Consider the following 288,358-nt stretch of genomic DNA (forward strand, 5'->3'; position numbering starts at 1 on the left):
GGATCCGTCATGCTCTTATGTATTTTCGGCATGGTATAAATAATTGGACAGATAGGAAAGTCAACTTTAAGAAAACCTCGCACGTTATCATCTATCCATCCAGCCGAACGTGCCAGATCCAACAAGTTATCAACCTCTTTTTTAATTCCCAAGCCAGGATCCCCTGGGAGGGTATGGTAGACTAAGGAGTCACTTAATTGGCGTACAACTTCTCTGTCGTAATCCACCCAATCCTGGATGACCAATGCTCCCCCTTTGTCGGCCTGACGAAAGACCAGGGAGTCATTGGCCATCAGGGACTTCAAGGCTTCACGCTCAGATACTTGGAGATTATGGTAGTGAGATTTTGAGGGGGTCGGATCTCCTGCACAATCAGTGAGGCGCAAGAACGTCTTCACACTAGGGTTAAAACCCTGTGGATCAAACATGCTAGGTTGTCTAAACAATGGCATATCAGTGGTCTTATCCCTGGTGTTGAAAAATTCTCTGATCCTAAGCTTACGACCAAATTTGTAGTGATCTATGGCCGTACGAAAGGACTGATGTTCACAGGTCGGCACAAATGAGAAGCCAAGGGACAGTATTTTAATTTCGCTAGGGGTCAATGAGTGTCTAGATAGATTAATCACCGAGTTTATGGTCTCCGATTTTTGCCTCTCCTTTTTCGTGTGGAACCCACCCCTTCTGGAGGGATATCGGGGTTGTCTCCGACTGGACTTTGATTTCTGGATCTGGTTTCGCGTAAAAAAGCGACCGAGCCAGTAGGTGGTTTCTGGTATCTTGGATTACCCTCAAACCTCTCCGATTCGGAGTTAGATGGTGAGGTGGAGGAGTAGTTAGGTCTTTGTCTATACTGTCTGAAGTTCCTGTTGGGGCCTGAATTGCCCTTAATCCACCTATACACCTGGTGTGTACTGTAATCGTTATTCACTGTTACCAGCTTTCTCCGTTTAAAGGCTATCAACTCCTTCTCAAAAGTGCCGATCTGCTCCTTCAGTTTATCAGTCCACTTGCTTTTCTTATCTGCCAGTAGTACTGCCAGATGGTTAGCATTAAAGGTTTCAATTTCAGCTCTGATCTTATTTAGCTCAATACCTACTTCTTCTATTACGAGGACCATGAGGTCCAGGGCACACTTGTTCAACACTCCACACCATTTAGCGCAAAAAGCTAAGTTGTTGCGCCCTATGGTGGGAGTGTTGACCACCCTGAAACCTCTCGGTATTTTTTTGTTTCTATAGTACTCTGACAAAAATTGTCCGTGGAGAGTAAGCTCCACCTCTCTTTTTTTCAGTTTATGTAACCTAAAGTAAAGGTCAGAAGGTGTATCATCTGGTAATCTAGAAAACTCTGCTGCATCAAACAAAACCTTTTCAGCGTCGTCATCTGTAAGAGACACTACATTGGTTTCAACCTGTTGGTACAGTGCTTCATCAAGTATATGCGTTGCAGGGACCTGAGACATAATACAGCTGAGAAGGAGGAAAATATACAATAGACACCACAGTTTTTAAATGGCACCAAGGAGAACCCAGAGGACATGCAAAAACAATCAAAACACAAACAGATCAAAAAAGATCGAAAGAAAAAAATCGATCAAATCAATCGAAAAAACAAACAATGTTCAAAAAAATGTGAAAAACTCAAAAAATCGTGAAAAATCCAAAAAATTGTATTTGAAAAAATGTGTCCACTAGTTGCTGAGGTCAACAGAGTAGCTAACAGGGGTATCCATCCATTAGAACAGAGTCAGTGGAATGTCTATAATCCAAATTTTCCATCGGGAAAAAACAAAGGCACTTGGTGCAAGACACAAAATGGAGCTCTCCAAGTATGAGGACCATTCAATGCACAATTTTTATGTAAAGTCCGCACTCTAGTTAGTATCTGGTTGACTGGGGGGTGCTCCTACAGATGAATGAACATCAAAGTATATGTTGGAGAAAAAGGGCACTCACCAATTTGATAAAAAATTCCAAACGGTTTTTATTCCATAAGATAATTAAATGCTGACATACCGACGTGATGTTTCGGTCCAAACTGGACCATCATCAGGATATAAAGCAGCCAAGAACAAAATTTCCTTCAGACAACCAACCTGGCATCCATCCTCAGGAGAGGATACACCTGAACTGCCTCACCGGGCAAACCTTTATACCTGTCTACAGGAAGTGATCTCATCACTCCCCGTCAGACAGCCCAAATCATATGCATGTTAACACATGTACTATAGTTATTGTATATATAGATATGACACCAACACTGTCAAGATTCTGATTGACATTAATAATGTTTCTTCATTATTTATATTTTTTTCTTATCTATTTTGGTGTTTTCATATTAGTGTTTTGGGGTCAGCATTAGTGCTGCCGTCCGGGCTGACCTTTGTACTATCCTTGTCCCTATGCATGATACCAGTGTAACACGATTTTGAATTCATACTAACACTACATGGTATACATTGTTTTTTCTATCCATATATAGCATCCCCAATCAAGTATTTACTCATAATATGATTTCTATTCACTTTGAGACTCCTTGGAACGGTGACGCACTTCCGGTACGGACGGAGTGCTCACTGAATTATAACTCCCAACATTACCCTATAAGTGAATGGGTGTCAAAGCATCTGCTTAAAACCCACCGCGCGACCTTACTAGGTTACATCAATAGCTATTCTGCCGCGGTCTGACGACCTAGACGGCTGGAACACACGATGCGGAACGCATGATGCGTTTCCGGTCCAGCTGACTTCCTGTTTGGATGTATGAGTGGTGGAACGCACCACATGGAACGCATGACGCATTTCCGGTCCACCCTACTTCCGGGTTGGACGCCTGTACGCTTATGAGCGGTTTTTACAGGTTTCTTCACTCTAAGAGTGACTTTGATGCTACTATGGGTATTAATTCATTTTCAACATACACTCTAAGATTTGTATTATCTATGTACACTGGTTAGGACACATGCATATGATTTGGGCTGTCTGACGGGGAGTGATGAGATCACTCCCTGCAGACAGGTATAAAGGTTGGCCCGGTGAGGCAGTTCAGGTGTATCCTCTCCTGAGGATGGATGCCAGGTTGGTTGTCTGAAGGAAATTTTGTTCTTGGCTGCTTTATATCCTGATGATGGTCCGGTTTGGACCGAAATGTCACGTCGGTATGTCAGCATTTAATTATCTTATGGAATAAAAACCGTTTGGAATTTTTTATCAAATTGGTGAGTGCCCTTTTTCTCCAACATATACTTTGATGTTCATTCATCTGTAGGAGCACCCCCCAGTCAACCAGATACTAACTAGAGTGCGGATTTACATAAAAATTATATATATATATATATATATATATATATATACATACACACACACACACATACATACATAAAAAAATATAAAATATTTATAATATACAAAGCAATTGACACAAGGCAAGTGGTCTCAGGATGCCTTGGTGTGGGGGTGGGGGTGTATGTATATATGTATGTATGTATGTATATATGTATGTATGTATGAGAGCAGCAGTGCATGTAGTATGTATCTATGTAGTATGTCATATGTATGTAGTATGTCATATGTATATATATATATATATATATATATATATATATATATATATATATATGACAGTGCATGTAGTATCTATGAGAGTGGCAGTGTATGTATGAATGAATGAATGAGAGCAGCAGCGCAAATAGTATGTGTGTACAGGTATATATGTATGTATGAATGATGAGAGCAGCAGTGCATGTAGTATGTATAAATGAGAGCAACAGTGCATGCAATATGTATGAATGAGAGCAGCAGTGTGTGTAACTACTTCAGTAGCGCCGCCTCCTCTAGCATCCTTGAAAAACTGTCTGCTTTATGGGGGCAGCCATTTTGGGAGGGGCGGTTTTCAAGAGAACTGCAGGAGGAGACGGAGCCAGGGGGAGATGGAGAGCCAGGACCGCGGCGCAGTGCACCACACTTACTCAGTGCCTCCCCGCCACAGCGGGGTTTGTGGGGCTATAGTTACGCCACTGTGACCGTTCATGAATTAGGCAGGCGCGTTAGACACCTGCTCAGTGTCATAGATCAGGGGAAGCGTTATCCCCTGCCATAAAGCACGGGGATAGCGCATATTCCCCTGATCGCCGGTACATAAATCTACGCCAGAGTGTTGCTGGTGCCCACCTCCTATTGAGTGTTAGGGGTGGCCCATTAAAAAAACTTCTATAGTGCCCACAGAGTTCTAGTTACACCCCTGCCTTGAGTGTTTGGGTTCTACAGGCATTGTCCTCACCTCCTCCTCTTCTTACAATAGGCGATTGAACATTTTCAGCTCCAGCCCCATAAAGTCCTTAATTCGGCCCTGACTTTACATGTGCAGCAGCTCCACTCCCCTAAACTGCATGACGTGGTGGCAGCTCTAGTAGTTGTATTATATACCATTGCTATTATTGCCATAACTTGAGCCATTTGCCAAGTAGGCATCTGGAAAGAACCCCACCTGCATTTGCATTTGCCTAAGTATACTGTAGATCAGGGGTGGGGAGCCTCAGGCCCGGGGGCCATATGCGGCCCCCGTAGCCAGTCTTAGTGGCCCACCCACCCGCCCAGCGGCTTTGCCGGGAGTTAACTACAGGGGAATTCTCACGGGAGGTCGGTAGTTCTCGTGAGATTCCTCTTAATCAACAGCAGCCAGAGACTGTCACTTCTATTCAGCGGCAGCCGCCGGAGCGAGGGACGGCTGCAGCAGGAGAATATGTAAGAGACATTTTTACATAAGGTCCTCAAAGGATTTTTTCCCCATATAAATGGCCCTTGGCACAAAAAAGGTTCCCTACCCCTGCTGTAGATGCTGGTAAGCACTGGGGGCTGGAAGCCGCATAGAATTTAGATAATAGTTACTACACTGGACTTGACTCCTCTGAAGCAATGCAGCTTAGATAATTACTTCACTGGATTGCATTAGGCATTGAGTATAGTAGTAGGGAAACAGGAATTATCAGAGAATACAGTAAGCATCCTTGCAGCCAGGATGCCGGCATTCAATATACTCTTGCCAGCATCCTTACTGCCGTTCATATGGCTGGCCCCGAATATATAGTGTGGCGAGCACAGCGAGCCACCGAGACTGAAGCGTGGCGAGCGCAATGAGCCCCGTGGCGATGTAGCTACTGGGGGCATGGCGTGGATAGTGGGGATATTAAGCATTGTGTATTTTTAGGGCTCTAGAGCCACTTACATAGTTTACGTAGCCAGCATAGTGCTGTATTGGTATTATCAATACACCACTACGCAAACTACGTAATGGGCGCCCTGACAATACACAAGTACCCAAATTTGTTTGGAAAATGGGCAAAACCATGTGCACTGCAGGTGGGGTAGATGTTACTTGTGCAGAGTGAAGTAAAACCCCACCTTAAAAATCTAACTCTAAGTGAGATCTATATTGCAGTGTAAAAATAAAGCAGTCATTATGTACCCTGCACAGAAACAAAATAACTCACCCAAATCTAACTCTCTCTATACATGTTACATCTGCCCCACCTGCAGTGCACATGGTTTTGCCCATTTTCCAAACAAATTTGTACTGCGAACAGATCTGAATAAAGGCCTTTGAGACAACAAAGACAACAATTAATGCATAAGGTGCCTCAACCTTCCTATTTCTCCACAGCACAGAACTAATTTGAGTTAGTGCTCATTATCTAAACAGCATAGACAGTACAATCAATTGCTCTTAACTCTGTTCGTAATCTGGTAGTAATCTCATACAGATTATCAAAAGAACTGTCCTTTGCACTTTTAATCAGATTTTTATGTACATACTAACGCCCCTATCTATGCAATAAAAGGCAGGTTCTATCGCGGATACTTAACACATCCTGCCCCTACGTCCCATTCAAAGTAAATGCATTATGGTCCTTAAAATATTAGTACATTCTTTGGTACTTGTTTCCTAGCACGGCGCCAGCGATAACAATTGTATCCATCGGGTCCTAAAAAATCGCGTAGATCGCATGCAACCAAATCGCATGCAATGCGATCGAAGCGATTTTTACATTGGAACCAATGTAAAAAGGTCCCTGAGACCCGATTTTACATTGGCTCCAATGTTAATTGCCCCGAGACCCCAATTTTCATTGTATCCCCACTCTGATGGGTCAAATGCCCCCCCATTGTTAACGCCACCCCATGATGAACGCCAACCCAAAGCGTGGCGAGCGCAGCGGTATGCGTCCTTCGACCTTTTCATACTCCCACTATCCACGTCGGCGTGGAGTTGATTTTATATAGTGTGGTGAGCGCAGTGAGCCACCGAGCCCGAAGCGTGGCGAGCGGACACGCATTACTTCACAGGTATTACTCGCCACGCTTCGGGCTCGGTGGCTCGCTGCACTCGCCCCACTATATAAAATCAACTCCACGCCGATGTGGATAGTAGGGGTATGAAAAGGTTGGCGTTCATCGTGGGGTGGCATTAACAATAGGGGGGGGGGCATTTCACATACAAATTACCCATCAGGGTGGGTATACAATCAAAAATCGGGTCCATTGGGACATTTAACCAAGTTCCCTATGTAAAATCAGGTCCATCGCATCGGTCGCATTGTATGCCATATGGACCCGATATGCATTGAATGCATTGAATAAAATGCATTCAATGTTAAATCGCGTCGGTCGCATCGCATACCTTAAGTTAAGGCATGGGATGGACGCGATGGACGCGATTTTTTAATTGTCGGGAAAAAGGCTAAAAATAGCCCAAAAATCATGTCGGTCGCGTCCATTGCATACCTTAACTTAAGGTATGCTATGACCCACGATGGGCGCCGTGCTAGGAAACAAGTACCCATTCTTTGGACCTGACTTTATTATCCACACAATTTGATACAACCACACAGATTCCCCTCATTCTGTAGCCATAGCCATCAACAAGATTGTGTTTAGTTATTGGAAGGAATTAGAGTAGATATATACCGTCATTCTGCGTCACACACAGCTGGGATCACTTTAGTGCCTTTACCGTAGTGGTGATTCCATGCCAGTGCCAGCCCTTCCCCTGATGTACAAGCATGTGTCTGATTAGGGGTTGAGACGCCCACATGGCGCATCTTGAGACTATCAGTCGCACCATTGAAACCTATAGTCCATGTTAAGTGGTGAATCTTCATCAGAGTATGGTCTTCAATGTGAGCGATTAAGTATCTGAGTCCGGAACCAGGTCAGTTACCAGCCTGCAACATTTCCAAAGCAGGCACATAACTGCATGTTACGCTTATGTGAGATGCTCATCTTGCCCACTGTGACCTACTCTATATAGTGCACCCTAGATGGCAATCTCATCTGGTACTTTTAAGACCAGAATGAGTGGGTATCCTGTCAGCTCACCCAGCTCTTAAATGGTGGACAGATTTATGTTTACACAAAACACACTCCCTCTACAAAACACACACACATCTAAATTCCACATTTTATATCTGCCGCACTTCCGGGTAGATGCCGGTTCCTGTTGCTAGGCAACATCACAGCAAGAGTCTCATACCAGGAGGCTCATCACTCCGGCTCCAGTCAGCCAATCACAAGCGGTGTTTGCCGTGATCTGCTGATCACATGTGGAGTTATGGTGGGGTATAAAGGTATGTTTTGTTGTATATGTGTTTGCTATAGGTGTGTAACCTGAAGACGGGGTTGAAACCCTGAAAGCTTGTTATGCTTTGAAATATAACAACCACTATATTCTAGTGTTAATTTAGGCGCTAATGTTAATTAATCAAAAATATATATAGACAATTATATGTTAATTGATAATCTTAAATGTAACTCAGCTGCAGTCCTCTTTATGTACAAGTGTTTGTACACAAGACTACCTTACACCTGAGAATAAAAAGTTTATGCCCGAGTGAAAAGATAGAGCAAAGATATAGAACCAAAAAGATTGAGTTGTGCGCTAACATTATTCACCAGTAATCCAGGCAAACAGGAGAAACCAATACAAACCAACTTGACGTCATACAGCAGGAGTGGAAACAGCAGCGTCTAAGAGAACTCCGGGGAGAGAGCCGGCAAGCGGTGGCGTCGGTGAGAGAGGCGCCAGCCACTTTGCATCTGACATCAGGCTCGGGCAGGGTGGGTGCGAGCAGAGACCAGCCAGATCATCCTAGGTCCACTCCCCACCTGCCTGCAAACCGGAGGGACACACAGCTCTGACCAACAGCAAGTGAGAGGCGCGCAGACCACGCGCATACAAACAGTACCATTCATTGCACTGGAATAAAACAGTGAAATATTGCCATCCATTTGTGGAGATTGCCCTATGGTGACATTGACTGTATAATTAAAACTACCAATCCATTTGTGGCAAAAATTGAACCACATTTAAAGTACAAATAGTTTCTGGATGCTGGACCGGGAGCACTTTAAATTTTAAAGTGGAATACACAAATTATATTGCAATTTTTATGGTTTATTTTTAATGCATATTGCGTTATTGTATCCCTTGTTATATTTAGTTTTTTTAGGTGGCCACCTAGAATATATATATTTTTTATATCATTATATCATTCTATAAAATAAATGTGATATACCATTTGGTATTATTAAAACCATTTGTGTGAGTGCATTTATCCATGGTGCCTTTATTTATAATTTAATATTAGCGCAGCAACTCAATTTTTTTGGTTCAATATGCTTTTAAATATACCTGTTTATCTTCATTATCCCTGCCTTTGGAGTGCCGTTTATTTGTATCAGATATATATAATATTTACTTAGCAAGTAGAGCGGCACTCCATGCTGTAACGTGAAAACTTGTCCTGGTGCCTTCACAGCTTGTTTCAAAGCAGGTGTACAGGAGACAGAGAGCGGCACTCAGGTCACAGGTAACTTCAGAAACGACAGTACAGTGTCATATTTATAAATATCAGAAAAATATGTAGTTTCTGAAGTTACCTGTGACCTGAGTGCCGCTCCCTGTCTCATATATATATATATATATATATATATATATACATATATATATATATATGTAAAGGTTAAAAGAACGTCACTCCCGGCTCTTCAAAGGTGCAAAAAATTTTTTATCTGTGTTGCCAACGGCGTTTTCAGCCTATGGCTCGTCTTCAGGACAATAACGTTATTGTCCTGAAGACGAGCCATAGGCTCGAAACGCCGTTGGCAACACAGATAAAATTTTTTTTGCACCTTTGAAGAGCCAGGAGTGACGTTCTTTTAACCTTTACATGCATGTACCAGAGTGTTGCTCTGGATGAACGGGCACCCGGGCCAAGCACAGATAGTTTGCTAAGAGGTGGCTGATAGTGCCGGACCCCTGCACAGACTATATATATATATATATATATATATATATACCAAATATAGGGGATTGTGGTCTGTTTTGACTATTTGCAACAAGATTAGGACCTGCTCTACTAGCCACCAGATCATAAGTGACTATGCTCCTGGAATGCCCAGGAGGCTCCCCCCTGCCCCCCCCCCCCCACCCCCCAGATTCATCCGCTCGCCACCACCAAGCCACCCAGTTATTGAGTAAAGCACAACGGAATCTGGTGCGCTATATAAGAAACTGTAAATAAAGTGGACTGGCCAGGGGTCTGATGACACCATTTGTGCTGAATTGATTCATAATAGTCACCCCCCCTCCCCATTCAACAATGCCAGTAATCCCAGAATGGCACGAAAGGGACATCCAGAAAGTTGGCAACCACTGATTAGGACACAGCGTGTGAGTGAAAGCTAGTAAAGTGGTAGACTGATTATTTCTATCCTGGATATACTGTACTACCTTAGTGGTCTCAAACTCGGTCCTCAGGACTCGCACAGGTCATGTTTTCCAGGTTATCCAGCAGGTGCACTGTTTATGTCCAACTGTCACATTTTGAAAATAAACAGGTGACTTGAAAAACATGAACTACCCGTATATACTCAAGTATAAGTCGACCCGAATATAAGTTGAGGCAATTTTACAACAAAAAAATGGGAAAACGTATTGACTCAAGTAGAACCCTCACTCGAGTATAAGCCGAGGGGGGCTTTTTCAGCATAAAGAATGTTCTGAAAAAGTAGGCTTATACTCGAGTATATATGGTATGTTAGGACCAAGTTTGAGAACCTATGTACTACCTTATTTATATTACAGCTGAACTGCCGACCATGGGCCTGATTCAGAGCTGGATGCATTTTCTCTCAAATTTGCTAAACTGTAACCTCCGCCAGTAGTCTGTGGAGAGGGCAGCCCAACACAGGGCAAGGCCGCCCCACTCCCCTTGTCCCTCCACGTGATGTGCCTGCAAAAATGTGTGGGTTTAATAGTATGATGCCTCATGGCTCATCCACCACATTTATTACGTTCATGATAACATGAATGTTTATACAGTATGTGCTAAGTGGTGCACTCCTGCATTACATGGTCATTGCTGCAGCCCAGGGGCTGTTTATCATTTATTTTGAAATGACTGCTGCATTTTACTATTGCTGTCATGGAAACAAGTTATCTACAGTATAAATGTGTAATAATGTTTTCCTTACTGTATCAGGGAGCGTCAGTCACACTGATAAAATATTTACTAATTGATCTAAAACAAAAATTTGCATGTAGTCTACTTTTACCCCAGGATTATATGAGCAGTTTATCCATATAAACTAAAGTGACATTCAATAAACATTTAAGCAGAAAACTTTATCTGTTTTGCTCCTAGAACCAAAGATATGCAAATTTTTAGAACATAAAACTGGCCAGCACTTGCAAAGAACTAATAATACTGAGATTTGCATTGCTAGTAGAAACAAAGGACTTGTGATTTTTTATCAGTGGAGGGAGACGTAACCAATACAGTAAAGGCCCATACACACTGGGCGACTTTGAGCTGAAAGTCGCTCAAAACACTCAGTTTGAGCGGCTTTCAGCTCAAAGCAGCCCAGAGTGTATGTCCCAGCGATGAGCGCTGCTGCACGCTCCGGCACCATCGCCGGGAAAGCCGCTCATCTGCTGGTTATACCAGCAGATGAGCGGCTTTCAGGACGGCTTTGCATAGCGCTGCGCTATGCAACGCCGTCCTCCCCCCTCCGTCGGGCAGGGGGGAAAGCCGCTCAGTGTGTATGCACTGAGCGGCTTTCCGACATCATCGCTGTCCATACACGCTGGGCATAGTCGCCCAGTGTGTATGGACCTTTAGTGGCACTCACTGACATGCAAATGTTAGGTGCAGATATCCTGAAGATATTACATTCAGGAAAAGTAACAAAGATTGAGAATCATTACCCATGGCAGAGCATCTAGCGCCACACATCTATCGCGCATTATATCTGTTTATAAAGAACAATGTATAAAAGAGCTGACCATGTAAAATAAGTAGGTTCAATCTATACACAAGGTGCTGTTTAGGTAAAGTCATTAACATGTTTGAATTCATCAAGTTATAAAGAACATGTTTGTAGGGAAACTCCACCTTTGTTTTTACTTGTTCATCTAACCTGAGCCGGATTTCCCATTACAAGCTGGAGCAGGTTTCAGAGTATCAGAATGGCATACATTCAGCTCCTTGTCTACTTAGTTATTGCACAATCTGCTCTGTTTGAAAGATATGTGGCAATTACTATTATCTGTAGTATTTATGAAAAGAGTTTTGTATTTATAGAATGAAAAGTTAAGACATTTGCATACAAATAAATGATAGAAAAGGGTGTTGGGCAAGGGCATAGGGGGTGCAGCTGCTATGGGTCCCAGAGCCGAGAGGGGCCCATTTTGCTTGTCAAAGTATCATGTTCTATATACATTTTTCAGAATTAGTTGATGAATAGGGGCCCTTACAAACTTTTGCTATGGGGCCCACATGTATCTAGTTACGCCACTGGACTGTTGGGCGATGTATACTGATATTTGAACAGAATACATTTAACTGATATAAAAAGTAACAGAGGGATTTTTAGTGTTATTATTATAATTGTATTTATAAGGTGCCACAAGTGTTTTGCAGTGCTGTACAAAGAAACAGTACAGGGAGACAAAACTTGGCATTACAGCAGAGGCGTAGGGAGGGCGGAGCCACCGGAGCTCATGCTCCGGGCGGCGATTGGTTGACTGGCGCCGCCGGCCCGCCCCCCCTCCGCAAATGATCCCGGCGCCTGCTGCCTCCTGCCCTGCCTGCTCGCCCGGTCCCTGCCGCCAAGTGTCAAGGGCGGGGAGGCCGGGCGGCGGGCTGACACGTCGGACACTGGCGGCAGAGGCGTAGGGAGGGAGGAGCCTCCGCGCGGCGATTGGTTGACTGGCGCCGCCGGCCCGCCCCCCCTCCGCAAATGATCCCGGCGCCTGCTGCCTCCTGCCCTGCCTGCTCGCCCGGTCCCTGCCGCCAAGCGTCACGGGCGGTGAGGCCGGGCGGCGGGCTGACACGTCGGACACTGGCGGTACCCCTAGGCTATGTCCTCCGGCTGTCACAGAATTGCTGCTGCTGCTGCTCGGTCCGGCTTCCGGGAAGCGCAGGCAGCGTAGCACTACTAGCAGCACTATCTGTCACTGAGTGACACACTGCACAGACCCCTCCCAGTCACTCCCAGCGGCAGCCAGAGTCACCTGTCTCTGACCCCCTCCCAGGCTACAGCAGCTTCACTCATCAGCCTTCCCAAGCGCTGGCTGTAGCCTGGAGGAGGAGAAGGTGCCTTGCTGGCTGCCGCCCGTGCCTTATTGAAGGTGGAGTGTTTTTAGTTTCTATTAAAGCTAAAAAAGTTCTTACAATAAACATGCTTAATAATATGCTTTTTTTTTTTGGTGGATTCGAGGGGGTGGGGGGTGCGGGGGGGTGGGGGGGGGGGGGGCGGGAGAGAGTGTCTTATTTAGTGCAGCAGATTCCGTTACAGTGTCTTATATAGTGCAGCAGATTCCGTTATTACAGTGTCTTATATAGCGCAGCAGATTCCATTACAGTGCCTTATATAGCGCAGCAGATTCCGTTACAGTGTCTTATATAGTGCAGCAGATTCCGTTACAGTGTCTTATATAGTGCAGCAGATTCCGTAACAGTGTCTTATATAGCGCAGCAGATTCCGTAACAGTGTCTTATATAGCGCAGCAGATTCCGTTACAGTGGCCCTTATTCAGATTCGCGCGGTACGGCCCGCGTGCGGCCGTACCGCCGATGTTTTCCGTCTGCACATGCGCAGAGGTCAATCTGCGCATGTGCAGGCGAATTCGCCGCACAGAAATTTACTACGCCGCAAAGGGGGCGTATAGGGGAGTGAGGGGCTTCATGCCCTCATTTCCCTATGTATACGCCCCGCGTTTCATGGGCGTTCCCATGCAAACGCGGGGCGTACGCATGCTAATGAGGGCATGACGCAACTCATGGGGGCGGAAAGCTGACGTCGCCGGATGTCAGCTTTCAGCCCCCATACAAGCTACCACACGGACGATTGTCCGTGTGGTCTCAGCTTGCGGGAGCTGCCGCGGCGTGCGGACCTGCCTTCGATGGTCGACGACCATCGAATGCAGGGGGCAGCTCCCACCATGGTGGAGGCGTAGCCTCCACCATTTTTATGCGGATCGCCAGCCGTCCGTGTACGGACGGCCGTGGCGATCCGTAGGGTGGGCGGGGATTCGTCTGGTGCGGTCGGAGCCGCATATGCGGCTCGACCGCACCAACCAGAATAAGGGCCAGTGTCTTATATAGTGCAGCAGATTCCGTTAGAGTGTCTTATTTAGTGCAGCAGATTCCGTTACAGTGTCTTATATAGCGCAGCAGATTCCATTACATAGTGTTATATAGCGCAGCAGATTCTGTGACAGTGTCTTATATAGCGCAGCAGATTCCGTTACAGTGTCTTATATAACGCAGCAGATTCCGTTACAGTGTCTTATATAGCGCAGCAGATTCCGTTACAGCGTCTTATATAGTGCAGCAGATTCCGTTACAGCACCTTATATAGCGCAGCAGATTCCGTTAGTGTCTTATATAGTGCAGCAGATTCCTTTACCGCGTCTTATATAGTGCAGCAGATCCCGTTACAGTGTCTTATATAGTGCAGCAGATTCCTTTACCGCGTCTTATATAGTGCAGCAGATTCCATTACAGTGTCTTATATAGCGCAGCAGATTCCGTTACAGTGTCTTATATAGTGCAGCAGATTCCTTTACCGCGTCTTATATAGCGCAGCAGATTCCATTACAGTGTCTTATATAGCGCAGCAGATTCCGTTACAGTGTTTTTTTAAGTTTTTTCTTTTCAAATGTAACATGCCAACACATGTTAGCCACGCCCCTAATTCATTACCGGGGGAGGGGGGGGGGGCGCGAAATATGCCCTTGCTCCAGGCACCATGACACCTAGCTACACCGCTGCATTACAGTGAAAAAAGACCAAATATAGAGTACAGGTAAAAAGAGTGCCACAGTTCAATACACATTACAGCTTAAATGTAGTGAGGACAGGGGCGGATTTAGGGGGAGGGGGGTGCGAACGGGTATACTCCGCAATGTGCCAGGTGCAGGAGGCAGGGACAGGTCTCTGAGTACCGGGCCATGCATCCCGGCCTCTCTCCCATGCCTCGGGAAGCCGCTGTAGGGGGGTGGCAACGGAGGAGGAGGTGGAGAAGCGGTGATGTGAGGACCATTGCATGCCGCCTGGGAGCGGAGGGGGAGGATGCGCAAGTATAGGGTGGTGGTGCTACGGAGCAGCGGGCTCGGCAAGTCTGCTCTCACCGTGCAGTTTGTCACCGGCACCGTCATCGAGAAGTATGACCCGACCATCGAGGACTTCTACCGCAAAGAGATCGAGGTGGACTCGTCCCCCTCCATGCTGGAGATCCCTCACACGGCCAGCACCAACAGTTCGCCTCTATGCAGGATCTGTACATCAAGAACGTCCAGGGCTTCATCCTGGTGTACAGCCTGGTCAACCAGCAGAGCTTCTAGGACATCAAGCCCCGGAGGCTGGGCCTACTGTGAACTGAGTGGTGGCAAAAAGGAGGAGGAGGGAGGGAGGGAGGGGAAGGGGCGATGCTGGCTGTACCAAACGCCGGGGGCGGCTAATGGACAGTCAGATCTCTAATTTATTGTTATAAATTTTTTTTTTTTGGGGGGGGGGGGGGGGGGGCAGTCTTACAATGGGAGGAGTCAGGAATGGGAATGGGGAGGAGTCATGACTGGAGGGGTAGGGTCATAGAAGCTTGTGGCCAAATATGTATGTGGATGGTCGCCGAGTGTTTGAGTATGGGAGAGCAGTGAGTGAAATGTGAAGAGAAGAAGGCTTACACAACAGGAGGAAAGAGGGCCTTGCTCTGAGGAGCTTACAATCTAGTAGGAAGGGGAGACAGTCAGATTACATGATGTGCAAGCGAGTGGGAGGTGGCTTGATAGCAGGATGTAAGCAGGATGGTTAAGGCATGAGGCAGGGGGTCGGAGGACCAGCCTCAGGCCTAGCCTAGGTTATGCAGTGGAAAAGCTATTAGTAAATTTGTACAGTATAGCAACATTAGGTAAGGTGAGTGATTTGGAAAATTATATGAAAGGTCATTAGCAGGAAGGGTACTGCTTTCCTAGCACGGCGCCCACGATCTAGATTGTATGTGTGGGGCTGATATCTCAAGCATCTCATGCATCTTATGTGTTTGTGCGGCATGAGATGATGCAATCGACGAGATTGACGAGATTTTTACATTGCAAGCATCTCATGCATCTTATGTGTTTGTGCGGCATAAGATGCATGAGATGATGCAATCGACGCAATCGATGAGATTTTTGCATTGGAATCAATGTAAAAAGGCCCAAAACCCCAATTTTAATTGCTACCCCCCCTCATGGGTGAAATGGCCCCCCCATTGTTATCGCCACCCCACTATTGACGCCAACCCGAAGCATGGCGAGTGCAGCGAGCCCGCGAGGGGAGGCGGTACGCGTCCTCCAACCTTTTCAAACCCCCACTATCCACGTCGGTATGGAGTTGATCTTATATAGCGTGGCGAGCGCAGCGAGCCACCGAGCCCGAAGCGTGGCGAGCGCAGTGAGCCCCGCGAGGGGACGCAGAATACATGTAAAGTAGTCCGCGTCCCCTTGCGGGGCTCGCTGCGCTCGCCACGCTTCCGGCTCGGGGGCTCGCTGCGCTCGCCACACTATATAAAATCAACTCCACGCCGACATGGATAGTGGGGGTATGAAAAGGTCGCAGGCTCGCTGCGCTTGCCACGCTTCGGGTTGGCGTTGATCGTGCTGGTGGCGTTAAAAAATCGTGAGCCCCCAATAACCATTGTTATCTCGTGGATCTCATGGATCTCATGCATCTTATGGATGCATAAGATCCATGAGATTAAAAAATCGGGTCCATCGCGTTGATTGTATGCCTTAAGTACCTTAAACTTAAGGCATACAATCAATGAGACGGGCGCAGTGCTAGGAAAGCAGTACCGCAGGAAGTTGTACTTCTAAATATTTTGGATAAAATGGTTATATTACAGTAAAGTGGGAGAACCCTTGGAATTGGGTGATTTCTTGGAATGATTTTTGCCATACATTTTAGGAGCTTTTTGATATTCATGTTTTACTTATTACAAGGATGTAGTCCTTTTATTTTTTCAAAGGTGTACATGGGAACTAGCTGCCTTGTATGCTCCTGCTCTCAAGACAGGTGAATCATTTAAAATAAGTCCTGTATGACTGTAGGACAGAGGTGCCATTTGTGACCCTTTGTAAAGCCAAGCTTACTTTAAATGCAGATGTTATTTCTTACACCAGACTTTGACATTGAACAATGTAGAAAGCATCATTGTTTTTTTGAACTAAAGAAATATTAATCTGTTATCTGGAACCCCATCTCAATTTAGCATATCATATCAATTTGTTAAGCTTGATCCTAAAATCAGAAGAAGGGGCTATGGCTTTGAAAGTATACCCCCCGCTGACTTTCTGTTGCTACTGCACAGAAGGCAGAATTGGCATTTCACCAAAATAGTTTGCACAATTGTGTACTTGATTTGTGTCTCGCATGGGGCCAGATGCACTAAGCTTCCAAAGTGCTAAAAGTGCTAAACAGACAGCCAATCAGCTCCTATCTGTCATGTCACAGACTGTGTTTAAAAAATGTCAGGCAGAAGCTGATTGGTTAGTTGTTTATCACTCTCCATTTTATCACTTTTGAAGTTTATTGCATCTGGCCTATGGGATTTATATCAGCAGTTGGGTGCTAAAGTGTGCTAAAGTGTGTCTGGGTACAGGAACTCTTATAGATTGTAATACAAATAAAATATTCTGTATATATAGTACAACTTCTAAATGCAACAGATGTACTACCCTAGAACATTGTATATTCAGTAACTGATTTCTGAACATAACGAGCATTATTATCTTTTTTTAAGTTGGGAAAATGTCAAGCAACTGATACAAACTCTCCAAAACAGCCATGAATCATAAAAGAACATCTAATGGTGAGTCACACTGAACTGTGGTGAGAGTCTTTCTCTGCAAAGAGAAACCCAATTTGTGGTTACAGGTATTTAGAATTCACACAATCTTCTATTGTTACACATACAATAACAGGGCAAGCAAACAATAGCAAGGTTCATTCTGATATGTACATCTGAGAAAACCTTTTTTGAATTGTAATAGTGTTTTTTACTTCTTCTTAATACAGTTGTATTGTTTATTATTGTATTATTCTTCTCATAAAAACACAAGTGTTGGACATGATCTGTCCTCCAATTCAAAAGCCTTATGCCGAACAAGGAATATACCCTTTAGCACAGAATAACTTTAGCAAAACTGTAATATTAACATAGTGCCTACTGATTAACATATTTTATTTAATATATAAAATATAAAAAAATAAGTATCTCAGTGGCATAGTGGTATGGGCCACCCTTGTTAGATTGTGACTTCGGGACTATGAATTCAATTTCAACCAGTATACCATTTGCATGGAGTTTGCATGCTCTTCTTGTGTTTCTGGGTTTCCTATGGATACTCTGGTTACCTACACTATACAAATTAGGCATACTGGCCAATTAGTTGGCTGTCTGGGAAATGTGCCTTAGGAGGAGCATATTACTTGGCTGGCAACTTCCATTGTTCAGTTGGATAAGTACATGCACTGTCTGCATTGACCTGGAACCCTAGAATTATGGGGGAGATGTATCAAGCAAAAAGTGTAATATTGCAGCACTTGTTAAAAATAGGACGTAATTGGTATTCCAATGTTTACGATACCAGTGGTTAGAAGACCAGCGCCAGAATCCTGACACAGCCAAACGCTACACATCTTAACTGCATAAGTCCATTCTGATCCCTAAACTTGGGCCACTATATTTGGAATCAATAGTGGGTCCTTCTTGTCCCAGTCTGATACTGCATAGGTCCATGTGGTGCACTGACACCGGAATCCTGACAGCCAAAGTCCTCAATAGACATGTGTAGAAACTGGGGGCTTTAAAAAATTTGCTATGAGGACCACAAATTTATAGCTACGCCCCTGGTCCCACCCCTGTCTTAGCAGAGCAAAAACAAGGAACATTGGGTCTAAAGGTTGGCTGCAAAGATTGGACAAGGCAGAAGCAGCGTATGTTCCATGCATTTGCACATACGAGCTTGCAGCTGGCAGCAGATGTACACGACCCCCTCTGTATTTTTCCTAACTGCTCCATGTAAACTCCCCCGTCTCCCAAATGGTCACTTCCTGTTTTTCAATTTTCCATGAAATCATCATTACAAGCTGGATCACAGTGGCACCTTGGCACATGCATATTGTGATTGCAGAACATGCACTGTCTGTCGATAATCGAACATCAGCCACTGTGTATAAGCATAAATTGGGCCCACAGTTCATTACTGAATTGAGAAGAGTGTGGCACATATTAGCATACCTCCCAACTTTGATGGTCCCTGAAGAGGGACACAGGCGCGCGTCGCCCTAAAATTAGGGGATGTGGCTATCTGAAAAGGGGCGTGGTCTATACGCTTGTCTTCCCATGAGGCCACGTCCCCATTCTGATGCTGTGGGGGCATGTCCCAGAGCCTCTGTGAGCCTCTAGCCATGACTGCAGCCCCCTGCAGCTGACAGGCAGGACTCCCAATAGCCCCTTCCCATCGCGGGACACTGTCGGACACTGTTGGGAGGTATGTATTAGTAAGATCTAGAGCTATCATATTATAGCTATACAATATAACAGCTCAAATATATGCACCATGCAGGTATCAAGCTTCCTGTATCTCCTTTATCGAGCAAAGCAGGCGGCCACACTGACAACCTGTATTAACAGCTTGTCTGCTGCAATGGTGAAGTACAAATTCCCCCCTCCATCAATCCCTGCTGAAGCGCACAATGCATTAGCTCTGTTCTCCAGATCTCCATAGCGCTACTCCAGCCCTAATACCCAATCTCTAATACCGCAACCCCTAAACTAACCTTAATACCCCGACTCAAACCCCTAAACTAATCCTAATACACTAATTTACCTAAACCTCTACATAAACCCTAATTCCCTATCCTAATACCCGAACTCCTAAGCTAGAACTAACCACTCACGCAAACTCCTACAACAACCATAATACCCTATTTGTATTACCCTCATCCAAATGCCTAAAAAAACCCAATACCCTACCCCTAAATTACATGTAGTAAGATTCCTAAGTAATGAGTCTTTGGAAGGAGTCATACAGGTGTTTACACCAACAGATACCATGACATCAACATGATGAATAATGATTAATTTACCTTTTTTTTCCATTACTATTTATGCACAGGTTCCTTGTACTATATAAAATATATATATAGAGAGAGCGCACTGTATCGATCTATTTTGTTTATTTAATATAAAAATATATATATATAAATCAATTCCATACACATAAAAAATTCAAAAGTACTATTAAAAGTTGCAATTAGTAATCCAATGCTTAATATAGGTCAACAGTATCCACTAATATCTCCAATATACGGTGTAATCTTGGTGCCTCAAACCCATTTATTTAACACATTAGAGTCATTCATTAAATTAAATGCTCCAAACAATTTTGTCAGGAATGTTCCTTAAGATTTGTAACGGAAAGGACGAACAGTCACTGTTCTTGGTAGAACTAGCCTGACCGGCTAACAATAATTGATTGGAAACTGCACAGGATCAGATTTTATATTATATTATATTACCGGCTTGATGATGTAGTAGTCCTGCTGTTTAAAGTGTCCGCTTCTACCTCTCCTATATGTGGACAAACCAACTTTATTCCCCTGTCTTACTCTTTCTTCTGTTTTTTTACAGTTAGATATATATACCTTACTAGAGAATATGATAGACTGTTATACCATCTAGGTCGATAAGAATTTACTTGTGCAGAAATAATAACTTAATATACACATACATAAAACTAAAAAATTCTGGCTTTGAGCCAGATATAGATGGTTATTGTTACTATTATGATTAATATAATTTTTTGTGTGTGGTGCTCCAGCAACAAATCGGTGGTACTTTCTATTCTTTTGTGATAAGATATATAATATGGATAAATTTGACAGAATAAAATATAAAAATCTTTATACTGATGAACTGGAGGAGACTAGTCCACAGCACCTGGCTTTTTTGTTAAATGATATACTTATAACGATATAAATGGATCAGGATGGAATATAGATACACAGTAAATAAAATAAATTTATAAAAAAAACCTCTTCTTTACATAATAAAATGATTATTATAAGATAGTCTTAAGTTTATACAAGCTTCAATTTTCATTATCTTCTTTCATTATTAATTAAAAATAAAAAACTATCAAATATTCCATAGCTGGAGTCGAGCCGGAGTACTCCTCTCTGCTTTGGTTCTTAGTCGGGCGCTCTGCGCTACTGATCTTACCTTGGGTGATTAAAAAAAGTTAATTACTATATATGTAATTAGTGAGAGAAATCTCCTAAAAATACATTCTTTGAAGCCGCAATAAATAAATAAATATTTGTTTTATAATGAATTTTATATTACTACTGAATACATGTAAATAAAAATGTTGTTGTTATGTTTATTTAATGTGATTACACGCAAATCAATTCATTCACAGCTGTTATATTAACGCCAGGATTAATTTATACCTGAATTATACACAGGTGCCACTTAATGGATACCTCAAAATGATTGGCTGAACTGCCTTTTTATACCGGGTCATTAGCACTAATCTTTCATCTTCTGAGGAAACCGTCATTATCTTATGGACGGAGAAACGCGTCAAGAGAGTTAATTGTGGTTCCACTAATTCATCCTCAACTTTAAGAACGAACTGGGACAGCCTCCCCTTTCTGATTCTTGTTTGGATTAATCTGCTTGCATACGGCTTTTCAAAAGGAGACCAGCGGCGGTCCTTTACCGGCACCAGTATGGCTATTCAAATTACAAGCAGCAAGGATCATTCCACGGTGGCTCCCAGTGCCGGCTCCCCTTCCATCAGAGTCACGCTGGTGGTAGCGGGTCCGGGGTCCATTGTGTCATCTCCGGCCACATCGCAGTGTTTGCTCCCGGCACCGGCTCCAATTCCATCGGAGTAACGCTGGTAGAAGCGGACACTTTAAACAGCAGGACTACTACATTTATCAAGCCGGTAATATAATATAATATAACATCTTATCCTGTGCAGTTTCCAATCAATTATTGTTAGCCGGTCAGGCTAGTTCTACCAAGAACATTGACTGTTCTTCCTTTCCATTACAAATCTTAAAGAACATTCCTGACAAATTTGTTTGGAGCATTTAATTTAATGAATGACTGTAATGTGTTAAATAAAAGGGTTTGAGGCACCCAGATTACACTGTATATTGGAAATATTAGTGGATACTGTTGACCTATATTAAGCATTGGATTATTAATTGCAACTTTTAATAGCACTTTTGAATTTTTTATGTGTATGGAATTGATTTATATATATATATGTTTTTTTTATATTGAATAAACAAAATAGATCAATACAGTGCGCTCTCTCTCTATATTTTTTATATTCTTTGGTCCAGATTTATTTCTGTTCTGGGAGCAGCATTACAGCTGTGTCTATTAATTATTACATTTATTTTTATAAATTATCAGTTGCACCTGATTATACTTCTTAAGTATTTTTTCTTCTTTTGTCCTTGTACTATACTAGTCATATAAACTATATAACAAATATATTCAGGGCTGGATTAAAAATGGGCCAGATGGCAATGCAAAATAGACCCATAGGAAGATCTACTGTGTGCTTCTGTAGACAGGAAATTATTTTGTTTGTAACCATAGCCTAACAGCAGCTGTCAGCTGCCATTCCTCCAATTGGGTAAACATTGGGTAAAATGTTTGCCCTTGCTATCAGCTTCATAAATCAGAGGCTACAGTAGTTTCTGTGGGCCCTTCTTCCCTCCCTTTTGCCCAATCTCGTTCTTATGGGCACTACACACAGGCGATTTCAGTCCATTTTCTAAGCGATCTGATTAGATGGCTTAGAAAATAACTCTACATCGCTCCATGTGTAGGGGCCATAGCGATAGCGATGCACAGCCCCTCGCATCGCTATTGTGGGTGATTAAGATTAAATCTAGTCAGATCGCCAGTCAGGGCCAGTGATATCACTGGAGAACACTGGCCCTTGCAGGTTGCTCAACACACAACGCTAACACATCGCTGTGTGCTCAACCCTTCTGCTTTCTATTTTCCTCCCTTCAGCTTCCTTTCTTCTTCCTTAGCTCCTATTTTCTCTCTTCCTTCAGAGCACCTAATATCCTACCCCTCTCGTGGCCTTACCCTGGCTCTTCCATAATTAACCAAATTCTGCTGGCTGGCCAGGTCCTCCTCCTAGCCTAGGTCTGTCCTATCTCACTATGGCCCTTATTCTGATTGACGCGTACTTTACCGCATACTTTCGGATGGCGTCTTTACGGCGTCTGCGCATGCGTGGAGAACGCAACGCGCATGTGCCAGGCCTTGACTCCGTACCAGTTCGGCCAAATCCCGTCCCAAACTGTTCCCCGCAATCAGTCGGGAAATATGGGCGTATTATGGGCGTCATGCGGAATAACACATGGGCGTAGTTTCAAAGTGGGCAAAACGGGGCGGAAACATGGGCGGACACGGGGGAGTACACTTATGTTGGGGGGCGTACATTCGGATACCACTCCGAATGCACGCGATCAAAAAGGGAAGAAATGTGCGGTGTCCACAAGTGTACTATTGCTTTGCGGACACCACTCGTTCATGCGGTAGGCGAACGGACCGCCTAATGACTACAAGCATTAACACCTGAACCCAATAGAATCGACTCCTTTACTCATTACTCACTAATAGGACGCTTGTCAGTGCTTTAATTGAAACCATTGCTGCTTCAAGGAAACCGTACTAATCCCCCACATATGCTGTACTTGTCACACACTTTAAAACTGCTAACAATGGACATGACTGAATATTAATACTAGCAATACACATGTGTATTCGACATGTACTCATGAAACCACACATTTTTGGTAAAGTAAACAAATTTATTTCTATACATGTCACAGTCAATGCCACTGTGATGCAATGACCAAAAAATACAAAATCCCAAACAAAAACAACATGGCAGGAATGTACAAAAATAAATAAGAATACAAAACAAATATAATTGCACACAGATGGACTCCAGCACCTCCTATGTGCCACTGCACATGCAGCCAGTGGGAAATGAGGAGGCTGCTGGCCCTTCGACAGCAGGCCAACCTGCACCTGACCATTCTACAGCAGGGCAACCTACACCTGGCCCTTCTGCAGCAGGCCAACCTGCAGCTGGCTCATATGCACCATCAGCAGAATCATTTGGAACACAACCGGGGACTTCACAAGATAGTACCATGGCCATCACTTCAAGTACAGCTGACAGTAATGGCAGGCAAAAGAGGGCAACAGGGGCACCAAAAAGGACATATGAAGCAAGGGCTCATCTGGTTACCCTCAGCACGTGATTGGACACAAGAAGCTGACACACACAGCACAATGGAAGATTTGGGAACACATAACGGTGGAGATTAATGCAGCCACAAGTTCATTTGCGACCACGTTTGGCCTTGGGAGGCTCCTTGGCCTGTGCAGCAGCTCTTCTGGCACGGGCAGATGCTGGGGCAGGTGGAGCAGATGATGTTGAGGGGTTGGCTGGTCTACCCCTCCTGCCAGCAGGGAGTGTTGCCGGTGGTAATGCACCAGAAACGGATGACATTAGGACCCTGTTGCTGGTAACCAGCTCCACCATAAGCTCATTATGGTGGAGGAGGAGATCATTTTGGCGGGTGGCTTGCTCGGCCAGCACCTGAGCACTTGCAGCCATGGCCTGATGTGACTCAGCCATGGCCTGCATGCTCGCAGCGATGGCCTGCTGGGTGCTGACCAAGCTAGCCAGGATCTCCTCGGTCCTATGCATCCGTTCTGATGCCAACTCTCCCTGCTGGTTGATGTCCCCAAGCATGTTGGCCAAGGCGGCCAAATCGGCTTGGGCCGATGGCTGCTGCTGCACAGGCCTACCCCTGGGGCCAGGTGGCACGGACTCCTCCACCTCCTGAGCAGAGTCGTCACCAAGCGGTGGGTTGTCTGTGGAAAAAGATAAACAAAATTAGGACACATTCTAAGATAATTACTTGCACAAGTTTATGGCATGACCAATATTTACCTTCAATAAAAGACGCAAACACTTCAGCTGGGGCCTCGCTATCCATCGTGCTCACCCCCCTGATCTCCTCAACTGATATACAGCTCTCGGCCATCAACTCCAGGGGGGTGAGCTCTAGCCCTGATGGCATGGGCCCGGCCCCAGATGTCTGGCTGTGTTCCCACCGCTTGGTCATCTTCCTCTTCAGGTTGGTTTTGAAGTCCTGCCACCTGCAATGTAAGTTGACATATTAATACATGTCACTCCAGATGTTAGCTGTTGCAGCCATTGCTCTGTGCTACATATTACGACATGTGATTAATGTCCAATAGATAATATTACATGCAACTATGATATCAACCGTTACAATACACATTCACAATCACCCTACTCTAACTCTCAACGAAATAACATGTCAATAATGTCTGTGTATCGTAACAACCTCACGGGCCATTTGCAAAATCCATCTAAGCATGAATTCAATCATTACTTGCCTATTACTGGGCACATGTATCACAAAACAACTTGCCTCTTCTTCACATGGTCCGTCTCACGAACTTGTGGCGCAACTTCATTAATCTCTGCCGTTATCTGTTCCCAAATCTTCCATCTGCGTGTGTGTGTCAGCTTCTCCGATGGACACTCAATCCAATCACGTGCTCGGGGAACCAGGATGGCAAGCTCCTGTGCTTCATATGCCTTATTTCTTGTAGTTGGTTCCTCTGTTGCCCTCGCTGTCCCCTTGCCACGTCCATGGCCACGTCCCCTGGCACGTGTCGCTGCACTTGAAGTGCTGGCCATGGTACTACCTTGTGAAGTCCCCGGTTGTGTTCCAAACGATTCTGCTGATGGTGCATATGAGCCAGCTGCAGGTTGGCCTGCTGCAGAAGGGCCAGGTGTAGGTTGCCCTGCTGTAGAATGGTCAGGTGCAGGTTGCCCTGCTGTAGAAGGGCCAGCAGCCTCCTCATTACCCACTGGCCGCATGTGCAGTGGCACATAGGTGGTGCTGGAGTCCATCTGGTCAAATAGTTGCTGCAGGTCTGGGTCCACCTCTGGTTGTGATCCAGACATGTTAGCAACAACATTGTCACCTTCTAATACACCTTTATATACTGTTTGTGTATCCTGTTTGGCGGACATCAGCGGCAGCTGCGTTCCGTGCGTGTGCGTACGTCGCTGTTTTTTCGCGCCGCATACGGTGGCGGAAATTCCATTGTGTAAAACCTGGCGAAACTTCGACATGAAATACTGGTCACCAATTCTAACATTGCATAGAATCTTCTGATACACCTGTGACTATTGCACAATACACATGCTATTTGCTAGCATGACATGACATTTGGTTCATGACTACTGTGGTATTGTGGAGTTTGATTGCAAGCTAAAAGTAGCCCAATCCCTTAGAAAATCCAGCCCACAAATCATGCAATACTCATCACTACTGTTATAGACCACACATGTGAGAGGCCTATAAATAGTGAGTTGCTGCTAGAATCATTTGTCAGCAGATCTGGACTTGTCAGGGTCTAAGGTAAGCTCTTCCATGGTACAGCTATGCGTTGCTAAGCTATAGCACGCGTTGCTTGGCGGAGCGAGGCGTCATTGGATTTGCTAAGTGCATACACACTGTGTTTTATATATATATCAGATTTGTTCATTGCCATACATCAGCACTACTGTTTTGAAGCCATGCGAATTTGTCACCATTTGTGTTGGCGCAGAGACGCTGTTCATGTCAAGATGAACAATAAAGTTATTAACACAAATAACTGTGATAAACCAATGCCACCACCTGATTGGTTGATAGATGCCATTGTTAACATGGCGGAGACAAGAAGGGCAGACCCCTTTTCACATGCGGAGCTGAGGGTTCTGGTCTCCGTAATGGAGACAAGGCTGGGCCGTGCGGGGCCCTTTATCAGTAACCGCCATAAGCGGAGGGCCTATGCTGCGGCAGGGCGCCGTATTTACGCCCGCACTCGGGTGCGGAGGTCCATCGGGCAGCTCGAGCGGCGGTGGTCGGACCTCCGCAGGCGCCAGCCCCAGCTGTTACAGCAAATCAGGGGCGAAATTGCTGATTGTGAGTATTTTAGCTATGAAATTTCGCACTTACAACATAGCATATATAAACAATAAAATGTGTCTCATGATAAGTGGGTGTCCATGGGTTTAAAAGTCCATAGACTGTTATGTGTGCTTCTTCCTGGTTAACATGCATTCATGTGGCTTTTATATGTAATGACATAGCATTGAGGATTCTGATGCATACAATGTGCCAGATCTAATATGTGTTACACATTGATAAATGCCAGGGTTGTAATGTTTGAACAAATTACTAACAATCACATAATAATTTAAATGTCACATTTTGGAGTCCATTAACAGTAAGGACCTACTTTCCTGCATCGTTTGCCATCATTATCACCCTTCCATGTATGTCTTGTTATGGATTAATACATGTGCCCCAATGACCCGACATTGACCATGTTTTTTTTTTCTACCACACAGCACGAGCCCGAGCCCAACAGGCCCGTGAAGAGGCCGAGGCAGCCCTGGCCCAGGAGGAGGCCCAAGACCCTGAGGAGGAGGTGGCGGCAAGGGTGGAGGAGGAGGAAGTGGAGGAGGAGGAAATGTTGGAGGAGCAAGTGGAGGAGATGGTGGAGGAGATGGTGGAGGAGGTGGTGGAGGAGGAGGAGGTGCCTGAGGAGGTGGTGGTGGAGGAGGTGGAAGAGGAGTTGGTGGCAGAGGAGGAGGTGTTGGTGGCGGAGGAGGAGGTGGAGGAGGAGGTGGTGGTGGTGGAGGAGGAGGTGGAGGAGGAGGTGGTGGTGGTGGAGGAGGTGGTTGTGGCGGAGGAGGTGGACGAGGTCATGGTGGCGGAGGAGCTTGCGGAGGAGGGGGCTGAGGAGGCCACGGTTGCCCCAGAGGATTCCGATTCCGAGGGGGAGGAGGCGTGCCAGGCCCCGGAGTCCCATCAGATCGGTATGTTTACATAATGCATCATTCATGAAGTAGTTGTACTGGTATTTGTTATGTAGCACTGTTGATTAAAAAATTTGTTCCAATACTATTCATATAGACCCCAAAGTGGGTAGCTACAGATACAGGTACGGGTTAGATGGGGTGTCCAAGGCATCCCTTTCATCCAGGACACCTCTCAATTACACAGGTTTGTGGGATGGGTTGGAGCTCCATTTTGACTGCCACATAACCGTTGTAGTTAAACAGGATCCTGGAGTAAAGGGATGAGTGGATCATTTGTGGATTAAATTCACCTGCTGCAAGCGTAGATTATGACCCATCAAATAGTGGAATCTATATTGTTGGGGAATGTTATTTATAAACTCTAGCATGTATGCTATAAATGGAGTATGGCCCGGCCTACCTTGGAATGGAGTCACAAGTTGCCAGTGTCCCAGGAGCCTCCTCTACCTAAACACCCCCTGTAGTTCAGATTGTTTTTTTGCCGTCACAGATTGTGACAAGTTCTTATTGACGGAGGCCATGACATGCTTGTCATTGGTTAGTCATGGGTGGGTTGTGACTGAGAAGAAACACTATGACTGTTATGTCTTCTGCAGAGTAAAGGGTAGAGGGAAAAAAAGACAGTATGTAGTAAATAAGTTTGCATGTATGTATATATGTATGTGTCATATCTATTTATCTATGTGTGTCTCTATCTCTCTACATAGATATATATATATACACATGTCACCTAGCATTTGTGCAATTTATGTAGCAGTATGTGAAATGTATGCATGAATATCATGACTAATTTTTGCCCCTTTGACATGCCCACAGATGACACCACACCGGCAGATGAGGGAGTTATTGGGGCCCTCCTGCGGGCGGAGCACCATTTGAGGCTCTTATTAGCAGATCTGCAGGACCTCAGAGATCTCCTGATCTAATTTATTATTTTATATATTTTTATTTAAATGTTAATTTTGTATTATAATAAATGTTTTATGCAAGTTCACAGTTGTTGGTTTTATTTGCACATTAAACAGTATATGTGTAGATTGTTTATAATCTTTTACACAGGGTCTAATACAAACCATTGCACTGAAATTGCTGTAAGGGTTAATGTGTGCAATGCATGTGTTAGGCATGCTTGTAAGGATATATTGGCATCTAATTGATTCCAATTCCAAATAAGCAGTTTTTTATGAGGATAGGTAATTGAATAAGTGGGTCATGTGATGTATTGCAGAAGATACATAATAGTGGGTTGTTTGGCGTAAATACTCCGCTTACGGGCGGTAGCACCGCTTGGCTCCCGTTCGGATGCGGTATTTCCGAGCATACTCTGTAATACTCTGTAATACCGTGCAGAATCGGAGTGTTTCTCCCGCACACGCATGGTTTGTATGTCGTCCGTAAACACGCCCTGTTCTTAAAGAGTGAGTCCGTCCGAATGCGGAGGACCCGTGGGCGTTTCTACGGACGATGGCCGCACGCGGCAAAACACTGTGGCGTGCGGACCGCTCCGTAAGAATGCGGGAATATCCGCACCATTCAGAATAAGGGCCTATGTGTATGAATGTTGAAGATGGGACAGACTTTAGCAGATTTACTTCAGCATTAAATTGGATTTCAATTAGTCTGTTTTTTTTTCCAGTTAGCTAAAACAAAAAGGACTATACTATTCAATTACAGACCTTTTTGGATGTTTTTTTACTGATTTTCTGCTTATGCCAATTACTGTAGCTTTTTTAGAAGTCGAAACTGCTTTGGCAAAAAATTACTGAAAATAGTTAAATACAACCAACAGTTTTCTCACTGTGCTGAATATTTCAGCAGTGGAAATATCACTATATATGAATAGGTTGAATGTAAATCGTAGAAAAGTGAAAATATTTTGACTATTGAAAAATCAGCACCTACTGTCATTGAATACAGTCTATTGTCATGCTAACAAGTATTATTTTCCTTTGTTCATAGATTCTCAAAATATATTTTCAATTCACCTCCTTGGCAGACCTTACCCCAATAACACTGGTCACACCTCCTACATAACTAGTCACACACACTGCAGTGGCAAACAGTAGGCCTTTCATAAATTTCAGCTCCAGGCCCATAAGGACCTTTATCTGGACCAGCCTCCATCTTTCAAGATTTCTGACTTTCAAAATAAGAAGATTAAGCGAGGGCTGCATAAGCCAGAGTGTACTTAAGAGGCTTACATTTTTTGGGTTGTCAGGAAAGAGTTAATGACTGCTAGTTGCTTAAAGTTGGTTTCAGTTTTGTAGTTAGCCTTTGGGTGAATTTAGGGGGGGGGGGGGTGGGCGTGAGATTAGGAGAGGGGTATATAGGCAGGTCCTTACAGGAAGTACTTCCTCTTGCAGAAGTTCTTTCAGCCCCACCCACCCTCCCTTGCCTTTGGCATTTCGATTTATAATCAATTACTTAGGCGGTAGGGCGTCATGGTCCAGCGGTCACTTGTGGCATGAGAGGGTGCTGGGAGGCGCTGCCCCTTGGAAAGACGGCAAGGTGTCCTGCCTTTGCGCGGGGGGGGGGGGGGCGCTGTGGGCACTTCGTCAGCGGAGTGTCCACACCGGCCAGAGAATGGGTGTTGAGACTTCCCAGCGTTAGGTTGTGCCTTAGTCATATGGGACATCTCAGTCATCACCATGTTAACATCAGTCAGTTGGGGCGTTTAAGTCGCCGCCATTTTGGATTTGACTAGAGCTGGACATCACATGGTGCCTTATTGCCAGCCCTTTACGAAGAGGGGTCATACCACATAATAAATATACATATGACCTTTAAATCTAATTATTTTGGTGTCAGTGTCTTTATTGTGTCAGCGTGAGTTATTTTTAGTTAAGCTAGCCTAAAGTGTGTGTTAAAATTCAAGCCAAATAAATGTATAGACGCCTTAAGTGTTCACCAAAGCATCAGCCTCTATTTACATTGTTCTTTAATATTTCACAAAGCAAACAGGAGTGCAGGGAGTTGAAATGGCTGTCTGTTTATATATCGTACAAGTGTATGGGTAGCATAAGACAGGGGTTGTCCTACCCAAAGAAGCGCATATTACAGTTATAGAAAGTCAGATAACTGGTTCATGTTTACATTGACATATTCTTCTTCTAAAGCTTAAGATCTAAACAAGACAGTCAGCTGGTAGTCTGACAGCCTAGAGCAAAAGCAACAGACAGATGGTATAAAGCAGAAGGGACAGAACGTAAGCTGTGATACACAGTTTCTACTTGTAATTATGCTACGTTTTTATTATATAATTTAACTTTTCTTTACATATGGTATGTTTTTATCCTTGTGGTGTTTTACTTTAAAATGTATGGTTAGAGTAATTTAATATATGCCTCAGGGTCTCTGTTGACAGATGTTCTTCAGAAACAAGAAAACTCATGCTATTCAAGTTTAGCAAATTAAATATTTAGCCGCGTTGGAAACCTCCTGCCATAACTACTGTTGTTATTTTGGAGAAAATCCAAATGCCACATTACCCCTATTATTATTTTGAGATTGCCATGACACATTAATCAAAATCTAGTTCCCCAAAGTACAGTGTAACATGCCTGACATTAAGTAATGGCTGAACTTTTGGATTGGGGGTTGAAAATGAAAATGGAGTGTGGCTTTGCAAGAATGACCCCGATCGAGAGGCCACACCCCTGTTTTGCTGCTGGGGGTATGGCCAGAACTTTGCGAGCTGCTGGCGACCCCCCCCCCCTGTCCCTCTGTCTCCAGAAATAGACACTGTGCGCATGCTATTCCCCTTTTCTCTGCTAGCGAGTGCAGCAACTGACTGCACACTGCTGGCCCCTGGAAAATCAGCACAGTTGGGAGGTATGTTTTTAGGGTTAGGCACTAGGGCGATGGTTAGGGTAAAGCTGTGAAAGAGGAAGGCTAGAATTAGGCTGCAAGAGGAGCAGTTAGGGTTTGGCTGTGGAAGGGGAAGATAAGGATTAGGTTGTGGAAGTAGACAGCTAGGATTAGGCTGCCGGATAGGACTGTTATGATTAGGCTGTTAAAATGGATGATTAGGGTTATGCTACAGGAGGGGGCTGTTCGGATTAGGCTGCAGGAGTGGATGTTTAGAGTTAGGCTATGGGAGGGGGAAGGTAAGGATTAGGTTGCAGGAGATAATGATTAGGGTTAGGATGTGGGCTGTTAGGGTGAGGCTAATCTGAATCATTCTTGCATAAGAATTGCGGCTGTCGCAACCAGCAAGGGTCTTTTGCAAAAAAATTTACATTTACATCACCCCCTACAGGTGAAGCTTGTAAAGGAAGTACATTTAGCCCTTTGAGTGCCAAGTGAATTTGTCAAAATTGGTGTGAAAAAGTGCCAAGCAAACATGTTTATTCATTATTAGCTGACCCACCCAGCGTTGCCCGGGAAAAACTTGAGTTTTTTTATTTCCAAATTTGCTGTAAAATTTCATCTTATGCTGTGCCAAAGACCTAAGATTTTAATTTGGTAAAGCCACCATAATGTTAGAATGTGTTTGCATTGATACTCAATGACAGCAATGAAATCAGGTGTGGTGTTGTTGTTTAAAACACACCGCTCCTGACTTGATAGCTTGTGTGTGTTGATGAATTCCACATCCACTACTGAGATTTAGCACCTTCGACATACCCTCCAACATCTGAGGTCAGAAATCGGTATAAAATCAGAGGGGCGTGGCTATGGAAAAGGGGCGTGTCCACATCTCCATTTCTATATTTTCAATGGTACAGTTTCTAGGGTATGTAATTACAGACACTGAGTGCATGGAGACCAGGGTGGGCGTTATTTACCGCTCCATAATTAATGAAAAATTCCCTGCTCCCTGCCACTGCTGCTCTCCTCATCGCTCCTGCCACAGAGATGCTGCAGCAGTCTCTAACATCTGGCGTCTCTACCAAACAGTGGGGCAGCCCCTTAGTGCAGGAGCAGGTCTGCGGGTCCGGCTACGTGATGTCATGACGCAACGCATGCTACCCGGACCACTGGGAATGGGAGCAATGGGCCAAATTCTTCCCTACACCCACCGGATCAATCAACCGATCCAGCCATTGCAAGCATCAACCGGTGCATTGATAATGGTTGGTCGATGGTCATGAGCGCTGCCTGTATTTATTTGAATGTTATGAGTGTAAGAAGTTGAAGAATAAGACTGAGAAGATTTGCTAGTTAAAGTGTACAATTTAATTAATACAAAAACTCTAGGTGTACATAGAAATACAATCAAGAAATTAAAGTAGGATTAACAATAAGTTCTGATTCAAACTGATAATTTTTTGGATGAGTGGGTTTGTGAAACAAATCTATAGATGGGGGTGTGGATATTGTTTGTTTAATTGGTGTTTGGTACACAATTGATGTGAAATTTTCAACCCACCGCCATATAATAACTTATTAATATACCTACTTTCATTTCTTGATTGTATTTCTATGTACACCTATATTTTTTTCATGATTAATTGAGTAAGTTGTATACTTTATTGTGACAAATCTTTATCTCTCCTTAGTCTTATTCTTCAAATTCTTACACACATAACATTCAAATAAATACAGGCAATGCTCATGCCCATCGACCAAACATTATCTATGAACCAAAAGGGTCTGGGACACCCTTAAGGCAGAGCAGCGCCTAACATCCAACTAACAGGGTGAGTGCAGTGAACCCACTTTTTATCGATCAATGGGAGCATTGGCCAGGACAAAGATTTCTCAGTGCCACCACCTGGAGGACTGGAGAGACGGATATGGGAAATAAAAAGAAAAAACTGTATATTCGGTACAGTTTTTATTTGCCGGTACAGACTGTTAAAAAATGGCAGATTTCGTTACAGTTTGGAGGGTATGCTATGATGCAATTATTTTATATGTGTTCTGTGTGTCTTGTACTGTTTTTGTGTGCATGTTGTAGTGTATGTGGGTGTGTGTTGTGTGTATCTGTCCATTGCGTAAGTCGGTGAGGTGCACTACGTATATACAGTATATGTATGTGTGTGTTGTGTCACTGTGTATCTGTGCTATGTTTAAGTGTGTGTTTTGTGTGTGTTGTACTGTTTTTGGGTGTGTGTATTGAATGTGGGTGTGTGTTGTACTGTTAGAGGTATGTTTTTTGTGTATGTTGTGTGTCTGTCCAATGTTTAAGTGTGTGTGTTCTGTGTGTTGTACTGTTTTTTGGGCGTGTGTTGTAGTGAACGTGGGTGTATGTTGTACTGTGAGTGGTGTGTTATGCGTGTGTTTTGTGTTGTGTGTATCTGTCCAAAGTGTAAGTGTGTGAGTTGCGCTACATATATATGTGTGTGTAGTGTGCTGTATGTATCCTGGTAATGTTTAAGTGTGTGTGTTCTGTGTGTTGTACTGTTTTTGGGCGTGTGTTGTAGTCAGTGGTGGTTTTTACCTATGGACTGCAGCCCCCCCCCCCCCCAGGTAAAATCTGCCACTGTCTCTGCTTAAGTGAAGCCAGATGCAGTCTGTGAGACTGCTCTGGCTTCAATGTGACTGGCAGTGACTTCCTATTGGAAGTCCGACCTGCCAGTCACCCAAGGCAGTCCTATTGGAAGGTGTTCCCTCCCTCCAGGATTCCTCTCTGTGCGCAAATGTGGGGCAGCCACCAAAATGGGTTCTGCGCATGCGCAGTATGCAGACGATACTGAGCATACACCTGTCCTTATGTTTCCCCCCTATATCCCTATAGATTGTGAGCTTGCAGCAGGGCCCTCCTACCTCCAAGTCTGTCTGTTGTTACCCAGTTTGTCTTATCACTGTCTACTATTGTAAAGCGCAACGGAATCTGCTGCGCTATATAAGAAACTGTAAATAATTAATAAATAAATAATACACCAGACCCTGCAAAGGCAGCCCATGGAGGCATGGGCCAATGGATGCGCAGTATATATGAAGTTACTGCTTGCGCCGATAATTGAGGGAAATATCTGAATATTGATACGTAATTCTGATAGGGGAGTCTCTTTCGTTGACTTTCCGTAGCATACTTCTTTACACCTCCTCCCCCCCTGTCCAAAGGAGGAAGAGGTCGTCAATGAACCTTGTATACAAAATTATGTGTGCCGCAATGGAGGGATCCTTGAAGAACATTTGGTGCTTCTCATGGAACATGTAGATGTTCGCAAAAGACGGCGACACATTGCTACACAGGCCTCAATGGGTATTGATGGGACAGGATCAGATGAATTAGCAGGTGGTCAACAATTTCCTGGTTGGGACTTGTTTTTTCTCTCTCCAGTATAGGGTCCAGAAACACCCAGGAAATTGTTGACCACCTGCTAATTCATCTGATCCTGTCCCATCAATACCCATTGAGGCCTGTGACTGTTTGGAACCCTGGATATGGGATTGCTATCCTCAAAAAAGGTACCCCGGGCTGGCTAAACAACATTTTTGGCAATGGGCCAACACCTAGGCATCCTTCAGGAGATCCACAAACCTGTTATATAAACAGACTTCCTCTGGACAATCCTTGGACACAAGCTTTTGATCAGTGCAGGTTAAATCAACATAACAGTGGTGACTATTACAATATCTTCTCTCCTAATAGGTCCTTTATGTTTTATATATTGTTCATGTGATTACATATGTTAATTAATCTTTTAATGTGTTATTAAATTTCATATTTTATTTAAATTGATGCATACACTTCATTGGTGTTTTTGAGCGCCGCTTCTCCCTTTTCTGTTGTTTCTTGTTTCCATTTGTTTGGGTTACTGACCATCCCCTGAAGCGGCTGCTCCTTAAGGTGACAACACATATATAGGCGCTCTAAAAGATTAACCTTTGGTTGATCAGTATGAGAGTAAGGAAGACCCCTGCGCAATGGGGATGGATGGAAACTTTCATTGCGCAGAAGTGTATTCCTGTCAGTTTTCTTGGTGTATAAAGAAGTTTTAAAGTGTCCATCATTAACCTCTATTAGTACATCCAAAAAATGGACCAATGTCTTATCAAAAATACTGTATGTGAATTTAGCAACGCAGTGTGCATCTCTAAGAGATCACTGAGACACTCCTGTACACCACACCAAACAATCAGTAAATCGTCAATAAAGCATTTATACACAATCACCTCCGACCTTAAATTACCATTGAGGTGTAACATTTGTTGTTCTATTTGGTGCACAAACACATTAGCATATATATATATATATATATATATATATATATATATATATATATATTTATAAAATTATTTTTTTCTGGACCTCGATCAAAATAATTATATATACATACATACATATATATATTTATATATATATATATACGGACTCCATTACAAAATACTTGCCTACCCCTGATATAGATAATAACCTGTAATGTTTACCTTAAACAGGAAAAATAATATTTTTTACACATTTTTTTATTGGAATTTATAAATCAAATATGATTGACGCTGACATGTTTAGTAGATATTTTGCACATTTCTCATAGAGATGTTGGCACTCAAAGAGTTCATGCTGAAATAATACACTTCATCAATTAGTAGTGCCATCATGCTTAAATTATGATCATGTTTACATTTATTCAGGCTTTGCATCCTTGAAAATAGAATGAACAGGGCTGTATCTGAAGTTTGTTAGATTTTCTAGCTGAATGATTTAGAAATATTTTTTTTTGAATAATTAAATTGTTCTTTTAAATTTAACAATTAAAAGAGGGAAAAGCTGAAGGTGACAAAAAGTAAAATGTAGCTTGCACTTTATAAAGTAGGCATGTGCTTGATATGTACTGTACAAAAAATTGCTTCTTTATTATATAGCTAATAATCACCCATTCTTGTATATTTTAGGAAGAGGCACCTGGATTACCAAATCAAGTAAAAGGACACAGAGGAAAGTCATGCTAAGAGCGTAGTAAGGGCACCTCTCCCTTTCACTTTGATATTACAGATTTCTTGCCTGGGGAAACACCAGGTACTTCAAGGGAAAGGCAGCCACTCTCTAACTTTGAGGACATGAATAAATACAAAGGACGCTTTAATATTGTATACTCATATGAAAATTGATGAACACTGATATATTTATAGTAAAACCTGTATATCTAGTGACACTATTTTGTTTTCTATAAAATCGAAGTGGTTACATGTCTCTGTTCTCTGTCCTAAATTAGGTGGGGCAATACCAATTTTGGGAGACAGTCCCACTGGAAACAAAGTCTTTTGTCCTAACTATCACAAATGTTTGTCAGTATACTCCACCAACAGAGATGAGTTAGTACAGCACTGTACAGACCTGGCACTAGTATAAAGGACAATGGGCCTGATTTAGAGTTTATCGCTAATCAGAGAATTTGCGAGTGATTATAGAACAACTGCACATCATAAATGCAATTTCGTCAGACTTTGACAGACAGGAAGCCGGTGTTTGGGAGTGGGAACCTGCCATTTTCTAGGTGTGTCCACAAAAACACAGATGTGCTCATGCGTTTCAAGGGTGGATCTGTGCTGTCAGGGCTGACCTCGTTCAGCCTGTTTGAGTTGCAGATCAGAGGAAGCCTCACAATTACTCACATTTGCACAGACTGAAAAAAATGTCCAATGGTTTGGGAATTGTGAATGGATTTGCGAGTGGATAGCGGGTAGCGATAGTTGCACAATTCATTCGCAGATTTGCACAGGGCGTTTTCTCTTTCTGTTGGATTGAGGATATCAACTCTTCTTACATTAGCGATCAGCTCTGAATCAGGCTTAATGCAAAAATATTTTCAGGGGGGTACCGGATGACTCACAGACAATGTCTAGGTAGACAGTCCAAAGGTTGACATTGACAAAAGACCAATATTAACAAAAGGTCAGCTTTGACAAAAGGTTGTCACTAGCAAAAGGTCAACATTAGTTTTCAATTATTATTTTTTTTTAATTCAGAATTCTTCATGTTTTAGCCTCCACATGGACTCTAAATGGGACCGGTAAAGTGTGCCGAGCGCTGTGGTTGCAGAGCAAGGCACCTGGTCCGAAGCATAGCGAGTCATGCACGTGTATCCACTTCACTAATTGGGGTCCACGTGCTGAGGTGTCGACATTGACACCAAGTAAAACATAAAAAACTATGTCAATCTTTTCATATGTCAACCTTTTGTCACAGTTGACCTATAGTTAATATCAACCTTTTGACTGTTAACCTTTTTGGTGTCAATCTTTGGACTGTCTACCTAGACATTGTCTATGAGCTATACCCTTCCCTTTCAGGGGAGGGCATAAGGGTTGAAGAATCTAGAAGAGCTACAGTATGCCACATCCCCAAAATGCATGGTCACATGGCTTTCTTACAGAAGATTCTAAAACATGGAATGCAACAAGTTGTCACGTCTGCAGGTTTATCTGACCTGATATCTGGTGATGCGGCTGGAGTGAAGAGGAAGCATGGAGGCTTAATATGGTCTTTTGACATAGAAGAACTTCACAGGAAGTATCTAAGCTTGGGCACAAAGGTGTGTGCTGGTTAACTGAGAATTCAGGAATGAAGAGAAGGTAAATACCAGATTGAAAGTCACAGTTAATGAGTCAAACTCCAACGGTCGGCTGGTATTGGAGATAAGAGTCTGCTGGAACAGAGGGAAAGGACTGGTGTCCGCTGGAACCAACAGAGAGGGCTTGTGTCCGCTGCTACAAATGGAGAGTATCAATGTTGGGACTCTGATGGTGATGGATATTGATGTTGAACCACCAACTGTGTCAATGTCGAGATGCTGAGTATCAATGTTAGATCAATGTTACATCACCAATAGTGTTGAGTATAGATGTTGGGACACTACTGGTATTGGAGTATCGATGTTGGATCATTAGTGGTATGCAGAAATTGTACTTTCCACAGGATCATCATTACATAGATACAGCTAGGCTGAGGACAACATAGCACTGGCAAATTAGGAGTGGTTTTCTGATCATCTTTAAAGCAGCCAGTGTCTCATGATTGGTAGTATCGATTAGCTGGAAGCTAGGAATCTTATCTCTTAAAATTCCTTTAAATAATGTCCCCCCAATTGATGTTAAGCTTACCGTTATAAAGTTTTCTGGGTCATCTCTTTTTCCCTTTTTGAATATAGGTATTACTTCTACAACTCTCCAGTCCTGTGAAACCATACTGGACAAAATCAATTTGTTAAAAATTCTATTGCAGTGGCTTTACTATCTCCTCCCTTAATTCCATTAAAACCCTAGGATGAATCCTATCTGGGCCCAGTGATATATTAGTTTTAATACTACAGATGTAGCACCTGTCAGCCAGCCTGAACTATCGCCAAAACCCCTAAGCTTGCGGAAGCTGGCGAAAAGCGCTCCATCTGACAAGGAGGCACAAGCGGTGGAAAGTTGATTCCTTGCCCGTCTCTGATTCAGGGAGCAGGCGGGGTGAGTGGGGGATGTGGGCAGCTACGGGGGTGGACGTAGGATGGTGGCGGCAGGCTCCATTAGAACGGGGCATGCAAGCATCTTATGCATGTGCGCCCCCTTCTGGCGGTGAATGGTGATAGAATCACCAGGAGCAGCTCCAATGTGAGCTGCACCATCTGTACAAAGCCTCTTGTGAATCTTCTCTATAGTAAATTCTATGTTTGGTTCTATTGATCTCACCTGAAATGCTAATTCCGTTGCCATTGGTTAAGGGGCCTATGTTTTCTTTTTAATAGTCTTTTGCTATTTACGTGTTTAAAGAATTTCTTTGGATCTGATTTGCTTTCCATGGCTATGTGCTCTTCATTTTCCATTTTATTACTTTTTTACAAACTTTAATTAACTCCTTGTATTTTGCGATCTCTGCTTTCCTTATATATCTTGAATGCGCGCTTCTTATTGTTAATGGCTTCTCACTTTTTTGTTTAACCATGAAGGCGTTTTCTTTGTGAGGTCACTCTTATTCCCCTTTGGGATAAATGTTTGTCCAGTAACTTTTTGAATGTTTCCCACATTTCCTCTCCAATAAATATTTTAATAGTTCCCCTAAACAGTTCAAAGTTAGCTTACCTAAAGTTTAATATTTTAGATGCTCCCTTATATTGTTGTTTACCTAAGCAAATTTACAGTGAAACCATGTTGTGATCACTGTTTCCCAGGTGTTCAATTACCTTGGTGTGTGAAACTAAGTCCACATTATTTGTTAGTAATAAGTCCAAAATGTCCCCATTTCAAGTCGGAGTTTCTACGGATTGCATGGTATACTGCTCCTTCAGTAAGTTTAGAAAACCCCCACTTTTAGGTAAAGTGCTAGTGTCATTAGTCCAGTCTATATCAGAATAATTTAAGTCCCCCAAAATGAATATCTGCTGATTTGTTCTAGGCCTTACATATGCAGTACATAAGAAATGGATTCCACTGTAGACAATGCATCATGGCTCCAAACACAGATCTCAAAAACCCCAACAGTACAGGTTTTAGGTATATCCCTGCTTCTGAACAGATGGTGTAATCAAATTGACTGAGGTACTAATTGTCATCTGTGTCTTCAATGGATATCCTTAAAACCTGGACTGTTGGGGTGGCTTGAGGACTGACTACCTATGGGAACCATTGCCTTATACCCAAGTACCTTGTATTTATTATGCCTATATTATGTTGATGGTGGGTGAGAATGCATGCAAACTGTGAGCTATATGGGTATACGTACTTAGTCTTATTGAGAGATAAAGGGGGGTATTCAATCCAGGTTCTGTTGGAACATCTGAACCAACACTAATTCATCAGTCAGAATGAAATGTTCTGACTGTTGAGTGTCGGAAAGTCTGTAAATTGACCGCAATGGTCGTGGATTGTTGGAAAATGTCAGAGAATTTGACAATCTGTGGCCGTTTCCGACAAAACAGATCCAACTTTAAAAAAAAGTTGGATCTGACACCCTTCAATGCTGTCCTTAATGGCAGCATTGAATATGTGATTGGCAACAATTCCCCTGTCGGGAAATATCGGCACAGATTGAATACCCCCCACCCCCCAGAGTGGCTAGCTCTTGTCATTTTCAAATACAGATGTAACATGGCAGTTAGGAGCTGATTGGCTGAGATTTATCTCTATCCACTCTATCTTTGTTCAAAGCTTAAGTAGTTCACTCAGAAATCAGGTGTAGTTCAAATCGCACCCAGTGTACAGTTCAAATTGTATAGCACAAATTGTATGGCTCAAATTGCACATAGCACACAACTTACCACGTGTGTGGGTACCAGTAGTCACTCGCAGTGCATTATAACCAAGCAAGCCTTTATTCATTGCTGCAGAACAGATGTAAGGTTATTAGCCCGTCATTTGTTCCCCGAAATAGACCTTTCTTATAGCACTGACATTATTTCAATTTTTTCTAACCTATACTTATTTATTTTACTAGCAGCAATTTATCGCTTACCTATGTACCATTTCAGGTTATTCATGGGGCTATAATTGCCTGCATTTCAATAAAAACTGGCAAAGTGGGGGTGTTTTAAAACCTTTGTTGATTACCCACAATAAAAATACTGATTTTTACTGATGTTATAACTTTTGCCTGGTTTGAACCTAGGTGCTTTATAAAACCACTTGATGCACCCTATCTTAAATAAAACTAAATTATTACATATAATAGCTGCTTACTTCTAAACAGGATTTCCCCACGTTCATGCCTATGGCAAAAAAACTCTTTTGAAATGAAAAAGCTTATGCATATATAATTTCTTTTAGTATTGTGCCAGAGAAGCATATACGTTTAAGGATTAACTTTGAAGCTGGCTGTTGGGATTTTCCCATCCTTACATTAAAATTGGGCTAATTAAAACTGCTACGGAAATCTTGTCGCCTTAAAATTAATTTTATTGCAACAAATGCCCAATACATGTAACTGTAATTGTAGTGTGACTATTTGCATTATTTTATATCTTTGCAAAGATTACTTGTGAGGCGGCTGCTTTAATCACTTAACGGGCTAATATTTTGCCTAAAATTAACACAACATTGGTATTATTTTATTTAAATGATATGAATTCAGCATGATTTTATTTATTACATCTGTTAATACAGTAACTGTATGAAACATAATTTTCTTATCACTTTTTTTTAACCACTTAGTGCATGTGGCACCCTGAGGGCCAGATGCACTAAGCTTCAAAAGTGATAAAATGGAGTGATAAACAACCAGTCAATCAGCTCCTGTCTGGCATTTTTCAAACACAGTCTGCGACATGGCATCTAGAAGCTGATTGGCTGGTGGTTTATCAATCTCCATTTTATCACTTTGAAATTTTGTACAACTGTCCCCAAGTGGTAAATTGGTACTTGTGTAATATCACTGTGCTCGGTTATGCTACGTTTTTAGCGTACGCTAAGCTACGTTGTCAGCGTAGCCCAACGGCTGCCTAGCATAGTCAGCGTAGTGACTCCGCAGCAGCCCTGCGTAGTCAGCGTACACAGTGCCCCTGCCAGCTCTCCAGGGGGGGGGGGGGGAGCTTATGCTGCCTGTATCCCCTGGAGCCCTCCTACCCCCCACATAAACTCCGGCCAGGTGCAGGGAGGCTTCCATCTCCCTGCCTGTCGCTGTCCCCCGGCTCCCTGCGGCATGCAAATTTATACCAAGTCTCGTGCACTAATTATACCTGGTGTATTTAAGTGTGTTTAAGTACTTAGTACTTAGAAAGGATACTGCTTTATGGACACAGTACCTAAGCTGCGAAATTCACTTATTGTGCATCGGTTTGGGGTTAATCTGGCAAATGCCTCCATTTCAAACCCCCGCTATCCATGCCAGGCCGAAGCGTGTGTCCTCTCGACCTGTTCATTCCCCCACTATCCACGTTGGTTTGGAGTTGATTTTTTATAAAGTGTGGCGAGCACAGTGAGCCACCAAGCCCAAAGCGTGGCGAGCGCAGCGAGTCCCGCTAGGGGACACGGAACACATGTTAAGTAATCCGCGGCCCCTTGCCACGCTTCAGGCTCGGTGGCTCGCTGCGCTCGCCACACTTTATAAAGCCAACTCCACGCTGACATGGATAGTGGGGGTATGAAAAGGTCGGGAGGATGCGTAACGCATTTCCTCATGGGGCTCGATGCGCTCGCCACGATTCGGGCTGGCATGGATAGTTTCAGGAACACATTCACACCTGTCAAGTCAGCCAGATTTAAATGGTCAATGGTGTCCACACAATGTAATAAGTGCTGACTGACTACGCTAACTGCGTAACACTGAATGACTATGCCAACTACGTAATCTCCGACTGGCCGCGAACGGGCGGGAACACAATGCTGAAACTAACAGGGACGTCTGACTGACTACGCTAACTACGTAAAGTCCGGCTAGGCGCGAAGGGGCGGGAACACTACACTACGCTGCCTGCGCTGGGCGCGCGAACACTACGCTGATTCTGACAGCGCCGCTACGCTAACTGCGTAACGGGCACCGTGCTAATACACAAGTACCGGTAATTTTTCCAAAACTTCTCAAATTGAAATGAGGTGATGTTGCTCATAGCAACCAATCAAATCTAATTTGATCAGATGCAAGAGAAATTACAGACAGAATCTGATTGATTGGTTGCTATGCACAACATCACCTCTTTTTTAGGTACTTTAGTAATTTTACCCTACAAAGTCCTGCAAGGTCAACCAGCAGCAGAGATCTATCCTAGGAATTGTCCATCAGTCACTTCAGGCTGGAAGGGGGAGAGAACAGTGGAAGTCGGGGCTGCTGCAATGTACATAGCACAGCAGCCCAGGTTGGGGGGTGATCCTATCATAGCCACCCTCTCCAACACCTATAGCTGGAGAGAAAATGGAAGCTACAAATTTGATTATCATGTACTTCGATCCCTTCATGGCTATTCTGTACTCAGTTGTGTGTATGCTTTCTTACATTGTCAATGCATTCTCCTCTATGCATCGTCAATAACATCCTCCATTGTTTGTAGATGCAGTATGGCGAGGGACATCTCAAGGAAGGCCCATTCTGCATTTGTTAGGTGCTGCAGAATCCTTACACACACTGTGATATGAAAAACATAAATTAGGTGACTTAAAATAAAAGGACTACTGGAAAAGTAAAGTAATGGCTACATACTATGAGCCTAATTTAGATTGGATCACAAAGAACATTTTTTCTCTATTGGACAAAATCATGTTGCACTGCACAGTGGCATTTCTCCCAGGTGCACAGGGGCAAGGAAAATGTTGCTCCCCCTCCACCGACAGTGAGATAAGGAGAAAAAGAGAAGCGGAGGGGAAAGCAAGGGACAGAGACAGAAAGGAGGAGAAAGGGAAGAATGAGAGAGCCGGTATCAGAAAGAAAGGGATGTGAAAGACAAAGAGGTGTGTCAGGAATAGAAGAGAGAATGAGAGAAAGGGGAAAGAGTGAGAGAGTGCCAGGGATAGAAGGTGAGAGAGAGGGGGTGTCACGGAAAGAGAGAAAACAGGATGTCAGGAAAAGTGAGATGAGAGAAAGAGAGGGGAGAGTCTCAAGGATAGAGAGGGGGAAAAGGTAGGGGTATGAGACAGGGGCATAAGATGGGGGGGTGATAGAATGGGTATCTGGGATAAAGTAGGAGGGGTCAAGAGAGAAGGGGTGACATTTAATAGGATGAGAGATTCAGAAAGTGAGAGATTTGGTGAGAAATCTCCAGTTTTTTTAAAGCGGCAATCATTTACACTGCAAATCCAGTTTGCTTTTGAATTGTAAATGATTGGCACTTTAAAAAAACTGGAGAATTCTCACAAAATCTCTCACTTTCTAAATCTCTCATCCTATTAAATCTCACCCAGGATGTGAGGTGAGAGAGACAGTGGAGCGAATAAGAGAGAGAGTGGGTGTCAGGGAATGTGAGGGAATGAGAATAATATAGTGGAAAGTGCAAGAGAGTGACAGGGAAAGGAGGCCTGAGATAGAGAGAGGGGGGGTGGTGTGTCAGGAAAATAGAGTGTAACATAGAGAGAGAGAGAGAGAGAGAGAGAGAGAGAGAGAGAACCCCCCCCCCCCGCATCCAGGTCCCCAAAAGACAAAAGAATGGGGAATTGCCTCAATACATGCCAGAATGATGTATGGGCCCTTTACTAGGACCCATATACTGTATCTGTGATGGATTTCCCCAGTTCCCCTTTCTATTGACACCAAGAAATTAGGGAAATTCAACATGTTAGGGATTTAAACAAGCTGAATTTCTCAGCATCTCCAAAGGATTGTTGACGATCGTTTTTTGCCGGCAAGATCTGCATGGGGAAATTGTGGTGCTTATGTATGGCCCACATGGCAGGACAAAGAACTGATTTTTGGTATGCTTTCAGTTTAAAATGTTTAAAGGTGTGATGATACGTCCAATTTTTTCTCTTGTCAAAGTCCAATTTTTTCTCTTGTCAAACATAATGTATTGACATCAATGTGTATGTATTTGTAAAAATGCTCAATCCTCAATAAAAAGTTTATTATAAAAAAAGGTGTGATGATACTGCAAATTATATTGACCATTGCTAACGATATTGCATTTTATCATCATATTGGAACATGTGTCACTATAGCTAATGGAAAACTATGTAAAGCAATTCTGCATGAATTTACACAGTGGCTGTACTAAAATATAGAAAATCAACAGGATATCTGAGCAATCTGAGGTTTACTCAGGATGTTCGGTGAAATCAGAAAAGTATTCACAAGGAATAGTCAGGCGCTTCTAGACAGTAGCTGTGTTTCTGGTATAGCAGCTGCTCAATGGTGTGGGGGTAGTCAGTCCCCACTAAAGAAAAAGACAACAGGATTCACGCACAAGGCATGTGAGCAGCGCTAGGACATAAATTACCAATGACCAGTGTTTGAAACAATATAAAATTTATATTTATATAAAGACTTTACTTTCACTGAAAGTGACCACAAATATACATATACAGTAAATATGAAAAACAATAAAAAATAAAAAATTATAAATTATACTAAAATGAACAGAAATTGTTCCGTGCCGAAGGATAAAGATATATTGGCTTGCCCAAAACAATTTAGGTAAGTGCACATTACCAATACTTGTATACCATTGGTATTGATTGTTTCCCTTTTTCATATGCTGGATATCCTCACAATTGTTACGGAGCTGTAAGCTACCGCTGGAGGTGATGGATAGGCTTCCGCTCGCAAGGATGTTTATCCACTCGTAAAGGTGGCTTGATATATTATATGTCACCTGAAGAGTTTATGGAGCGGTGTCCACCAAAATGAAACCAATACTAGGCTGAGATGTAGGCTTCCGCACACAGGGGTAGTGTTCTCCCACGTAGGTGACTGGTGGGGGAGTATAATCACCGATAGAGTCCTGTGAGCGGTGTCTGCCAATGGGGAAACAAACAGGGGGGGCAATGAATGGATGGAAGTAGAACAAAGTCCACATCAATGGGTAGTCCGCACTGGATAATCCTGGGCAGGAGACAAGCACCTAACGCGTTTCACTGCAGCCCTACAGCTTTATGTTTGGTGAAATCACACTGCCTGGGCCAGTGAACCACTTTGGCATGCCGAGAAAACAGGTCTGGTATGCCCCTGTTATCTGTAACTCTGCATGTTGCCACCCTGTTATCGTCCACTAATGCCAGCAGCATGTCAATCGTGCTGCAGGGTTTGGGTATACCTCCCAACTTTTAGAATGCACCAAAGGCACAATTGTCCCACAAAAGGAGTGGGCTTCGATTGAAGTGAATGGGGCTCCATGTAGAGGAGGCATGGACTCGCGCAGGTATCCCCCATTTCCGGGATTTGGGGCATGCTCAGCACTCTCCGAGGTAGGGATAGCCATTGATGCCTTTGCAAATGGTGGCCATTCATGGCAATAGTGCAACTTGCCATCAATAGTGTGAAACTATCTAATGGATGACCATCAATATTTTTACCTATCGATGGACATCCATATTGTTTGACTGATTGGCCAATAAAAACACGGAGGCGGGGCTTTGTGGATGTTAGGGGGCTGAGCTATGCTCCATGTCCCGGCACAGAATAAAAAACAACAGCAAAATGTCTGTGCCATCAATGTAGGGACACCATCTACTTCTCCCCCTTCGATGGCAAAAGTATTTGACTCATTCAATTTTGAATCATCGATGGTTGATGGCCATCCCTACCCCGAGGTGCTGGAGAGCCCCTGCCTCCCTCCCTGCAGGCTTGAACTGTACAGATGCCGTGCGACTGTGCATTGCATATATTTAACAATCGATGGCAGAAACAGAACAGCGTTGATTTCCGTCTCTCTCCTCCTGCCCTCCCCACACTGTGACCCGAAGAGGGACAGCCTGCAAGTAGCGGAACAGTCCCGCTGTAATTGGGACACTTGAGAAGTATGGTTTGGGGCAGTGTGCGCGACACTGCAGAATTTTCCCAGTAAGCTCCCATTCATGTGCAGATCAATTCACATTGGTCAACTGTTGAAAACTTCTAAAAAGCTTCCACCTCTGAATCAGCTCCGAATGTTGGTGGTTACTGAGCATAACATGAATGTACATCATTCACAGTATATCATTCACATATTAGTGTCAGTTTGATAAACATATAATTAGTGACTGGCGGTTGTAAGTAAGGATGTAAGGGGGAGCTGATCTTGGCAGCTTTAATGGTAATTACGGAATAGGGCTGGGAAAGACTTAAAAAGATATATACTTTTGGAAATCATTGCTATATCTAGTAGGTTGTATTTCATTTTAAATGTACCAGTATTATAGCCAGAATTTCCTAAATTAGTTTTAAAACAACTGTTTGTGTCCCCGAAATCATGTGTCCTTTGACTGCTATGAAGCGTATAGAAGTTCAGTGACACTTATGCCATAATAATAGCTTTACCATAAGCTGGCAGAGTTTTCCATCCGTCTCTTCTCTGTAGTGAGCACACTGACTTTGGCCTCCATAAGGTGACAACAGGCTTGTGTTGTTTGCGTTCCTCTTTTAATCTTTGTGGCAAATGTCTTCCTATTATCGTATGCTCACATATTTCAACACCCACCCAACCATGGTTACATATTTTTTTTATTTGAGAAGAGTCTGAGTGACAAGAACACAGATATAACTTGAATCATCAGTCTGCAGGCCTGTGTTTGCTATCAGATTGGTTTGCAGATAGATCGTATAATTTCCAAAGGCAGCTTTTTCAAAAGATTAGTATTCTGCAGATATGGTGAGAGGCACTTGTTGTCAGCCAGTGATATAGCAGAAAGTGATAAGTTTAAGAAACATAATGACATCTATAGAAAATATACCTCACATACTATAGGTCCTTCATTAGTAACAATAGGGCTGATGCTGGTTCTGAGCATAAAATAAATGCAATTGCAAGCATATGTAATGATGGACAAACTGTAACAGGGATGTAGCTGTATACTAGTATATGCACCACCATGCGTACTTCAGGTATACATCAGATCCAGTACATCTACACACAATTTTTTAAACATTTGTGGTATACACATTCACAATTAGGCTTGAGTAACCTAAAAAAAATCTTGAATACAGTAGGTAAATTTCCCATCCTTAATAATACAGCTACTACAGCTCTTAAACTGGGTACACACACACAGATTTATTTGACCAATTTGTCTGGTGGGACCAAAAATCTAGTAAATTATTGGAGAAAATGACAATCAACCATTTGTTCCCAAAAGCTGGAAAATGAATAAAAATGGTGGTTCAGATAAATTTGTTATATCAAACAGCTTCACCCAATTTTTCTGAATTACCATTGTCCATTTTCCAGCATTTGGGAGCAAATGGTTGACTGTCTTCTGCTCCCAAACATTACCACATTTTGTTTCCACCAGACAGATTGGACAGATAAATCTTTAGGTGTTTACCCAGCTTCAGTGCTCCCATGATCCACTGCAACATCTACGAGGGGGGAAGTTGCAGCTGACCCACCTTTCTCCTCATCCTGCCTCACCAGCTTTACATGCTGCGTTACTTATGTTGGATTCTGTTGTTTGGCTCTGAAGCAGAATAAGAGTCTATCAGGATGTGGAGCTGACTAATATCCTTTATAAGTTCCCCACCTTTCACCTTCTTCACTCATATTGCTGTGCAATCACGACAACAATTAATGATCAGATAATTATTTTCTGGTAATGAAAATAAATCTTAAACTAATCTGGCACCTCTTTCAGAGTTGAAGAAAGTGAACACACTGTGGCTTTCATGAATGGTCAATCACTAGATGTAGGAGAGTACGTGGAGCATCATTTTGCTAAATTATGTTCAGCCTAGGAAAAGACAAGCATACATATTTCCACTACAAAGTGCACTGGTAAGTAAAGTTATAGGTTACTTTTTCCTGTTAGTTCTCGCTAAAGTCATCCCTCTCCAGCTGTTGTTGAACTATGCATCCCAGCATGTCCTGCAACAGTTTTAGCATGGTCAAATAGAAAGCTGTAGCAGGGCATGCTGGGATGCGTAGTTCAACAACAGCTGGAGGGCCAAAGGTTCCCCATCCCTGCCAAAAACCATGGCACACACTTTAAATCCTGTTTAGTGCAAGGTGTCAAACACTGGCAAGCTCTGTTCATGTGCAGCTGGGATCAGCTAGCTGCTGTTTTACCAATACTAGGCCAAATTTCCTGGACATGAATCCAGAGACCCATCAGTAGCCAGGGCAACCTATATATATATATATATATATATATATATATATATATATATATATATATATATCTCCTTAGCCATTACTCACTGCCAGTACAATTTCTGCTGTAGCCTACTTCTAGTTTCAGTCTTCAGTTTCCACAGTCCAGTGTGCTTCATTGACTGCTGTGATTTGTTGACTGCTGGCTATTATTGCTATCCCCAGTTTCCTGTTATCCTGAGATGCTCTCAGCACTCGTCCCTGTGCTCTCACAGTTTTCAGTGTGTTCCTTTTGGGGTGCCAGTATTACTAAACACCATCCACAATCTCCTGTGTAATCCTGAGGTACTCCCAGTGACAGTCCCTCCATCTGAATAATCTCAGTTTTCAGTGTGTTCCTATTTAGCTGCCAGTTACACTAAGCATTATCCAGTCTGCTGTGTGTTGCTGTCATACTTCAGGTGCTAGTCATTATATTACTGAGCACCCTCACAGTTTCCAATGTATTCCTGTTGTGCTCCAAGCAACCAATCAGATTCTGTCTACCATTGCTTGTAACTTGTAACATTGCTTCTTTTCATTATTAGAAGCTTTAGTAAATGTACCCCTTAGTCTCCAGAGTGCTTCAAATATCAGCAATTACCATTGCGCACACAGTTTCAGGACCAGTCACTACTGTAGGTGCTTCTCACAGTTTCCAGGTATCACTAGCATACAGTAGTTCTTTCTGTTGGCATTATGTGCAGGCTCCTGTTTAACCTTTGTCTCCTGTGCTATTGACTGCTATATCCTTTGATATTGACTGCCCTATATTCTCAGATACTCTCTATGTCTAATAGAATCCATAATGGACACCCCCCTAGTCTCCTGTCTTAACAATATTTGCCAGTCCTTATTGCTAATAAGTGATTGTTGCATTGCGCTTTACAAATCTCTAATTGTTTTGCAAGTCTAAATTTACCAGTTCCATTTCTTAAATGAGGAGAAACCATATTTAGGGGGGTATTCAATTAGTGCCAAATTTTTGCGAGTGGAGATTCGCCCTACTCAAATGGAGGCAGGGTCGTCTTTTCGTATGGGCTTAATGGGCACATGCCCAGGGGCCCCAGGTGAATAAGGGCTGAGGATCCCCTTTTTCCAGCGATACCAGAATTTAGAAAATCGGCCATGGGGAACTGGAGATATCCAACTTAAAAGCGCAGTCCACATCCGACCTGTTAATTGCATTTCCCAGTCATATTTCTCAGGTTCTCTCTGACTAGACTTAGTTTTTCTGAGAGTATATTCCAAAAGCTGGGACTCTCCCCATTCTGTCGACACTAGCAGTTTGTCTCTATCATGCCCAGAACCAGAGCTATCAGCCTTCCAGCAGCCGGTCCCTGCTCCAGCTCCAAACGTCTGGTGTACAGTTTTATATTTTTGTCAATGGATTGCTCTGGCTCCTGAGCCTCTGATCCCCAAGTCCCCAGCACCTCCTGAAAGTTAGGACTCTAGGTTTTTATACTATTGAAGGCTAAGAAATCTATTTCCAGATAATGGGGATATCTGCAGTCAAACAAGCTGCCCTTCCACCGGAAAATGACGAATATTAATTCCACTCCATTATCCAACCCTCCCCTGCGTATAAAACACCCCCTACCTCCCTGAAAGTAATTTACAAGGGACCCTTTATTCAGCTCATTGCCCCCTTCCACACGTTAGTGTTCTCCCTCCCACCACCTGTGCAGTAAAGGAGTAATTAGCAGAAGTTACTGCTCCAGGTCCTACATGTTGAGTGGAAGATAGAGCACCCCCTGCCACCCGTGGGACATCAAAGCTGCTGCTGATAGCACCCCTCACCCCTAGGAGGGGAGAATGGGTAAGGGCCCCAGTTTATTGCTTTGCCCAGGGGCCCACACTGATGTTAAGACGGCACTGAATGGAGGGACAATTTTTTGTCTAGGCAGTGGTGAAAAAACGAAGAGAGAAAGTAGCGCTAGACCAATGAGGAGTTTAAAATATAAAAATAACATTTAACGGTGCATATCCCAATAAAACATCTAATAAAAACATGTGCAGGTACCCTCAAATAGCCACTAATGTTGAAAGTAAATCAGTATCTGCTCCTATTGTTACCGCCAAGATTGTGTTGAGGAGAGAATTTGAGGTCACAAGAATTTGCGCATTTTCCATATGAGTTCAAGTCTGTTAAAGATAGGTATATTTACCAATGCAGTTCACCAGGGGATTTTTACAACCTGTTTGGATTGCATATGCAGGGCTATCCTCCTTAGGTGGTGAAGAAAAAGCAAATATCCACTGGGGACCTAAATGATGTAGAAGAAGTCCTCCAAACAAAGGCGGCTGGTTGGATCCCAATACAGTGCAAAAGTACATAAAGTGGCAGTTCGTGGCGAGAGGGCGTGCAGCTCCTAACATGTTTCGTTGTATTCAAGGGACAACTTTTTCATACATTTTCAACTAAATTCCCCCCTTACGCTCCTGGTTTTCATTATATGGCCTCCACCCATGTACAAATTACAGATCCTGGACTAGCTGAGTGGATTTATTATTCATTGTACATTACATGGCATAAAGCCATAAAAGTAAATTTACTAATTGCCCATAGCAACCTGATTCTACTTTTTATTTATTTAGAACCTTCTAGAAGATAATAGATGGGATCTGATTGGTTAATATGGGCAACATCCCATATTCAATAGAACTCCCATTTTAGTAAAGTTACGCCTTGAAAGAATAGTAATGGGAATCATTTAAGGACAACAATGTTTTACAATATGCTGTGAAATTGTGTTATTGACTGGATTTAGTTGGTAAAATGTAATAACTGTACCACCAAAGCATGGTACACCAAGGGGATTATTCTGATTAATGCGCTCCCATAACAAAATTCACATGGGAGCGCAATGTTTTTAATGTGCACATGCGCATACGCTGTGTGCGAGCAGCCACGTTGAACAGAGAGAACAGCGATGGTTATGCAAAACATCCATTCGCAGCTGTGTGGGGATTGTGGTGTGCGAGGATTGTGCGGACATCCCTGCGGGCGGGCTTAAAAAAAATGCTGTGCTGCGAACTTGCAGCACTGCGTGACATCCAAAATCACCCCTCAAATGTTAGTGCTCAGGTTTCCATGTGAGCCATTCTTTAACTGTGAGGAGTTTTTAGAATATATTCAGATGTTTTCTCCCACTTTATGTAGGACTGACTTGGTATGGTATAATAGCATCATACCCAGGGCCAGCGCCACCACTAGGCAGGTTTAGACATTTGCCTAGGGCGCCGGCCACTGGAGGGCGGTAGTGAGCTGCAGCCGGCCAGCAGCAGCAGGAAGCTACCGCAGAGGAGTGACGGAGCGGAGGACCTTTGTACTGGAGTCTGGAAGCTGCAGCGTTCATCATCTGCAGCAACAACACGAGCCAGCAGCTATTAGGTGAGTTATATCCCCCCCCTCCTGCTGAAGCCCGCCCCGGCACCCTTGTAACTTGCTGTCGCTGACAGTCAGTCCCCATCTCTGGCTGCTGCCCAGTCATCAGCGACAGCAGCCAGCGACAATCTTCGGCGGCGGGCGGCAGCCGCTCCCGCCGGCTAGTCAGCCGCAATCCACTGCCCCACCACCCCCGGTGCGCTGGACACCAGGACACAGACAGTCACACAGGCTACACACAGCAATGCAAAAACAAAGGAGAGATTTGGTCCCAGGGCTTTGGAGTCGGTAGATAAATGTTCCGACTCCTCGTACTTCTGACACCGACTCCTCGATTCCGACTCCTCTGTATTAATATGCGAATGTATTTGATACATTCCTTGAAGGAAAGAAAGGCAACACACATATTATTACTACATAAACTAGAGGCTGGGAAGCCAACAGTCTACTGTATTGAATAGTTTAAGCAAAGGACAAACACAATGAAAACAAAGTTTTATTAATTTTTTTATTAATTAATTAAATGGCTGGATAGTAGCAGTAGGCATAAACATCAGGAACAGGAACTTTACCAGTTCACAGATAAAAACCACATTATTTGGTTGTTTTGGGAACAAAAACAATAGGAAAGGTTCAGAAGTGTGGAGCATGAGTTCCGCATGCTTTGTGACGACAACAAAAATCAACGAGCCACAATCTCCGCTGGTTTGCTTGCTCGTCACCGTTCAATTCATGGACACAAGGAACGATTTCTTTACCGAATCGTTACAGGCGACGAAAAATGGTGCCTGTACATCAATATGAACCAGCGTAAGGAATGGCTTAGCCAAGGTAAACAAACGACACCGCTTGGGAGAGCTTGGTTGAATGAATTTTTCGAGTCTACACCAGGTGATTTCTACCAACGAGGTATTGAAAACCTTATTGAACGTTGGAAATAAGTTGTAAACTACAAGGGAGAATACATTTATAAGTATTGGTGCTCTGAATTGTGCATTGCGTGCTATATAGTGAAGCACATGAAAAGCATACTTTTTCACGGTCACTTAACGTGTTCGTTTTGCGGTTACGTGAGGCACTGCATGCATTGGTCTTTATTGTTACAGTAGAGAAGTAATTAATTATAATTGTCGGAGTCGGTGCATTGTTTGCCGACTCTAACTCCAGGTACTCGAAATTTCCTTTGACTCCTCGACTCCGACTCCACAGCCCTGTTTGGTCCTGACGAAGCTCCACTGCGAAGCGTACGCTGACCATAAGTCTCAGTGTGCGCTCATCTCCGTGTTACAAGCCGGCAGCTGCCGTACAATCCTGTACTCCTACAGTAGCGGTGCAGTGGTCTGATCAAGAAGTAGCAGTTCTTGGCAGACACTGTTCCCGCTTACTACCAACACGACTTATGGGTCATATATGCACATATTATAATTTACGGAGTCTAACCATACATATCCTTATAGACCTATTGTGCTCAGACGCCATATATCTGCAGGCAACCTTGTAAGATATCTAACCCCCATATAGTTAAAGAGGGTGATATTAGATTGTAATCACGAATGTGCTAACCAGTACACTTACCGAAAATAAGGGTGTACACAGGGTAGAGCCACACTGAGTGAGCATCTCCTATCCTCCTTTTTTAAAACACTGTCCGTGTCTCATGTTTGTATGTATGTGTGTCCATATTTCGCAACTCTTTTAAGATTTATTCAATAAAGGTTACATTTTATATAAAACTTCTTGGTGCACCACACCGTGACATACTTTCCCCTTTTTTTGCATGTACACACAGCAATGCTTGATTCCTCCTAAATCTTCGGTGGGTGGCGAACCAACTGGAGAACTAAGGTAGCCTGTGTAAAGACAACTATCTGTACATATTTTTATTACTTACCTACTCAAGGTTCTAATGACTAAAAATTACAAGGCTCGTTTTATTCAAAAGTATATTCAGAAACCTATAATTATGTCACATTACCATAACTTCTTGTAGAAATGAACACTGTAAAATAGTAACCTATTATTTTGCTTTTGTCTCAAGTAGAACACTTTCAGTTTTAAATGTAGAACATATGCTATATATAAAGCTAGTCATTATAAATGCATATTATTTATTTACACCTGTCACCTCATTTCCTTCACAGTTTCAAACAGGGATGTTAACCTCTGATCTGTTGCTTACAAAAGTCCTTTCATGGCAGGACTGAGGGGGCACAACAGAGATAGACGTCCTGGGGTCGTAACATACAGAGGGGCCCCAAAGAAAAAAACAGAATAGAACTGCGCCATAAAGGGGGAAATAGTACATGCAATTTATTTATGTACCGACAAAAAACACATATAAAACATACACAGAATATTAGAACACAATTTTTTGGAAAATTAATATAAAATGGTATTACATAAAAAAAGGGGGAGGTTAGATAAAAATTATTGCACAACCGGTCGTGTCAAATTAGTAGGTTAAAACCAAATAGATTTTGCTTCCCTTTAGCTTGTTGCGGTCATATTAGTATGTTAGTTGTAATTAGAATGTTGGTTACGTAACAGTCTTTTTTGGATTAGTGAATATAACTGTCCAGGTTTTAGTGTCTGGCCAGACAATATTGCATTGGGGTACCTTACAGCTGCCACCTGTAATTCCTCCGGGCTCCCAGTGGATGGTGCTGAATCACCTGTCTTGATCCAACTTTAACTGGAGTCACCTTTGGGCTGGTGGTCTGATGGTAAGCCTGTGTGGTATCCCCTGTGGTGCAGAAAGAATTGTATATAATCCAACGCGTTTCCCCGCCTACGATAACGGTCTCAGCGGCTTTATCAAGGATGAGACCGTTATCGGAGGCGGGGAAACGCGTTGGATTATATACAATTCTTTCTGCACCACAGGGGATACCACACAGGCTTACCATCAGACCACCAGCCCAAAGGTGACTCCAGATAAAGTTGGACCAAGACAGGTGATTCAGCACCATCCACTGGGAGCCCGGAGGAATTACAGGTGGCAGCTGTAAGGTACCCCAATGCAATATTGTCTGGCCAGACACTAAAACCTGGACAGTTATATTCACTAATCCAAAAAAGACTGTTACGTAACCAACATTCTAATTACAACTAACATACTAATATGACCGCAACAAGCTAAAGGGAAGCAAAATCTATTTGGTTTTAACCTACTAATTTGACACGACCGGTTGTGCAATAATTTTTATCTAACCTCCCCCTTTTTTTATGTAATACCATTTTATATTAATTTTCCAAAAAATTGTGTTCTAATATTCTGTGTATGTTTTATATGTGTTTTTTGTCGGTACATAAATAAATTGCATGTACTATTTCCCCCTTTATGGCGCAGTTCTATTCTGTTTTTTTCTGGTAATCAAATCTGGGGAACCGAGCTACCCCCCACAGAACAGCAGCATTTAAAGGGGTCTAATAGTTTGTGCTATAATATATCACATTTAAGAGATTAGAAAGGTCAAACCACCCGCAGCGCAGGACCTAGTCAAAACTTTTCCAATTTCCGGGCCCCAAAGAAGACAGCCTCCTGAGCAGGGCTTAAAGTGGTCATGCAGAGGTGGGGGAACTCATTTCTCTATGATACCTAATGACCCCCTCCCCAGTGGTAGAGTTTTTGGCATCCCCCTGCAAACTAGAATGCTATTCTATGAGAATGAATGTGCATGGCCAATGTGGAGGTAAAAATGTTGCACCTCCGTTCCCCCTCACTTTAACCCCTGCTCCTAGGTCCCCTCATCACGTGACACAAAACTTCTAAATTCAAGGACTCTGGAGCCGCTGTGCTCTGTAAGCTGCTTGTGAGATGAGTACTTGGGAGCAAATGGTTGATGGGCTACATATTGGCCACAGTGCCCCTCAGGGGTGGTTATGCAGCTAAAATAGTAGAGATGGATCAAGAGACAGATTCGGTGGGAATTAGGGCCAAGATACCTGAAGCAGCTTCAGTTTCTATATTGCCCTGGTTGATTAATGAAATTGGCAGATTAACGACTTTTAGCAGTGCCTAGAATCCCGTAATTCATCTAGCTTTTAGCCATGTGGTTCATAGAGGAACCGTGTGAAAAATAATCTTTACATTTAGATCAACAGTGTTTTTTTTTTTTAATGGTGAGTGGAATATAAAACAGGACAGGGTGACAGTGTTTGTTACCCACAGTGAGCCAAATCAAGCACCACTTTCATTTTGTTTAAGGGAAGGAATAGAGAGGGATGCAGTCATGGGATACAAAAAATATCTCACAGACAACTTACAAAGACTCATGCCCCTTACACATGGGGAAATTCTAGCAAGAAGAGCCGGGGATATGGTCTCTGAGCGACCATACCCCTGTGCATAAAGGGAGATGGTCGCAGGGAGTGCACTCCCGCAAAAAGCCCTGTAGTGGTCGCAGGAGCATGCTCCTGCAACCAGTGGCTTCCCCCGGCAGAGTGCCTTGTTTTCATCAGAGATCATTGTTGATTGCTGATGAAAACGGGACACTGGGCGATATGCTCGCTGAGCGATAATCGCTCAGCGAGCATATCGCCCTGTGTGTATTGAGCATCAGCCATCTGCTGTATGCAGAATTAGTGTTGACCAGCGGATCCCATCTCATAGTCCACCAACAGGGGCAAGTGCACCATCATTTGATACAGCACAGGTTGAGATGCTGAGCGGTACCAGGCTGGAGCAGTTCCCTTTCTGTTCCTGGACTTCCCTCTTAATTTCCGATTGTCGTCATAGGTTTTAAACAGTTTAATTGATAAGAAAGGTGTTTCACCACAAGTGACTGCAAACATAAGTTAAGAGGGAAGCCCAGGAATAGAGCATTCTGTCCCTCCTGGAGAGGGTCCTATTGGGAAGTATGGGATATGTGTAAAAGAGGCTCTCACATAGGAGATACTGTTTGTGGTCTGTTATTGTACCATGTGAGAAATACAGTTTTTGTTTTGACTGCATAGAATATATCTCAGAAACAAAACCATTCCGTGGGTCAAGAAAGGACGAGCAGCCAGAATGCATACCTCCCAACATTTGAAGCCTTAGAATTGGGACACCGGTCCAAAAAGAGGGCTGAGCTACTGGATGGGCAGGCGTGGCTTACAACCACGACCTTCTGATTTCATAATTTTTGGGGCGTGCCCAGTGCTTCCCTAGCAGCTGGGCAGCCCCCTGCTCCCTCCATCCTGCACTGCAAAGATGCCGTGAGCAGATACAAAGCATCTCTTCAGCGACCCCCCCCCCCACCCGTGGGACATTGGGGTGTGGTATATGGTCCCGACAGTCGGGATCCAGACAGTCATTAGCCCGACGTCGGGATCCCGACTGGCCGGACTCATACAGTGGGGCAAGCGCAACAAAGCCCCTTGCGGGCTCGCTGGGCTCGCCATGCTGCGCTCGCCGTGCTGTGGGCACTACGCAGCGTGGCTACGCTCGCCACCTATTCTCCCTCTATGGGGATCGTGGACCCCCACGAGGGAGAATAGCCAGTGGTCGTCGGGACTCCGAGTGTCGCGTTTTGGCTGTCGGATCCCGACGTCGTTGTAATGACTGTCGGGATCCCGACTGTCGGGAAACTGTTCGGCACCCGGGACATTGCCACCTGCAGGAGGGACAGCAGGACAGTCTCCTAATAGTGGGACAGTTGGGAGTTATGCAAAATGTCACATTTTTGCATCCTTTTTAATGGAAGGCCTCAACAAATCCAACCAATCTCACCTCCCCAAACCAAGTCGCTGCAGTAGAAAGGTTCTAGGCAGGGTGAATTATGCAATTTCATTGCATAAAAGTCTCATTGTGAAAATTGTACTGTGAATTAGCCAGGGGGAATTTTTTTCACTGAGTCACAGCTACTGATAAAAAGCAAAACAGATGCTAGTTCATTACCGGGCCAGAATTGTATATAGCTAGGCTTTTGTGTTTAGTTTTACAATAGCTCTGTTCCTATTTAGAGGCTAGGTTTTTGCCTAGAGCTGCTTCTATAGGTAGCTAACCTGGTGTATTTTCTGCATCAATGCCTTGGGCAAAATTATGGTTTCTTTTAAATAAACCACAAATTATTTTATTTGTTTAAAGCTTGTGAGTCTTTTTTGCCTCTCACACCCCCACATCACTAGTTTATAACATTATACTAACCGTCCATTTGTGTCATCTTGTTAGTTCCCATACATTAGTTCAGATGGTTTTGAAAGGTGCAACATGTAAAGTAATGTGGGGAGGAAACAAGTTTGGGGTATTGGTTATGGTCTAAATGGTAGACAATGTCTAAGAAGACAGTCAATAGGTCTACACCAAATGATCGACATGCACAAGGTCGACATGAGCTTCCGTGGGGTTTTTTTTGTGTCAATTTAAACAATTTATTATAGATACCCTCCTTGCACTTAGCTCACTTTACCATTTCCAAACTAAGTCCAAGTGTATGGCATAGTTAAAAAAGTTTCAAAAAAACCCATGTTGACCGTCTCATGTGTCAACAATTTCCATGCTGACATTTTGCTTGTGTTGACCTTATGCATGTCAACCTATTGACTGTCTACCTATTGTCCCCATACTGGGGTATCATATACCGTATCATGGTGTTTGCTTTAAAAATTAAGGAGGTCATTCAAATTCATACGCTCCCATGCGCATTCACACAGTGGAGCAATGTTTAGCTACTGCGCATGTGCACAAACATTTATGCGCTTGTGCAGCCTCTTTGTGCGAGTGGGTGTTCCCATGAAAATGCTGGGTGCTCCCATGGTAATTTGCCGGTGACACAAATGCCAGGGGCTGGCAGCTATTATCCCCGGATGCCAGCTGCCCACCCTCTTCCCGTACAAGGGCGCTGCAGATCTAAGTCAGCAGAGACTAACTTAGATTTGCGAGCACTTGAGAAATCATTCAATGGTCGGTGACCATCGAATGATTTCTGCCCCGCATGCAAGCTGCGAATTGATGTTTATACAAAACATCCCTATGTGTGCGGGAGAATTCTGGGTACTCTTTACCTAGCACGACGCCCATCGCGGGCATTGAATGCACTAAAAAATCGGGTGCGACGCGACCGACGCGATGCCCGCGATTTCCCATAGGGAACAATGTTAAATGTCTCAATTGACCCGATTTTTCTGTTCAATGCCTCAATTGACCCGATTTTTCCATAGGAAACAATGTTAAATGGCCCACAGAGGCCAAATAGGCACCCTAAAGTGTGAAATGGCCCCAACAAATGTTAACGCCACCCCACGATCAACGTGATCCCGAAGCGTGGCGAGAGCAGCGAGCCCGCGAGGGGCGGCGGTACGCATCCTACGACCTTTTCATACCCCCACTATCCACGTCGGCGTGGAGTTGAGAATAGAATAGTGTGGCGAGCGCAGCGAGCCACCGAGCCCGAAGCGTGGCGAGCACAGCGAGCCCCGCGAAGGGACGCGGATACCTGTGAAGCCCGCGAAGGGACGCGTTTACCTGTGAAGGTATCCGCGTCCGCTCGCCACGCTTCGGGCTCGGTGGCTCGCCACACTATTCTATTCTCAACTCCACGCCGACGTGGATAGTGGGGGTATGAAAAGGTCGTAGGACGCGTACCGCCGCCGCTCGCCACGCTTCGGGTTGACGTTGATCGTGGGGTGGCGTTAACAATTGTGGGGGCCATTTCACACTTCAGGGTGGCTATTTGGCCTCTGTGGGCCATTTAACATTGAACATCGGGTCAATTGAGGCATTGAACAGTAAAATCGGGTCAATTGAGAAATTTAACATTGTTCCCTATGGGAAATCGCGGGCATCGCGTCGGTCGCGTCGCACCCGATTTTTAGTGCATTCAATGCCCGCGATTTTTTTACCTGCGATGCCCACGATCAAAATCGTGGGCGCCGTGCTAGGTAAAGAGTACCGAATTCTGTGTACGCATGGCGGGCAGGCGTTCATGTGGCAGCGTGTAATTGACTCGCAAAGCTGCATTGTTAAATACATTCTAAACCTATCTGTGTAGAGAAGGTGGTGGGGGGGGGCTTAAGACATCTATGATGTAGTTCAGACCCGCTCATGAATTATTACATGACAGTATGGCCCTGCCCCCCCAAGTGATGTGCTGAGTCTCCTCTACAGGCTTCTCCTGGAGTGAAGACATAAAAGAAGTTGAAGAATATGCCCTATATTCTCATGTGTGCATGGAGCCACAGTCCCACACAAAAAGGAGACGAAGCGTAACAGGTTAAGAGGATAGAAAAGAATGTTATGGTGGGAGGAGTTGAACGGAAAGAGGAAAAGTAGATTGCAAAGGGCATAACCGAAAGTGGGTAGTTGGGCAAACAGGAGTAATGGAAGGGGGTAGATATGATAGGAGTAATTGTCAGCAGCGCGGACACAGTTCAGGTGTCCCGGCATCTGGAGCAGGGCCGCCCGGGTACTTCAGCCCAGCGAAGCTGGCTCCCTAGACATCAAGTCCGCCTGGCCGGGTCGCGTCACTTCTGCCTGGCCGGGGGGACGCTGTTAGTAAACAGGCCGCGTCGACCGGCGGTTGCGTAGCAACGGGGGTGCACGCACTCAGCCACCTGAAGGTAATAGTAATTACAGGCGGCCAGTCTCACGGCGGGGGCTGTTTTGTCAGAGTATCCCTTTTAAGGGATCTGGCCCGGCTCAGCCCCGCCAGTGATATTGCTTTCTAGCAGTGTGTCCTGGCCACGCTGCGGACCAGTCCTGGTCCGGTCTCATCTTGGTCTTGTCCTGATCCAGCCAAGTCTTGGTCCTGTCCTGGTCAGTGTTCCTGTCTCGTCCAGTCCTGCCAGACATTCCCTGCCCGCAATCCTCCATTTTGTGCTGCTGGGTGTCACAGTCTGGTCGCTGTGTCCATTCAGGTCACGTAAGTGCTCCAGTGGAGCTTGGTTCTGTTACTTTCTTTATTATGATGGGCAAGCTGCCCTTTGTCCTTCGTTCTTATTATTTGCTTTGGTTTGGCTCTCCCAGGTGCGGAGAGGCCCACGGTTGTGGGTTTAAGCCTTTGGGGTACCATAGGTTATGGTGTACTCAGTATTTACTTTGGCATGTTTTGAGATGGTGGCACCCCAGTCCATTTGTGTCTGGTGTCTGTGACTGGGTCACACTCCCCATCCTTGGCCTGGTGCCGTCAGGCAGGGTGTTCCTCCTAGATAGTGCCTGTTAGCTAGATCTCCTTTTGGCACTACCGCTGATGATCGCCGTAGTTTTGTCACCTCTTAAGACTCGGTTGCATCGGGGTTGGAGCGGGCCTAACTCGCTCCTTCAAACACAGTGATTAAAGGTGAAGTCTAGCTAACCGCAGACTATGGTCATCTGCCCGAGGAGGTCAACAGAGCCATGGCCATTCTAAACAGCCGTCCCGGCTGAGTGCTCTGCCCACCACCACACGCAGGTACCCGCCTAATAAGATAATGGGGCAGATTTATTAAGCTTGGAGAAGAGATAAACTGGAGATAAAGCGGAGAAAAGGTAAAAGGAGATAAAGCACCAGCCAATCAACTCCCAACTGTCTTTTTCAAACACAGCTGATTGGCTGGTGCTTTATCTCCTTTTACCTTTTCTCCGCTTTATCTCCAGTTTATCTCTTCTCCAAGCTTAATAAATCTGCCCCAATATTACTAATAAAAGAAGACATACATAAGGGACAAGAAAGGACTAGCATGGACAAAGAGAAGATAGAGGGGGTAATTCTGACCTGATCGCAGCTGAGTGAATGAGCAGCATCCAGCGATTGGGCAGAAGCCACCCCCCAAAATAGTGAAATCCTGCTTGCGAATTAATGTGCTCGCTGTGTGAATGGATGTAGCCTAGCGTAGAAATCGCAGCTGAGCAAAATTTACAAAATCCTTTGTTATAGGCTCACCATCGATAATTTTTCCACTGGGCACCAGTCATCGCAAGCTAGGAGTAACCAGGTACTTACTTGGAGGCTGCAATGAGTACAGGCATATCCGGCCTGAAGCTGCGTTTTCTGGCAGGCTTGGTTTTCTTGGAACGCCTACTTAATGGCCACTAACCACCCCGAGACGCCTATTTCCTGTCAATCACCTTGTGAATGACTAACAAAGGCAAAATGTAGCAAGATTATTTGCTAGCAGGCATCGATCATGCATACTACGGGCCGTATGCATGCGCAGAGTATTGATAATTGGACACTGTGCGAATTCACACATCAACTATCAGGTCTGAATCAGGCCCGGACTCACACAAAAATTGATAAACACGAAATTAGTGGAAACAGTAGAAGACAGTGAACACCCAGTAGAAGAGGTAAGGTAAGGTCATGCAGTATAGCATGTGCACTGTACAGAAAAAGATCTGCACTCCCTATTTATAATCAAGTGGCTATTCACACTGATGTGGTCTATTTACAATATTGTGGAGAAAATAAACACTTTCCCAGTACGTGACACTAGTGCAAAATTATCTAGCATGCATACACATATCTTAAATGAGGGTATTCAATTAGCTCTCTGCTTTAAGGGGGCAGCCATTTTGTAAGGGATATTTTTCATAAGGAGCCAGCCAGGAGAAGCGCCGGACCAGGCTAGTAAATCTGTGGGTCCACTCCCGACCACAGCAGATGCGGCGACAGGTGTCAGTTTAGGAACAGCCTCCACAGACCCCCGGCGCCCACACTTAGTCAGCGCCTCCCTGCCGTTGCTGGGTCTGCGGCGCTATTGTTACGCCACTGACTAGGACCACAGCAGATAATTCCAATACCTGCTGCGATCCCTTCTGTCCTGCACCTAGCCTCATTCCCTATAGGTTTATATGGGGATGTGATGCTGCGTAATCTATCAATATCCAGAATGCAAAGCATTCAGCGTATTGGGTCACACTGCTACCGCCGCGTATGCGCAGACTCCCCCCAGGGAGTCCCCGGCGAATATGCGGGAATATGCGATATCCCCGTGTCTTATGGCAAGGGATAGCGCTTCCCCTGATCTATGACACCTGCGGTGCGGGTGTTTAACGTGTGGCGATGCGGGGCAGGCGGCATAGCGCACATACATTAGTGGCAAGAGGGCGCCTGCCTCATACCTTATGAGATTTAATAGGATGAGAGATTCAGAAAGTGAGAGAGTTTGTAAGAAATCTCCAGTTTTTTTAAAGCGGCAATCATTTACACTGCAAAATAAAACTGGTTTTGCGGTGTAAATAATTGCAGCTTTAAAAAAACTGGAGATTTCTTACCAAATCTCTCACTTTCTGAATCTCTCATCCTATTAAATTTCACCCGTATAGTTTGGAGCAGAGAAGGAAAGGGGGTTATGATAGAAATCTTCAAATATATCAAGGGTTTTAACATAGTACAGGAGGGAAATTTTCTTCAAAGGAAAAGAAGTAATAGAACATGAGGCCATGCACTGAAACTGGAGGGAGTAGGTTCAGGGGAAATGTTAGAAAAATTGGTACTTATGTAATATCTGGGCTCCCGTTTTTCTTATGAGACCGCGTCCCCTTGCGGGGCTCGCCACGCTTCGGGCACGGTGGTTTGCTGCGCTCGCCACACTATATAAAATCAACTCCATGCGTAGTTGGATAGTAGGGGTATGAAAAAAAGGGGTGCATTTAACATGGGAGCCCAGATAATACATAAGTACCGAAAAATTACTTCACAGAAAGGGTAGTGGATAAGTGGAATAGCCTCCCATCAGAGGTAGTAGAGGCTAATACAGTAGAACAATTTAAACATGCTTGGGATAGGCATATGAATATCCTTACAAAGAAGACGCCGGAGACCAGCAAGCGGCACCGAACATAGAAAACTGTGCATGTGCCCGGTACAAATCGCGAGACAAGGTATTTGGCGCATGTGCAGTACTTGGCAGCAGGGGGGCACCAGTCGGCTGGGGATAACGCACTACATAACGTATAACACATACATAATACATTCAGGAGAAGGGCGGCGCCGCTTCACCACGATAAAGCGTTGAAGCGAAAGGGGGCACACAAGGAACGTTATGGCCAGATTAATAAATATACCCCTAAATAACTTACAGCAAGACTAAATGAGAGAGAGAGAGAGAGAGAGAGAGAGAGAGAGAGAGAGAGAGAGAGAGAGAGAGAGAGAGATTGTATTTAGAAACCAAGGCAATCACAGGGGACTTTCATATGAAATGTATTTATTTACAATTACAGCACCCACTGACTCAGTATCTACTACATGCTGCTAGCAGCTGCCGGAACACACCAGTCACCCACACCATACCGATTATCTATACATACTGATCATTTATTAATCCTTATTAAGAAAAAAAAACTAGTTTACCACCTACACGCTCATCATAACCTGCACACTCTCGCGGACTTCCTTGCGAGTTGCAGATACTAACTGCAGGCGGAGGGCTTCGCCAACATGGCCGCTGCTTTCGATCCTAACACACATATATTAGGATATGTTTTAGGGTATGTGCAATAAACTGAGCGGCCTCTAGTGAGCCGCTGTCTAATCCGCTCCCGCTGCTACGATCACGGCACGGTGACGTGGTTACGACGACAGTGGGATTGTAGCGGCGGCGCTGCGGCGGTTCCCCGGGCCGGAGAGGCGATGTGCGGGCGGTGAGGGTAGGAGTGAGAGGAGACAGCGACGCCATGGCCCGGCATCGCAATGTGCGCGGCTACAATTACGATGACGGTAAGAAACCCTCCGGGTAGGCCCCGGTCTGGGCACAGCCGCGTGCTCACATATGGGTGGAAGTCGAAGAGAAGGCATCTTATCCACACAGAACCCATGTGTGAGGTGCTGTCACTGCTGTGTCTGTCACCTGCCAAGTTACCATGTGGTCTCCCCATACTCCTTATTCTGTGCATGGCTTGCATCTCAGGGCTCAGGCACAGGACCATATTCAGAGCCTGGCACACGCTCAGGTGGCAGCTCCTGTAGCTCCTGCTGATCTAAGCATTAGGATCCCTGATCTCAAGCTGCAACACACTGATCTTCGTTCCACATCCCTGTGTGCACTCATAGTAGTAGTAAACCTGATTCCTTTAAAAAGTAAATTTGGTACTTGTTTCCTAGCACGGCACCCAGGTTTGCTACGTACGCAAACGTAGTCAAATCGCATCGCATAGTACTAGCATGCGATGCGATTTTTACGTTCCCGCTCCCTGTGATGTGATTACATGTGATGGGATTGGCGTTGTTTAGCGTCACCCCCTGTATCCACGCCACCCCAAAGCATGGCGAGCAGCAGCGGAACGCGTCCTCCGACCTTTTCATACCCACCACTATCCACGTCGGTGTGGAGTTGATTTTATATAGTGTGGCGAGCCACCGAGCCCGAAACGTGGCGAGTGGACGCGGAATACATGTAAAGTAATCCGCATCCCCTCGCGGGGCTCGCTGCGCTCGCCACATTATATAGAATCAACTCCACACCGACGTGGATAGTGGGGTATGAAAATGTCGGAGGACGCGTTCCGCCGCCACCGCTCGTCAGGCTTCGGGGTGACGCAAAAAATGCCAGAGGTGCTTACAATTGTAAGCACCCATCACATGTAATCACATCACATGTCATAGTAAGCACCCATCACATCTGATGGCATGGGTGCTTGTACAATTAAATATCGCATCGCATTTGGTGCCATGCGATCCTATGCAATATTTCATTGTATAAGCACTCCTGTGCACTTAATATGGATATCGCACCCCACTATACACGGTACGCGATGCGATTTTCCTACGCAGAATAGCCCACTAAGCTATTTGCTTAGTGGGCGCCGTGCTAGGAAACAAATACCGTGGATTTTTTTGTAGAACAACCCAACATACTATAGATGCATCAATAGAGGTGAGGAATGGGGGTCCGACAGTCAGGATTCCGAGGGTCATTAGAACGACCTCTGAAATCGACTGCAGGTACCCAGAAAGCGGGGAAAGCCCCATTGCAGGTCTGCTGTGCTCGCCATGCTATTGGCTCACTGTGCTTGCCACAGGTTCTATTCTCCCTCTATGGGGGTTGTGGACCCCCATAAGAGAGAATAGCACCTGTAATGCTGGGTACACACCAAAACGATTTTGATTGGATGCAAATCGTATGATCCGATTTGCATACGACCTGATCCCATCTGTATTCAAATGAATGGATCTTATACAGATCCTACAGCACCTGCAGCAGGTAGTATCGGAATCGGATCCAACCAAATGATTTTGACCCAATCTGCATCCAATCGGTCTGAATTGGATCCAGATTGATGGGATTGTGCCCAAATCGTTTCAGTGTGTACCCAGCATAAGTTGGGATTCCGACTTTGAAATCCTGACTGTCGGGAGGTCATGTGCCACCCATCCATAGTACATGCAGGATTTTCTAACCTGCACGGAGTATAGATGCAGCGATTATTTTATTGTAACATTGTAATAAGCTACATTGTACTAACATTAGGGCCTATTCTCAGAGCAGCGAAAAGTACCATACGAGTTCTGATTAGTGTCATTCACAGAATGGGTTTCCATGGAGATGTTTCTGACTACATCAGCAGCACCCTCACTCAGTTGCTGAATCGCATCACAAGTCATTAATGGACAGAAAGATCAGCTTTCTGTTTCACTGATGTGTTCAGATTTGCCATCTGGTGATGAGTTCACAAAGAAAGTCATCGCCAGAAATGTAAGTCAATGTGAATTGTTACTTATCTATGCTATATATCACTTCAAACTGATGTGATATATAGTGAAAATTAACAGTTCTGGTTTTGTTTTTATAACATGCATGGACCCCAGTATTTGCAACCTGGGGTATCAAACAGCGTTGGTGGCCACCACAAATTTATTATCCACTGTTATTGGTGAGGAGTGGTATCCGTGCATGATGTGCACACAATTGATAGCATGACCCATAAAAATCGTGCGTTCAGGCCTGATATTGTTCTGATGGGCAGAACAAATGGTGCAATGGTTAGTATTACTGCTTCACAGCACTGAGGTCATGGGTTTGATTCCCACCATGGACTTAACTGTACGGGGCTTGTATTTTCTCCCCGTACTTGCGTGGGTTTACTTTGGGTACTCCAGTTTCCTCCCACATTCCAAAAATATATTGGTAGGTTATTTGGCTTCTGGCCAGCATGTAAGTTTATGAAGGAAGTGAACATGGTGACTAAATCGGTGTATGGTGCTTCTTACTGTATATACAGTTCTTTTTCTTGACATTTCACAAGAACAGTCAGATTGTCTACTCTTGACTATTCACTGCACATCCATAAACTTAGGGCCTTATTCTGGTTCACTCTCAGAGGCAAATTCCTTCTCAAATGGACAAAACCATGTGCACTGCAGGTGGGGCAGATGTAACTTGTGCAGAGAGAATTAGATTTGGGTGGGGTTTTACTTCAAAGTGAGAGCTATATTGCAGTGTAAAAATAAAGCAGTCAGTATTTTCCCTGCACAGAAACAAAATAAGTCATCCAAATCTAATTCTCTCTGCACAAATTATATTTGCCCCACCTGCAGTGCACACGGTTTTGTCCATTTGAGAAGGAATTTGCATCTGAGAGTGAACCAGAATAAGGCCCTTAGTTCACATATCTCATACAGTTAAATAACTTCACTAATATATTTTTGTGTTGTCAAAGTTTTACACACAAAAGCTGTTGCATCAGTTACAATTCTGACACTTAGGGAGAAATTTACTAAAGGAAATTTGTAAAAAATAGGTGTATTTGTATCCAGAAATACACTTATTTTTGACATTTACTATCCCGAAAATACGGCAATTCGTATTCATATTGATAGCACATCAATACAAATACGAATTACCGTATTTTCGGGATAGTAAATGTAAAAAATAAGTGTATTTCTGGATACAAATACACCTATTTTTTTACAAATTTCCTTTAGTAAATTTCCCCCTTAAAGTTTGGTTACTGTCAACTAATGCCAATTTTTTTTTCTATGTTCTTTGACAATGGTACAACTTTTATCAGCTAATGTTGAAAACGTTCCCGGTTTATAAACTGATGCAATGATTTTAGTCTCTTGAGTCAGATCCCAAAAATTGAATCCTGTCTGGATTTAACATTGCTCGTGGCATTCTATGCCATCGGGCACAATGTAAAGGATAAATAACTATACACGGTTGGAGTAATCGACAAAAAACGTTTATCAAATAACTTTTGTTCTATTGCTGCATATATAATGCTTTGAATATTATTCTCCACAGGTGGCCACTTATTTTTATATTGTTTAATTTTTTTGTATTTCATATGCGGTTTATAACTTTTTATTTTTTTAATGAAATTTTACTATTGTCATTAATTAGCAACAATAAATTTGCCAAGTTGCTCATATGCACAATTCTGCGTATGTGATTTAAATAAGAAGCACAGTGCCTTTATATGTAGTTTTTGTTTTTCTTTGACAATGGTACAACTTTTATCAGCTGATGTTGAAAAAGATCCCTGTTATAAACTGATGCAATGATTTTAGTCTCTTGTGGCAGATCCACAAAATGTAATCCTGTCTTAGGGTGAAGCTGGTACTTTATATTATGATCACTACTTCCACTGGGGGCTGAAGATGGTTGCATGCTCACATAGCTCCCATCCTCACCGATCCAAAAACTACTTCCTGCTGCATCTGGGGACATCCCTGCCTCCTGCCATAAGACATCCACCGACTACTCTGCAGCCCCTGACACCCCCCTGCGCTCACCAGGCCCCCCGTCGCCTCCCCACACCTGATCAGTCAGCTCCTGATTCTACACCCCAGCAATTAGACAGCTACTTTTCCACACACGCTGCTTCCAGGTGACTGCTGGTCTGGCCTCTTCCCTGCCTGACACGGCAACCTGACCTGAGCACCCAGATTCCCCCTGTTCCGCTGATGAGACTTGGCCGGAGAGGAAGGTCTTCCCTGTCAGGACCCGCAAGTCTGGTCAAGTACCCCAGGTTGCCACTGACCTGCTCATGGGGAGAAGGAAAAAAAGAGTGGTGGGGTCGCAGAAGGGAAGGGGATCCTTGGTACTGCAGCCATCTAGTTGCCTCCTTCCTGCTTCCTCTCCACTTCCAGGCTGTTTCCCTTTCCTGACTTGGCTGTACTGCCTTCATGCACCCAGCAGGGATCCGTCATGGACCTGACCGGGGAGACCCCTTGGTACTGGCAATAGCAGAGGAGGACAAGACTGCTTGAGCTGCCGTGAAACATACACATGGGCTGGGATATGAAGGCAGATGATTTTTACAGAAAATCTGACATTTTACAAACCTCATTGTAATGTAACGTGTTCTCGAATGGAACCTCAGCAGTATTATGAACCCATCTGATGTGGTCACCGGGCCATAGTAGGTAGACCCATAGTTAGATACATAGAATTTGACGGCAGATAAGAACCACTTGGCCCATCTAGTCTGCCCCTTTTTTAAACATGTTTGATCCTTATTTTTTTGTAAGAACAGAGGTTTTTTAGAGGTCTTGCGCTAAGTATGAGTACGTAAATGAATCAACAAATGAATACTGGTATCTGACACTATTTTCCCGAATACTGGATGTGATTGCAAGTGCAAGAAAACACACATTTCTCCTACCAGCAGCAGGGGACACTGCAGTATTCACGTGTGGGATAGAGTGGGTGCATTGGTGGAGTCGGCACTTTAAGTGAAAATTTGAATGTGGCTGGCTCCTCCCCCCTCTATTCCCACCCGGACCCCAGTCTTAGAAAAAGTGCCGGAGGAGTCGGTACTCCAGGCACTGTCTCCTGAGGAGACTAGGTTTTTGTTTATTTTATTTTGTTTTCTACATGTTTGTGTAGTAGCACAGGCAGCACCGCGGATAGGGTCTGCCTGTGTCGAGTAGGAGCTCTGGAGAGGCTGGTCGACACTGCTTGCAGTGTTCCTCCAGTTCTCAGCCACCGGAGCGTCGGCTCCGGGGACCCGCCGCAGCTGCTTGCGTTACGGGTCCACGGCAGTTCCCCCCGTTCCAGAGCGGTGTTGGAGGCGCTAGGCGCCGGGAGAGGGGGCGGCCAGGTTGGCGCGCTGGCTGAGCAGCTCGCGCCGGATTTTCGTGTGCGATGACGTCACCGCTCCCCGCCGGCAGCGCGCTGAAGACGCGAGTGGCTTGTGGGAGGAACTTTTCTGCACAGTCGCCATTGCTGTCGGCGTGCTGGTGAGCGGTGCTGCTGCAAGGAGAGAGTCTGCAGACCCGGTTTTCTGGTTCCTGCGAGGCTACTGAGCGCTACCTTCCTACGCTACAGGGGTACTGTAAGTTGTGGAAGGGCTGTTTAACACACACACACATATCGGGAGGGTTGTGGCTGCTCCCTCCCTGTGGACACCCGGGCCCTGGGCTGCAAATTGGTATATTCAGGGCTATCTTGTGTCTGATTTGAACTGTGTGTGTGGGTGTGTTTGAGTGTCCTAATTTGTTGCTATTTGGTACACATTATAGGACTGTGGGCAGTTATGGCTGGAAAAACTTCTTCCAAGGCTGCAGTTAAATTGTATTCTTGTAAAACCTGCAAGGGGCAATACACCCAGCATGTGAAGGGTGTCTCTCTCTGGCCCTTATTCTAATCGGCACGGTACGGCCCGCGTGCGGCCGTACCGCCGATGTTTTGCCACTGCACATGCGCAGAGGTCATTCTGCGCATGTGCAGCCCCCTTCGCCGCAGACGTATTTCGTCCGCCGCAAAGGGGGCGTATAGGGGCGTGAGGGGCTTCATCCCCTCATTTCCCTATGTGTACGCCCCGCGTTTCATGGGCGTTCCCATGCAAACGCGGGGCGTATGCATGGTAATGAGGGCATGACGCCCTCATTACCATGACATGGGGGCGGAAAGCTGACGTCGCCGGATGTCAGCTTTCAGCCCCCATACAAGCTACCACACGGACGATTGTCCGTGTGGTCTCAGCTTGCGGGGCTGCCGCGGCGTGCGGCCCTGCCTTCGATGGTCGACGACCATCGAAGGCAGGGGGCAGCTCCCACCATGGTGGAGGCGTACGCCTCCACCATTTTGATGCGGATCGCCAGCCGTCCGTGTACGGACGGCAGTGGCGATCCGTCGGGTGGGCGGCCCTTGGTTTGTGCGGTCGGAGCCCCGTGTGCGGCTCTGACCGCACCAACCAGAATAAGGGCATCTGTGAGCAGTGTTATGCTGTGACAAAATCTTCTGCTCCTGTTTTGTCCCCTCAGCCTCCGCAGATTGCTGTGGATCCTTTTCAAAATGTATTAGCAGGTTTGACTGCTGAATTGATGGCGTCTAGAAAGGATAGGGAGTTGTTACAAACTCAGCTCACTAAGCTTGCTTCGTCTGAACCAAGTTGGGCAAAGACGCTTATCAATTCGGTAGATTCTCTGTCACAGTCCTTAGCGGACTCTGTACAGAAAAAGATTCCTTCGCCAGCCGTGGTTAAAAGAAAGGCACCGGCTGCTTTGTATTTGCCTCAGCATGAGGATGAGGATGAAGGGTTTGAATTTCTTGAGGAGGGAGAGGTGCTTGCAACTCAGGACCCTCCAGAGACTGATCTTGATGAAGAGGAGGCTCAGGGAGTGGATGGTCTCATTAGGGCTGTTAGAACTACCCTTAATTTAGAAGAGACACAAGTCCCTCCCCAGGTGTCTATCTTTGGACGGACTCAAAAGAAGCCTCTGTATTTTCCAGATTCTGCGGAGCTGGACAACCCGTTGCTTGATATTTGGAAAGTTCCAGACAAGAAATTTCAGATTTCTTCACGGATTAAGTCGTTGTATCCGTTTGATCCAGAGTCCAGGGGAAGGTGGGAGATTCCCCCGTCTCCTGATGTTTCTCTGTCTAGGCTCTCTAAGAAGACCACGCTTCCGGTTCCAGGGGCGGTTTCCCTTAAGGAGGCTCCGGATCGCAGGTTGGATACTACTTTAAAAGCTATTTTCACTACTGCTGGGGTATTACTGAGACCAGCGATGGCCTCCGCCTGGGTGGCTAGGGCCATGGAGGTGTGGGCTACTCAGCTCATCTCAGGCCTGGAGCAGGACTCTCCTAGGGAGGATTTGTTATCCTTGGCGGAGTGCATCAAGGATGCATCGACGTATATCGGAGAGGCATCTTCGGATGTTGCGTCTCTAGGTGCTAGAGTTTCTGCCTCAGCTGTGGTGGCCAGGCGTACAGTTTGGTTGAGGTCTTGGCAAGCAGAAGCGGAGACCAAGAAAGCGGTGGAAGCGTTGCCATTTGCAGGGGAGACGTTGTTTGGGTCTGAGCTGGATAAGCTCATATCTCAGGCCACAGGGGGTAAATCAGCTTTTTTACCATCCTCTGCTCCGGCACCAAAGAGGCAGTTCATGGGGCCTTCCTTTCGGGCCTTTCGTGGCTCCTCCAGTGGTCGAGGTAGAGCCAGAGGAGGTTTTTCCTCTTTCAGAGGGCGCAGGGGTAGAGGGGCAAGAGTTGCTCCAGCCGCCTCTGCCGCTGTTAGAAGACAGGATCCCAAGCCCACGGACAAGCCAGTGGCATGACGGGCTCGCAGCTCACGTGGGGAGTCCCACTGTGGGTGCGCGTCTGCTGCTGTTTGTCGAAATGTGGAAAACCCATTGCAGAGATGCGTGGGTATTGGACATAATATCGCAAGGTTACAAGCTGCAGTTCGCTTCTCTCCCCCCGTCAAGATTCTTTCCAATTGGCCTTCCCAAACTCGAGGAAACAAAACAGGCTCTTTTTGGAGCAGTTCAAGGTCTTCTGGATTCAGGAGTAGTTATTCCAGTTCCGGCTCACGAGCAGGGAAGGGGATTCTACTCAAGCGTATTTGTGGTGCCCAAGCCGGACGGCTCGGTGCGACCAATTTTGAATTTAAAAGATCTAAATCTGTACATTTGCTATCAGAGATTCAAGATGGAGTCCATTCGGTCAGTAGTGGCGTCCCTGGAGGGAGGAGAATTTTTGATATCGCTAGATATAAAGGACGCATATCTGCACGTTCCCATATGGGTCCCGCACCAGAGGTTTTTGAGGTTCGCAATAAACGATTGCCATTACCAATTCAGGGCTCTGCCGTTTGGCCTGTCATCGGCGCCCAGAGTGTTTACCAAGATTATGGCGTGCATGGTTGCAGCTCTCAGACTCAGGGGTATTACAATTATCCCGTACTTAGACGACTTGTTGATCAAGGCTACAAGCTGGGAAAAGTTGGTCGAGGATGCTTTGGTCACATGCAGATTCTTGACAGATCTTGGTTGGGTCCTAAATTTCAGAAAATCACATCTAACTCCGTCCAAAAGATTAAAGTTCCTGGGACTCATCTTGGATACAGAGAACGAGACTGTTTCGCTTCCCATGGAGAAGATCACAGCCATACAAAGGATGGTTCGTCAGATCCTCGCTACTCGCAGAGTGTCGGCTCACGTTTGCACTCGTTTACTGGGCATGATGGTGGCCGCGTTCGAGGCTCTACCCTATGGTCGGTTTTATACCAGAACTTTCCAAGGAAACCTTCTGTCCCAGTGGTCAGGGTCCCATTTGCAGATCCACAAGAGGATTCTTTTGTCCAGGGAAGCACGGCTGTCTCTAAATTGGTGGCTGTCCACTCAACATCTGTTGAGGGGCCGCAGTTTCAAGCCCTGCGACTGGACCATTCTATCGACGGATGCCAGCCTGACAGGTTGGGGGGCGGTGACCCTAAACCATACCTTTCAAGGAAGGTGGTCCATGCAAGAGGCGAAGTTGTCCATAAATGTGTTGGAGCTCAGGGCCATCAGACTGGCGTTGTTCCAGGCCCACGACTTGATCAGGGGCCGTTCGATTATGGTACAATCGGACAATGCGACGGCTGTTGCATATATAAACCGCCAGGGGGGAACCAAGAGCAGGGCAGCAATGAAGGAGGTTCGGCCAATTCTAGAATGGGCGGAGGCCTTTGCCCCCAATTTCTCAGCAGTGTTCATTCCGGGGGTGGAGAACTGGCAGGCGGACTATCTCAGTCGCCAGGATTTTCACCCAGGAGAATGGGCCTTGAATCCGGAGGTTTTCGATATGATAACTCGGAGATGGGGCACTCCCCAGATGGACATGATGGCATCCAGGCTGAATCACAGACTTCCCCTCTACTGTGCCAGGTCGAGGGATCCAGCAGCGGTGGCGGTGGACGCCTTATCAATCCCTTGGGATTTCGAGCTGATCTATGTATTCCCCCCGTTTCCTTTGATACCGAGGGTTCTCAAGCAGATAAAAAAGGGATCAGCGTCTGTAATAATGATAGCTCCAGATTGGCCGAGACGGGCCTGGTACTCGGATCTGAAGGGTCTACAGGCAGACGTTCCGTGGCGTCTACCTCTCAGGGAAGATCTGTTGCAGCAAGGACCATTCGCCTACCCAGGCTTGATGCAGCTGCGTTTGACGGCGTGGCTATTGAGGCCGACCTGTTAAAAAGGAGGGGAATCCCGTCGTCGGTGGTTCCCACCATGCTAAAGGCTAGGAAGGAGGTCACCTCTGCGCATTATCACAGGATCTGGAGGGCTTATGTGGCATGGTGCCAACAGAAGAAGGTGGAAAGAGCGGTCTTTCGGCTTTCTCGGTTTTTGGAGTTCCTCCAGTCGGGTTTGGACAAGGGGCTGCGTTGGAGCTCTCTTAAGGTCCAGATTTCGGCATTATCGATCTTCTTTAACCGTAAATTGGCACTTATTCCAGAAGTGCAGACCTTTTTGAAGGGGGTCCTGCGGCTGCAGTCCCCTTTCATTCCACCGTTTGAGCCTTGGGACCTGAATTTGATCTTGAAGTTCTTGAAGTCTGACTTATTTGAGCCTCTCGAGGGAGCGGCTCTCAAGTATTTATCTTGGAAGACGGTTATGCTTCTGGCCCTTGCTTCGGCCAGGAGGGTTTCAGAACTGGGGGCGTTGCTTTGTCACCCTCCGTTTCTGATTTTTCATAGAGACCGAGCAGAACTTAGGACTAAACCTAATTTCCTTCCGAAGGTGGTCTCAAGGTTCCATGTGAATCAGCCGATTGTGGTCCCGGTTCTGTCGGGCTCCGCGGAGTCTTTGGACGTGGTAAGGGCGTTACGTGTCTATGTGGACAGAACGGCGTCTTTCAGGAAAACTGAGAGTTTGTTTGTTCTCTACGGTGCAGAAAGGAAGGGATGGCCGGCATCTAAACAATCTTTGGCCAGGTGGTTGTGCTTGACTATTAAGGAGGCGTACGCAAGGGCTCGTATGCAGGTTCCGTCACGCATTTCTGCACACTCTACTAGATCGGTCAGCACCTCGTGGGCGGCAGCCCGAGGGGTATCTATTTCGCAGGTTTGCAGAGCTGCCACCTGGGTGGGCTCCAACACCTTTGCGAAGTTTTACAGATTTGACAGGTTTGCCAGAGAGGAGTCATCTTTTGGCAGAGCTGTTTTGTAGGATCCTCAGCGCTCGCCCTCCCGGGTGTAGTGCTCTGGTATTATCCCACACGTGAATACTGCAGTGTCCCCTGCTGCTGGTAGGAGAAATAAGGAATTTGGTACTTACCGGTAATTCCCTTTCTCCGAAGCAGCAGGGGACACTGCACGCCCTCCCAGCGCTGAGTTTTGGGTTTTGTTTTTTTTTTTCCTGCCGTAGCTGTTCAGCAGTCCTGTTTAATTTCAGTTTTAGCGGTCTTGCTAAATTTAAGTCCGTTGACAGATTTATGTGTTGTGAATTGAATGATTGTTGTCATTAATGTTGGTTTTGTTGTAAGTAGGTTCCTTCGGTGGTCTACCTCTAACTCTCTCGGACACGGTTTTTCTAAGACTGGGGTCCGGGTGGGAATAGAGGGGGGAGGAGCCAGCCACATTCAAATTTTCACTTAAAGTGCCGACTCCACCAATGCACCCACTCTATCCCACACGTGAATACTGCAGTGTCCCCTGCTGCTTCGGAGAAAGGGAATTACCGGTAAGTACCAAATTCCTTATTTATTGCTGCGGTACTGAAACAGAGTTTTAACATGCGACTGATTATGCATGTAAATTACAATGTCCAGTGGTGGTGCAGGCAATAAGCAAGTGCTGTGGTGAATAAGGTGAGCCTGTGGCTCAAGTTCCCAATGGTGGTGGACAGCAGGATATGCTGCACAAGTGTGGTGGGGTAGGCAGTCTGGATGGGGGGAAAAAGAAAACTCTGGTTGACACAGTACTGGTGGTGCGGGGGGCTGGCGTCCCGTCCCGACCGCAGTACACCTCTGACCTGTGTATGCCGGACTCTGTTGATCTCAGGTCCCACGCCGCGATCGCCTCTCGATAGGCACCTCAGTCGTGCAGCCCGCCGGGCTCCACAGATTGTGCTTGAGATGAGACTCCCGGGTACCGTTATCGCGAGATCCCGGCACCGGCGTCTCAATCTCTGCACGCTCCGTGCGCTCTACTCCCGGCTGGGAGTAGAGCACACGGAGCGTGCAGAGTATTTCCACGCTGCGCAGGCCAAGTAGCAGCTGCACACAGACGCGTCCAACATGACTCGCCCGCCTGACCGGCTCCTGTATCCTGCCTGCCCGGCTCCTGCTGCTCACCCGCCCACCTCCCGGCTGCTCACCCGCCCGCCTCCCGGCATCAATCAGCCGCCCACCCTCCCAGCTTCACCGACCACCCTCCCGGCCGCACCGCACATGTAAGTAAATATGCGGGGCGGCCGGGGCAGGTTTTTTAATCAGGGAAGCCGATCCTGGGAATCCCGGGATCGGTCATTTTTCAATCCCGAATTCCGGGATTGAAAAAATGCTCCGGGATTGGCAACCCTAGATACTAGTGTATATTTAAAGCATATAATGCAAAGACTTGTCTTGTTCGATCTCTTTACAATTTAAAGTTTTTTTTATATGCAATTTTTTTTTTTTACTTTAAGATTTTGAGGATGATGACTTATATGGACAGTCGATGGAGGATGACTACTGCATCTCACCAGCCACAGGTATATTGTTTATCTCTGACTGAAATCTAAGTTTTTGAAGTTGGGAACACCTTTTCCCTTCTTTTCAGTTCTTCACACTGTATTTACATTTGCAACAAATTTTTATTTAGAAGGGGTTATTTAACTATACTGAGAATTATACCCAGTGCGATGCACATGAAAATAGAACAGACTGTGTGACTGTGACCTTTTTATCTGGGCTTCACCTGATCACTTCCTGGGTGAAAGCATTACACTGATTGGCAAATAAAGACAAAATATATTGGGTCTAATTATTTATGGTGAATCGAAGTCCTATCTTGCTGGATATTATATCTAGTAGAATTCTCTCTGCTCGGATTACAGTTTGAGGTGTTCACTGGTGTGACCGGGCTGTAACAAAAATAATGTAAAGCTAAAGTAGTCTTTAAAGTGCATAGACTGGGATGCAGTTTTGGGATGCAGCAAGGATAAATACAGAAGAAAAGTGGGATGTCTTGAAAATATTGTTGGACACATACACACAAGTTTATACCTATGGGTAACAAAAGTAAAAGAATGAAGTTTAAACTAATGTGGCTAAATAAAAAGATAAGGGAAGAAATGAAACCGATATATTTTCACTGAGACTGGAATAAAGAGTTCTTCTGTGTCTACCAGGAATAAAGCATACAAAAAGGACATCAGATTGGCTAAATTAGAAAATAAAAAGCAAATTGCAAAGATAGTAAGACAAACCCCAAAAAGTATATAAAAGGCAAAAGGACTAAAAAAGACAATATAGGACCCCTAAGAAGTGAGATATGTGGATTAATGTTAAAAAAGCAGAGGTATTAAACACTTTATTTCTTCATAATTTACTAAAGCAGAACAAATGGTAGGGTTTATACATAGTAATGGAAATGCTAACGTATCGTTATTAAGTACTTGGTTGACAGAAGTCCAAAGGCGACTTAAAAAAATTAAGATAAACAATGCTCCATACACCCAAAGATTCTTATGGAGCTCAACTCAGTGTTATTTACCTAGACAAGACAGACTTATTGATCTACTGTTCATTGACACGAAGGGGCAGTATTCATTGCAGCTGGCGAGGGGGTTAAGCCGTTTAACCCCAGCGCCGGCTGCTCACCGTATTCATTGTTCTGGGAAATGACTGCGAGGATTCCCCCAAACAGCAAGGTTCACGGCTAATGCAGGGAGCCCGCTGCATTTAGCTGCAAGCTTTGCTGTTTTGACGGCTGCACACGCCATTCCCACATCACTGGAAAAACCCAGCAAGGTGAAAATGGCGTGTGTAGGTGAAGTCAGTTGACTATTGACCAGGACAGCTGTCACAGCTCACAATATACCCCTATAGACTTTCTCATCATAGTGTTTTAGTTCTAGGTTCTCGGCACTGGTTTTTATGGAGAACTAAGTCTGTATTGTGTATTATTTCATGTTCTATCTTTACTTATACCCATAATGCTAACAGTACAGTGGATACTTTATACTTTTCCAAACTTAGATGTCCTGAAACTATCACATAATTTTTGTGTCTTATACATACAGTATATGACCATACTTATAATATATTGGGTTGCATGCAATTTTATTACATTCTGTATATGTTTTGATTGTTACATCCTTATGTGCAGTGTCTATTCTTCTGTAACTGTATATAAATCCTTGCTACGGCTTAATCTTGAATAGTGTGTGCAGTTCTGGGCACCACTCCAAGAAAAAAAAAAACTTCTCCTGAACTAAAAAGGGTTCAGAGAAGGGCAGCAATATTGATAAAGGGTATAGAGTCATGAAATAATGAGGAAAAGCTTGCCAGCTTAAGGAGCCCACACACGCACCGTTGCCGGCGGTGCGATGCTATACGATGGGATGCGCGCTCCTGCGGCACCTCATCGTACAGTACAAAAAGTATGTGCTGCACATACTTTTTGTACTAGCTTTTTCTAGCATAGCATCGCATGCACATCGTATGCACAAGGCATACGATACGATGCTATGTGTGCTAGTTAAGCCCACAACGCACGCCGGGATCGGTGAGTGTGTGGGCTCCATTAGTCATGTTTATTTTAGAAAAAGGAGTCTAATAGTGTGTACACACGGTAAGATTTGGCTTCCGATGTTCCCGATGTAGGGAACATCGGAAGCCAAATCGCATGCTCCCGTGTGAGCGCATATCGGCAGCCAGATAGAGAGGGCAGGCAAGACTATATAGTGCAGATCTGCTCTATTTAGTGTAAATTGTGCCCCTATAGCATGCCGTGAGATGCGAGATCCGATCGCATCGGGACCCGCATCTCACGGCATATCCTGCCGTGTGTACGCACCTTAAGAGGAGATAGCATTACTATTTACAAATACATTGAACTTTCAGAGAAACTTTTTACCCCAAGGACTGTACATCGGGCATGTGATCACTCCCTTAGTTTAGAGGAGAGGAAGTTTCAGTATCAGGAAATGAAGGGTTTCTTTAAAGTAAGGGCAGATAAGATATAGAATACACTGCCAGAGATGATTGTGATAGATTCAATTGATATGTTTAAGAAAGGGTTAGACGAATATATAACGCAAAAGAGTATCCAGGGTTATGATACTTAATTAAATGTACAGTGTATCCATAAAGTATTCACACCACTTCGCTTTTTACACATTTTGTTATGTTACAGCCTTATTCCAAACAAATTAACTTTTTCCCCTCAAAATTCTACACACAATAACGCATAATGACAACATGTTAAAAAATGTTTTTGAAATATTACTAAAAAATAAAAAGCTAAGAATTCACTTGCAATGCACATAAGTGTTCACACATTTAGCCTTTGCTGAATACTTTGATGCAGCCTCAAGTCTTTCTGAATATGATGCCAGAAGCTTGGCACACTCATGCTGCTTTCCCACTGCAGACCCGTTTTAAGTACTGGTATTTTTAAACGGTATTAGCATTCCCACTGCAGCAGATTACCGTTTAAGTACCATTCCCATTGCAGTGAACCGTTTAAAATGTAAAGAGTGCCTAAACCCCCCCCCCCAAGTGTAAAGAGTGCCTAACCCCCCCCCCCCAAGTGTAAAGAGTGCCTAACCCCCCCCCCCCCCCCCCCAGTGTAAAGAGTGCCTAACCCCCTGTGCCCCCATCTCCCCTCCCCTTGTACTTACCTGCACGGGGATCCAGGCTGGGGATGCAGGGCAGTGGGGAGGCAGTGGGGGTCCATACGGGGTCCAGGCAGTCCCTGTGCCTGATGAGAACTAGTAGTTCCCACTTTGCGCATGTGTCATGAGCGCAGAGCATAAAAATGAGCCACTCATTACATATGTGCATATGTAATGAGCATCTTATTATGCACTGCGCTCATGACACATGCGCAAAGCGGAAACTACTAGTTCTCATCAGGCACAGGGACTGCCTGGAGTTTAAATACCGTTAAAAAGGCATTCCCACTGCCTTAAAAACGGTATTTAACCGTGTAGGACTCTGCTTTTTAAACGGGTTGAAATACTGGTTATCTTTAACCGGTATTTCAACTCTGGCGCTTTCCCACTGCAGCCTTAAACGGTAAATTGCGCTAAAAAATCGGCAATTTACCGTTTTAGACCTGCAGTGGGAAAGGGGCATTTATCTTTGGCCAGTTTTGCCCATTCCTCTTTGCACTTCTCAAGCTGCATCAGGTTGGATAGGAAGCGTCTGTGCACAGCCATTTTCAGATCTCTTCAGAGATGTTCAATCGGATTAAAGTTTGGCTCTGGCCGAGCCAATCAAGGATATTTATAGAGTTGTCCTGAAGCCGCTCCTTTGATATCTTGGCTGTGTGCTTAGGGTCGTTGTTCTGCCGACTTCCGGTGGGGGGTGGGGGATCCGATCTCCCATCCACGGAGCTCCACCATCCCAGGCCTTCCCACCATCCCAGGCAGGACACCCGGCTGCACTGGCAGGAAACTCTGGCCTGCAGCCCTTGGCCAAGGACTGCTGGAGCCCACCTCTCCCCATCGATGCTCCCGCTGGAGGGCCCCCAAGGGAGGAGGTAACGGCTCCGGGGAGCAGCGAAAATGGATCTCAGCCCACAAAGGGCCCAACTATGGCTGCTGGCCCAACAGACTCACCCCCTCGCCTCACTGACTCTCTCCCACCCCCCCATCCCCACGCTGGCAAAGTCAAGATGGTGCTGCTGCTGACTGCCTAGGATCTGTGCCCCCAGCCTAAAATATGTACCCTGTGTCTCTCCTGTAGTGTTCCATATCTGTACTGTTTACCTATCTGGCTGTTGCAACAACTTAGTGGCGCAGCTGAATGGTTGCCTGGGTGCTGTGCAGCTCAGCAAATATGTGTTCTCCATGTCCCCTATCAGGATATGCATATCTGTACGTGTGATATACTGTATATTTGTACTGGCACTGTTTTACTTGTTCCTATCCTGGCTGTCGCACAGCAATCCAATACTAATTCCTAGTGTATGCAAGTATACCTGGCCAACTAAAGCGGATTCTGATTTTGAAAGATGAACTGCTCCCCCAGTCTTAGATCAAGAGTGATCTGGAGCAGGTGCTCATCCAGGATGTCTCTGTACATTGCTGTATTTATCTTTCCCTCTACCCTGACTAAGCTCCCAGTTCCTGCTGCTAAAAAAAAACTTATCCACAGCATGATGCTGCCACAACCATGCTTCACTGTAGGAACGGTAGTGGCCTTGCGTTGAGTGGTGCCTCATTTCCTCCAAACATGATACCTGGTATTCACACCAAAGAGTTCAATGTTTGTCTTATCAGACCAGAGAATTTTCTCATGGTCTGAGTGTCCTTCAGGTGTATTGTAGCAAACTCCAAGTGGGCTTCCATGTGCTTTTTAGAGTGGCTTCTTTCTGGCCACTTTACCATACAGCCTGATTGGTGGATTGCTGCAGAGATGGTTGTCCTTTTGATAAGGTTCTCCTCTCCAGCTCTGGATGAGTCCTGGTGTTTACAAACTTCTTCCATTTACAGATGATTGAGGCCACTGTGTATATTGGGACTTTCAAAGCAGCAAATATTTTTCTCTACCCTTCCCCAGATTTTTGCCTCGAGGCAATACTCGCTCAGAGGTCTACAGACAATTCCTTTGGCTTTGTGGTTTGTGCTCCAACCTGCACTGTCAAGTGTTGAACCTTATATAGGCCTTTTATTCAGATCTGATCGGAGTACAAATTTGTTTGGAAAATGTGCAAAACCATGTGCACTGCAGGTGGGGCAGATGTAATGTGCAGAGAGAGTTAGATTTGTGTGTGTGCAGAGAGAGTTAGATTTGTGTGACTTATTTTGTTTCTGTGCAAGGTAAATACTGGCTGCATTATTTTTACACTACAATTTAGATTTCAGTTTCAACACACTCCATCCAAATGTAACTCTGCACATGTTACATCTGCCCCACCTGTAGTGCACATGGTTTTGCCCATTTTACAACACACATTTGTACTGCAATCAGATCTGAATAATGGAGCCCACACACGCACCGATTCCGGCGTGCGTTGTGGGCTTAAGTAGCACACATAGCATTGCATCGTATGCCTTGTGCATACGATGTGCATGCGATGCTATGCTAGAAAAAGCTAGTACAAAAAGTGTGTGCAGCACATACTTTTTGTACTGTACGATGAGGTGCCGCGGCAGCGCACACCCCATCGTACAGCATCGCACCGCCGGCAACGGTGCGTGTGTGGGCACCTTAGGGGCCATAGAGATGTGTGTGCACTTCCAAATCATGTCCAATCAACTGAATTTACAACAGGTTGACTCCAATTAAGCTGCAGGAATATCTCAAGGATGATCAGTGGAAAAAGGATGCACCTGAGCTAAATTTTGAGCTTCATAGCAAAGGCTGCCAATACTTATGTACATGTGATTTCTTTAGTTTTTTTTTTTTTTAAATACATTTGTAAAAATATCAAACTTTTTTAAAGGTTGCCATTATGGGGTATTGTGTGTAGAATTCTGACTGAAAAATACATTTTCCCATTTTGGAATAAGGCTGTAGCATAACAAAATGTGGAAAAAGTGAAGAGCTGTGAATACTCTCCAGATGACACTGTATAGCAATGCACCCAGAGAGAACTAGGGCTTGGGTCATGAGGGATTTTCTGGGTTGAAACAGATTGGTGGTTGCTTCATCTGGATCATTTACAAATCTAAGATAGGGACCACAGGAGATCCACTATAGGTTGAACTGGATGGACTGTTCTTCTTTTATTTTATTTTTTATAGTTTATTCTCAGCCTCATCTACTTTGTAAACGTGAAAGGGCTGGGTCCGGTGATGTGGTAGTAATATGTTTTATGGAGACCAGACTGGGACCGTTGATGCTGCATTATCTGTAATGGGACCAGTAATGTAGGAGTGACTTGCATGAAACCAATAAAGCATAAATGTGATGCAGCTGGAAGCAGCAGCAAGATCTTGAAGTAAAGTAGAATGGTTTTCCTATGAGTCAAACTGATGTGTGAGGAAGCTTTGTTGCACTGGCAAATGGCAATTGTCCAGGAAGCTTTTAAATGTGGTCTCCCATGTTCACCGTTGTTTTAAAGGGTCAGTTAAGCACAAGGAGTTATCTTGTTGGTGGAGATGCAGTTAGATGAGTTTTCCAAAATTGTGGTGGCCATGCTGCCGATGTGGGAGACCTTCGACCGGGATGCTAGAGAGGACTTTGAATCAGCAGACAGCAGCTAACCTCAAGGAGAGCCAGAAAAGACAGCATTAATTATCAGGATGCTGACACCTGGACTGGGACCCCTTGACCTGTGGAGGTGGGGAACAACCCAGTACCTTTTAATATTATTCTTATAGCGGTGTGGGGAGTGGGTCCCCTGTCTCAGGTCTGCTTGTGTGGAGTAGTCTGTATGAGAGCTCCAACGGTAATAGCCAGACAAATATTTTGGAGCTCACCTCCACCTCTTCATGTAATGGACATGACCCTGTTGTACTGGAATACATGCAACACTGATGTTCTAATCCCTCTTACTAGACTTTTCCACCCTGTAGTTCTTTCAAACCCACCTTTTTTTCCCTTTTTATTTCACCACTTTATTCTTTTTCTGATGTTCCAGTGCCTCGGATGTGTTTTCATTGGGAAGTGATTCTACTATTTGCTCCAGCTGTTAATTAGTGCGTGCCACTATGCTGTGGCTGTCTCCTTAACTGGGATCTTCCCTTATGTCACAGTCTGCGAGGGTCCACATTGGAAGGTAGTCTATATGCATTGCCTTCCTGCCATTATGAGGACCAAAATGACAATAAAATCTTTTATTTTGGCTTTATATGTCAGTACTGGTGGATACATGTTGATTACATGAAGTTATAATTTGATGCTACAAATAAATACGGGTTCATATGAGACAATTCCAGTAACTGCTTTGCGTATTAATAATAAATCTAAAAACAATAAAAGAAATATCGTTGAATATATCATACATAAATATGGTGATTGTAGCCTTAAATCTCCTTGAGTCCTGTTGGAGAAAGTGTGCTATGTAAATAAATATAAATAAGTATGTCCCACAAAACAACTTTCAAAGTAAATGCATAACAGTCCTTAAAATATTAGTACATTCCGACATGATTGCATTTTCCCGTTGAAATGAATCCCACTAAAACACACTTTAGAACAGAAATACACCGTACTGTGCAAAAGGTTTTTGGGCAGGTGTGGGAAAAAAATGCTGCAAAGTATGAATGCCTTCAATAATAGAAGTGTTTATTATGATCAATTTACAAAATGTGAATTGAATAGAAATCTCAATCAAATCAATGTTTGGTGTGACCATCCAGAATACATTTGGACCCAGTCTGACGCTTCCCTGATGGCATTGCATGATGGATAAATACCTGCCTGTTTTTCTCACCATTAATCCTGACCAAATCTCCAACACTGTATGTTGAAATGCAGCCACAAACTTGCAAGGAACCTCGACCATGCTTTACTTGCTTGTAGGCTCGGATAATTGTACTACTCTCTACCTCCTGCTATTTTTTTGCACCCCACTGCCAAAGTGTTTGCGCACAGTTGAGTTGCTTTGCCTTGTTTCCACATTGGAAGTATGGCTTTTTGGCCACAGTTCTTTCATGAAGACCACTTCTGAACAGCATATGAGTGTACCTGGCTCTTAATAGTTGCTGCCAATCCTATGTTTAGGCAGTGCTGGACAACTTTACATTTTTTGAAGGGAAGTTAGCATGATGTGTCTTTCCTCTAATGCACTATGTTTCCCTGCCTGACCGCTGCATCTACTGACCTCAACGTTAAACATTTCTTTGTGCTACTCGAAACACCCCAGTCTGCTTTGTAACCTTGCTGATTCAGTATAACTACCTTGTGTCTTGTTGCTTTACTCCATCTTGTCATTGTGTATGATACACCTGTGACATGAAATTGTGTTTTCCACAACCTCAAAATACATATGATACTCCTCCTAATTATCACCTGATTGGGTAATCATACACCTGCCATGTCTATAGGTCTAGGAAATGCCTGCCTTCATGCACGTTTACCTAGAAGAATTTATTCTGTTTTGAAGCAGAGGGTGGTCACACCAAATATTAATGTATTAGATTTGTTTTCTGTTCATACACTTTGCATTTTAACTATTAACACTACATTCACAAACATTATTACTTTAACAATTCTGTACACAAATGTTTGCAGCATTTTATCCACAGTTGCTATCATTTTTTTCCTCCCAGCTAATTTTATATGTAGCCTTGTATAACAAAAATAAAATGTTTGTCCCCCATCCCTATCATACAACATTTCCTAGGTCATTGCAATCTGCCAAAATCTAACTCTGCCCGTGTTTATAAACTCAAGTGGCCTATTACAGATTGAGGTAGCTGCTGCTTAGTTTACTGGGCCATAACAATTTCACCATCTCTTATTACAAGGTTTTAATAATGACCTGCGGGGGTTAAATTTCATTCCAAAGCCACCCATTCCTACATTATTGTGAAATACAATTTTCAAAAGGAATGGCATCAAGATTAAATGTATATACCTCCATAGTAATAGAACCTGTTAGGTTGCGTTTGTTCCTATGTGACAAGCCCTGGACAATACCAGGCACACAATATCACTTCTTACATCATTTGCATTTAAAACCCATTATAGCAGTGGTTCCCAAACTGTGTGCCGTGGCTCCCAGGGGTGCCGCGGAGCACTTGCAGGGGTGCCCTGGGTTGGTGGTCCAGGACAAATTCAAATTATATATGGTCAATGTAATAAGGAAAATCAGTACTTGTGACTTCCAATTATAACATATGTGGATAAACAGAAGTGAATCCTGTTCCTCACCACATAACTGGACCTAAGGAGGACATATAAGCGCAACTTACTTAATTTAATATTTTTTTCTGAAGTTCTTGGTATCAAACTTTTTCCCTAGGGGTGCCATGGAAAAAAATCTGATACTCTAGGGTGCCGTGATCCACAAAAGTTTGGGAACCACTGCATTATAGTATTCACTCTAGGCAGAGTTAGCAGGTTTCCGCTCCCTACCCATTTAGATGCACCCTACTAAAACATCCAGGCCTATACTTCCCTGCCGCCACTCTCCGGAGCACTGTAAAGGAAGACCCAGAGCCTCCTTAGGTGCCGGGCACGCCCCAAAAGAGATGGCGGGCCCGCCCACACTCTGTGCCCCCATTCCTCCAGCACCCTGCCATGCCGTGATCCTGGAGGGGTTGGTAGTTTCAGCACTTGATTTGGCACTTGTCCTTTTATGTACCACATGCTGAAGTATTTTGGTCACATCATAACCACACATTGTCACTGATTGATTGAATTCAGCTGGTTGTTTACAGATATGACCTGTTTTACATTGTTGCTAGGTTTCGAACATTACTATGGAACTACGTTTTGTCTGCTGATTTACAACCATTGCTTAGGATCTGCTTTCAACTCTGTGATGATCACATGTTTTGTGCGGTGTACTTTCTTGCCCTTGTACATTATAAAGGTAATTTCCCAAGTCCTCCAGGCACTCTGCATGCATTTTTCCCAAATTGACAGCCGACACGTGTGCTTTCCCTGTGTAATGTAACAGGTGGTTAGACACACCTCAGCTGCATACATATTGATTTATGTTCTTGAAGACTCTGATAAGACTTATTAACAAATTTAGCATTTAGGAAACATTTACAGGGTGGTTCCTACTTCTAAGTGTTCTGCCTCTGTCACCTTTCACGTCATGTTGTAATTATATTACCTGAAGTTTTCTTAAAGTTTAGTTCAGCTTATTTGACAGGATAATAAAGTGTTAAATATTGATGATGCTTTTAATTTTTTGTTAAATGCGGCAAGCTGGCTCTTGTCTAAATAACTTCTGTAACCTTAGATAGCATGCAAGGTTAAGATGTACCGTACACCTTTTTTCATATCAGTACGGCTTTAAAGAAGATGTCACTTTATATTTGCACACATTTTATCCGTGTTTGGCCAGTACACTGACCACCCATGCACTTGCTGCAGGGATCACCAACACAGCTGCTTGGGGAAAAGTCAAATGCCATGCAGCTGGGCTCACCTTGATTGGCTACTGTATTGGTGCGACTTGAGGTCTGCCCACTTGTCGCCATAGTGTGCGCCCATGGCAACTACCGTATATAATTATAGCTTGGATCTTTAATTCAGTAGACCTGAGGTATACCAGAAGAATATAATATCTTAAGCTGGCCATACACCTAAAGATTTATTGTCCAATCTAGCTGGTTGGAATGAAAATCTGGTGATATCTTAACTTTTTTCAGTTTTTCTAAATTTCAAAGCAAATGGTCAACTGTCATTTGATCCCATAAGTTATTAGATTTTTGTTCCAATCAGCCAGATTGGACAATAAATCAGTGTATTTACTGCTTTAAAGGTGCCAATACACTATGGTGACTTTTCCGAGGGCAGAGGTATCATGTGATTTCCCTTAAGCTGCCCAGCAGCTTCCCGGGTGGCAGAAATGGCTGTATTAAGCCTTTTAAAAAGAGCAAAATGCAAGGTTGATGAGTGATCAATGCCCAGCCAAGCAGCTCCTATGTGTCATTTATAGACACAGACTTTAACATGACATGAGCTGAGTTGCTGGACGTTTATAACTATCACTCTCACGTTTATCTCATTTTTATTTTTTTTCTGTAAGGTTTCATACATCTGCCTCAATGTATCGTATGCAATCCCAGCCAAGCTTGGAGATCTGACATATCTATAGTGCAGGGTATGGGCACCTTAAGACCTATTAAGACAATAAGAACCATTTATTGCTAGTGCATTCATTTTTTTTATGTGTTAGTAGACAAACCCAGTAATAGTATAACTGGGTAATAGTTTGACTGGGTGCTTACGGTATAGTGATCTCACTCTCTAGCTCTCATATTGAACCAGTGCAACAGCTGTATTGTTAAAGCTGGCCATACATTTATACAATTTGGCCTCTTTTCACCCTATTCCAATGGTTTTGGGCTGAGAAATCAGGTAAGTGCCCAAATCAAATATGTCTAACCTCCGATCCGCTGCGTTTTCCTGGGTGCATCAGATTAGATCCTAAGATCACAAATGCTGGTAAGATTTGCTGGATCCTGCAGCACTTGCTGGTGGGTCGCATACGATACATCATATGCGGTCTTTAACTTCCAATGTATGGCGTACGGACAAGCTATGGGGGAGCCAAGGTACATGCTTGGCTTGGGTTAGTGCCTTTAGTTGTTTGGCGTATGCCCTGGTTGTAGGTGAAATTACAGCTGAATAGCTCTTTAGAAAGCCATGGTAGTTCACAGATAAACTGGCTCCACAGTTCCATGTTATGTTCTAGAAAGAGTCCACAGTAACTGTATTGTTCCACCTCCCTTTGAGCTATCCTATCTATCTATCTATCTATCTATCTATCTATCTATCTATCTATCTATCTATCTAGTGGTGTAGAACTGGCACACACAACCTTCATAGACCAACTGCTGGGGTGCCACACTCAGGCAGCAATCCAGGGGGGTACAGCCAAATATATAATTTGTTCAGAGAGCGCTCACCAGTCTTCACAATTTTTGATGCATTGTGATGTATTACATTTTTACTTGCATCAAAAATTGTGAAGACTGGTGAGTGCTCTCTGAACTATATATATATATTTTTTTTTTTTTTTTTTTCATTTCTGGTCCTGCAGTTACTTTATGATGAGTGGCTGAATAGAGTGTTATGCATCTTTATAATGTCTTAACTGCCATCTATTATCTTCTTGTATTGCATCTCAAGAAAATTTAATTACTGGTGGTGTGTAGCTGAGCTTCCCTACCCACCTCCTTGGTGGGCTATTATCTCATGTATTGATTATTGCAAGAGTCTCCTTATTGGCCTTCCCCAATACAGACTCTCACCACTACAATACATCTTGAATGTAGCTGTGAGGCTAATCTTCCTAGCCAGACGTTCATTGTCTGCAAAGCTACTCTGTCAGTAACTTCATTGGTTACCTGTATTCTACCGTATTCAATACAAAATACTTTTACACACAAGGCCCCAAACCAAACTATACCAATGTTCATCTCTTCCCTTATATCAATATATCTTCCAACCCAACCTCTTTGCTCCGCACAAGATCTGTGTCTCTCATCCACACTCCGTACTCGCTCCCATTCCCGATTGCAGGACTTTCTTCGGGCTGCACCCACTCAGTGGACTGCCCTCCCATGCACAATAAGACTCTCCTCCAGTCTCCAAACCTATAAGCATTCCCTAGAAACATACCTATTCAGGCAAGCTTATCAAATTCCAGAACCAGCCACTTAACCTTCATATACCATTCCTATCCAATCAGATCCCCACTGTACAGGCCACATATATCCACTCTTTCTTTTTCACATTTTCCAAACTGCTGGGTCACTGGGGCAGATGTATGACCGGGTGATATGGGGGAGAAGGGGTATCTGCACGCGTTATGTGCACTGATATCGCTTCTCCCCCATGTATGACGGAGCCAGTGTGCGGTAAAGGACAGGGGCGCTACGCTCTCCTGTCCATATTGGCGCTGCTATCTAAAAGATAGCAGGCTGAATGTATTAACGGTCAGGATCGCTGACCGTTCCACCCGCTAACTGTTTTTGCTTCGCCAGCATCAGGCTGGCGAAGCCCTATCTAAACAGCAGGTACAGCGCTGTGGGCTGCGCTGGGGATCGTGCTGTGGGCTGCGCCGGGGATCTCGCGTGAGCAGCGAGATCCCGCGCATGCCCAGTCCAGCCGGCTGGGGGAAAGGAGACAGCGCATCAGTGTAAACTGATGCGCTATCTCCAGGAGTGGACATCGCCGGAGGGGGAGTTAGCTTTGGCCAACAAGATGTTAATACATCTTGTCGATGTCCCTTCCTGCTTCGCCTCACTAATTAGGCGAAGCGGGAAGTATTATAGCGGCGCGATAAGCGTAATACATCTGCCCCACTGTATCATACAGCACACCAGGAACCTTTGAATTCTGGTGGAACTAATACCTATTTGCCTATAGATTGTTAGCTTGAGAGCAGAGCCCTCCTACCATTGACTGTCTGTAAATAGCCAGTTTGTTTTGATCACTGTCTCCTATTGAAAATCATGATCGAATATGCTGCGCTATATAAGAAACTGTTAATAAATAATAAATCCACTGATTTATACCACCCGGCCCCCCTTCTGCATGCTGCTCTGGCTTTCCACACCACCTTTGCCATTTCCCTTGCCTGCTACAACTAGCCCTCATACTTACCCATTCTTGGAAATTCCCCCTCTTTTGCACATGCCACCTTCATAACGGTCGACACTGACAATGTCAACGTTATTTATCTGAAACTCTATGTACAAAGGTTAGAGGTTTATAATGCAGATCCTAAGTACTTGTTTTTTGAGTATTGATAAAGCCATCTTCTATAATTCATTGTTGGTGTGTGTTTCTACCTGGCTTTAGATCCTTCATTAATTATTTATTAATGTATTTTTTTTCATTAGGTTTTCAAATGTGTAAGCGTTGTAGTTACCGGTGCTCACTTCTGGGCATTCACAGCGATATCCTGGAGGGAAAACTGGAGATGGATCAAAGCTTTGTTACGCAGGGATAATGTGGCACAGTAATTAAGCAATATGAAGGGATCACTTGTCTGTAGCAGATACTTGATTCAGATACAGGCTACTAAAATGTACAGAAGAATAATAAATATTGATATATTTTTTATAAAAATTTTTTGTAACCAGAAACAAGAATTTCCATTTATTTAACAATAATTTAGCAATGAGTAAAATAAATGAATTGCATGATATAGAACAGTGGTTCCCTAGCTGTGTGCTGTAGCACCCTAGGGAGCCTAGGGACACCTGCAGGGGTGCCTTGGTTTGGTGTCCCAGGACCAATAAAAATGTATGGTCAGTGTAACCTGTAAATCCAGTGCTGTTGGCCATCATTTGTACAAACAGAAGCAAATCCTGTCCCTCACCACATAACTGACCCTAAAGTAAGTTTAAAAAATATATATAATATATTGCAAACACAGATTGTATAGAACCATGAATGGTGAGTAATTTACCACACAGTGGACTGCACTCCTTCATATATACACAGCATAGCAGCTGGATCACAAAAATCATCAGTGGGGAAAGAAACCAGTTAGTCGCCCACTCTGTAGAAGCTTCATGGCTAACAGTCGACCATACCGTTTCGGTGCATGTTACACCTTCATCCTTGGACTGCACAACTTTTACAACTGAGCCAATTGTGTACACACACACAAACACTTAATTTAATATGTGTTTCTGAATGGTATTTTTTTTTCAATGACCATAAATGGGGAAGGTACAGTATGAATAAGTTTATTTTAAAATCCCATATGTTCATTTCACTAACGTCCTATGGGATACTGGGAATGGTCTTAATTATTGGGTATTAGAGGGTATCCGCAGGAGACAGGCACATCTATAACTTTGAACTGGGTGTACTGGCTCCTCCCATCTGATTCCCCGCCCACAAACCAGTTTAGAAAAATGTGCCCTCAGGAGAGGATGCACACTGCTGGAGCTCCAGAGAGTTTGTCTTCAGTTTATTTTCTTTTATTATTTTGGGTTTGCTGTGTTGGACTTCACAGCATTCCTGCTTCATGGGAAGTCAGGAGAGGGGTTAAGTTGCAGGCCTCTTAAAGTACCGAGCTGTCCCTGCTGCAGAACCACTGTCCTGAGTGGGTTGTTGTCATTGCGGGCATTGCGCTGCAGCAGTACACACCCCCAGCATGCCGCACACTCCTGACTCAGTCCGAGTACGTCAGTGGTAAGTGAAAACCGGGGTCCCCACAGTGGGGTACCCCGGTTTATTTGTGCGGCAAGATGGCTGTGGCAGATGCGGCGTCCTTGCACAGGGGCTGCGCAGACCCCCTGTCACAGACTGGATGCTAGGTGACAGTCCCTGGGCTACCAAGGTAGTTCCCACAAAAAGTGCTGTTCAGGCGGGTGATACGGACAGCCAGCGCCAGTATAAATATTAGTATAAGCCAGCACCATTGCAAGGGGCGGGGCTTACCCAGAGTGGGACTAGAGACTCTGGGCGCCAACACTGCTTCCTGCTTCTCCCTGCGGCGCCATTGTGGTCTCACAGACACTCCTCTGCGGTGAGGTGGTGAAGAGGGATTCTGCAGCAGAACAGCAAGTGTTTTTAGCGCTAATCGCTCATTGTGTGTCACACTGTCCACTCATTGTACTGACATTTATTGTGTATGTACTGAACCAACTCCTAAAAATGGCAGTTAAGGTTACAGGGTGTGCTGGTCTCCTTAGTGTATTCTGAGCGCTTCTCCACAGGCTTGTTAAAGCCACACACATTCAGTGATAGAGACTCACACATATATAGTTTCTATACACTTCACACTGATTTATTTATATATTTCCCTGTGTTGTGGGGAGGTTATATTCTCCACCATGGTCAGAAAAATAACCTGTGTCATTTGCAGCACTAAGTTTGTGCCTGGGTCCACTTCACAGATTACCTGTGAGCAATGCATGTCCCCACAGCTTTGTATATCACCCATCTTAGTGGGACCGCATTCAGACTCCCAGGAGCCTGAGTGAGCATCTGGCATTAAAAACATGCTGCAGACAGTGTCAGCTCAATTGGCTGCAAATAGTGTGGAGCAGGACCTTTCTGTCATGTCTGCAAGGGTGGATAATATAACACCCACGCCGGGCCAGTCACGCAAGCGTGCTGCGGCCGCCATGTTGCCTGATTCTGATGTTGATTCTCAGGCAGGAGATGATGATAATGAATGATGATGTTCCGTTACAGGACTCTCAATCATCTATGCGTGGCCTGGAGCCTCTCATTATGGAGGGTGACCCATTTTTTCGGCTCACAGAGAAAACAACATATTGTTTTTCCTGAGCAAGCTGACTTAGAAGACACATTTAAGGAGGCTTGGAAACAACCTGAAAAACGTTTCCAATTGTACAAAAGGTTTAAATCAGCCTTTCCGTTTGACCCAGTCAGTAGGAAGGTGTGGGAGGAGCCTCCTGTTGTGGACACTTCGGTGTCCAGGTTGTCTAAAAAGGTGGTACTCCCTGTTCCAGGGTCGGCCACGCTAAAGGATAATGCTGACAAAAAGCTGAGGCCACAGAGGCCAGTCCTCGCCAGCTGCTGGATGGCTAAGTACATCCATACATGGGCCACTCAAATACAAGGTTTGTTGGCAGACATGTCAGTAGCTCAGGTTGCTGAAAAACTGCGCCATATCCAAGACACTGCTAAAGTCATGTGTGATGCCCAGAAGGAGCTGGGCGTGATCAATTCCCACACCTCTGCCATGACGGGCTCAGGTCGTAGGGCCCTTGGTTGCAGACGCTGACTCCAAGTGTAGTGTTGAAAGCCTTCCTTTTACAGGGGAGAAGCTTTTTGGCAGTGAGTTAGATGACCTAATTTTCAAAGCTACGGCAGGAAAGTCCACTTTTCTGCCAACTACGACCACGCTGTCTAGACGGCCTTTTTCTGGACAGGCTTCTCAGTCCTTTTGGCCTTCCAGGCCCAAGCAGCGGTCAAGAGGAGCTTCCTCTGCTGCCAGAGGTGGCTGTGGCAAATTCAAAAAGGCCGCAGGCCCAGATTCACAGGACCGTGCTCCTAGTGCATCCACCACTAAGCCCTCGGCTTGACTCGGTGGCCACTCCACGCGTCTCATGTGAGGTGACGGGTCGTCTGGGGCATTTCAGCCATATATGGGATGCCTCTCACCTGGATTCTTGGGTGAGGGATCTTATTTCCAACGGCTGGAATTTGCAGGACCTCCCCCTCACAGGTTCTTCTGGTCAGGCTTACCAGCAGCTGCGGAAGATCAGGTAATTTTACACCAAGCAATACAACTGTTAGTGAAATCACTGGTAATCATATAAGTCCCAGTGGAGGAACAGGGAACTGTACTACTCCAACCTGTTCGTAGTACCAAAGCCGGATGGCTCGGTACGGCCCATTCTAAATTTGAAAATTCTGAACCCCTTTCTAACGGTGTACAAGTTCATAATGGGATCTATAATTGCTGGCATAGCAAGCCTAGAGGAGGGAGAGTTCCTAGCGTCATTGGATGTGAAGGACGCCTATCTCCACATCCCCATTTGGGGCCCTCATCAAGCATTCCTGAGATTTGCTCTAAAAGACGAGCATTACAAGTTCAGAGCACTGCCATTCGGACTGTCAACTGCTCCTCGTATATTTACGAAGGTCACGGCAGAAATGATGACTGCTGCGGAGGATGGGAATCCACATCATTCCCTACCTAGATGATTTGCTTATCAAAGCAAGGTCAGAGCAGATCCTGCTGCAGGATATTATCAAAACCAGACCGGTTTTGTCAAACCATGGGTGGATTCTCAACATCCCCAAGTCCTCCCTGACGCCTACGCGTTGCCATCTCTTCCTGGGAATGATCCTGGACACCAAGGAGAAAAAGATTTTTTTTGGTCCTCAGGAGAAGATGGGGGTCATTCAATCTCTTGTCTCTGAGATTCTGTCCAAGCCTCAGGTATCAAAACACCAGTGTATCCAATTGATGGGAAAAATGGTGGCTACCTTCGAGGCGATCCAGTTTGGTCGGTTTCACACCAGAGTGTTCCAACTGGATTTGCTGTCCAAGTGGTCCGGGTCGCATCTTCTGATGCACAAGAATATATTTCTGTCAAATCAGACCTGACAATCGCTCCTGTGGTGGACACATGCTCCAAACCTGCTCGCAGGAAGGAGATTTGGGATTCAGGATTGGATCCTCCTAACAACGGACGCAAGTCTGTTAGGATGGGGAGCGGTGACTCAGGGCAGATCCTTTCAGGGCCGATGGACATTATGGGAGTAGAAGCTACACATCAATATCCTGGAGTTGAGAGCGGTGTACTATGCGATCCTGCAGGCTCAATCGCTCCTTCAAGGTCAAGCGGTTCAGGTGCAGTCTGACAATGCGACGACAGTGGCATTTGTCAACCGCCAGGGCGGCACGAAGAGCAGGTCATGCATGATGGAGGCTTCCATGATCCTGTCTTGGGCGGAGATGCATGTCATGGCGCTATCAGCCATGTTTTATCCCAGGAGTGGACAACTGGATGGCGGACTTTCTCAGTCACCACGCCCCCTACACCCCGGGGAGTGGAGCCTAAATTCCCAAGTATCTGCATCCATTTTGGAACGATGGGGTTGTCCGAAAATAGACCTGATGCGTCCAAGTTCAATCACAAGGTCGCCAGATTCTTCTCAAGAACCAGGGATCCCCAGGCAGTGGACATAGATGCCCTGACAACATGGTGGTCGTTTACCCTGGTTTACCTGTTCCTGCATCTTCAACTGCTGACAAGGGTACTCAAAATAATGTGAAGTCAGGGAGTGGAGGCCATTCTAGTGGCACCAGATTGGCCAAGAAGGGCGTGGTTCGCGGATCTTCAGAGCCTGTTGGTGGAAGAGTCTTGGTGTCTACCTCAGAAGCGATCTGCTCACTCAAGGTCCCTGCGTCTACCAGGACCTAGGGCGGCTACATTTAACGGCCTGGAGGTTGAGCGGAAAATCTTAGCTCATAAGGGCCTTCGGATGTCTGTCATATCCACGATGACTCAGGCCAAGAAACCGGTGACCGCGGCCCACTACCACCATATTTGGAGGTTGGTGCAAGCCTTACAGCTCTGTAGAGCTGCTACCTGGTTGGGGCAGCATACCTTTGTAAAATTTTACAAATTTGACGCCCTGGCCAAAGAGGATATCGCACGTACCCACCCCTTCTGGAAGCTTTGGGACATCCCCAATGTCTTAAGACCATTCCCAGTATCCCATAGGACGTTAGTGGAAATCGGAATTTAATACCTACCGGTAATTCCTATTCACGTAGTCCTTATGGGCACCCTCCTGTGCGGGACTTGCTACAGATTTAATCTGTTGTTATAGAAGTCCACCTTGTTTTTGGTGGCCTCATTGTTTAGTTATTATTTTGGTTGAATGTGGGTGTGCTGGTCTAAAACTCACCACTATTTACACACCTATGTATTACATAAGTGACATATCATTCCTCTCATATGTTCATTATCCTTCGGGCACAGTTTTACCTTAACTGGTCCGTGAGATTAGGTCTTCCCATTTGTGGGGGTTTCTCCCCTAATATACGCTCATCATGATTCTGTCTAAAACTAATTTAGAAGTTTATGCTTTTAATTATTGCAAAAGATATAGTCAGTGGCCACATCCTCATAGTCGTTGAGGATCTCCTCATATTGAGCTGCATGTATAGATGACAGCGGATCTTGTTTACGACCCATGGGATCACATATAGGCACTAATTCAGTAGCAGTTGCAGTTTCTCTAGACTAGTAAAACTGGCCAGCATGTAAAGTCCCTCCTTGTGATGCACGCCCACTGCTAGCACTGCACCTGCACAGAAGTGTGAAAAGCGGCTTAGAATGGTATTCACACTTGTGTGGCTTATTAAATTATGACCACCATGCGCACACACACTATAAAATGTAAATGATTCTTCATTTTGATTCATGCCAGAACATAAATTGTCCATAAAATCACGTGTGTACAGCTTCACAATATCACAAGGTGTGTGTATTGTAGCGTACCACGCAGAACAGTGCCCCATGGGTAGCTTTATTTTCAGTAGGTCACATCCGTGGCTGAATGAGTGTTTCCCACTATACGGTTTTAGCATTGTGTATGCCTTCTCATTACTGAATTTAATTGAAAGTAAAATTAGAGAGAATACCACTTGACCCTCTGTGTGCCAACATCTGTGAGCGATATGCAAAATATTAGCTAAAAATACAAGTGTCGCTCATATTTTGTTATATAATGTTGAAAAATGTTGTGTTAAAAAAAATATATATTTCCTACAGTATATAAGGTAAAGACTTTAGGTCATTATGATGAATAAAAGTGTTTGCTTGGCAATTTTCACACCAATTTTGACAAATTCACTTGGCAACACAAAGGGTTAAAGAATGCATCAAGCATCACCTTTTGTGTGCTATGCATCCTGCCACTGATTGCGAACATTGTGGCGTTTTAGAAACTCCTTATGTTTGTAGGAATATCACAAAATACCTTTCTACAAGTGTACTTTGTGATGTTAAGGACTCTTGCACATGCATCGTTCCTAGCTATTTTTATTTAATTTATTTTGTATTCTCCCCCCCCCCCCCCCCCCAAAAAAAAAGAGGTCCTTAAATGATGATGACAGTCTGGGAATACTTTAGCGTGATTAAAGTATTGAATTCCCCTTACCTATATCCTCCCTTGCATGGCAGAAACAAAATTCCAATGCCCCAAGCACTGTACATGATTATCAATATTGTTTTCTTTCAGGTTCCAAGTGGTCAGCCTTTTTCATACCTCTTACTATTCAGAGATGATGTGCTGCTGTTGTCAATATTCAATAAAAAAAATACATTTAGGATAACCTTTTTAAACTTGTCCACATTGACAGTTATACGGTCCAGTTTTTAACATCTGTGACTTTGGTAATGTTTTGGTTTTCAGTTTGTCTTGTCTTTTGTTCGCAGCTGCACAGTTCATCTATTCTAAGCGTGACAGGCATTCAAGTTTCACTGAGCCATTGGAAGAGGAAGAGGATGAAGATGGTGAACAGGACAAACCTAAACCCTCAACCATTGCTCTGAGTTCTGTTGATCAAGGTATTTTATTTATTTTTGAATATTTATCCTAAATATTGTAGATTATATAAAGAAAACAAATTATATTGTTAATTAGTTTGAAGATTGCCCGATATTTGCAAGTGGTTCCTGCATGGGAGATCAGACAGAAAATGTCAGTGGTTTACTGTCAGTCTAAGCCTGTGGATCAAAGTATGATACTAGGAACAGTTATTTTATTCTTCACAATCACAACACTACAATGTTACATTTGTCTTAACCAGTTATGGATAACCAGTGGCGTAATTTTTCCCAGTCCGGAGGCAAGAAAAATTTGGGTACCCCTCTATAGATAAAGAAAAAGGGAAGGAGATGGGGACACAAGGTGATCGAGAGGATGAGAAAAGGAAGTATGAGAGCGAGACAAAAGGCTGTCCAGAAGAGAGTAAGAGAAATTGGGTGTTAGATGGGGGGGGGGGGCTCAGGGACATGAGGAATTGAGAGGTAAGAGAATGTCAGAGATACAGAGGGAGAGTGGGAAGAGTGTGTAAGGGATAGAGAGAGATCTGTGAGAGCAAGTGTGTCAGAGATAGAGGGATGAAAGTGAGGGAATGAGAAAGAGGGGGGAGAGTGTCAGGGGTAGAGAGGGGGATGTGATAGGGGTGTAAGAGACAGAGAAGGGCAAACGAGAGGCTTTGGAATGTGGGGGAATGAGATAAAGATAGAGGGAAAATAGAGGCAAGAATAGGGCTGCTGGGAGAAAGATAAAGGGAGGGAAAAGAGTGAGTGAGAGATATGGTGTCAGGGAGAGAGGGATTCAAATGCAGAGCACCAATCGCAGCAGTGAGACAGACAGCATGGAGGTGACTGTGGGGAACGGACAGTGACAGGCTTCAGCAGTCAGGTCCCCTAATCTGAACAGAATGGCTTATTTCCCCAATATGCCAAAATGATGTATATTACCCTTAATAGGGCTCATATATCTGTGATGGGCTTTCCCAATTCCTCGTTCTGCCTGCACCAGAGAAATCAAAAATGTTCGGGGTTTTAACATGCCAAATATTTCAGGCTCTCCAATAGATTGTTAAAACATGTCTGCTGGCCTGATCCTGCATGAGGAAATTGTGATGCTTATGTATGCATGCATGGCAGGACACAGAATTGTTTTTTATGTTTGGCTGACGGATTAAACGGTTTTAGTTTCTACCTATCAAAGGTAAATAGTGCAACTGTTCAAAATGGCACCGTGCAGGGGACCTGTGTCTGCTCACCCATCGCCCTTCCAATCTCGGAGCTGTACAGGTGGAAGCACATCAGGGGAGTCGCAGTGTCCTGGATGCTTTCTTTCCTCCACTTGACATTGCTCCCCGGCGTCTGTTCAAACAACATGCCTTTTCTGCAGAACTCACTCCTACCTTGCTATCGCTGCCATGCTTGTGGATCCAATCCCCTATCTCTGGGAGACAGTGTCAGATTTTTCCTAATGCATACGCCGGAGCTAGCGGCCGTGCCCCCCCATCATCCGATGCAATATCACATTGCATCTCAACTCATTGCATCGCACAGGTTTTGCAATGCAGTGCGATGAGATCTAGTACAAAAATGCGCAGCACATACTTTTTGTACTAGATCTCCTCTCATTGCATTGCAAAACCTGTGCGATGCGATGAGATGCAATATTGTATACAATAATTGTACTGTGTATGGGCACCTTTAACAGACATCTAACCATCTTTTGAATTTTGCATGCACACATTTTGCGTGCATGAAGTTCATATTGGCCACAAATACTGGCTGATCTCTTTATATTGCTGTTTACATTTTTTTTTATTTATAGGCCATATATATATGTGTGTGTATGTATGTGTATATATGTATATATATATATATATATATATATATATATATATATATAATTTCATCCTCCTCCCTCCTCGGAGACTGCTGATATCACTTTATGATCTGATGCTTTCCTGCAAAGGTTATGAACTGCCCATGAGTACCAAAGGCCGTCTAAGGTTCTGAAATGTAATGCCAACCACTCCCCTAGATTCAACAAAGTTAAACGCTGATTGGTTGCTTCACATTGCATTTAATAATTAAATTTTTCTTTATGCTGAAGTACAGATATAAAACAAGATGAGATGTCAGCGCTCCACTAAGATGCAGCTAGGTACCAGTAGTGTCACCACCTACCCTACGCAGATACAATATAAAAAACAAAAGAAGGACCCATGCTTCTTATTGGGCTGTATGTGGTTATTATACAGATATTTAAAGTCACATATGGAGTAGTTAAATTGATGTAGTGATCAATCATCTGTTATCAATCTCTGAAACGGAATAGACCATTCATGGAGCAGATTTAAATACTCCAGAGGTAAAAAATGTAATAAAATCAATTGTTAGTCTCCCTTACCATTTGGAGGCCTCACTTAGGCCAAAGGAAACAGCATAGGTTGGGGTGACACATGAATAGCAGAAGTGACACCTCCCATAAAGGACTGGTCTTATGTGATCATGAACAAAAACTTTTAGCCGCTCTGCTACAAGCAGCATAACATCCAAATTGACTTTGAGTTTGTCTTCTCCCAGGTGCATATAATGCAGTTTAGAGCTGATCTTCCAATCCGCTCTCTGACCAGCACCATCTACTGGCAGAAGGAAATCATCTCTAAACTGCTGCAAAGTATCAAAGACATTTTCATGGTATCCAATTTTACCTATTTATAGAAAACTGTTGCCAATCAACAGGTATAATCTTTTGTGCTTGGTAAATATTCTGTAAATAGCCAAATTAGTTGTGGGTTTTTTTAAATGTATTTTAGTCAAGATTATTGAAGTTAGTGTTTTTTTTTTTATTATTATTATTATTTTTTTTATTATATGTTCCAGCCCGTTTGTACTCCTGCCTTGATCACATGAGGGAGGTCCTGGGGGAAACTGTTTCAGAGCAAATCATGATTGATGCAGTATTGCAATGTCAGTTTGATGTGGTCAACGCCCTGGACCTAGTGTTCAAACAGGACTGCAAAAAAAGTATCAAGCCTGAAAGACCAGATTTGCCTCCGGCCGGGAGACCAGCTAAAGGTATGCTTTTATTGATGTTTTATTAGTTTACATTTTAGTAACGCAATGTATCGTAGCCTACATAACTCATTAAGTAAAATGAGTATATAGCACGGAGTTCATTAACAACCACAATCCTTTTATAGCGTTCTTTAATTATTACAAATGTTTTATAGTGTTCTTAAATATTACAATGTTCCATTTAAATAGTAAACTTAATAATTATTCCCAGAACCATCAGCCTAAAAGTCTTTCTCTTCTGATGTTCTTATACTCCTATAAGATTTTGTACTCTCTCTTTATGTAGTAGATATGAAGAACATCTGTCCTTTATTCCAAATATGGCTTCTGGTTAAGCCTTGATTATGGTTAAGGACCTTGGTTCAGTTCATTTGTATTCGTTCTTCAGATAGCAAAGCTATGTCAAAAATTCTGTTAGTGCCATTGTCATTAATATCGCTATCCTGCGAATGAAACTATTAAAACTCAAGAATAAGTAAACATTTTGAAAGAACCCCATTGTTTTTCTTTTGACATTCTGCATTTATTTGATACATAACATGACTACCTTCCCATTTAAAAAATTTAGTTGCATCCAAGATGGCTAACTTACAGATACTGTTGATTTATCCTAAAACTTTTCCCCCAGACCCATATCATATGTTTAGACACTGGATTTATTTTTCCTTATTCCTTTCCTTTTTAGAAGGGTGTTTACACACTTATGGCCATGCTGTTGTGAAGTGCGTCGTCTTTATAGTATGTTTATTAAAAGGCATACACAACCATACTATGCACATGACTGGTTTCCATGCTTTTGCAAATCCGTCCATAATCCAACCAACAGAGTTCTCCCCCATACATTTCAATGGGGTTTCCAGCATGTGTGCTTATATATGTACATGAGCTATTGAAATGAGTAGGACAAGCTTCACATACTAGCTAAAATCCACCTTGACAACGCACGTTCCTCTAATAGTCACAGTAGTTTAGTGCTTTTTGCCACTAAATTACAATACAATTAGGTACAATGAGCATAGGGACATGTGGCCCTTTTATAGTAGCAACAGTGACAGCTTGCAAGCATGAGGTTGGAGACTCTGGGTGACAAGAAAATGTTGTTTTCTCAAGTCTTTCCCAGAAGCCTCCAGGCCTTAGCTAAAAAAAGTGCTTAGGCTCTTCTCTCTGAAATTGGAGTAGCAAGTCTGCAATATCAGAGCTTAGTATGATGGTATGGGGTCTCCAAAAGTATCAGTCAAGTATACTTAGTATAAAATGTAAATTTATTTTAATAGTTTAAAACTCCCCAAGCCCTCCATTCAATACATATTATCATTTTGGCTCAACTTACCTTACAGAATGGTAATTTGTATTAATCTGTTTAGGAACACTGACCATATATGATGATGGTATTTGTCGACACGAAGTTCAGTTATACATATTGGGATAATTGTTAACTCAGAAACATGTAGTGTTTACTACCATTTTGAGCTTCTGGTATTTTATATTACCCTTTTCTCTTTACAATTATTCCCTTCAATTTTATGTATGTATGTTTAGTTCGGTTGTGGACTTTTTTTTATTAGATACTACAAAAAGTTTAGATTTTAACACTATATAGATGTTATCGCTGAGCCTGTACATGTATTTCCTACCTCATTCATTTTGGTTCTGCCCCTACTACTGCTGACTGAAATATTTGGAATCCAACTAGTTTCACATTAAATATGACGCTTTACTAAATGTTTTGCTATGACATTTAGCAAATAAATGCCTTTTTCTGTTTTTTTTTTCTTTTTTCCCTTTCTTCCTGGCTGTGTCTGATGCCTTCACCTCTGGATTGTTGCTTTTTATCACTTTCAAATCTGACAATGATTGGCCATGGCAAGGTAAGGAGCCCTATTTACCTCTTTACATAGTTTGTGTAATGATCAATCTGTAACCTGTCCACTTCAAGACAGCTCAAAATGTCCTGAGAGGTCACAATTGTATACCCCACCTAAAAAACAGACGCAGACTAGTACTGTTTCAGGTGACGTGATAGATGACAAAAGGGAGAATATTTTATCGGATGTAAATTCCAGTTTGTCTTTATCTTCCCTGATAAATGAAAGCTCAAATCAGAACTCCTGTACTGAAAAACCTTTTGCCTTGCCTAAAATGAGTCTTTTTGACTTGATTTCAAATCCAACTGGTAACACTGGCACATTACAGGGACTAGATCTACCCAGCATATCTACCTGCCTCTCTGAGGAGATTCCGGGCTTAACACCGTTGCAGACAGACTGTTTAAATAATTTACATGCAGGTTCCTTTATGAAACATATTGGGCCAGAAGAAAATCAGATCTTATGCCAACAGACCAATTTATTTGGAAGTCTAAGTTCATTTTTACAGTCTGAATACAGCGACTCCTGTGATGGAGAAAATGTATCTTTGCCAAATGGGGACAATTTGTCTGTGCCAAAGTATGGCAGTCCATCACTAGCAGATCTAATCCAGGAGCACAAAGAAAGGAATCCCCTGCAGGACTTTTCTTTTAATACACCTCAGAGGAGTTCAAATAATACACAAATGCAGACTGGATCTCTTGTACCTCTGTCGCAGTTGTCCAATCAACCCAGTACAATATCAGATCTTCCCTTTCTGACCACATCTTTATCTTCCCTTGCCGTAGCTCAGGCCTCTGATCCTATGGAACCACAAGATCCACTTTCATGCCTTACTGCTGAAGCTGACAAGCCTATTAATGATGCCATGCATAGTGTATTTCAGCCTAGTACATTGCTTTTTACTGAGGCTGACACAAACATTGATCTGCGCTCTCTCATTAGCAAGCCTGTTGACCGCGATGCTGCAAAACCTTTAACCTGCAAACAGCTAGACTCTAAACACGCGAGCGACAAGTACACTTACTCTGACAATATGATCATTTCTAAGCAAGGTGGCCATTGGGTGAGGTCCTTGAAAGCCAAACCTTCTGCATTTGCATTAAGCATGTGTTTTACCTACATTCCAAAAGCATACAAGAAAACGCTCTCAATGATTCCCCAGGACTGTTGTAATGATCCGTTGTCTGCAGCAAGTGAATTAGGGCAGCCAGAACTTATACCGTTTGATTTTCAAACCCCATCACCTGATGACATTGTAAAAGAGAGCCAAAAAAAGGCTTTCATGAGATAAAGCAAACTATACCTTACCAAGTAGCTTGCTAAATATTCCACTGGATGCTTAGACTTTTTTTTTTCTGTACAGTTTTCATAGACAGAGCTATAGATTTACTACTTTTACAAACTTTTTATTTTTGTACAGCATTTTTTCAGCAGGGATTTTTATCCAGTATTTTTAGATTCTAAAAGGTGTTGGTGCTTGAAAATATTTTTGACACCATGTAAATATTTTCTGTGACTTTAATTTTGGATAAATATAAAATAGAATACGGTCTATTTTTTTTTTTGGAAGCCTCTGTTACTGAGGTAAGAGAAACTGTCCTGCAGTTATATGCATATGCAGTCTATCTTTTGAGGCATAGCTTTTAAGGTGCCCAAATGTTTTTAATGCCAACAATTTTATTGGTTAAACTATTGGTGAATATAGTCTTGTGTATTAACTTCATATTCATTTATTTTAACCAACACCCATTTACAATTCTGTTTTATTTTGAAATAATGTGTGGTTCTTTTTAAATAGAAGCATAACTGAGAGTCCATAATGTTGCATTGTATTTCTGCCTGCTCTAGCCCCCTTCCTGAAAAAGCATGAATTTAGATTTCAGGTAAATTCAATTAGCCATAGTAATTTTCTGAGGGCTAATTGATCCCGGCCCAGGGTTCCTAACTCCCGAGTGTGGCTGCCGGTAGCAGTTATCTGGGATTTTTTTTATGGGACCTCAACAGGTTCTGAAAAATCTTGAGAATTGGCTTGTTTTTGCAGATCGGGCAGTGAAAACACATAGAATTTGTGAAAAGTTCTCAAATCTATATGTTTTCAACTGCAAACAGATTTTTCATGTGCAAGAAAATGTATTTGCCCGCAGCTAAAAAAAAAAAAAAAAGTGAATACCCCCCTACCCAAAGTGTTAATTTAGGAATGGTGTTTAAAATGATCATAGTGTTTACATTCCTCAATCTAGATTTATTTATTTTTATCTTAACATATTTCTATACATATTGTAATTTGTAGGTATCAAACTATACTTTGACTTAGAACATAAATAAGCCGTACGTAGGTCTGTGCCATGTAGTCACTGGCTAAATGACAAGCTCTCAACATATATAAATGTATATTCATGATTTCAGGACAACAACTTAAACAGCAAATGTTTTTTAGTTACCTTTTTTCTGAGGTGATTTATTGCTGCGTATTAACTGCACTTTTTGGATTGTGCTCCGTAAACTACTGTACAGTTTTTATTCCCCATTGTACAATAATCATGATCAGTCTTACACCCCTCTCCCCTTTGTATTTTTTTTTATTTTGCATAAAACATTTTAAGTAAATGTATTAACATGCTTCGGTGTAAAATGTACACTTAATAAAGGTGACCAGTGGGAAATGCAATTTGTGTAGCTCATCCAATTATTTGATCTATTATTAGGATGACTCCTTTTTGTACTATTTCTTCAGTGTGATGTGTGTTTTTCAGAATGCTGTAGAACTTATTGCTTCATTTATTTATTTTTTTTACAATAAAATGAAGCGAACCAAATGACTAATGGGGTATACAGACTGAAACCTCTATGGTCTGTAGATGAAGGCTCAGAGGTCTGCCTCTCTGATGCTGTCCATCTAAGCTCTCTGTGCCACGGAGATTCATATCATTGTGATGTGATCACTATAGGTCTCATTCATGGGAGGAATGTATTATTGGTTACTCACAGGGCTAAGAAGAAGTCCAGTAAGAAATTTATATGGGACTCCTCTACAAAGTGATATTGCTCTTCATGGGGGGAAAACTTAAATTGTATAGATCCGATTTAGAAGGGAATGGGGGTACTTGCTATCTCAACCCTAACACTGTCCAATATTTGGGTTCTACAGACAAAATGATGTCTTTTTTGTTTGGACCACTTACATGCAATATGGTGCAAGATTAGTGTAACGTTCTACCTTCTAGCTCAGAATTTACTTTCATTTTATAACTCGCATTGCAAATCATACATAGTATTTGGAAGTGCAGTTTGTTGTGCTTAGCGTTTCACAGCAAGGGGCAGAGCAAGCAAAGATACCAGTCGTATCTGGATGACTGACAGACAAGGGCCAGATCGACCTGCTCAAAAGGTCACCACAAGCAGTAGGTTGATATGGCTATTTTTTTTTCCAACTTTTTCCTACTTAACCATCTACACGTAAAAATTTCACATCTGCCTTTCTCCCCCCAGTGTCGACATTTTGGGGTCGACACTATACCACACCCAACACCAGTGATAAGTGACCAGAATTGCTAAGCAAGCCTTTTTATTCATCATAATGACATGTAATGTTTACCTTTTTATATACAAAATATAATTTTTTATTTTTTATGCAACATTTTATTTGAAATTCTATAACCAATGCGAGTGTTGCTGGCATTTTTAGTGGATATTTTGAACATCTTAGATGTTGGCACTCAAAGGGTTAATACATGATTTACATATCACGATTTTGGGGTACTACTTGTACAAAGTAGACCCCCATTAATATACATGTGCAAATGTGACATGTAATTGTGACAGTGATATTTTGGAAACCCTCCCCACAATGGTATCTTCGTTTGTGGGTATGCTAAAGGAAGTGGTATGTGTCTTTTTTTATTTTACAGCAGAACACGATAATTGAACTAAACAGTTTCACTTTTTCCACCACACCTACAATGGAAAGTCTGAGATGCTCCAGCTTTTGTCATGAGTTTCTTTCATGTACACAAATATATTGAGTAGCCTATTAGTAGATGTAGGTTAAGGTATCAACAAAAGATCTAGATCCTATCTACTATAGGCCTTGTAGAACCTATAGTATTTTTTCCAAGTTCTCATTGTATTTTATTTTCTTTGCCCTGTCCTAAAGCTAATGTTTCCTATTCTTAGCTACAAGTTTATTTTAATCATGTCTTAAATAGTCTGCAGCAAATCTCAGTAGATATTCTTTTACTACACAACATTTTAAGGCGTGAGATGCTGACGAAAAAGTCAATATATAAAGGCATCCTGTCAAATTGATAAGCTGCCAAGCAGTTAAGTGGGAATTGAATTAGAAGTTATTATGAGGATGTAACGTACCAGAGCAGTACATCTCAGAAGCTGGAATTGCAGGTTTTGCAATATCAGCACTAATGTAAAGGTCCATACACACTGGGTGATTATGCCCAGCGTCTATGGACAGCGATGACCGTTGTCACTGCTGGGGGGAAAGCCGCTCAGTGCATACACACTGAGTGGCTTTCCCCCTGCCCGGCGCAGCCAGTGTACTTCACTTCTCTCCAAGATTCTATTATTCCTAATTACTGTTTCCTCTGTGGCCAGTTTCCAAGGGACATCTGTAAAGGGGGTGGGCCTGACAGGAACTGAGACAAGTATCTGCAGGTCCATGTGATGGCGTAGCAATAATCCCTGCAAAACTCCAGCTCCTCCAAGCCACCATGCCGTCTGCAAAAGCTATTGCTATGCCACTGATTCCAGTCCTAGCATGAAAAGAAAGATAAACATATTGTAATCATACAGTTGGACACCTGGCCATGGATATATTTCATACATACCTATATAACTAATTATGACTTGGTCAGGGTTTGCTCCTAGGTGATTCTATATATCAAAGTGCAGGTACTGTAGAATCTTGATGGCTTTTCAAGCTGTTATGAGAGATATATAATCGCTACATAATTGATATTGCTATTAATTGAAAGGAAAAAAATTGCAAAAAATGCTGACCTAGTTCTTTTGAATCTGTATTACCTTGGAAATGAGAAGGTATGTAGAGACAAATGAAGTGTCACTCGGTTTAAACATGGAATTGATGGTGCTCACAGCAAAACTGCTGCACTGTTGAATTGCTTCAGGTCCATATTTCTTGGTGTACACAACGGACCGGAAGACAAAAGAACTTGGTATGAGCTCAAGGCCTGTGGTCATAAACGCCTACTGCATGTTCAAGTGTAATGGAGAGTGAACAGACTGGTTCACACCCACATATACAGTAGGTGACAGTGCATCATATTCTGAGACCAATTCAGATCCTTCAATTGCATTGTTTGGGCCTGTCAATATATACAACATCGCTATCTGCTGAAACCGTGAAAGACCTACAGTGTGGCAGCTGGTCCTTTGGGCTGGGTTGCAAACCGCTGCAGTACAAAGAAATAGGGGGTGTCACTACCCTAGCAACAAATGGGAAAAAAAGAATACTGCGCTTAAATAATTACTATAATATATGTCTTTAAATTGAAAAGAACTGTGCAAGTAACCTTCATATAATACAATAGAATTTATTCAAACAAAGTGTATATATTTAATTAGGATAAAATGTGTTTGTAGCATAAGATAAAAATGTCATTAAAAAACCCATTATATAAAACAAAAATGTAGTGACTGAAAAAATCCATACGGTACCATATTGGAGTAACCAGCTGTTTTTATGAGGAAGTTATACCCTGGTGAGTCCGTTCCTATTGTACCTCATTGGTGGAGGACCTGGGTAATAGGGAAGCTTTCCAGCTTGGTTGGCTTTATGGAGGATGCTAACCTCCTGCTGTTCTTTGAAGCCAGATAAGGTTGACCTACAGTGTGCCTTGAACACAGTAATTGGGCCGTAGATGATTTGAAATAGGTTGTGGTGTGATGGCTTAATCTAATTACAGAGAACGCAGCATAAACACATGGATCCTTCAAACCTTCAGGATCTGGAAGATGTAGTTCATTGCATTTGGGCTATTATTACCCACAAAACATACTGAAAGTTTGCATGTCCATGTGCCTTAAATAACTCAAGCTGTGTTAAGAGCAGAGGTACCAAACAAGTGATAACATGTAGGTCACTTTCCTCTACACTTTACTAATCAGAATTTGTAAATCTGGGCATCACGGGCGGTGTAATGGTTAGCATTACTGCCTCACAGCACTGAGGTCATAGGTTCGATACCCACCATATATTCTCCCCGTGCTTGCGTGGGTTTACTCTGGGTATTCTGGTTTCCTCCCAAAACCCAGAAATATACTGGTAGTTCAATTGGCTTCCTCAAAAATTAACCCTAGAATGTCTGCGTGTGGCTGTGTTTTTTTTTTTTGTCCACTGGGGCAGGGACTGATGTGAATGATCAAAAATTCTCTGTGAAGCGCTGTATAATATGTATGCGCTATATAAGAAACTGTAAATAAAATAAATGCAATCTTTCACTGTAAATGAATATAGCGCTATTTTTGTTTAGGTTTTCAGCCTTTGCCTGTCCTATATCAGTGATTGCCAGACGCAGTCCATTTCATATCAAGCCATCATTTCTTTTATGTTCGGTATGAGGAATCTGAACAACTATGACTCAACCAGAAACCTTAAAAAAACCTTAAAAAAAATGTGTACATTGTAGAAGCAACAAAGCAAAAACTAATAACCCGAAAAAGTTATTGCATAAATTCATGCTCCCTGTACCTTAAACTCCAATAGATGGCACCCCTTAGATAATCCATGAGTGTCCTAAATGCTATTCAGTTGGGTGTGGGGGTTTGGATTTTGAGTGGTGGGTTTTTTTTTTGTTTTTTTTCTCGTACCCGCAAAACATGACCAAGTCGATAGTTTTAAGCAAAACTGGTCAGGAATTGCTTTAGAGCACCTCACTTTCCCCTTATAACTAATTAAGCCATGGAAACATCCAATGGCTTAATCCTTAAAGCAAAGTCAGGCCTGTCTGTCTGTCTGTCTGTCTGTGTCTGTCTGAACAGGTAATCTCGCAAACCGCTGGACGAATTGTTATGCACTTTTTAGATGGCCAGCATTTTCTCCTGAAGGTTTTTTTTTTTTTTTAAACCTAACTATTGACCTAAACCCTATGGTCAGTGCGCATAATGAGCATTTTCAAAGCATGGGACAATTCCATATTTGTAGTGCCCCACACACTGTAACTTACAACTTACTAATAGCATTACAAATTAAGTTATTCCTGCATTCAGTTTCCCCACAGGCACACTTCCCAAAGCCCTGTAACCTGCTTTATTATACGCCGTTCTTGCAGCGTTATCTACACTGCCGCATAATGCAGGTTCAAGCCTACCTTATCTCCTCCCTATACAAACACTGGGGAACAAAACTGCCAAGAGGCAGGCTGGGCCCCGGCAACATTTTTGGGGCGCAGCCCAATTGTAGGTGTGGCCATGCCCCCTTAGGGATACATTTTGTTAAAAAAGGTTTAGTGAGGCCTCTCAGCCGATGCAATTCGGACAGCCTCTTCAGTGCAGCACAGTCCAGCGTGGAGTGTGCAGCAGACCATGGCCCCCGCTGGGCCCCTCCATCAGGCTTGGGGCCTGGATAATTAGTATGTGCTCCCCCCCCCTCTCTATGTCTCTGCTGGGGAATGCCGAATGGCTTGTTGTGACCACTGCCAAATACTGACAGGAAAATGCCTGGTGGCTGCACCACATGCTCCTGGAGACTGGCAAAAGCTCTGAATGGGGAAGGGGACCAGCGACTGGACGTAGGGTCACAGCGCTGAAGGGGACATCGCTGCACTTCTCTCACAACTCCAGCATGTGGACCCCCTGAGAGACCCACACAGGCACCGCTGATTTGCCTGGCAGGGGACCAGCTACACACTCACCTCTGCACGAGCCTGGGCGGTGCCTGACACTCACACCTCTGCAGGACACTGGACAGATCCTGAGAGCAGGTGCCCCTCCTGAGGCAACTATTTACCAGTGCGAAGCATGAGCGAGATGCTAGTTAGTCATATTGCATACCTACTGATGCGCTGCTTCATCCTCTGGTTTTTCTCTCCTTCATTGCAGAATTTTCATAAAAAATATTTATTACTGGCAACACTCCTGGCATAGAGGTTATCATTGCTGTTCCATAATTTTTATTTTTTTTGTTAAACTTACCAATTTTCAATCTATAGCTTGCTAATGTATTCACTTGATTTTATGATTTTTAAATAGTTTTTAGTACTATTTTCAGTGCATAACTCCAATTTATCCTACTTCTAATTAAGGGGCATACACACGGGGCGATCTCAGCCCCATTTCTAAGTGCTCCGTGTTTATGCTCTGCAGGGATGGCAATGCGTGGTCCTGCCCATCGTCAGGGAATGCCACTGCTTGCACTGGCTTTTCTGCTAGATTGCAGGACCTTGCCTATAATCGCTCAGCACACAGCATTGCGATATGCGCAGAGCGATCGTGCTTCTGCATGGAGCACCGGTCGCCTTGTTTGTATGCCCCTTTAGTCTTATCGTTAAGTTTATATAGCCACTAATCTAAGGTTCCTACCTCCCCACAGTTAACTGCTTCTAGCCTTTATAGGAGTCATATATTTTTTGAAAAACTATTTTAGGTATTATGTCTCAATCCTTTTTAATGTCGTTTTAATGTTTTTTATCTGAAAGGTTACAGAAGAGGGATTTTAACTTATTTTTTTTTGCTAAACTTAACTTAGAGTCTCTGCCTTAATTTAGGGCAGTGGTAGCCAACCCTAGCCCTTGAGAGCTACCAACAGTTCACATTTTCCAGACAACCTAGCTGCTGCACAGCTGCACTCATTAATCACTGACACATTTTGAAAGATCCACAGATGGAGCTAATTAGCTCACTTGTGATTCTGTGAGGAGACCTGCAAAACATGCACTGTTGGTAGCTCTCGAGGACTAGGGTTTGCTACCCCAGATTTAGGGCATCTGTTTGTTATCCTTGTGTTGGCAAAAATATGTTTGTGCTCAGTGTGCCAGTATTACCACCTTCTATGCACCACTTATTTTGTGGTCCAGAATGCTGCTATTCCTGTGTGCGCAAAGTTCCTGGTATCTCTGTTCATTGACTTGGGACGTTCCTCCCCAAATTACACAAGGGAGAGCAAGCCAGCCCCCACATATGTATAACTGATTTTCTCTCAAATCTAAGATAACATTCCAGCACTGACATTATAAGGGTCTCGGAATACATATAGAACCCTATTTTTGTCCTGCTTGTGATCCTATGTGTTTTAGGTATAGGGGATAATTTACTCGAGGTTTTAGTACCATCACTACTCGCTTTAGCACCATAGTCTCTGTTTCCATGTATTTTTTTTTTTTTAAATAGACTTTATTTTCGTCATACAGGGTAACTTCATATTTTTATTTATATGTTGTGCAGTGTACACAAAAGAGCAGGGGTAACAAACCAGTCCAATTTCTCCTTTTTTGGTTATCAACTACCAAAAGATGTGGAAAAACATTTTGATCTAACTTTTTCATATAATTGGAATACAAATGTTGAACAACCTGTAAAACGAGTGAGAATTTGCATTCATGTTTAAATCACACTTATGTGAGTGGTCAATCTTGCTGTACAAAGCTGCAATTCTTCATCTCGCACACAGAATCTCACATTCACTCTCATACACCGCCCTGGTTATTAAAATCCGTTTATTGACTTTTCGAACAATAACTATTTGTGCTGTAGTAGCGAAGCTACATTGTTGTTTCCGGACTGTCCCTAGGAGTAATAAATATCTGTTCTGCAATTCCTTTTGACTGTATACATGAAGATTGTGTTTGTTTCCATGGGGTTACCGTTTTGTGGGCAACACCTTCATTCTTTGCTGGCACTTTATTTATTTCTTTATTTAATTATGAACAGTTTCTTATATAGCACATACGTATTCCACAGCGCTTTACAGAGAATATTTGAACATTCACCTCAGTCCCTGCCCCAGTGGAGCTTACAGTCTATATTCCCTACCACATATACACACACACACAGACATTCTAGGGTTAATTTTTCGTTGGGACCTAATTAGCCTGCCAGTATATTTTTTTGGATTGTGGGAAGAAACCGGAGTACCCGGAGGAAACCCACGCAAGCACAGGGAGAATATACAAACGCTGCACAGTTAGAGCCATGGTGGGAATCGAACCCATGACCTCAGCGCTGTTAAGCCGTAATGATCACCATTACACCATCTGTGCTGCCCTTATACTGAAAAGCTGCTTACATTGTGTGTATGTATGTACTATGTATATGTGTGTGGCGACTGCAGCGAGCCACCGAGCCCGAAGCGTGGCGAGCGCACGCGTATACGCGTCCCCTCGTGGGGCTCGGTGGCTCCCTGTGCTCCCCACACTTTATAAAATTAACTCCACGCCCATGTGGATAGTGGGGATATGATTGTGTTAGTGGGTGAAATGTGTGTTGATAGTGTGTGTGTGTGTGTGTGTGTAGTATTTTATACTTCCCCCTCCTCCAGGCCGACAAACGTCCATCACGATCCCCGCAGCGATGTCCCCGGCGCCAGCGTTCCCCTCCTCCAGCTCTCGCCTCCTGACACCCCGGCGGCAGCGTTCCCCTCCTCTGCCAGTCACTCCCCAGCACCAGCAATGTACGCAATTAGCGTAGTGCCGCTGGAGGACCAGGGAAACCATGAAGTGGCAGTACGCCGTATTACGTACATTGCTGGCGCTGGGGAGTGACTGCCGGAGGAGGGGGAACGCTGCCGCCGGGGTGTCATGGAGGAGGCGAGTGCCAGAGGAGGGGAACATTGGCGCCGGGGACATCCCTGCGGGGATCGTGATGGACGTTTGCCGGCCCGGAGGAGGGGAAGTATAAAGTACTACACACACTATCAACACACATTTCACTGCGGGGATAGTGATGGGTGTTAAGTAAGTAAAAAGCATGGTACTTGTTTCCTAGCACGGCCACAAATCTTGGCCATCGGGGGTAATTTTAGTGGCCTGCGACGCGATGCCCCCGATTTTTCCATTGAAAACAGTGAAAAATCGGGTCAGTCGCGTCGTGTGCGCCTAAAAATGCTTAAATGGTCCACCCGTGATGGCTGCGATTTCCCCATAGGGAACAATGTTAAATGCCTCAATTTAGCCGCGATGCCCCCGATTTCCCATAGGAAACAATGTTAAATGGGTCAGTTTACCCAAATCATCATAGGGAAGCATGGTAAATGGGCCAGAAAGCCCAAAAAAAACCCCTGACCAGTGAAATGTCCCCCCCAAAGTAGTTCACGCCACCCCGCGATGAACGTGAACCCGAAGCGTGGCGAGCGCAGCGAGTCCGCGAGGGGCGGCGGTACGCGTCCTCCGACCTTTTCATACCCCCACTATCCACTAGGGCGTGGAGTGAGAATAGAATAGTGTGGCGAGCGCAGCGAGCCCGAAGCGTGGCGAGCGCACGCGGATACCTTCACAGGTAAACGCGTCCCTTCGCAGACTTCCCAGGTATCCGCGTCCCCTCGCGGGGCTCGCCACGCTTCGGGCTCGGTGGCTCGCTGCGCTTGCCACACTATTCTATTCTCACTCCACACCCTAGTGGATAGTAGGGGTATGAAAAGGTCGGAGGACGCGTACCGCCGCCCCTCGCGGGCTCGCTGCGCTCGCCACGCTTCGGGTTCACGTTGATCACGTGGTGGCGTAAACTACTTTTAGGGGGACATTTCAATGTTCAGGGGTGTTTTTGGCCCATTTACCATTGTTCCTATGATAATTTGGGTGAATTGAGCCATTTCACATTGTTTCCTATTGGAAATCGTGTTCATCGCGGGTAAATTGAGGCATTTAACATTGTTCTCTATGGGGAAATCGCGGGCATCGCGTCTGGCCCATCGCACCCGATTTTTTTGCGCATGCGATGCCTGCGATTTTACCCCCGATGACCGCGATTATGATCGTTGTGGCCGTGCTAGGAAACAAGTACCAAAAGCACTATTATTAGCAGGGCACCCGGCTAGACTACACTGACAACGTGGCCTAAGGTACCTTGTCAGCATAGCCGGGCGCCCAGCTAATACACAAGAACCTTAATAATACAGTTGCTTGCACATTACGAAGTCCGAAGTTTCACTGACTTCAATGCTGAGCAGTGCAAGTTATGTGTAATACACTTCTCTGCTAGTTTTCTAGATGTTCCATTAGCTCCCTCTTCTGGTAAATATGATATTTGTTCTCATTAAAGTTTTTTTTTAATGTATTTATTGTAATAAAGGGCAATTCATTAGTAAGTGAACATAAAGTCCTGTTTATCACACACTTCAATTTTCTTTCCTTTTTAATCTGCTCTGTTAAGAAATTGTTGTTAATATGAAAAGTTAAATGCTTAGCAGCAATGTCTTATGTAACTTAAGACCCACTGAAAGTTTGTATTTTGAAAAAGTATGCTTTTTGAATTTGGTAGTTGTCCGGTGCATGACCAAGAATGAACCTGCATGTATACTTTTTTAGTTGGAATTAAGCATTTAATTGTCACATACAGTATGGAGAATCTGCATCTTTTCAGTCATCATGCATGATGTTGTTTGGTAATCTGGGAAACTGTGACAGCTGTCTTCTTGTTGGTCATCTAGGTTTAACATTTAGGACAGGGTTGGGAAACACCGGCCCGCCAGATGTTGATGAACTACACATCCCAGCATGCCTTGCATCAGTTTCAGCATGGCCACATAGCAAAACTAATGCAAAGCATCCTAGGATGTGTAGTTCATTAACATCTGGAGGGCCGGTGTTGCCCAGCCCTGATTTAGGGCCTACTTGTACTTTGGCAATAATGTGTGCCCCAACTATTGATGATTGCTCCCATCTAGAGTCTGACATGTAGCTCATTGCTTTTCATGCCTAAAAGCACAGTCTATAAACTGTTGGGTGCACTGCCGAAACAGCACTTTGGATGTCCGATAGAAGGGACTTGACAATTTCTGCTTGCCACTTCAGGATGGCCGAAATAATGGTTGTTCACGGCACTTACGCCTGATCAAAGCTACAACTGAAACTGGTTCGCAAAAGTCTACAATGACCTCCGTACTGCCAAACCTAAAGGCCCCTACTGAGCTTATTCTTCTTGACCCCTCTACTGCTTTTGACATGGTGGACCACCCTCTCCTCCTGTATAGCCTTCATTCCATTGGTCTGTGTAATACTGCTCTTTCCTAGCTATCTTCCTATCTCTTTTGACCGCCCCTTCTCTCATAATTGCATCTCTCTAATTTCCTCTTAGGTTTCCCCCAGAACTCAGTTCTTGGGCCTCTCATTTCCTCTCTCTGTTGTATTTGTCCTCTAGTGATCCTTCTAGGATCAGGGAAGGGCGCTGGGGTACGATGGCAGCATAAGGGGGGCTGGCTGGGCCAGCCGATGTCACTGTACATGCCGGGCAGTGTGTGCCCGGCATGTACAGTGGTGCTGGGCTTCCCCCAGGCGCACCGGCAGGGTCAGATGGCAGGCTGTTCTAGCAGGGCACTGTTAGAGGGAAAGGGTGCATTTATGCCCTTTAAATATCGGGCAGGGTGCATTGCCCTGCTAAAACAGCCTAGCGTGATCACTAGTCCTCTTTATGTGAGCTCATACAATTCACTATCCAATATCGCCTCTATGCTGATGCTACTCAAATGTAAGGCCCATACAAATTGAGGGACTTTGAGCTAAAAGCATCTCAGTTTTGTTTGAGCTGCTTTCAGCTCCAAAGCCGCCCAGTGTGTATGGGCAGGTGGTGAGCACTGATACGCGCTTTTGCGTCATCGCCGGAGGAACAGCTTTCCATAGCGTCCTTCTATGGAAAGCGGGTCAAAGCGTCAAATCGCTGGGCAGGGGGAAAATAAGTCAATGTGTTATGCACTGAACGATTTTCAGCCCAGTGATCATTGCTGCCCAAATACGCTGGGCAAAATCGCACAGTGTGTATGGACCTTAGCTTTCCTCCCCTGACCTCACCTCACCTCTCACTTTATCCCACCAATTTCTTAACTTTAACATGTCAAAGACAAAGCTGATCATTTTCCCACCCTTCCTCATAATTTTACCTCCGACAATTTCATTATCTTTTGATGGCACTATCTTCTGTATTATTATTATTATTATTATTGTTTGTTTATATCACACAACAAGGTTCTGCAGCACCTAATAATACATAAATGAGCAAAAAGAATAATAATAAAAAAAAACCAAGAAAATAACATATTGCAGTACCACGCATTTTAATAAATAAAACTTAGGACAAGTACATGGTAAATATATTTGCATCAAGTGAAAGGACAGTGAAGCAACTATTAGGGTAGAAGTGCTATCTATCTATCTCCATCCATCCATCTATCCATATGGCCAATTATTAAGTCTTTTTTTTTTTCAAGACACTACCGCTGTTGACAACCTTTCTGCCAGAGACCAGGCTACACTGGCGCAGAAAGGTTGTCAACAGCTGTAGTGGAACAGCTTTCCATAGCGTCCTGCTATGAAAAAGGCCAACACGTGGCCGAAACGTCAACCCCAGAATTGTTTCTGTAACTGAACAAATGGAAATGGTGATGTAATAAATTCTTACATTTTGCTGAAAATTGGGCGAGTGCCCTTAATTGGACTTAATTGGCCATGTGAATTGTTATTAGTGGAACAGTCTTCTGTTACTTTAGAGCAGTGGTTCTCAACCCTGGTCCTCAAGTACCCCCAACAGTGCACGTTTTCCAGGTCTCCACACAGAATGACATAATTAGCTCCACTTGTGGATCTTTTCAAATGTGCCTGAATAATGAGTGCACCTGCTGAATGACCTGGAAAACGTGCACTGTTGGGGGTATTTGAGGACCAGGGTTGGGAACCACTGCTTTAGAGGAAGCACGCTGTGGCTGACAGCTTGATGGTTATGAGTGCGAAACTAACAAAACATATATGTCTCCAGGAGATCCGGCACTCCCAAGTGGGCCGATGCCTTCCTTGCTGGACTTAGTAGTCCTTCTGTAATGTAGGAAATGATTGGGCAGCACTCACGGCTTCCAGTGCAAAACATGAAATGTTTTGAGAGGTTAGCTGTGGCACATATGAAAAGCCATTTGCCGGCTGGTTTTGATAACAACCAATTTGCTTACAAACCAGAAAGATCAACTGAGGATGCATTACTGTCTGTGGTCCATTCCTAGAGAAGCCCAATGCTTACGTAAGATTGCTTTTTATAGACTATAGTTCTGCGTTTAATACAATCCTCCCTAACCTATTAGTAAATAAATTACATAGTCTAGGGTTTTCTGTGACGTTGTGTAATTGGATTTTAGATTTTTTGATTAATAGGCCTCAACAAATAAAGCTAGGAGATTGTGTCCTCTGTTATTAGGATTAGTACAGGCACTCCACAGGGGTGTGTTCTGAGCCCGCTTTTATTTTCCCTTTTTACTTATGATTGTTATCCGCTGGCGGATATGAATCTAATAATAAAGTTCGCTGACGACACCACAGTAGTAGGACTCATCATGGATGGAGATGAGAGGGCTTATAGAGATGAAGTTAGTACCTGAGTGAATTGGAGTAATAGAAATAACTTATTGTTAAACTAGACAAAGACCAAGGAAATTATCATTGATTTCAGACGAGGGAGGAAGACCGATTTAGTGCCCCTACAGATGATAACTTGGAAGTAGAGAGGGTTACGGAGTTTAAGTTATTGGGGGTAATTATTTCACAGGACCTAACGTGGTCGGTAAATATCACTATATAGGTTAAGAAGGCTCATCAATGTTTATTTTTTCCTGAGGAAGCTGAGAGCAGCTAGATTTTCTCAGGAAAATTTGATCCGGTTCTAAAAAGGTATAATTGAAAGCATCCTATCATATGTATTGTGGTATGGAAATAGCACAAAAAAAGATCTAAAGTAAATGGAGAGGGTGATTCACACTGCAGAGGCCATTATTGGCTGTGATTTGTCCTCTATGGAAGATATCTTTGTTAGAAATTGCAGACAGAAAAGAGATAGCATTATGCATGATTGTCATCATCCTTATAATTACATCTTCTCGTTTTTTCCATCTAAAAAAAACGGTGTGCCAAGTCAAGAACATCGCGTATGAGAGAAAGTTTTTTCCCTATGGCAATTACTGATTTTAATCAAAATTGTTAATTGTTTCTTTTTGTGTCCTAGAATGTAATTTCGTTGTTATTCAATTTTATATTGTTTGACAATGACAATAAACTATTATCTTATCTCATCTCTTAAAATAATGTGTTTATTCAAACATCTTATCCGACATGTTTCGGGCCCTCACGCCCGTTCTCAGGGATCAGTGTACAAAACGAAGTGAACAGTTTAAATGCTCTAACAGGGAGCCCGTCCCCACCACACAATCCCAATCCATTACTCTCACCTGCGGCTTTCCTTGCCGGCTGAAATGTGTATGTATTTGCAGTTATGCTTTGCAGTTATTCTTGATGCCTCTCTCTCCTTCAAACCACATATTCAGCACCTCTCAATCCTACCGTTTACATTTCAAAAATATTTCCAGTTTAAGACACTTTCTTGGTTGGATTACTGTAAGTGCCTCCTATCTTGGCCTCCCTGACAAATGCCTCTCTTCAGTCCAATCTATTCTCAGTGCTGCTGCCTGGCTCATCATCCTCTCCAAACGTATGATGGAGGCTATTCTGGATGACTCACAAGGCTGCAGCCTTGCGTGCCCACCAAACCCCGCCCGGCGAATGCCGGGCTGCCCACCCCCCTCGCAGCACAGGTTCGCCCGCACTGGTTGCGAATGGATGTTTAATATAAACATCCATTCGCAGGCTTTTTGTGGACCCAGCCCTATCATTCGATGGTCAAGGACCATCGAATGATGGTGAAGGCCCTTGGTTATGTGAGGTTGCTCTGAGCAACGTCAGAAGTTGGCTCGCTTCTGCGTCTCTTACCCGTGCGCTGGAGCGTCCTGCAACGCAAGTCCCTGTTCAGCACTGTCCCCAGTCATTCTCCGTGGCAAGATGTGCATGACGATTCCCTGGGACCTAGTTGGCATCCCACACTGATCCCAAGCCGGTCCCACTCTGTTGGCACCGCCATGACACATGCAGTCACATGTCCGATTCCTCCAATGATTCCCCTTTACCTTGTTGCGCTGACCTGTGTGCTTTGTCATGAGATCAAGGTGTGCACAGGTACTTCCTGGGGTTAATTGATGCTGTGACCTGCAGCCAATCAGACAGGCAGGGGGGATATAGGTCAGGCCTCTGGCACTTCCTCCTTGCCTTGAACAACGTGTCTGAGTATTCCCCAGAAGTCAGCTTTCTAGGCTCCAGGTTCCCTGTTCCAGAGTTACCTGTGAAGTGCACCTGTGATCTGCTGCTGATTATACAAGCGCTCCTTGGTTAAGCATTCATCTGCCAGGTTACCCTTCCAGCTAATAACATCCATAGCTTCCAGGAGAAGAGGTCTGAGCTTATCCAGGTTCCACCAGCAGAGATTACCATTGGTTCCCAAGCCATATGCCATCATCGACTCCCTAGTCAACACAGGCGTCAACTCTCAAAGTCTACACAGTTTATCCACGGCTCCCAGGCCGTCAACATCTACCTCTGTTTCCAGGCCGTGGACATCTCTCTGTCTCCTAGGCCGACACAGTCCACAACTCCCAAGCCACCACTATAGACAGTTCTCAAGTCTCCTCTATCCACAGTTTCCCAACCAAGAGTTAACCACAAGTACCAAGTTCCCCCAGCACTTACCCATCACTACCTATCCCTTAGTGATTGGCTATATACTGTAGGTGTGGGTACTCTGTCAGAGGGCTGGGGCCTGTCCACTGAACGCAGTGAAGTGCATACCTCCTTGCGGGGGTCACTGGGGAAAACAGTCAGTGGGGTTAGACTCAGCACCTCTGTACAGAGTCTAGTCAACACTCCCACCTAGCTGTGTCCTCTTTACCCAGTGTTCTATGAACTGGCCATACCTCATGCCTCCTGTGTTCCAGTTCCCTGACCCTTCCACTGGCTCACTGCTGCCCCAGCCGGGGACACCAGATACCCAAGCCCCTGACACCCCAGTGGAGCTTACAATCTATATTCCCTATCACATGTACATGCACTCCCAGACATTCTAGAGGTAATTTTGTTTGTAGCCAATTAACCTACCAGTATTTTTTGGGATTGTGGGAGGAAACCGGAGTACCCAGAGGAAAAGCACGAGGGTATGGGGAGAATATACAAACTCCGCACAGTTAGAGCCATGGTGGGAATCAAACCATGACCTCAGTGCTGTGAGGCAGTAATGCTAACCATTACACCATTTGTGCTGCCCTATTGAACGCTTTCTGGTTACCAATCAGTGGCAATATTTCCATAAGTCAGAAATATGCACTTTTTTTGCGATAAAAGTTCAAATTTACATTCAACCTATTTAATCTGTCAGTCCACGGATCGGCCACGAATTCAACAGTTTAGCTGCCAATGTCACAGCTGCAGATTCTGCTTTAAAAATTGTCCAATTTGCATTGGTGAAAACTGATGTTAAATTGCTGAATTTGCATAAGTTTTCACCGATCCACGGCCGCATTGAATAGGTGATGGATATTTCTGATTGTCGGAAAGTTTGGCACAAAATGAATAGCCCCTTGAGTTTTATTTGGTTTGGAGGAGTGCTTGTGTCCCATTTGTCCAGATTGTGTTGTTTAGTGACCATGTTAATCAGCCAGTTACCCGTATAATAAACATCGACTAATCAGTTAGATTTTCTGTTGTTTAAAATAATTGAAGCTTTGAGCCCAATGTGATAAGAGATGTAATTATATTAGGCACTTGGGAGCCGATTCGGGATCACTCAGTGTGATTTGAATTTGGCCCCAGCCCTGATGGTTGGGGTTTGTGCATGTGCAAACCTGGCACCAAATGGCTTCGGTGAGTTACACACTCGCTGGGCCATTCGGGGGGGAGAGGGGGGGACAATGCTGGACCTTAGGAAGGCCCAGCGTTTTATGGGCGTCACCATAAAAACACTGGGTGTTTCCATGGGAACACAGACAGGCCGATGCCTGCTGGGGGTGTGCAGCTGACATCAGAGGATGTCCGAGCCCGCCTTGTCTTCTGCGATTTGTGGAGGAAATAAAAGTCAGTTTAGACTGACTCTTCTATCCAAATGCCGGAGAAATCATTTGTTGGTCGGCAGGCTTCGATCAATTTCTCTTGTTAGCAGCTGCATGTGAGGGGGTGTGTGTGAGCGAACTCATCCCTTCGCATGGTACGGAGGGGGTTTGGCTGGGGGGGGGGGGGGGGCGGCACTCGGACGGGCAGCTGGGTGGTTAAAGCATTTATACAACCAATAATACTTATCCTCCAGGCATCTACCATTACACCAGATGTTCATATACTATGTTTATAGTTTAGTTCAACTGCAGATAGTGATTAGTTTATTTTTTTTATGTAATTGGAACCCAAGCCTTTATTTTAGATGCTATTTTATAGATAGCAAATGATCGGTCTCCCACACATGATGCTCCAACTCCTTTGAACAGAAAGCAGACATCACATAACTAAACATGTTTGTTTAATGTGCGTCTAGCTCCATAGACCCTTTTTGCATAACTGCATAAAGTTATACATTGGTCTGGGAGGCTAGGTGTATTCCCTGCCCCACTGGCATGTAAGGGCTCTGCTTGATTAGTGCTTTTCATTCAAGTACACAGCTCAGTTTCATCTCCATTGAAACAGTCAATTGAGCTATAATGATATGCAATATGGATTAGCAAAACCGCCAGGCGATTTGCTATATATTTTTTTCTCATTATAAGCAGTTCCGAATATTAAAGTGCTAGAGTTGCTTGGAATTAGGAGTGTGTGGCCATTCATTTCAGTTGGTTCTTACTTAGAGCATAGAGCATACGCACTGGCAACCCTACTCGCATTTCCAGTGCATTCACAAAGATGCTAAACTAGGTACATTGGGGGCTGATTCAGCCCCGATGCTAGGGTTTTGCGCATCTGCACAAACGCTCGCCGGGGGGTGGCTACGGGGGAATGTTGAATGTTCCCCTGGGAACACAGGCGTGGCGGTCCTTGCTCGGAGCAGGTGGCTGACATCACATGATGTGAGCACCCGCCCGATCTTTGGTGGATAGCGGCGGAAATAAGTCAGTTTAGACTGAGTTTTTTTTTCCGAAGGGGAGAGAAATCATTCAATGGTCGGCAAACATCAAATGATTTCTCTCCCCTTTGGCTGCATGCGAGGGGATGTGTGTGCGTACATCCCCTCACATGGTACAGCGGGCATGGATCTCAGTTGTCTAAAAGAGTTCGCACCTCTGTCTGCAGAGATCTGCTCTGAAATGTCTTGTGACCTGTGACTTTCTGGTAACTACTGATGTATATCCAGATGGCTGGCAGACGTCTTGGTCAGCAGTCAGTAGGTCTACACTGACACAATGTCGACAGTAGGTCAACTCGATGTTGACCTTCCTAACACCCCCCCGATGTTCAACTGTGAACTTTATGCCTGTGGAAATAGAAACCTTGCATTTTGGAACTTTTACCCTGTGTATGTGTCCTTGTCACATTATTTATATGCAAGTGATAAACAGGGCTGTGGAGTCGGTAGATAAATGGCCCGACTCCGACTCATCATACGGGTGACCCCGACTCCTCTGTATTAATATGCGAATGTATTTGATACATTCCTTGAAGGAAAGAAAGGCAACATACATATTATTACTACTACAGAAACTAGAGGCTGGGAAGCCAACAGTCTACTGTATTGAACAGTTTAAGCAAAGAACAAACACAATGTTTGTCCGCTGGTTTGCTTGCTCGTCACCGTTCAATTCACGGACACAAGGAATGATTTCTTCACCGAATCGTTACTGGCGACGAAAAATGGTGCCTGTACATCAATATGAACCAGCGTAAGGAATGGCTTAGCCAAGGTAAACAAACGACCCTGCGCATGAAACAAGATCTTCATCCGCTTAAAAAGATGTTGTGCGTGTGGTGGGAGAGCTTGGTTGAATGAATTTTTTGAGGTATTGAAAACCTTATTGAACGTTTGAAATAAGTTGTAAACTACAAGGGAGAATACATTTCTAAGTATTGGTGCACCGATTTGTGCGTTGCGTGCCATATAGTGAAGCACATGAAAAGCATGCTTTTTCATGGTCACTTAACGTGTTCGTTTTGCGGTTACGTGAGGCACTGCATGCATTGGTCTTTATTCTTACAGTAGAGAAGTTATTAATTATAATTTTCGGAGTCAGAGTTTGCCGACCCCGACCCCAGGTACTCGAAATTTGCTCCGACTCCTCGACTGACTCCAACTCCGACTCTACAGCCCTGGTGATAAATGTACAGTACCTAAATTACTATAATACTAACCCTAGGTCTCCTGGCACCCTAATAATACATATTTGTGTCCTGTCCCCTGATACAACAGTCCATTTACCATGTCCAAAATTGCCTTGTACTGTAAGGGTGGTATTCAATCCCAGTCACTATTTCCGCTGGCACAAATTCAATGCTGCCGTTCCCAATCAGCATTGAGTGCAGTTTCCGACAGAATAATATGTGCCCATTTTTGACGATTTGTGGACTTTCCGACAGTCCGTACGTCAAATACAGACTGTCTGAATGACGTGGATACTGGGGGTATGACGGATGGTCTATACTTATCCTCCTCTGGGCCAGGCACTGCGTCGGTCCCTGCTGACTCACGTTAGGATAAACGGTGACTCCCCGGCAGTCGCATTCAGTCCCCCTGCTCCGGCACTCACCACGGACGCTGTACGCAATTAGCGTAGTGCTGCTGGGGGAGCAGGGAAACCATGTGATGCACCACCAGCAGCACTACGCTGAATTACGTACAGCGTCCGCCGTGAGTGCCGGAGGAGGGGGACTGAACATCGCTGCCGCCGGGGAGTCATCGGGGATTGCCGCCCGGAGGATGGTAAGTATAGACCACACCACCCTGCTCCCAGTGCTGCCTCCTGTATTGTCACGGTGCCGGCTACGCTAACAACGTAGCTTAGCCTAAGTTGAAAACGTAGCGTAGCCGGGCACCGTGATAATACACAAGTACCGAAAAAATTCCCGGATTTCGACTTTTCGGATGTCCTAATACAGGATTGAATATTATTTTTGCATTTATGTATTCTCTTAGGTGTTAGGGAACATTAAGTATTAAAATTATTTATATGGCACCACAAGGGTTCCCCATCAGCAGTGCAGTGTGCTAGCTTGGAGCTTAGCCAATAATGACATTATAATGCTAATATTTAATATAGAATAATTTGTGGTACAAATATATCACCAAAAGTACGCGTCAAGCTTCTCTGTATGTTAGGCACGGTAAGAATACACTTGCAGTACTTTTTATTATTGAGGACTGTGTGTGTAAGACATTACCACAATCACTGTATGAAAGTAGTAGTATGAAAAGTAGCACACTGGATAAAATGCAAACCTCTGCAATTTAGCAATGTGTTTCCTTAAATAATACAAATTTGTATACGTGAAAATGTGTGTTTCGGAATACCTGATACTTGCCTGGTACAATTTTACGCTTCGTTAATTTGTCTACTGAATTGTATTCATGCATTTGCACATTAATCTATGCTCGTGTCCACCGATTAAGGTTTGTGGTTTGTCACTTCCTTACCTGAAGCAAATGTGTGACATCTGCAACCACAAAATGTAACCTGAGCAGCGATTGATAATGTGGTTTGTAAATGATGGCTGTCTAGCCAAAAACGGTGCTTTATATTCTATTAAACCAGCACTAGGAAAGGTATCGGTACTCACCTTAAGTTGCTGTTTGACGCATAATATATTGCAGCTTTCATACTCTGGAGACGTCTAATTTTTATTAATTTCTGAAATAACTTCATGAATCTCCTGGTTCCAGAACTATTTCCTGTCTAGCAGCACCATTAGGAAGACAGGCTTCACATAAATTGGCGTTGGCAGGGGTTGGTCTGATTCCAGTCTACCACCAGGGGCTGCACTGATATATGCTCTTTCCATTCCCACTCTGTTAGGAAGCTAAATTTTGCTATTGTCATTTGGAAGTGTTTGCTTAGTACGCCATTACTTTACATTGAACTTGTAAGTGCATTTTTCTATTAAAGTTTGAAAATATAGGGCCTGATTCAGACCAGTTTGCTAGGTTGCGTATATGTTTTCAGCCTAGCGAACAGGTAAATGCTGCCCAGCCAAACACCCACTCCCCTGGCCACGTGAATCCCCTCTCTAACATGCAAAGGGATGTGTTTGATAACCCATCCCCTCGCATGCCGCTGAACAGGAGAGAAATCATTCGATGATCACAAACCATCAAATGATTTTTCTCCCCTTCGGCAATAAGTCAGTCTATACTGACTTTTATTCCGGCTGCTATCCATCGAATTTGGGGTGTGTGCTGGTGTCATGTGACGTTAGCCGCCAGTCTCACCCTCCTGCATTTGCAGTGTTTTTATGGGGACACTCATAAAACGCTGGGCGTTCCCCTGTCCGCCCCCAGTCGGAGGGAACGGCTCGGCAAGTGTGAGGGGGTTTATGTGCATTATCGCGTGTGCGCAAACCCCTGAACATCCAAATTAACCAGTTTGAATCGGCCCCATAAAGCACTATTAGATTTTTTTTTTTTCTGTTGAATACACATGAATTTGTGCTGATCCATTGACCCAGTTGTATAATTGAAGATTACAGAAAAAATATTTTGTATTGAGTTTTTGTTGCATCACTAAAAGTGATGCACAAAAGTGAATTTGCACCTTTTTATATAAAACTTTAGGGCTGATACCTCTTCTAACGTTGTCTTTTAAGGAGTGGGGTTTACGGGAAGTTTGCGCCGTGGACAATAGGAGGTTTCCTCGCTGCAGAAGTGTAAGGTACACTACCTGTACCTATTGTAGTAGAAAGGGGGGGGTTTACACCTTGCGGTGTCACTCTGCGCTGGGATACCTCTGTGTATGTTACCTGTATTCTTGCGCCGTAAATACAGCCAAGATTAATGGATATCAGACGTTTTGTTTCAAATTTTATATGACATTTATTTAATGATTTAGAAAAACACAAACAATACAGTAAAATAGGTGATGCTAAAATGCAAATTCAGGTAATTGTGTATTATAGCGGCGCCCATCGCATACCAAAAGGCATGCGATATCGCGCAATTTTAAAATTGTATATGACCCCCACTATCCACGTCGGCGTGGAGTTAAGAAAAGAAAGTGTGGCCAGCGCACCGAGCCCGAAGCGTGGCGAGGGGACGCGATACCTGTGAAGGTATCCGCGGCCCCTCGTGGGGCTCGCCACGCTTCGGGCTCGCCATACTTTCTATTCTCAACTCCACGCCGACGTGGATAGTGGGGGTATGAAAAGGTTGTAGGACGTGTACCGCCGCCACTCACGGGCTCGCTGCGCTCGCCATGCTTCGGGTTCACGTTTATAGTAGGGGGGTGGCGGCGTGGGGGTGCGTTGAACATTGTAAGCACCCATTTGGGTGCTTAAAAGCGCTTATACAATTTTTCATTGTATAGGGGGCAAAAATCGCGTCGCATCGCAAGCCATCGGGTGTATGTCATGCGATGCGATAAAAACATCGCACGACCAACATCAGGGGCGTCGCTATAATACACAAGTAGCCAAATTCATACACTGCATAACTGTAATAACTATAAATCTATGTACAATACGTGTCCTAATACCAGTACAAAAGGTGGGGGGGTTTCAACACAATTGCGCTGCTGTGTACAATGTAAAGAAAACTCTGAGTTCAGTTCAGGCTCGTCTTGAAAAAGTTCCCAACCACAGAGGGTACGAAACGCGTTGACGCAATATCCAAAACCTCCAGACGTGTCTCCAAGGTCCCGCCCTCAGCTAACAACACGGCTTCACCTTTTGCGGCACTTCCGACATCGGCTTTCCACGCAGCCACCGGCTAATCCCTGTGCCCGCCGCTACAACACCATCTCCGGCAGCACCGACGAGACATGCTGCTACTCCGGCAAGGAAGTAGTCTACCAGCATACGGCCGGTCCCCCGGATCACCATATTGGGGACATCTGCTGTAGCGCTATTTAGCGCCCATCATACCGCTTCCACGCTCACAGTTTTTCCTGGCTGTCTGATCCCGCCATTGGGATATAATCCTACTACAGGGTCGAGCTAAACAACATACATTAAGCTCCCCGCTATCTTCAATATATGGGTGAGAAAATTCCAATTACCCCATTCTAATTGTTTGAACTGCCTCCCACCTAGTGCATGCATGTCTGTCTACATGCTAAACTGGCATTACTAACACCCCATTGCGGGTTATTTCGTTCCACCTGATTATAAATAATTAATTCAGGATCTGAACTGAGTTATTCCCATTATTGGGCTATCTACATCCAACCTTGGAGACACTCCGCACCATTTGGGATTTAACCCTCTATGACCTTATATGTTTTTATATATTCATGTTTTAGCTTTATTGTGTATGTATATGTGTTTATCTTTTTTACATTTATAAAATAATACAATTTACAAGCGTGTCCAGTATCATTTCTTTTTGGTCGAGCCTGAACTGAACTCAGAGTTTTCTTTACATTGTACACAGCAGCGCAATTGTGTTGAAACCCCCCCCCCCCCACCTTTTGTCCACCCTTTATGAGCTGGGCTAGCTCATCCAACACGTGCAGCAGCTGGTTAGATATTCAATTGTTGTAGATCACAGAACATCTTAACCCTTTATTTATTTTTCATTATTGGAGCGCCAGGAATGTGAATTGGTCGATGCCATTTTGGTATCAATTCCAATTTACAACCTCTGTTTTTTTGCTAATACCGGTACACACAAAACCTATGGAGGGTTGGGTTGGGATAACACACTGGGGGTGGATCTTTAAGTGTGGTGCCAGTGGTCCTCCGACTGTTCAGGCTGATGTTGTTATTAAAGTCTTTAGTGTATACGGTGCCTCTATGGGCTACGGTACCTCTTTCAGTTGAAGGGAAAAAAAGAACAAGGAAATGTCTGCCGGCAGAGTCCCGTTGACTACCTCCTTTTGCTCCGAGGGATGATCAGCGGGTCCAGGTGCTTGCAATGCCTCGACTAGTTTCGCCAGATGACTGGATTCTTCAGGATGGTCGCAGTCACTGGTGCATCTCCCCGTTCCTCCTTAAATGGTGGAGGTGTGGCTTCTGCCTAAGCCTACGCCTATTGGCTGTGGTGGGGGGGGGGTTTGCCCTCCGTTTCTGTGTCCAATCCGTGCTGCCTTATAGTGCGCATTGGTGATGCAGTGTAGGAATCTACGTGTGGGCAGGTGACGTCACTGCCGCCCGTAACTCCTCAGACTTCCGCCCTGCTCTGGGCCGCACCTCCTCTTAGACGCTGTATGGTGTCTGCGGCCTGCTTGCATTGTTGACTGGCCGTTTCCATGGTTACGCTCGTGCTTTGAATAGCTTTAGAGGTGCTGACAGCCGCTCATGTCTGTTCTCTGAGCTGCGCTTTCTGCAAGGAAGTTTCTTGTGTCTCCCAGCTTGTAGTCCCTCGTACTTGCTTTATGCATGGTTTTTTTTTTTGACACAGTAAGGAATATAGGATGGGTAAGTGGAAATCGGGGTATACGTGTGGATGAGAACTGCTTGATGCTGATGGGGTGTAGGGTGGCTCTGGGACCTCAAAACGCTGTTATATTGCTTACTGCATAACGCATCCCCAGCCTCATATTTTGAGGGGGGGGGGATTTGTGGGGATGTTGCGGACTTTTGGTGCCAAATGCGGCACTGTATACAGAAAGCTATATGGTAAAGAACTTTCGTGTGGTATACAGGGATATACCTCGGTCTCCATAACGCATACTGCTATGGAGGGCAGGGGGTTCGTCCAACCACAGGTGGGTATGTCTATACGTGCATCCGAAGGTAGTACCTAGGGTGCATGGGCGGGAGTGATGTTTGCCCGCAGGTACTGGCTGTAGGTTATTAGGTGGTGCCTGGGTAGGTGAGGCAGAAACCAGAGTTCTTCAAAGGGGCCTTAAATTTGCCTCCAGCAATAGACTCAAGAAATTCGATACATACATAGACTTACATAAGGATGTGCACACTGAAAAAGTTCTTCAAAAACAACGATAAGGAGAATACAAATGCAGAGGAGGCTACGGGCAAGAGAAGGATGGGAACAGCAGACGCCTTCAAACACACCAGCCTCAAAGAAAAATCAACCTTCTTCCCCAGACATCTGAAGGGCCATTACATTCTGACGTTCCAGAAGCTGGTTGAACAGGACCTGGAGAGAATCCCGGAAGACATAAAGCAACAGAATATGGACAGGCATGAACGAGGAGTGCTGAAGGCACTCAAAAAGAACAAAGCAATAGTAATAAATCCTGACGATAAGGGGGGAGCGATTGTGGTTATGGACAGGAAGAAATATGATGGGGAAACAAGGAAACAGCTCATGGACACCAACACCTATAAGAAGCTCCCATCAAACCCAACCAAGGGGTTCACCAAGGAATTAGAGACTCTACTAAGGACAGCTTTCGATGAAGGAATCAAAACCCTCCAGGACGACCCATAGTGGCGGGAATTTGGTCTATCACGTCCAACCTATCGGAATACATTGATAAGTTCCTACAGCCAATCGTCATAAAACAACTGGGGTACATCAGAGACACCACCCACATCCTGGAGATGCTAGGAAGAATTGAATGGGAAAACTCCTTCCGGCTGGCCACTTGCGATGTAAAAGCCCTATATACGTGTATCGAACACCAACATGGGTGTAACAACGTGAGAAAGAAACTGGAAGAAGAACCAGACTTGAATCCAGTCCAAAGGAACTTCAATATAGACGCCATTATGTTTACACTTACACACAACTACTTCTGTTATGATGACATGTTCTACCTTCAATGCAGTGGAACCGCTATGGGGACTAAATTTGCGCCCTCGTATGCAAGTTTGTTCCTAGCGCAATGGGAGACAGAGACCATATGGAAACCCAGCGACCACAGCCAAAACCTGAAATTTTGGGGACGATATATTGATGACGTCATTATTATATGCGACGGGGATGAGGAGAGCCTGGAACAGTTCATTGAGAAAATAAACAGAAACATTGTAAACCTAGAATTCACCAGTAGCATCAGTAGGAGAGTATCAACTTTCTGGATCTGAACATATTCATTGAGAACGGAAAAATCGAAACCAAAACGTATATCAAAAAGAAAGACTGCAACAGTTATCTAGAGGCCACTAGTAACCATCATAGAAAATGGATTGAGAACATCCCGGGAGGCCAATTGAGGAGGATCCGCAGAAACTGCTCAAGAACGAACGGAAGATTATCAAGTACAAAGTCAACAGATGATAAACAACTTTAAAGAGAAAAAATTCGACCACCACCTACTACAAAAAGAAAAGAACAAAATTGGAGAAATGAAAAGAGAAGATCTGCTGCGGGTCAAAGATCGGGGAAAAGAGGATAAAGAGTATGGGAATCTAACCTTTATCTCAGAGTATTTGACACAGAGCAAGTGGCTGGAGAAGAGCCTGCGTAAACACTGGCCCATACTACTTGCAGATGAAGGCCTGAAGGAATACCTTCCTAACCAGCCCCGCATGATCTATAGAAGAACAGACACGATCAAGAAATCTTTGGTTCAAAGTTACCTAAAACCCCCCACTCCCACCACGAATATAAGATCAATAACCCACACAAAAGGGTTCTCTAGGTGTGGTGACTGTATGGCGTGCAAGAAAACACATCAAATGGACACAAAGATTCGTAAGAAAAGAACATCATCTGCAAATGTAAAAGTCTTTGAGATAAAGGACCGGATCACATGTAAAACCGCGGGAGTCGTATACCTCCTGGAATGCCCATGTGGCATACAGTACATCGGCAAGACAAAGAGGAAATTGCATGTGAGAATCCAGGAGCACCTATGTAATATAAAGAATGGAAAAGAAAATCACAGTGTCCCGGCACACTATAAAGAGAAACACAAAAGTGACTCGAGCTCCCTAAAATACTTTTTACTAAAAAAGTGACTATACCATGGAGAGGTGGAAACCAGGACCATATCCTAACGAAAGAAGAAACAAAATGAATTTATTATATATGGGTACCCTGGCCCCCAAGGGGATGAATGTGGACTTTGAAATCACAGCATTTTTATGAAAACCACAGGACGTAACAACAACACCCCCCCCACCCCCACAGGACCCATCTACCTCCCTCTCCCCCTTTTTTACCCAGCCCAAACCCTTCTCTCCATTTCAAATGCCATAGATATATTTTTAAATCTATATATATATTTTTTATATCTTTTTTATACAAAAGTTTTTTTATATAAGTGTTTTTATGTTCAATATGTTTTTTAGGGGTTTTATGGGTTTGTTGGTTTCCTATAATGTGTCTTTATTGGATAAATATATGTGTCCTCTAGATGCAGTATGACATCAGTTATATATATATTCATATAAAAAAACAATTGAAAATTTGTAAATTCCCCCACGTATAGCCGCACAGGAATCTATATAATGCAAAATATGTGCATCACTTATACAGGTCTACAATCCTCAAATGCCACAGCCAGTACCTGCGGGTAATAGGCAATTACCCCCGCCCATGCACCCAGGCACCACCTAATAACCTACAGCCAGTACCTGCGGGCAAACATCACTCCCGCCCATGCACCCTAGGTACTACCTTCGGATGCACGTATAGACATACCCACCTGTGGTGGGACGAACCCCCTGCCCTCCATAGCAGTATGCATTATGGAGACCGAGGTATATCCCTGTATACCACACGAAAGTTCTTTACCATATAGCTTTCTGTATACAGTGCCGCATTTGGCACCAAAAGTCCGCAACACCCCCACAAATCCCCCCCCCCCCTCAAAATATGAGGCTGGGGATGTGTTATGCAGTAAGCAATATAACAGCGTTTTGAGGTCCCAGAGCCACCCTACACCACATCAGCATCAAGCAGTTCTCATCCACACGTATACCCCGATTTCCACTTACCCATCCTATATTCCCTACTGTGTCAAAAAAAACAAAACCCATGCATAAAGCAAGTACGAGGGACTACAAGCTGGGAGAGACAAGAAACTTCCTTGCAGAAAGCGCAGCTCAGAGAACAGACACGAGCGGCTCTAAAGCTATTCAAAGCACGAGTGGCACCATGGAAACGGCCAGTCAACAATGCAAGCAGGCCGCAGACACCGTACAGCGTCTAAGAGGAGGCGCGGCCCAGAGCAGGGCGGAAGTCTGAGGAGTTACGGGTGGCAGTGACGTCACCTGCCCACACGTAGATTTCTACACTGCATCACCAATGCGCACTATAAGGCAGCACAGATTGGACACAAACGGAGGGGACGCCCCCCCCCCCCCTGCACAGCCAATAGGTGTAGGCTTAGGCAGAAGCCACACCTAGCACCATCGGCAACGCCCACACCTCCACCATTTAAGGAGGAACGGGGAGTTGCACCAGTGACTGCGACCATCTTGAAGAAGCCAGTCATCTGGCGAAACTAGTCGAGGCATCGCAAGCACCTGGACCCGCTGATCATCCCTCGGAGCAAAAGGAGGTAGTCAACGGGATTCTGCCGGCAGACATTTCCTTGTTCTTTTTTCTCTTCAACTGAAAGAGGTACCGTAGCCCATAGAGGCACCGTATACACTAAAAACTTTAACATCAGCCTGAACAGTCGGAGGACCACAGGCACCACACTTAAAGATCCACCCCCAGTGTGTTATCCCAACCCAACCCTCCCTATGTTTTGTGTGTACCGGTATTAGGACACGTATTGTACATAGATTTATAGTTATTACAGTTACGCAGTGTATGAATTTAGGTACTTGTGTATTATAGCGGCGCCCCCGATGTACATCGTACGATGAACGCATCGCATGCCATGTACCCGATGGCATGCGATGCAACGCGATTTTGACCCCCTATACGATGAAAAATCCTATAAGCACCCTAAAGGGTGCTTTTGAGCACCCTAATGGGTGCTTACAATGTTACATGCACCCCCACGCCACCCCCCCACTATAAACGTGAACCCGAAGCGTGGCGAGCGCAGCAGTACGCGTCCTACGACCTTTTCATACCCCCACTATCCACGTCGGCGTGGAGTTGAGAATAGAACAGTGTGGCGAGCGCAGCAAGCCACCGAGCTTGAAGCACGGCGAGCGCACGCGTATACCTTCACAGGTAAACGCGTCCCTTCGCGGGCTTCACAGGTATCCGCGTCCCCTCGTGGGGCTCGCTGCACTCGCCACGCTTCGGGCTAGCTGCGCTAGCCCGAAGCGTGGCGAGCGATACTGTACGATGGCATACAATTTGAAAATTGTATGCCATCGTACAGTATCGAACGATGTCGCATCGCATACCATCGTATGCGTTATGGTATGCGTTATGGTATGCGATGCGATGGGCGCCGCCAAAATACACAAGTACCTGAATTTGCATTTTAGCATCACCTATTTTACTGTATTGTTTGTGTTTTTCTACATCATTAAATAAATTTCATATCAAATTTGAAACAAAACGTCTGATATCCATTAATGTTGGCTGTATTTACGGCGCAAGAATACAGGTAACATACACAGAGGTCTCCCAGCGCAGAGTGACACCGCAAGGTGTAAACCCCCCCCCCCCCTTTCTACCTCTTCTAACGGCCATACAATGCGGAAGACACCCTTTTCACTGCCTCACAATGCCTAGAACGCCCAGCTAGTAGCTGCACATTTATGGACTGATCAGACTTGGATAGTTTCTAGCCATGTCCAATCACAATTAATCAGTCTGTTGGACATGCCAGATTGTCACAGTTCTGAACTGCAAGATGGCTACATCATGTATCAGAATAGATCAGTCTGAATAGGGTAATAAAGAGAGCACATCAACTAATCATCCAGGAATTCACAAAAGAACCTACATGAACATCAAACAAACTGCAGGACTCACTGTCTGTATTTATGATTCTGCTAAAAGAAAGATTGGGCAAGAGTTATAGCCTAGGCCAGTGGTTCCCAAACTTTAAAAATCCTGGCACCCTAGAGTATCAGAATTTTTTTCACTGCACCCCTAGGCCAAACTTTTCCTTTTTAGTCCACATATTGCATGACTAGTCTTCAGGCCCATCCGACGGACGGGAGAAACTTTATTCTTATGCAGCTCTTGTTCCACCTTCCCTTCCAACCACAGCATTGCAGGAGCTGCTGCAGCAGCCAGAGCAAGTCTCCAACTATCCACATACCCCTCCCAACCACAGCAGGGCAAGAGCTGCTGCAGCACCCACAGCAATTCTCCAACTATCCACCTTCCCTTCCCAACCACAGCAGGGCAAGAGCTACTGCAGAAGGTATAGAAGATCTTGAAAACCCTCAATAAATAAGCAAACAATAAAGAGATAAAAAAGCTCACTGGGGATCGCTCTCGCATGGATTTCACAACAATATCTACAGTGTTTTATCCAGGGCTGTGGAGTCGGAGGAAATTTTGAGTGCCTGGAGTCAGTCGGCAAACAATGCACCGACTCCGAAAATTATAATTAATGACTTCTCTACTGTAAGAATAAAGACCAATGCATGCAGTGCCTCACGTAACCGCAAAACGAACACGTTAAGTGACCATGAAAAAGCATGCTTTTCATGTGCTTCACTATATGGCACGCAACGCACAATTCGGAGCACCAATACTTATAAATGTATTCTCCCTTGTAATTTGCAACTTATTTCCAACGTTCAATAAGGTTTTCAATACCTCGTTGGTAGAAATCACCTGGTGTAGACTCGAAAAATTCATTCAACCAAGCTCTCCCACCATACGCACAACATCTTTTTATGCGGAAGAATTTCATGCACGGGGTCGTTAGTTTACCTTGGCTAAGCCATTCCTTACGCTGGTTCATATTGATGTACAGGCGCCATTTTTCGTCGCCAGTAACGATTCGGTAAAGAAATCGTTCCTTGTGTCCATGAATTGACCGGTGACGAGCAAGCAAACCAGCGGAGATTGTGGCTCATTGATTTTTGTTGTCACAAAGCATGCGGAACTCATGCTCCACACCTTTCCTGAACCTTTCCTATTGTTTTTGTTCCCAAAACAACCAAATAATGAGGTTTTTATCTTTGAACAGGTAAAGTTCCTGTTCCTGATGTTTATGCCTACTGCTACTATCCAGCCATTTAATTAATTAATAAAAAAATTAATAAAACTTTGTTTTCATTGTGTTTGTCCTTTGCTTAAACTGTTCAATACAGTAGACTGTTGGCTTCCCAGCCTCTAGTTTCTGTAGTAATAATATGTATGTTGCCTTTCTTTCCTTCAAGGAATGTATCAAATATATTTGCATATTAATACATCGGAGTCAAGGAGTCGGCGTCAGAAGTACGAGGGGTCGGAATCGGAACATTTATCTACCGACTCCACAGCCCTGGTTTTATCACAGAACACTTCGCCGATGAGTCGCTTATTAATTTCAGTTGGTAAAAAGTTTTGTAAAGTGAAAATGTTTTTCATTTAATGGACCCTTATAGGCCTTTAAGGGTCCACTTAAGGGAGTCTGTTTATTGTGTTGTATTCAGAAAGTCATAAGTTTCCAATGACCTATAACCATGCATGAAAACAACAGAAATAGCATGGACCCTTATGACAGCACCCTTAAGGGCTCGTCCGATTAAACCTATCTTCGAACTTAGATCCTCCCTTAAGATAAGGTAGTGTGCAAAGTTTGAAGACGATTCGTTAACATTTTCAATTGTTATCATAGAACATCCATGCACACAAACCTCATTCAATTATGTGTGTCGAAAGCCGAAGGGTAAGAGTGTTCTCCTTTTTTCTATTTCGTGCCCGAGGCCTTGGAAAAGGCTTCTAGAGACTGTGCAGAAAAGTTCATAGGAAGACTTCCCGGGCATTACATCTTCCATCAAATTTCTTTTTTTGGCATAACTTAGTCACCTAGAAAAGATCTGGCTTGCTACAACAGGAACTTTCTGTGTTTCCCTATGGTGCAGTGACTGTGTTATGCAAAGAAGTCTTTTTTAGGATTTTTTTTCTGTGTTTTTATATATGAAAGTGACTTTTTAGATGTGTCTTATGTTTTATGTTTTTTCTTTTTCAAATAAATGCTTTTTTACAAATCTTTGGAAGAGAAGTGGACTGCACTATTTCATGCAAAAAAAGGAATCATCCAGTTTACACTGATTCCAAAAGTCTAGCGCTGTGTTGAAAACCCCAAGAAAAATCCTTTTTGATCTTTTCATCCTTTTTTCAAATTTTATCTAGTATACAGTTGTACTATTTGGGGATAAGCAGCTGCAGGACTATTTTTTGGCGCCCAAGAGTGACTTTGTTAATTGTGTAGTATCATTCAATTATCCTTATGTAGATTGGCAGCCACCAGCACTGTATTTGTTTGTTACATTGGGGCAGATGTATGAACCAGCGTTAAGTGCAGAAATGCACTTAACCCCGGTTAACTGGGGGGGATTACGATTTTCCTAGTATAATACTAGCGCACCTAACGTGCGCTAGTGACAGCCCGCCGAGTTATGCTAGTCGGGGCTGTCCCCTGCAATCCCCTCGAGTGTTTAGCGGCCGGGGCGATGTATTAACAGCCGCCCAGGCGTTAATTCGCCCCGGCCACTTCGCCAGCTCAGGGCTAGCGTTATCCTATCCCCCACTGCGGGGACAACGCTAGCCCTGTTTCTGGCTCGGGCTGCGCAGGAGATCTCGCAGTTTTTGCGAGATCTCGCACATGCCCATTAGAGCAGGACGGGGGGGGGGGGGGGGGAGCGCACTGAGCATGAGCAGGACGCCGGGGGAGCCGATAAGGAGAGCCGTTAACGCTGGGCATAACGGCTCTCCTTATTGGCTTGCAGGGGGTTAATACATTAGCAAATAACAGGTGCCTGCTTCTCCTCGTTATGCAGGAGAAGCGGGACCCGTTATTTGAGAAGCGCTAAGGGGGGATTAGTACATCTGCCCCATTAACCATAAGCAATTTGAATTGGTCCTGGTACCCCTGCAAGTGTCCTGCAGTACCCCAGGGTACCAAGGCACACCGTTTGGGAACCACTGTCCTAGGCCCTGGTAGAGTTGCAGAGCGAAAAGCACTAACCAATGGGAACAAGAGAAATATCCTATCCATATTCCTTCCATTGATGTATTCTAACTTATGGATAGACCTAAAGTAACTTGGTTTTTGCAAGAACGTTTCTTTTATAGTTTTATAATACCATACCTATTAACATTTGGGAACAATTTCTGTCCCTGAACCACCATAGTGATCAGCAAAGAACTGGGGTTTTGCACATTTCATGTGGGGTTTCATGGGGGGGGGAGGGGGGCGGCTTACTCCCAGCCTAGTGAACAGGTCAGCACCACTCATCTGAATGTCCTCCCCCCCATACCACCAGTGCTGCCTGCATCCACTCGTATGCTGCTGATGGGGAGAGGAGTAATTCGATGGTTGCCAACAATCAAATGATTTTTTTACCCTTTGGACATTAGTCCGTCTAAACTGACTTTTATTGCAGCAGCTGATCGCTGAAAATGGGGCGGGCACTGATGTCATGATGTCAGCCACCTGCCCCGAGCAGACAACGCCACGCTTGTGTTCCCAGGGGAATGCCCGGATGGGGATGCTCATAAAATGCTTGGCGTTCCCCTGACGCCTGCCCATGTGAACACTCCGGTGAGTGTGGTACTTGCCAAAGGTGATCTGCACATGCACAGACCCCCCCCCCCCCCTACACAATGAAAACCGGGCCGACAGCCTGTTTGTTATGGCATACCAGGCAACTGGATTTGCATATTAGCTTCTTACTGATTTTTAAAGGTCCAAATTGGACTCTCTCAACAAATCGTACATTAAAGTAATATGCTCATAAGTGTCTCACAGCTTCTGTAATAATTGTAGATTATGGGTGGATATAGAATATATTTTGACTTCATAGATCGCTGCGGCAGCATATTTTCTGAGGCCAAGTTTAGTCTGTGCGGCAAGAGCCAAGCCCCAGACGTTTGTGGTTCGGAAGATAAAAGTTTATTTGACAAACCTCTTTCAAACCCTGAAACCAATTGTGGTTACAAAGCAGAACTCATTTACACACTACTTTATGTTCTCAGGAGAAAGAGGCTGAACTCATTTGTCAAGTACAGGACATAAGGCAGTTTTTTGACAGAACATTTGGTACTTCTAACATTTGAAACTTTTTTTTATATTCACAGTTGATGGAAATACCATTTCTGATCATTTTTAAATCAATTTACCGTATATACTCGAGTATAAGTCGACCCGAATATAAGCCAAGGCTCCTAATTTTACAACAAAAAAACAGGGAAAACTTATTGACTCAAGTGGGACCCTCACTCGAGTATAAGCCAAGGGGGGCTTTTTCAGCATAAAAAATGTTCTGAAAAAGTAGGCTTATACTCAAGTATATATGGTATTACTTTTGGAGAATAGTTATTTGTTCTAATTGAATGATTATTATGGTGTGTACACACGGTACTTTTTGCCTTCCGATGTTGACGATATAGTCAACATCGGATCGGAATCGGATGCAGATCGCAAGGGTTTTAACCCTTCCGATCCGATTCCGATGCGCGTTCACGTATCGCAAGGCAGAAAGTCTTGTCTTCCTTGAATATATAGTGCAGATCTGCACTATATAGTCAGACTTGTATGCAAATCGGATGTGCCTTCAGATACTATCCACGATCCGATCTGATCGGATCGTGGATAGTATCTGAAGGCACAGCTCACCGTGTGTACACACCATTACACGCAATGACCTATCTTGTTTTTCTGATTTAATATTTTTTATTACATAATGTACATACAGTAGATGCCTGTGTATTGTGTGATCGAGGGGCACATGACCTCTAAGTTCATTTATTTTCTTAGTTCTTTAAACACCACTATTAGGTTTACCCTTTTTATAGTGAAAAAATGATTAATTACTTAGATGTCTGTATTAGGTGTGCCAATGGATTTTCTATGCTAAGCATACAGAATAGCCACACACCTTTATGTATGGGTAATGAATTTGTGAGGTTATCCTGAAAATTAAATCCAGGAGGCTGTTTCAGTGTGTATTTGCAGCATGAACAAAGTTTAACCAACAAGGGTACCAATGACCAGGTCAGGGATAGGGAACCTTTGGCCATCCAGCTGTTGTTGAACTACCCATCCCAGCATGCCCCGCAACAGTTTTAGTATGGCCAAATAGGCCGAAGGTTCCCTATCCCGTGGGAGCATTGCCAGAGAAAGAGATCACATTATACCAGTGGGCAGTCTTTAGATCTGTCAGAGATCTGTTGTCCCAGTTCATTACATGCATAATGAATGATTTATTTTGATAGTTTGACATAACGGTTTAAAAAAAAACTTGTCTCCAAATTTCTAATTGGCATGAGATATATCAGTACTTTTTGTACATATTTTAATTCTAAATCTATTTACTACTTTAGTACTGTATAAAAAAATGTACAGATGTGTTCTTATAGAGCTAGCCTCAATAGGCCATGCGATGTGAGAGATGGCATCTTAATTACATGTCATACAATGTAACTGTTTCACAGAACCTGTTGCAAGTTCCACCAGAAGTAGGGACATGCTGAATTCCTAGCAAGGAGCATCCCTCCAGCAATTGGTGAGGGAGCCCACTCGTAAGGACGCAATATTAGACTTAATACTTGGTGACAGAATATCTGACATAAATGTGGGTGAAAATCTGGGATCCAGTGACCATCAAGCAGTATGGTTCAAAATAAAGACAGAGACTGACTCATCGCACACAAAAACAGGTGTTTTGTAGAGATGGGAAACTCTGTAAGGGATTCTTTGGCAGAGTGGAGGAACTTGGAAGGAGTGGAGGATAAGTGGGAAAAATTAAAAAGTGCAATTCTAAAAGCAACATTGTGTCAAAAGAGTTAAGAAAAACACAAGAAAAAGAAAGCCAGTGTGGTTTGCAAAAGAAGTAGCAAGTACAGTATGGTGAAAGAAAAAAAGTTGGCCTTTAAGAAATTTAAACAGACGCAGAAGAATGATGACAAAGATGTGTATCTTGTTAGACAGAAGGAGGCTAAGAAGGTAATCAGATGTGCAAAAGCACAGGCTGAAGAGAAAATGGCCCAGTCAGTGGGTAAGGGGGGGGGGGGGGGACTTTTTTTTAGGTATATAAGTGAAAGAAGAAAAACAAAAAGTGGAATAATTAGACTGAAGACAGAGAGTGGAATTTTTCTTGAGGGGGACAATGTAATAGCAGATAATATTAATAATTATTTCTGCTCAGTATTCACTGCTGAAAGAGAGGGGAAGGGGCCACAGTTAAGTTGCAAGTATAGTCAGAAAACTGAGGGAGAGACAAGTACATTTACAGAGGAGAAAGTCCTCACAGAACTCTCAAAACTGAAAGTGGATAAATCAATGGGGCCAGATGGGATACATCCAAGGATACTAAAAGAGCTTAAAGGGGAGCTGGTAAAACCAATAACAGAATTATTCAACCAGTCACTAGCTACTGGAGTAATCCCAGAGGACTGGAAAACAGCGAATGTAGTCCCACTGCACAAAAGTGGAAGCAAGGAAGAGGTAAGCAACTATCGACCAGTGAGCCTTACATCAGTAGTAGGGAAATTGATGGAAACACTCTTAAAACAAAGAGTTGTAGAATATCTCAAAACCAGCAATTTACAGGATCCAAAACAGCATGGGTTTACTGGGGAAAGATCATGTCAAACAAATCTTATTGACTTTTTTGACTGGGTGACTAAAGTAATAGATCAAGGTGGGGCTGTAGATGTAGCTTATCTAGACTTTAGTAAAGCTTTTGACACATCGCAGACTGTTAAATAAACTTGAAAGCTTGGGATTGGATTCTAAGATAGTTGAATGGATAAGAGCGTGGTTGCAGGACAGAAAACAGAGAGTTGTAGTAAACGGAGTACAGTCAAAGGAGGGAAAGGTTACAAGTGGAGTACCCCAGGGATCTGTACTTGGACCAGTGCTTTTTAATGTCTTTATTGGTGATATTGCAAATGGAATTGAGGGTAAAATGTGCCTTTTTGCAGATGACACAAAGGTATGCAACAGGGTAGACACACCAGGAGGGGTAAAACAAATGATTGAGGATCTAGGTAGATTAGAGGAATGGTCAAGAGCATGGCAACTGCAGTTTAATGCCAAAAAATGCAAAATCATGCACTTGGGTCTCAGAAATCCAAAGACTAAATATAGTATAAATGGCACTATAATGGAAACTACTGAGTAAGAGAGGGATCTAGGTGTCACTATTTCAGGGGACTTAAAAGCAGGTAGGCAATGTAACAAAGCAATGAAGAAGGCAAGTCAGATGCTTGGTTGCATAGGGAGAGGTATCAGCAGTAGAAAGAAAGAAGTAATAATGCCACTGTATAGGTCATTGGTACGACCTCACCTAGAGTATCGTGTTCAGTTCTGGAGGCCATATCTCCAGAACTGATATAAATACATTAGAGACTGTACAAAGAAGGGCAACTAAAATGGTGCATGGCCTACATCACAAAACGTACCAGGAAAGACTAAAAGATCTTAATATGTATACTTTAGAGCAGAGAAGGGAAAGGGGGGACATGATGGAAACTTTCAAATCTATCAAGAGTTTTAACAAGGTACAGGTGGGAGACATCCTTCACAGGAAGAGGAGCAGCAGAACAAGAGGACATGCACTGAAACTAGAGGGAGGGAGATTCAGGGGAAATGTGAGGAAGAATTACTTCACAGAAAGAGTAGTAGATACGTGGAATAGCCTCCCATCAGAGGTGGTAGACTCAAATACAGTAGTACAATTTAAACATGCTTGGGATAAGCATATTGATATCCTTACAAAAAAATAAGGATCAAATATGTTTTGAGGTAACATGTTTAAAAAAGGGGCAGACCAGATGGGCCAAGTGGTTCTTATCTGCCGTCAAATTCTATGTTTCTATGTAAATTCACTGATTTTAATCTGAATTTAAATGTGTATACAGATGTGTCCTCATACATCTAGCCTCAGTGTTCCATGCCGCACAAGATGCCTGACTTAAGTGAGCCGTAAGGTCCCTTGCCACTCTGCATCAGATGTCCTATATGACAAAAGTGTTAATTATGGTTAGGGTGATGCAAAAAGGATGCACCAGGAGACTCTGCTGATTCATTTGATATGCAATACTGGTATGTCTGTTTGCGACTGAGTCTTTTGGGGTTTATTCAGTGCCACCTGGCATGCTGTGATGGCGAGCAGTGCTGATTGCTCACCGCCTCAGCTCGCGGGTCAGTACTCAACTGACCCCCTCTGTACCCGCCATTTCCATCTCGCTGGGTATTTACAGCGAAGTAGAAACTGCATGTGTGGCCACCAAAATGGTGAGGTCCGCAGCTAAATGCAGAAGCTCCCTGCATTAGCCTGCAAACCTTGCTGTTCAGGGGAATCCTCGCTGTCAGAGGATCCCGCAGAACGTTGAATAGAGGGAGCAGATTCTACATTGTAGCATTTTGTATACAGATTCACACACATGTACAAGTATATCATATCAAATTAATGAGTACAGTTTTGTGAAGCAGTTTTGATGCATCATATTCAGAGTAAGATGTACATTGCACAAATAATCTCTTTTGTTCCAAACTAAATTACATGGGACCTGGTGCACCGAGATGTGTGGCAAAACTACAGCAATAGTGTATGAAGACACTTGTATAGTTTTGCGACGTTGTTGAAATATCCCATCTTTTACAATTAGAAATTGTAACTTTCAACAACCAAAAAACAAAGGTTGCATAGCAGAAATTTGATTTTTCCGCATTCGTTATACAGTTTGGATTTTAAATTGCAAATTTTTTGTTTTCTTGTATAGCTGTAAAATAAGACTAAGACTAAGTATTCTTACCCATGGTTACTGAATAAGTATACTGTAGTTTTGTTTTACAATTTCCAGAGAATTAATGCTTTTCATTTCACTAGGTAAAGAAAGAGACTTGCCTCCCCCGGACACACAGCTGGAGATTGTCCCTAAAATTGCCAAGATGACAGTCTCTGGAAAGAAGCAGAAAATGGGGTTCGATGTGCCACGGTGTGTTTTATAGTAAAGCATTGCTCTGAGTAATCTTCTTGTCAGTTACATTGCATGAAAGTACATTATCAAACATATACTGATTCCTCTGAAAAATAAGAAATGACCACTCAATCACTCTGGCCTTCCCACCGGATCTTAATGATAGGTCAAAAATGTCTAGGTTGACATGGCAACGGTGACACATGAAAAGATTGACAGGAGTTTTTTTATTTATTCTTCATCATCCACGTAGACTGATTGGGAATGGTGCAGTGTGCTGGGCACAGCAGTAGTGGAGCGAGGCACCTGGCCCGAATCATGGTGAGCGAATCCTACAGCAATTGGGGATCTTTGTGCTCTGTTATTAAAAATGGCACCAATAAACTATAAAAACAGCATAGCGACCTTTTCATGTGTCATACTTTTCCATGTCAGTCTTGTGCATGTCGACATTTTGGTGTAATCCATTGATCTCAATTAAATCTCAATTGATAATGCACTCTTCTCATCAGCTTTAGCTGTTACTAGGAACTCTTGCATTCTGGGTGTCTCATTTATAGATCGTTATGTACGTCTGTCTCTCTCCCTTCTGACAATGGCATCTGGTGCTTCCAGTCAAGTTTGAAGTAATTCACAGCTGCGATTTTGTTTTAAAGGGATAGTCCATATTAGGTATAGTACAGACTAAAGGTGATCTCAAGTAGGGCATTTAAATTCATAGAGCGGGGCAAGGTTGTTTCCAGTCGGTTGGCGATATGTCAACCTTTAACATATTAATAATGTCAACATGTCTACAATGTTGCTATTCACAATGTCAACCGTAATGGTTGTTTTTTTGTTAAGCTTAATACCCTGATATGCCCGTCCCTAACTGGAGCATAACCCGAACTCTGATATGCCCAACCCTAACCTCTGCCTAATTCCATATGTCGCCATTTACAATGTGGATGTTTTATCGGTCATCAACAATCAGAATGTGACGCCACTTTTCGTATCAACAAGTTTACAGGAGCTTGTTTCCAGGTGGTATTTTGGCTCCACTGTTGTGCCCAAATGTGGTTTAATTATGGTATTCCACTATCCCAACTCTGAGATCTGATATTTTTACTGCAGTCATATACCGTAAAGTATCCTAATATCTTACTTTCGGACTATTTGACTGCTGTCTATAAAATGACAGCAGTCACAAGATATGTCCAGTTTTATGAATGCTGTCAATGTTGAATCTAGTATTGCTTAGCCAAGAAATATACATTTGTAAATTATATTTACAGATCAACAGAATGGTTTGATTGCAAAGAAAGAAACTTTGTACTCCGTCTGATACAGCTTCCTCCCCTTATTCATTCTGTTTTGTTAGACACGTATAGTATTTGGGACAGGATATGAGAGTAGCTGCTGATGAAGGGTAGGCTGTCTCTCATTAGGACAGGTGTGGTGAATTGAGTCAAATTAAAGAGAAGCAAATTGAGAAAAAGCCACTATCTACTACAAGAACATTTTGTAGGTAGTAAGTGCAAAGATGACTAATATCTGTGTCCGTGACTTAAAGCATTTGAAGTTTTGCATTTTACTGTAAGTCTGAATGTCCGTTTAAAGCCCTAGCTTGTAGCAGTTTGTAGACTTTTTTTTTTTATATTCACACCTTAAGATCTATATTGTACGTATTGTCAGTTATGAGGCTTTTGCTGCTTGGTAAAGGTTAGTCTTTTTTTGTATTATGTAGCCCTCCGAGCATGTTTTGCTGCACATGTGGCATGTACTATGAAGAGCTTGAACAACGCTCAAATACTTTGTTGAAATAAAAAGCATTGTTATATCTGCACGTTTGTGTGCCATTATCATTTTACTTAACTACTCATTGTACTCCACTCTTTATTATGGTCTGTTTGTTCAAACTTTTTCCCTGTAAAATTTATACCACAGATGGGCCCAACTGTCCATTTACAGCAGGCTTGCCAACCCTCCCGGAATGGCCGGGAGCCTCCCGAAAATCGGGTCCGCCTCTCGGGAAGGTAGGCAAGTCTCCCGCTTTTTGTTCACAGCCCCCGCTCCCCCTTGCCCAGCTGGATTAATTAGCGCAAATGGTGGGTCCATGGTGAGGGAGTGGGGCTTAAATGACGAGAACACTACATTTAAGCCTCGGCCCGCGAATCACTGAGTTTTCCTGCATGGGGAGGCGGGGCAGTGATGTCAGCCTTGCCTCCGCCCCCCTGATGTGTTGCCTCTCTAGGGATGGCCATCTTTGCCTTTGCCATCGATGGCAAAAGTGCAACTGGCCATCGATAGTGTATTCAATGGATGACCATCAATGATTTGTATATCGATGGTAATCCATTTTCTGTGATTGAGTGGCCTGTGGGCCAATCAAAATGCGGGGCTGGGGCTTCGCTATGCTATGCTCCGTGCCCCGGCACTGTAGGAAAAAAGCTAAAACAAAACTATTTGTTTAAGCTTTACATCGATGGTGGGAAACCATCTGGTTCTCCCCCATCGATGGCAAAACTATTCGACATCGGCCATAAACCATCGATTATTTCTAATAGTCGATGGCCATCCCTATGCCTCTCTGGGCTTCTCCCGGAGAAGTGAAAGTTAAGGTAGGCAAGTATGATTTACACATGCTCTCACTTATTCTCACTAATCCTTTCTAGTGCATTACTACAAATGTCCCCAGCAGATATTGCAAGTGCAAGCCATTTTGTCCGTGTTACGCAGAAATTGGAAATGGCAGTAGCACTATAGCAATCTTTGACAGGAATTGTTTGCGTTCTCAAACAGTATATTTCTTAGTTTTATTTTTTAGTATAATTATGCTTTATTTTAATTGCTACCATGTCTATGATTGGTATTTGGAGTTTTCATTGCTAGGCTGATGGTTAGTTGTATAAACTGTTCTGTGGGGAGGTGCACACTGCAGTGCAATATGACGTCTGCTCCTTGGCGGCTTCAGTACACAGACTGAAGAGCAGATATAAAAAACTATTAACAGAAGTGATTGCTTCTTTCCTTTCTTGAGTCTCTCCAACTTCAGAAATATTGTCCAAGAGCTTCTTTGTTGCAATTGTATTCAGTGGATTATTATTATTTTTTTTTAACACTTTTACTAGTTGGTCTCAGTGTCTGTTGCATTGTTTACTTTTCAATAGAAATTAGACCAGTGGTGCTTAAGCAGTAAACTTTTAAATATGTTTAATATTTAATTCACCCTGGGCAAAATCTCTGGCACCACCTATATTTCAGCTGACCGCTTGCTGCACATACCCTTGTTAAAGGAAAAGTGAATCATCCTTTGTCCTTTTCCACTGCAACTTTAACAAATCACTCTGTGCAAAGCTCATCACCTTATGCTATGGTAGTGAGAAAAAAAAAATCAGACATTGATTCAGCATGTTTTCCAGAGCCAGTAGATCACAGGGATACAGGTTTATATTAAAATCTACTTATGTCCCAAAAGGGAATCCTTAATATGTTATTGGTAGTATGGAACATAATGATCCATATTAATGGATGTCAAAAATGCCTGTTGCATATTCCAACCTGGGGATGTAACTATAATGCAGGCTCCGGTTGTTCCATTTGGTCCCGTCAATGCCATGTATAGCCACTAAGGGGTGTTAGGGAACGGAGGGTTAAGCACTAAAAAGAGGAGGGATTTGATCATCGGGATGCCTCTATCATTCAATTGGACAGAAAATATCTTTATATTGGATTGGCGGTTGTGTACACTTGACATGATTCTGAATGACATTGTTCAGACGTATCACGCAGGCACTGCGGCACAGCATGTCGGATTTTGTGTATTGTGGACTCCCCAATCGCCCATAGTCTGAATGCAGGGGCCGCTGAGACTCCCGTCCTATCTTAGCAGGCACATGCCAAACTAACTGTAACGTCTAGACTGACAGTGGGTCACAGAAAAATATTTGCAGTGTGCGGTCTCCAGCTGAAAGCTGTGTTTGATCACTGCCCTACAATATAGAGCAGAGCTTTTCAGTTGAAGAAGGTGGAAGTAATTTTATCCTTACAGTACATAAAAATTTATCACCAGTCCTTTTTTCTTGCTTTTCTAAAGTTCATAGGCGTGAGCAGCCCATTTTGTTAGGGGGTGCACCATTGGAGGGGCGTATCCTGCACCGCCAACTGGGCGTGTCCATCAATGCCTGTTGGGCATCAATGCAAACTAAATAGAAGGTGACTTATTTATATATACACTTCATAATGAACCATTCCCCACAGTGCTTGCCATATAATGCCACATACTGCAATGCCCATTACACATAATGCCACACACAGTAATGCCCATTACATATTATGCCAGGGCTTGACAAATATTTGTAAAACATGGAGAACAGGGACAGTGCGCCTATTACACGTAATGCCTGTTACATGTAATGCCTATTACACCTCACACACCCATTACATAGTATACCACATGCCATAATGCTCAATACATTTTATGCCATACACTGTAATGCCCATTACACGTTATACCAAACACTGTAATGCCCATTACACATTGCACCTCAAACCGTGATGTCCATTGCACATTGCGCCTCACAACGTGATGCCCATTACGCCTCACCGCCATGTCCCCCCCCCCTGTCAGCCATGTCCTCCTCCCCCTGTGTTAGCCCTATCCCCATTACCCCCGTGTCAGCCATGTTCCCTTCCCCCCGTGTCAGCCATGTTCCCTTCCCCCCATGTCAGCCATGTTCCCGTCCCCCCGTGTCAGCCATGTTCCCGTCCCCCCGTGTCAGCCATGTTCCCGTCCCCCCGTGTCAGCCATGTAACCGTCCCCCCGTGTCAGCCATGTAACCGTCCCCCCGTGTCAGCCATGTAACCGTCCCCCCGTGTCAGCCATGTTCCCGTCCCCCCGTGTCAGCCATGTTCCCGTCCCCCCGTGTCAGCCATGTTCCCGTCCCCCCGTGTCTGCCATGTTCCCGTCCCCCCGTGTCTGCCATGTTCCCGTCCCCCCGTGTCTGCCATGTTCCCGTCCCCCCGTGTCTGCCATGTTTCCGTCCCCCCGTGTCTGCCATGTCCCCCCCCCCTCGTGTCAGCCATGTTCCCCCCCCCCCCCGTGTCAGCCATGTTCCCGTCCCCCCCCCCCCCCATGTCGGCCATGTTCCCCCCCCCCCCCGTGTCGGCCCTGTCCCCCTCCAATTGTCAAAACTGAAGGGGATCTAGACACTACCATGTCCCCTTCCCCTTGTCAGCCCTGACCTTCTGCTGTGTTAGTGATTATTGTTGGATGTCACATACAGTTTAGTCAGGACTGCCAGTGCCCACTGTTGTGCTGGCTGCTCTCCGTGTTCCCTCCTTTGTGTGCGGTGAGTGTGACAGTGCATCTGCCTCATCCCTGCATTTCCCGCTCCTCAGTCAGTCAGAGCACAGCCTGCTTAGAAGAGCGCAGAGCTTATCTAGATCACAGAGGGGAGTGCCGAGCTGATCGCTCCGCCACCTCTGCTTGGGGAACGCTCAGTCGGGGGACATTGTAGAGGACACAGCAGCAATAAGGTGCAGTGGAGGAGATAGGAGATGGGGCCGGTGGTGTGCCCGCTCTCCTCCTTGGCTCATGGAGGCGGAAGGCACCCACCCGACACGGACCTTGACCATCCCAAGGTCACAGTCCCGCTCCGCTGCGTCAGCGTGATTTGGGCAGTGGCAGCGGCACGGGACTGTCACTGTCAAAGTTTGGTGGCGGACGGTCATTAGGAGGTGCCTGTGCACCCTGTGCTCACTTCCCCCATGCGCACGCCTATGGTCATCACTCTTCATCTCACTTATCTGAATCTCCATGCTACTTCTGATCAGCAGTCGCCAGCTTTGGGAAGTGAGCCAGGGCACTGCAAAGACATAGTTACAGTTAAGGAGAGTGGTTCAGCGGAAACATGGGGCGGAAGAGGTCAAAGGTTCATTTGATGGAGGTCAAAGGTATATCTGGGGGGATGATAGGTGCACATAGGAAGGTCAGAGGCATGCCACCCACACAATAGTGTGCTGAGGCATGCCTGCCTCTTTAACTCTCCCTAGCTGAGCTACTCTTGTCCTGACAGGCTATCATGCACTTTTTATGCCAGGCTCTTCTACCACTAAAAAGCCTTCCTCTGCATCCTTTTGTTCTCGGCTCTTCTCCTTCCATCTATGCAGTAATGCAGCTGACAGGGTTCAGTCTCTCCCAAGAGCCCCAGGTGCCCCTTCCAACTGCCTCTGCAGGGCGTGCCATCTTGCAGACACAGTTGTTGGGCTTTCAATGCATGGATTGATGGGTGTGGTATAATTACCCGACAGTCGGGATTCCGAAGTCATTACTCAGACGTCGGAATCCCGACTGCACAGCGTGGGGAGCGCAATGAAGCCCCTTGCAGGCTCGCCACGCTGCGGGCACCATTCTCCCTCTATGGTGGTCGTGGACCCCCAAGAGGGAGCAGTCGGAATCCCGACTGTCGGGGAGCCGTCCGGCACCCGGATTGATGATGAGCTCTCACGCCAAAGGGCATTGCTGAAATTAAACAAGAAAAATAGAACTGCGCAATAAAGGGGAACACATGCAATTTATTTATGCACTAACATGAAAATATATTAAAAACATACACAATTCAAAGTACAATTATAATAATTAGTAAAACAAGGGGGGGAGGGGTATATAAAAATAAAATATATATATATATATATATATATATATATATATATATATATGCGCACAACCGGTCGTGTCTGGTTAGTAACAACATTGCTGAAATTGCCCGGATTCTGCGCCGTACTACCTGTGATCTGAAAATTGCCACAACCAAGCTCTTAATAGGGAATTTTTCCTTAATCCTTAAAGCAAGCAATTGTTAGAACTCTTCTTAAAAAAACGTAATTTAGATAGACTGCATGACCAACTACAGACCGGTAGCAAACCTTTCTTTTCTAGGAAAGGTTATTGAAAAATTGGTTGCGAATCAACTGGAAACCCGCCTGACAACTCCTATATGTATGATCCATTCAATCTGGATTTATGAGAAGACATATTATAGCGCTGAGACAGCCCTGGTATATGTGCTAAATGATCTTCTGATGGCAACAGACAGAGGTCACTGTTCAATCCTAATCCTTCTGGATCTCTATGCAGCATTTGATACTGTGAGGTAGATGTACTAAGCAGTGATAAGGCAAGAAAAAATGGCCCATATCAACCAATCATCACTGACTTAACATATGTAATTCGCATAATATAAAATTATACATAGCTGCTGATTGGTTTCCGTAGGCCTTACTTCTCCAGCCTTATCGCTGCTTCATACATCTATGTGTTTCTGATTGAGCACCTGAAAAATTTCTTACTGGCAGGTCACAGAATGTGTTCTCTGGAGTATACTCATCATCTCTAATGCTACTGTCATGTGGTGTCACACTGAGTTCTATACTATCCCCCATGCTGATTGCAGTGTTCATTCTGCCACTGGGTGAAATAATTAGGGACCATGGCCTGGTCTACCACTGCTATGCAGATGATACACAACTGTGCTTGTCCTTTGCGCCATGCACTGAGAACCCAATAACAACCCTAAATGGCTGTGTACATGAGCTCCAGGAATAGATGAGTGCCAGTTGGCTGAGACTGAATCCTGATAAAACAGATCCTTATGATAGGGCCTAAATATCAAAGGACAGGATGCAGCATAGCCATCCAGCTAGACTGACATTTGGGGGGTAAAGAATTTCATAACCCTGATCATGTGTGTAATCTCGGCGTGGTGCTGGAGGTGGCTTGACACTTAAACATCAGATATCAGCCACAAACAAATCCTCGTTCTGTCAACTGAGGAACATAGCCAAAACATATCAAAAACTTAATTCCCTCTAAAGGTCTGCCAAAAGTCATACATGCATTTGTATAATCTTGATTAGATTACTGCAATGCCCTCTGCCTTGGTCTCCCAGCAAAAGAACTGCACCGATTACAGCTGGTACAAAACACAGCTGCCAGGCTATTAACCAGCCAGCCCCCTTTTAGCCAAATAGCTCCCATTCTCTACTCCCTTCACTGGCTGCCCATAAAATTTTGAATCTTTTTCCAGATTAACTTACTTTGCAGCCCCCGCCGGATCCGATATGATATCCCGGCGTTCGGAATCCCGACACTGGAATCCCGACCGCCGAAATCCCGACAAGGGGGGGACATGGATCGCCCCCCCTTGCGGGCTCGCTGCGCTCGCCACGCAGCGGGCCCGGTGCCTCGCTACGCTCGGCACGCTATTTTATTCTCCCTCTATGGGTGTCGTGGACACCCACGGAGGGAGAAAGTTTCGGGATTTCGGCGGTCGGGATTCCAGTGTCGGGATTCCGACCGCCGGGATCCCGACCGCCGGCAAATCAACTGCATCCCGCCCCCGCCAGCTCCCTGCCGTCGTCCCTGCCAAACTCACTTTCCCGCATTGTTCGAGAGGCCTCCACTCTAGAATCCATCAAAAAACAGACTCAAGACTTTCCTGGTTACTCAAACATTTCCTTAATTCTTTCAAGTATTATTTCTTAAAAGCTTTTTTGTACTTCATTGTACTTCAACATCTTGTCCTATTGGAGAAAGAGCACTATATTATAAAATGATCTAATTATCCATTACCTCCTGTGTCCTTATGCCTCAAATTTCACAGGGAGTACACCTTTTCCCAGCAAAATACAGTCCACACTGTGAGGAATATCTGTGGTGTTTTGGTGCAGGACTGTAATTGCAGAGAACAGCATCCATTAGGAGAGAGAGAAAATGAATTCCTTTAAAGAGATCAGATAAACTATAAAGGGTGTAGTCAAAAGTTCAGCATCCATTCATATTCATTGTAGCACCCTGCCTCTTTCAAAACCCATGCAGTTTCTCATGTCTGGGTTGTTGGTTTTCTGCTGTTGTGCTTCTAGCATAGTGTGGTCTGTATTTCAGCACTTACAGATGGAGCCCCTCTCATTATTGCAAGGCTGGCGATAAAATCTCCAGCCTCCAGGCTCCGCCATCCATCGGAAGGGGGCGTGCGCCCTGTTCCGATGGAGCTCCCCATTGCCGTCTGCCGCCTCCCCGTTGCTGCATGATGTTGTCGACCCCCCCGCACTCCCCCGGAGACAGACAGGGTTTCCGCCACCTAGTGACTGGGACGTGTTTGTGAGACGCTCATGAGTCCCGGTCTGATGTCCCTCTCAGCTAGCGCTCGCCAGCGGGGACATTCTGGCGAGTGCTGGAGCTGAATGAGGGGCTCCATCTGTATATGTGGAAGAACCACAGCAGAGACATACACCCTATGCATGGAAGGGGAATTGCACATGTTTTGACAGAGGCAGGATGCTACAATGTCATCAAGAAACATGTTGACATTCTCAGGCACTTTTGCAAGAGTTAGGTAGTTCAAAAATTACCGTAACACTGGAGGGATCGGAGGTCTGACCTGGAAGTGACAGTCACAAGTCACATGCTGGGCTGGGGCTTGGTATATGCTGCTACAGCCGCCAGAAAGTCACCACTGAGCCACCATAGAGAATATACCAACATTTCATCACTGTCTACATGATGATTGTAGACCTGGTCATTGTAACGTCAGCATATTATACCCAACCTGGTATAAAGGACTATTTGAAAGTATGCATAATATTTCTGGCAATAGTTCTAAGCAAATATTAACATAAGAATGCTCTTATAGTGTATTATTTTGTCTGTTTTATGTTTGTTTCCAGCTCTATGTTGGTTGGGGTCATAGAGCTGCAGTTGTCTTATTTAATCTAATTTTCGAATTTATAATTAAGCACATTAGTGATTGTCATTTGAGATAAATGTGTATACTGTATGTGTTTTCCAGGTTACTTTTCTATATAAATGTGTTTGATATTGTACTTTTGCTGCCCACTGGCTTATTGTAGCTCCATTTTACCTCTATCCACTTACGGTATGTTTGTTACTAGAGTACATGAATAAATGTTTTCCCTTTATGCTTGGAACAGGGCTGCACCAGAACTTAATGGGCAGGATGCAACTGTTTGTACCAGAGGTCAAGTATTGGATGATGCAGAAGAAACTGACAACAGTCTGCAGTCTTCCATGCCAGCTAACACATCACAGGTATCCGAAGACCTTACTTCCACCCCATCCCAAGGAAAAAGCTCTGGAAAATCCAAACGGAAAATTAATATTAAAGAGGAGCTGGAGAAACGACAAGGAGGAAAACAGCTACTCAACCTTGTAGTAATAGGTCATGTTTCGTTCTTCTACAATTTAGCATGTGATGGATATTGGGTTCGTTAGTTCATGAAATAGTAAAGGTAAACATTATGAATCGGATTGTGAAGGACAGTGAGCCATTGTAAGGAATTGTATTGATGTAGATGTGGAATAGTGAGATTGGAAGATTAGTCTTGCTCTGGCATTTAGGTTGAGTGGAATCAAGGATGGATAAGGGAAAAGCTATATGCCAAAGTATGCAGTTGTCAAGGCAGGGGATGATCCAATGCATGAGTTTGGTAGCATTTCTAAGGGAGATGATAGAACTGGATGTGAGGAATTAAGTAAGTGAAAGTGAGAAGTGGAAAAATAGAGCACCACCTTGGGGGGCTAATGAAAGTGCAGGAGATTGAGGTAGTTATCAAAGAAAGAAGGGGGTACAGTGAGAATACCATTGGAGCACCAACAGTCTTGGGGGGGGGGGGGGGGGGAAATGATAGAGGGACATTAAAAGTTGTGACAAGAAAAGGGAGTTTTGATATTATGCCATCTCTATTGGGCATCACAAATGGTCTGTAGCACCGTAAAAAATAAATATATACAAGTATTGCAGAACATAAAGCACTTACCAAAGTAGCTAGAAAATCAGATGAATCGTAGCCCCAATTAATGGGTGCAGTGTTTAGGAGTCATTGATCAATGGTAGCCAAATATGAGTCAGTATGTGGCAATAAATTGTAGTAAGGAACGTTGGTAGGTTTTCATAAGTTTGTGATGAGAGCCTTTTCAAAGCTTTGCAGAATCTGATAGGGAGGGTGAGACTGTTCCGGTGACATAGAGCAGCATGGGAGAAGTTATAGAGGCAGAAGTGGGACGAGGAAATTTGTTATGAGGGTATGAGACTGTCATTGGCAGAGGGCCAACTGTGGAGGGAAGTGAGATTATAGAAGTTTGTGTGTGTGGGGGGGGGGGGGGGGCATGGTTTTGGACTTTATAGGTGGGTGTAGTAAGTTTGAAGTAGACTCTGTAGGGCTATGGGAGGCATATCAAGGGCTAGCAGCAAAGGTATGCTGACACAATGGTTGAGGAGGGGACAACTGAGATGGTTATTAATGTTTAGGATGAAGTGGAGTGGAGAGAGTCATGAGGAAAGTATATATAGAAATCAACCAGGAACAATTTTGCTATATAAGCTAATATAATAGGTAGTCGTTTCTGTAGGTTGTCCCATATTGTGGGACAACCTGTAGTTCATGTAGTTCCACTGTACATAAGTGGAAGCAAGGAAGAAGCAGTTAACTACAGACCATTAAGCCTTACATAAGTTAAAGAGAAAGTAATAAAAACACTATTAAAAGAGAGAGTAGTGGAATATCTTAAACAACTTACTATATCTAAAACGGCATGTATTTCCTGGGGGTAATCATGGTAAACAAATCTTATTGTCGTTTTAGGCCTTGTAAAAAAAATAATAGATCAAGGAGGGGCCGTACATGTAAAGTATGTTGACTTTAGTAAGGCATTTGATACAGTCTCAGATTGCAGACTGCTAAATAAATCCAAAAGCATGGGATTGTCTTTTAAAACTGCTAAAACCAGCCGAGAGTATATTATTCTGTAAGTCAGGGCTTGACAAATATTTCTAAAATCTAGGAGCCAGGACACAAGTTTAGGAGCCAAAGTAAATTTGCCCCTACAAGTAAGCTGGAAACAATCCTATGTCCCATCACCTGGTTATTGCTGGCCAATAAACTGCTTAAAAAAGTTCCTGCAGCCTTCGAGATGGAGAGGTCTCATCTTATGTACTTTTGCTAGTTAGTGAGGATGGAGTCAGGCAGGAGGGAGAGAAGGGGAGTCGGGCAGCGCTGGTTAGTGAGGACGGAGGGGGAGCGGGCAGCGCTGCCGCTGCTCAATTGGGGGGGAGAAGGGGAGTCGGGCACCGCCCATGACCAGATTCTGCTTCCTCCCTCCCTGCAAAAAAATCTGGTCGCCAGGAAGCAGAATCTGGTCACCATGGCGACCTGGCCCCCGGGATTTGTCGAGCCCTGCTGTAAGTCATATGTGTTTATATAATAAATAAAATATAAATAACGTGCTACTTGGTGGCTTGGAAGAACTTATGCCCCTGTTACCAAAGGTTGCTTTATGGTATACTGTAGATCAACCTTTAAGACAGTGTGGGCCATATTAAAAAATTTAACGAAGCCCGAGGGCCACTAAGCTCTACTGTGGTATTTAGCACAGCTCTTAGATAGGCAGCACAGCCCCCGCATAGATAGTTGGCACAGCTGCCCATACACATAAACCCTGCCCCCAATATATAGTCAGCACCTGGGCTATTTCTAAACAATTAGGGTCCCAGTGCGAACAGAATAAAAATGCAGCCCCCCATACATAATTTGCTATTGAAGAAATTGCTCCCAAAAAGGGGTGTGGTGTAATTATAAGGGGCGTGGGCTAATTATAAGAGTGTGAACTAGCAGGAAAACAATTACCTGCCACCTCACTTTTGTAATCTGCATGACTCGACATTAATTACCGCAGGAATGGTTGTTGTCCTTCCACGCTTAAGTTGGCTGTCTAAAGGCCGCAAAGTGACATATAAACATGAAGGCCCATTACACCATGATGCACATTACACAATATGCCACACACCGTGATGCCCATTGCACATTATGCCACACACCATGATGCCCATTGCACATTATGCTTCACACCATGATGCCCATTGCACCTTGCACTATAAGGCCCCAATACTCCTGCTTATGCATATGATGCCACCAGTAGTGTCCCTCATAAAATGCCACCAGTAGTGTCCCTCATAAAATGCCACCAGTAGTGTCCCTCACAAAATGCCCTAGTATTGTCCTCCATAGTCAGCACATTGGACAGCATGCCAGCCCTCCCTTAGTCAGCACCACATTGCACTGCCAGCCCCCCCTCCCCCATAGTAAGCACCCTCCCCATACACAGGTCCACATTGCACTGCCAGCCCCACCTCCCCCACAGTCAGCACCACATTTCAGAACAGCCACCCCCCCCCCACCCCATGTCCAGCACAACATTGCAAAAGGCAGCCAGCTCACCTCTCTCCCCCCATAGTCAGCAAAGAAAACATTGCAGAGAGCCCACCCCCCCTAGTCAGCACCGCATTAGCTAGCTGGCTTCCCCCTTCCCTAAGATACCTGCCTTAATCTTACTGTCTTAGCAGAGAGCTGCTGCTGGCAGCGGCGGCTGTCTTCACTTGAAAGGAGCAGGCAAGGGCGGGTGTGCAGCGCCAGAGGCTGGCGCCAGGGTGCGCGGCGTCAGAGGCTGGTGGCGGTTGTCACTCCTGGATGTCTTCTCTGAAAGGGCGCGGGACGGGTGCGCGGCGCTGGCGTCAGGAAAATACACAATGGGCATGTCTGCACACAGGCCCGCCCGCCCCAGCCAGCACATCCACCTCCGCCGGTCCCACTGCTAAGGGACTAGCGGGGAAGGTTTTTTTTTTTTTTTTTAACGGCTTTTCTTTTTTTTATTATTTATACGGCATTAACTGGCGGGCCACGGGTTGAAGACCCCTGCTGTAGATCACAACTTTTAACACCTTGGACATAATTGTACAATAGGGACATGTTTAGAAACCCATGCTACCTTTTTTCCAGCCTGTTAACTTTCTGTTAAAATGTTATGCACAGCTAAACTTCCCCAAGAATAACCTTTTAATACCATTAGTAATTCGGATATTAATCTATTTAAATATTATTTGTCCTGATTTGAAGTTAGACCCGTGTTTCGCAATAAAATAGAAATGTATTAGTAAATGAAAGGTAGTAATCTACAATAAGTGACAGGTTATTTCCTCCCCTCCCTCCTTAATGCAGGACATGTTGATGCTGGGAAAAGCACACTTATGGGTCATCTGTTATACCTTTTGGGGCACGTGAACAAAAGAACCATGCACAAATATGAGCAAGAGTCCAAGAAAGCAGGAAAAGCTTCTTTTGCATATGCTTGGGTCCTGGATGAGACGGGAGAAGAAAGACAGAGGTATCCTGTCATCTACATTGTCTGAAAAAATAAATAAATATATATATATATATATTTAGAAACATTTCTGCCAGTATCCTGAAGGTTGTGTATGTGTTTTGAGTTATGTTTATAAAGGACCATACACACTGGTCGATTTTGAGCTGAAAGACGTGTACGGCCTGGAGATGAGCGGTGATGCGCGCTCCTGCATCATTCCCGGGAAAGCCACTCATCTGCTGGTATTACCAGCAGATGAGCAGCTTTGTGGCCAGCTTTGCATAGCGCTGCGCTATACAAAGCTGTCTGCCCCCTGCTGACACCGCGCCAGGCAGGGGGAAAGTCGCTCAGTGTGAATGCATTGAGCGTCTTTCCCCCCCCGCTGTCCATACACGCTGGGCATAATTGCCCAGTGTGTATGTACCTTTTAGATCCCTAAATCTTTCTTGAATAGTAGCAGTTTGCTCCATCATCATTGTATTATTTAAACATATTGCTTTTGCCATTTCCCCTAACCATTTATTTTTGTATTGTTGTAGAGGAGTGACTATGGATGTAGGCATGACCAAATTTGAAACAAAAACTAAAGTGATCACTCTGATGGATGCCCCTGGACACAAAGACTTCATCCCAAACATGATCACAGGAGCTGCACAAGTGCGTTGAGAGCATCTCTATCCATGTATTTTTTTTATTTTATTTTTAAATAACATTTTATTGAAAAGTTCAAAACAGTACATCCATATATTTTTATGTTTTTTATAACTTTTTATTGAGGCCATGCAGTGTAAAAAGACATTGACAATTCACAGTTTAATATATTTAGGATTGCAACTAACAATAGCAATACTACTGTATATATAATTGAGAGCATTTGTTTCTGTAACAGGAGTTGCAAATTTTAGAATGGACTCATTTGTTTAAATCTGGCAACATTGTCCAATTCTGTACATTATCACGTTTCTATTTTAGTTCTCAGCATTACATTTTGTTTGTAATATACACATCAATGGGTTTGTGTTGATTTTTCTCTTTTCTCCAGTGTAGACTAGTAATGTCCTCTTGTTCCCAGCTGTAAGCACACTTCACAATGGTTTAGACATTCTATTGGGGTGAACTCACTGTTCTAGCACCACATTGCTTCTTTGTGTATACACGGTTTCCTGTCTTCTAGGCTGACGTGGCCGTTTTGGTTGTAGATGCCAGTCGTGGGGAGTTTGAAGCGGGTTTTGAAGCCGGTGGACAGACGCGTGAGCATGCACTCCTGGTCCGCTCTCTTGGGGTAACTCAGCTAGCAGTTGCAGTCAATAAAATGGATCAGGTAGCTTTTCTTTTCTATTATTTCTTTTTTGGAATGACCCTTTACATGTTCTTTCTGACATCATTATTACCATCCTTAATTTATAAAGCCGTAATGCTTTATAGAGGTAGTTTATTTATATCCATTCCTGCTCCAATTGAGATTATTATGTAAGCACTTTGCTATACTTCCATATTTTTGTACTAGCTGACCCGTCTGGCGTTGCCCAGGAAAACCTTGGGGTGTTTTTAATTTCCAAAATTGCTGTAAAATGTAATCTTATGCTGTGCCAACGGCCCAAGATTGTAATTTGTTAAAACCTCCACCATAATGTTAGAATGTGTTTGCATTGATACTCAATGATGGCAAAGAAATCAGGTGTGGTGTTGTTGCTTCAAACACACCGCTCCTGAGATTTAGAACCTACTGTATGATGCATTTATTTTTTGTGTGTTTGTATGTGTTGTACTGGTTTTGTGTGTGTGTGTGTGTTGTTGTGTTGTCTGCTTCTGTCCAATGTGTAAGTGTGTGAGGTGAGCTACATATATACAGTTGTGCTCATAAGTTTACATAATGGTTAGCATTACTGCCTCACAGCGCTGAGGTCATGGGTTCAATACCCACCATGGCCCTAACTGTGCGGAATTTGTGATTTTCTGGCCATTTGTCAGTTTTGAAGCTTCTCTGCTGCATGGAGTATTGTAAGCGGGATGCTTTGTGGCATTTGCGTAGTAATGGCTTTCTTCTGGCGACTCGACCATGCAGCCCATTTTTCTTCAAATGCCTCCTTATTGTGCATCTTGAAACATTCACACCACTTTTTTCCTAGAGAGTCCTGTATTTCAGCTGAAGTTAGTGGGGATTTTTCTTTGCATCGCGAACAATTTTCCTGGCAGTTGTGGCTAAAATTTTGTTGGTCTACCTGACCGTGATTTGATTTCCACGGAATCCCTAATTTTTCACTTCTTAATTAGAGTTTGAACACTGCTGATTGGCATTCTCAATTGCTTGGATATCTTTTTTTTATCCCTTTCCTGATTTAACAGCTCAGTTACCTTTTCCCGCAGATCCTTTGACAATTCTTTTGCTTTCCCCATGACTCCGAATCCAGACACATCAGTGCAGCACTGGATGAAAGATGCAAGGGTCTTTCAGAAGACCAGAAACTCACTGACCTTTTATACACACACACACACACACACACACACACACACACACTGATTACACGCAAACCGATCAAAGGTTAGGATGGTTACCTTTAGTAGCCATTCAAACCTGTTTGTGTCAACTTGTGTGCATGTTATCAGGCCAAAATCTCCAGGGTATGTAAACTTTTGATCAGGGTCATTTGGGTAGTTTCTGTTTTCATTATGATTTAAAAAGAGTAAACACAGTTGTTTGACAATAAATGGCTTCACCCAACCACTAACCATGAGTGAAAGAAAAGTTTGTGAGTTATCAATCCTATTCTCTGACAAATGGCCAGAAAATCACAAATTCTGCTAGGGTAATTAAACTTATGAGCACAACTGTATGTGTGTGTATCTGTGCAATGTTTAAGTGTGTGTTTGTGTGTGTTGTACTGTTTTTGGGTGTGTGTTGTACTGTTATTGGGTGTATGTTGTAGTATATGTGGGTGTGTTGTACTGCATGCGGTGTGTTATGTATGTGTGTGTTGTGTGAATCTGTCAAATGTGTAAATGTGTAAGTGCGTGAGGTGCACTAGGTATATATGTGTCTGTAGTGTGCTGTGTGTGTACAATGTGTATGTTTGTGGTATATGTATAGCCCAAATTATTCCTAATTGTCTAAGCCTCCACCATAATGTTAGAATGTGTTTGCATTCATATTCAGTGACAGAAATGAAATCAAGTGATCTGTTTCTCATATCGTCAATCTTGTTTCCAATCAACACAGGTTGGTGGTGTCCTCTTCCCACTCTGTGACTCTGCCTGTCTTGTCAGGTTCACTACGTATACCATCAACTTGACTTTTTTTCCCCACAACCCCACTGAGACTATACATCCACCCCAAACTTGTGGTCACTCCAGTGTGGCCCCACCTCCCCACCCGAACCATTCCACCCACAATTGCATCCATTTATGCAATTATTACGGCATTGTGACGAAGAATACGTTTGCATAATACATGATATATGTGCAATATACATTGTCTCTCATTGTCCACATTGTACCATACTTGCATAGGAATTTTTGTGTAAAAAGTTTCTCTCAATTTTTCATTACGTTTGCATGGTAGTAGAAACAGCAGGTACTTGCATCTTTTTCACATCCCCTCCCTCCATTCCTCCCCTCACTCCCTCAACCCATCCACCTGTCCCCATTCCTCCCTACCTACACACCCCAACCCGCATGAGTGCGCAATTCACCCTGTGAAACCTATAGAGCCGATAGAGAGTTTGTGGACTGAACCCAGAATCTGCTGCACCATCCGCAACCCCACCTGGGTAGAGCGCAATACAAACCTACCTTTCACAATAAATCTGCGGAACCTTACCAGCTCTTTTACCTTTTAGGTTTATTTTAATTCAGTCCACTAGCTTAAAAAATTTTTTATTCACTATTCAATTGTGCCTTTTTGGAAATTTTTTGTCATGTTTCGCTGATGCATTTTCACTTTTTCCCCCCCCGAAACTGCATTGGAAAAACTGATGCTATTTTGATAAAAAAAAAAAAACACCTGGATCCAATTGATCTTAAACATCTTGATATAGGCTTTGAAGAGTTACAAACAATAGAGTTGACAGTGGTGTATAAAATGGGTGTTTGTTCCATTTTTACTACATGATTTAAGTTGCGGACCATCAAATATGAGATCAGATGTACTATCTGATCTCATATTTGATGGTCCGCAACTTGATTTTCTGGTTCTATCTGATCATTTTATACTAAGTAATTATTCTTTAAATCATGTTTTGGAGCATTTCATGATGCAGTAATCCTATATGGTTATTTGTCTTTTATGTACAGTAAAGTACTTGATGTTTTGTTGCATTACTTTCAGGTAAATTGGCAACAAGAAAGGTTTGGCGAGGTTACTAGTAAGCTTGGACACTTCTTAAAGCAAGCTGGTTTTAAGGTAACTTTTTTTTTTCTGTAATTCTTTATTGTTGTACAATAATTATTTATATGAAATATATTATTTACATTCACAAACAGTGGTGTAACTTTAGAGGGTGCAAGGGTTGCGCTTCCTTGGGGCCTACCAGCCAAGTATGCAACCCACTGCACTATTGTTTTTTATTAGCTTCCCGCCGCCCAGAAGTTACTGGTAGTAAAGGAGTAGAAGGGCATTGGTGACGGGACACTGCCGCCAGAAAGTGGATGATCGTTGTTGAAGAGGTTGGATGTCTGCTAGCTTTAACTGGGTGGAGGATTAGTGCAAGCTGTCACAGTTACCGGAGGAGGGGGAGGGGGGGTCACCCTCTGTATGTGCCACTGTCACCCTGCATGAAGAAAAAGGGGTTTGGCTCACGGGGACAGAATATCCTACAAGGCTGTTATGCTATGGGGCCCCTGCTCTCAAACTTAAGTGAGTAATAGAGTACCCTTCTTGTTAAGAATAGTGTCAAATAAATTAGTGTAGAAATTTGAATGTGAATTTCCAAAATTATTAGTTTTGCATTTTTTGTGCCATCCTTGCAGTCCTTTTTTGTATCAAGACCGTAAAGGACTAAAGGATGCATTTAACGGGCATATCTAGCAATTCACCTATCTTTTTTTGAATAAAGTTTTTTTATTTTGCAGGTAGTAAAGACAGAGCAAAACAGCGAATCAGACATTGTGCATTTAGGTCAATCAGTCCAAATCAATCAAAATAAAGCATCAGAATGTACATATCGTTCACATACAGTGTCATTATTTGCAACAATGTAAATCAACCGATTAATAAAGGATAAATATAATTTTGCCAATTTTCTCTGACTGAGTAGCCATCTTATTTTGTTTTTTAAATTACATATTTAAAGATACAAACAAAAGAGGAAAGAGAAGGAAAGAGATAAGAAGAAGAGATAGAGGGAAAGTAGAGAATCTTAAGTCACTAATGAGAGCGCATATGGGGGGGTTCAGTCTCACCCAGAATAGCATATCAGTGGGCTTCACACAATACATTGGACTTAGATGGATATTGGTCTTGTGGTTATCAGCATCCGCATCCCGCGATATATACTGACCCTGGATTCATCAAATATGAGCTGAGTGCGGGGATTCCAACCACCTGCCCCATACCTAGCAATTCACCTATCTTAAAGCCAATATACAAGTAGACCAAGCATTTGGCTGGCATTAAGTAATTGCTTTATGAGAATTATGGGTGGCGGAGTGCTGGGGGCTCTGATTAGGTTTAGATAAAAAAAAAAAACCTAGTTTTCTTCTATAGAACCAAACCATGTTACCGGAATAGTTAATGCTGAAGAAATGTCTATAATTTCTGCTTCAAGTTGTCATTTTAGGAGTTGCAAGCTTGGAGTCATAACCGAGAAACGATGACTAAAATGCTTATTCATAGGTATTTGTGCTGAAAATGTTGCCAAGCTTACTATGATGCTTGCGCTCTATACATTGTATGCATAAAGCCAGAGACAATTACTCCTAAATCGTTTTTTTTTTTTTTTTTCAATTAAAACAAACCAATTAAATATGTGTCATATACTGTATTACAGCAAAGTTACTTTAACAGCAAAGTGAAATTGCTATGTTTTTTTAATGTTCAATACTGCAGTGGTGTTTGTTTCACTCCATGTAGGACAGTGATGTGTCTTACATTCCTACCAGTGGTCTCAGTGGTGAAAATCTGGCAGAAATGAGTCAAATAAGTGACCTCACGAGTTGGTACAAAGGAATGTGCCTTATCGACCAAATTGGTAAGACATTCTGCGATGGTGTCTTAAATACAAACCTTGTGCTATGAGACCTCATCAAACCAGTGATGTTAGTGTTCTCAGCTGTTAAAAAAAAACATTTATTTTGCGCATTTTAGTATGAGACCATAAAACGTATTCGTTACTTATCTCTTGCGGAACAAAACTGAATGCCGAATGTTACACTTATGTGATCACTCTAGCATGAACTGTGTGTTTGGACTGTTACATTGGACGATTTACCTTGTGCTTACATTAATGCAGATAAAAAAATAAAGTATGTATTTCTTTCTGATGCAGATTCCTTTAAAGCCCCACAGCGTTCAGTAGACAAACCTTTTAGACTCTGTGCATCTGATGTTTTTAAAGGTGAGTTTTTTTTTTCTTTTGTCATATTGCTAGCATAATGGAAACCACAGAATTTGCTTGTGGTCCTCCGAAATTAGTGAATAAATAGATGAGATGGATTAAGGTTCCAGGGGGCCCGGGGTACTTAAGACAAGGGGGACATAAGGACTAAATAAACACAAAACCACATACATCTATACACAAGCAAAGTAACAAGTGCTATAAGTGCAGCCATGGGTTGGCTGTTTAAAGTTTACCAGCTGCTGTCCTTGTGGGCACATGTTTAACTTTTTTCATAGACTGCACACACATAGATACACATCATGCATGCATGCATTCATACACCGACAGCATACATACATACTGTACACACTCACATGCACGTTGGAGAACTTATCCTGCAGCAAGATCCTCCAAACCCTGGCACGTAGTAAAGGAAAAGGTAGCTACCCCAACACACACTGCCTATATAACACACGGTAATACTAAGGCTGTCCACCCAGAAACCGCGCCATTATCACTAAAAGAGCCTAAACATTGAATTGTTTTATTATTTTTTGGTATTGCTAATATAAACATAGCACTTTGTTTTTATACACCCAGAGCCAACAATATTATTGCATATACTGCTTTTTAACATTATCAGGTGCAGAAAATCATTTTTTTGCTTTTATCTGTACTTGTTTCCTAGCATGGCGCCCATCGCATTGTATACCATAAGACTAAATATGGTATGCGATGCTGCGCGATGTTGTACAATAAAAAATTGTATGGTATTGTATGCCATACAATGCAATGATAGAAGATTTTTTTATTGTACAACCACTCAAATGGGTCCTTACAATGTTAAATGCCCCCCCACTATCAACGCCAACCCGAAGCGTGGCGAGCACAGCGTTTCGCGAGGGGCGGCCGTACACGTCCTCTGACCTTTTCATACCCCCACTATCCACGTCGGCGTGGAGTTGATTTCATATAGTGCCCGAAGCGTGGCGAGCACACGCGGAATACATGTAAAGTAATACGCGACCCCTCGCCGGGCTCGCCACGCTTCGGGCTCGGTGGCTCGCTGCGCTCGTCACACTATCTAAAATTAACTCCATGCTGACGTGGATAGTGGGGGTATGAAAAGGTCGGAGGACGCGTACCGCCGCCCCTCGCGGGTTCGCTGCGCTCGCCATGCTTTGTGTTCGCGTTGATAGTGGGGGTGCATTTAACATTGTATAAAAAATCATATTGGGACTGCTTTTAACATTGTAAGCACCCATTAGGTGCACGGGGTGACTTAACCCCCCCCCCCCCCAAATCCGGCTCTGTAGATGACACTTTATGTAAAGGAATGCATATTTTTTGCGATTCTTTCTTAGACTCTTCAAGCAGCCTGGCCCTAATCCTCCCCTCCCCCACTGCCACAGCCTGACCCTAAACCTAACCCCCTTACCCACAACCTCACCGTAACCCTCTTCTATGTGCAGCCTAACCCTGACTTTCCCTCCCCATAGCCTAACTTTGTCATCTCCCTATTGCCCAAGCCTCTCTTCCCCAGCTGCATACTAGCCCGCCCTGGTTACTTACCGATAGGTATTCTGTTGTCAGCATCCTGATCCTTTCTAATATTTGGCGCCAGTTATTAGATGGCTGTCAGAATACCAGGATTTTAAAGCACCAGAGGTGGGCACTATAGTACAGCTGCTGCGTCTTTGTATGCAGTGACTGTGCTAAAGCCACAGGGGATGTCTTATATATCAAGACCTTCTATTGCCAGCTTCCCTGAATACCAAAGAACAGCCATTGGGTCAGTTGCATGACCATCAAACATCTGAGTAACTTTTAAGTTACTCAGGATGTACGATGGATTTACTCTGCTGGAACCAGTAAAGCTGCATCCAAGGGACTGGCTACTAGCGTCAGCATGCCCACTTCCTGAAGTAAATTACAGTGATCTACACTATAGACGTACATAGTTTTTTTATATACTGCATAACTACTTAGTGCCTTAAAATGGGTAGAACATTTAAAAGACTGGGGAGACCGATAAATGATTTAGGGGTAAATGGCTTTACTTTAGAGCTTACATTTAGAAGTTGTGCAGAATATAATTGTTATGTTACATATGGAAATATGTACTATAGTTGGAAAGTCTTCTAGGTGAGTATTGATTGTGGTATGAGCACTTAATAAAGACAGCATGTGTTACATTCATGGTTGAGGAGGCTATTTGTGTTATTCTCTTAAGGACATGATTTGAACATTGGCCCGTCCCGGGAGGGGTATGGATCATATGGTTGACAGTCGTTAGGTCGAAATACTGCAAGGTCGAAATGGGTCTAGGTCGACAGGTCATTAGGTAGACATGGGGTTTTTCATTTTTTTTACCCAAATGTCGACACAGTCGACATGGACACAGGATTAAGTGCACCGCGACCTCTCGAATGGCTCGCTGCGCTCGCCATGCTTCGGGCATGGTTTTATTCTCCCACCACGCCCCAATGGATGGTAGGGCATGAAATACTGCTTGTCGGCTAAAAATAAAACACTGAAAAACCCTATGTCGACCTTTTGACTGTCGACCTAGACCATTTTGACCTAGTAGTGTCGACCATCTTTAGGTCGACCGACCATATCCCCCCGGGAGGGACCAGGCATTTGCGAGGTGAAGCTCCCCTCAGCGACCCAGCAATAAGGGAGGAGACCACGCTTGGAGCTGACACTGCCTTCTCCCTATAGTGTAAATTTACACTGCCCATCAACTTGGGTCTGACCCAGCTAAAACCCTTCTTTTAACCCAGGTTGGAATGCTGGGTTGCTGGACCCCGATTTTTCCAAATGGGGCTTTCACACGGCAAAGAGACCTAGGTCTACCTGGCAACAATCCTGCCCTGCAAATGTTTGGCATGTCGCTGGGAGGGACCCGGTGAGTGTGGGGGCCTTGCCCTGTACTAGGCAGCCCACCTGCAACCTACTGCCACCAGTCAGTTGTACTTTTGTGCAATTTAGCAAAAGTACAAATGGGTCTGAATCATGGCCATAAATAGTCAACAGGATCTGAGATTTGAAGCCTGCAAAGCTATTTTTATTTTATTACTTTCTAGTTGCTGGAAAGATTATAGGAGTGGCTGGTAAATTGATTCACAGTTGTATAAATCAGAAGAATTTGGGAGAGCTATTTCAACCTGAAGGGGATCTTTGTTTGCCAAAGATGAGCTACGTTCTTCCCTTTTTTTAGTTTGCAGAAGCTGAGCCACTATTCAGCTAGGGTTGTAGATATTTGTTTGTGTGTGTGTCATTGTAGTTTCATTAACGTTTTACTATAGAGAAATGGAAATTTGTTATGTTTATGCAATGCATGTCTTTCAGTGGATGGTAACTGTAATATGGCGTTTGTTTAACCTGCCTCTAACTGTATGTGCACAGATCAAGGCTCAGGATTTTGTGTGACTGGCAAAATAGAAGCTGGCTATGTGCAAACTGGAGACCGTTTACTTGCCATGCCCCCTAATGAAACCTGCACAATAAAAGGTAAGCGCATAGACATCGCTGGTATCTGCTGTCGAAGGAAGTTCTTTCTTATTTTTATTGCTGCATCTGTCTGTTTTGGACCAACAATAACTTCTGAAAGTCCTTTCTGTACCTGAAACCACGGTGTACTGTCAAACTGATACTGACTGTTGAATCCAAAATCTTGAAACGAGTTTCCTCACAGGTGACTGTGTGTAGATGTGAAGCCGCGTTGTCTGAGAGATTTTCACTTGTTGCTGAGAGTTTAGATGGCTCTCACACGCACTCTGGCCTCTTTCTCACGTCACCGGATGATTCCCACATTATTCTATTACTCATCATTGTTTATACACTGTTGCTCGGCTAATATCCCTTTGCATCACCGTGTGAAAGCAGAACATTGAAACAAGTATGAGGGTCATGTTTTGGATTCGATGCCCTAAAAATAAAACCACTGTTCTTCCAAAAATCATTTTTAAAGTTTGTTTCTGGTAGTGCTAATATGGAAAACATAATGCAAGCTTTATTCATCACACACGCACAAATATTAGTTTATGATGTGATGAATGTATATTTTGGAAGGTTATTTAGACTTTTTTGCTTGACAAATTTACGAATTAGTTTGAGCGTTGTTGACTTCGATATCAAGGAAAGAGGAGGGATTCAGGAGATCTGTTTGCTATATGTTGTGTCCTGGATAATATACAGATGGTTTATGTATACTCTGACCAAATGATGACTATCCCCTTAGGGGCAGTGCTTCTCAGCCATTTTCCATCTTGGAACCCATTGGCAGCACTACAATATTTGCAAAGCATTACATTAATGAATAGAATTGCTGGTAAAGTGCTTTGGTACCACCATATATACAAACAATAACAATGCTGTAAGACCGATTTAAAAAGTCCTAAGAACAGAGTTTCTTGGTACATATCTGTTATTAAAGTGATAATTTAGGAAAACCTTTAAATCAACAATAAAATTATAGTCCATGTATGATTTTTTTATACAGTGATAGGATTTTGGGGTAGAGATCCCTAGGACACTGCTTTCCCTATGTTCCATTATTACCTGAATGCCCTGCCACACCACAACCTGCCCACCATTACAGAAATTTTTAAAAGTACCCCTGGTTGAGAACAGCTGTAATAGAGAGCAATAGTTTCACTCTGCCCACTGACCTAATAATACTCTGGGCGGGATGCATCAATTGTGGCATTTTCAATGCAATGCATCCCACCACTCACTGCTTGCATATGCATAAATAAAATCCCAAAGAATAGCTCTTGTGGTGTCAGGACCTCAACTTCCTGTCTGCACCGTGGGGGTGCTGGGAGGGATCCAAGTGGATCCCTGTCAGCGGGGAGGTGTCCATGGTCTTGAACACCACATCCAAGCCCCATTTTTGGCATTTTGTCTGCCTTTTTAGTATTCAAGCATCCCGCCCCAGTATAGTTGTCTTCATTAACCATCATTAATCGTTGACATACATACTTAAAAAAAAGTTCCTGAGAGCCATTGTGTGGGAATCTGCTGCCATTGTGACAGAAACAATGCAGTCTCTAAAATTATTTCTAGGTCAAAAAGTTACTCTACTGGTCTAAGGGGGGTATCCTATTAGCCGTGATCATTTGTCTTTATCTTTTGATTTTAAAAAAATTACGACTTATATGGGATTCAGTATGAAATCCTGGCGGTCGGGATCCCGGCGTTCAAAATCCCGACCGCCAAAATCCCGACAAAGGGGGGACGTGGATCGCCCCCCCTTGCGGGCTCGCTACGCTCGCCATGCAGCGGGCCCGGTGCCTCGCTACGCTCGGCACGCTAATTTATTCTCCCTCCAGGGGTGTCGTGGATTTCGCCGGTCAGGATTCCAGCGTCGGGATTCTGAACGCCGGGATCCCGACTGCCGGGATTTAAACTGCATCCCCTTATATGATTTGTGCCCTATAGTAATAGGACCCTTTTATTTTTCATGAGAAAAAAATGTCCCATTTTCAGCCAATAACACATGGGATCTGAGACCAGACCCATGTGTTATCATGGCTTTAAGGGCTGGTTATCAGGGATTGAGTTTTAATGTGCCTGCAGCAGCACGTGAAGCATAATTCCCAATAAATGCCAGTGAAATTACCACTGCTAATTGATACCCTAAGTATCGCTGCATGTTCACTGAGGAGTAAATTGTAATGAAAATGAGTTTGAATTGGGATCGAATCGCACGGCGCTGTGTACACATTGGATTTAGACTATATACTACAGATCTGTACTGTATAGTCTTGCCTGCACAGTCTATTTTTCTAATCAATTTCGATTAGGGAGGCCATTCCCGGGATCGGGATCGGCGGGATCCCGGGATTTTGGCCTAAAATCGGCGGGATTTGAATCCCGGGATTGAAGCTTCCAATTCTGGGATTAGTACCCCGTGTAAAATGCACTCTTTTTATTTTTTAAAGCCGGGCAGCGCTGAGCACTAGTTTGCTGCCCGGCTGACACTTCTCACCCCCCCCCCCCTGCGACGCCGCTGTTATGGACAGTGATCTGTACTGACAGACATGGCGGCACCCAGGCTGTGCAGCGTAACCCCTGATGCTGCGCAGCCTTTCCGCCTCTATGCCTGTGAGCGCAGATCACTGTTCCGAACACAGATGCCCGGCTGCACACGCCCGCTGTACAGCCCGTCCTGCTCCTGCCAGGCTGTCACAAGTTTACAACCCACGTAAGTGACTGCAGTGCACTGTCACTTACAGGGGATGGGAGGATTGTCTGGAATTGGGGGTGGTTTTAACATTTATGACATGTGCGGGATTGAGCATTTTTCAATCCCGATTCTCAGGATTAAAAAAATGCCCCGGGATTGGCATCCCTAATTTCGATGCTGCAGGATCGAATTGAAATTGAATGCGTTCAATTTCAATTCCAATTCATTTTTTTATTCTATTTTGCTTATAATCGGAAAATCAAATAAAAAAATAGACAAAATCGAACCGTGTGTACGCCCTATAAGACTAAACACTTTTTTTTACTTTTGTCACGTGTCCTGGCGTGAATACTAACACTTTGAGTGCCAACGTTGCTGTGAGAGATCCTCAAAATATAAGGGGAGTCTGATGTGTGGCACTTCTGTGGCTAAGCTCTTAAACATACACATTTCATCGCAGGTTGGCGATGACTGGTGTCTCCTGAGGATTCCCCAACAATATGCTGACCGTAATTTACCACTGATTCTGGATTCCCATTAACTTAAAAAATTGCAATCAGCACAGAATATTTTGATTGTCTGGTGACGATTTATAACCAATAAAAGTTAGTTGGAATAGTTACTGTTGTGTTCTGTGTACACCGTATATTGATTTGTAGAATTCAGTCTTTAAGTGATGAATTGTGTGAGTGTAGCACCCTCTATTGAATGTTCTGAATATAGCAGGCAACCAGGCATACCATCCATAAAGGATACCTGTTATTTCTGAGACAATCAATTAGAAGCTATTAAAAATAATCTCCTCCATGGTAGGTAAAGAATCTACAGGTAAATTCCTTCATTTGTAAGACAATCAGGACTTTAGCAGGCTAATAGGAGACTTTGCTTTAATGCTCACTCTTAATCAATGGCCAGGGACGGGAAGACGAATATGGGTTTCAAAGTGAGAAAAGGTAACCTGCCCACAAATCTGTGTAATTCCCTTCTTTTCTGCATCCTCAGTCCTGCAAAGATAGTTACATGACTGGGCCTGCTTCTCATGGCTATCTCTCTCCTCTGAGTTACTACCCATAACCTTTTACAGAGCTGCCCATAAGCATCTCTTAAGCTGGGTACACCGTATACGATACACTATACCACCGATATGGTTAACGATATCGGCGGAGCTCATGGATGAATGATATAGGGCAGAGGTGGTTGAGAAGGTCGATCGCGATCTACCGTTTAGATCGCAGGCCTTCCGCCGGTGGGTTTTATAGTTTACAGTCCCCGTTAGAATATTCTGCTGACTGAAGCCTCTCAGGGCTTAAGCGTTCCCAGTAGTGCACTGCGTGGGTGCACAGGTGGCACACCGGCTCAGTGCAGGACTGAGAACACTGAGGAAGGCGGGAGTGGCTTCAGAGTCTTCAGCATAAGGACACTGCTGCATGTGATAGTAAGAGCTCCTGTGCTCTGTAATAATTAATTAAGCTCCTGTGCTGTGGAGGAGGGGGGATAGGAGAATGACACCGGGTGTCACCGCATGCAGGGGGCGGCTTGATCTAGAATTACATGGGATAACGTTTTCAGTTATTTATTCACATTGTCTAACACCCTGATGTTTGTCATAAACATCAGGGTGTTAGACAATGTGAATAAATAACTGAAATGCAAACCCAGCAAATTGTATGTTACATGATAATGACCCCAAACAAGCCAAGGATTTTCTCTAAGGTGCCTTATTCATTTATGGTGGCATGGGATAGGGTAGGGTGGGGTGTTGGAGAACGGGAGAACAGGGACTCTTGGTCATTGTTTTATGGCCCCCATATTTTTTAATGGTTATTCTGCTGTTATTTGGGGGGAGGTGGCCCCCATTTTGTCCCCTATCAACCAGGGGTGCCTGCATGTGTGCTGCATAATTCCATTGGTACCCCCATGTGTCCCCTATCAGTCCAGGGGTGCCCAAATGTGTGCTTTATAATTCCATTGGTACCCCCCATTTGTCCGCTATCAGTCCAGGGGTGCCCAAATGTGTGCTGTATAATTCCATTGGTCATCTCATACCTAAATTTGCAAGATTTCTCAACATATTGGCGCCGGTAGATCAATGGTAAGTAAGAGTACAAAAAGTAGATCCCAGGCTACAAAAATCCGGCCACCCCTGATATAGGGCATACACACTGAACATTATCATTCTTTGACATGACCAGTACCCCACTCAGAACATGCTGTCTTTTATGAACTAGTGAAATGTTTACTGCATATCCAGGCGACGGGGTCGCCATAAACACAACATTTAAGTTTATAGGGGATACTCTTGTTTGCAGTGATTTGCACTTCAAGTAGCTAATGTAATATATAATTTCTGTAATGTCATATTTCACATGCCTTTGCTCAGTACAAAGCCTATTTTTCCACCTGGAAAGCGTGGCTACTACAAATTGTTTGTGTGAATTACTAAATAAATGCTATTTACATTGTGTGAGGCGACAAAGATACACAATGTTGTTTTCTCTTTAAGAAAAAAAAAAGCCATCCTTTATAATGTCAGCATGGGTTATTTCAGAGCAGCTGGAGTTCAGGAATTCAGCATATAGCTGTGTGTAAATCATACAGAGCAAGACCACAATGTACATCATTTTGCAGGGGTGCTCAACGTGCAGCCATCCAGCAGATGTGGAACTACACATCCCAGCATACCCTGCCACAGTTTTTCTATTAGTATGGTTACAACTGTGGAATTCTGGGTTTTCAGAGTTATAATTTGCATGGTGATAATTTCAAAGTCCAGACTATTGTGCACAAGACCAAATGTCATATATGAACAAATTAGAAACCGGCCTGCTCTTAAACAATGTGAAGTCTGCATCTACACAAGGTAATCAGTAGCGTCTACACCTTCTGCACTTCCAAATGAATACAATAGTAGTCCTTAAAACAATACGACAGTGGCTTTTCTATTTTTTATTTCCCTTTAGGTTCTCATGGCATATTATGTTAATCTTGATAACTACATAGTTAATAGTTATATGTATTTTTATGTCATATATTGCCATGGTATGTGTTTTTTTGGGGGGGGTTTTGAAAATAAACACTTAATGTCATAACTGAAATACGATGACTCATGGCACCAGTAGCACATTTGGCCCAGAAAAGATGCTACAAGCATTCAGCACTAACGTTCTGATCTTACTCATTTCCAGGAATCACATTACACGATGAAGCAGTTGATTGGGCTGCTGCAGGTGATCATGCTAGTCTCACTCTGACCGGCATGGATATCATCAAAATCAAGTAAGTGCACAATTGGCGGCTGACTCGGCAGCAGTTTCAGACCTTTTATGAAAAGGGTGTTGTCTCTGGCAAGCAAGTGGTTTTTTCAGATTTGACTGTTGCGTGAAATCTGTCAATTATTAATGAAACTGGGTCTGAAACCGTCCTTCAGTAAACAGGAACACACACGGATTGTGCAGATTGTAGCAGCTCATAGTGCGTGCTACCAGCCATAAAGCATCAGCTGTCAGCACTTTGTACAGATTGGTGCACCTAGCTGTGGGACTCACACACCTTTTCATTCATCTTAGTGGGTTATGCTTTTGCATAGCTGTTATGAGTGAATTGCACTAGGATTTTGGAAAAGGTTTGCGGCCAAGAAATATGTTGCATTTATTTACCAGACATCATTGTGTGAAAGTGACAGAGCATGATTTATTATGGGAGTAAAAAATACATAAAGTAAGTGTTGGTTAAACATTAAAAGCCTTAATGCACAGTATTCATTTACTGGTTTCTAAGTATAGAATAGCATTATCTCACAAAGCAAAGGATATACTCCTGACTTAAGCTTGGTACACACTATACGATACTGATGATATTGCTAATGACATTTGTGGAGCTTCCGGCTGAGCAATCTAGTGCATACATACTGAATGATATTATTAGCAATATGTTCAGACAATGGAAGATATTGCGCGGGAGCGCGCATTGGTAACTATATACTGCATGCACACTAGATGATATGCACAATATACAATTAACGATATTGTTATTGTGCTTATTGTTATTGATCTGTAGTATAGCGTGCATGCACCTTTAGAGTTGTAGAGGAGGGTGTGGTCAGCACAGTTGCTTAGTGGGTTACATTGCTGGAATTCTGTGTGGTGTTAGTATGTTCTTCCTGTGCTGGTGCTCTGACTTTTCATATACTACGAGCTACATATACTACGAGCTACAGACAGCTTAATTATCTTTTCCACCAATTTGTAACCACAATTTGTGCATATATATTTAGTGGGGTATATGGATCTCAATCTCTTCAGGGACAGAGACTGATGTGGTATATAGAATATTCTCGAATGCACCGTGTAGTAATCTATATAAAGTATTAAACAACTGACAAGCAATTTGTTTATTTTAGCTAACTGACACGTGCAGGCTGTAGACACGTGCTCTCTCTTCAGCATTTTGTCATTGGTAGCTGCAGATGTACAGTTAAACCGAATACATTTAAGATTTTTAACTGTCATTCCAAAAAGTGGCAAGTATTAACCACAAATGCATATAGCAGAGGGCCCTGGGTATGCACTAAGCTCTGAATCATGCTACAATCCCTCATGTTATTTATAAATCACAAATGTACCGAACATAAGCTGATGTTCTCCTAGAACTGTTTTCCCGTTCCAACTTTTCTCTGTATGGGACTCAAGGCTGCCAACTCAAGGCAATTGCTTAATCCCAAGGCCACTGGCACCTGTGTCAGAGGCTTTCTTCCATGTAAATAGTAGCTTCAAGAAAGGAAAAAATAACAAACATGTTTCTCTTTAAATTGTCAATCACAAAGAATTAGAATGAAATAAAACACACACAAACTTTTATTTTAGTGGAATTTTAGCTCTAAAAATAAGACCCCCTATCTAATCTAACAGTGCTGATACTGTAGGGGAGTTTTTCCCAATGGAGCACTATGTACGAGTGTGGAATAGGGGCCTGACAATCTGGATTCAGACAATCACTATATCGACATCGATATCCCAACTGCCGGTACTCCCAACAGGTGGGCGAGCGCATCAGAACCCCTTGCGGGCATGCTGTGCTTGACACAGCTCAGTGGCTTGCTGCACTCGCCACAGGTTCTATTCTCCCTCTATGGGGGTTGTGGACCCACATGAGGGAGACTAGCCCCAGTCTGTCGGGAACCTGACTGTTGGGCATTTAACAGTCTGAATTCCGATGTCGGGTTACTGACTGTGGGAATCCTGTCCTTGCTGTTTTGCTTTATGCAACCAGTGCACAGGCATTTTAAGAAAGGAGCATTGCAGGGGTTTGTTAACCCTTTGAGTGCCAAGTGAATTTGTCAAAATTGGTGTGAAATTTGGCAAGCAAACATTTTTACGCATCATAATAACATGTAATGTTTACCTTTTTATAGGAAATATAATTTTTTTTACACTACATTTTTTATTTGAATTCATATGACAAATGTGAGCGACACTAGCATTTTTTTAGCCCATATTTTGCACATCCCTCACAGAGATGTTTGCATTTTTAACGGATATTTTTGCACATCTCTCAGATGTTGGCACTCAAAGGGTTAAGTTCCATGTCCGACACATTGATGGTATAAGTAGTTACCAGTGGCGTAAGTTCATCCCAGTTGCCCGGAGGCAAGATGTATATTGGTGCCCCCCAACCCATCCACATCCACACACACGGCCACATAGCTGTATTTCAGAACTCAGCCAGAGAAGTTATTTTGATGGCTTTCAATTAATGGATTTAAACTTTCAGGGGAGGAGAGGTGCCCCCATGAGTGCAGGAGCACGGCGGCAGATGACTCCTTTGCCTCCCAGAGTTCTGCCACTGGTAGTTACCATTGGTACTAACCTATCAATGGTTTAAAATCGTAGATGGCTATCTATGTATTTAAGGAATGGCATCGCAAGCTATATACACGTTGCAATATGTACTATGTTGATTTTTATTAGCTCCTGTACATTACCAGATGTTTGTTGCCACACAGATTGGACAGAAATATCTTTGTGTGTACCAAGCTTTACAGTGCATGTTTTACAGGTCTCCTTGGTGCACAGGTGTATTCATTACTGGCTGGCACATGTTAAATGATTTTAGTTGTGCTTGTAAGGAAACTTGGAAAACATGCACTGTAAAGCTTGGTACACACAAAGATATTTCTGTCCAATCTGTGTGGCAACAAACATCTGGTAATGTATAGGAGCTAATAAAAATCAACCAATGGCTCCTAAGCACTAGAAAATAGACAAAAATGATTGTTTGGATACATTTGTTAAACTAATTTAACCAATCTGTCTGAAAAACCATTGTCTGGTTGGAAGCAAATGGTTGATATTCTCTTGATCCCATACTGTACACTACTCAGCAGATAGATTGAACAGATAAATCTGTAGGTGTGTACTTAGCATTAGGGGTCCTTGAGGACTGAGTATGAGAAATACAAGCATCATAAAGTACTAGATCTTGATGTTCCAGTGCTGCTGTATTGCAAACAGGGCAGCCAAGAGGGGGGGGAGGGGGGGGGGGTACTAATTGCCCGGGCCCACGCTTGCTGGAGGGGCCCTGCAGGGGCCCTGGTCTGACCCCTCCATCCCTCCCAGGTAGCAATAGCAGCACACATTTCTACAGCATATGCTGTGCTGACAGCAGACTCAGCATGAGTGTCTCACTGACAGTGTGAGAGGTCATGCTGAGCCTAGTGTCCGCACAGCACATGCTGTAGCTGCTGCTGAGATTACAGTTTTTAGAGTTTTCTTTCACCCTCCTCTAAACATTTTGGGGGCATGGCCTAAGTGTGGGAGGTGCCATTCCTCTCGGCTGCCCTGATTACACATACCTCTATTGCATACAATCGAAATATCATCTACTATGTCATATATTGTTCTTATATTATTGTTTTTAAAAGACTGGGTTTGTATAGAAGTGTTACCATAAGAATAAGACTTCCCTGCATATACTGCCTTGGCCATGGACCTTGTTAGTCACATTGTGCACTGTATTTCCTACTTCATTTGAGCCTCTGTAGTAGACATTGGCTGAGGATCCAACAACACTAGTCCGGTGATTCTCCCATAAGTGTACATTCACAGCTGCTTTACCACCAAATAAAGAGGTTTGCTTACTTTGCCATACACTGTTAGATATGCTGACAGCCGCTCACTGTTCTACTATCCTCCTCTAATTTCTCAGCTCCATTCTTGGTGCTGTTCTGCGATCCTCTACAAACATTGGCCATACAGATTATATATTTAAGTAGCCTTTATTTAACTGGTCTAGAAAGTGTTTTTGTCTCTTAAAACATGAGAATATTACACATACTAAGCTAAAGTGTGATAGCTGAAATGCAGCTGTGAATAAAGCTTTTGCTGTGGTCTCAAGTGTGGGAACATAAGAAAACAAAGATCATTTGCAGAGAAGGTGAAATATTCATATGCAAATATCTGCAGAAATATGTATGTATGTATTTCCCTTGCTTTATAGCGGAATATTCATACTGCTCATGTTTATATAGTAAGGCAATCCCACCCAGAGATGATTATTATTGTTTATAAATGACCTAAACTCATGCTTAGGAGGGTAACACATGAATTTCATCAGTGTTGAAAGTTATCTCTGACTGCTGCAAATGTACTTTTCTGATAGTCACAGAATCTATGACGATGGTATAAAACGCTCTGACAGGCTTTCCATTCTGCTGTTTCCTCTGCAGTGTTGGCTATGTGTTCTGCAGTCCCAGCGACCCTATTAAAGCCTGCACTCGGTTCCGAGCCCGAGTTCTCATCTTTAACTTTGACGTTCCTATAACACAAGGTTTCCCTGTAAGTTTGCATATCTTTGTGTGTCATGTTGGCATGAAGGGGTGAATGGCAGACCATACTAACACATAATGACAAAACAAGTGTGCTGTAAATGCTGTGTCGCTACTTTACCCTTGTAGGAATTGGTTCCAAACACATACAAAGTAGCATATCATGCACAGAGGTGCTTAATTGGAGAAAAGGCAGCGGCCGCTACACCCGCAGCACATCATATGCAGATTCAGACTCATTTGCACACAGATGTATGTGTTGCTGATCAACTTGATCAGTGAAAGGTGGCAATGTAGTTTGTTGCCACCAGTTGTGTTTTGTGCAAATGAGAAGGACATATTAATGCTGCTCAGTGTGGAGAGTCGGCCAGGACCTCTCATGCCAAGAGTGTGGTAGTTTGACATGACCTAAAGCCATAGTGTATAAGGACACATCCATACATGATCATAATGGCAGGTGATCACATGACCGCTAGAAAAAAAGTGTTCTCATAGGACATTATAAATAATAACCTATAGAGCACTGTTTTTTTAAGTGCTTTTTTCAAGAAAATGAACACTCAAGAAATACATTTCATCTTATTTCTCAGTTCTAATGAAATATATGGAATTGAATATCTCATTGTACTCTGAAATTAAAGAATAGAGTAAATAAACAATTGGGAATAAGCAAAATAATTCTATGATTTATTTGTTTAACAAAATTATCTAAATTTTTGACTTATTAAAGTAGCCACCTTTTGGAAATAAATCCACCAAATAATAAAAACACCTATAACAGTCTTCCATCAATAGACATTAATTGCAAAATATGTGCTATAACTTGTATTTACAAGTTACGGGCAGTGAGGGACCCAGTTTTAAATGTCCAGGGGGTGCGCTGTCTCCCACAGATCGGCTCTCCTCTCTCAGGATCCTATGCTCTCCCTAGTCTGACAGATATGGAGGCCATGGGATTATCGCTAATGCTAGACTAGAGACACGGGGATCAGCTCCGTACTGGGCGTAGCCACACAGACACATGCTGTGTCAAATCACTGGTTGCAGCTCTCCTTACTCCTCCTTTCCCCTGCCTTTAAACGGATCTCCTATGGTGGGGCTGGGAAGGGTGTGTGTCAATCTCTTGCAGTACAGACATGTCCGTGTGGTCAGTGCAATCTGCTGCTTGGGCCGGACTCTAATATGTACTCCTCCATAATGTGTAACCTAATCCTGGGCACAGGCAGGGCTTAAGTGTACTGTACCTGGTCCTTGGGTTTTGGTACGGTATAAAAGCAGTTAGGATCCTGATGTCAGAATACCATAATCCCGACACAAACAATCAACTCTGTGAACACCACTCTGTTATGCACTGAAGTCTGGCCCAAACTCCTCAACCTTGTCCCCTAGTCCTGCCCTAGCTAATATCTACCTTTACCCCAAGCACTGTCTGCCTCTAAACCCCCTCCTTGCTCCCTAAAGGTGGCCATACACACGCATATTTATCTGCAGATCTGTCTAGTTGGAACAAAAACATGGTTATGGATGAGAGCAAATGACAGTTGACCATTGGCTTGGAAATGCTGGAAAACTGACAAACTGTCACTCATCCATAACCATGTTTTTGTTCCAAACAGCCAGATCTGAAGATAAATCTTACTAGTGTATGGGCACCTTAACACTGGTCCCTACTGCTGTCTGTACTCGTGCCTTCCCTAGTCCTAGCACTGCCTGCCACTATAGCGCTACTATCCACTATACTCCGTTCTACCCCCAACTTCTAAATTCCCCAAACTGTCGCTTGTCTTTATCCAACTGTACCACAGCTGCTACCTTCCCCCATCACTGGCCAAGTTGCCATCTGACCTTAACACTGTTCCAACTGCTGCTTGCCCTCACCCCCATAATATGTGAAGGAAACCAGAAACAGTGGAGAATGACCCAAATTTCTCAAAGTGACCCACAATTTTATTTCGCTCAGTGCGGACACTGAATGGAAATTAAATGGTGTTTGGGAACTTCCCACAGATGTGTTTTGTCCTGTATGTTTCTTTGCTTTCACCCTTCTAGCCAGATTATCACAAACCAACTCTATGGGGTTTAAATCTGGAGAATTTAAGTGTAATGTAATGTTTTTTTCTCAAAGGTAGTTCTAAAGTACATTGGGGGAATGTTGAGGGTCGTTACCTTGGTGTGGGATGAACCAATTAGGTGTAGACAAGAGAGCACTGCAAAATGCTATGGTAGAACTACAGAATTTACTAAGCTTGACTAAGATAGTGACACATTTGCTTTCTGATGATTCAGTGTACAGCAACTTTGTTTAATTTACAAAATGAAGGAGTACTGCCTTTTAGGGACTACTTTAATGGGGGGAAGGTTATGTTGGGCTGTGAGGAGGGAAGTTTATAGTTAGACACTCAGAAGGGTGGGGCTTAGGTTTAGGCTCATTCGAAGGAAGGTTAGTAGAGGGCTGGGGGAAGTTATTCTCTGGGATGTTGGTGTCAGCATTCTGGCAGCTAACATCCTCACCACCGGTCATTTGTATCTATCCACTCATACAGTACTATAAGCTGCATAGTACCATTAGTATGGAGATGCCATAAACAGCTGCAGATTTAAACCACATGGGCCCTAAGCAAGATACCAGTTTATGGCCCTGCTCCCTCAAACACTCCATAGCACTATATGTTTGCTGCTGACTGCAGCTGGCATCGATAGAGTACCTTGGTGCATGCACAGTCACCTGATACATGCTCAGTTACTCAGTTGATGATTCATAATAGCTGCAGCCAGTATTCTCCGCAATGGCCACTATGTTGGAGTTCGTTAAATCCACCATGACCCCATTGATATTTGCTTCTCTATTAAAGTGTCATTATGTGTAACTATAGAAAAAACTTCATAGGGTAACTATTTTTAAAATCCCATGTATGAGGCATCAATCCATGTGTGCTAAAGATAAATTCAATATTTTCTTATCATTGAGTGTATAGAAGGTGTGATATCTATATAGTGTACTATATTTATTTTATTTAGAATGGTCACTGTAAGTAGACATTTTAAGTAATACAAACTACAGCAATGTTGCGGACTATCCTCTATATATGTCTAGTGTCCGTTTGTGTGTCTCAGACACTGCCATTTGTTGGAAGCAAGTAAACTACATCTCTTTCTCTCTCACATGTGCACACACACAGAGGCAATCACAAGGTAGTAGACTAGTTTTTGAAGCATTGGCTTTGAGTGGGCTTACTAGGACTGTCTATAAGCTAGTGACTAAGTATTGGTGACATATGTAAGTATGGGGTCTACGTATGAAGCCTTGGTGAGAGAGAGAGAGAGAAAGTGGTCGGAGATAAAGTACAACACAACTGCCTCCATGTTACAGGCTGAATTTGAAAAATGACAGGAGCTGATTGGCTGGTAATTTATCTCCATCCAATTTATCAATCTACAATGATTATTAAATAGACCCCCTTAAAAATAGAACTTGTCTTCTGAATGTGGTTTAATACTATAATTCAATTGTAGGTAATTATACACTACCAAACTGTGAGTGAGCCGGCCACCATCAGGAAGTTGGTCAGTGTACTACACAAGAACACAGGAGAAGTGATGAAGAAAAAGCCAAAGTGAGAATTATTTAAATGATTGGTTATTTTATTATTATATACAGTGTTTATAAAAAGTGCACTTCAGTATATGTATGTGTGTGTGTGTGTGTGTGTGTTTATTAATATTTATAATTTCCTTGTCTGGACTCCCCCTAGGCATTCTCAGCACCTACTTGCAAGCTAAGTAGGACATTGTAATGTGTTATACTTGCTGTAATGCATGAATGTCTGCAACATAGTATAGGAGCACCAATGCTCTTTGCGCATTGTGACTGTTTTTGCTTTTAGGTATGCTATTGGGGCCAAATTTTTCCCAAAAATATGGCACATTTGAAAAATACGCAGATCGTTGAATTACTCGTGATCGTCGAAATTGCGGGCGCATTTGCCCGGTTTGTAGTCCTTTTTCTCCTATGCAGTTTTGACCTACAAAAAAAGTACAACTGTATCGGAGAAAAAGGACTTAAAAATAGGCCCCACATTTGAATACAGATGGACCAAAAATGTTCCTGTTTTTTGGCCAGCCCCCTAAGGTCATAATACTGTATAATAGCTTTTTGTTTCAATTTCCAGTTTCCTTATACAACTTTCATCTTGGTTATGTTCTGTTTTCTCTTCCAGATGCCTAACAAAAGGGATGAATGCAATAATAGAACTACAAACACAGAGACCTGTTGCTTTAGAATTGTACAAAGATTTTAAAGAACTCGGCAGGTTCATGCTGCGTTATATTGGGTCATCGATAGCAGCTGGAGTTGTCACAGAGGTAGTCCCCTCATTGTTACACACTCTTTAATGTCATTGTGTTCCTAGCAAACTACGATCAGGCTTGGCTTAGGCACTACGGCTTAGGTTTGGCTTTGGCACTACGGCTTAGAACTGGAATGGAGCTTCAGGTGGGCAGTATTTTCATTGACTAACTCAATCATAGGATAGAGTGGTTTTTCAATCCCAAATCCTGGGATTGAAAAATGGCCCAGGATTGGCATCCCTATTAGGCATGCCAAGGATTTATTGTTGTAAAGGATGCACTTGTGCATCTGCCCAGGTGCCACTTAAGGAAGACCGAAAACCTTTTTAAATTGTGAGCATTTGCATTACCGAGCTGTGGTCTTGTGGTTTGTTTTTCAGCGTGAAACAAATAACATTTATTTTCACACTTCTGACATCGGTGGCCCTAGAAATATTGGAAAATTTTGAATTTTTACCGCTTCACTGCAAAGAACAAGTGGAATCATTATCTGCATATATAAGTCCCACAACAAAAATATTTAACTTTGCCTCTTTTGAACTAGATGCCCCATAAATCTAATGGCTGCTGATCACTGTTGTCAGCAGACATTAACCACTACAGGAACACTTATTGCTGGGTGATCAAAAGGCAAAATCACCCTGCATCCATTTACCAAAGATGTGGAAGGCACTGAATATGCCCTAATAATCCTGTCTGGACACAAACAATTTAGGATTACGGTTATGTGAAAGTGAGGAGTACAGATTCTGTATTCTGGGCTTGCCAGAATGTCGAGAAGGCGCTCCATCTGACTGGAAGGTGCGTCCAAGTTTCTGGGCGGCGGGGGACACGAACCCTGCCCCTCTCCGCTTCAGGAAGGGGGAGTAGCAGGGAGGTGGGATCAAGCAGTGGGGAGCTCCGTTGTAAGGGGACGCATGCGCACCCCCTTCCGGGGGCTGGTGGTTGGCGATCTGACTGCCATACCCCCGCTGAAAGAGCAGCACTCAATCTGTACTATTTTGAAATTATATGCTCTCCTCATTTAATGCAGTAGGGGGTTCTAGTTTAAGCTGTAATATACCTTGTTGGGCTACCATATTGTTTCTACATATTGTAAGAATGTACATTAAGACAGCAAAAATTTACACAGTGTTTCTTGCACATAGAATCTAAGATTTTTTCTGCTTTGATTTCCCCCCCCCCCATATCCTCATGTTCGATTCCGGCAACCCGCCGGAAAAAGTGTCGGTATTGACACTTTTTTATTTATCATAATGACCTGCAATGTTTACTTTTTATAGGAAATATATATATTTTTTATACAACTTTTTTTTATTTGGATATTTTGCGCATCTCTCACAGATTTTAGCACTCAAAGGGGGGTATTCAATGTTGGTCGTGCTCCCGCAGCCTTCTCCCGGCGGGGGAGATGGCTGCGGGGCCCTATTAAATGCTGTCTTCCCCGACAGCATTGAACAGGGGTTCTCGGCAGAACGAGTCCGACATCACAAGCTGTCCGACTCATTCTGCCGAGAAAAGCCGGAAATAGGCGAGCTCCCGGCCGGAGCTCATCTTTTTCTGCCCTCAACTCGCGGCCACGACCCTTTCTTGGCACTCGGCAGCCGGGACATTGAATCCCGACCGCCGAGCTCAAGTCAAGCAAAGCGAGAACGGGACAGGGGCACGGCTGTCGAGCTTGCTCGACAGCCGTGTCCCTGACATTGAATACCCCCCAAAGGGTTAAGGATATTCCTTCACATAAATAACATAGACAAACTCTTTTATGATGATGTCTTAGATTTACCATTGTGTTCCATGGCCAAACATATATTGTCTCTTATTCATTTATTTTATTCTCCATTAGATAAAAGAATGACACTAATTGCATATCAAGGGGCTATTACAACCGAGTAGATTCACTTTGGACACACAAGTTCTCTTCCTTGATGGCCTGGCTGAAGATGAAGTGCAGTTATGAAATACAGTAGAGAATGCTAGAGAGAATCTTGATGGACGCTCACTAGAGGATCACTTCTCGGCATCTCTATCTTGGAGAAAAAGAACCAGGATTTGTAGTCCTGAGTTCAGAGCATCATACTACCTGTGATAAAGTGCTTCACCACATCTCTCTACCGTCCTAAATCAATAATGAATGCAGCAGATTCTTACACAAAATGCTTATATAAAAACTTATTTAATATTAATTTGGGACTTGGCATGATGCTTTAATCTGAAACCGGCAGACATGTTTACAATTGTTTTCAGAAATGTCTGCATTTTTATTTTATTTTCATTTATAGTACTCAGAAGTGAATTAATATATTTAGTGGTGAATATAAATTGCTAATTTGAGACTGAACAAAACTGAAGGACTCCCATTTTATATTTGTAAGTCTTTGAGCATGGCTGAGCTTTGGAAAGGCCGAAACCTTCTCTGAGGTGTTTTCTTGTTGTGTGTGTTTAGAGATGCTGCAGAGAATGTGCCAATCTTATGAAACGATCAAACGGATTTTTCAATTACTCTAATTAAAATGAAAATAAAAAATCAGTTTGAGCATAACATGCACCTTGTCTGTTGTTCTTATATGGTCTCAAATGTTTGTAAAATGTTACTCTAGTACAGGGGTTACCAAACACTGTCTAATTTGATTGGGATATTTGTTAACTTGCACCTAAACTTTGTTATACTTAAAACCTGGACAGTTAAGGTAGGAAAACACCTATATATCCATCCGCAGATCTATCTGCACATATATCTCTAGACTGAATACGCAGTGTGTTCTGAACACATGGAGTGACATGTAATGGGATGAGATATCTCGGCCAAATTCTTAAGTTTTTCCGAAATTGCCAACTTAATAGGATGCGGTAAAAATTGCACTTTTTGACGCGAACATTTCACATTCTGACCTGCCGATTTTTAAACACACTTCAATTCCCATCCAGATGTTTTCCCATTAAAAAGTATGTACAACTCACAAATTTAATAGGATGTGATTTTGGGAAAATTTTACCACAAATCGCAGCACAAATAGACCAGGTTCTGGCAGACGAGTTTAACAGAACCATACACAGACCAGTGCGATCTGTGCATGGTTCTGTCAAAAAATATGTGGAAAAGTAAAAAAAAATCCCCAGGATTTCTAAAACCAGCACCAGGGGCTCAAGGGCCGGTCCTGGTTACCAAAATACAGGGGACAAAATGAGTAGGGGTCCCCCGTATTTTGGCAACCAGCACTGGGCCCAAACAGCCAACAGGGTAATGCCACAGCCAGGGGAAACTTTTTATGTAAGTTCTCCCAGCCAAAGCATTGATCACTGTGACTGATCAGCCCAGGCAGGGACCCTGGAGGTGTGGGGACCCCACCAATAAAGGGGTTGCCCCTCCAGAGTGACCCCTGCCCGGGCTGAAACCTGGGGCTGTCCCCGATGCCCTTTGGGTGGTGGGCATCGGGCTGATAAATGGTAAAAAATAGCAAGCCTGCTGGGTCTTGTATTTCCACAATATTTGGTTGACCCATTTAAGTGGCCAGACACAAACCTGCACACTTAAATATGTGATTGAGTTTTCTCTAAAATTATAAGGGAAAACAATTATATATGAATGGACCCCAGATTTCAATAATGTTTGGGGGTGCTGTGCCCAACAGTCATAAACTGAACATATGTAAAAAAAGAAAAAGGGACTGTTCTATGGGACGCACACTTTTGCAAATTGTTAAAACATAACTTTTAATGAGATTTAATCAAATTCCCTTTGAATATACTTAGGGAAATAACAGTGAAATAGAGAAGTTAAAATCAGACACACACAGAACATACACACATACATAGTGCTCGAATTGAATAAAGGGGTGTATTAAAACCACAGTGACGTATTACTGAAAAATATTGTCATTTTATTGATTTGTGTATCTTATGACATAAAAGTGTATATGTCATAAGGTACACGAATCAATAAATTATATACTTTATAACTGCAGCTTTGCAGAGGTTGTGCTGAAATTGACATAATATCTTTCAGTAATACGTCACTGTGGTTTTAATACACCCCTTTATTCAATTTGAGCACTATGTGTGTGTGTGTGTATGTTCTGTGTGTGTCTGATTTTAACTTCTCTATTTCACTGTTATTTCCCTAAGTATATTCAAAGGGAATTTGATTAAATCTCATTAAAAGTTATGTTTTAACAATTTGCAAAAGTGTTCAAAAGAAGGTTCTGCGCCATAGGCATAACTATAGTGGGTGCAAGGGGTCCCATTTCTAGGCCCCGAGGCTTTGGGGGCCTGAACCCAGGTATAAAAATTTCATACCAATTTCCTGAATGTGTCTGCTACTCAACTGGGTCTGATCCATTGTGTCACATTACCCACATCCTCTCACTGAAAATGTAATGTGGCGTAATTTGAACTGGAGGTGACTGTCATCGTCTGAGCTGTGCATTATCATTTTACATAATAAAATGTAAAATGTGTACTGGCATCCCTACAATGTGACTTCATGTAAACTAGGGAACTATGATGGCTCCTAAAATAAATGAAGGCACTACTATGGGGTGTGGGCACTATTATGAGGCCTATAATTATTAACTGCGAAGAGGGTGACTCTCAAGAAACATTGTTACAAGGGCCTCTGCAATATGTTTGCTATGGGCACGGGTTAAAGTGTTGGGTGGGGGTGAAACTCCGTTCCACCAGCCTTGCACAGTAATTTCGGATTCAGTATTGAATCCCGGTGGTCGGGATCCCGGCGTTCAGAATCCCGACGCCGGAATCCCGACAGCTGAAATGCCGACAAGGGGGGAGACGTGGATCCCCCCCCCTTGCGGGCTCGCTGCGCTCGCCACACAGCGGGCCCGGTGCCTTGCTACGCTCGGCACACTAATTTATTCTCCCTCCAGGGGTGTCGTGGACACCCACGGAGGGAGAATGTGTCGGCATTTCGGCGGTCGGGATTCCGGTGTCGGGATTCTGAACACCGGGATCCCGACCGCTGGGATTGTAACTGCATCCCGTAATTTCAACATAAAAACCTGAGACAGGTCCCAATTGCTTCCTTTTCCAGCATGGTGTATGTGATGTTGTGCCATTACCAGCGCCAAAGTTAAGAAGAGCCACTAAGAGGAGCAAGCTCGGTGCATACTGAAGGTAAAAGGGGGTGGGGGGACACAGAGAGGCAGGAGGGACACACTGCATGGATTTTCTAGTGGCAGAGGCAGATATTTATACAAGTGGCACTATTGTGGGCATTATATGTATAAAGTGCACTACTGAGAGATGTAACATGAATAAGGAGCACTAATGTATGTCGCAATATAAATAAGGAGCACTAATATGTGGTGTAATATGAATCAGGGGCACAACTATGTGGTGCTACTGCATAGTGTAATATCAATTGGAGGTATGGAGTTTGCAGCAGGTTACCGAAAATGGTAGCACTCTCTTTGGCTCCAAAATGGTATGGGGGTAGGTGGCAGGGGAAAATGTAAGGACCCCATTTGTTACAAAATCTTGTAACACCCTTTTATAGTTGCCCACCTATAAAATACAACGGCTGATACAGCACATTTTAATGAACCATCTAAAAGGGCTGAGTAGTAACTGTCCACAAAGAATAACATTCTTGTTACAGTAATAATGAGTGCCACCAATGGTATGATTTGTTTTCTCTGTAGACCTGGATCCAAACATTGCTAATGGAGTTGTACATAGGGCCTGATTCAGGTTAATTTGCAAAGCACATTTGGTTTGCTAATGGACAAAACCATGTGCACTGCATGTGGGGCAGTTTTAACATATGCAGAGAGTTAGATTTGGGTGTTATTTTGTTTCTGAGGTTGTTGTTTTTTACACTGCAATATAGATATCAGTTTGAACACACCTCACCCAAATCTAACTCTAACCAATTGTGCTTTGTGAATGAACCTTAATCACCCCCCAAATGTGCTTTGCACGCCAACCTGAATCACCTCCATACTGTAGTTTTGAGCCAGAACCTACTGTACATATCTTTGTACAATCCCTAAACTTCTGAAAAAAGGCTGCTTTGGACGGTGATCTATTTCCGTGTAAGTTGTTTTTAATAACTGTAAAAGTAAAAAATGTTTTTACACTGTGCAGTCATAGAAACATTTTCCAGATTTATTTCATTTGTTGTATTAGAACAATTTACAGCCATTACACCTTGATTTCTGAAGTTTACATATAACACAGACCGTTATGTTTTCAGCCGGCATGATTTCAGTTGAAGGTAGAACTCCACTGTATTTGCAGAGTTTGAATATTTGCAGAATGGGGTGGAGTTACGGTAACTTGAATGTGCTGCAAAGTCCAAACTCCAGTTTACTCTGCTTGTTTTTAAAGCATTGAAAGTAGAACACAGCTCTTTGCTGCTAACATGGAGGGACAGAAAACTCTTCTAGAACTTCAAAATTACATTGGTGGTGCATTTGTTCCAAGTAAAGCCTACATCAATTCATATGATTCTTCTACCGGTGAAATCTACTGCAGAGTGCCAGACAGTAGCAATAAAGAGGTGAGGAGGCTGTCTTGTGATCATAGGGGTTGTCTTCCTTTTGCATATATAATTGTCGAAACACTAAGGAGCCGATTTATTGCTTCTGAGGATGCTGATGTGCTGTGATAATATTGGTCCAGCACTGCATGAATGTATCCATTATCGTATGCAGGGTCAGAACTTGAGAGACACATGGTAAGCTGTACTGTAGCACATGCAGCCTATTCCCATCGAGTTCTGATAATGTTGGATCGCTGCAATCCAATCCGATCTCCAATCTGACCTTCCACTTGCTGCACAATTGCTCTCAGATACTTTTGGATGGCAATGAACTAAAATGCTTGGATTATGAGTTTAAACACTTTCATATTCCCCCTGTCCTGATTTATGTAGAACAGGTACTATCATTAGAAATCCTTTTTCCTTAAGACTTATGCTGATTGTCAGATTTGGTATACGGTCACTATGGGTCGACATGAAGGAAGGTTGACATGACTGTAGATTGACATGGGTTAGGTCGACACAAGCATTAGGTTGACAGTCAAAAGGTCGACATTGGGTTTTTCACTTTTTTTTGAGCCGACATGTGCCGACAGGTGGTATTTCATGCCCTACCATCCATTAGGGCATGGTGGGAGAATAAAATAGTGTGCCCAGCGTTGTGAGGCACCGTGCTCGAAGCATGGCAACCGCACGCGGTGCTACGCTTCAGTGTCCATGTCAACTGTGTCAAAATTCGGGCTAAAAATTTACAAAAACCCCATGTCAACCTTTTTACTGTTGACCTTTACCATGTCAACCTCATGACCAGGTCGACCTTTCTGCATGTCAACCTTAATTCATGTCGACCTAATGGTGTTGACCTAATGCTTGTTGATCATCATGCCGTCTACCCAATGATCTATACCCGTCGGTTATATAGAAATAACAGCAAATTATTCAAGTTGCTGTTGTTTACTGTATATAGTCCCCAAAAGGAACCAACAAGTAGAATGACCAGACTTACAGTACCTTTACCTAAAATATTGTTCATTGTGATCATTGAAATGTTAGTTTCCAGTAAGACATTAGCTTGTTAGGCCCAGTGGTCAGCATAATAGTAAGGCTAGAACCATCTATGCCTAACAATGTGCAGAAAGTGACAATGCTGTTTTTCTCAAGGTCAATGATGCTGTCAGTGCTGCCAAAGCTGCGTTTCCCATCTGGTCCTCCTGGAGCCCCCAGGATAGATCTTCTGTCATGAACAAGTTGGCTGACCTCATTGACAACCACATGGAGGAATTTGCACAAGCAGAATCTAAAGACCAAGGTGACCTGAGGGACTTCCCTCATTCCCATTAGAATAACATTGTATGTCTGAAAAATTCAATAATGCCTTATCTGTAGCAATGTCGTTATGTACAGGCTCATTTCAAAGTAGGGTTAGACATCGACATCAACCATAGATGCTTATTAAACATTGAGGGTTTAGCCTCTTGTGAGATGTCTCTTCGCTATGCCCACCTCAGTTACATGTCCACACTTGTACCACACAATGGTTTTCTGTCGATGGTGAACAATTTGATGTTCATCCATATAGATTTAATTAATATCAAAAGAGAAGTTGGAGATTTGCACACAAATATATAGTGTCACTGTTTGTTTGAGGGCAATTTCCACCACCTTTTTTTTTATATTATGGTGGGGGTGCTGTCCTGACAACTAGGGTACTGAGTTAATCATGAAGAAAGAGAGGGTTACCCTCTCACCCTTGAGAGGGTAACCCATTGAGTCTTGTATTAAAACATAAACTTTTTATTTCATTTAAAAAGTAAGAGGGCGGAATCCCCACAGCCTTTTCACATATACGGCGGTAGAGAGGCCCCTCCTAACTTGGGGTGAAATGTTTAGGGGTTACAAGTAAACAAGTACAACATATAGACACTTAACATAGTGCTCAAAAAGTTTGATATAGTGGAGACAGAATTAAAAATGCTGCTGAATCGACTGAGATCTTTATTGTAGTTTTGTGAGACGTCCCCAACAAATTCTGGGGGAATAGTAGTTCCTGGGATAAATGTCAAAATGTTAGATGTTTATTTATGTAGGGAAATGTATTTATATATGGCTGTAATAACTGACCAGATTTACCTTTCTGTGTACTGTTATAATGCAGTCAGTATTATTGGCATTCTGCCCAGGCTTACAATTTGTAACCTATAATCCTGAAAATGAGTTACTATGTTCTCTTTACTTGTAAATGTTTCAAGCAGTCACTATAATCCAGGGGTGGGGAACCTTTTTTGTGCCAAGGGCCATTTGTATGGGGAAAAAACCCTTCGGGGGCCATATGTAAAAATTTCTCTTACAAATTGTCCTGCTGCAGCCGTCCCACGCTCCGGCAGCTGCCGCTGAATAGGACTGACAGTCTCCGGCTGCTGTTGATTAAGAGGAATCTCGCAAGAACTACCGACCTCTCACAAGACTTCCCCTGTACTTGACTCCTGGCAAAGCCGCCAGGCGGGTGGGCAGGCCACTCAGACCGGTTATGGGGGCCGCATACAGCCCCCGGGCCTGAGGTTCCCCACCCCTGCTATAATCAGTATTGATCTAGTAAGTCTTTCCAGACTGAGAGTTAAAGTAATAGTTTGTCATCAAATTGTTTATTCCCTAGATTTTGAATAATAGAAAAGTGGTATTATAATTCTAGCAGCTATTGTGTATTATTTATAATTTTATTTTATTATAATACAAACACTATAGCTGTGAGAATTATAATACCACTTTTCTATTGGCAGGCCAGTTCCCTTAAATATTTAGGTATTCATTTAGCAAGGGACAATATGTTATTGGAATGTACTGTAACTATGATCCCCAGTTGAAGGCTTTTGAAATCCTGGCTTAAGATTGGTTAAGACTGGGGTAGCCAACTCCAGTCCTCAAGAGCTACTAACAGTTAATGTTTTCCAGCTCTCCTCACAGAATCACAAGTGAAGTAATTAGCTCCACCTGTGGATCTTTGAAAATGTTTCAGCTAGTAATGCACCTTTGTAGCAGCTAGGTTGTCTGGAAATGTGAACTGTTGGTAGCTCTCGAGGACCGGAGTTGGCTACCACTGGACTAAGATGACTACACAAGGTATCATGACTCGCATTGCTGTGGCTAAAATGGTATTATTGCCTTAGTTAATGTACCTCTTCCACACGATCCCGAGAATATTGCCGAAGCCCCTCTATAATAGAATTAATCAGATTTTCTCCACCTGTGTATGGAAAAACTCTAAACCTAGAAAAGTTAAAAGCAATTTCACTCTTTCCAAACAGTTGGGGGGGGGGGTTTAGCGTTCCCAGATATTGAAAAATTTGATTCTGCTTGTATTTTTACTCAAGCTGCATATTGGGCTGACCCCAAACCCTGGTTTGTGCTGGAACAGGCTTCCATTCATCCCCTCTCCCTATTGGATGTTTTGTGGTTACCCAGAAAGGATGTTCCTCCCAGGCAGAAAGTGGGAAAAGCAGTCCATGCTACAGTCTCAACATGGCATAAAGTAGTATCTTCTTCCACTACATTCTCCTTACCATGTCCAGAGTTGTTCCTATCTGCCATAGCTAGCCTAATCACCAAGCTGTCCTTTGATTCTTGGGCAGAATGTGGCCTCTATTCTCTCAAAGATGTTCTTCTGGAACATGCTCTGGCCCCCTTTTCAGTTCGGCAAGTACAACACGATATACCAAAACAGGACTTCTACAAATATTTACAGCTCTGACACTGGTTGCATAATAGTTTACCTAGGCACACGATGAAACGGTCTTCCCTGAAACTTTTAGTGTCCCATCTATGCTCTCCTTCCGTGAGAGGAGGCATTTTCTGGTGGTACAAATACTTTATGTTGGAATCTATTAAAGGCAATCTGCCTGCATGGTTTAAATGGGAGAAGGATCTCAGTATTTCCCTTTCGGGAGAAGAGTGGCACTTCGCCTTTTTTTGCTTCAAAATTTCAGGGTGTGTTGGCCACTCGGAAATGTTTTATAAGTTATCCCAAAGAGGCTACCTTACACCTGATCATTTACACAAAATTATGGCCCAATGTATCGCAATACTGTTGGAGAAATTGTGGATATATTGTAGACCTTTACCATGTATTCTGTTCATGTCCTTTGCTCCGTGCACTTTGGACTGAGGTGTTTCCAGGGCCGGCGCCACCACTATGCACTATGGAATTCATCCCAGCAGGGAGCAGGTGAGTCATATGCCCCCCCCCCCTGTCAGGATCAGCATTAAACCCGCACCCCCTGGAGCCCCCTGCACTGGACCGTCCAGTGGCAATCTCGCCCACTCCCCCCGTGCTGGACAGCAGTCAATACACGGCAGACACCCGCTGATCCCCCCCCCCCGCCGGTGATGTCGCAGAGAGGCAACCTGCTGGGAGCAACCGCGCCTCCCCCACCCTTCCGTGGAGCGCGGTAATCTGTGGGTGGTGCAAATACCCCCCTCCCCCTGTCGGAGCGGGTGAGCGGAGGGGAGAGGGGGTGCACGGGCGGGGGGTCGCCTGGTGTGCTGACAGGGCTGGCACCGGCCCTGGGTGTTTCTCCTAATTTGTAAGGTATTATTAGTAGATAGTCCTGCTGAGCCCCTGATTGCCCTGTTTCATTACTACCCGGGAAAACTGTCTATTGGAGATATTATGACACATTTTAATTGCCATGAACACTGCCATAGCTCAGATGTAGAAGTCTTCTGTCATTCCAACTACACAGGCTATTGAGAATAATATACACAAGCACTACCTGCTTGAAATTGCAAATTGTATGTATTCTTCAGCAGCTTCATACATTCCTATAAAGTAGCTTAGAATGGGGTCAGTACAGGGAGAAACAGCATCAGTCCTTGTCTGACAATGCTCATTTAGATCTCTCCATACTATAGTCCCCGAATTCTAGCCTTACTGTTTGGTCATAATGTACAGTTTTGTTCTTTTGATGATTAACATATATATTTCCGCTCCATCATGTCATACTGCTTCAAATGTGATGCTTTCTATTTGTGGTTTTTATGTAATTATTGGTACTTATGTAATATCTGGGCTCCCGTTTTTCTTATGAGACCGCGGGGCTCGCTGCGCTCCCCACGCTTCGGGCACTGCGCTCGCCACACTATATAAAATCAACTCCATGCATAGTTGGTTAGTAGGGGTATGAAAAAATGGGGTGCATTTAACATGGGAGCCCAGATAATACATAAGTACCTAATTATTTATGTTGTATCTGGCTTCCCCCTAACCCTTGTTCCCCTTTAATTTTTATTCCCCTCCTTTGTTGGTTTTGAGTGTTAATTTTAATAATTTCAATAAAAACTATGAACCATTTAATTTTGAGTGTTTTGGTTAATTGGCTAAACAGTGAAATGTTGTCATCAGAGATGTTTATCAATTTGAAGCTTCGAAGAACTACTGAAAAATTGGAACCCCAATCCAGTTGGAAGTTAATTTACAAGTACCATATGCTATGCATTGCAAGAATTTAAAATTAGCCATCATATTCTTATATGGTTCTTACAATTATTTTTCCAAAATGCAATATTAATGTTGGCATAATGTTGGCATAGTGTGGCAAAATTAATTTGTGCAACTATGATAAAAATAAGTTAGCCTTTACAGGATATACACTTACATAAGGGCACCTTCCTACCTCAGAGCCAGATTTACAATGGCCAGCTTCAGATTTCACCCTGTACTCAAGGTTGGCTGGATCTATGTGATGTACCGCCACTACTACAGTATCAGCACAGATCCACACTAGTCAGGGCCGGTGCAAGGTAACTCAGCACCCTAGGCAAATCCTTTGCCCGTGGCCCCCCCATCCCCCACCCACACACACTTGCAAACGCAGGATTTTAAAAGGGGGATTTCCAAATAATTAGTTACAGACTAATGGCGTTTTCGCGGCTCTGTGTGATTGTTTACACATACCTAGACACCTACACCCATCACCCATAGACAGAGGACACAGCCACCATCATTCCCCCTCAGCACTCCCTCTGAACTTTATTCAGATAGCACCCCCACAATGGATAGACAGCAGAGAGACCATCATAACCCCCATAGACAAAAAACACCATATACACAGACATAGCAGGCATCAAATGTATGCCCCTCCCCCACCCCTACAACACCATATGCAGACATAACATTTGTAGCTCACAGCACACCCCCCCCCCCCCCCACACACACACACACACACACACACACACACACACACCACCATAGGCAGACAGACCAGGCATCATATTTATTGTCCCCCAGAACCCCTACCCCCAAAGACAGACATCAAAGTCATCCTTCCCCAGCACACCTTCCCCAACAGGAAGACATAGTAAGCATCACATTGCCCCTCCTCCCCCCCCCCCCCAAAAGGCACACAACGCAGGTATTATAGTACTCCCACCTATAGACAGATGTCCCAGGCATCAGTCATCCCCCTCCCCAGCAACAAGACATGGTGGTAGGCATCACATTGATTCTCCCCTCATCCCCCCCCCCCCCAATGCAGACATTACATGCATTACATTCATCCCCCCCACCCACCCCATATGCAGACATTAAAACCGTTACGCACATACCCCAGGTAATGGACACATACACACACAGGAGCCAGGCACTACCGCTGAGCACCTAAGGTGAAACAGAAGAAGGTAAAAAAAAGTAGTTTCCCAGCACTAAACATCGGTACACACGCGCGGAGGGGACGTGACCTGCTCCACGGGGGACTATGCTAGTGCTACTCACAGCTGCTACCCAGCTCCAGGGGCGGGGGGTGCTGCACGTGGCCAAGCCTGCTCGAGGAGAAGGGGGTCTTCCCAGCTCCATGGGGGAGAGGCGCCTCCAGCTCCAGGGGTGGGCATGCTACCCATGGCCATTAGGTCCTAACTTGCTATATGGAGAGGGGAGGCGGGAGGAGCTTACCTTTTGTGGTTGCCCCGGTTCGGCTGGGATGATTAATGGGCGGGTGGCTACTTTTTTCCTGCTCCTTGCCGCCCTCCAGTGGCCGGCGCCCTAGGCAAATGCCTAAAGCTGCCTAGTGGTGGCGCCGGCCCTTACACTAGTCCTGATCACCCTGTTGCCACCCAGTTATACCCATTTAGCTGGAAATGGATATCCAAGTGACTTCTGTCCCACACTGAATATCCATTAAGATCCACAATATCTGTTGATCCCCCGACGATTGTATAGATGTGTATGAAGTAGAGATAGACAATATGGGGGGGGAATTTAATAGGATGAAACATTCAGAAAGTGAGATATTTGGTAATAAATTTCCATTTTTCTTTTAAGTGGCAATCATTTATACTACAAAACCAGTTTGATTTTGCAGTGTAAATGATTGCTGCTTTAAAAAAAAACCCTGGAGATTTCTTACCAAATCTCTCACTTTCTGAATATCTCATCTTATTAAATTTCACCCTAGATCTTAAAATGTTCCTGCAGCTGTTGAATCAGGAGGTTGCATGTGTGTACGGGGTTACAGAGGGTCAAGTAAGGTGTACAATGCGTGGCTTATAGGGAGTGTTTAACCCCATCAGCTGAGTAGTTACAAAGGTGAGCAGTGCCCTGGTTAAGAATGCCTTTTTAACATCAGGTGTGCAAAAAATCTCAGATGCATCCACTTTCCATCCAACTCTGAAGCAGACATTAAATATTTTCAAACCTGCTCTGACACTAGTCACTGGGGGTGAGGGACGGTTAGGGTTAGACACTAAAAAGGGTACTTATGTAATATCTGGGCTCCCGTTTTTCTTATGAGACCGCGTCCCCTCGCGGGGCTCGCTGCGCTCGCCACGCTTCGGGCACGGTGGCTCGCTGCGCTCGCCACACTATATAAAATCAACTCCATGCGTAGTTGGATAGTAGGGGTATGAAAAAATGGGGTGCATTTAACATGGGAGCCCAGATAATACATAAGTACCCTAAAAAGTTTAGGCTGCTGGAAAGAAGGGCTAGAATAGGCTGTGGGGAGCTGCTGCTGGTTGGGTGGGTGGTGGGTCCCACCCAACAAGTCCCTGTCGGCCTTTTTATTATCGGAATGCTGATGTTAGCCTTCTGACCACTGACATGAATGCCTGTCATGTGTACATATATCTGTTCAAGTACTTTCCATTAGGAGGTAATTACATTAGTATGAAGAGTGTGCTGTCAGGAGCTTTTGTTATGTGGACATTCCCTACTGCAGACAACTATTTAAAAATTATGTTTGAGGTGAATTTATTTTAAACTTAATGAGCTGAGATGGCAAATCTACAGCATGCAAGTGAGACAATATGTTTTGTGGCTGGCATTCTGTTACACACTTTTCTCACCACTGTTGGGACAAAGCACAAACCACTTACTGTAATTTGCAAACAAATGTTATTGCTGTAGAAATATTTGCAGAAAATGAGTCAGAAATAAATGAAGTATGCCTCCAAATCCCAAACTGGGAAAGTTAGCGTGTGTGTTAAAGGAAATGAGTTTTGCATAAAGCTACACAGGTTTGCACTACATGTACTAGAATATAATAAGCAGGGTATTTCCAAAGACAACAATACTCACGCCTCGCTATATGTACTGCAGATCAGCCATTTCCTCTCAGAGGTACATGATATACCGTATTTGCCGGCGTATAAGACGACTTGGCATACAAGACAACCCTTAACATTTCCACTCAAAATATAGAGTTTGTTATATACTCGCCATAAAAGACTACCCCCTCTTCTGCACACCTTCCACACTCCATGTCACTAGCAGCTGTCTGGTCCGCCCTTGAATTCATATTATGGATACCTGTAGTACCTTGAGTGGTGGGTTTTGCTGGGGCAAGACAAACCTATCAGGGCAGGTTTGTCCTGCCCCAGCAAAACCCACCACATAAAGTTGTAAGCCCCCCTCACCTGCAGCTTCTCTGCAGTGCTGCCGCTGTCCCCCCTGCCTAAGCCGCCTGGGGGAACCCCCCCTTCTTATGCATGCCTCGATACTCCAAATCTCTTATAAGAGACATGTCAGTGCTGCTGCTGTCATAGGCATACATATAGCTGCCCGAAGGGTTACACTTATATACATTTCATACACTCTCCTCGCCGCTGCTGTTCCATTTCTGCCGGTCTTCTGGATGTCCTCCGGTGCCCGTGCTATTAGCTGGTGTGCTGACGGTGAATACTACATATGCTGACTACAGCTAATTGAATTGTATTGTGAGCCTACACTTTTTTCAGTAAATGCTGTTTTAACCTTGCTCACTCGTCCGCTCCTCCTTTCTCTTGTTATATATATATATATATATATATATATATATATATATATATATATATATAAAGGTGAGAAGCGGCGGCACTCGAATATAATAAATGACACAAACGCAAGTGCTTTAGTCAAACGTTTTCGATGTATTTACATCGTCATCAGGACAACCAAATAACAGTGCAAACATACCTTATATCTACCCTCCACCAAGTGAGCAGACACCCACAGACCGCCGCGCTGAAGCTGATGCGCCCATCAGTGACGTCATCACGCCCCGCCGGTTACCATGGTAGCCTGTAATCCAAGAAAAAAACAAATTAACACAATTGTTGCAATGTATGGCGTTAGCAAAATAAAACATGTAGCAATGAGCGCATAGTAATCCTAATACAGATACAAAGAGCAGGATGACACGACAACAGATAAACGTTCTGCAATGGCGCCGGCAACAACATAAGAGAACAAAAATGCGAACATACGCAGTAAATCCTAGGTGCGAACATACGCAATAAATCCTAGAGAGTGACTAGAGGAAGCAATGCAATCCTGCAGATTCATTAAGGCCTTTGGGCGAAAGTGTCCCTAACCTATGGATTCACCTTGCCTCTCTTTGGAGAAGGCGCAGGGCCCTGTCGCCTCTCCTCGCTATCAGGGGCTCGTGATCAATGATCATGTACTTGAGTTGGGTAATGCTGTGTTTATTGAGCAGATAGTGCCTTGCGACAGGTTGGTCGCTATGGTTACTGGAATACACTGCTCGTATCGAGGTCTTGTATGCTGCCATCCGTTCCCTCAATGTGCGCTCGGTCTTTCCTACATAACAGAGGCCGCAGGGACAAGTGATCAGGTAGACAATGTACCTAGTGGTACATGTCACCCTGTGTCTAATCTCGTACCTGCGACCCGTATGTGGATGTGGAAAGTCCTTGCCAACCGTGAGGGCTCCACAGACGGCGCAGTTAGGACAGCGAAAACAGCCCTTTCTGAGTTGTAAAAAGGAAGTGGTTTGTTCAGAACTGGCAGCTCTCATGCCAGTGATATCGGTACGCATTACGTAATCCCTGACATTTTTCCCCCTACTGTAGCATGACATGATACGGGACTCGTTGAGGTTGAGATCCGGGTCAGTGCCCAGAATAGGCCATAACTCACGGGTAATGGTACCAATCTCCCCACTATTAGAGTTGTAATGGTTAACCCAAGGTATAATCTTTTTCAGTTGCTTTTTGGGCCTAGATGTGAGGGCATCAAGACGGGAAGTGCGGAGCTCTTTAGTTTTAGCTCTGGCCAGTAAGTCAGGAGGATACCCCCTGTCGACGAAATTAATCGACATTCTGTCGATATGCGCAATGGCAGTGGACTGGTCAGAACAAATTCTAATGGCCCGCAAAAACTGTGAGTAAGGCAATGAGAATTTTAGCTTGGGGGGATGAAAGCTCCCCGCATGTAACAATGTGTTGTGATCGGTTTCTTTGCAAAATAATTCTGTAACGATCATGCCATCAATCAGTTTAACACAGACATCAAGGTAGTTGACACAAGAGTCATTAATCATGTATGTCAGCTGTACGGGATGTCCCGTGGAGTTGTGGCCTTTGATGTATCTTTCAAGCGAGTCGGCACAGCCGTGCCACATAATAAACACGTCATCAATATATCTCTGATAAAACACAATATTGGACGAGAAGGCCACATCATTTAACCAGAGATCATCCTCTATGGCATACATATACGCATTGGCGTATGATGGGGCCACGGAGGACCCCATCGCACAGCCAGATGTCTGGAGATAAAACCTGCCGTCAAAAATGAAGTAATTACAGGTTAAAACCATTTCCAACATATCAATAATGAAGTCAGCCTCGGGACCCTTGTAATGGGGATTATTCATAATCAACCGGTGTACAGCCGCCAACCCTTCAGGATTAGGTATAATGGTGTATAAGCTGGAAATATCCATACTGCAAAGCAGTGTGTCGACTGGTATTACTTCGATATCACGCAGCCTGTTAAGGAACATGGTGGTGTCCAGCAGATGTCGGGGATGGTTGACTATACACGGTTGTAGCACGGAATCAAGATAGGTGGATACCTTGTGGAAAATCCCCCCACGGGCCGAGATTATCGGTCTACCGGGCGGTTTGTCCAAAGTTTTGTGAATTTTGGGCAAAGAGTACAATAAAGGTACAGTGGGACATTCAGTGTAAAGGGCTGTTGCGAGATTCTTATTGATCACTCCATTGTTTGCGGCCACTGTAAGTTTCTCCAGAAGTTGTTTATTGAACGCAGGTGTAGGGTCTGTGTTGAGGACTCTGTAGACACTTGTGTCGGCAAGTTGACGCTGCAGTTCGAAAGTGTAGTCTGACAGGTCTTGAATGACTATAGCACCGCCCTTATCGGCAGTGCGGATGACTATATCATTGTACCCAGATAGCGCTTTGAGTGCAGTAGACTCTTCCTTGCTGAGGTTGTGTCGAATAGAAGTGTCAACATCACCGACTTTATGGCTCAGAAGTCGATTAAAAGTCTTAATGGAAGCATTGTTAGAAACAGGGTCAAATTTAGACCTCTTCTGTAATTTTTGTAAGTTGGGGGGTAGAGTGGGCTCAGAAGCAATGGTTTGGGCGGCTTTAGTGCCATTGAAAAACTCATGAAGTTTTAACTGGCGATTTAGTTTATATTTCTCGATTGACCACTGCATATCGTTAAGTGGTACAGTAGGGACAAACGACAAGCCACGTCCAAGTACCTGTTCCTCCATTGGTGTAAGAGGATGATGAGACAAATTGAAAATCAGGTCCTGGGATGCAGTGGAGGGCGACCCACTCTGCCGCGTCCTTTTCCACCTTTGTTCCCTCTGCCTCTGTCCCCCTCGTCAGGTCCTTTGCCGATGGCGCTTCGGCCCCGGCGCGGTTCCCCGCCTAAAGGGATTTGCCTGCGCCTGGTGGACCCTCTTGTAGACTGTTCTGAGTCACTATTGGATCCTTGATCCTGTGATGAATCTGATTGCCACAACTGTCTGTAGTTGCGAGATCGGAATCTAGTGTTCCGTTGTGGTCCCTCGTTATTAGCCCACTGGTAAATGCGATTGTTCTCATAATCGCCGTTAACCTTATTAAGTTTCTCCTTCTTAAATTGTATCAGATCGCGTTTATAATTGGCTATTTGGTTCTTGAGTTTGCCTTCCCAGTCCTCAGACTTATCGTCCTTAAAGGCTTTAAGATGTAGGTGTTCGAATGTCTCAATTCTCTCTTTGGCGATGGACAATTCCCTTGATGACTCCTCTATCACAAGTAATAACAAGTCATAGCTGCACTTGTTAAGTACCGCGATCCAGCGCTTGCAAAACGAAGAGTTGTTGCGTCCGATTGTGGGTGAATTCCGGACCCGGAACCCATGAGGGATACGCTTAGCCTTATAATAGTCACTTAGTGTAATACCATGATAGAGGTAATCGATCTCCTTTTGCCTCAATTTTACCCAGTCCCTGTACAGGTAATTCAGAGGTAGTGTTTCCAAGTCGTCCTGAAACTGTTGGTCAAAGAGGATTGAGTCAGCCTCAGACGCCGAGAAGGTAAGGGAAACCCCCTGGGTTAGGAGTGACAAATTCTCCGATGTTGTGCCAGCAGCTTGCAGACCCTCGCTGTTCTCGGTCATCCTCTCGTACGGTAAATCGTTGAGCCAGTTGCAACCACCACCGTGTGGTGTACACCCGTGAATTAGGCCCTTGGGCCAGTGAAGGGCTGATGATACGTATGTCAATGAACAAAAGTCTTAAACACAATAGGGTGCTGTAGCCAAAAGACCACGGTGTCTGCGGAACACCCGTGGAATAGATGCAGGGAACTTGGGAAGGCAGCACTCCTCTCAAAGCAATAATGTCTCCGGTGCCTTCCAGTGAACAACCCCGTGCAGGAGTTGCGTATGTAAATATATATATAAGACCGGAAAACCCAACCGCGCCTCACGGAGAGAAGGCAGCACCTCTGAGGGGCCCCCTGTTAGACAGGACCCAAAGGTTTAGAGATAGAGAAAATGGGGTTTCAGAGTGCGCCAATTCATTTGCATACACAACAGATTTGTTGAACAAACAATATAGTAGTCCGGGAAAGAATCATATAAAAGTTTATTCAGGAATCTTCCAAATGATGATACAGGCCCAACGCGTTTCGTCAATAGCTTGACTTCATCAGGGGCATTGGAAGCAGAGCAGTACAAAGCAATTTCACACTATAGGATTTCCATTGTTTAATTAAAAAACAAAACAGCAGAAGTTTTCATACGAAAGACAATACTGGAAATGGTTTAAGCACTAAAGATCAGCAACAGTGGTAGAGCATAGTATAATCGCAATCCAATGGTATCCAAAGTTAATCACAATTTCGGGGGAAGGGTAAATAACCCCAATATACAATTAGAGCAGTGCAGACCGGAAGTGAACTCCTGAGAGTTTCAGCATTTGGATCTCAGGAGTTCACTTCCGGTCTGCACTGCTCTAATTGTATATTGGGGTTATTTACCCTTCCCCCGAAATTGTGATTAACTTTGGATACCATTGGATTGCGATTATACTATGCTCTACCACTGTTGCTGATCTTTAGTGCTTAAACCATTTCCAGTATTGTCTTTCGTATGAAAACTTCTGCTGTTTTGTTTTTTAATTAAACAATGGAAATCCTATAGTGTGAAATTGCTTTGTACTGCTCTGCTTCCAATGCCCCTGATGAAGTCAAGCTATTGACGAAACGCATTGGGCCTGTATCATCATTTGGAAGATTCCTGAATAAACTTTTATATGATTCTTTCCCGGACTACTATATTGTTTGTTCAACAAATCTGTTGTGTATGCAAATGAATTGGCGCACTCTGAAACCCCATTTTATATATATATATATATATATATATATATATATATATATATATATATATATATATATATATATATATATATATATATATATATATATATATATATATATATATATAGAGAGAGAGAGAGAGAGTGATGAAACAAACAGCGGCACTCGCAGGGAACTTTTCAAAACGTGTATTAAAGCATGAAAACCATTCCAACGTTTCGGGGCATACGTGGCCCCTTTGTCAAGGTGTGGGTTGTTACCCACACCTTGACAAAGGGGCCACGTATGCCCCGAAACGTTGGAATGGTTTTCATGCTTTAATACACGTTTTGAAAAGTTCCCTGCGAGTGCCGCTGTTTGTTTCATCACTCTCTATATCTAGCCTCCAGAAGGCACCGGGGCAGTTGAGAAGTTAGGAGAGTGCCGGGCCGCCACAAGAAGTATATATATATATATATATATATATATATATATATATATATATATATAGAGATAGAGAGAGAGAGAGTGTAAATACTACTTGTGTGATTCATGACAATGTACTCGATTAAAATACACCATAGACTGTGCAGTATAAGGTAACTTATGTATAATTCAAGTCTTGAAACTGATCTCTAGAGCAGGCATTCCCAACCACGGTCCTCAAGGCACACCAACAGTGCAGGTTTTGTAGATATCCAGGCTTGAGCACATGTGACTTAATTAGTGTCTGAGGGATTCTGATTAAACCATCTGTGCTGAAGCCTGGATATCACTAACACCTGCACTGTTGGTGTGCCTTGAGGACCGTGGTTGGGAATGCCTGCTCTAGAGGATGAGGTGGACCCACAGACTGTGGAACCCTTTGGGGGTTCTCCCTGAACCCCTGTGGCATACTTGCCTAACCTCCTGGAACTGGCGGGAGGCTCCTGAAAATCGGAGAGATGAAAAAAAAAAGTAGACAAGTATGTCCCTCTGGGTCAGTCCAACCTGTACTTCATATTTTTTACTGTGAAAAGTTTTCAAGTCATTGTCAGCCATTTCACCCAGGTTCAGCATTGCAGAGACTTAAGCTGGCCATACACTTGCACGCGATTCCCTCCTTGAGCCGCCCGGGACCTTCGATATATCGTATGTAGTCCTTTTACATACAGTATGATATATAACATGCGATCCCAGCCAAGCCAATGCAACACATTTCACTTGCATTCGATGCGATCCTCAGTCTCTTTGATGCGATGTACACAGACCTGTTCAGACCTGATGTACATCACATGTGATTTACCACTGCAAATGCAGGAAAAGTGACCAAATCGCATGTGATTTGCCTTTGTGTATGGGCACCTTTAACATGCCCACACATGGATAGATTTTTTTTAAACAATATGGGCATTTTTGACCAAGTGGAATGACCTATCGATTAAAAACTGTCCATGTGTGGGCATGATAATGCTGCAATTCGCGTACTCCTCACTTGTTCATCTTGCTTGCTGATCCCTTCAGCATGCAGAAAGATAACAACATACTGTATCTTGCAGGACTTGGCACACACCATTCCTTGTGTTGTCATGATGGATGTCTAATTATGTGTAAATGGTTGTAGTCACTAAACGACCCATGAAATCCTCTGACTGTTCACACAATTGTTTCGTGTGTGCGCGTGCATGATATTATTTGGCCAGGAGTGTTCTGGATTTCAAGGGTAGTTGGGTGACATATTGGGTAGTTCATAAAATGCCGTGTGTGGACACCTTTATACTCCTTCTCCTAAGAAAAGTGTAATCCAGGTGATGTGACTATTTTATTTATGAATGACCAGAGGGAGAGTGTATTTAGGCCGGTGGCTTTTGTGCTCTTTTCACTAATAGGGGAAGGGAAGTGAGGCTTTTCCGTCTAGGTGGTCTTACCTAGCTTCATGTATATCAGAAAAGGCTTTTTATGTGGGTTGTGCTTTGTTTTTATGTTACAATTGGGTGTACATTACATCCTGGCAATGGGTGTGGCAGATTAGGTCAACATCAAAAGGATGATAGGTGAAAAAGTCAATATGAACTTTCACTTTTTTTGGTATCACTGTCGACACCTGAGCACGTGGACCACCCGTTAGTACACCATGTCCCCTCACATGGTTCACTTTGCATGCCATGCTTTAAGCTAGATGCCTCATTTTGCTAACCATGCTTTGAGCCAGGTACCTGGTTGCACTTGGCACACTGTACCATCCCTGTTCATACTCCACATGGATGGCAAACTATAAAAAAGTAAAGAAAAAAAATCATGTCAACCTTTTCATGTGTCGGAATTAGTACTAGAAATCTGGAGATGCGGATGTGATGTGATAACATTGGCCCAAATCACAACATCACACAGATGTACCAATTATTGCATGCAGGGACAGAGCTTGTATTAAACATCTGTCTCTGTGATGGGTCTTCGCAGCACCATTGTGGTATTTTTCACAAAAAACCCTGGCCCGCCCCATACCGGCACAGATTCCTCTGTCTAGGATGCCCAGAATTAGCATCCGAGCCCTGTGATTCACCATTATAAGTATGGGAAATGTGATTTGCTCACTAACAAAATGTTAAATGGTTTGGAGCAGGTTTTTCATGAAAACTGCTCCAAAAGCTCTTTAGAACATCCAAGTGAAACTAAAATTAAGTCAAAGGAGTGTGAAAACACCCCATTTTAGGACAAATAATGTTAGCAAATGGCCCCTCTAGTTATGTCAGCTGCGTGGAGGGGGTTCAAAATTGTGCAAAAACAGTTTTTAACTGGTGGTTACACTTATGTGTTACACTAGTATATACTGTAGAAACATATCTGTATCTTATCAAATGAAAACAATATAACTGACATAACAATTCAATGTACATATGACAGAGATTTTTCTCCCAATAATACTTTCAATAAAAACTGAAATAAAAATACATGAAGTATTGCAGTCATCCTTATTCTGAATGTGCAGATGTATATGTGTGTCTGGTTGTGTTGAGGGTTGTAAACCAAATACAGCAATCTCTTGGAGAATATAGGGGAGAAGAACTATTTTAATGCACTTTGCAAGTTAAACTGTATTTAGAATTTATTTCATCTTCTTACCTTTCAGGCAAAACAGTGACATTTGCTCGGACTATAGATATACCACGAGCGGCGTACAACTTCAGGTTCTTTGCCTCTTCCATCCTGCACCATACTACGGAATGCACACAGATGGACCACCTGAACTGCATGCATTACACTGTCCGCACCCCTGTTGGAGTTGGTAATAATTACAAGACAGAGGTTGGCTAGGGTCAATTACATGATATTAGTTGTGTTAACGGTCTCTGTTCCTCTCAGCCGGTCTGATCAGCCCCTGGAATCTGCCCTTGTACCTGCTGACTTGGAAGATTGCACCTGCTATCGCAAGTGGGAACACAGTTGTGGCAAAACCAAGTGAGATGACCTCAGTTACAGCATGGATGATGTGCAAACTCCTGAATGAATCAGGTAGAATTTTAGTTTAATAGCCTCAAGAGCTATACCAAGATTTGCAAATGAGACATACATAAATTCAACAGGTACACCACCAATAGTCCGGCACCCTTCGTTCCTGCACTGTGCAGGATTACTAAATTTGCCGGATTAGCGGTGGTACATAAAGCGGCATCCCAACATCTTAACATCCCGCTTCTCCTATCACCTAAACCTCCCACAGCCTGTCTCCTTCCCGCTGCCTAATCGTGCCCTCCCACAGCCTAATTAACCCCTCCTGCGTACTAACCCCACCCTGCAGCACCTAAACCCACAGCCTGACTCGGTACTTGTGAGTTATCCGGGCTGCCGATTTTTTCATTGCGCCCGAAAAATCGTGGGCATCGCGTCGGTCGCGGCCATTATAAGGGGCCGTGACGCGACCGACGCGATGCCCGCGATTTCCAATAGACAGTAATGTTAAAATTATTACAGTAATGTTAAATGATGTGCAAAATAAAATGACAATGTAAAATGGGCCAATATGGCCATTTCACATTGGATATGTTTTAAAAAAAAATGTTTCATGGCCCCGTTAACGCCACCCCGCAATTGCCGCCAACCCGAAGCGTGGCGGCGGCGGTACGCATCCTCCGACCTTTTCATACCCCTACTATCCACGTCGGCGTGGAGTTGAGAATAGAAAGTGTGGTGAGCGCAGTGAGCCACCGAGCCCGAAGCGTGGCGAGCAGAGGCGGACACCTGTGAAGCCCGCGAGGGGACGCGTATACCTGTGAAGGTATCCACATCCCCTCGCGGGGCTGGCTGCGCTCGCCACGCTTCGGGCTCGCTGCGCTCGCCACACTTTCTGTTCTCAACTCCTCGCCGACGTGGATAGTAGGGGTATGAAAAGGTCGGAGGACGCGTATAGCGGGGTGGCGTTAACGGTGGTGGGGGGGGCCATGAAACTTTTTTTTTAAAACATATCCAATGTGAAATGGCCATATTGGCCCATTTCACATTGTCATTTTATTTTGCACATCATTTAACATTACTGTCATACATTTAACATGGGAAATCGGGTCCAGTAATTTTAACATTACTGTCTATGGGAAATCGCGGGCATCGCGTCGCGGCCCCTTATAACGGCCGCGACCAACGCGATTCCCGCAATTTGGGGGTAAATCGTGGGCATCACGTCGGTCGGGTGTCCTTACGTTAACTAAACTTAAGGACAAAATCGGCAGCCCGGATAATTCACATGTACCCCTGACTCAACCCCACAGCCTAATTGAGCCCCCCCCGCCCGCCTAAACAAGCCCCCGGTGCATGATGTTTCTAAATTAAAAAAGGTGCCGGATAATTGATGTTGTACCTGTGTATGTGTTTGTTGTGAAAAAAATATATAGACTTACAGACTAAAATGATTTGAAAACTGCAGCCTTTGCTTTGATAGAGTGGTTCATTCTCAGGGTGGTTTTTTGAGATCTTGTTTACCAAAACATTAACCCCACAGCCTCAGATGTTAGTGGTGGAATGTTGGCTGCAGGTGCTGATAGGAGGGAACAGACCTGTCCTAAAAGCATTGGGGCAAGATGAGCCATGGACAGTTAACTGTTGGGTATGTCTAGCCACCACAAGCAGAAGATTGCCATGCACACCTCTCCTTTACCAGACCCCATAATTTTCCATGTTTAGGCTCTTATTGCTCATTGTGCCAACATGAAAGGTTATGTCTGTTTCTGTGCTAATACAGGTTGATTATCCCTTATCCAAATTATTCCGAAAACCATAGTTTCCAAGATGGACTTTTTTCTTTTTTTGCTAAAAACCTACTGGGGACATCTGTGACTGGCACTACTGGGGAAATAACATGTAACAGGCACTAAATATGTGCAAGTAAATGATTGTTTGGCATTCACATTCAGTACCTGAGATAGGACACAAACTTTGTTCCATGTTTTAAAACCTTGTTTTGTGCACAAATAAAATATATTTATGTGAATTTCATGTGTTTGATGTGCTTATACAACATAAATGCAAGATACCCCCAAGATACTTCATTGAAATATAAAAATATTCAAAAATACGTAATTATCCAAAATTCTTCTGGGCCCGAGCATTTTGGATAAGGGATACTCAACCTGTAGAATGTAATTGAGGATTGATAAGTACTGTTCACTTCTGCAAGTCTGAGCAGTGAAATACGATGAGGCCTTGGCTCCATTCCTCCAAGCAGCCTAGATATTAAATCAATAGTTCCTATGTGTAACAAATAGACTTTCTTTCCCAAAGAGCAGCAACATCAATTTGTTATCAATCCCTTTTAATTAACGGACCTATTGGTCACAAACCTGCCAGACATTACAATTGCAGAAATTATATTTCATAAATAAAGTTACCACCTATACAACCAGCCTCTAATCTATATGAATAACAACCCCATTAATAAATACACCTATTTTCCTAACCAGGTCCATTATCAAGTTAATAGCATTCAAATACCATTTTTTTATTTTATGTAACACAAATCCTACATTACATCATTAAGGTAGAGTATATAGCAGTGGTCATCAACCACAACCACAGTCCTCAAGATACACTAGGTTTTATGGCTATCTCATCTTATCCCTGCACAGATGGTATAATCAAGCTTACAAATGAAGTCACCTGTGCCTAAGCCTGGATAGCCATAAAACCTGGACTCTTGGTGTGCTTTGAGGACTGCAGTTGAGGACCACTGGCAAAGAGCTACAATATGAATTTATTGGGCAAAGACAAATATGTATATACACTATAACAAAAAACCTACTTAATGTAATTCACATCAGAGAACGTGCACAATGGGTTCCGGGCAAAGTCACCTGGATAAGAAATGAGTAGGACGATACCCAGCACATTTCGTAATGCCAATAAGACTTTCTATGGGGCATATTGCTCACACTTGCTTCAGAACGCCTAGAAAACAAGGACCCTGTTTTCTGTAATTCTTCCTTCAAATGCCAGCAGCATGTCAGTCATCCTACAGTATTTGTGACACTGTGTGCGACATTACAGAACCGGATCTGCACATGCGCAGATCTTAATCATTGGAGATATACATAAACATTGCGTTTACGTACATCTCTGAATTAGGCACATTGGGCCTAATTCAGCATGGATGGCCAATCAGAAAAATCAAAGTGGACTGAGAGCGGAAAGCCGCTACCCAGACAGAAAGAAAAGACGCCCTTTGCAAAATTGGGAATGCATCAACTATAGCAATGCATACAGTACACAGATCCAGTCTCAACAACCAAAATATTGAACAGTATTTTTCCATCCGCACCAGTCTAGGGCTTCCACTAATCCGCTCAAGAATAAGGCTGGAAGTGGTCATCGCTGACATCAGAGATCCAACAGAAAAATGCCAGGGCACGCCTGCATTTTCGTAAACACACCCATACAGTATTTCCACCCCTAAATTCTGGCTTCCTGTCAATACAGCTATAACTGTAGACAATCTGTACTTTTCCAAGAGCTTGTTTTAAGTGTTGCAAATTATGATCTTGTCATCAAACTGCAATTACTCTGCATCATCTGCATATGGAAAAAAAATTCTATTTAGTCCAGTCGTTCAATAATCGCTCAATATGCAGATTCTCTGATTTATGCTAAATTAGGCCCACAGTGCACTAGGAGGGGCCTTTTTGTCGCTTTTTTCATGTAAGAGTTTAACTAATTGCAACCAAGGTATAAAAGTTGGGCTGCCATGCAATGGTTTATTTTGTTTTAGTTTATGTTATATATATATATATATATTGTTCTTACTGTAGGCATCCCACCTGGTGTAGTGAACATTGTGTTTGGTATTGGGCCAAGAGCTGGGGAGGCTCTTGTGTGTCACCCTGATGTGCCCATTATCTCCTTTACTGGCAGTACTGTGACTGCTCAGCGTATTATAGAGAAAAGCGCCCCATACTGCAAGAAGTTGTCATTAGAACTTGGCGGAAAGAACCCAGCTATTATATTTGAAGATGCAAACCTAGAAGAGTGTATCAACACCACTGTACGGTCCAGTTTTGCCAATCAGGTAAGAGAGTAGTGTCTCATATTGATATGGTATTAGCAATTCATCTACATAAGTATAATTGAACATTGTTTGTGTGTGTATATATGTGTGTATGGATGTTCCACGATAACTCTCAAATACTTTAACCAATTGTCGTGAAACTTTGCACACTACCTTATCATCTTAAGGGACGATCTAATTTTGAAGATGGGTTTAATCGGACGAGCCTTTAAGGGTGCTGTCATAAGGGTCCATGCTATTTATGTTGTTTTCATGCATTGTGATATGTCGTTGGAAAGCTCATGACTTTCTGAATACAACACAACAGACTATAAGTGCTATAAGGGCCCATTAAATGAAAAACATTTTCACTTTACAAAACTTTTACAAACTAAAGTTACACTGTAGTTATCATTGTGAAATCGATCCCCAGTCAGTTATTTTTCTCTTCATTGCTTGCTTATTCTTTGAGGATTTTTGGGATCTTCTGTTCCCTCATGCAGCAGCTCTACCCCCCTGAGAACAGAAATTATACTCACCAGGGGAGAGGGGAGCAGGCACGGCACACAGGGACAGGGGGTCCTTCCACTAACATACGGGGGACCACCCAGCACACGGCAAGGCCGCCCCACATGCCAGATGTTCCCTCGCCACAATGCAATTGCACACACGCATGCGGGGAGTTCCAAGTATCTAGAAACCCCTCCCTGCCTGCCACAGGATGCAGTGGTACAGATTACCAATTTTTATTTATTTTTATCCTCCTGGCTGTGTGGAGCTTAGCTAAGACAGGCTGCCGCTGTGCTGTCTGACAGCAGGGGGAGCTAGCTCCTCCCAGGCTGTGATCCTCCATGTGACTGTGTGGGAGAGAGCTATCTGGGAGAGCGGGGACTGCTCTCTGTAGCTGGGCAAGTGAATGTGCTATATGCTATGCCCCAGGGTTTCATGCTGGCCGGGAAAGTCAGGGACTGTCCTGATATTTTGTTTGAGGTGGGACGGTGTATGCTATGTGTATATAATGTGTTTTTATATGTGTTTATGGGTACATTTGTGTGTGTGTGTATGTATATGCTATGTGTGAAAGGGGCCTTACAGAAACCCCCTCAGGAAAATCCTGCATTTTCCCCTGAATTGCAAAACCTTGAAATAACATGGCAGAAATGTGAATGCTTCACTGTACAGCAAAGTGCTGACGTATTTAGGGTAGCCCCCTGCCTGCACAGCCTAGCTCCAAAGACTGTCGTCAGGCCACCAGTTACCCACCTCAAAAGTTGCGTATGACATCACGCAGCCGCCGTGACCTGCCCCACAAGCGATCTTGACACTTCCCCCCCCCACACACACCTCCTTCATGTTGACGCTGAACGGAATAGCAATTTCCAAAATCAAGTGGGGGCTCATTCAATTAGTCCCTTGATCCTCATAAAGGCCAATGAGGACTGAGGTAAGCAGTAGAAATGTAAATACTGCAAGAGACAGAGCATTTTTGAGCATTTTGTGATGCCAAGATAATCCCATAAGCTTTTATTAACTAAATATTACTTTAATATTAATGTTTCATTGTAAATCTATAGTAAATCACCCATGTAAGTAAGAACATAATATTAATTTGATTAATGAAAGCATTATTTGTGCCCTTTTAATTAATGCACTCCATTTATGAAAACAATGATTGCAGATAGAATGGCACAACTGGCATAGTACTGTATGTACCTGAACAAGTAGTATATAATTCATTGTATGCTGTCACAGTGTTTATACTCAAATGACCCACTCATGTTTAGGAAGCTAATGCTGTGAAATGGTAGCAGTGGTAACAAAAGTGAACATTTAGAATTGAGCAACTATTATTTTTCTACCACAAGATGGTGCTATTCTACATATAGTTGTTAAAACACAAGCAGTTGATGTGATGTCATCTACAATTTGAGATTGACTATATGACTTGTATTTTGATGATGTAGATAACAGTTATAATAAAGCAAAAAAAAAAAATAGAACATAGGTGTTTAAACTTTAAGGGCCAGATGTTCCAAGCTTCAAAAAGTGATACAATTGAGAGTAAACAACCAGCCAATCAGCCTGCCATGTTACAGTCCTGGCTTGAAACAGAACAGGTAGGAGCTTATTGGCTGGTTGTTTATTAGGGCGGGATGTATTAATATACATCGCCGCCCTTCGCCTGACAGCTGCCGCATATGTACTAACATATGCGGCTAGCATCGGGTTGCAGTGACGGGGACCCCCGCTATACCTGTGATGTGGTCTGCGGGGGTCTCCGTCACATCCCGGCGGCTGCCAGTGTCCCCATGCATCTCCTCCTCCCCCCTGCAGCCGGATGTCCTCCCGGCTGTGACACCTGCTGGGGGAGGAGATCAAAGGAGGACGGGAGGGGGGGGGCGCGCGGACGGCGGGTGGCATATCAAGCTTATCACTTTTTGAAGCTTGATACATCTGGCCCTAAATAAGCTCTAATGGTACAGGTACATCATACTGAAATTTAAAGTATTGCAGCTGTTTAGTTTTATACGAGCAGAGCAAACACATGTCAGAGTACATGTAGGGATGTATTTTGCAGTTTCCCTTCTTCAGCAGTGACACAGTAGCATACTGCATTGCAGTAAGGAAAACTGGGTACTTATGTAATATCTGGGCTCCCGTTTTTCTTATGAGACTGCGCTCGCCACACTATATAAAATCAACTCCAAGCGTAGTTGGATAGTAGGGGTATGAAAAAATGGGGTGCATTTAACATGGGAGCCCAGATAATACATAAGTACCGAAAACTGAAATTTACTATTCTACACATACATTGTGATGTTGATTGAAAACCAGGGTCCATGTTGGCCCACAGTGCATAGATCAAATAAAGTCACTAGGACTTGTAGGGGCTGTGTTATTGGTGACATACACAGCTCAGCTCAGCAGTTATCTTTCATTGCAAGTGATATACATGTCCCCATCCACAGGTGAATCAGACAAAGCTGCAGAGCATAAAACAGGAAAAGAGGGGGCTATCACTGCATAATCAATAAAACTCGTGTAAATTCTCAGGCACAAAAGAGGTTACTTTCAGAAAAGAAGAATAGATGCGCTTAAATCCAAAAGACTTGTTGTTAAAAGGTATACTTATACTGTATATGAGGAAATTACCAATATTTAAAGAGTGAACTAATTGTCATTATCGCTATCACAGGGGGAGATTTGCCTTTGCACTAGCAGGATTTACGTTCAGCGGTCCATTTATGAGGAGTTTCTGAAGAGGTTTGTAGATGCCACAAGAAAATGGAAGGTGTGTGCCCCCTCTGATCCCACGGCCAGCATGGGAGCTTTAATTAGCCAAAGTCATCTAGCAAAGGTAAGGTTATCTTTTTTGTAAAAAAAATGACTACTGGGTCCTTAAGCTATCCAGTGATGGTCAGTGGTGCCGCCCCGAGTTATAAACGTCAATACTTAGAAGACCAAAAAGAGAATAAGAAACTCGGGTGGGGTGCACGCTAATACCCCAATCTAATATAAATTTTTCGTTTTAATTTTTTTAGATTTTTAGATTTAAGTAAATATAGGTGAAACCCTTAATTAGTGTATGGAAATATATTTGTAGCCTGTGAATATTAATATTTTATTTATTGTGCCAGCAGGAAGGATAATTAATTATTTCTTATAAAAATTGACCAACATATCTCCTCATTATCGATAACCCATCAATGTTATCAATTTCCATTCCCAATTGGGTCAATGATAAGGATATAATCATACGTCAACATAAGATTATATATCATTCAAAAAAATATACTTTTAAAATGGAATTGTCCCTCCAAAATAGCCTGAGTGACAGTAAGCTATAATTACACATCTGTGTCTATGCTAAAAATTGCTCTTGTGGATGACAGCATATAGCTAATTTGCAACAGTGTATTGCTACAGTATTTAGTAACAAGCTGATTATGTACAATGTAGCAGAGTTCCTGCAGACCAATTTATCTGCCTATACTCAGCTTCCTGCAATTCAGATGCTAACCGGAAACTTAATTCAAACTAAAAATTTATATTAGATTGGGGTATTAGCGTGCACCCCACCCGAGTTTCTTTTTTCTCTTTTTTTCTCTTTTCGATTTTCAAAGTTTATGTTTTTTGACAGAATTTCAAAATTTATTCTATCAGGGTTCAAGCAGACTTGCGGTTACACTGTGCTTTTACATATCATGACATGTTTTCCAGTAGACTCAATGTATGAGAACTCATCAAAGCCATGTTAGATCTACCATATGAAAGAACTCATGCAATTTGTTCATATTGTAATATGGTGACTTTCTATTAATGTGAATACAAACTGAAATATATTCTCTGAGCCAGGGGTTCTCAAACTCCACCATCAGGCCCCCAAACAAGTCACATCTTCCAGGTCACTCAGCGGGTGCAAAGGTGTAGTCATTTCTCATTTACTCAGTTTAAAAGCTCCACAGTTGCCTGGAGCTAATTATTTAACTTATTGGGCGAGATGTACTAAAGGGGAAATGCGGTAAAACCCCAGTTTTACCGCATTTTCCTATGAACTATTACCCGGCCGCACCGTTATCGCAGGGCAGGGTATCGCCTATACCCTATAGAAGCCTATGGGCTTCTTTTCGCCGCCTGCCGTGCCGCAGCAACCCTGCCGCCTCGCCGACCCCCCTCCCTTGGGCTTACCTTCTTGCAGGTTCTCCTGGACCCCGGAAGGTAAGCCCTTCCTCCCCCTATCAACGCAGCCGGACGTCCTTCCGGCTGCAGGGTGGAGGCGCCGGGGACAGCCTGCTTAGCTGTCCCCAGCGTGTAGGCAGCAGAAGCCGGCTGGGAGGTGACGGAGACCCCCCGCAGACCAGAGTACAGGTATCGCGGGGGGGGGGCTCCGTTACCGCACCGCGATGCCAGCCGCATATGTTAGTACATAGGGGGGGCGTGCGAAGGGCGGCGACGTATTTTAATACATCTCGCCCATTATTCTGTGAGGAGACCTGGAAAGAAAATATTAAATATTTGGGCTTCTGGGGACCACTTTTGAGAACCTACAGTAGGCACTAATCCAACTATCCATTTAGAACTAATTTTGCTTAACTAGATGTTTGTCCTTTTGCAAAATATATCTCCTTACTTCGCAATTAAGTAGGTTCAGTCTACTATGCTGTTGCAATTTATCTTCTGGTCTTCTGTTGTTGGGGACAAGTGTTTTGCGTAAACTCTTTGTTGATAAAAAAAGCACTGTTGTAACCCAAAAATTATCCATCCATCAGGTAAAGAGTTATGTCAAGAAGGCTTTAGAGGAAGGCGCCACTGTTTTGTGTGGAGAAGGTGTCGATACCTTAAACATCCCGCCAGAAAACCAAGGTGGCTATTTCATGCTACCTACAATTATCACTGGATTGAAAGAAGAGTCCTGTTGTATGCAAGAAGAGATCTTTGGGCCTGTAACATGTGTAGTCCCATTTGATACAGAAGAAGAAGTTATTGAAAAAGCTAATGGAGTTAGATATGGTTTGGCAGCGACTATATGGACAAGAGACGTGGGACGCACCCACCGCATTGCAAAGAGATTGCAATCGGGTCTTGTTTGGACCAACTGCTGGCTTGTGAGAGACCTTAACCTGCCCTTTGGTGGTATGAAAGCATCGGGTCTGGGAAGAGAGGGTGCAAAAGATTCATATGAGTTCTTCACTGAAGTTAAAACTGTCACAATAAAACATTAATGTATTATTGGTTACCAAGCTGAATGCATTTCAGGAATAAAGCGCTCATATTGCTTTGGTGTATACATTGTATATGTCATGTATTGGGAAAACCGTCTTCATACTAATTTTAAAAAGTTTGGAGTGTATCCTGTATAAGAGCATTTATAAAAACTCTGTATACAGTAGATGACTGCAAAAATATACCGTTATCCCTAATAAGTAATCATATTATAAAATGTGTTTCATTAATTCAGTTTATCAAAATAATGCAGTGGAAAAAATATATATTTGAATAAATATTCTACAATGGAATTCAGAGTCTAGCCATAGAAAAAGTTATCATTGTTGGTAAGTGTTTATTTTTACCTCATTTTGGGCGGGATGTTGTAACATCCGCTGCCCATTATCGCCGGGCATCGCATTATGAATTACGGCATATGTTCTAACATATGCGGCTATAAACGCAAGGGACAGCTCTTGCGATAAGAGTGACGGTGCCGGCCGCAGGACATGCTGGGAGGGATCCGTGACGGATCCCACAAACAGCGCTGTGGTAAGAAGCCCATAGGCTTCTGCAGGGAATTGCCAGCTTTTGCTGGCGATTCCCTCCGAAGCGCTGCCACTGCGGAGGGGCCATACAGCATACAGAAATGCAGTAAAAACCCCGAAGTTTTTACCGCATTTCTGCTTTAGAGAATCTCCCCCTTTCCCTTTTAGCTCATTCCGCCCAGGATAGCAAATCATCAGGTTGGGACTATATCATACTATTAAATCAACACATCTCACTCAGAGAAAATGTGCATTGCAGAGAATGCCAACATGTACTGTAGTCAATATGGCTGCACAATTTTCTAAACAACTATATGACCAAGAAAAGTACTCATGTCAGAAATAAGAAAGTCAATACAGAATAGTTTAGTTTATTATATTAATTTGTCTAAAAATAAATCAGGTTCCACATTATGGGGGGGAATGCAATTGTGCACGATACAAGTTTGTGCGAAACAAACTACAAATTTTTGCCTGGCAGTTTTATCAGGCAATTCAAATGCAAGATTTTGTTGCGCAAAAACTGACCAAATTGTGATCACAAAATGGTCCGCTATCAGGAATATCAGGAATATATTTTCTCCTAGGCAGGTGATTTTTTTTTTCTACTGGATTGAATTACTCCTGTAGTTGAAAAACACCAGTATGCGTGTGAACAATGGTGAGATACTAGTGGCATCACTTGCACATTACTCATGGGACACCCAGGGCTGCTAGGGGAGTCCATACACATGCCATAGGCACACTAACAAATGTTTGGTTTTGTAGAAAGCAAAAAATTGCTTCTAGCTTTGAGTGCAGCAGGTAGAAAAAAACATTCTTCAAGGATGGATTGACCCTAACCCACCACAATTTCCTTTATTTCTAACCAAATTCCATTTTCTATTTAGAATGGACTGGGTGGACGCAATTGTTGACAGGGGTAAACGTGTGGAAAAATTATTTCTATTATGGGATTCATACATACCAAATCTTCCTCTCACCACCAAGACAAATGATACATGATAGCTTAAAATCAACAACATGGTATCTTACTAGGGCAGCTGCCCTAGATCCTCCGGTCCCCCTGGACTGATTAAAATATACTCAATGTTATTATTATGCCTGAATGATGATTGGACGCAAAATAATACCAGACTATGTATTTAATTGATATGTTTGTACAACACTGTATCTATTATTATGTAAAGCAATGTCTCAATAAAAGTTTATTAAAAAAATAAAAATAAAAAAATGTTTGGTTTTGTCATAAAGGGTAAGCATCCTGACCTCTATTTCCATCACTCTAAGGGTTTGGGAGATGTGGGTTGCTGCCTGTGTCTGCCTTGTCTGTATTTACAGCAACACGTAGCCTGGTGCTGCACCAGTGCAGAAATCAGCTTCTGTTACTGAGCGGGAGCCAGAACTTTGGTGTCAGCCTTAGGCGGGTGACATGCAGGTGCGTCCCACACCCCCGCCATGACATCACTGGTATTGTAAGTACATTTCAATCTCTTTCAGGAAAGTGGAATGATATTCACGCTTCCAAAAACTTAGCACCATGTGTATGGTGTCTGACCACAATGTGTGAGGTCGTGGGTTTGAGTCAAAATAAAATTGTGTATATGAAATAAAGGAGGAACTTGTCTGTCTGCCCAAGTTACCACAAAACAACAGAAAATTGGACACTTAAAGGGGGGGCCCCATGCCAATGATTCTGTCAGCAAACGCCTGCTTCATCACAAGCAGACATCTGTCTGGTAGATTAATAAAAGGTGTACCCCAATGATGATGACCCTGTACACATACTTGGATGTTTGATAGGGCACTTTATGATGCATATGAAATATTGTTTGAACAGAAATGGACATTTCTGCTGGTATGAAGATTAGCTCAAATCTTTCAATTTTGCTGGGGACGTGTAGCAATGGGGTGTAGCAACAGCATCAGTGATGCGCATTGTGTTTTTGAATTGGTAAGATGATCCTTATCCTCCCTGGCCCTACCACATCAGCAGCATGTGCATAAGACACCCAGGGGGTAGATGTAAGCGATGGCCAGACCTTCTTTTTGACTGACTAACCCATGGGTCAATCAGAACAGGGGTTGTAGCTCCATGGGTGCCAGGGGCAATGCTAAGCTTAGTGTATCAGTACCTTTGGGGAGAAAAAATGTGGTTATGCTGCACCACTGACGGAGGGAAACCAATGGTTCACCACCATTGATGGAAAAAGTATTATAAATCAGCTATTGATGATGATTCATCGATAGTCAATGGACATCCCTATGCTGATTTGCTGTGTTTGTGTGTGTGTGTGTAGGGGGGAGGGGGGGAAGGGTCTGGCATAAATTGCTGGATGGCGGAATATTAACTCTCCTGCTTCGACTTTCAAGATCTTTGGACATCTTAACACTGCTGCTTCATGCTTTCCCTCCGTAAAGAGGCGAAGCAGGAAACGTTATAGCCACATGTTAAGTGAGGGTAGAATACATCTATTACATTCACTACTGCTCTGATAGATCACACTCCTCCTAACCATCAAATCCGTTGACGAAGAAGTGAATGGGTAGGACTGCAAGACATTTAACTCAGGTTACTGTACCTTTTACAGTAGCCAGCAATGGAATTACTCATATATAAGTGAAACTTTGGCTCTCCACTGATATATATATTTAGATATTGCCGTAACCCAAGCTCTCTTACTGTTGTTCCATCCCCCAGGAGTACAATAACTGTACACACATGGAGTTATAATAAGATAAATTGATTGTTTCTTTTTTTACGAGTTATTATTTGTGCTCCCCGTAATGAATGGTTACCGGTATGTTAATGCATTTCAGACAAGTATTGACAGACATTATGAAAAAGGAAGATGCTTCAATTATACAGTTTCATGGAGGAAGTGCAGTAGCACACTCCATAGTCCAACAAATAATTTAATAATCACTACAATATATCTGACATGTCCCTTACTTGCTTTGCCTTCTTGTAGCTTCCAACACCTTGTCCCTAAAGTAATATTTCCACAGGGATATTTTAGTATGCTAAGTTCCTATAATGTATTCGTTTTCCCCAACACTTATATCTGAAACCAGGGCTGGTGTATGGCATCTTGGCATCCTAGGCAAACATCACCCACCTTCCACTCCTAAATCCAACACTGCCACCAATAACCACTTTCCAGACCCTAAAGTGAAAGTGTGGAGGTGGCATCTTAGAAGCCAACACCTACTTTTCATACCACAAGGATGTCTTCCTCGTACATCCTTCATTTTTGCAATAGGCAAAATCGGTGGTCACCCTCCCCCCCAGATCCTAGTGCCCTAGGCAGCTGCCTAAAGGCAAAGCCAGCCCTGCCTAAAACCTATTCAAGTATTATTATGACAATCTCTAAATACCTAAATATCTAGCTGCCAATGTGCACTTTTATTTATTTATTTACAGTTTCTTATATAGTGCAGCATATTCCGTTGCGCTTTACAATTGGAAATAACAGTGATTAAACAAATTGGGTAGATACAAACCGACATGGAAGTAGGAGGGCCCTGCTCAAAGTTTACAATCTATAGATTGAATGTAATAAGCAGTAACTGCCTTAATGTTGTGCCGTGCTATGGGGTGAGGCTAAGTGGGTGTAACTTACAGACCTCTGTTTGCTTAAGCCAGGGCTGGGCAACACCGGCCCTCCAGATGTTGATGAACTACACATCCCAGCATGCCTTGCATCAGTTTCAGCATGCAAATGCAAAGTATCCTGGGATGTGTAGTTTATTAACATCTGGAGGGCCGGTGTTGCCCAGCCCTGGCTTAAGTGCTCCTCACTTGGTCTCACTCCATTACCCATAAGGACCTGCCTCACCCAATGTCGTGTGTCTGCCTTCAGACGATTAGCTCTGGCAACTGACAGGGAGGACATGTTGCATCAGCTACACTGTTAATGGCTCCACGCTCACTGCTTTCTCCTAGCTTTGAGACTGCTAGTGCCAGTTTATCCTGGGGACAATTAAAATGCTCTTTGCTGATGTAGTGATGCTGGGAACACCACACAGGTGTTCTTCTTGTACAAGTCCCTGCTAATTAACACTGACCGTTGCTCCCAGGTTTTCTCGGGGTGCTCTGATTACCCCCACACCACAAAAATATAGCCTACTGATGTTTAATTGGATTTTGACAAAAGTGAATACTAGTGTGTACGTGTATGAGTGCATTTATATGTTAGGGAATTTAGACTGCAAGCTCCAGTGGGGAAGAGATTAAAGGTGACCATACATCAGAAAGAACCAGTCTTACAATCATGATTGTGTCCAATTTCCCTTCAATTTCCCGGCTGTCCTTGGTGGTTTTTGGACACACAATGTACACACAATCTGTCATACAATCCTTCATATAATCCATCTGCTGCATAATTGTATGATTGAAGCTTCGAATGCGATATTGGCCGATATATTGATGCGATCCGAACCAATTTTTGACCTGTTCATAATGATTTTATATAGTGTGATGAGCGCAGTATTCCGCGTCCCCTCGCGGGCTCGCCTCGCTGCGCTCGCCACACTACTGTATATAAATCAACTCCATGCGTAGTGGATAGTGGGGTTATGAACAGGTCAAAAATCGGTTTGGATCGCATTGCTATATCGGCCAATATCGCATCCGATATATTGGCCGATATCGCATCCGATATATCGGTCGCCTTGAAAATACACAAGTACCGAAGCTTCATTTAAATAGGGGGCTGGCCTACTAGGATCAAAAGGATAGGAGTACCATTATTAAATAGCCCTAATGCAGCAATCCTCTGAAAACTGTTTTCAGAGTAGTGACAGAATTGTCCAAAAGAATGTTTCAGCCGCCTGCCTATCTGCCACTAGGCGGGGGGGGGGGGGGGGGGGGGGGGGCCTGCACAGTTATTCTAACAGAAAAGCATTATATTTTGCAGGGGGGGGGGGACGGGACGGGACGGACTAGCCTTAGTTTTGTGTAATGGGGTTGGGGAGGGGGGTTTAGGTGGCACAGGAAAATTAGTTCCCCCACCTCTCCAGGACCAATTTAAGCCCTGGATACACAACTGAGACTACATATTCCTAAATATAAATAATGACTGTCTACAGTTAGAAACAAATCATTTCCATGCACATTTCCTAAGTGGTTGAGGGTGCTATGATGCTAAATACTGTATTATTACCAGTGGTTTAATTCAAGGCATTCTGCTGTATTAAGCTGGAACTTTCATAAGGCTTGTGTAAAGCGGCAGTTCCCACACAAGTACACTGACCTGGCAATGAACCTTGTGCACTTGGCATTTTATAACAAGTGAGAGTCACAGATCAACCACCATTACACATGACAGTAACGCTCTTATCTTATAACTACACAGGAAGATCCTCCTTTATCTATTCATGGAATGGGTGGAGAAGGAAAGGAAATAGATGAGGGGATGCTGGGAATAAATCTTGTTGAAACATGAGTAGCAATGTTCATATATTCATGTGCATTAATAGTTGACAGGTTACACCTCTGATGGGAACTGCAAAAGAAAACATTTGTTGGACTATCCCAAAATGTTTTTCAACATCTTCCAATGTTTTCCCAGCAGAACCTTCACAAATGTATCAGTACAGCTCTCACATTGCAGCTAATCGATTTAAGACCTTTGTTATTAAATATTTACATTTCAGCACTGGGGACCTGATTGTGAGTCAGACAATGCATCTGTCTCTGGTCTTGCTTCTGTAATACCCTTTTTATACCAAAAATGCCGGGTCGCACCCGGGTTTTTGATCCCCGCTTCAAGCCAGGTGCGACCCAGCGTTTTCTCCCTTTTACACCGCCACATCACCCAGCCGCCGCTTGTAGATGACGTAATCTCCAAGCGCCAATCGCCACCGGGTGTGGCACTGTCCAGCTTTTCCCCACACTACCCCCCTCCTCCCCGCACACTGTCCAGCTTCTCCGGGGGGGTTTTCATGGCATTTACGGGTGCGCCGTTTGTAGTGATCCATGGGGAGGGGGGGGGGGGGGCGCGTGTGCGGCACTGTCCAGCTTCTCCCTACACTCCCCCCTCCTCCCCGCAGTGTGGCAATGAAAGCGCTGGGCAGATTCTCCTGCCTCTGACCTGGTCTGGCCGGGGGGTGGCAGGGAAAGGGGAACGCTCACCTGCCTCCTCGGCTGTGCAGCGACAGCCACTTTCATTCGGTACTTCAAAGTGCCGCCCTCCAGAGGGTGCGGCACTGCCCAGCTTCTCCAGGGGGGGGGGGCGGGGGGGGGGGGGCGGACGGACGGGGGAATGCTCACCTGCCTCCTCGGGCACCCTAGGCAAATTATATAATATATTATCTGCACGTTTATCTTCCTCCCACTCTACTAACTCTCCTCTTGACCCTATACCCTTACAAATAAGTTAATCTCTGTCTTCTGTGCTCATCCCAATCCTAAAAAAAACCTGTAACCTCTTTTTCTCAACTGGTGTCTTTCCTTCATTATTTAAACACGCAGTTATTACTTCAATTCTGAAAAAACTAAATTCTGACCCAAGCTCTCTCTCAAACTACCATCCCATCTCTCATCATTAACTTCCATGCACCTCCAAACTACTTGAAAGACTTGCCTACACTCGCCTCACACACTTTCTTAACTCGCACAACTTACTGGACCCACTTCAGTCAGACTATCGTTCCCAACACTCCACAGAGACAGCACTGACTAAAGTTGTGAATGATCTGGTCACTGCTGAGTCTAAAGGCCACTGTTCACTACTAATTCTTCTAGATCTTTTTGCTGCTTTTGACACTGGTCTTAAAGACACACAGCCCTCTCTTGGTTCTCATCTCCTTTAGTGTTTGTTTCTCTGATTCTACCTCCTCTTCGCTACCTCTTTCAGTTGGATTACCTCAGGGTAAGAAATTAGCTCATCTATCAAAATAGACCAAATGCAACATTTTGCAGATTGACTTCAGCAATGGAAGGAGCAGATCTAGAGAACCAGTGAATATGAATTGTCTTGGCTACTGTCACCAAAACCAAATGCAGGGGGATGATGGTAAAAACTATGGACCTGATGCAGCGTGGGTCGCTAATTAGAGCAGTTGTCTGCCATCAAAAAGTCACCGCCCAGAAAGAAAGAATAACGCCCATTGTAAAAACTAAAACATCACAGAGTTTTTTTTCCCACCTAAGTAAGCCTAAGCCTTCCACTATACAGCTAAAGAATTAGGCTCGAAGTGGTCATTAATGACGTCAAAGTTCCACCCAAAAAACACCTTGGCACATCTGCTTTTTCACAATCACACCCGGAAAATGCCATGTTTCTGCCCCTATGTGCTGGCTTCCTGTCAATCAATATGCAGCTGCAATGTGACTGCTATGTGTACGGATATTGATTTGAAAAAAGGCATCCATGCTAAATATGGCCCTATGGCTGCCTAGCGAGTAATTTAACGCCACCCTGCCGAACGAATCCCCTTGGTAGCATGCCCTGAGCAGGGAATGCTGGGCATTACCCTTATGCCATCGCCTGCTAGCCCCCTCCCTTCCCTACCCATGCGAATGCGAGTGTGATACTCGCTGAAGGTATTCGCACAGAGGGTCTGCACATGCACAAATACATGTGTGCGCATGCGCAGACCCACACCATCGGAGTGGGTGCGGAATCTGGCCCCTTCCCAGCCAAAATGATTCAGGCCCTATGTCCCAAGCTGAATGCATGTTCTTCTATATACTGTAATAAAAGGCTTACACTGCTATTCACCTCTGTGGGTGTTTTGCATGCAGATGTCACTAGGTGGCGCCAGAACAAGTAATTCAGATGCTGTTCCATTTGGGTGTGCACAGCAGCTGGTGCTGACATCATATTGTTCCATCATTATAATGGGCTGGTATTAAATTATGACCGTTTTGATTCCATGTTTTGTAAAGTGATTTAGAATAAGGCAAACGTCTACTGAATATCACCAGTGACCTGCACTAAGCCAAAATAGATGTAAGTATAATGTGGAAAAGGACACCTGGATTTTATTACCCATAACATCAATAGTGAATCGTTCCTAAACAGAGATAATATGAAGCTGTTGATAAAACAAGTAACTACAGTAAATTCACATTGTGTCCCTTGTCTCTCACCCTCGGCCTAGAGATGACACGAATGATTAGGTTTCTAACTGCTCAGGAGACAAACACACTCAGATGGCATTGTATATGGGATGGGTTATTCAGGCACACGCAGGTTGTATGTTGGTGCTGGTAAACTATGATAGCTCTGCCCAATTTATCTATATTGTAAGTACATTATCCATACAGGTTGAGTATCCCGTATCCAAAATGCTCGGGACCAGGAGAATTTTGGATAACGGATTATTCCGTATTTCGGAATATTTTAATATTTCAATTATGTATTTTGAAGTATCTTGCATGTATGCTGTATAAACACATAAAATACACACAAATATATTTTATTACCACATAAAATACACACAAATATATTTTATTTGTTCAAAAAACAAGGTTTCAAAACATGAAACAAAATTTGTGTACTATCTCAGATATTGAATTTGAATGCCAAGCAATCATTTTCTTGCACATATATAGTGCCAGTTACATATCATGTCCTCAGTAGTGCCGTTACATATGTCCCCAGTGAGTTTTTAGCAAAAAAAATATTTTTTATTCACTTTCTGGAATGTATGGTTTTCGGAATAATTTGGATAACGGATACTCGGATACGGGATACTCAACCTGTATAATGTTAGCATGTATACATTCCTGCAAGTAATACCAGTGTTCCCTGTATTGCCATTATGGAAATTAGTGTAATATAAAGAACAATGAATTCCCTACTGTATGGTAGACTGGATGATGGGCTGACATTCGGGATTCTAGTGCTCAGTAACTGACAGGGGCTGTTTTCCTTTTTGGGGGCCCACGACCCCATATAGAGAGAGAATAGAACCTGAGCCTGCACGGGACTTCTTTGCGCTCGCCCCGCTGTCAGAGTACCGGCAGTCAGGATTGCGATGTGGCTGTTGGGCCGTCATACCACACCCACTGTAAGGAATCATGTATAGTGTTATGAGCCGCCTCCAGCGGGTTGGTGTAAACGCATCAGTGACTGTTTTTCATGTTCTGTGTGGATTTTGTACTTCCTGGATCAGCGCTCCAGGTTTTGACGGATGCACTTTGCCTTGTTTCCATGCATACCATAGTCTTTGGGTGTGGCTGCCTCCTAAGCCACCTTGTATATAGGTATGCTCTAAGCCAGGCATGTCCAAACTATGGCCCTCCAGATGTTGTGAAACTACAAGTCCCATCATGCCTTGCCACAGTTTGTTATTAGGGAATGCTAAAATGATTGCAAGGCATGCTGGGATGTGTAGTTTCACAACAGCTGGAGGGCCGCAGTTTGGACACGCCTGCTCTAAGCCCTTGATGGCTAACCTTGACATTCCAGCTGTTGTTGAACTACACATACAGCATGCTCTGCATCAGATTTAGCATGGCCAAATAGCAAACCTGAAGCACAGCATGCTGGGATGTGTAGTTCAACAACAGCTGGAGTGTCAAGGTTAGCCATCAAGGCTCTAAGCCATGGGTCCTCAAACTGAGGCCCTCCAGATGTTGTGAAACTACAAATCCCAGCATGCCTTGCCACAGTTTTGCTATAAGGGAGTGTTAAAACTGTGGCAAGGCATGCTGGGATTTGTAGTTTCACAACATCTGGAGGGCCGCAGTTTGAGGACCCATGCTCTAAGCAATAAACCCTGCTGGTTATACTCCTGTTTTACGCCTATTATACTGCTATTATATTCATTGTTCCTAGTGATTTCCATGTTCCCAGAGATTCTCAGAGTTCCTGGCAAACTACTGTCTGAGATATTTCCAGAGTTCAGTGAATTCCAGCCTGTGTATCTTGGACCTCAGTGCAGCAGCTGTGTCCTAGATTGCTCCAGCCTGAGTCTGAGTATTCCAGTAAGCATACCTGCCATGCATAGGCGAATCTAGAATTATGGTAATGGGTGGTCCCAAATCTAGACATAATAGCAGGGGGACCTTAGCGCGGCGTAGCCGCGCGTCAAAAAGGGGCGTGGCCTCATGTGAAGGAGGCGTGGCACCACAAAAAGGGGTGTGGTGTTACACTTTAGACCATACACAGTAATGCCCATAACACATTTTAGCAAACTCTGTAATACCCATTACACATAAAGCCACACGCCGTAATGCCACTTACACATAAGGCCACACACCATAATGCCCATTACACATTGTGCCACACATCATGATGCCCATTACATACTATATAACAAACCATTATGCCCATTACATATTTGCCACAAAAGTGCTGCTTACCTACGTGCTCATTGCTAGGGGGTTCTTGCTTGATGGCACCATAGTACCGATTACACATGATGCCGCACACCATAGTACCCATTACACATGATGCCGCACACCATAGTACCCATTACACATGATGCCACACACCATAGTACCCATTACACATGATGCCGCACACCATAGTACCCATTACACATGATGCCGCACACCATAGTACCCATTACACATGATGCCACACACCATAGTACCCATTACACATGATGCCACACACCATAGTACCCATTACACATGATGCTGCACACATAATGTCCCTTACACATGATGCAGCACACATAATGCCGCTTACACATGATGCTGCACACCATAATGCCCCTTACACATTAAGCCACAAATTATGCATAATGTCCCCACATACCGATACTTGTAGCGTCCCTTAAGCAATGCCCCCAAAAGGGACACTTACTGTAAATTTTTATATGAGCCTTCACTGCTGCTGCAGGGAGAGATGGAGAGCGGTGCAGCTGCTTCTACGGGGAGAGGAGCAGAGCGCAGAGCAGAGCACGCTGACACTCCCCTCCTGGTGTCCCCTCTATCCGAGTGGACATTTGAAATATTGTGCGCGCTGTTGTTGTGCGTGATGTCGGGGGAGTACGCCGGGCGCCGGCACCACATGATTAAAAGGGGAGGGGAGGGAGGCTGAGGTGAAAGCGGGAAGAAGAATTGGAGTGGAAGCTGCAGGGGTGACAGTCATTGACAGCTGGGCAGAGAGCAGGGGGCTGCCCGGCTGTATTCAGAGCACTGCAGGTCACGGCTGTTTGAAATAATACCCCTTTCACAACAGAAAATTCAGGGATTTACCCGGGAATATGGTCCCAGGATCATGCAGGGACATTCCCAGGCTGACACCTTATACACCAGCCTAGTTAGTCCCTGCATTTTCTGGTGTGAGGGGGAGAGACAACCACTTCCCTCTCCCTACCCCCCTTTAACCAACCAGCTATATCTTCAGAACCAACTGACCCATTTACATGAAACCAGTATCATATTGAAGAACTTTTGAGTTGGCTTCGAATGAGTTTGGTCCCATGAAACTGTGCTGCTTGGTTACAGAGAAATCTGCCCTCAAAGAACATAAACAGTCATGAAATTACATCTAAGAAATGAAAAAAAAAAAAAAAAAACGGTTTAACCTCAATATCCCTGGAACCAATTAACCCATATGGATCCAGCCTGGTATCAGATTGAAGGCCCAGCAATTTGGGTTCGACTGAGATCAACCTCGAGCTTCAGTGATGCCGAAGGGGGAACTGGCAGCCGTTGAACTGGGTGAGGGTCGGAATTAGCGGGTCCCATGTTATCCTATAGGGAAAATGTTCCAACTTTGCCTGGTCGTATCTCCGGCTCCCAGGGGGCTAGAGACACGGGGCTGGGCTCGTTGGAAAGCCCCAACCCTCAGCTACAAAATGGGCTAATGGGTGGTCCTGTGCACCCCCGGACCACCCCCTAGATTCGCCTATGCTGCCATGCATCCTGTGAGATCCTGCCTGTGTCAGAGAACAATTGCATCCAGTCTGTGAGATCTTGTCTGTGTTCAGCTTCTGTGAGTACCAGCGGCTTCCTCCCAACCTTGCATTACTATCTGCTATTGTTGTTCTCACGGCACCAGCTGGAGCCATAGGTCTTGTCCCGCTACTTGTCTTGTTTGTGTTTCTTGTTTATTTGTCTTATGGCAGTTTGCCGAAGACATTGGTCTAGCCTTGCAAGGGTGTCACATAGGCGTTTAGATTACAAACCTATCCGCAATACCTAGGTTATAGTTTTTGTTGGGTTTATTGCGTCAGATTGGCATTATAGCGGTAAAGGACACTAATCCTGTGTTCAGTCCTTGTCTGCAAGGTTGCATATTCTAGTCCAGTGGTTCTCAACCTCAGTCCTCAGGGACCCCCAACAGTGCACATTTTTCAGGTCTCCACATAGAATCACAGGTGAAATAATTAGCTTCACCTGTGATCTTTTAAAATGTGTCAGTGAATAATGAGTGCACCTGTGCACCTGCCGGGTGACCTGAAAAATGTGCAATGTTGGGGGTCCTTGATGACCGCTGTTGAGAACCACTGTTGTAGTCCATGTTCATGTGCAGAGCCTAGTTTATCTTTGTGTTGTCTAGTCAGTTTATCCTCTTACTAGTACCCTGACTCAGTTGCGACTTTGTGTCACCACAAAAGACTAGGTGGCATCCAAGTACAGGGTGGAGCTAGTCTGCCCTGGAAAGGCGACTATTAGTGGCGAAGTGTAAGACCTTTGCAAGTGCCAGCCGACTCAGGGTATAGTAATAGAGTCAGGGCAGTGCCGTAGCTATAGCACCGCAGCCCCCGTGGTCCTGGGGGGCGCTGTGCATATGGGGGTGCCGTGCATATGGGGGCGCCGGGGGGGCTGCGGTGCTATAGTAATCCCCCCACCCCCCATCCCCCGCCGGCTTACCTGTCCGCGCGTCCCGACTCCCCTCCTGGCTTCAAACAATGCTATGGAGACGGATCACGATAAAATGGCCGCCCCATAAAGCAGACTGTTCTCTGAAACTGTCTGCGGTATGGGGGCGGCCATTTTATCGTGGTCCGTCTGCATAGAATTAATTGAACTTAGCCAGGAGGGGAGCCGGGACGCGCGGACAGGTAAGCATGCGGCCATGGGGGGAGGGGGCACGGGGGGCATGGGCAGCCGGGGGCACGGTCGGACGGACGGGCGGGGAGGGGGGGGGGGCGCTCCCCCCCCATTAACGGCAGGGGGTGCCCCAAACAAAGCTACGCCACTGAGTCAGGGTCAGGCTCAGGTGCTGCTGTGTCTTCACCACCTCATCCACATGAGCGCAGTTCAGGCTATTATAAACACCTTGCAGACCTGTCAGTCAGAGAGAGGGTTAACTTTGAGTTCACCCCAGATAATCATAACATTTAGAAGTCACTTCAAAACTTCGTAAGGGTGTTTGTTACAGACCTTTACTGTATAACCCTGCTCACTGCACAGATTGGTGTCTTTGCCAACATTAAACTAACAAAAACTCCACATGTACATTCTTACACCGGCCAGCCACCCATGCACCTTTTATAGTCCCCACGCTTGGACAGCGTTCTTTTCTTCCCTTGCTGACTCAAATCATTATTTCATATATGCATATTTTATGTGAGTAATAAACACAACAGTGATGACTGTCCCATGAGTCCTTTACTCTGTCATGGAAGATATGTTTATTATATTTGTGGTGCAACACTACGAATGCCTGTTCCTCGGTGCTGGTTGGTATAAGATGAGCATCAGACACTTTAGCCTCATCCAAGACATCCCACTTAGTCATTACCTCTCCTTCTATATCTGATATTGTAAGATACAGTACAACAAGCAGCTACTACATCAGGGATCAACATAATGTCTATCTCATTCCTCCTGTGTAAACAGCACCAACATCCTTTCAAGTGTCTAACCAGCTGGGTAGGGCTGAGGGTATGGGTATATCAGATCTGTTCTTGAGACAGCTCTAGATGTTATAATATTCATCGAACCCATTGATACAGTACACATGCCATAAGTGTATACTGCAAATCCTCAGTTCTAAGTGCCAGCGATGCTAAACATTACACCTACTACTTTTGCTGATCAAAAACTGTGACCCTTGTGCATCAGGGGTCATATATCCAAAAGGGATGCATTGCCATGGTTGGGAGGGGCATAGTCTTGGGTGAGATAGGGCATGGCCATGTGGCACAACCCTGTTTTTGACATTTGTCACCAGTGGTCCCTGTGCAGCTGGTGTTATTATTTGTCTGTCATTTAACTTACACAGCTGTAGAGAGTAGTGCCGGATCTAAGTATTTATTTGTCGTGACCTTATTGCGCAGGCATGCTCATGACCTCTGCCGCTGACAGGTAAAGGGGGGTGGGGTGTCGGTGCATCCAGGTCTCCCATGGACCCCTCAAACAAACTTGGGACTAGGAATTTGGTACCTGCTCCCCACTTCTTTTGCCACTATTGTTAACTCTACCTATTCCCTTTATGACTATTAATAAACAGGTACATTTCACATAAGATTGGGGCTCCAACTAGTTTCAAAGAATTAAAAAATATATATATTTTTAGAAGTTAATGATTAATCATTGTTCACTTTAAGTTCCATGAAGTTCCTCTTAAAAATGTTTTTTTTTTTTTTTTTATTGTCTGGGATCTTGCCAAGGACACGTTTCTGGGTAAGGAAGGACTTAGGTGAGAGGTTACACAAATGAATGAAGAGCTTCTGATAATGTTATGATGAAAGATACATGGGTGAGGACTGTTGTCATCGTGCGAGATCTTTCCTTCATTTGTGTTGAAGGTCACAATGCTGAGATAAATTGCACATCACATGGCAGCCTCATGACACAAACTGCATAGTGGTAGGAACCCTGATCAGTCAGATGACCGCTCTCATTTCCTTTTTTGGATAATCTGATTTCTATTTTTAGATGTCAGTGGGGTGGGGAAGGGGAAAATACGGAAACAGTTCCCAGTTAAATTTCCTGGTATGTGTGATCAATGACATTTCTGTAGAAAGATGGTTATGATGAATAGGATGTCACAGGCTAGAAGTTAGGGCTTTTCAGATCTCATTATTTCAATGACGGCGTTTTTTGCATGATGGGGTCACATACTGGAGACTGTCAACCAAAGCACAAACCCAATTTAACTTATTAGATGGAGGTTTTTGGGATCACGACTCGTCTTCACAGTCATAAAGTCATAGGCACTGACAGAATTCTGAGTTAATATATGTTATTATATAATAGCATGCATGCATCCCTATGATGTGTGAGTCCTTCTGCTAGTAATAATATTATAGGGATCTCGTGTCTAAATAGAATTACTATTAGACCACAACGTGTACTTTATTATATCACTATAATATATATTATACATGAATTAAACATGAATGCATGGTGCATATTCTGTATAATAGAGCTACTTAAGGCATATCTATATCTATCTATCTATCTATCTATCTATCTATCTATCTATCTATCTATCTATCTATCTATCTATCTATCTATCTATCTATCTATCTATCTATCTATCTATCTATCTAGATATATATAGAGTGCTGGGGGGGGGGCAGGGCCGTCTTAACATTAGGAAGGGCCCCTGGGCAACCTAGTTCACTGGACCCCCCCCCCACCAAATTAGTTTGCCCAGGAGCCCACAGTCACCTCCCCAACCCTCACCTCTCTGGCTCCGTGCGGCAGCCAGTCAGCTTCCGGCGGCCGGGGATCCGATCATCTTCGCTGGGGGATCCGGGCAGCGGGATCAGGGCAGCGGCGGTAGCTAGGAGCCTGCCCTGAAGTGGCAAAGCGCTATTAACTGGCGGGGCGGGAAGCGCTGTTGCATTTGAAAAGACTGGCCAGACGCTGATTGGCTGAATTCAGCCAATCAGCGTTCGGCCAGTCTTTTCAAATGCAGCAGCGCTTCCCGCCCCACCGGCAAATAGCGCTAATGGGAAAGATGGTGGCCGGGTGGCGGGGATCCGACCATCCTCGCTGGGGAAGGGGATCAGGGCGGCGGTGGCGGTAGCTAGGAGCCCGAAGCGGCGAAGCACTATTTGTCTGCGGGGGCGGGGGCGGGAAGCGCTGTTGAATTTGAAAAGACTGGCCGGATGCTGATTGGCTGAATTCAGCCAATCAGCATTCAGCCAGTCATTTTAAATGCAGCAGCGCTTCTCGCCCCCCCTGCCGGCAAATAGCGCTTCGCCGCTTCGGGCTCCTAGCTACCGCCACCGATGCCCTGATCCCCCTGCCGGATCACCCAGTGAGGGTGATCAGAACCCCGGCACACGGACCCCCGAAATTAAATTCACTGCTAGCTAGGAGGTGAAGCGCTATTTGCCGGCGGGGTGGGAAGCGCTGTTGCCTTTTCAAAGACTGGCCGGATGCTGATTTTCTGAATTCAGCCAATCAGCGTCCGGCCAGTCTATTCAAATGCAACAGCGCTTCCCGCCCCGCCGGCAAATAGAGCTTCGCCGAATCAGGCTTCTAGCTACCGCCACCGCCCTGATCCCCCTGCCCGGATCCCCCAGCGAGGGTGAGCGGATTCCCGGACCCCGGCCACCATCTTTCCCATTGGGCTGGACCGGGGGCCCCTAGGTCCTAGGGCCCCCGGGCAACTGCCCATCGTGCCCAATGGGAAAGACGGCACTGGGGGAGGGGGGGGGGTGTTGATGTGGCATGATTATTGGAGGGGTTGAATCTCTCTATGAGCCCAGTCCTTACTCTGTGGGGGAAATTTACTAAGAATATGAATGCAGTGTGTAAAATAAATAAAAATTGAAAAAAAAATGTGAACATTTTTTTTAAAAAATTAAAAAAAAAAAAAAAAAAGGCGTGGGGTCCCCCCCACAACTGTAACCAGCACCAGGCTGACAGAGCCGGGGCCGGTAATTAAAAATCAGGGAACCCGACAAACAGGGGTTCCCTGATTTTTTTAACAACCAGCCCCAGTCTCCAGGTCCGGGGCTGGTTCCCAAAATACGGGGGACAAAATGACTAGGGGTCCCCCGTATATTAAGAACCAGCCCCAGGCTCAACCAGCCAGCAGGGTAATGCCACAGCCGGGGGGAGACTTTTTATACAAGTCCCCCTGGCCAAAGCATTAACCCCCTGACCGGTCAGCCTGGCCAGGGGCCCTGGGGGAGTGGGGACCCCCCCAATAAAGGGGTCCCCCCTCCAGGACTTACCTGACCAGGCTGGTGCTGTCCTCGATGCCCCTGGGCGGTGGACATCGAGCTGATTTGAGTGTAAAAAATAGAATAAACTATTGTTTTTAACTGTGGAACTATGAGTCCCAGCAAGCCTACCCTGCAATCTGGGACTTGGAGAACCACAAGTCCCAGCCTGTGGGGCATTAAAGGGCCCGCTGGGTCTTGTAGTTCGACAGTTAAAAAAATAGTTAAATAAACACACACTGACACATAAGAAAAATAAAATTTTAATACATACATTACACACATACTGATACTTACCTATCTTGATCCCGTACGTAGGTCCCAGGGTCTTGATCCGGTGCCTTGTCCTGCTCCATGTCGGCAGTGGGCTCCATGTCGACGGCGTCTGTGTCGGCGGCGTCTGTCGGCGTCTATCCGGGTCCGAAGAAATCCATGGGGGACCTGTGGAAGGAAATCCTAATCACCCAGGTCCTCTGGTGAACCTCCTGACATCTTCTCCATCTTCTCCGTCTTCTCCGTCTCCGAAGTCTCCGCCACCGGTACAAGCTTGGAATGAGAGGCTCAGAGATCTTTCATCTTCCGTCAAGACTCTCCTCCAGTCTTCAAACCTACAAGCGCTCCCTGAAAACTCACCTCTTCAGGCAAGCTTAAGAATTCCAGAGCAAGCCGCTTAACCTTCATATACCATTCCTATCTAATCACATCCCCACAGTCCACACAAATCCACTCTCTTTCTTTTTCACATTTTCCATCCTCCTGACCCCTGGCCAAACTGCTGGGTCACCGTATCATACAGTACACCAGGAACCTTTGCATTCTGGGGAAATTAATTTATATTTCTCTATAGTTTGTAAGCTTGCGAGCAGGGCTCTCATAACTTTGGCTGTCTGTAAATACCCAGTTTGTTGTATCACTATCTCCTATTGTAAAGCGCAACGGAATATGCTGCGCTATACAAGAAACTGTTAATAAATAAATAATAAATAGGGGCGAATCCAGACTTTTATTTTAAGTGGGGAATCTCTGCTGATGAGTGAGTGTGACAGTGAGTGTGGCCTGAAAAGAGGCGGAGCTACATGGACCAGCACTGCAGAGGAAGATGATGAGCTGATATAGATCCAGACAGTAGGTTGCTAGGTAAGTGGAGGGAAAGAGAGTGAGTCTGTGTGGTGTGCAAGCTGCATGCACTATAGGCCTTATTCAGAATACATTTGTTCTCAAAATGGACAAAACCATGCTGCGGTGCTGAATGGGCAGATGTACCATGTACAGAGAGGTATAGATTTGAGGGAGTTATATTGTTTCTGTGCAGGGTAAATACTGGCTGCTTTATTGTTACTCTGCAATTTACATTTCAGTTTGAACACACCTCCCCCACATCTAACTCTGCACATGTTGCATCTGCCCCACCTAAAGTGCATCATGGTTTTGCCCATATTGAGAACAAATTTTTCCTGCCATCAGGTCCTATGCAGGGGTGTAACGCTCAGACACAATGGAGTCGATTTCCTCTGGGCTCCAAGCTCTGAAGTGGCACCTGCATGTACAGCGGAACTCACACTCCGTTTATAGTGTATAAGCTGGGTGCCAGATCACATAAGTAATTTCATACATAATCTTCCATAACACCATTGAGCAAATAATCAAAAATTTATAGAATGCATCAGAGCAAAAAATATAAAGATAAGTACTTGTCATGTATTTAGAGTACCTTTAGTTAAATCAATTTGATACAAAAAAAAATTCCAAGCAATTGTTTTTGTCTGTTTTCCAGTATTTGGGAGCAAATTTTTGATTGTCATTTTCTCCCATATATTTCCAGTGTTTTGTTCCCACCAGACAAATTGGACAGATAAATCTGCATATGTATGGCCATTAAAGGTCCTTATAGCACCGGTGGAACAATATTTGCAAAAAAAACATCAAACTATGCCACAATAAGCCCAAATAACAGCAATAACACTACTGGCCATAGTGAATTGTTTTGTAGTTCATACAGTAAAAAAGCAGTTACAGTATCCTGCGACTCCTGTACAGGTTCATTGCAAGTCATTTTGCAAGCACTTATATAAATCAGTATAAGAAAGTCAATGACCTGGAAGGAATGTAGACCAGAGAATAATTATTGAATATAAATAGGGTTGTTATAAACAGAAATGTCTGAAAACAGTCTGTACTCTGCGGTCTTGTAAATGTTTGATTTCTTTCTAATAAAACAGCCTGGTTTCAGATGTACTACAAACAGTTTTATACAAGGAAGCAGTATATCTTTTAGATGACTGGCCACCACAAGCCCAAACACATATAAAATGTCTAACCTTTTATCACATAATCATTCTGAGACACGTTTTATGAATTCATTTGAATTCCATTTTGAGATAAATTAGTATTTGGCTTCCCTGTAATAAATACTAAAATAGGTATAGGAATATGTATATTTTTAGCATATTCAATACAATAAAATGCTGCATTATCTAGCTAGTGCTGCTTTCTCTGCTTTATTTAGTGGTGTTTTTTTTTTATTTGAATACATTTTTTAAAAGAAAAAAAAAACACTGTGAAGTGAAATTTACAGACACATACCTCCCAACTGTCCCGTTTTTCGCGGGACCGTCCCGTTTTTCTGCGACGGTCCCGTGTCCCACCCGGAGCCGGCAGTGTTCCGAGGCAGGGGGGGGGGGGGGGCAGTTGTGAGGGGTGTGGCCTAATCACAGTTCATTTGCATGCACCACGCCCTTTTTAGCATAGGCCACACCCCTTCTCGGGCGCTCGCGCAGTGGCCTTATTTCACTTCAGCAAAAGTTGGAAGGTATGCAGATAGGAGTAAATTACATATAAAAAAGTTGGTTGGAGAGTTGTGGTCTCTCATTGGTCAGTGGTCCTAGCCATCTTTGTGCTGGTGTACATGGAAAATGTGTTTATATCTTCATCTCTCGTGTGTCTGTTCCTTTCCTTCGTACTGTAGGCCTAATTTATATTTGTGCACAGATGCCTACGCAACTGCGATTTTCCAGGCTACAGACTTGCTAATCATCACAAGTGAAGCTGCCGCCCAGAAAAGAATCACAAATTCCTCAATAACGGAGTTCACATGTGAAGCATTATGGCAAAAGCAAGTAGGTCTATAGCCATGCAGGCTGTCTGCGGCAGTAGCCATGCTGTGCCATGTTTCTTTACATACATGATCACAGCTGGAGGCAAATACATGCCCCCAAAACAGCTGTGACACGCCTGTGTTTTCCCCACAACTCCCTGGTTACATCCCAAAAACATTCTGCTTCTGTGAATTATTCTGCATTGAAATCCTCACTGCATGTGGCAGTGCAAAGTAACCTTGGCATGTGTGCAGTACAATCACGGCACATGCGCAGTCTGACGATAATCACTCAGTTGATTGAACATTGGCAACATGTACAAACATGAATTTCCTATTTGTCAGTACCATCTTCTTTCACATCTCTTTCCCATTTACTTTTACCCTTTTCTTCTGAAGGTAGTTGATCAGAAGAGTATTGGGTGCACAGAAATTGAGTTCCTGCTGTGTCCAACACTTACTTACTGTACTGTACTTTCCTGGATCCTGCAGGAGGTAGTTCCCTGCACCACTGGAAGAGTAGGCATTCTCCCACATTCTGCCTACTGAAGTGGACAGAATGGTGAGAACAGTAACAGGAATCCGGTGCCTGTGCATTTAGGCCCTATTGATCTTTTGTACCTCAATGGAAGAAACACAGGAAGAAGGACAAAAAGAAGGAGGTGGTGGAGTGCCTCTACATTACACTCTTCAATCTCTGAGTTACCACTTGTATAAGGAATTACAGTTCCTATAGCACATCAGTGATCAGATCAGATGTCAGCTAGAATAAGGAGCAAATTTCAGGAGCCATAACATTAGGGATGCCAGTGTTGGTCAGCACACAAGGGAAATACTAGCGCCCCGCTTTGCCTTGGCATGGGAGCAGAAATGAATTTAAAATGATAGACTAGAGCTTACAATATATTTTCTGGAGAAATTGGATAATAAATATCAATCTCTACATAGTATAAAAAAAGTCCATTGTTGTGATATATCTTTAACAGTTTGGGAAGAAAACTTGTGTGACTTCAATCCTTATTTAAAACTATTACCTTCATGTTATGTTATGAATGTTATGTTTATGGCACAATGTCCACTTTAATCTTTGGCTATATGTACCTAATTTTCACCATGGTTATTTTGTTTACAGCGTATAGGGGCATACACAGGGCTACCGAGAGGGCGGGGGAGCGGGTACTAATTACCCTGGCCCGACGGGGGCCCTGGTCCCCCCTTCCCCCTCTGTCCCTCCCATGCAGCACACACCTACAGCATGTGCTGTGCTGACAACAGGCTCAGCATGAGCGTATCACTGACAGTGTGAGAGCTCATGTTGAGCCTGCTGTCAGCACAGCACATGCTGTAGGTATGTGCTGCTGCTGATGCAGAGGGGTTGGCGACAATAACTCCTCCTCCTTTAAAGTGTGTTTTCACCCCCTAAATGTTTTGGGGCATGGCCTAATTGCGCAAAGTGGCCACGCCTCCTGTGATTAGGCCACACCCCCCAAATTTACTGGGGCCCGGCATACCTCTCAGCTGTCCTGCATACACACAGGGTGATTTCAGCACCTTTCCTAAGCAATCTGACTAGCTTATTTAGGAAAGGAGCACGGATCACTCCATGTGTATGCCCTGCAGCGATGGAGATCCACCATCACCTGCAGGTAACTTTTAATGTGACTACAGTAAAATATGCCTCCCAACATTAGAGCCGCAGCAGGCGGGACATAGCGCTTGCCTGAATTTTGGGGGCATGACCTGAAAAATTACACCCATCCCGCGAGGCCATGCCCCCATGTTGATCCAATCACACTAGCCTGGGTGTATTTTTGGGATTTATTATTCAAATATATGTTCATAGATGCTAAGTACCTGATCTTATTATGAAAGCATTGCTGAGAAGACATTTCTAGTGGCTGAGATTCAACTTTATTTAAGTACATCATCAATAAGTTTGGCTATAGCTAGGGCTGGATTAAGTTCTCATGAGCCTGGGGCTGAAAATGTTCCAAGATCCTATTATGGGAAGCAGACGGGGAGCGACCAGTGCCATGTGGGCATGTAAAAGTACAAAAATTGCATCATTTTGTGTGGGAAAAATAAATAAAATTTAACCAACCAAGTTATGGACAACCCTGTGGCCAGATGCGTGGCTTCTGATCATTATGTGGTCATGATGATGGGCTTAGTTTAATGTAAAGGCCTGTAGATGTACTGTAGCTCCATCTGCCCCATTGGTAATCTGACCTTGAGTGGATGCTGGGAAATAATCCATATGAGGCACTTCTATTTCATTGTGCTGCAGAATCATCTGGATTAGTATCTATTGCAGTGGTTCCCAAACTGTGTGCCTAGGCTCCCTGGGGTGCCTCAGGACACTTGCAGGGGTGCCTTGGGTTGGTGGACCAGGATCAATTCATATTATTTATGGTCAATGTACCCGGCAAAACCAGTGCTTGTGGCTGCCAATCATAATATATGTGGACAAACAGAAGCAAATCCTGTCCCTCACCAGATAACTGTGACATACTGTATAAACACAATGCACTTCATTTAATATTTTTTTTTCTGAATTTCTCAATAAGAAGCATTTGGCCTAGGGGTGCCTTGAAAATATTTTGATGCCCTAGGGCATGGGTCTTCAAACTGCGGCCCTCCAGATGTTGTGAAACTACATGTCCCAGCATGCATTGCCACATTTTTTCCTATACGAGCATGCCAAAACTGTCAGGGCATGCTGGGACATGTAGTTCCACAACATCTGAAGGGCCACAGTTTGAAGACCCAAGCTCTAGGGTGCCGTGATTTAAAAAAGTTTGGGAACCCCACATCTATTGTATATAATGTTTTTTTATATCTTTTTATATTTTTGTTATGATTAAGGGCCCTATTCAAAACAGGGACTGATGTTGAAGATCTGCGCATGCTCATAATCACTTATGCCCATGTGCAGGTCTTCACTGCTAGTGCCCTCGTAGACTTGCTTAGTCTCCGTGGCGCTCACAGTGGGGGGAGGGGTGAAGGAGTCGAGTAGGGGGCGGTCGCATGTACGAAAAGGCTCGGTGTGCCTAGGTAAACACTAGGCATCCTCATGCGAATGGATGTCAGCTGCCCGTCCTGTTCTTGGAGCAGGACACCACTAATCTAAGTCACCAGAGAGTAGTGAGCGCAACAGAAATCATTTGATGTTTGCGACCATCGAATGATTTCGGGCAACCACACAAGGCTGCAAATGAATATTTATGCAAAATATCCATTCGCAGCGTTGGGGAAAAATCGGCGACTAGGGTGGGCGTTTGTACAGGCGCCAGGTGGAGTATCATGGCTCGCAACGTAGCAAAATACCAGTGCTTTGCGAGCCAAACAGAATCAGGGCCTAAATATCCTTTTAAATCAAGAAGTCTCACTAATCACAAAGAAACCACAAAGTATAGATTCTGTGATCTTAGGGATAGATCCTGTTTGTTGACATGAGGGGCGAAATTTACTAAAGGAAATTTGTAAATAATAGGTGTATTTGTGTCCAGAAATACACTTATTTTTGACATTTACTATCCCGAAAATACGGCAATTCGTAGTCGTTTTGATGTGCTATCAATACGAATACGAATTGCCATATTTTCGGGATAGTAAGGGGGGAATTTACTAAAGGAAATTTGTAAAAAATAGGTGTAAAAATAGGTGTATTTGTATCCAGAAATACACTTATTTTTGACATTTACTATCCCGAAAATACGGCAATTCGTATTCTTATTGATGTTCTATCAATAAGAATACAAATTGTCGTATTTTCAGAATAGTAAATGCCAAAAATAAGTGTATTTCTGGAAAGCGCCAAAAATTCCCCAACACCCCACTTCTTTGGTATGTTGTAGACAAACACATAATTTAAAATTTGTTCTTCTAACACTTAATTTACTGCTTCAAGTGCCGCTGATTATGTGCGTGGCTCAATATTAGTCCGTTTTTAAATAAAGATGTACAAATGTATATCACTAGGTGGCAGTATACGCATAATAAAAGCATAGTCTGTTGTATTTGTAACCAGAGAAAGTACTTTTGTAACTGCACATTCATATATTTAGTCTAGTATGTTATTTCCAAAAGTCATGCAGAAACAGCATTTAGTGCATGATTCTCTGAATTGGTCAGCTCGGGCTATTCATTAATGAATGGATGCAGGAGATAGATAGCAGGAACTCACCTCAGTACTATTTGGATACTGTTTAACAAGCTCCAAATGCTTAAAAGCCCATACACAATACCCAATATTGGCGGCATCAGGGACCAGCCCGGGGGGGGGGAGGGGTTTGGGGGGGGGGGGGGCTGAAGCATCGGCAAGTGCATACACACTTTGCACAAGCAGAAGGTCAACATGAAAATGGTTGACACATGAAAAGGTCAGCAGAATTTCATGTTTTTTTTCTGTTTCAATTTGTAAATGTTTCATGTGTACCCCAAACTAGTGTACCATGCTTCGCTTGGCACATTATACAGTTCCCAGTCAGAGTCCACGTGGGTGGTAAAGAGTGAAAAGCCAAAAACCTTATGTTGACCTTTTTCGTGTGTCAACCATAGTCACAGTCAGTGGCGGATTCAGGGGGGGGGCACCCGGGCACGTGCCCCCCCTGTCATTTATTTTGTAGCTGAGGACCAGGGCTTTCCAACGAGCCCAGCCCCGTGTCTCTAGCCCCCTGGGAACCGGAGATATCGCCTGGCAAACCTGTAAAGTTTTTTCCCCATAGGATAATATGGGACCCGTCAATTCCGACCCACACCCGGTTCCGATGGCTGCCAGTTCTCGCCCTGGCATCACAGAAGCTTGTGGGCCTTCAATATGATATCAGGCTGGCCCAAATCGGTAAATCGGTTCCAGAGATATTGCGTGTAAACCGATTTTTATTTTTTTAAATGTAATTTCATAGCTGTTCATGTTCTTTGAGGGCAGATTACTCTGGAACCAAACGTTCCAGTTTCACTGGACCAAAATCATACAAAGCCCACTCAAAAGTTCTTCAATATAATACTTGTCTCATGTAAATGGGTCAGTTGGTTCCGAAGATATAGCTGGTTAAATTAGATAACTGGTTAAAGGGGGGGATGGGTGGTTTTCTCTCCCCCTCACACCAGAAAATGCAGGGACTAGGCTGGTGTAAAAGGGGCCAACCTGGGAATGCATTTTCTGGTGTGAAAGGGGTATTATTTCAAATAGCCGGGACCTGCAGTGCTCTGAATACAGCCAGGCTCTGCCACTGTCAGTGGCTATCACTTCTGCCTGGCGGCGGCTGTCCCCCATTTACCACGAGCATGTATTCCCCCTTGGCAATAAGCATGTAATCCGACATGGCAACGAGCATGGAACCTCTGGCAATGAGCATGTAGAGAAGCAGCACTTATGTAGCATAATTTTTAATAGGCATTATGGTGTTTGGCATAACACATAATGGACATAATGGCGTGTAACTTAACGTGTAATGGACATTATGGTGTAAATGTTTAATGCAAGCCTTTGGTGGACAATGTCCCTGTTTATGAAGTGTATTGTGAATTTTGGCTTAATCTGTGTGGCATTATGTGAATTCTGGCTCAATCCATGTGGCATTATGTGAATTTTGGCTCAATCCGTGTGGCATTATGTGAATTTTGGCTCAATCCATGTGGCATTATGTGAATTTTGGCTCAATCCGTATGGCATTTTATGCATTTGGCTCAATCCGTGTGGCATTATGTGAATTTTGACACAATCCATTTGGCATTATGTGAATTTTGGCTCAATCCGTGTGTGTTATTATGTAAATTTTGGCTCAATCCATGTGGCATTATGTCAATTTTGGCTCATTCCATTTGGCATCATGTGTAAGGGGCAATTATAATGGGGTCTAGTATTTTGTTGCATAATGTGTAGAAGTTGTATATGGTGTTGACACGCCCCCTGTTGAGTGGCCACACCCCCTTTTCCGGAGCACGCCTTTGACGCGCGCACAACTACATCCTTCACTTTTGTCGCCATGGTGGGCCTGCGTACTTTAAATGCCAGCGCCTATTTTCAATGCAAATAGATTTTTATTGTTTTTAGGTGTAGCAAACACAGTATAATTCCATTGTAAATTTGACAATTGAAGAGCAGTACATTAGCTTAATAGAATTTACAAAGGCTGGTGTGGGGGGGGGGAGAGAAAAAAAAAAGGAATGGGTATCGGGAGGGGGGGTGGGGGAATTCCGGTTCGTAAATTTAGTTATCAGTAGTTAAGATAAAAAGTATAGTCGTGGATGCGGTTCTACGGCCACTTCCGGCAGGGAGGGACGGCAAGAGAGTAAGCGTGAGAGGGGAGACGACCGATGACCCGGTCGATAGAAAAGGGGGGGGGGGCACCAAAAGGGTTAGGGTGTTATTGCTTCTTTGTAGGTCTTGGTGTCCTTAAAGAGCAGCCAGCGGGACCATGTATTCCTGAACTGGGCGTGTCTGTCCTCAGCTGAGGATAGGATGTCTTCCATGTCCATGTAAAAGTCTATTTTTTTGAACCAGTCCTTTATTGTTGGAGGAGAGGAGGAGCGCCACCTCACCGGGATAACCGATTTAGCAGCATTGTTCAGGTGGCATAACAGGGAGTTTTTATATCTCGATATGGGGGCTGGTGAGAGGTGGAATAACCAGAATAGTTGGTCAGTGGGGATCTGGTCTCCCAGGATAATCGCAGACATTCTGAATATCTCCGACCAATAAGGTAGGATAAGAGGGCACTGCCACCATATGTGCAGTGGGTTTCCTGGGGCCCCGGAGCAACGCCAGCAAATATTGGGAGCTCCAGTGCCCATTTTGGAGAGGGTGTCTGGGCATCTGTACCAGCGAGATATTAGTTTGTATTGTGTTTCGCGGACACCCACATTGGTGGAGCATGCGTGAGCCAGGCATAAAATCTTTTCCCAGTTGGCGTCACCTATCTCCTCTCCCAGTTCTCAGTCCCAGGCTACCGTAAAGTGGGGAGGTTTGAGGCTGATATCTGCCAGGATAAGATTGTATATTGTGGAAATGGTGTGTTGAGGGGGGGTCTTATTAGCGCAAAGGAGTTCAAAGGGTGACGGGGGGCTGGTTAGCGTGTTGGAGGGACCAAGAGAGTGGAAATAGTGACGGACCTGTAGGTACCGCCAATACTCCAAATCTGGTAGGCTCCATTCAGCTTTAACTTCATCAAAAGACAGAAAACGTCCCGCGCTCACCAGCTGTCCTACTCGGAAGAGTCCCCTGTCTAACCAACGGCTAAAGGCCGACAAATCCGTACCAGGAGGAAAGCAGCTAAGTGCAAGAAAGGACCTGTACGGGGAGGTCTTTGAGGAAATGGAGGGGAATTTCCTAAGGGATTTCCATGTTTGCATGGTGGGTCCTATACAGAGGCGTAACTAGAACTTTGAGGGCCCCATAGCAAAATTTTGAAGGGGGCCCCCTATTGTCAAAATGCCACATAGGGGAGAGCAAGAGAGAGAGAGAGAGAGACTGAGGGGAATGAGAGGCAAAGAGGGTGTTAGGGGGAGACAGAGAGAGGATGGGAAGTGAGAACTATCTCACTGCAGCACAACCATACAGTAGGTCTCTGATCAGGCAGGAACTCCATGGCATTAGACCCCACACCATAAAAATGTGAATTGTGGTGATGCTCTGCTGCCAGGAGCCAGCCAGTCTAGGGCTAAACTTTCTGCAGTGTGTGTGTGTGGGCACTAACAGGGGTGGATTGGGACAGATAGGGTGGTTTCACACATTCTGGCTCCTGCCGGGTGGCGAAAACCTGCTGCTGCAACCGGACGGCCGGGCCATTGCTGTCCCGTGTGAATGGGCACAATAGTGTCCATTCACAACTACTGTGCACGGCACGGCTTCCTGGCCGTGCAGGATTTTGCCATCCGGCAGGAGCCGGACAGTGTGAAATAGCCCATAAGCAGCCCTAATTGGGGTGAGGTCTATTAAGGGGGTGGCATGCAGCGTAACCCTAACCTTCCCAATAGTGTCTAAACCGATGTTCGCTGTCTGTATCCTGATACTTTTTCGAGATTTCTGGTACCGGTCTTCTGACAACAGTTGGGATGCTGGAGTCGGTATTCTAAATGCCAGCATCCTGACCGCATCTTGCTCTGATACCACTACTTCTCCATAACACCTAATCATGTATCTACACCAGAATCTTACTATAACTACTACAATAAAAGCATAAGGCTATTGTGTTGATGTAGTGATCCCAAACAGTTAATTTGTTGCCAGCTCCCACTGAATTGCTCATGCAGAAAGATATATATTAGTTGGAAGTTTTAAATACCGTCAGGAGTGTTTTATGTGACTTGCCAGTGAGCAGGGGAGGCTGAGCTCACAGCGGGGAGAGGTGAGGACTTAATTTATTGAACAAGGGAAGCTGGACTGGTACCTGCACTGACCTGTGATGTGTGGCCGGACAATGCAGCAATCACTCATCCCCGCACTTTTGGTAGACTGTGTATCCGGCTCCCGTAGCGTCTCTCAGCTGAAGCAGCAGCCTGACACTGTGCTATGCTGCTAGTGCACTGCCCTGCAAGCCTGCACCGCTGCTGTGTTGTACTGTCCTGGTGGAACTAAGTAGCGGTGCCTGCTCCCGGAAATGGCCAATAGCCTGTGTTGATGATAGCAAGCCACCTGACGCTTTCCGCAGCGGAACGCAGTGCGCACATTTCTGAAGCTTGGTCTCAGGCCAGCAGCAATATGGATTGTTGGAGTGACCTAGCTGAAGATACTTCAGGACAGTAAGTCACTGGGTGCAGGGGGAGCTGCGGGCCCTTGAAACAGTTCGGGCCCCATAGCAGCTGCACCCCCTGCACCCTCGGTAGTTACGCCACTGGTCCTATAGTGGGATGGCTTGAGGCAGGTAGGGAAGGGAGCCATGGGGTTATGTATACCGGGGTGCGAAGTTCCTGCTGCTCGATCCGAACCCATTGTTTTGTCGTATCTCTTCTCGACCATTCAATGATCCTAGTTAGTAGCGAGGCCTGATAGTATCCTTGGATATATGGGAGTCTTAAGCCTCCCCTAGATGTTGATCTGTGTAGGAGATCTAGGGGGAAATTTACCAATCTGAAAAACCTAGTTTTTCGTATTGGTATTTTCCCTACGACTGCATACGACTGTTTAAGTCGTATGCAAAGTCGTGTTCCGGAGGATCAGTTACAAAGCAGTCATATACGACTGCTTTGTAACCCTCCGATGGTGTAATGATTCGTATTAGCGGCCGTATATACGGCCGCTAATACGAATTATTTCTAGCAGTCTGCACGGATCAGTCAGATCCGTGCAGGCTGCAAGGTGTAAAAAAAAATAGAAAAAATAAATAAATAAAAAAAAAACCGGCGTGGGGTCCCCCCCACAGCCGAAACCAGCACCAGGCTGAAGGTGCCGGGGCCGGTAATTAAAAATCAGGGAACCCGACAAATAGGGGTTCCCCGATTTTTAACAACCAGCCCCAGGCTCCAGGTCCGGGGCTGGTTCCCAAAATACGGGGGACAAAATGAGTAGGGGTCCCCCGTATTTTAAGAACCAGCCCCAGGCACAACCAGCCGGCAGGGTAATGTCACAGCCGGGGGACACTTATAATATAAGGTCCCGTGGCCAAAACATTCTCCCTACCGACCAGTCAGCCTGGCCAGGGGCCCTGGGGGAGTGGGGACCCCCCCAATGAAGGGGTCCCCCCCCTCCAGGACTTACCTGACCAGGCTGAAGCCTGGTGCTGTCCTCGATGCCCCTGGGCGGTGGGCATCGAGCTGATAAATGGTGTAAAAAAAAGATGAACCTATTGTTTTTTACTGTGGCACTACAAGTGCCAGCAAGCCTCCCCAGCAAGCTGGGACTTGGAGAACCACAAGTCCCAGCCTGCTGGGCATTAAAGGGCCCGCTGGCACTTGTAGTTCTACAGTTAAAAAAATAGTGCACAAAACACACTGACACACTTTTAAAATAAAACTTTATTACACACAAAGCCCACACATACTAATACTTACCTATCTTCTTCCCATAGGTCGCCCTGGTCCTGTGTCGGCGTCTTCTGGTCCTGTGTCGTCTTCTTCCTCCATGTCGACCGTCGCTGTCGCCGTCCGGATCCGACGAAATCCATTTGGGAAGCTGTGGAAGGAAACCATACTCACCTGTCCCAGCGCGACGTAGTCCAGGTAAGGGTTTTGGCAAAAAAACATACCGACACCCCGAACCCAGACCGGACTGACGGAGACGCACGTGTGTTTGTTTACATCGTGCGGCGCCGCTTTCCGAATGCCGCTATTGGCCGCCTTGCGGCCTAGCGGCTCCTGATTGGCCGCTAGGCCGCAAGGCGGCCAATAGCGGCATTCGGGAGGCGGAGCCGCACGATGTAAACACCGTGCGTCTCCGTCAGTCCGGTCTGGTTTCGGGGTGTCGGTTTGTTTTTTTGCAAAGACCCTTACCTGGACTACGTCGCGCTGGGACAGGTGAGTATGGTTTCCTTCCACAGCTTCCCAAATGGATTTCGTCGGATCCGGACGGCGACAGCGACGGTCGACATGGAGGAAGAAGACGACACAGGACCAGAAGACGCCGACACAGGACCAGGGCGACCTATGGGAAGAAGATAGGTAAGTATTAGTATGTGTGGGCTTTGTGTGTAATAAAGTTTTATTTTAAAAGTGTATCAGTGTGTTTTGTGCACTATTTTTTTAACTGTAGAACTACAAGTGCCAGCTGGCCCTTTAATGCCCAGCAGGCTGGGACTTGTGGTTCTCCAAGTCCCAGCTTGCTGGGGAGGCTTGCTGGCACTTGTAGTGCCACAGTAAAAAACAATAGGTTCATCTTTTTTTTACACCATTTATCAGCTCGATGCCCACCGCCCAGGGGCATCGAGGACAGCACCAGGCTTCAGCCTGGTCAGGTAAGTCCTGGAGGGGGGGGACCCCTTCATTGGGGGGGTCCCCACTCCCCCAGGGCCCCTGGCCAGGCTGACTGGTCGGTAGGGAGAATGTTTTGGCCGCGGGACCTTATATTATAAGTGTCCCCCGGCTGTGACATTACCCTGCCGGCTGGTTGTGCCTGGGGCTGGTTCTTAAAATACGGGGGACCCCTACTCATTTTGTCCCCCGTATTTTGGGAACCAGCCCCGGACCTGGAGCCTGGGGCTGGTTGTTAAAAATCGGGGAACCCCTATTTGTCGGGTTCCCTGATTTTTAATTACCGGCCCCGGCTCCTTCAGCCTGGTGCTGGTTTCGGCTGTGGGGGGGACCCCACGCCGGTTTTTTTTTTATTTATTTATTTTTCTATTTTTTTACACTGAAGCCTGCACGGATCTGACTGATCCGTGCAGGCTAAAACGCAAATAGAACAGGAAAATGGTGTTCTATTTTCCTGTCGTATTTGCGTGGGTGTTTCACACCACTAAGCAGCCGTATTGTCAGTACGGCTGCTTAGTAAATCAGAAACCACCATTCTTTTGAATGGCGATTTCTGTCGTATTCTATCGATGGTGTAGACATTCGTATTTGTAACTACAAATACGAATGTTCCATCTTTAGGACTACGAATTGTTGTATTTTTGGGATTGTAAATCCCGAAAATACAAATTCGTAAAAAAAAGGTGTATTTCTCCCTACGAATACACCTTTTTTCTACGAATCCATTTTGGTAAATGTCCCCCCTAATCGCAGCCGCGGTCGTTTTCCTGCCCAGACAAAATCACGTATTATGGCCTGTATATCTTTAAACCAATGTTGGGGGATCTTAATGGGAAGGGTCTGGAGAAGGTAAAGGATCCTGGGGAGGAAGTTCATCTTCAGGATCCCCAATCTACCGAACCATGAAAAAGGTCGAGCTCTCCACGAACACAAATCGTGCCGCAGTTTCGAAAGGAGGGGGGTGAAGTTAGCTTCAAAGAGCTGGGAGGGACATCTGGTGAGCCAGGGCCTATTTTTAATCCCATTGCCACCCTCTCCTGCTGCTCTCTTAGCATGTACACTGGCACCACTAACACCGCCCCTCCCCCACCCAAACCCTTTTTTATCATGGTGCCCCCCCTGTCATTTTATCCTGGATCCGCCCCTGGTCACAGTGGCGTAACTATAGCACCGCAGCCCCCGCCACCGCGGGGGGGCGCTGTGCATATGGGGGCGCCGGGGGCTGCGGTGCTATAGTTACACCTCCCCCCAATCCCCCGCAGGCTTACCTATTTCGCTGGTCCCGGCGGCTCCGTTCTTCTGCTGAGGACCACCACAAAATGGCCGCCCCCATATAGCACACAGTTCTCTGAAACTGTCTGCTGTATGGGGGCGGCCATTTTATTGTGTCGGGACCAGCGCGAAAGGTAAGGCTGCGGGGGATTGGGGGGGTTTGAAAACGTAGCTACGCCGCTGCATAGTCATGACGACCTTTTGCATATGTCAACCTACTGACTGTGTACCTATCGCCCTGTCATCTATAGGAAAAGTGTGGCTGGATAGACATCTCCACTGGGCTGGAGATGTTTGCAATGCCCATCACATTTGCTTCAGTTTGCACAGGTGCAGTTTGGGTAAGAGTTGAACAAGTCCAGTGGCTCAGTTGGGCCAAGACACAGAAGTAAAGCAATTTTTTGTCCCTCCCTTAAGTTGTGAGAGACTCACGATTTTTTGTGTAGTCGGCCCCACCGTTGGAATAATGAGAACTTCTCCCTCATCCTGCATTCTTCCCGGGGAAGTGGGAAGAGTTAAAAGATAAATACCTCAATCTAGGTCTGAGTAGAGCATACCTCCCAACTTTATTAATGTCAGAATAGGGACACTCGCGCGGCCGAAAAGGGGACGTGGCGTATGTAAATGAGGATGCGGCTTATGCTAACTAGGCCACGCCCCATTTTCAGTCGCGAATAGACGCTGTGCGCATGCGCACAGCGTCTATTCTGTCAGATTGGGGGGGACTCCCAACTGCCCCCCCCCCTGTAGTGGGACACTGCCGGCCATGGGAGGGACGCGGGAACGTCCTAAAAAAACGGGACGTTCCCGCGTTTAGCGGGACAGTTGGGAGGTATGGTAGAGGAGTGGGGCTAAATTACTATATGTAAATTTGGGAAATTTTGCCTCGCCCCTTCACTACAACTCCCCGAAAGGAGTTTTGAAATGTAAATGAGTATGTTCTGTGGAGCTATCACTTTACCTTTTCCTCATTCTAGGTAAGAAATGGAGGGATACCTGGCTTTGATGTGTAAAAGAAACAGATGCACTTCTATGATCCATTTTACACCCCTAGGTACAGGGGTTAAAGTGAGGGGGAACGGGGTGGAACTGAGTTCCACCACCTCTAATGGTGAGGTGGAACATTTTAACCTCCACATTGGCCCTGCACAGTAATTCTCACAAAAAAACATTCTAGTTTGCAGGGGGATGCCAATTAGGTGGCTTACAGAAATGAGTTCCCCAACCTTTGCATGACCACTTTAAGCCCTGACTAAGTAATACCCCTTTTCACACCAAAACGCTGGGTCGCACCCGGGTTTTTGGACCGAGCTTCAACCCGGGTGCGACCCAGTGTTTGTTGACTTTTACACCGGCCTCTGCCCCGGCAAACTTCACCGGCGTGCCCCCCCTCCCGTGGAGGCAGTTCCTAATCACATGCTTGGAGATGACATAATCTCCGAGCACCGGAAAATCAGTCAACCGGGACCCCCGCAACGTCATAGCCACGCCGGGGAGAAGCCCAGACCCAAGGTTAGCTACTGGCCTGCCCTCAGCCTCAGTGCACCCCCTAGCCCCCTGAGGGGAATGGATGCCACACAGACATCCATTCCCCCTCCTCCCTGCCTCCCCTGCTGTCTGCAGTGGCCAGGACCCGGGTAGAAATCCAGTGTAAAGGGATACGGGTTAACCCCTTTTACATCGCCGCTGACCCGGGTCCACAAGGAAAAACCCGGGTTTTTGCGGCTGTGTAAAAGGGGTATAACTGATAAAGGAAATAGAATGAAAGGTGGATTAGAAAAGTTATATTGTAATATGATGATAACACAATAAATTGTAAACGATGCACAAAAAAATAATGTATAATCCAAATTCAATGCAATAAAAGGTAGGCAACACCACAATATTTCTAATCCACAAATATATGGTTAGAGGTTTACCAGATTCTATGAGTAACATAAGCCCATAACTTGTTATGTTTAAAAGGATGCAGTTTCCGAAAACTGTGGCAGATCGCCGATCGCCGTGCTGGGGCAAACCCAGCACCAAGGTAAGCTGCTGGGCTGCGCACAGCCTCTGTGCACCGCTAGCCCTTCTCCCGTCCACAAGGTGAATGGATGCCGCACACAGGCATCCATTCCCCTCCTCCCCGACTCCGCTGCTGTCTGCACAGTAAAGCAGAAGCAGAGGAGGCTGTGTGCACCCCTCACCCAGCCTCCATACTCACCGCAGGATGCTACAGTCCAAAGGTTGAGCTCCCCCATTGCTGTAAACGAGAACCGGGTCTGATGACCCGGCATACCCTTTTACACTGCCCCTCACCTGTTTTTTTTTTTCCAGCTACCCCTTTTACACTGACACTGACCTGGGTCCATGAGGCAAAAACCCAGGTGTTTTCCTGGTGTAAGTGGTCTTGTGAATGAATAGCTCTAGGCAATAACATCTGAGGCTACAAGCCCTTAGTTAGTACCACCACTAATTAAATCCAGCCCTATTATTAATGTGAATTTATATCTTATATACTGTATATATTTGATGCATAAAGGCTCATTTATAAGCAGCATTGTAAATATTTGTACACAAAAGCCAGGTTTGAACAAATTGGTAATGTCTGTTTTTCCCTGCATCTGCCACAAATAATGTGCACAGAATGTACAGCACTATTATCATATATATATATATATATATATATATATATATATATATATATATATATATATATATATATATATATATATATATTTAATTGCTTTTAATGTTTTTCACTGGAGTGAACCGGATTTTTGTGCTGAGTGACATGCTGCAGTACAAACGCACAGCACACATTGTGGTACACCTGCTCAGCACACTGCGATGCTGTGTTCTGAGCATTATTGCTGAGCGGGGCTTTGCCTATTTTTCTAATACGCAAAGAACCACAATCTAGGGAAAGCCAGTGCAAGCACTCGCGCATCGCCATCACTGCATGGCATACACACATTCTGTCCTCTTTTTCTAAGTGATCTAGTCAGTTTGCTTAGAAAGGGGCTGAAAATTCCCGTGTGTATGCCCTTTTACTCAAACAAGTTGCTACTATATTGAAGCATACTGTAGCTCATATAGGTGTGGATTGTAACATCAACAGTATAAAAATAGATTGTCAATATTATGACAAAAGATATTGTCAAACACCACCATTGACCGTTCGACCCTGGTGAGCTTTTTACCCGTTCGACCTGTTGTCTGTTGGTGTCAGCCTACTATTTTTTGTCTATCTTCCATCTGGATACCAGCTCATATATGTATTAAGATTTGATAGTGAGTTATATGTATAAATAAGACAGACTGATTCAGATTTTTATGTAAATTCCTTTACAATGTCTTCCCTGGCAGGGGCAAACGCAGGATTTTCAGAAGGGGGTTTCCAGAGGGGCGGAGCAAAGGAGATAGACACTTAGGTGACCCAGTATATGCCGGGTCAGTTAAAGTATTATAGATAGATCAAATGTATATAAATAATAATAATAATAAAATATATATACATATATATATATATATATATATATATATATATATATATATATACATATATATATATATATATATACATACAGGGGCATCAACAGCAGTGTAGACCCCTGGGCATAGCAATGTATTGGGGCCCCTACCGATCCTCCAGCGTTAGGGGTGGGGGAAGTTTTGATGTCCTCCGGGTGGTAGGGGGTATTATATCAACCGGTCAGCATGTATGCCTGGATCGGTAATTTCCACTAATTACCCCTTTACTGCACAGATGGTGGGAGATGGGGTGGCAGAAGGGGTCATTGGGCTAAATGAAGGGGCCCTGAAACATAACTTCCAGGGTGGTAGAGGATGTTTAATATGCAGAGGAGGGGTGAATAGTGGAGTGGGCTTATTATTCATAATCTTCTGGTGGGAGGACAGCTTGCTTGACTGCAGTTATCTCCAGTTCCCGGAAATAAATTTCTTAGATTTTAATGGAATTAAAAACTAGAGAGTCCCACCTACCAAATGGTATTGGGGACTAGGGGATCAGATTTCAGGAGGCAGAGCAATCTGCCAATGAGAATATAAAACTACATACCAGGTGTGTGGAGCTGGAGCAGTAACCAGCTGCTGGAAGGCTGATATCTCAGGTTCTGGGAACAGTAGAGACAAGCTACTAGTGTCCATCAAAGGGGGAGAGTCCCAGCTTTTGGAATGTACCCTCAGAAAAACTCTAAGTCAGACAGAACCTGAAATATCTGACTGGGAATAGCAATTAACAGGCTTGGTGGGGACCACTGCTTTGAAGTCAGATATCTCCGGTTCCCCAGCGCCGATTTTTAAAATTCTTGTACCTATGGAAAGAGGGGACCCTCAGCTTTCAGCCTAGGGCCCTTAGACTCCTGGGGAGGTTTCTGGGTACTCAGAAACCCCCCCTGCGTGCGCTACTGCCTGGTATGGCCTCCAAAGTGAATGATGATTGTGTAAGGACACACTTGAGTGACACTCCCATGACACAGCCATAAGTTGCATTTGTTGAACCACTTCCCAGTCAATGGCCAGCACTTCTCCAAGACATTTTTTATAAAAAAGAAAATCACTGAATTACATGTACATTGTCATTATTGGGATTATGTATTTTTTCCCCCCAGAAATCCACAATACAAAAGCATGCACAATCCCAGCTTGGACATCACAGAATGAAAGGTATTACAAGGAAGTGCAAGCATCTTCGGTCACAGATGGACCATTGATGGTTTATGGCTTTGTCATTGATGGCAGAGGTTCAATGGTTTGCAGCAATTAAAAAAAAATGTTGTAAAGTGCTTTCTTTTGCCTCCCACGTGCCCCACTTAGCCCTGCTTGCCGTATCTGATTTACAAGCCATATTTACCCACAGATAAACCATGCTAGGACAACTTGTATCAAAGATGCAGCTTGCCAAAGCCTGGGATCCGACATTAATCAATAGATTTAAAAATGGTAATAGGAATAAATGCTAAAAAAAGACAGTGTTAGTATTGCTTTGCCATTTTTAAAAACCCACAAACCCCACAAAAACCCCATATCCACAGAGTCCATGAACAAATGGATGTTTCACTGGCTTGCCTTTTATTTAGAATTCATAAAGAAAGAATTGTACAGTAACAACAGCAGAACACTTTATTTCTCCAGTGTGCTTGCTATATGCATGACTACGTTCCTAGAAAGCTAGGTTAATGTTTTCATGCAGGCCCAAAGAGGAATGTAGAGAACGTTCACCTTTAGAAAAAGGACGTCTGGTTTACAGCTAATCTCCAATTCAGATTCCCTCCAACTGTAAGTATAATCAGAATTATACAGTATATGTAAATGCATGTGTGATGTGGATAAGGAATACAGTACAGAATGTGTTTTAGAAAATATACAGATAGGATGGAATCATTTGTTTTAGTTATAGGTGCATGTGAAATAGTTTTAGTCTACAGGTGCGCACACACTAGATGACAAAAATGAACAAAATGATCATGCATATATTCTAGTGTGTACACACTATGGGGCCGATTCTGGATCACACGCAGTGGTCCGAATTCGGACGCTGCCCCGATGGTTGGGACTTGCACATGCACAGTTCTGCACAAATGAAAACCTTGACAGCAAACGACTATGGTGAGTTGCAAACTCGCCAGGGCCATCCGCGGCGCGGAAGGGCGGTCAGGGGCGGTCGGTGGCATGGATGGGGATTGCCCATGGGTACGTGGACAGGCCAGTGTTGGAGGACATCATTAATAAGGACCATGCTGCAAAATCCAGCATAGTCTCTACTCCCATCCGCACCATCGATTGTCGCTGCCAACATCGTCAAATGTGTATGAACTTGCTGGGTACACACATCGTGTAGTGTACCCAGCTTAAGACATCTGCTTACCTTTTAAATTCCATATGGTAAAATGTTTATCATACAGTATGATTGTCTATTTTGCTCTTACTGCTTACTAGTAATAAATCTAAAGTACCTATTCTATTTGCTAGTCATATTTAACCTAATAAATATTATATAGAAATCTTTGGATCCCTCCTAGCATCCTGTTCTGTAGGCCCACTGTATATAGTCTGAGTCTGAACCATACTTGCCCAGTCTCTTCAGGAGGCACACAATTTTTTGGGCAGTGTCCCACTCACCCAGAAGATGTGAAGTGGGTAGAATGTAGAGATAATTATAACGTCTCCCCAACTTTTCAGAGGGGGGCAGAGCTTAATGACATGATTATATGCTAATTGCATAGTTTTAGCCTTGTTCTGTACAGATTTAAGCAAATTGCTGCAGTTTTCCTACTGAGGGTGGGGCCGAATGCCACTATTTGTGTGGTCCCAACTCTGTCAGCTCTCACTTGCCTCTCCCCCTTTTGTTCATCTCCCGGAGAGGAAGAAGTAAGTGTGGTCTAAAAAATAAAGTAATAAAGTAGTAAATGAGCAAAGCAATAGTTAAAGCTCACTCACTTTTCACTTTTATTGGAGCCACTGTTCCAGCAAGAGTATATTTTTTTTCAAAATTGTTTTTTTATTGCATAATATGGAGTATACTGTAGCAACAAAATGTATCATTGAACAACATTATATAATGCATACATTTTCAATTTTTTCTTTCCATAAAGTCAGCAATGAGTCTATGGAGTTAACATTTATATAATAAAGGATTAGAGTATTTATGAATTGTCAACAATAATAAATATATAATAAAAATGTATAATAATATACATACAAGAAACAATTTGTTTAGATATACTAGATATATATAATAGATCAGTCATGGCTTGTAAATATAAGTTCCAAATAAGCAATCTTTAATAAATAAGAGTAAAGAAGGAAATCCTGGTGTGTCCGAGTGTGGTTTTTTTTGCTTTATTTTACTATTAAGAAATAATAATCTATCCATATGTTTACCATGGCATTCACAATCAAGGAGACAGAAAGTAAAAGAAAAAGGTGAACATTATTCTCATACCAGAGAGTCATGTGGAAGCACTTATGCACTTGTCTTTTATGCTGCTTTCCCACTGCAGACCCGTTTTAGTTTACAGGTAATCTTAAATGGTATTTAGCATTCCCACTGCAGCAGATTACAGTTTCAAATGCCATTTAAGTACCATTCCCATTGCAGGTAAAACGTTTTAGCTCTTCAAAACGTTTAGTGCCTGTGACAATGGGTCAGGCCTGTCTTTCCTTGTTGATATATATATATATATATATATATATAGATCTATGTCTATATATATATATATATATATATATATATATATATAGATCTATATATATATATATCTATATAGATCTATATATATATAGATATATATCTATCAACAAGGATAGACAGGCAGCTTGGAGGGGGTAGAGGGGGGAAGCTGTCCCCGGGTGCTGTGGGGGTAGAGGGGGGAAGCTGTCCGAATGTGCTGCGGGAGGAGGGGGGTCCCTGCTGCTGCTGAGGGGAGAGGGGGTACCTGTCAGCCTGACACGGCGCTGCCGCTGCTGTATCTCCCCCCCGTCGGCCGGTCCTTGCGGCGTATGTACAGTCAGTGTCGGCGGTCCAGGGGAAATAAGTACTATTTCCCCTGCGCCAGAGGGACCGCCGACACTGACTGTACATCCGCCGCAAGGACCGGCCGCCGGGGGGGAGATACAGCAGCGGCAGCGGCAGCGGCCGCAGGGGGGGGAGATACAGATTATGCTGCCAATGAGTATTGCGGTGAGGATTAACTCACTTGAGCAGCGTGTCTGATTGGTGTGTGGGATACAGCACGGGAGACCACGCGCACACTCTGGATGAGCTGCGGCGGTGATTACCTTACTGTGACCGCGTGTCTATCACCGGCCGGGGTGGCGGGTCTGGTTGCGGCGGTTAGCGCGTCATTTTCTATGTGACAGGCTGACAGGTACCCCTCAGCAGCAGCAGGGACCCCCCTCCTCCCGCAGCACCTGGGCACATCTTGCCCAGCGCTGCACCACCATTTACACGGACCCGTGTAAAAGGGGTATAACAGGACGGGGGCGAGGGGGAGGGGGGCAGCGGGGCGTACCGCCGGGCTGAAAGTGGTTAATCTTTCAGCCCGGCAGCGTACACACACGGAGATGATTGCTGAAAAAAATCAGCAATCATCTCTACCGTTTAAAGATGCATTCCCATTGCATCTTAAACGGTAGATTACCGTGCAAAACCCTGCTCTGAAAACGGGTTGAAATACCGTTTAACTTTAAACGGTATTTCAACTCTGGCGCTTTCCCACTGCAGCCTTAAACGGTATTTTGCCCTCAAAAATCGGCAAAATACCGTTTTAAGGCTGCAGTGGGAAAGGGGCATAAGTTTCCGCCGCCAATGTGTCTATATAGCTGTGTCTCAAGTTTTGTATTGTTTTCCTTATGAAGGGTTGTTTCAGTCGATTCTAGTCTGAATATCTGAAATAATTTTTCTTTAAACAAAGAGTGAGGGAGGTGTGGCAGATATCCACTGTTGTAATATATATTTTCTGGCCACCGAAGAAACATATAACAACAGCTTCTTACACCTGACCGAAATCTTTGGAGTGGCTGGCAAAAATCCCAAAATGGCCTATTCTGGTGTTAACAATAAGTAATTTACCGGATGATCTATTGCAAATTGGCGAATTGCCAACCAAAATCTTTGGATAGTACATTCCCATAAACAGTGATACAATTCTGCCTCAGCACAGCAAGAGTATTTTGATAAATTTCCCCCAAAAAGTAATGCATTTATCGCTGCAGATGGTTTGGCTAAATGGCATTCACGGGGAGATTCTTATCTCCCTATGCAAGAAGGCACCATTGTCCCTGAACACCTTGACAAAGGGGTGTGCCAGCCCCGAAACGTTGGTTTTTACTTTGCAACACAGCACTTTTTGATAAGACCCTTTGAGTGCCATTTTTATTCCCAAACTACATCCATCTGCCAGAGGGGCATTGGGGCAAGTGACAAGGCCCCTTATTCTGATCGGTGCGGCCGCATCCGAATATGCGGCCAGCACCGTGCGTCCTAAACCCCGCCTTCCATACGGATCGCCAACTCCGTCCGTACGCGGTAAGAAGCTGTCCGAATGGACCGCACGTGTATTTCTCATGAATACACCTCCTTCATCTCAGGGAACCTCCCCCATCATTCGATGGTCGCAGAACATCGAATGCAGGGTCGAGTGGGCCGCCAGCTCCAGCAACCTCAGACCACACGGGCATTTCTCCGTGCAAAAGCAGGGATCTGGGCGGGCAGCTGACATCCGGCGATGTCATATGTCCGCCCCCTACACGTGCGTCACGGCCGCATTACCATACGTACGCCCAGCGTTTTCATGGGAACGCCCATGAAACGCGGGGTGTAAACATATGGTAATGAGCCCAAACAGCCCTTCACACCCCTCTCCACCCCCTGTTCGTAGTGTACACATTTCATGCGGAATGTGGCCGTGCGTCCGGCTCGCACATGCGCAGAGACGCCTCTGCACATGCGCAGACACAAAACATCGGCGGCACGAACGCACGCGGATATTACCGCACCAACCAGAATAAGGGCCAAGGAGAGGAGAGTGCCGGGCCGCACAATATATATTGCTGTTGTGAGCTTTAATAAAAACTTTTAGAGCCCTCTCTTTCTCTTTTTAACAGATCTTTGCAACCAATGGATCCAGGGAATTTCTATTTGAGGCAGTAGCAGTGGTCATAATTGGAAAGACAATGGTGCTGATTATTCTTTTATCTGTTAGGAGATGGACTTGTTTCTGGACATGACAGTAGTTCAGTAGCTTCATTCCTAACCCCTGTGTAGACCCCATTAGTCTTTAACAATTATATTCATTTTACTGTTATACTAGTGGTACAAAAGCAACAAGTTGATCATTAGATGTTTTTACACTTTTGTTTATAACTATTATCATATTTAATAAAAATTATTGCCGCATTGGGGGAGGGCCCAGTGTAGACAATGGAGAAATGTCTGGACCGCTGGGGTAGGTTGCAGTAGCTGCGGGATGGCCCAGTGCCTGCCTTTGCAGCTAGGCTACACAGGCAGGGGGCTACCATGATCATGCAAGTGCTTCCCTGTTCAGCAAAGTTTTGTGATACAAATTTTGTAAATGCATCGCAGGGAGGGATCGGAAATGCAGGGCAGCCTTGGTAGTGAAAGTGATTTCTCGCAAATCATTGCTTATCACCTGAAATGCTTTGCTAGAAATAGATTTACATTGAACTAACATTTCTGAATATAACAGCTGACTAAGGGTTTTCCAAAGTCATTTCCCTGCCCTTTTACATTTATAAAGTGATTTATTTTCCATTGCTGTAAAAGGCATCCAGAATGTCCTTCGGATATTTTCTCAAATGGGCTGTTGACTTGCAAAGCCTCAGCGCCACAATGCAGTGTACACAAACCAGGAACCAACAGAGCAAATCAAATATGTGTTATTGAAGTGCAATGAAAAGAGGCGATGTGCAGAAATAACACTTACGGCCGAGCTGTCTTTGGAAATATTCTGAATAAAGCCAGTCAGAAAAATCTGGAGAGAACTGGATTGCTGGTCTATTGTTATTATACACTAGACATGTGTTTAATTTAGCAACCTAGTTAATATCATTACTTTACAGAAATGAATATATTAATATTTTAAATGTTCTCTTAACACATCTTCTCATATAACATGTTCAGTTGTTGCCTTCTTCCCCCTTGCATTCATTTTCCAATCCAGTTTAGGCCCAGGCTATAGGACTTTTCGACCGTCAGTGGTCGACCCAATGTATGTCAACCTTTCTCATGTCGACCTAGTGACCATATACCAGGCTATCAAATAGAAATGGTGATCTGTGCTCTATTGAGAGGTAGATGGGGGCACTTACGCATATACATTTGCCTGATTGTATCAAATAGAAATCAAATTGGAGAAGAATAGCGGCCACCATCAGGGAAATGTATATGCGTAAGTGGCCCCATATACCTCTCAATAGAGCGCAGATCACCATTTCTATTCAACATATTTTCCAATACTCACATAGGCCCTAATTCTGGTTCACTCACAGAGGCAAATCCCTTCTCAACTGGACAAAACCATGTGCACTGAAGGGGGGGGGGGGGCAGATGTAACTTGTGCAGAGGGAATTAGATTTGGGTGAGTTATTTTGTTTCTTTGCAGGGTAAATACTGTCAGCTTTATTTTTACACTGAAATATAGATCTCACTTTGAAGTAAAACCCCACCCAAATCTAATTATTTCTGCACAAGCAACATCTGCCCACCTGCAGTGCACATGGTTTTGTCCATTTGAGAAGGCATTTGCCTTTGCAAGTGAACCAGAATAACCCCCTTAATGTATTGCAGCACTGATTTATCCTGTATCTTTTGAGAAATGTGCTAAATGTTATTCAGCTGAAGAAGATAGTCTGCCGTATAATTCACGGGATGCTGCCAAGTGTGCTGTATTAGTCTAGGGGTGAGTCCAGGGGTGATGCTAAGTGTGCCGTATCAGTCCAGGGGTGATGCTAAGTGTGCCATATCAGTCCAGGGGTGATGTGTGGCGTATAGTTCCATGTGTGCTGTATTAGTCCAGGGGTTCCGCCATCTGTGCCATATAATTCCATGTGTGCCGCCATGTGTGCTGTATCAAGTCAGGGGTGCCACCATCTGTGCCGTATAATTCCTGGGGTAAGCCAAGTCTGATGTATAATCATGGGTTGCTGCTAAGTGTGCTGTATTAGTCCAGGGGTGATTCTAAATGTGCTGTATCAGTCCAGGGGTTAGCCAAGTCTGCCAAATAATTCCTGGGGTGAGCCAAGTCTGCCGTATAATTCATGGGGTGCTGCCAAGTGTGCTGTATTAGACACGGGGTGATGCTAAGTGTGCTGTATAAGACCAGGAGTGATGCTAAGTGTGCTGTATCAGTCCAGGGGTGCTACTAAGTGTGCCATATCAGTCCAGTGTTTGTGCCGCCCACATGTGTCGCTTATCAAAGTTATCCAGCTACCTCGGTGCAACCTTTTGGCCTAAAAACAATATTGTGAGGTCTTCAGAAATGAATGTTATTGAGGTTAATAATAGCGTAGGAGCTATAGGAGTAGGAGCCTTATTTAAAAAAAAAAATCAGAACCGAAAACCCAAAACGTTGAGGGGGTGTTTTGGCAAAACCAAGTAGAACCCAAAACCTGAAGGTAAAAAGTGGCCGGTGCATACCCCTAAGCGCCATGGGACTGCAAACAAACCTCCATGAATTTGACGGTATCACAGTGCGTCATATAGCTGCATTATTCAAGGGTAATTCATCTGTGCCTTATGGGCCTGATTCTGGTTCAATTGCAACAGCAAATTATCTCTCTAATGGACAAAACCTTGTGCAATGCAGGTGGAGCAGATGTGCAGAGAAAGTTACATTTGGGTGAGGTTGGTTCTTCAAACGGATATCTATATTGCAGTGTAAAAATAATGCAGCCAGTATTTACTCTGCACAGAAACAAAATAACACCCAAATGTAACTCTCTGTGCATTTCACATCTGCCCAACTGCATTGCACATGGTTTTGTCCATTAGAGAGAGAATTCGCTTTTGCGAGTGAACCAGAATCCGGCCATGTGTCTTGTATGTTCAAAGTAGGATGGTGACAATTCATTTGATTGTTAAGCAAAATGAGCTGCATTGGCTCTAACTAGTAATAGTAATAACTACAATTGTCATATATAAAATTGACATTAAAGGGGAAATTTACTAAAGGAAATTTGTAAAAAAATAGGTGTATTTGTATCCAGAAATACACTTATTTATGACATTTACTATCCCAAAAATACGGCAATTCGTATTCGTATTGATGTGCTATCAATACGAATACGAATTGCCGTATTTTCGGGATAGTAAATGTCAAAAATAAGTGTATTTCTGGATACAAATACACCTATTTTTTTACGAATTTCCTTTAGTAAATTTCCCCCTAAGGTGCCAATTCAAAGTTGTAAACAATTTGGCATTACTTGCAATGAACACAATGTGGAAAATCGCTAGTATGCTAAGTTGTATCCATATATGTGACTGCCCAACCCCTATTCAAACACTTGTGGTGAAATGCAGGGACGTGGAGGCAGGGGAGGCAGTGCCTCCCCTGTCATTAATGAATAAAATAATACAAAGAAGATACTTATGGCACATATTCTGTCATAAGTATCTTCCTTATATTAATGTAATCATTTTTATTGCTGCATAGCAAGTTTAAATTAAATTAGGAGGCACCAAAAGTGGTACCTCCATCTGCCCATTACAAAAGCTGAAAGAAGGGGGTGGCAGGGGGCAGGGACATGCAGAGGGCTGCAAAAGGCCATTAAAAAAACTATTCAAAGCAGCACCTTCACGAGTGCCTCAGTGACAGAGGAGTGCTTTCAGCCAATATGAAAGCAACCCCTGTCACTGAAGCTGATGTGATTGGGCCGGCTAACAAGTGGGTCTGGCCATGACAAGTGCGTCCGTCTCTGGTTGCCGGTGTGGGGAAACTCCCAGGGCCAGTCGCACACCCTCGGGACCCTGCACCTGGGATGATGGTACCTGCTGCAGCTCCAGGACCTGTATGTGACCTCTACTCCGCACTCCGGTCCCGCAAGGCAGGAGCCTGGCTGCCCGCTGCCTGGTCTGATGAGGCTATGGCACTACTTGCCCCTGTGCTGGACTGGCATCTCAGCCTCAGATGTCAGGGCTGGCGCTGGTTCCCTTCCTGTCTGCTCGCGGACTGGCCACTAGCTGTGGAAGCTGTCTTTGCCTGCCACTAACTGCATCCTCCAGGACGCCTGAGCTCCCCCGCTTATTGCCTTCTCCGGCCCCCACTCCCTGAGCCTCACTGCTATTTGCATCCTCCAGGACCTGGTCCCTGAGCCCCGCTGCCTGTCTCTCCCCTGGGGGTACCTAACCCGCTCCCAGATAATGCCATTGCATGGTCTCCTGGTTGCCAGCTTCGCTGCCCTGGCGCTCACCAACTCTGCGAGGATAGGCTTCTCAGTGAGTACCATTACCAGCTGCAATGGGCACAGGACCTGTCTCAGGTGATGTGACCCACCCTGCATTATGCAGAGTTAGGATACCAGTGTAGAAGGGGTCACAATCCGGATCGCACCCAGGTTGGAGCCAGGTACAAAATCCCAGGTGTGACCCAGCTAAGCACTGTAAAAGGGGTATAATGCACAGCTTCTTATAGTATTTATTTGAATGTGCATCAACATGCAAAATCTTGCAGTGATGAGATTAAATGCATTAGAGAAGTCAATATATTTCTGTATACAGTGTATATCAGGGGTTCCCAATCACGGCACCCTACATTATCAGAATATTTTCACGGTACCTGTAGGCCAAACAAACAAACAAACAAACAAAAAACAGAATACATATAAAATTAAGTAGATTGGGTTTATAGCGATTCTTAGGTTCAGTTATGTGGTAAAGGGCAGGATTTGCTTCTGATTGTACACATATATTATTGATTGGCAGCCAACAGCACTGGTTTTGCCTATACTTGCCGACTTTTGGAGCTGCCCTCTCCGACAGAGGGCAGCAAGCTCTGTTAGGCAGGGGGGCAGGGCCATTGCCAGGAGAAAAAAAAGTTGGCTTGGGGGCAGAGCCACAGACTGGTTGTATTGTTGGGGGGCGTGCCTATGGTAATCGTGTCATTTTAGCCACTCCCTCCGCTGTGCAATGCCGGTATTTCAGGCATTGCACTGCGGGGCTAAAATAACGCAATCGTGTGATTTTACCCGCGGACACCCCCAACGAGGGGCGATTCGCGGGAGATGGGGGGTTATGCGGGAGGGTTGCGCCCCTTTCCGGGGGGCCGGGAGGGGGACCTGATTTCCGGGACCCTCCCGGCCATTCCGGGAGGGTAGGCAACCCTGGTTTTGCCCATAAATAATTAACCATAAATAATTTGAATTGGTCCTGAACCACCAACCCGCGGCACCCCTGCAAGTATCCCGAGGCACCCCAGGGAGCCACAGCACACAGCTTAGGAATCACTGGTGTATATTTTCATTTGACTGTAAATCTTACATGTGGGTTGGCTATTTGAGCTATTTCAGTGTTTGTGTATGCTGTCTATTTCCAAACAAATATTCATTGTATTTCTTAGTAAAACATAGCATGAGACAGCAGACAAGTTCTTGTTTGTGACTCTGGCCTGGTAACATTCTAGCAGCATGTTGAACAAGCCGCATATTCATCCGTTGTTGTAATTATCATTACAAAAAATGAAAAGAGGTTATGCAGTGCAAGTAATGTAACCATAAATATACGGGATGCGGTCATCTATTAGAATGAACTTAGGTCTACAGTCATTAGGTCGACCCCACTAGGTCGACTGGCAGGAAGGCCGACCTGACTTAAGGTCGACATGGGCCAAGGTCGACATGACTTAAGGTCGAATTTGCATAAAGGTCGACATGAGGAAGGTCGACTGGTCATAAGGTCGACATGGAGTTTTTCACTGTTTTTTGAGCCGACATGTGCCGACAGGCGGTATTTCATGCCCTACCATCCACTAGGGCGTGGAGGAGGTTATTAAAGCTGTGGCGAGCGAAGCGAGGGATGCGAGGGTCTAAATCTCATTGCCAACTGTGTCCATGTCGACTGTGTCGACATTCGGATAAAAAAAACAGTGAAAAACCCATGTCGACCTTATGACCAGGAATTATAAATACATTTTTAACAACTTTTAGCATTTCTAAATACTAACTGTAAAATACAAATGCATAGCAGATATGACTACAAAAAAAAGTGACACCTGGCTGAGAATAAATGTCCATTTCATTTGTAAAGTGAAATATGGGCCCATCCCCTCGGTGCGATTGCAATGTTTTGCAATTGCATCATTAATATGCGAACAATGCAAAGAGTGAGGCGCTCGCCTACATAGAGTAGCCCCGTCCCTGTGCAGCCTAGCTGCAAAAGCAGATGTTGGGCCACCATGTTTTTGGGTCACAGTGGCTGCACGTTATGTCATGCAGCTGTCGAGACCTGCCACACCAACCATTCGGACACTCCTCCGCTGTCCATACAATGCCCACTAATGCTGCTTTGCCTACTTTCCGATGCCCCAGCTGGCAATTAGACCGCCGTTGCATTTTTCAAAATGCTATCATAGTTTAAGGGGTCGAGCATGCGGTTATGGTATATTAGATCTACAGTGTCTAGGTCTACAATCATATTGTCGACCACTAATGGTCGACAGGGTAAAAAAGGTGAACAGGGTCCAAATATAAACGGCCCAAAGGTTGACAGGGTTCAAAGGTCGACAGTGAAAATGTTGACAGAGTCAAAAGGTTGACATTGGAAAGGTTGACGTGGCCAAAAGGTCGACATTGTAAAGATCAACATGGAAAAGGTCGACATGATTTTGTCATTTTTTTAGGGTGTCCATGTCAACATAGGTCGACATAGACACTGCCTAAGTGTCCCGCATCCCCTCGCATGGCTCTGGACCAGCTCATTACATATGCACGGGGCGGGGATACACTCATTCAATATGCACTGCACTGGGTCTGCGCTCATTAGATATGTACAGGCCGGGGACAGCTCAGTGCTCACTGCTGTCAATTCAGCCAGCGGCGCCCACCACAGACCCCACTGGAGTCGCTCCCCCAAGCCGCTGCGGGGTCTGCCACATTTGTAGCTATGCCACTGCCTTAGTGGATGGTAGGGCATGAAATACCGCCTGTTGGCACATGTTGGCTCAAAATTTAGAAAAAGTTGTGCTTTTTCATGCTGACCTTCTGACCATGTCGACCTTTTGGCTGTCGACCTATTGACTGTCAACCAATAGTGGTCAACCTTATGTCTGTCGACCTAAAGTCAATTTATGATCAGTCCTGCTGCCAGCCCTGTCTTCCTCCCAGAGCCCGCAAATATAAGTCAGTCTCCACTGACTTGTATTTGCGAGCCCAGGTAAGCCCTATGTGTGTACAGGTGTGAATATTGCAGACATAAAGGCTTACACAAGCACATAACTCCAACTATTAATAGCCCAGTTACTTAAACATTGTTGTTGGTTTATTGATAGGTAGCAGGTACAGCTGAGACGTGTATTATGGTTCATAGAGCAAAGCTTGAGTGGAGCTGGGTATTGTGCACCTCACCAGCTGGTGAGTGTATGCTGCAAATAGGTAGTTGTGCAGTCATACTTTGAAGCAGGCAATAAACAGGGCTTTCAAAGAACCTAAGTTAGCCAATTCTGTTTCCCACCACATCACCTAGACAAGATGACCCCACCCCAGCGTCCATCTTAAGATAGGTCATGAAGCCTCCCTTGAGGATAGCAAGACTGGAGTCCGTGTATTAGCACATTCCTCTTTCAGCTTTACACACATACAAAAAACTATAAGCGTTTTGATCTACATTGTACAGCTACATTCCACCTTCATGAGACCCTTGATTTAATGTGGATAAGACTAAAGATTACCATGTTTTTCTTTCTCGCAGCTGATCAGGTCATATTGACCTATAAACTAAATAGCCTTTGGAATGATCCAAAAAGGGGGTTTATGTAACCTGCGCTCTTTTCAGGAAGTGTGATACAATTGTGGTGTGTGTTGCACTTATTGATGGATTGGATTGGTAAATTGATAGATTGGATTGCCAGATTGTATGAGTAATAAAAAAAAATCTTTATTCAAGGAATGACAAAAAACGGGGGTCAGGTTGCGGAGGTGGTGCAACAGGAGTGGCAATGCTGTGCTATGTCGGGTGGGGTAGGACTGGTAAGTGGGGGTTAACGGGGTTAAAGTCAACGGTAATGAAAGGGTACTCCCTGAAGAAGGCTAAGGATAGCTGACATGCGTAGGAGATACAGCACATACAATAAGTCTCCTCCCTAATAGGTGAGTCGAGCGCATGGTGCCCGGCAGAAGTTGGAAGCCCAGAGGCACCGTGGTAGGAACCAGGAAGCAAGACACCGCTTCTACGCGGCAAATATCTACAGATAGGACTGCAAGGGACCTGGGAGTCAGGTAAGAGTGTACAGCGGGTGGGACGGAAAAAAGAAAAGAGAAGAGAGAAGAGAAAATTTCTGAACCTTGCGCTGACTATGTGCAGCAAGTCTCCTTAATTCGGGTTAACACCCAACCCCAAAGAACAATTGTACAACAGGTAGATTTGAGGAGCCTTGCACTGATAACGTTTCTAATAAAAGATTTCTGAAAGGGACCTCTTTTTCATGGTCCTCTAAGCAAAGTCGTTCCGCTGAATTCAAGCAGAAGAAACTCAACTTACAGTATGATTCTGGCAGGTGTACACGTAATGGTTTCTTTCAAATCAGCATAAGGTCTTATGTCAGCATGAACTCAACTTACTTGTGGTTTCAATCACGCGTTCACATAAAGGTATCTTTTCCAACACCTCAGGAGTCAGCGATCAGGTAGAAAAGGATTTATTCCAACACACAACGGTACAGGTAGACAGGTTAAAAGCCAAACTTGGATAATAATAAGCGGGTGGGCGGGTTCCAGCAGCCTAAGAAATCCGTGCTGCAGACACGCGAACTTAGGCGGGGAGCGTGGAAGCTGATCTCCGTCAGAAGGCAGTGTAGACGGGATGCCGGACCTTCCGTCACTCACTTCACTCACTACTTGCGGCGTTTCTGTTTCTGGTTCATCAACACGTTTCGAATAACTTCTGTATCCTTTTTCAAGATGACCCGCCTCTTTGCTTGCAGGATATTTAAAGGGTGACTGAAAAAATCACATGGGTTCCGTTGGCCTACAGATTTTCACCTATGCCCGGCTTCTCATTCAGCAGTGATCAACAGACCCTCTATTGCACTATCCCGCAATTGTTACATACAATTCATATACATAAATTATATACAAATACTAAAACCTGTATAAAAAGTATATGTGCACACATTAAAATAAAATAAATACATACAATTTATCTAAAAAATAATTAAATACAATTTATCTAAAAAGTACATATACAATAACTCATATGATACATATACAATAACTCATATGAAGCCGGGCGGGACGAGAGGGGAGAGAAGAGAAAAATATTAAAGATGAGAACATATCTAGATTAACCATTTATATTCATAATCAACATTTAACCCATTAGGGATCAGTGTGTTAAGGTTAAAAATCATCTTCATTTCCATAGTAGCTAATTTCCCTTCAATATTGTGTCTCCTCCAATCTGATTTACATGTCATGATCCCACAAAAGGATTTTAGTCCTTTTAAATCACATGAGTGTTTATTCTTAAAATGTAAAGACACGTTGTGCAATTCATAACCTTTTTTTATGTTTCGGGCATGTTCTGCCAGGCGATCTTTAAGATGTCTACTAGTACGGCCTACATATTGTTCCCCACAATGACACTCTAATAGATATATAATATTTTTTGAATTACACGCCAGCCTCCTGCATTACTTGAACCTGCACAATCCGACCAAGACTGTACACTTTCATTACCACTGACTTTAACCCCTTTAACCCCATTAACCCCCACTTACCAGTCCTACCCCACCCAGCATAGCCCAGCATTGCCATTCCTGTTGCACCACCCCCGCAACCTGACCCCGTTTTTTTGTCATCCCTTGAATAAAGCAAAAAAATTTATTACTCATCCAATCTATCAATCTATCAATCTACCAATCCTATGCATCAATCAATGCAACACACACCACGATTGTATCACACTTCCTGAAAAGAGTGCAGGTTACATAAACCCCCTTTTTGTATGCAATTTCTCTGTGAGGTAGGTCTCTTCACGTGTAATAGGCTGCCAGTAAATAAATTATACACCAGGGTATTACACTGATAGTATTAGGCTGTACTTCTTTATTTGCTGTAGCTTTGCTATCTTTTTAGTGTGACATATTACTTTGAATTTATGAGCGTTATATTTCCGCTATTTTTTGGGACCCAAATGGCGCCTTTGGGTAATTATAGACCTCATATCCTGCAATGTAAAATTTTTTGCTTGTTATGTTCACACTGAATATCTTTGATATAATATTGTATCCGTATATTAATATCAACAACATCCTGATTACTTTTCGATGTATAAATACCCCATACTTGATATTTCGGCATATGTAGAATGGTTGGTGTCTGTGTCTATTACACCTCTTGTTAATATTGGGAGTTTGTTTATGTATAATAAAAACTTCAATAAAAATTATTGAATTAAAAAAAAAAAAAATTATACACCAGAGAGGTGAGCGCTTGCTACCCAAACCTTCCAAAACTTTGGAATGATCTAGAATTTGATCAACACTTATGGTTGAAATGCTCAGTACTTGCCGACACTGTTTTGTCTCCCCTCAGATGCCTCTGGTCATTAGGCAATGATAATCATGTCACATTCATCCTGCCCTCTCCCACATGGACCCACAATTTACAGTGTTATGCCTCGCATCCTGTTTATTTAATTAGAAGCTGAGGAAGCGTCACCTAGTCCATCGAGGGTCCAGTGGACTACCCAAAAGTACTGTATGTTTCTAGTTTTTAAAAAAAGTTTATTCTTATAAATGGCATTTAGTTTAATGATGGATACACTTATATATCAACCGTTTGATTGGCTGAGAAATCACTCAATGGTTATTGACCATCGAATTAATTCTCTCCCCTTCAGCTGGTAATAACAGTCAGTCTAAACTTGACTTATTTCCATTGGAGTCATGTGACATCAGCCGTCAGCCCTGAGCAGGGAATGCCACACCCTCTTTCCCAGGGGAACCCCCAGCATTTGAATAGGGATGCCCATAAAACACTGTGCGTTTCCCTCCAGCCACCCCCTGCCCGCCACCCTCTGCTACCTGTGCGAACACCTCGGCGACCTCACAGGGGGTCTGCACATGCACAATTACGCACATGCACAGACCGCCCCATCATCGGAACAGGACAAATTCAACCCCTTCCTAGGCCTACTGAATCACCCCCAGTAGGTGGTATTTACACTGCATGGCCCTGAGAGCCACATATCTTTCCAGCTTAGGGGCCTGTGCAGTCCTTTATTCAGCTCTACTGTCTCCATCTCCTTCACTTTTATTTGTCATATTTTCTCCCCTGCAGTAGCGCACGCAGGGGGGTTTCTGAGTACCCAGAAACCCCCCCAGGAGTCTAAGGACCCTATTCTGAAAGCTGAGGGTCCCCTCTTTCCATGGGTACAAGAATTTTAAAAATCGGCCCTTGGGAACCGGAGATATCTGACTTCAGAGCAGTGGTCCCCATCCAAGCCTGTTAATTGCTTTTCCCAGTCAGATATTTCAGGTTCGGTCTAACTTAGAGTTTTTCTGGGGGTATATTCCAAAAGCTGGGACTCTCCCCCTTTGATGGACACTAGTAGCTTGTCTCTACTGTGCCCAGAACCAGAGATATCAGCCTTCCAGCAGCTGGTTACTGCTCCAGCTCCACACACCTGGTATGTAGATTTATATTCTCATTGGCAGATTGCTCTGAACTCTGATCCCCTAGTCCCCAGTACCATTTGGTAGGCGGGATTCTCTGGTTTTTAATTCCATTAAAATCTAAGAAATCTATTTTCAGGAACTGGAGATATCTGCAGTCAAGCAAGCTGTCCTCACACCAGAAAATTAGGAATAATAAGCCCACTCCACTATATATATTTATTATTATTATTATTATTTATATACATTTGGTCTATCTATAATACTTTAACTGACCCGGCTTTGCTCCGCCCCTCTGGAAACCCCCTTCCGAAAATCCTGCGTTTGCCCCTGCCCTTACCATTTCAGAACCATCCTGTTGTGAATGACAGAGTGAGTGGAACTAATTGAGTGCTCCCAAGGCCATGTGAGAGAGTGGACATGGGCCCGGGTACTGAGGAGGACTTGTCAAATCTTGGGTGGTGGCCAGGCAGATGGATATTTGTCCATCTCCACAGTTGCTGCACCCACCAGGAAACAGTGGATCTGTGGGAATGGGGCATATGTACTCCAGGAATCGGTACATCTGTCAGAATGAACTTAGGTCTACAGTCATTAGGTCGACCCCACTAGGTCGACTGGCAGGAAGGTCGACCTGACTTAAGGTCGACATGGGCCAAGGTCGACATGACTTAAGGTCGAATTTGCATAAAGGTCGACATGAGGAAGGTCGACTGGTCATAAGGTCGACATGGGTTTTTCACTGTTTTTTTATCCGAGTGTCGACACAGTCGACATGGACACAGTTGGCAATGAGAATCGGACCCTCGCATCGCTCGCTTCGCTCGCAATGCTTCGGGCACGGTGCCTCGCTGCGCTCGGCACACTATTTTATTCTCCCACCACGCCCTAGTGGATGGTAGGGCATGAAATACCGCCTGTCGGCACATGTCGGCTCAAAAAACAGTGAAAAACCCATGTCGACCTTATGACCAGTCGACCTTCCTCATGTCGACCTTTATGCAAATTCGACCTTAAGTCATGTCGACCTTGGCCCATGTCGACCTTAAGTCAGGTCGACCTTCCTGCCAGTCGACCTAGTGGGGTCGACCTAATGACTGTAGACCTAAGTTCATTCTAATAGATGACCGCTTCCCGTACTCCAGAGGAAGTCTCTCCAGGTAGGTGTCGGCTGCTTCTAGCTTCAGTGATTTTTCATACCATTGCTCTTCTATCTGTTCTACCCAGTTTATGGTGTAATAAAAATATTATTGTTTGGGGCATTTACTATGTACTTTATGCTATAGTCTGCCATTGTTTGTTATATATTTGTCCTACTACCCTTTTACTATTTTATATGTTTGCAGGTAGCTCCTGTTGTGCTGAAAACTGCCACCCCCATAGACCATAGTCTTCTGCTATTTATCAAGCTCCAATAGCTTACTACATCTTTACATGGCATTAGCAGGTTCTAACCAGTAGGACCTGGATTTATTTTCACCTGCATAAACTTTACATTTAGTAATGGAGTATATTTACTAAAATGACGGTTTTATAGAAGTGGAGATGTTGCCCATAGCAACCAATCAGGCTCTAGCTATTTGTATTATTATTATTATTATTATTAAAATTACTATTATTATTATTATTATTATTATAGCCCAACACTTCTATTTCCTTTTAGGCTACTGCGTGTTCATCTTTTTTTACAATTTTGGCAACATTTTAAGATAATTGTATAAATGTTATTTGTAACTTGGAAACATGTCCTCATTTAATAATATGAAGGTGATTTGGTGCTTAATTTTGAATAAAAGTTATTGGTCTATAAAATATAAAGCTTACATCGTACTGTTATAACATGATTTTGCCTCTATTACACCTCATGTACATAAGACCCCTTCTAGTGAGCAGATCACCATAGATTATTGCTGTATAAAAACAGAACATTGCAGACAGGTGAAGAATGCACAGAGCACATGTGAGTTCTGACCTGAGTGCCTATGACATCCTTTAATTGGATATAGTGTATTGTGTAATTTTCTATTTAAAGAGAAATTACTTGGAATTACAGTATAGAGTGCAGAGTTCAAACCACAGTATTCACCTCATTCGGCTTTCAGCTGTACAATCTTAGGTAACTGAATTTGAGATTGGCAATGGTTTATTATCTACAGCAGGACATACTGGACTTTAGTATTCTAAACTACTAGATAGACTTGTTTATTGGCAAGTATATCAGGAAATGGATACAGTATACCCTGGCTATAATTATTATGTAAACATTTTGTGCCATTACCTACTGCTATTGTGTTAGATGGCAGTGATGTGGAGCATTATTGTGGTTTTCATGAGCATTTGCACTTTCATATTGCCAGCTGTAAGGATGCCGGCATTCAGTATAATGATGCCAGCATCTCAACATCAATTAGGATCCCAGCACCGGATGCTGAGTTATAAGTATGCGGGCAGCACTCCCCTACTTACCAGCCCTCAGTGGCAGTAACCCCCCTCCTCCCCATCACTCAGCAGCAGTCCTCCCCCTCCCGAGGCCCTCAGTAGCAGCTCACCCCACCACCAGTGTCCTCCTCACATGGCTTGCTGGCCACCCCCCTCGACCATGGCGCCGGTATCCTCATGGTGATGATACTGAGTAACTGTGGGAGTTCCTGCAGTGGCGCTAGCTTCCTCTCACCTTCCCGCCGGGGCAGTACAGCTTTGCCGGCTTCCTCCTGTCTCCCTCCTGCCGGGGCAGTGCAGTGTTGGCGGCTTCCCCCACTCTCGCCGGGGCATCGCAGCGGCATCAGTTCTCTGAAAAACAATTTGGTCCATCAAGGGGGTTCCTGGGTACTCAGAAACCCTCCTTGCATGCGTTACTGGAAGCCAATACTTCAGGCATCAAGGCTTATTCTTAATCACAAAAATACAATTATCTTCAAGATATTCGTCACGAAGAAAGGATAATTCTGCAGCTGCACTGCAGTCAATGCTATATGTATATATATATATATACTCTATATAAACTATTTGAAATAATACAGTTTGGTAATATTGTAAGCTTGTAAGTTCCATGATTCATCTGTGAATGCCATTATGGAAAACTACTGTATTTGGAAATTGGTAATTGCATGCGATAAAATAGACATGCAGATTATCTGGTGAAATTTACTGTATCCCAAAATTGGCATAACACATATAAAAGTGATATATTTAAACAACATATGCCACCCAACAGCAAGTGCCACCCAATTACCACCCAATGGCCATGCATATTACTGTATATATATATATATGCATTTGTCTCCTCATGCTGATTTGTGATATACTTAAACATGAATCTTAACAAAATAGATAATTCATATAAACCTGTTAAATGGATAAACTTTTTCTATTTTCAAAAGATAAAATTCAATCTCTTTCTAGAGTTGAAAGAATATGGGGGGGGGGGGGGGAGACCAGATTTGCTGCTGTGTGAATTTGCATGGCGAATGAATATTGAAAGACTGCGTTTGCGTGTGGAATGTGACAGTGTCAAAAATCATCGATTACTCTATTTGTCACCTGACGATTTTCTGGACTTGTCAGAAAAAACTGTGGCGTTCCCAAACATTTTCAGGAAGGGTCTGTGACATCAGCTTCAGCCTTGATCAGCCTGTTTTTATTGCAGCGTTGTGGAAGGGTCAGGGTTATGCACAGACAAACAATCACACCATGGTGAGTGAGTTGCATATGGATTTGCAGCTGGGCAGTGGATATCTGATCACAAGGCTCTGCAAAATCACCCATCAACTCTGAATAACCCCCATAATTATTTCTACATAATGTCAATTCTTGCGATACATAACTTGCTGCACTACTGCTCAATAAGTACTACAGTGTTACACTTTAGTGACTACCAGTAATGATTTTATAGTTAACTATAGCACTCCCATACATTTGTTAACCAACCTGTTGAGGAGGAGTTGGTCAATGCTGCCTTTCCACATAGTATATTATTCATGAAGGTGTGACTAGTTTTAGCTTGCTGTAGCTGGCTTCTGATGTATGAATTCCTCCTACTTAATTCCTGAACTGGTTTAAATGGCAAACATTTTAACATGAGACTCGCAGAATAGACATGCTTTCTCTAAACACATATTACTAGCAAAAAATAGACACTGAACAACACCAGGGAACACTTAGGCTCACTTACCCTTAAGGGGCATAAACACGGAGCGATTTTGTGCACTTTTCTAGGCGATCGGAATAGAATGCTTAGAAAGTAAGCCCAGATCGCTCCGTGTGTATGCCCCCAAGTAATAGCGATGTGCGGTCCCGCAGGTTCCTTACCGCCACCTAATTAAGTCAGTGCATGCAGTCGAAATCTAGTCAAAATGCTTAGCAAATGACTACAAATCTCTCTGTGTGTACAGAATGAGTGATAGCTTTTCTACCACATTTATTGTATGTGTGGATCTGAGCCCTCAAACATCTCAATGGACCATAGAGCAGCTGCCAGGAGGAAGAGCCAGGAGCAGCCTTACCATGAAGTAAGATATTGAGAGCTTAGAAAGTGCAGCACTGGTTCTATTATGTTTGTATATTTATTTATTATATGTTTAACCTTTTCCTGACCACTTCTCTTATTTAAATGTTTGAAACAGCCTATACTATAGACCATATGTACAGTTAAATATTAATACAGTATTCCATACTGTATCCAGTGTATAAAAGACCAATTTTCAGGGCTGTTACCACTCCCCCAGATTCCCGTACTATGCCCAGGGCGACTATGCCCAGCGTGTATGGACAGCAATGATCGTTTTCATCACTAGGGGGAAAGCCGCTCAGTACATACACACTGAGCGGCATTCCCCCTGCCCGGTGCCGTTAGCGCGGAGGACGGCTTTGCATAGCGTCCTCAAAGCTGCTCATCTGCTGGTATTACCAGCAGATGAATGTCTTTCCTGGTGATGATGCGGCAGCGCACAGCAGCGCTCACCGCTCATCGCCAGGGCATACACACTGGGCAGCTTTAAGCTGAAAGCCGATCAAACATGCTTTTATGAGTGACTTTCAGCTCAAAGTCACCCAGTGTGTATGGACCATTACTCCAATGCGCTGCAAAGTGGAATATTTTGGATTACATGTGGAAACCCCTCTCTAAAAATCGTGCATTTGCCACTGACATCGTCCTGAACTCCTATCCTGCTTTTTTTATTTTGCTTTAGTAAAGTTGCTTTGAAAAATTGCTTAACAAACATCGCCGCATGTGTATGGGCTCTCTATGGTCAATCTAGACACCAGGCACTTGTCTACCCTAAATAGCTTAGCAAAAACGCTTAGCAAAAACGCTTAGCACACATCTCAAACATGTGTATGCCCCATAACACTAATTTATCATAATTATTTTACTAACCTAATGGGAAATGTGGTGTTTGGGTGTTTTCACATCTTTTTCACATTATTTTAGTTTCAATTAAATGTACTGTATTAAGTAAAAACTGTTCCAAACACTTTAATTTACTTTTTATTAGTAAGCAGATAGCATTTCCCATTACAAATATGGTAAAGGCAATCTGGCTAAATTTACAGAGTAGAGAGAGCAGGGGTTTAAAAGTTTTGTGACAGCCATTACTTTGTGCCTGCTAATCTGCCCACCCTCATCCAGATGCGTTGATTTACTTTTTGTCTGGTGGGTGCTCCCTCATGATCCCCGGTGCAAGGCCTCCTCCTCCTGCCAGTCCCCGAGCCTCCTCCCCACGATAAAGGACACCTTGATAAAGCTGGCGCTAGTCCAGTGAAACGCGTTGGTGGTGCTGTTCTGTTCCAGATCCAGGGAGACTATTGGAGAACTTACCTGCTCATTTCTCTGACCACGTGGTCCCTAACCATTGGAAGTCTGTGGCTCATTTCCTGTTACATTTGATACAAATTGCCATGAGGTTGAAGGTAGGCTTCCAACATCAGCCACTCCCTCAGTCAGTACACAGGTTTACAACTTGCCTCATATTGGACTCCATTCATTTGGGACCATTGCATTGTGGACAGTGCAGGTTATACACCCACCCCGATTTGGGGTTATTCTCCCATGTGAGATCTGGTCACAGAACAATTTCTTTCTTTTATATTTATTTTTACATATATGGTGTTGTATATTCATGCATGCAATTTATATGCAATATATGTACTTTTTAAAGTGTCCTATTAATATAATTTTTTTATATAAAAAAATGTATATATTTCTAAGATTTGATTCACTCATTATCAATCACGAGTGCTGCTTTTTGTTGTGTTTTCCTCCCCACGATTCCCTGCCGGTCATCCTCCCGACCGTTGGTGATGGGCTTCCTCCCCACAATCCCTGGCACTGGCAGCAGAGGGCTTCATCCAATACCCACGCAGCAAAGCCACCGGGCCTCATAGCAGCTGCATCCAGTGCACCCTCTCTTGTGACACCAAACTTTTTATGCTTTCCAGGTCTCATAATAGAATCGCATGTGAAATACTGTAATTAGCTCCACCTGTGGATCTTTCAATGTGTTTCAGTAAGTAATTAATATTGTACACCTGTGCTATTACTAGGTGACCTGGAAAATGGGCTCCTTATAGAGAAGGGGTTACATGCCCGTTGGCACCCAGTGGTTTCATGCTCTTTGACAAGGGGGGGTCACATGCTCATTGCAAGTGGGGATTATATGCTCGTTTCCAGGGGTTTTCATGCTCATTGCCAGGGGAGTTACATGCTCATTGCCGGGTTGAGTTACATGCTCGTTGCCAGGGGAAGTTACATGCTCGTTGCCAAGGGAACCTCGCCTGAGAATACGGAGAAGGGCCGGCGGGGGGTTAGGCGGCAAGGATGGCTTGTTTTCAGCAATCCTCGTCGAAATCAAACCACCCTCGCCACAGAAACCCCCTTGACAGTGGCATTGAATACCGCCCATTGTATTTGGCTTACACAGCTGGAGGTTGGAGCCATCTTTCATCTGACAGCTAACTACATCTTGAGCCCAAGGTTGTGTGTACACCCCTTTACTCATTACCTGAAAGAACTTACTGTATTTATTTATTTTTCTGGGTAGTATCTGTGAAAAGTGTGAAGAGAAGCCTTTAGGAAAGGGACTCGTGCTTTCCATCAAACTTTATTGACAGGAATTTCAGAAACTCAAATTTTCCAGTTTTTACAGCAGGGTTGCCGACTCTCCCGGAACGTCTGTGAGGCTCCCGGAATCCTGGGACATCTCACGGACTTCCGGAAGAGGACACCTTTCTCCCCCAGCTGCAGCTTTGCTTCCGTGATGTGTACTGCACATGTGCGTCGGCGGCGTCATCGCTGCCATACTGAGAAGTTGATCTGCGTGTGTATTCACTGGCACCGAGGAGATACCGCTGCCGGGTGGCTGCAGGATGAAGGAGATGTCACGGGTGGCCGCCGTGCCGCCGGGAGGTGGGGGGGGGGGGGGTGAAGGCTGCTATCCCCAAACAGTACTTCCCAACTTCCCACTGCTGGGGAGACCCCTGATCAGCTGCACCCTAGAGGCATGGGGCTGCCCTGGAATGTGAACACACTGCTCGGCCATATACAGAAGCACACAGGGGTTGGATGTGTGGGAGGTGCTCTCTTTCACTCTATACACCCACATAATGTGCCCAGGTACACTCTATATTAGGACATCTCACGGACTCCTGGAAGAGGACCCCTTTGCTTCTGTGATATGTACTGCTCATGCGCTAGACAACGGCTCCCTGGCGAAGTAAGGCCCACACCCTGGCGACGCAAGGTCCGACCCCTGGCTTATGCTTTTCTCCCTGAAATTATTTTTCAAAAGTAGACAACCCTGTATTACAGAGAGAAGTAAGAATCACATTGTGACATTTTCTGCTATGCAGCCTGACTCATTTCACTTAGGACATATTGTTCTTCTCTTACCAAATCAAATTTACATAGACTGAACTACTGAGAGTGCAAAAACAGAAGAGCAACCAGACTTGAGGTGTACACACAGTTCGATTCGGCTGGAGGGAGGGACGGTGCGGGGGAGCCCTCATTCTGAGATAGTAGAAATAGACTGTGCAGCACATTCTGATGCTGCGGGGCCACTCATTGGGATAACATTATGGGTGAGATTTAATAGGATGAGAGATTCAGAAAGTGAGAGATTTGGTGAGAAATCTCCAGGTTTTTTAAAGTGGCAATCATTTACACTGCAAAATCAAACTGATTTTGCAGTGTAAATGATTGCCGCTTTAAAAAAACTGGAGATTTCTCACCAAATCTCTCACTTTCTGAATCTCTCATCCTATTAAATCTCACCCCAGATTGGATGTGGCAAAACATGATGTGATTTGCAGTAACTTGCTATAGATATACTATACTACATAGTCAAAATAGATATCCAAAATTGCACTCTATGTACACATCTTCACATAACCATGCTATACAGTACTAATGTATGGTGTTGAACACAGCCTGTAATGTAGCAGTAAGGAGCTGACTGACTCCTACGTTATCTCTCTCCTCTTTATCTCTGTCCAAGGCTAAAGTGGTGTACACGCGATGCAATTTTGGCAGATGATTTTGAATAGATCATCCTGCCGCTCTCTCTACCATCCCCCCCCCTCCTCGCATGCCAAATATCCCCGCATCTGCTGTCAGCTGCCCGCCCCCTGCCCCCGCATCATGGGTGCATTTGCATGGGAACACCCAGCGTTTTCATGGGAACACTCAAGAAATGCTGGGCGTTCCCATGGGCACGACCTCTCACAGCCGCCTCACGCCCCCCTTTCGCACTTCTAGGTGCGATGGGACGTGAACAACGCTAAACACCACTCCCCCGTGTGAGCGTGTGGGGGACAGATGAAATCAGAATAACCAATTCTGTGTGTATTTGGCCTATGGATTAGTGTGGATTAGTCAAAATTGCCTTGCCTGGGCTGTCTATTTAGCCGGGTGATCAATACGCCGCGGGACCATCTCTCTATAAAATGGTAGACATAATCTGATTGGTTGCTATGGGCAACATCACCTCTTTTCATTTTTAGACGCTTTAGTAAATTTGCCCCTAAATCAATGCTCTGTTCCTGGACTTCCCTGGTAATGTAGGATTGCCATCACCTGTGGGGAGCTATTGCCATCACCTGTGAGGAGGTAATTGATAAGAAAGGTGTTTTACCACAGGTGATGGCAATCCTACATTACCAGGGAAGTCCAGGTACAAAGCATTATCTCACTGAAGGAGAGGGTCAGTTAGGCAACCCTGTCCTTAAGGTCCCCCAACAGTTCACATTTTCCAGGTCACCCAACAGGTGCGCAGGTGTAATAATTATTAATTGACACATTTTAAAAGATCCACAGGTGGAGCTAATTACTTCACTTGTGATTCTGTGTGAAGCCCTGGAAAACGTTAACCCTAACATATATTTTAATGATTGATACAATTTTTTGGTACTTATATGTTAGTTGGGCGCCCACTAGGGTGGCCAATCCCGGGATCGGGATCGGCGGGATCCCGGGATTTGGCCCCTAAAACGCCGGGATTTCAATCCCGGGATTGGAGTTTCCAATCCCGGGATTTCGGGATTAGACTGCGCATGCGCAGTCTAATGCCGGCAGCGTCTGAGCAAGTGCTCAGACGCTGCCCAGCTACTCCCGTCCCGGCGTTGTGGCTCTGCGCAGCGTGACGAGGCCAGAGGTCACGCTGCGCAGCACCGTCCTGTCATCGCCCGGCCGCCCGCACACCTCCCTGCCCGGCTCTGGAACTAAAGTGGCCGCCTCCCGCCCGGCTCCAGTAATGGACCGCCCACCCTCCCAGCGTCACCGAACACCCGCCCGGCCGCACTGCACAATTGCACATGTAAGTAAATATGCGGGGCGGCCGGGGCGGGGTTTTTTTAATCAGGGAAGCCAATCCCGGGATCCCGGGAATCCCGGGATTGGGCATTTTTCAATCCCGAATTCCGGGATTGAAAAAATGCCCTGGGATTGGCTTCCCTAGCGCCCACTAAGCTATTTGCTTAGTTTTACGCATCCCCTCACTGGGCTTGCCATGCTTTGGGCTCGGGGCTCGGTGGCTCGCTGCGCTCGCCACACTATATAAAATCAACTCCATGCTGACGTGGACAGTGGGGGTATGAGGACAAAATAGCCCTCTATGCGGATGATATGCTTTTATTCTTGGCTGATGCAGATGAGTCCCTGCAGACATTGCTGAGGGTGGTGAATGAATTTGGCCTATATTCAGGGCTTAAAATAAATTGGGAAAAGTCTAACATAACCCCCCTTTCAGGTTCGATCCCTTCAGTCTACCAAAACAGTCATCAATTAAAATGGACCCTAAAATTCGTATATCTTGGGATATGGGTCACACTGAACGCAAAATAATTTGTATCACTTAATGTAGATCCAATCACGGAAGAATTCAAGATTAGATCCAATGTCTGGAGGAGACTCCCTATATCAGTCACAGGCCATATAAATATGCTAAAAATGATAGTTCAGCCGAAATACCTCGCCAGTTTATATCCCAAAAAGGGTCTTTTCATCTATTGACTCCATAGTGACTTCGTTTATCTGGAAGAGTGGCCCCTCCCGGGTCGCATTGAAAACCTTGCGCCGTCCAAAGGAGCAGGGAGGGCTATCTCTTCCAGATTTTAGAAACTACTATTTAGCCTCACAGCTAGCATATTTGGGGGTCTGGGTTGCTAATGGTGATCACATCTTACAAGCATTTGTGAAGGAGCAATGCCCTTGGATAGATCTGCCCTTACAACTGCTTCTCTCTGGGGATAAAATAGGTAGGCTCCCAGCGGTAGTTCGCCAGGCAATTATGGTTTGGAGACAAGTACATGTTTTGTATAACTGTAGGGGCATAGAAAGAGACTCGCCACTTTGGGATAACAATAACTACCCTGAACTACAAAAGATCTCCAGAGATAATGTCTGGAAAAATAGGGGGGTCACCAGTATAGGGCAAATATACAACGAAGGTATTTCAAAAACATTTGAACAGCTCCAAAGGGAGCGGGATATCCCAAGCAAAGAATTCTATAGATACCTACAGTTGAGGCACGCAATTACCGCCCAATTCGGGGGGCTTACGGTGGAGACTTATGTGTCCCCAATAAAAGTGGTGCTGAGCAACCTGCCTAATAGAGGACAAATATCCCATTTGTACGCCAAAATTAACAATAAGTGTCAGGAGGACCAGTTAGGCCACCTGCAGGAGAAATGGGAACAGGACTTAGGTCCCCTTACAGTAAAACAATGGGACCAAGCAAAGGCCTCGATAAAAACTGCTACTGCAAATGTCAGGTTTCAACAAATTCACTTTTTTATTTTGCATAGGGTCTATTGGTCTCCGGCAAGAATGCATCAACATCAACTACGAATTAACGATAACTGCCCGAGATGTGGGGTGGATAAGGCAGGGTTCTGGCATTTACTTTGGGAATGCCCAGAGATACAACATTTTGGGAGAAAGGTTTGGCGTGATATTGAACATATAGTTCCTACTAATGTACAGTTCAGCCCAGAGTCTGTATATTTGGAATCGGGGTGCTGGATTTATGTTCTAGGGACATACACTCCTGCCTTATGTGTCTATGCACCCTAGCAAAAGTATTGATAGCTCGAGTATGGCTTTCAGCTAAGACCCCGCAATTAATGCAGTGGAGAGCACTGGTTAATGAAGTGCATAGACACGAGAAATTTATGTATAAGGAGCGGAAAACTATGGCCAAACATCACGCCAAATGGGATTCATGGTGCCGTTCACCAATGTATGATCCCTGTATGGATGGGGGCCTGCAAAGTGCAAGCTAGATAGGAGAAGACAAAGAATTTACTTATTTACCTCTTTTTTTTTCTATCATATATATGTATATTACACGTGATATAAACTGTTTCTATAGGTCACACTGTAAGTAGATATAAACTTATAAAACACTAATGTATGCACAAACAGATACACTATGGAAATATGAATCTTTTTTTTTATCTATCTATTTATTTATTTATTTATTTTTTTTCTCCTCTCTTAAGTCACAAATAATAGTGCTTATGTAAATATGAGCTCCGAGATCACACATATATAGTAATATATTAAAATAAATGTAGTCACCACTTAAACACGTCGGGTGACATTCTATGGGATGCGATTTTGCTTTTTTTGCGGTAATTAGACCACAAAATGGCGATATCGCATTTTTCATAGAAATCGCAAATTTAATGGGATGCGCTAAGGGACTGAAATCGCATATTATGTGCGTTAAGGTATGCTGATAAAAATTGCGAGATTAATTCGCATTTTTATCGCATCCAGATGTTTTCGTATAGAAAAGTATACAAGTCGCTTATTTAATGCAATGCGCATTTGCACATCGCATTTTTTAGGTGCCTAATTATCGCACTTATTTCAGACCAGGGTCTGTTTGGCGAATTAGCCAGAACCCTGCACAGATCGCAATGTTCTGTGCAGGGTTCTGCTGTAAAAAATTAAAGAAAGGGTTAAAATAAAGAAAAACGAGCGCGGGGTCCCCCGCCAGAGTATAACCAGCCCTGGGCTCACTGAGCCGGTGCTGGTGACATAAAATCAGGGTCCCCGACAAATAGGGGTCCCCTTGATTTCATGAAACCAGCACCAGGCTCAAGGTCCGGCGCTGGTTCCCAAAATACGGGGGACAAAGTGACTAGGGGTCCCCCGTATTTTAAGAACCAGCACCGGACACAACCAGCCAGCAGGGTAATGCCACAGCCGGGGGAAACTTATTATATAAGCTCCCGCGGCCAAAGCATTAACCCCCTGGCTGGTCAGCATGGGCAGGGGTCCTGGGGAAGTGGGGACCCCCCCAATGAAGGGGTCCCCACCCTCCAGGACTTACCAGCCCATGCTGATAGTCCGGGGCTGTCCCCGATGCCCCTGGGCGGTGGGCATCGGGCTGATGGCTTGTGTAAAAAAAAGAAGTCAAACTATTGTTTTATACTGGCGAACTATGAGTCCCAGCAAGCCTACCCCGCATGCTGGGACTTGGAGAACCACAAGTCCCAGCATGCGGGGCATTAAAGGGCCCGCTGGCACTTGTAGTTCAGCAGTACAAAAAATAGTTAACAAAATCACACTGACACACTGTAAAATAAAAGTTTAATACATACCAAACACACACACACTGATACTTACCTACCTTGAGTCCGTAGGTCGGTCCCTGGATCCTGGGTCCGTCCTCCGGGGCTCCAGGGCAGAAGAGTCCGGTTCCGGGGCCTTGGTCCTGGTTCCGGGGCTGGTCCTGGGGTTCCGGGGCTCCTGGGCTGCAGAATCCGGGGTCCGGGATCCGAGGTAGTCCCCAGGGGTACCTAAGGAAGCAAATCCAACTCACCTGGTCCCTGGCGACGACCTCGGAATCCTCTCCGGTGACAGCGCTGGTCCCATCTGCTACCCGGCTCGCAGGACTTTGACAGGCGCTGAGATGTTTCCTCCTCGGCGTCTCTGCACAGAATGATTTCTTGGCCAATCAGGAGCCGAGAAACTCGGCTCCTGATTGGCCAGAAATCATTCTAACTAGAGACGCCGAGGAGGAAACATCTCTGCTCTAGATGCGCTGAGATGTTACTTCCTCGGCGTCTGTATTCAGAATGATTTCTGGCCAATCAGGAGCCGAGTTTCGGCTCCTGATTGGCCAAGAAATCATTCTGTGCAGAGACGCCGAGGAGGAAACATCTCAGCGCCTGTCAAAGTCCTGCGAGCCGGGTAGCAGATGGGACCAGCGCTGTCACCGGAGAGGATTCCGAGGTCGTCGCCGGGGACCAGGTGAGTTGGATTTGCTTCCTTAGGTACCCCTGGGGACTACCTTGGATCCCGGACCCCGGATTCTGCAGCCCAGGAGCCCCGGAACCCCAGGACCAGCCCCGGAACCAGGACCAAGGCCCCGGAACCGGACTCTTCTGCCCTGGAGCCCCGGAGGACGGACCCAGGATCCAGGGACCGACCTACGGGCTCAAGGTAGGTAAGTATCAGTGTGTGTGTGTTTGGTATGTATTAAACTTTTATTTTACAGTGTGTCAGTGTGATTTTGTTAACTATTTTTTGTACTGCTGAACTACAAGTGCCAGCGGGCCCTTTAATTCCCCGCATGCTGGGACTTGTGGTTCTCCAAGTCCCAGCATGCGGGGTAGGCTTGCTGGGACTCATAGTTCGCCAGTATAAAACAATAGTTTGACTTCTTTTTTTACACAAGCCATTAGCCCGATGCCCACCGCCCAGGGGCATCGGGGACAGCCCCGGACTATCAGCATGGGCTGGTAAGTCCTGGAGGGGGGGGGGCCCTTCATTGGGGGGGTCCCCACTTCCCCAGGACCCCTGCCCATGCTGACCAGCCAGGGGGTTAATGCTTTGGCCGCGGGAGCTTATATAATAAGTTTCCCCCGGCTGTGGCATTACCCTGCTGGCTGGTTGTGTCCGGTGCTGGTTCTTAAAATACGGGGGACCCCTAGTCACTTTGTCCCCCGTATTTTGGGAACCAGCACCGGACCTTGAGCCTGGTGCTGGTTTCATGAAATCAAGGGGACCCCTATATGTCGGGGACCCTGATTTTATGTCACCAGCACCGGCTCAGTGAGCCCGGGGCTGGTTATACTCGGGCGGGGGACCCCGCGCTCGTTTTTTTTTTTTTTACTTTGCGCTGTCCTGCAAATGTGCGATTTTCAGACATGAAAATCGCACATTTTCAGGACTAAATACAGCGCACCACTTCGCCGCAAATCGCCCCTCTTCGCACTTTTCAGCCTCCAATGCGCATCACATTAAATATGCACATTTTGACTGAAAAGTGTGATTTTGAAAAAGGCGATTTGCGGCGATGTGGTGCGCGAATAGAACATGCGCATTTAGCGCAAACCATAGAATCTCACCCACTGTATACTAAGATTTGTCTATCTGTCTACTAATATAAAAGTAAGGAGTAATAAATAAACAATAAAGATATATTACACGTAGATACAAATAGTCTCTATAGCTCACACTGTAAGTAGATATAAATTTATAAAATACTAATACATGTACACATAGGTGCATTTTAGAAATATGAATTCTTTTTTTTTTTCTCTCTTTCTTCTCCTATACGCCAATTATAGCAATAAGACTAGACTGCACTCATGCACGCCCGCATCCTAGGGAGAAAGTAGGGCAATATTAAGGGACACTGTTTAGAAAGATACGCCTACTGCAACGACCTATAAAATTGTTTTCTTTTGGGAGCTTGCAATGGGCGTGGAATTAGCTAGAGTGAATATATATAATACTGTTAACGTAAATGTATGTAATGATCTACCTCTGTATGTAATATTGTTTTTATGTAGTAATAGCATCGGTTTTTATTGTCTGCATTTGTATGTTTAATGTATAAATGTAAGAAAAAATGAAAAATACATAATTAAAAAAAACTATAGTGGGCGCCCAACTAACATATAAGTACCAATTTTTTTTGCTGAAATAGATGGTGTAACAGTTCAACACACAAACTGTAGGTCAGTTTGGCCTGATCTACACTAAAACAGTGAGTTCACTAAAGCTAATGGAAAAAAAACTTGCTTAATAATCCTCACAGTTATCACTGAAAGCCTTATCAACAGCTTTTCCCGTGAAGGCTTGTCCTGTATGGCTGAATCAGATTGGATCAAGTGTACTATTCACTGACACACCCTCATGATGAAAATTGTGAAGCTAGATGGAATCCAGGGAGAAAAATACTGGAACATTTTGTAATGTGAGCACAAGGCTCTCTGCCCACAGAAGTGATTACACAATTTGGCCTATTGTTCCATAAGTCAGGAGACATAACAGCTTCTGCAATGTTACACAGATTGTTGCAACTTAACTAATTTATGTTTGTTCAGAAAGAGCTTTTTACAAGGAACATGAAAACAGGTGTAAAAAACAAGGAATGTTCTGAAGAGAGTGGAAACTTTTTTTGAGTTTATATTTTATTATTACGTATTCATGGTTGCCTACCTGACCCTCTCCTTCAGGGACAAAATGCTCTGTTCCTGGACTTCATCGGTAATGCAGGATTACATACCTCTCAACTGTCCCGCTAATCGCAGGAACGTGCCATTTTTTTGGGACGTTTCCGTGTCCCTCCCACAGCTGGTAGTGTCCCGCGGTGGGGGGGGGGGGGGGGGGCAGTTGGGAGTCCCCCCGTCATCAATCTATTCTTGCAGGCAGAGGGGCTGAGGGCATAGCCAGCAGCCCACAGCAGCTAAAATAGGGCGTGGCCTCACAGGAGCCGTGAGTATAGACCATGCCCCCTTTCATGAGGCCACCACCACCACCCCACCCCCCGAAGTGTCCCTCCTCCACCGGCATAGAAGTTGAGAGGTATGGGATTACCATCACCTGTGGTGAGCTAGGTAATTGAAAAGAAAGGTGTTTCAGCACAGATGATGGCAATCAGTAGCATCAGCATGGTGGCAGCAGGCGCAAAAGGCCCTGGTGCCAGCCAGCTCCATCCAAAATCTAATGGAGAGACAGCACATACAGTAGTTGATGCTGCTGCTCACACCCCTCCCTGGATCCACCAGTGGTCCAGAGGAAAGTAGCCCAAAGATCATTAGTGTAGCGTTCCAAGTGTTCCAGTGGAGCCCAGTACATTTTAGCTGCCAGAGACTTTTTTCAGGATGAAGATCCAGGAAGTCTGGGGCAGGCAAACTGCTCTGTGGCTCCTCTGGAATGCTTTACTACCTCCACTAGCTATATACTGCATTTTGGTTTATTCCTTTTCTGAAGAACTAATAGTAAATTTAGAAGGGACTTTCAGCTGGGGAACAGTTCAGAAAACATACCTACTGTATTTTGGAGCA

At 44.1% G+C, this 288,358-nt stretch overlaps 2 protein-coding genes across 4 annotated transcripts; both read left to right on the forward strand.

The window, feature by feature from the left end:
- Positions 1-64,917: 64,917 nt before the first annotated feature.
- On the forward strand, positions 64,918-186,075 carry HBS1L (HBS1 like translational GTPase). Of its 3 annotated transcripts, none has more exons than XM_083176652.1 (19): positions 64,918-65,140; positions 77,261-77,326; positions 98,315-98,446; positions 101,300-101,494; positions 103,368-103,505; positions 144,351-144,459; positions 154,411-154,658; positions 158,491-158,656; positions 159,175-159,292; positions 159,810-159,956; positions 162,960-163,034; positions 164,703-164,820; positions 165,118-165,186; positions 168,580-168,684; positions 174,550-174,640; positions 179,088-179,196; positions 182,700-182,800; positions 183,404-183,548; positions 185,380-186,075. In XM_083176652.1, the coding sequence occupies exons 1-19, from the start codon at positions 65,098-65,100 to the stop codon at positions 185,389-185,391; spliced, it is 2,187 nt and encodes a 728-aa protein (XP_083032778.1). In that variant the 5' UTR covers positions 64,918-65,097; the 3' UTR covers positions 185,392-186,075. The 3 variants fall into 3 exon arrangements, with proteins under 3 accessions (XP_083032778.1, XP_083032780.1, XP_083032779.1); XM_083176653.1 differs by lacking the exon at positions 64,918-65,140 and adding an exon at positions 87,146-87,273 and having other exon boundaries at positions 77,312-77,326; XM_083176654.1 differs by lacking the exon at positions 103,368-103,505 and having other exon boundaries at positions 64,919-65,140.
- A 3,716-nt stretch (positions 186,076-189,791) lies between these two features.
- Positions 189,792-217,996, forward strand: ALDH8A1 (aldehyde dehydrogenase 8 family member A1). Its single transcript, XM_083176655.1, has 7 exons — positions 189,792-190,050; positions 191,194-191,341; positions 207,230-207,385; positions 207,463-207,612; positions 211,392-211,648; positions 214,824-214,985; positions 216,898-217,996. Exons 1-7 carry the CDS (start codon positions 189,913-189,915, stop codon positions 217,348-217,350), a joined length of 1,464 nt encoding a protein of 487 aa, XP_083032781.1. The 5' UTR covers positions 189,792-189,912; the 3' UTR covers positions 217,351-217,996.
- Positions 217,997-288,358: the final 70,362 nt, after the last annotated feature.

This window comes from Crinia signifera, chromosome 3 (assembly GCF_055691185.1).
Source record: "Crinia signifera chromosome 3, ASM5569118v1, whole genome shotgun sequence".
Classification (NCBI taxonomy): domain Eukaryota; kingdom Metazoa; phylum Chordata; class Amphibia; order Anura; family Myobatrachidae; genus Crinia; species Crinia signifera.

Coding starts and splice junctions, on each gene's coding strand:
- HBS1L (XM_083176652.1), top strand. CDS start 65,098: ATGGCCCGGCATCGCAATGTGCGCGGCTACAATTACGATGACG. Junction 77,327..98,314: donor CTGCATCTCACCAGCCACAG/GTATATTGTTTA, acceptor TTTTGTTCGCAG/CTGCACAGTTCATCTATTCT. Junction 101,495..103,367: donor GGCCGGGAGACCAGCTAAAG/GTATGCTTTTAT, acceptor TGGCAAGGTAAG/GAGCCCTATTTACCTCTTTA.
- ALDH8A1 (XM_083176655.1), top strand. CDS start 189,913: ATGGAGGGACAGAAAACTCTTCTAGAACTTCAAAATTACATTGGTGGT. Junction 207,613..211,391: donor CAAACTCCTGAATGAATCAG/GTAGAATTTTAG, acceptor TTCTTACTGTAG/GCATCCCACCTGGTGTAGTG. Junction 211,649..214,823: donor GGTCCAGTTTTGCCAATCAG/GTAAGAGAGTAG, acceptor TCGCTATCACAG/GGGGAGATTTGCCTTTGCAC.